Source organism: Pangasianodon hypophthalmus, chromosome 2 (assembly GCF_027358585.1).
Source record: "Pangasianodon hypophthalmus isolate fPanHyp1 chromosome 2, fPanHyp1.pri, whole genome shotgun sequence".
Taxonomy (NCBI): Eukaryota; Metazoa; Chordata; class Actinopteri; order Siluriformes; family Pangasiidae; genus Pangasianodon; species Pangasianodon hypophthalmus.
In genome coordinates this window covers 13,951,123-14,239,480 of record NC_069711.1, presented here as the reverse complement: position 1 = coordinate 14,239,480, position 288,358 = coordinate 13,951,123, and the positions used below count along the sequence as shown (strand labels likewise).

At 38.7% G+C, this 288,358-nt stretch overlaps 8 protein-coding genes and 3 long non-coding RNA genes across 19 annotated transcripts in view; 6 read left to right on the top strand and 5 right to left on the bottom strand.

The window, feature by feature from the left end:
- Positions 1–36,911, top strand: part of plxna1b (plexin A1b) — a 179,407-nt gene extending 142,496 nt beyond the window's left edge. For all 3 annotated transcript variants that reach the window (XM_026909744.3, XM_053230496.1, XM_034311693.2), the window contains 22 exons: positions 68–164; positions 279–469; positions 4,313–4,464; positions 6,401–6,521; positions 7,999–8,135; positions 10,593–10,760; positions 13,755–13,848; positions 14,644–14,883; positions 18,031–18,174; positions 20,236–20,470; positions 22,210–22,352; positions 23,666–23,922; positions 25,952–26,018; positions 28,757–28,903; positions 29,678–29,837; positions 29,959–30,062; positions 31,072–31,168; positions 31,611–31,801; positions 32,790–32,959; positions 33,143–33,355; positions 34,329–34,479; positions 35,202–36,911. In XM_026909744.3, coding sequence (XP_026765545.1) covers positions 68–164; positions 279–469; positions 4,313–4,464; positions 6,401–6,521; positions 7,999–8,135; positions 10,593–10,760; positions 13,755–13,848; positions 14,644–14,883; positions 18,031–18,174; positions 20,236–20,470; positions 22,210–22,352; positions 23,666–23,922; positions 25,952–26,018; positions 28,757–28,903; positions 29,678–29,837; positions 29,959–30,062; positions 31,072–31,168; positions 31,611–31,801; positions 32,790–32,959; positions 33,143–33,355; positions 34,329–34,479; positions 35,202–35,297 — 3,375 coding nt within the window. In that variant the 3' untranslated portion in view covers positions 35,298–36,911. The remainder of the gene's footprint in view (positions 1–67; positions 165–278; positions 470–4,312; positions 4,465–6,400; positions 6,522–7,998; positions 8,136–10,592; positions 10,761–13,754; positions 13,849–14,643; positions 14,884–18,030; positions 18,175–20,235; positions 20,471–22,209; positions 22,353–23,665; positions 23,923–25,951; positions 26,019–28,756; positions 28,904–29,677; positions 29,838–29,958; positions 30,063–31,071; positions 31,169–31,610; positions 31,802–32,789; positions 32,960–33,142; positions 33,356–34,328; positions 34,480–35,201) is intronic.
- A 23,698-nt stretch (positions 36,912–60,609) lies between these two features.
- LOC117596067 (uncharacterized) lies at positions 60,610–73,111 on the top strand. Its single transcript, XR_004577242.2, has 3 exons — positions 60,610–60,687; positions 71,938–72,066; positions 72,324–73,111. It is a non-coding gene; the product is annotated as an uncharacterized LOC117596067 (long non-coding RNA).
- A 64,748-nt stretch (positions 73,112–137,859) lies between these two features.
- txnrd3 (thioredoxin reductase 3) lies at positions 137,860–151,545 on the top strand. Its single transcript, XM_026918449.3, has 16 exons — positions 137,860–138,272; positions 139,569–139,629; positions 142,909–143,018; positions 144,374–144,481; positions 144,644–144,716; positions 144,830–144,949; positions 145,438–145,580; positions 145,847–145,962; positions 146,862–147,087; positions 147,279–147,371; positions 147,461–147,537; positions 148,269–148,425; positions 148,764–148,871; positions 148,964–149,059; positions 149,705–149,839; positions 149,957–151,545. The coding sequence occupies exons 1-16, from the start codon at positions 138,162–138,164 to the stop codon at positions 150,017–150,019; spliced, it is 1,797 nt and encodes a 598-aa protein (XP_026774250.1). The 5' UTR covers positions 137,860–138,161; the 3' UTR covers positions 150,020–151,545.
- A 10,476-nt stretch (positions 151,546–162,021) lies between these two features.
- Positions 162,022–180,134, top strand: LOC113531636 (carbohydrate sulfotransferase 11). Of its 2 annotated transcripts, none has more exons than XM_034309688.2 (3): positions 162,022–162,492; positions 174,805–174,881; positions 178,518–180,134. In XM_034309688.2, exons 1-3 carry the CDS (start codon positions 162,372–162,374, stop codon positions 179,358–179,360), a joined length of 1,041 nt encoding a protein of 346 aa, XP_034165579.2. In that variant the 5' UTR covers positions 162,022–162,371; the 3' UTR covers positions 179,361–180,134. The 2 variants fall into 2 exon arrangements, with proteins under 2 accessions (XP_034165579.2, XP_026778285.3); XM_026922484.3 differs by having other exon boundaries at positions 162,024–162,496.
- Positions 180,135–180,791: 657 nt separating this feature from the next.
- On the bottom strand, positions 180,792–195,854 carry LOC113531458 (solute carrier family 41 member 1). Of its 4 annotated transcripts, none has more exons than XM_053230550.1 (10): positions 194,495–195,854; positions 190,610–190,717; positions 189,881–189,952; positions 189,627–189,771; positions 189,253–189,399; positions 187,805–187,949; positions 185,785–185,864; positions 183,427–183,561; positions 183,144–183,292; positions 180,792–182,039 (listed from the first exon to the last, which is right to left on the bottom strand). In XM_053230550.1, the coding sequence occupies exons 1-10, from the start codon at positions 194,597–194,599 to the stop codon at positions 181,890–181,892; spliced, it is 1,236 nt and encodes a 411-aa protein (XP_053086525.1). In that variant the 5' UTR covers positions 194,600–195,854; the 3' UTR covers positions 180,792–181,889. The 4 variants fall into 4 exon arrangements, with proteins under 4 accessions (XP_053086525.1, XP_053086531.1, XP_053086518.1 ...); XM_053230556.1 differs by having other exon boundaries at positions 183,144–183,289; XM_053230543.1 differs by lacking the exon at positions 194,495–195,854 and adding an exon at positions 190,838–192,527 and having other exon boundaries at positions 183,144–183,289.
- Positions 195,855–195,997: 143 nt separating this feature from the next.
- On the bottom strand, positions 195,998–210,026 carry aldh1l1 (aldehyde dehydrogenase 1 family, member L1). 3 transcript variants are annotated; one of them, XM_026920665.3, is made up of 23 exons: positions 209,876–210,026; positions 206,369–206,514; positions 205,191–205,425; positions 204,872–205,037; positions 204,345–204,446; positions 204,098–204,187; positions 203,754–203,891; positions 202,991–203,116; positions 202,542–202,633; positions 202,299–202,446; positions 202,071–202,190; positions 201,524–201,651; positions 201,180–201,330; positions 199,979–200,049; positions 199,742–199,847; positions 199,519–199,606; positions 198,416–198,509; positions 198,196–198,295; positions 197,944–198,042; positions 197,095–197,260; positions 196,871–196,976; positions 196,601–196,800; positions 195,998–196,452 (listed from the first exon to the last, which is right to left on the bottom strand). In XM_026920665.3, the coding sequence occupies exons 2-23, from the start codon at positions 206,493–206,495 to the stop codon at positions 196,397–196,399; spliced, it is 2,709 nt and encodes a 902-aa protein (XP_026776466.3). In that variant the 5' UTR covers positions 206,496–206,514; positions 209,876–210,026; the 3' UTR covers positions 195,998–196,396. The 3 variants fall into 3 exon arrangements, with proteins under 3 accessions (XP_026776466.3, XP_026776482.3, XP_053086498.1); XM_026920681.3 differs by having other exon boundaries at positions 206,369–206,496; positions 209,876–210,021; XM_053230523.1 differs by lacking the exon at positions 209,876–210,026 and adding an exon at positions 207,370–207,388 and having other exon boundaries at positions 206,369–206,496.
- Positions 210,027–210,306: 280 nt separating this feature from the next.
- LOC117599875 (uncharacterized) lies at positions 210,307–222,596 on the top strand. Its single transcript, XR_008301136.1, has 4 exons — positions 210,307–210,754; positions 212,107–212,228; positions 221,479–221,544; positions 221,895–222,596. It is a non-coding gene; the product is annotated as an uncharacterized LOC117599875 (long non-coding RNA).
- Positions 222,597–229,088: 6,492 nt separating this feature from the next.
- cfap100 (cilia and flagella associated protein 100) lies at positions 229,089–279,329 on the top strand. Its single transcript, XM_053230529.1, has 16 exons — positions 229,089–229,484; positions 266,071–266,319; positions 268,480–268,508; positions 268,973–269,076; positions 271,774–271,969; positions 272,118–272,185; positions 272,295–272,458; positions 272,874–272,954; positions 273,167–273,366; positions 274,037–274,145; positions 274,231–274,267; positions 275,172–275,326; positions 275,439–275,571; positions 278,317–278,519; positions 278,619–278,712; positions 278,848–279,329. Exons 3-16 carry the CDS (start codon positions 268,481–268,483, stop codon positions 278,959–278,961), a joined length of 1,686 nt encoding a protein of 561 aa, XP_053086504.1. The 5' UTR covers positions 229,089–229,484; positions 266,071–266,319; position 268,480; the 3' UTR covers positions 278,962–279,329.
- Positions 229,478–238,097, bottom strand: LOC128317609 (uncharacterized). Its single transcript, XR_008301134.1, has 3 exons — positions 238,048–238,097; positions 235,183–235,415; positions 229,478–234,454 (listed from the first exon to the last, which is right to left on the bottom strand). It is a non-coding gene; the product is annotated as an uncharacterized LOC128317609 (long non-coding RNA).
- LOC113533298 (Krueppel-like factor 15) lies at positions 249,669–261,699 on the bottom strand. Its single transcript, XM_026925360.3, has 3 exons — positions 261,538–261,699; positions 258,533–260,037; positions 249,669–253,537 (listed from the first exon to the last, which is right to left on the bottom strand). Exons 2-3 carry the CDS (start codon positions 259,855–259,857, stop codon positions 253,369–253,371), a joined length of 1,494 nt encoding a protein of 497 aa, XP_026781161.2. The 5' UTR covers positions 259,858–260,037; positions 261,538–261,699; the 3' UTR covers positions 249,669–253,368.
- Positions 279,330–279,443: 114 nt separating the features above from the next.
- On the bottom strand, positions 279,444–288,108 carry si:dkey-156n14.3 (zinc finger protein ZXDC). The gene is made up of 9 exons (XM_026918485.3): positions 285,996–288,108; positions 285,302–285,454; positions 285,121–285,199; positions 284,859–284,989; positions 283,477–283,647; positions 282,037–282,866; positions 280,714–280,974; positions 280,526–280,627; positions 279,444–280,336 (listed from the first exon to the last, which is right to left on the bottom strand). Exons 1-9 carry the CDS (start codon positions 287,845–287,847, stop codon positions 280,250–280,252), a joined length of 3,666 nt encoding a protein of 1,221 aa, XP_026774286.3. The 5' UTR covers positions 287,848–288,108; the 3' UTR covers positions 279,444–280,249.
- Positions 288,109–288,358: the final 250 nt, after the last annotated feature.

The window sequence follows — 288,358 nt, the reverse complement described above, 5'->3', positions numbered from 1 at the left end:
TCTACAGCAGTGTATATTACATTACATTTATTATAATACGATAACACAATGTGCTTTTATTTTGCAGTACAATTACGAGGGAAATGACATCAGCGATCTGCCAGTGGAACTCTCGGTGGTTTGGAACGGAAACTTTGTCATCGACAACCCCTACAATATAAAAGGTACGTTTGCAAGCCCCCCTGCAGTGTAGCAGCTGACCAGAAGAAAGCTTGGCACGCAGTGTTGGGTGTGTGCTTGGTGTAACTCCTGCTGCTTTTTGCCTTGTGTATGCACAGCTCACCTGTATAAGTGCTACGCTCTGAGGGAGAGCTGTGGCATGTGCTTGAAGGCAGATCCACGCTTCGAATGTGGCTGGTGCGTGCAAGACAAGAAGTGCTCACTTAGGCAGGAGTGCGCGTCACCTGAACACACATGGATGCACGCGTCAACCGGCAATAGCCGTTGCACACATCCCCGCATCACCAAGGTGAGCACTGGAGACTCGTATTCACACTCGGCCTGTCAAATTTATTTCACACTGCATTCAAATTTTAATTACTTAAAAGACTTAGTATTCATATACTAAGTCTTAAGTAATATATACTACACTATACCATATAAACAAATATACTAAGCAAATATATTTGCATTATTAAAACTATTGCCAACTTTTTTTCATAGTTATCTTCTTACTATTAGCTATAGCTTCTGTGCTGAATTTACCACCAACTGCGGAAACCCCACTCTGTTCTCTGTTTGTGTTTCTACTTTATTCATTTTCTTTTGGCTGATCGCAGATGGGCGGAGCTATATTTGGTAGAGGTGATGTCAGACCTGCCAAAATACCAATCAGAATTAACCATCTGCTTAAATCAGGTCTGCTTCTACCCCACCCACAGAAACTAAAACTGACTTCGTTCCTGCTCGCTTAGCCTTTTTGTGCCTTATTGTAAAGAAAACTGAGTCTAGTTAGAATTTTTAGCATTTTATATCCACTATTTTAGTAGTTTATGTGTGGTAATAGACCTGCCTCATATTTTTTAAACAGTGAATGTAATGAGAATTAGCAGAGCAGCTGCGTTATGATATAAAAAGCTGAGATATTGCAGTGTAGAACCTACATAGTGCACTATATGCTTAATAAAACACTATTTGTGATTCAGCCATAGAAAAAGTGCCACTCAGCTGTTACTGTCACTCTTAGGACCCACAACATAGATGCAGAAAGTTCGGGAAATATCTGGAATTTTTTTCCTCTGACTAAAAGTGGAACATTTACAGTAGAGATGGACAAATCAGTAGCCCGGACGCCCGAGACGAGCAGATTAGTGTCTGAGCTATTCATTTTTTATTCATAGACGCCTGGTGGACAAAAGGTTCAACAACCAGAAACAGAAAAAAACATCTACTTCCTATTGAGTTTCGCAGAACGAACGTTTTAGATTGATATGTAGACTATGTTAAAACTACGTGCTAGCTGCACGACACACAGATGAGCAGTGATCTGGCTGATAGAAGAATGATTTTTACTAGGCAGTTTAATTAGCGTGCACAGATGACAGGTGACTGTTCCTGAATCACAAGGTTCAACGTGCTGAAAGAAAATAAAGATGGCCAAAGTCTATCTAGAATATCTTTTATGTGCAAAGCAAGGACATAACACGACAGCTCATAGCTGAACGCTTGGCCAGTGACTCGCTGAGTTTTTGTCGACGATGCAAACACCCTGTGCTTCGTGCATTCTAAACTATAAACGTGATTAACTAGATAACTGGCACATTATAACCTGATAACCTAGTCAGTTTCCAGGCAACATAAACATAGTACTAGGCAGAATAATCCTGGTGGGACTTGTTTTGTAAGATGGACCCAGAAAAATCTTTACAGTTTTGATCGCAAGTAAATTTAAAGAATCTTTTGTCTTTTTAAATAATGAGTTGTCATGTTGCACAGAAATGTTTTTCTGAATTTTGTTGAATATTTGATTAATATCTGCATTTACCATCAAATAGCCATTGAAGCTGGTATGGCAATAAACATAAATACAACCAAACAAACTTTCCTGGTGGGCTAGCTAATGAAATCTAGTGAACTTTGTCCTCTCTCTCTCTCTCTCTCTCTCTCTCTCACACACACACACAGTTCTTTTCTCATTATTAAATAAGTGTAAATGTTCAGTGAGTGTGAACCTAAGGATGGGTGGCATATGTAAATATAAAAGGAAAGAAATGTGAAAAGTGGAAATTTCACTTCAGCACGTTTAATAGAATAATTTAAGTATCAACGTGAGATATGGGATGTAAAGACAGATCTAAAGGTGTCGTGTGTGTGTGTGTGTGTGTGTGTGTGTGTGTGTGTGTGTGTGTACTGCTATAAGCCTCAGGTGTTATAGGAACAGAGTGTGAGTTCTTGGAGTTTGGGCCTCAAGCCATCTGTTGCTGTTGGTAACAGTGCAGAGTTTTTGTGTGTGTGTGTGTTTGTGTGTGTGCTTAGCTGGAGACGTAGGTCATTGTAACTGTCTAATTTAGTGCTGATTCTACCCACTGAGACACCACAGCCTGTCATGGAAGTGTGAGGCACGCCGTGGCCACGGGTGTACGTCTCTGTCTGTGTGTGTGTACAGGAGGTTCTGGCACAGTGGTGGCGTGGACTTCCTCATTCATTCCTATCACTCAGCTTTCTCAGCATCATTTTTTCTCTCTGTCGTACAGCTCGTCTTTGTGCATAAAGATTTGCTTTCTTATCCATTTTGCCACTAATTAAATATTAACTGGTGGAGGATTTATGCACTGAAAAAACCTCACTTCCTGCCAAATGAAGGTCCTGCTTTGTTGAGTGTAGTGCAGGGTGCTGGGCTGAGCTGCGACTCGCTGGATTAACTGTTAATTTCATTAGGAACAGAAAAAGAGGGATGGACTGTAGAATAACTTTACTAATAGCTCTTGGAGGAACTTTCCTTTAGGAAAGCCTCATCTATTCTTTTTTCCCCTCATCCTCACCTCTGTTCCCCTGCTTGTCCCACTTTTTCTTTTTCCTCTGCCCTGCACTCTGTTCTCATTCACCTCTCTCTGCTCTCTGTTCACAAAACCTCCCTCCTGAGACAAATTCACTTCCTGTTATCTCTCCTCTTATTTATTCTCTCCTCTCTTCTTTCCTCCTCTCCTCTTCCCGCCTCTATTCTCCTCTCCTCTCCTCTATTCTCCTCTCCTCTCCTCTATTCTCATCTATTCTCCTGTCCTCTATTCTCCTCTCCTCTCCTCTATTCTCATCTATTCTCCTGTCCTCTATTCTCGTCTCTCCTCTCCTCTATTCTCCTCTCCTCTATTCTCATCTATTCTCCTGTCCTCTATTCTCGTCTCTCCTCTCCTCTATTCTGCTCTCTCCTCTCCTCTATTCTCCTCTATTCTCATCTATTCTCCTCTATTCTCATCTCTCCTCTCCTCTGTTCTCACCTATTCTATTCTTCTCTCATCCTCTCTTCTGTCCTCTCCTCTCCTCTCCTTTATTCTCTTCTCCTATCCACTATCCTCCTCATATCACCTTCTCCTCTACCTTTTTCTTCTCTTCTCTATTCTCTTCTCCTCTCCTTACCTCATCTCACCTCTCCATTCTCCCTTTTTTTGTATTCTCTTTCTGTTCTCTGTCTCTCCTCTACTTTTTCTCCTCTCCTCTCCTCTGTTCTCTTCTCCTCTCCTCTCCTCTCCTCACCTTACCTCTTTTCCATCTTCCCCTCCTCACCTTCACCTCTACTTTTTCTTCTCTTCTCTGTTCTCCTCCTCTCCTCTCCTCTCCTTACTTTGTTCCCTTCACCTACTCTACTTTATTCTCTTTCCCCCTCTTTTCCTCTTCTCTCCTTTATATATGTCTTCTCTTCCTCTATTCTGCTATTCCCTTGTTTCATCTATTCTCCTCTTTCCTCTCCTTCTCTTCCTCCTTCTCTCCTCATCTCTTTGAGTATGGTAGGTGATTAGTTTTCTGCTCCTCCAGGCTTTATTTAAGGTGTGACTAAGAACAGACTCTTTTATCATGTTCTAACACTCTTGCTTCTCTTTCTCCTCATCATTCCCCCAATTCAGCTCACACGTTGTAGCCTCTTACCTCACATCTCACGCTTTCACACGCATTCGTTGTCACCTCTTTTCTGCCTCACTAACATCCTCGCAGGTGCGCTCCAGAGGTGAGGAGCAGAGAAAAGAAAAGAAGCTGTTCATTGAGCTTTAACTTAAGAGGGCTTCTGAAGTTATACTGTGAATGCAGTGCTCTCTGTGCTGCATGAGTGCACACTTGGTGTAATGACTGATGGCTAAAAGCACTTCATTCTCTGGCACAGTTGTTTCCGGAGACGGGGCCGCGCCAGGGAGGCACCCAGCTCACCATCACCGGAGAGAACCTGGGCCTGCAGTTTCGCGACATCCAGAATGGCATCCGCATTGGGAAGGTGGCCTGCCAGCCAATCGAGGAGGAGTACATCAGTGCTGAACAGTGAGTTCCCTCCAATTCATCATCTTTCCCTCTCGTTTCTCATTTATTGCAGTACTGTAATGTAAGGTGCCAGTTACTGCATACTAATTTACTGACTCTGGCCCATTAAGTAATGGCTCGTATTGAGCCCTTTGTAATGTTTAGCATTAGTCCATTGTAATGGCAGTGTAATAACGTGATCTAATGTGTGAAAGATAACTGCACTTCGATAACTCTCTTACTGAGGGGCAGAATGACTGTGACGGCCATTTAACCTTGCCCAGAGGAGCTGATTACGTCTCGCTATTAAGATGAGCAGGTTTAATTGAACCCGATTTGTCGTTTCAGGATCAGGCAAGGTGAACAACCCTACCCTCAGACTCCCCGTGTGTGTGTGTATGCGCGTGTGTATGTGTCTGTCAGAGAGAGAGAGAGAGAGAGAGAGAGAGAGAAAGAAAAAATGTGTGTTAATGTCAGGGGTCATTGCAAGTTCATTTAGACAGGAATCCGATACACTGAGACAATTATGCACCACATGCACTTTATTTTGCCATGCAGCATGATTTATTAAAGTAACTAAGTGTGAATCAGAAGCACTTGTAGGCGTTCACAAAAAAAAAAAAAAAAAGTGGCTCTGTCATCTCTGACCAGATTTGTCATAATCTGGCCGTTTCTGTAATCGCCATGGGGATGCTGTTGCCGTGGTAGCGGTTGTATTGGAACATAGAGATGTGCGTCTCCGTGGGCGCAGTGCCATGGCCACCTGCACAGGGGAAGGAGGCAGGGGAGCTGATAACCCACTATAGGAGGAGGAGATGCCCTGAGGCATGATGGGAAGGGTGGACATATTTCATTAATCACAGGGATGCTAATACATGCACACACACACACACACACACACACACACACACACACACACACACACACACACACACACGCTACACCCAGCTAATTAACCCACCAGTGAGAACACATGCAAAAGGTCCAGCTCTGTGTGTGTGTGAGAGCGAGTGCCCTCAGGTACTGTACTAACTCAGCTCTGCTCTCCTCACTATCCTGTCTTGCTCCTCGATCACTGCTGAAATGGGTTTTCATTAGAGCAGTGGGGGGCCTTAGGCTACTTCCAGAGCTCTCCCAGCTCTCCCTCATTCATCTCTCATCCATCCATCTCTCTCTCTCTCTCTCTCTCTCTCTCTCTCCTCTGTCTCTTCAGCACTGTGTTAAACTCGCCAGTGAAATTACTGACATGCTTGCTGATGAAGGGTTTTTACATTGCATCAAAGATAAGATGAGAGAATTGCGCCCTGACAAAATTATTACCAATTATTGAACAACATATGGCACAATAAAAAATGTCCAGTAGCCTACATGACGTGGCCCATGTGACCTGGAAACTAAAGTATTTCTTTTCATGTTTGTTGTGTTGATACTAACGTTTGTCTGTTTATTTATTTATATTTCTGAGAAAATTGAAAAATTGAAAAAAAAATTCTGAGAAAATGAGAAAAATTATACTGCATTTATTCATCTTTTTTTTTTTTTTTTTAGCACAAAAAGCAAACTAGACTATTTCAGAGCATTTTGAAAATCTTTGGAGTCTAGCATGCCATCACAAGACAAAGAAGTTCTCAGATTTCACACAGTGTAAATGAATAGAAGTTATTTTGTTTGTTTCTTTGCTCCTGTACAGAGCCAAAGTTTTTATTTATTTATTTATTGATTTTAATTCGGTGTTTGTGACGGCAGAATGCACTGGCTACATAAAAACCGTCTTCATGTTTAAAATTGCTTAGTTACAGATGATTGCCATTTCAGTTATATGAATGGACCAAAATAGACTAATTTAATAATATTTTTTATTAAAATGTGAACACGCTGGAGGAATATTTTGAAGGTGATGTGAGATTGCTGTTTGATTAAGTGTGAACATGTGGATGTCTTCTCATTCTGCCTGTAGGATTGTGTGTCGTGTAGCAGATGCTACAGGCTATCGGGTGCAGGAGGCTCAGGTGGAGGTGTGTGTGAGAGACTGCCAGCCCGAGTACAGAGCCGTCTCCCCTAAAGCCTTCACATTTGTGGTGAGTACTCCATTAGCTCAAGCTCGAGCTGTGCACTGGTAGTAGTACTAAAAACAGTATATTTAATTTATAATGTGTCTTTTACTATACATGGAATACAGATCAATGATTTAATAGAGGTGAGGTGGGTGATATGGAAAATAACCCATCATGCACTTGCGCAATAAACAATGTGAGCAAGGAAATAGCTCAGGTCATGCTGTTATAAGAAAATAATCAACTCCAGGGTGGTGTGATGTGGTGTTCATTATTTTCCAGGAGCAGCACATACCAGTGTTTTATTTCTCTTATACCACAGCAATTTGCCAATGATTCCCATTTTTATTTATTAAATAAAACACAGCATACTTTCTATAGCGACTTAATATTGTAGAATGCCTTGGAAATATTAGTTCCTCTCATCACTTACATTATAGCAGCTATATACAGTAGTTATAATGTCACCTGCTTTATTTTTGTTTATAAGTCAAAAACTGAGAACCTGGAAAAGTCCTCTGTCCTGAAGACTTTCCCCTGGTAGACATTTTAAAGCGACATTATTACCTCTGACTTACTTACAAAGCGCTGACACACAGGAATGTTTTTCTTTAATAAATAGCATTTTTTCTTTTTCATTTGGTTTATTATTAGGCTTATGAGCTACTGAACTACAGAAATGATGAGATCTTAGAATGAGCGCATTAATATAAGCCTGTGATTTGAATTGCAGCCGGTCCTATAGTCAGAGTCGTGCTGTAATAGAAAACTAATCAACACTTTCTCAACAGATAGATTTGAGAATTCAGCAGTGAATGAATACATTTCCACATCCAACAGCTACCGTCATATTAATGTCTCATTCTAAAAAAAAAAGAAAGAAAAGAAAAAAGCGTTTTTTACATTAAAAAATTATACACATTTTATAAATGGAAACTATTTAAATAGGAACCAGGGTTTAAAAAAAAAATAAAGCAATTAGTAAAATAAAAAGTCTGTTACTATGCATAATAAGGAGCTTTATTGTTGTAGAGCCACTGACGATAACTGCAATACTCTCAGAAATATGTATCATGACATAATTTATAATGACTTCAATATCATATCATCTAGTCCACACTCATGGTTTTATCGAATATTAAAAGAAGACAGTAGAGTAAAACAGAACCTGTTAATATAGACATAGAACATAGAATTTACATAGAATCTTTTTGAGAGTTTACATGAATAAAAAGTAAATGAGTAAGTCAAATATAAAATAAGTCATAAAATGAATTTGAAAGTGGTATGATGTACATTTACACTGCTGCTTTGTGTCTTTCTCTTCCTTCTCAGCAGAAGCTAATCATAAGCTGTTGTTCTGAGGGGGTTAAAAGTTATAAACATCATAACTGTATCATTGAATGTACTTGATGATTGTGATTTCTCTCCCTCTCTTTGTGATTGTGTGTGTGTGTGTGTGTGTGTGTGTGTGTGTGTGTGTGTGTGTATGCATCCTCAGTCTCCGTACTTCACGCGGGTGATGCCGTCCCGTGGTCCGTTCTCTGGCGGGACAAAGATCACAATCCACGGCAGCCACCTGAACGCCGGCAGCGCCGTGTCAGTCAAGATCGGCCTCAATACCTGCCGCTTTGAGAGGTAACCCTCATCTCCCCTCACACCTCACTTTATTTTTTTTTTTCTTTGGTTTCCCCTGGATCAGTATACATGGTTAAAGTACATCCTGCTGCTTTATGTGGAAATATCCCAAAGTGAATTGAAAGTGTGCTCAGAAAAAGAGCATCCATTCGAAATGAAGTGTGTGATGTGTTAATCTCGTAATATCTGTCTGCTCTGATGTCTGGGTGAAGGATGCAGATTAGTTCAAAGGTTTCACACTGAGATTTTGCTGTTGTTGGTGTTGGTGTGATGGAAGTGTGATGGAGGGAATGCTACTTCCTCCACTGTGCTCTCACCACCAACACTTCAGAATTTCCAGCATCTGGCATTCAATCTTAGCTAGGTGGTTTATCCTATGCTTAAAGCGATTCCTCATAGCGGAAATCCACTTCCATACACCCTATCTGCATGCCCACACACTGTCTGACATGTTGTAAGGAGCGACAGGCATGCAGGAGGATTTGAAGGCACACAGAGGGTAGCTTGATTTGGGCCTGCCAAGTGGTGTGTGTGTATGTGTGCATGAGAGAGAGAGAGAGACACACAGAGAAAGAGAAAAGAAGGGTTTTGTGTACTTTCATATCTGGGGCGGCCCACCATGTGGGCTCCTACAGCCAGACTCCAACAGCGTGCAGGAGGGAACCAGAGCCTTTCGCCTACACACACTTCATACCTCACTGAGGCGGATGGGCTGCTTCTTTTTTTTTCTGAATAAGATGAGTGCTTTTAAGTGTGTGTGTGTAAAGGGCTTTTTGTTTAAGCAGTCATTCATTGGCTTATCTAGCCCCTGCAACATCTTCATGTCATTTCCTTTCCTATCTCTGGTTTTCACTCTCGTCTGCTTCTTTACACCTCTTGCCATCCTTTTCTGTCTTTTCTTCTTCTCGCTCCCTCTCTCCCTCTCCCTCTCTCTCTCTCTCTCTCTCTTTCTCTCTCTCCCCCTCCCTCTCTCGCTCTCTCTCCCTGCACTTCTGACAACAACCTTGTCAAAATATGTACAGAACTCTGTGGGTATCTCGGCTGCGTGTTGTGAAAAATGGTTGCCAGGGCAACACGGAGAGAGGATCAGTATAAGAATTCCATGCACACACGCTCACACATGCTGAGACACACTCTTCATCCGAAACAGGAAGATGAGAGAAGTGTCTCGCTTTTGTTTTATTCGTTCCTCATTATGCATCCTATAAATTTTGCCCTGAATGTTCTGTAGTAATGCTTGGAGAAACATGCGTGCTCACACACACACACACACACACACACACACACACACACACACACACACACACACATAAACACATCCTAAATCAACACTTCTAATATTTGTACTGAATGGAAGATGCTGTACACTGTGTCATTGTTTTAAAGTCAGGAAAATAATAAATTGTTGTATGCTTTGCGATTCTCTTTTGCATCGATGTACAAAACCAAATAATCCTGACATATATTAATCAAATAATGCTTATATATAGGTTTATACATAAATTGATTTGTAATTGAAAAATGTTAATAGTAAACATAACAGGATATTCATTTTAAAAATATAATTACTTTAATAATTTATTATTATGTAAGGCATTATAATTTTATACTGGCACACACCAAACAAACATTAGCTATATCGGAACACTGCATTAGTATCAAATAACTGCCTTAAAATATCACAAGGAGGCAATTTCATAATTTCATAAGGCATAAAAACCCACCGTATTCCCTTGTATACACACAGGCGGAATCTCAAATAGCTTACTGTATGTGCTCACAGCATAGGGTTTAGTGTAATATTATATTACATAAGGTATAATATAAAATTGTTTTATTGTAGAGTCACTACATGCCTAGAAGAATTTGAGTGATAAGTGACACACAAAAAGCAAAAAATGGGGCAAATTGGGTTTTTTTTTTCTCTCAACTACTTAAAATGCTGCTTAATTTTTAAAACATTGAAAATAAAGTATTCCATAAATGACCTGGATTTATTGAGAGCAATTTTTTTCTACATCAAATGACAGGTCTTTCAGCCAAGATTTATAGGAAATGTGTTTCTGTTGCCTTACATTAAGAGACTATACTAAGTAGAATTTCCCGTTTTAAACTCTTGTTTTTTCCCTACAAATATGTAAATACTGTGGAAATTCTAAAAGCACCTGAACTGTGGCATTTGTTCTGAAAGCTTTAATGGAAGTATATTAAGGCTAGGGTTTTTTTCATGGTGAGTACTGTGTATTAAATGCAGCAAGTGGTTGTACTAAACCAGTAAAAAAAAAAAAAACAAGATGCATTAAGAATTGATTTAGAATTGCATCTTGGCACTCTACATCAACATCCAATTGAAGCATGAGTTCCCTAAAGATTCTCACCTTTCCTTTCAAGTGTCTGTTTGCGTGTAATGATCTGTGTGTGTTTGTGTGTGTGTGTGTGTGTGTGTGCGTGCTCCAGGCGCAGCGCGAGGGAGATTGTGTGTGTAACTCCAGCGGGTTCAGCGATCGGCGGCACCCCGGTGATGGTGGACATTAACTTTGCAGAGCTGAGGAACCCCGAGGTGAAGTTCAACTACACGGACGACCCAACAATATTGAAGATCGAACCCAACTGGAGCATTACCAGGTACACAGGCGAGGACAAATAGATGGAGGGATAGACAGCTACACTGATGAACAGATAGCAGAGTGGGCAGAGAAGTATGGCCATATGTTTGAATTGGTAGTGTTACTAAAAGACTGGAGAAGTGTAGGAGGCATGTAGGAGCTTAATCTGCTTGAGACATGTGTGTGTGTGGCAAGATGACCGTGTGGGTGTGTGACTGAGGGAACGCATAGACTTCATTTCATTTCAGACTATGTAAAACATCCACAGTTGTCTTTTTTCTCAAGTGTATTCTCGTATGTGATGCATGTTGCGTGCTTGAGAAAGAGAGGGAAGATAGGCAGCCATGTCTCCAGGGATCACACCAACATCAGAGTTGACAGGGAAAAAAATGGCCACCAGCGGGACCGTGTTTCAAAACAGTGGCATACTAGCATCCTGAAAATGAGAGCAAGCCTTGTGCCATCCTCACACAGCGCTCAGTCAGTAGTGGAGTGGTGTGAGGTGTGAAACAGCGAGAGAATGAGCATGCGAATGCATTCGCCTGGGGGGAATGACCTCTTTAGGCCTCATATTTGCTGTTGCTATGATCCCATCAGAGCTTTGCTTGACTGACAGTCTAGCAATGAGTTTACTCCCCTCGTCTGAGGGAGTAGCTCACTTTTCCTGCTGACTTAAACATCTGTAATATCGCACCATTCTACTGACGAGGCAAGTATCGGACCATGAGTCACAGCTGACTCGTGGGCCAATAGTTAAGCCTAACCACCATCCCTTGGTGTGTACTTTACACACTTGTTCTATAGGCTAACACCTTTCTAATTACATTACTTATCAGTGATAGGCCGCAGTGGGGTTTTACACATGAAACTATGAAATTGCTCACCAGAGAGTATGAGGGACAGAATGAGGTTTTCAGATGGACTATATTTACCCTTCTAATTACCTATCTGAATGTGTGAGTGTAATGATCAGTAATTGCTAAATCACAGCTTAATCACAATTAATAGGTAACCAGAGGCTAATTACCTAATTAAGTCATCATATTGGACACTATGGTGACCCAGATAGGTTAATGGCTAATTCATACGTACAGAAGACAGCATGTTACAAGAGCATTATCTGTATTTTGTAATGGAATATGGATGGATTGGGTTTTGCCTAGTTTGATTTAGTTACTGATTGAGCGATCTCCAGTAGATAGTCACTTGTGTGGTTTGGAGTGTGTTTGTCAGCCATTGTATAATGCGTACAGTCACTCCGTGTTTATCCACAAGTCGACGGCAATTTAGTTCAAGAAGCTCTATGGGAATGTTTATATTTACAGTTATAGTTTGTGAATTATTGGGGTTTTACATAAATTACTCCTAATAAGTGACCTAATCTTCATCTAAGTCCTATTAACTTTTTTAAAATCCCTGAAACTTTATAAACATTCATTTTTGTGGTCGTATTCTTTCTGAGGAATTAATTTGAGTGCACAGAATTGTCAGAGTACCAAAAGTGTTACTGCATTGCTTTTCTACATTTCTTTGGTGGGTTGGGGGGAATGAGAACCTCACTGGAAAATCTGATTTAGTATTAAAAAACTAACAGGAAAGTGTTCTTGCACCTAAAACTATAAGACTCCACCGTGCACATGCAGGCAAGGCAACAGCACAGGAAGGGGTGGACATGTGCAGGGATGCCAGAATTGCCAATTTGCATATTGCAGTATCTGGATTTCTTGATTAGCATAGACGTAAGGAATCCTTTTTTCTGTTTTCTGTTAATTAATGCAGTTTCTTTATGGAAACATCAAGCTATATATTTTCCAATATTGCCAAAAAATCTATCAGGGTATGTCTACTGATGATTTATTGATCAAGGTCATTGACGTATGTGAGCCCTTATCTTTAGTGACTAAATAAGTAAGGAGTAAAACACTTAGGGAAGTGCTGTTATAACACTTATCGGGATGTGTTAAAATAATCAGTGACAGGGTGGTGTGATGCCATTACCACTTTGAAGTTGACTTTTTTTCTGTAAGAACATGGCCCGAAGCCCAGCTTTTTTTTTTTCTTTCTTTCTCTTGAATTTAATGAGACAGATACACAACTTGTTATGTTACCGAGAAACCCGAAAGCACAAACTCCTCTGTTCTCCATCTGTGGCCAGGAGCCCAAGAGAGCAAAATTGGCCGTGCTGTCGGGGAGGGTGATATGGCATTCTGTCTCCCCTGTCAATCACAGCGACACTAGCCAATCATGGACGTATGTGAGCTCATGCATGTGGAAGTGGGCGGATAGCATTTTCCACCGAGTCTGTTACACCGCCCCCTGATGTTGCATGAGCAGCAGTTTGAAAAAAAAGATGCGGTCAGCTGACTTCACATGTCTCAGAGGAAGCACGTGATGGCCTTCGCCCTCCCTGGTTGGTTGCTGTCATATGATAGGGGGAGAGTTGCATTATGGGTGGGAATTGGCAGTGCCTAAATCTTCTCTGTCCTGAAGACTCTCCTGTGGTGGAAAACTTACTGACAGTTACAAAGCTCTGCCACCCAGGACTCCATAAATATTAAATTATACAACAATTATACCTTTTTCTTTGTTAAATAACAACACATTTTTTAGGTTATGTGGAACATCTTCTGTACAAGTCCTTGGGAATTATCTGTTACTAGAGAAACAAGCATGTATAAAAACCTGGCCAGTCAGATTTGAGAATTCGACAGCTCTGTGGTATACTTAAAAGATTCGGAGAGAATAAAAGATTAATAGATTCGCTCTCAATTTTCAGTCTCTTATAATATACTCTAGCACTCCAGTCTGGTAAAGACACTTGACTTGATAGGTTGCTTTCAGAATGGCTAAAGTGTGTATTATGGAGGATTGTGTTGCTGTGTTGTGTTGGCAGAGTGGTTAGTGCAAGGGCAGCTGGAGGCACTGGAAATAATTCGAGGCTAGATAGTTGAATAGAACTTCTAGAAGGAGGTATAAATTATTTGTTTTTATAGCCTTGTGTTCTTTTCTTTAGTGGTGGGACTCCGCTGACCGTCACTGGAACTAACCTTGCCACTGTGAGAGAGCCCAAGATGAGAGCAAAGTCTGGAGCAATCAAGTCTGTTAATGTAAGTGTATACACACACATACACACACACACACAACACTATAGTGGTGCAGTGTATGTAATTATCTCCTCTTTGCAGCTTGGACACCAAAATCCCCCCAGTGTCTTTCCCTTAGTTTTTTCCCTTTAGCACAATAAAAATACATTTCCCCATAGAAACAGGTCCATGGGGGGTGTTTAATTGCCCTCCCAGTAACCCTGCCTTAGGCTTTTTTTGCACATGTGTGTGTTTCTGCAAGTGTTTGAGTGCAGATGTGTGGCACTGCATCTCCTTTAAGCAGTTTAACCTTTTAAATGTCAGCCACTGACAGAAAATCAGGTCTAAAAGAGAAGTTGCCGAGGTCTCCGACTGAGCCCCTGCAGGGCTGGAGGAACCTTTCTCCAACAAGACCTACGCATTTTTATCCCCTCTCTTCTCCTCATCCTACTCAGTCCATTCTCTCCGTCTCTGTCCTTCTACCTATTTACCCTCAGTTAATCCGTATATATCCACTGAGTTTATGTCTAACTTCACCCTTTATAGAGTCTTGTGGAGTTTTTATTTTTAGAAAAATGCTTGGGATCTTTAGTGGATTCGTACCTTCATATATTCTGTTATATCAGAAAGGATTGTTCCCTAATGTTAAACATGTCACCATTTTAATACTGGTTATATTGATTGTAATTAACATCTGACCATTTTAATGACCTTTTATTGAATGTTTAGTGTTTTATCCATTTTTTACGAGTATCTATAATTAATAAAATCCCTAAGAGGGTTGACATCTTTTTCTCCTTCTCGTCCTCTCGCTTTCAGAACTGTACAGTGGTCAATAACACAGTGATGGTGTGCCTGGCTCCCTCAGTGGTAGGTTCAGACACTGAGAGAAGTGTATCGGAGGCGGGCACCAGTCCAGATGAGATAGGCTTTATTATGGATAATGTCTACTCACTGCTGGTGGTCAATGAGAGCTTCACCTACTACCCTGACCCTGTGTTTGAACCCCTCCCTCCGACCATGCTGGAGCTCAAGCCAGGCTCACCTCTCATTCTCAAGGTAGGGGTCTGACTCTTATTTAACAATACATATATTTTACTACGCAGTCTCTCTATCGAGCAGATTGTTTAAACAATGAATGTCACTGAAGCAGAAAGTACGTGAGTCCTTATACTTATTCCCTGAAATGTAATAGAATTATGACGTGTCTCTCTCACACACTGTCTCACTGGAATGCTTAAATATGTGGGCATGGGTGGCAATTAAAGTTCTGAGCTATTGATCTAATGGTTCAAATACAGAGGTGCCAAGATCTACAGTTTAGCCACATGTAGACATTTATTTTGAAGACAGGGGAGCAACTTCAGAAAAATATGCTTTTCTCACTGCAAAAACTCCTCATCTAGTCAAGACTTACAATCTTATTTCTAGCTATAAAATCTTATTGATCTTATTTTAAGAATAAAATCCTATGCATGAGCAGATTGTGTAAGATTATTATGCTTGTTTTAAGATTATTTATCTTTTTTTTTTCTTACTTAGTTAGCAAAGCTTAAAGTTAGTTATTTCACCTGCAAATTAAGCTTATTTACCATCACAGGCATCATTTGAGGCCAGCCTTGTATCTTTTAACACTTTGTTTTAGCTGTAATAACTGGTTTTAAGGTTGCGCAGTAAAAAATGCTTGGAATAAGTGTTTTAATGCTTATTTTAAGACATTTTGTTCTTTTCTAAAGCCTAGATATGTTTTTTTATTTCAAGAAATCTTACCAAGTGTAATTATCTTACTGCACTGGCAGATAATTTGACTTGTTTCTAGTCTGTATCTTCTTAAATCATGCATTAGTTTCTTATATTTAGATGGTTATTTTTTGCAGTGCTGTCTTGAATGTTAGATAAAACAACAGTAAGACCAAACACGCAAAAAAAAATTTGCCTGGCAGAAAAGGCAATTCACTGAAGGGGAAAGGACATGGGACGTGAAAAAAAAAAAACACACATTTGCTTTTGGTTGCAGTTTTCTTCACTTTATCAGTGCGGATTTTATATACTCCAGGTAAGAGGTATTCACTGTGGGGTGCAAAAGAATTAAAAATAAAACATTTTTAAAAGACTTTTATGAGACCTGCAAACCTCTGCACACTTTACATAGGAGTGCTACATTTTAACATTTGAGTACAATGGAACATACTCCAAAATTTTTCATAATAAAAATGGCAGATGAGCTAATCGACGTTTGTCACTCCGATATTAAGTGACACACTCTAGAAGCCCCTCCCTGTTCCCCATTTTACACTAGTAATGTTTTGGCCCGTGCTCATGGTGCTTGAAAGATGAATTGACTTTCTGATGAAGTAAATGGAGAATGTTTTGAGTTCACCGAATGGTCAAAAACAGCACTTACTGACCAAAACTGGGAAGTGGGCCTCATGGGTAAAAGGTTTGGATGCTTCAAAACTAGGGGAATATTGATCTGTGAATTCACAAGCCTTGGTCTTGTGAGCCAGGAGAAAACAAGAAGACAGGACTGTGGTCTCTTTGGTCAGTTAAAAGAAATCAGGGAGGAGCTGCTTATTACCAAGTACTGCTCACTCTGAACTCTTGCATCACTGTTTTCTTACTGTTGCTTGGCGCACATCTGAAAAAATAAAATAAAATAGCCATCTTGTCCACTGACAAACACTAGGGTTTTTTGGTAAAATTCGGGTTTGTCTCTATACCTGCTAGGATTTTCTTGTTAGCAATGTTGACACCTCTGCAAATATCCTGGCTGCCAAAGAACCATTGCTGGGACTCTGACACATTTGACATTGGACCCCCTTAACCCTCAGTTGCCCAGCTGTGTGCTTAGACTGTTTCTCTATTATATGTCATATGAATAAACAAAGAAGTATTTCCTAATTTAACTTGTAATAATGATTAAAAAAAAACCTTATGAGGAGCCAGACTTGTTCACCGTCTTGTCTCTTTCAGAGTGATGTCCTTAAAATATGACTCCAATATCGACACTCAAATCATTCTCATTAATAATAGATGATCCAGTGAATCAGTGTTCCCAAACAAAGCTTTAGACGTATGAAGAACTAAGAAGTTCATGGCTTTCTGATTTTTAAAAAAATGAAAATTTTTTTGGCAACCTGTCTCTCTGTCACCGATAGCATCTGAAAGACTGTTTACTCTCCCCAGCATTCATTCCTCTCCTCTTTGAGCTGGCAATGCTTTAACCCATCTCCTCTGGTGATACTGACTTTATTCCACCCCCTCCTCCTTTTCCTCTCTGCCTGAACTTCAAAGCCCTAGTTTGAAAACCCGTTGTGGTATTTTTAATGGAAAATATTTCTTTTTCCCCTGAGCCAATTCGAATGTAAATACCGTAGCAAGCAGCACCGTGACTCCCATAACCAACTTTCTATAGTTAAATCAAACTCCGTAATGAAACCTTTTTGATTACAACTCTCCTGCCAAGCAGCAGAGCCCCCATCTCACCCTACACAGAAATTAGGAGCAGCAAATCAACCCAATTCCATTAAATAATTGCAGATAAATTAGATGTGCATCAGATTTTCCGTGCAATTAATTTTTTTTCTCTACTTTGTGCAAGGCCTCCTGGGTATATCACGAGGTGTGTGTATGTGTGTGTGTGAGTAAATCAACATGTGAGCGTGCACGTGCTTGAGTGTGTCACTATTTCTGGGTTTTATTTACACGTTTAATTGGATCCCCTCCGGTGGTTAATATCTCTGCGCACACTGCCATGCCAACCTTTCTCGGTCTATTCCGCCCCAGGCCTGCCTTGCCATGAGCCCCCTGGGGAGAGGGGATATTGGATATTGGCAAACTGACTATATCCATGAAAACGTTGGAATCCAGCATTATCCAGGCTCTATAGAAGAACCTTCACATGATTAGCTCTCTTTTTATCCTAAGCATATTGATGTGGAAAACAAAACAATTACAGCTTTTAATAAACTCCATCTACTGTACAGAGTGACTGAAGCTGAAGTCAGGTTTCTGTATGCATCTCTGAAGGTTCAGTCTGAATATGATATGGCCTGATGGGGATAGATAAGTTTAGTTAAATGTGGTACTGATTCAGCTGTCATCTGACCTGAAGCTGAGACACGCCCATAATTTACAGCTGACTGCTTAATTTGACTGCTTTGTACATGTAGTACATACTTAAACCTTTGCATTTGTGTGTTTTAGGGGAAGAACTTGATCCCGGCAGCTCCTGGAAACGCCAGGATGAACTACACCGTTCTGATAGGAGACGAGCCGTGTGTGTTGACCGTGTCGGAGGCTCAGCTCCTGTGTGAATGGCCTGACCTCACTGGCCAGCACAAAGTCACCGTGAGTTTACACACAGCCATAACAGGCTTCACCTTACACCTCTCTCGCACTACCGTTAGGCCATTTAATGTGCATAATAATACATAAGTACATAAATGTGCATGAATTTCACTCTCTTCCTAAAGCTATACTGGAAAAGTTTTATTTGCTAGTATGGTAAATGCATTATGAAGTATCCTTTTTTGCACATATCAGAATTTTCCCTCAACACACCACTTGGAAAAGGATTTATTTAAATGTGCCCTCTGCTCAAATGTCAGCATTTCTTTTATTATGTTTGCAGCTTTATTAGCGCACCATGGTGTTGCCTAAGGTCCTGATCGGAGTAATGTAGTATACTGGGGTGTTGGGTTCCCCTGTAATACTGAGAAAGGAATAAAACACAAAGGGCTGTGCTGTTATAAGAAAATAATCAGTGATGTAATAGTGTGAAGTAGCCTAGCCTTAGTGTTACCACCCCTAAAAACAATACCTATAATGGTATGTCTCTTTTTCACAGCAGTTTGCCAACAATTGCGAGTTTTTACTTGTTAAAAATGACGCATCATACTTTCTATTTGCTTACATTTAATGCTGTGGAACGTCCAAGAGACAAGTTAGTTCCTGTTATCGCTTATGTTACAGCCGCTATAAACAAGTCCCTGTGTTAAAGAATTAATAATGTATTAGAACGAGGACATTAATATAAACCTTGCTGCTGGCACTACTGTGCGAGCCCTTCTGTTAAAGAAAGTTAATCAACACCTTCTGACCAGTCAGTCGCAAGAAAATCAACAGCGCTGTGGTATTAAAAACTAATAAGAGCCCAGAGCAGTATATTGGAAGTATTCAGCGAGCAGCTCAGACGGCTTTTCCTCAGATTTTATGAATAAACATAATACCTTGCCTAGACTGTATTGTTAAATGCCACATCTTCACTCGCTTTCCATCCAAAACGTCATTAAACAAGCGTATAGGGTGTACTTTTATACCTGATATATGCTTTTATACTTTTTTTTTTCTTGCCTGAACAGAATGTTTTTTTTCCCCTCCTCTACTGAGAGTATTTATCCTCTATTGCATCTTCTCAGTTCTTTATTGTTGTTGTTTACCCTGCATTTATTCATCTTAACCTCTGGTCAACTTATTTCATATTCAGATGTGATTTTAAATGGTTTTGTCTATAGAGATTTGAGAAAAGTTGATTGTATTTACAGCCAGTAATGATTAGTGTGCTAGGAGACAAGCTGATCTGTGGTTTTTTTTTGTTTTGTTTTTTTTAAATTCCATCCGTAAAGCTGGAGCAACTTTCTTTTTTCCCTCACGGATTTTATACATTAATTTTCTTAATCTACCAAGGGTATTAAAATAGCATGCTGCTATTTTTCCCAAGCTGTCTGCTCTCCTTCTGAGTAAAAAGCCCTGAGGAGGAAAAAAGATAGATGGGGGAAAGGAAAGAGAGGGGGTAGACAGAACAAAAAAGAACGAGAGCCCCTCTGAGACCTGCAGGCCCAGATGTTTGTCCTCGACCTATATACTCTGACCTATATACGAGCTGGGTGAGGGAGCTGAACATCTAGAGTGCTTTTTGTTTTCCGCTTTCGTCTCACTTGGCTCATTTGCTGCATCCATTTTCTCTCATTCATGCGGCTTAAATCCCCCATCCCTCCGTTTCTCTCTTTAACCACTCAAATGTACTTGAATATCAAGCATTCACGCTGCACTGTGCTCTCTTGCCTTCACTGTACGGACTACATTTCCCACTATGCACCTCTTCCTGGTTAAATTGCGAGCGCATTGTAGAGATGTGCTAGTCCCGAGCCTAACGTAGTTTGTAATACCCTTCTGTGGTCGGTGCCGTTTAATTAATGTGCTCTGTGTGGAGGTGTGAGGTCTTAGTGGGTTTAATGGGAAAAGCTTTAGTCTGCGTGTTCCTGGTAATTACAGCTGTTAACAGCCACTTACTACAGAACACTCAACAGAGACATTAAGTGAAAACGCTGAAAACAGGGGGAGGTGCCACACTTCACACATTTTGGTAAAAAAAAAAAAAGTGTGTGTTTGTATTTGTGTGTGGTGCAGGTGCGTGTTGGAGGGTTCGAGTACTCCCCTGGTACGCTGCAGATCTATTCGGACAGCCTGCTCACCCTGCCCGCCATCATCGGCATCGGGGCCGGAGGAGGCCTGCTGCTGCTCATCATCATCATAGTCCTCATCGCGTACAAGCGCAAGTCCCGCGACGCCGACCGCACTCTCAAACGCCTGCAGCTGCAGATGGACAACCTGGAGTCCAGAGTGGCAATCGAGTGCAAGGAGGGTACGACCACTTCCTCTCTTTACTTCCTGTCTTTTCATATAATGTGCTGTCAGGTGCTGTCTGCCTTTCTGCGTTTGTTTTTGCTATTTTTTTTTTCTTTTTACCTTTTTTCCTTCTATATCTCTGCTGTTTCTTCCTTTCTTATTTTTTGTCTGTATCTTGTTTTTTTTCTTCCTTTTTTTATGTTTCATTTTTTATTCTTTCTTTGAGCATTTTTTCTATCTGTTCTTTATTTCTGGGTTCTTTCTTTTACTACATCTATTTTTCTTTCTGATTTTTTTTTTCTATATCTAGTTTTTTTATTCCTTGTTTTATTTAATTTTCCTTTCCAGTCTTTTTTTCTCTATAACATTCCTTATTTCTTTCTATATCTCTTTACTTTCTTTTCATTTCATTTTCCTTTTGTTTTTTCTTTCAAATATTTTTTCTTCTATAACTCATTTTGTTTCTCTTTATTGATTCTTTCATCCTCTTTCCCTTTCTGTTATGCTCCTTTGTACGTTTGCTTGTTACTGACTGACTGATCATAAAAAGCTCCTCCTAATGGCAATGCTTGGCAAAAGTCCCCTCTCTCTCTCTCTCTCTCTCTCTCTCTCTCTCTCTCTCTCCCTCTCCCTCTCTCTCTCTCTCTCACTCTCTCTCTCTCTCTCTCTCTGCATTGTGAAGGGCGTGAAGACTAGGCAGCCGTTATCTCAGTGTGGGTCTGCCCTGAGGCGATGCCCTCGTCCGTGTCCCAGCCCTGAGATTATGCAGACATGTAGACCCAGAGAGAGGGATGAGAGAAGCAGTAGAGAGAGAGCAAGTGCTTATGAGATAACAGGAGGAATGATCTCTAGGATGAACAGAGATTGAGTGCGAGGGAAGGAAAGCGAGAGCTCCATTGTCCCATTATTGCCATGGTCTCTGAAGTACTGTTTATGCACACTCTTAAATTCTCCTCCCTCTATGTGTAGCCTTAGTTTGAGTAGATTTTTCCCTGTGCCTGTGCGTCGTTTCTTTTGGTTATCCATTGATTGTTAGTCATGGCAGTAAATAATGCAGGTACTGATTGTTTAGACAGGTAAGAGGTGTACGTCTGAGAGGAACAAGACAATTGTCAAAGATCGCTTGTCTTCAGGCAAAACAAATACTAATACATTCCAATGAACCTCCCTCTCTTGCGCACTGTCTCCCTTGCTCTCGGTCACTCACCTCTCTTGCTTCTTCCTCTCTGCTTTCCTCATTAAGTTGCCAGCGGAGTCTCGGGCCTGTCAATAACCCACAATTCACCTCTCCTGTCCAGACAGGATGTCAAAGGTTGACATCCACGCCTGCTAAACTCTTCCCCCTCAGCTGCCCTGCAGTGCCTGAAAGAGACAGGCACACGGCTGCCCACACTCCTGCCTGTCAGAAATTATAAACACCCCCCTGCCAGAGCCTGTCCTCCCCACAAACAGGCATCTGCTGCAGCATCCTAAAGGAAGCGTTAAATCCCTCTGACAAGAGGCTGCACTTTTAGTGGCCTGCTGCTATTAATTGGTAAAGAGAATCTAGTCAGGACATATTCCGTCTTCTTCAGACTGTGTGAAGGGCTTGGCTAACCGTGGCTGACATTGTAGGTACAAACTGGTCAGTTCCTGTTTGCTTTATTGCACATTTAATCTCTTCATCTTACAATGAAGAGCGGGGTCTCTGAGTAGAGTAGGCAATGTGCTTTTATATAACTTTTGATATAAACCTGGCCATGTGTCTGTCCACAGCGTTTGCTGAGCTGCAGACTGATATCCACGAGTTGACTCAAGAGCTAGATGGAGCAGGAATTCCGTTCCTGGACTACCGGACCTACGCTATGAGAGTGCTCTTCCCTGGCATAGAGGATCATCCTGTGCTAAAGGAGATGGAGGTAAAGTGCACTGTACGCGCACACGTTTATGCATTTAATCAAAGTTGTGATTAATTTTCCAGTCAATGAATTATTAAATGGAGTATGCATAAAAGTTCATTCCGGTTATCCTCAGTGACTCATTTATTCTGATTTAGGTGTGTACCTGAAGCTTTTTCTCCTGACGCAGCTATTAATAGGGTTATGATCGGATTATTAGGCCGCATGTAAACATGGCTACTGATGTTCCACTCCACGCTGCTGTTTCTCTCACACACACACAGATAGCACATCTCATGATGCATAATTGGTGGAGTAAGTGTGTTGCATTGGCTTTCTATTCATATCTCTGGTGGAATCAGCTCTTGTGCTATATGGATCAATTTCTTATTATGCTGCTACTAAGTTGCAATCCTGGCCTCTCCAGAGACCGACACGCACATTTCTAAATAAATGCTCTCTGAAAGATAGCAGCGCTTTATTCCACTGTTTAGGAGCTGTTAGAATGGGGCAGCTGCTCTGAGTGCCGTCTCATTTCCCCTGCGTATTATGTAGCTCTAAGATGTTGTCTGCGAAGCAGAATGGGGAGTGTAGATGGCTAAACTCTTAAAGCTTTTTTTTTTTTGCACCCAAATTGAATATAATCTGCGTAAAATTCAATGTAAGCGCAAAAACTAGATAACATGGAGGCTCTTTTTCTTCAAATACGAGCTCCCTACACTGATTGGGCTACACCCATTGCATGAGGCTAGTCAATTCCAAAAAAAAAAAAAATTCAGCATGGATATCAGTGAAATATTAATCATATTCCGCTTTCTTCTTTTGGTCATTAATTGAGGACACGGTACAAGATTGTTGTTGCTATGATTGTTGGTCTACTTGAAAACTGGCCAATTAGCAACACGGGCTGTAATATATCAGTCAGGCTCGATTCGATTTAATAATGACCCCGTTCAAGCAGGGTCTCTTTGTTATGCTGACAAGTTAAAAGTGTTTCCTGGCCTGTTTAGTCTATGAAGCTTGCTGCAAAAGCCAAATGTTCTGGCTTATTAGCCAGACTGAGTCAATCTGTATCAATAAAACAAGCTTAGTGTGAATTGGAGATCAAAAACAACTCTAAAGTATAATGACTAGTCTGGTCTCTGTTGAGAACAAATCAAAGACGTGTCGCGCACTGCCACCATAGGCTAGTCGGCTATGAGAAACCTGAAAATGGCTGTGCAGATGGTGCCTTGAACAGTCCAGAAACAAATTGATTCGCAAAGTGTCCTCAGTAGAGCTTTTAACATTGAAATGATGCATCACCTCCTGTCGCTCCTGTCCTCCTCCATTAGGTGCCGGCTAACGTGGAGAAGGCCCTGACGCTGTTCGGGCAGCTCCTGAACAAGAAGCACTTCCTGTTGACGTTTATCCGCACACTGGAGGCCCAGCGCTCGTTCTCCATGCGCGACAGAGGCAACGTGGCCTCTCTCATCATGAGTGCGCTGCAGGGGGAGATGGAGTATGCTACAGGAGTCCTCAAGCAGCTGCTCTCTGACCTCATCGACAAAAACCTGGAGAGCAAGAACCACCCCAAACTGCTTCTCCGCAGGTACCTGGAGCCTTTGTACGCATGTTTTTTAGTTAGCTGCTTGGTGTATGCTTTAATGTGTTGATGATTGAGGACATGGCAGGTCTTTTGTCGCCCTCTGTTTTTCCTCTGTTACTGTTTACGCCAGAATCCTTTCCTCTCACTGTCTCTATGTCTTCAGTTCTGTCTGAGAATATTACACACCTGAGCACACAGGCCCCCGAGAGACTGAGAGAGAGAGAGAGAGAGAGAGAGAGAGAGAAACACTTGGAGGCACAGGCTTGGAGAATGAAGAGGAAGAGAGAGGAACAAGAGTTATTTTAGGCATAGCAGGAGATGAACAGATATGGAGGAACAGAGGAGGAAATGCAGCGTATAAGAGTGATCATAGGGGAGGGATACACATACTTTCTAAGCAGAAAAATGGTCATTACTGTTCAGATATGTGGACAAGGAACAGAATTGGATTTCGTGGGTGTGGAGATAGCTGATTTTTGGACGTATATTTAAACAAAAATGATGAATGTTTTGTGCATTCACACCTACACACACACTCACACACACACACACACCCCTACCTTCCTTGGACTTTTCCACATTTTGATTCACACAGTATGTCTAACATTTGAATGTAAAAAAAAATTTATTGGCACAAATGTTAAACAGAAAAGCAGACATTTGTTGGTTGCAAAAGTAATCACCCCCCATGTCAGTATCCACCTTTGGCTGCAGATACAGCTCTATCAGCTTTGCACTTCTGAATCATGATATTTTTGTCCATTTTTCTTGAGTAAAATTTCTCAAGCTCTATCAGATTGAATTGAGATCATTGCTGAACAATAATTATCATGTCTTTCCACAGACCCCCAGTCGGTTTGAGGACTGGACACACTCAGGTTTTTGGTTTTGAGCCACTCCAGTGTAGCTTTGCCAGTATACTTAGGGTGGTTGTGCCATTGGGAGGTAAACCTCCACCTCACTTTCAAGTCTGTTGCAGACTGGAACAGGTTTTCTTCTAAGATTATCCTGTATTTGGTTCTTCCATCTTGATCGTTTCGTGACACATAATCTCAGTTAAGTCCATTTCCAGGCTGTAACACTACAAGGGGGTGAATACATATGCAGAGTACTGTATGCTGTATATGGCCTGAAACATGTAAAATTCAAACGTCTAGCTGAGCGCCGTATGTACATAGTTTCCCGAAGCTGCTCCAAAACATGAGCTGACTGATCTAAGTGTACTCTCCACTGGGGCTTGTGTAAGAGCATGTTTTTTTCAGGTACTCTTGTCTGTGCTCACTCCAGCCATACCTTCCTCCAGCAGATTTACAAGAAGAAGCAGTGCCTGAAGTTCAAACGCACACAAGCCAGGCACAGTCCTCGATCCCCTCCCCCCCTTCCTTTATGTTATGTTCTCTCAGTCTTCTTTCCGCTGGCTCACTGTTTCTCTCCCTCATTTAAACTTAGCACTGCCTCATTTCTCTGTGCGTTTCATCTGTCTGTGGGTGAGCGAGTGAATAATTAAAAAGAAAGGAAGGAGAAAACAGTTTACCCCACTCTCTCCTTCCACTTCTCCTCTCCCCCTTCGTTAACAGATTAGTGCTAATAAAGTCCGCTAATTACTTCGTCTGTTAATTAGCTTCATTCCGAGGGACTTGTGCGCGAGGGTTGTTATTATGCGCCAGGTTTCTGCTCAACTAGAAAAGTTACTGAATTACTCTAATTGGTGCATTTTCTTAATGAGGATTGGTGGTTTGCTTTAGAGAGTAGGAAGAAAATGAGCAATTGGCTTAGTAATATTGCTCATTCATTCTGGTGCGTGTCGGTTAGCGGGCCGCGTTATGCTCGGGAGTGTATTGCGTTTGTTAGCGCAGGTGGTGGTGTTGGTCTTTAGCTCACTGCTGTCAGAGTGGAATTAAACGGCCTGCAATTCTCAGGAGATCATACACAGAGTGTTTAGTAGTCCCGAGGCAAGCCATTACATAGTTTCTTGAAGCTTGAAATAATGTTTATCTGACATTAATTTCTTTTCCCCCTCCTCCCCCCCCAGGACGGAGTCTGTAGCTGAGAAAATGCTGACGAACTGGTTCACCTTTCTCCTGTACAAGTTCCTGAAGGTGAGTGAGTGTGTTCTGGTGTGTGGATGTGTTATTAGGATGTGTTGTTATGTGTTTGTGTGTGTTATTTTGATTCTGTACATGCGTGTATATTTGTGTGCGAGTACACAGAGTGTAGTGTGTATTTTGTGGGTGTGTGTGAATATAACAGCTTGAGGTTTCTAGTGTTTGTGTATCCTTTACTGACCTTGGGTGTCTTGCAAAGGCTTATGGGAGATTGAGTTCAGTGACAGCACAGAATCTGCCATATGTCCCTGGCAGCAAGACTTTCTCAGTCTCTCAACCATGAGCCACGCACATGCCCATGCAGCCAGGACTCTATATATAGCCTTTTTTTCTGCGTCTGACTTCCAAATATCTTCAGTTTGTAGAAGTGAGTTATTAGACAGATGGATATAGGAATCAAAAGAAGTGACTACTCAAGACATGCTGAAGCGTGCACGGATATTTAATGATCCTTGAGATGTGTGTGACTGAGCCTGCTTTACTTTTTTTTGTTTTTCTTTCTTTTTGTTTTTCTTTTTTTGGTAAGGGCTTGGAGCGTCCTTTTTTTTTTTTTTTTTTTTGCACTTCGATATGCTGGTTCACATTACGACATGAGTTTGACTAAGAATTTCATTCATGTAGCTGCTAAAGAGATATTACATTCATGGTTTACGTTAAAGCAACACACACACTTTGCTGATATGAAAGTGAGAAGCCCAAATCCAGACTGTAGCTGTCAGAGTGTTTGTGCCTGTCTCCTGTCTGTTCCTGCTCATCAACAGCTGTCTGTTTAATTAGCCTCGATGCTAACGAGCCCAATGAGGCGGAGACATATGGAGGGAAGTGGGGGGAGACGAGCAAGAAACTCAGAGGGTATGGATGCCACCGTGGGGCTGCATGCCCTTCTGTGGTATTTTCTGTTGACTTAGTAGTTGTGTATAAGCAAGTGTAACTTGAGGTCTAGAAACCCCTACAAAGCAATACACGATGTGTGAGAAGTTATTAGCTTTAATTAATTGAGTTGTTGCTAATTAATTGTGGATAATTGGGCTGCCAATATGCGCCCTGTCAAATGTGGTTTTCTCCTCTTATGATAAGAGATGCTCAGTAAGTAGCAAAGGAAACCTTTGTGTAGAGGACAAACAATGGACTGAATAGAAAGGACGTGAAAGGACGAAGATAAAGACAGTTAACAAGGGAGAAGAGGAAAGAAAGGTAGAACTTGTGAAAGATGAGAGGAGGCAGTGCGTAGGAAGGAATGATTGAGAAAAGTGAGGGAGCGAGGCGGTTTCAGCTCTCGTCTCATTGCCGGTTTGACACATTTCATGCTCTGAAGTGCTTCTCCAGCACTTTCCTCCACAGTCATTAGCCTTCTATTAACCCCTCCATCAATCGGCACCCGCCTCCTTCACACAGACTCCGCAGCACATTCAGACTCGCTCTGGGCTCCGTCTGTGCAGAATAGGGAATGCTCAGGGGAGCAGCGGCAGCTTACACTGCTTTCGCCCTGTTTTTGTTTTCCCTGACTACAGGAATTACTCATGCATCCTGAAGGACTCTTTTGATAGATTGTGTCCTGTGAGTTTATGCTGAACTTGGACGCCGAGCCCCTCAGTAGCCACTCACCCTGCAGTTTGGCACAGAGGAAACAAGCATCCTCGGTGTATAGATGAGCAGCAGAAAGCATTAATCCATAACAGAGGGCCTGGTCTACAGAACAATACCCATCAGTGATCCTCTCCTTCTCTCCAGTGGGCTATGAAACAAGAGCAGAAACACTGAAGCAGCAGAAATCGTTTCCACACTGTACGCTTGGAATGAGTGTGTATATGGAGAATTAATTGGTGTTTAATATACCTTGCGTTCAGATGGTGGGGAAACGGTTTAGAGAAAACTGAGAGGCAGTGATGGCCCTTGGCTCAATTCCAGAGCCATTTAGACCTATACCTAAACTACCTCTGCACTCCAAAATGGGGTTTTTAAATATTTAACTCCTCATTACAATTATATGCAGTACAGTATGTGGTGGCCTGGGAAAACCCTGTGCGTGTTCTACTATGTATAGTTCTGAAAATTAAGAGTGTGTCTAAGCTGAAATATGTTTCTCTTTTGCATGTGTCTCAGCCAGAAGTAAAGTTCTAACATTTTAAAATCTTATTCAATAGGGAAAAGGGACAAAATCACATTTGAAGTTCCTCTTTCGGCTGCTCCCGTTAGGGTTCGCCACAGTGGATCGTTGGTCCACGTATCTGATTTGGCACAGTTTTTATGCCGTATGCCCTTCCTGACGCAACCCTCCCCAGTTTTATCCGAGCTTGACAAAATCACATTTAAAGATGCATTGCAATTCCATTGAAATACACATTTATGACCTAATCTACTTATGGAAAAAAAAAAAACAACTCATTTCAATTGAAATCTTGTAATTTTGTAAAATTAGGTGGTAGTGTTTGATTATCAGCATTCTCTACATCAGTCTCTGGCTCAACACCATCCTCGTGGCATTTAAACACAAGCCTGTTCACACTGATCACTGTCTGTGGCTCCATTTGTGCTGAAATAATCAATATTCCATATACTGTCTGTACTGTCTCTAAGTCAGTTCTGGAGAAAACCAGACATGGACATAAATTAGAAGTATATTCTTCAATACTCTCATTACTAATGCAGATTTTTTTTCTTTATTCATTATGTGCACTCACAGTGTGCGTGTGTGTGTGTGTGTGTGTATGTGTGGATTTGTTTGTTTACAGGAGTGTGCAGGAGAACCTCTCTTCATGCTCTACTGTGCAATGAAGCAGCAGATGGAGAAAGGGCCGATAGACGCCATCACAGGAGAGGCGCGCTACTCTCTCAGTGAAGACAAACTGATCAGACAGCAGATCGACTATAAGACCCTGGTCAGTAGCTTTACAGCGAGAGTGTGGAACAGCAGTAGCTCTTCACACACAGCTAGAGATGCATGTTAAAGCTGCTCTCGCGTCAATAGCACACCACTCTGCCCTTTGATTTCAGATTATGCCTGTGCTATGGTGCCATTGCTACTGCACTGAAAAGCTTAGTATTCATCAGATACGAAATCCTAAAAAACAGCAGTTTCTTTTAGCTTTTACATTCTGATGTGCTGTTTTTCATAATGTTAACATTGTTTAGTTTAAGTAATGTTGGAAAAGTGCTGCTTAGCTATTATGAAAATGGACTATTATGCTATTATGTCTTAGCTATTATGAAATTTATTTATTTATTTATTTATTTTAAATAGTACTCAGTGTAACTGGTATGGTCTTATATAGTCAGTGTAACTGGTATGGTCTTATATAGTCTTATGTAGTCAGTGTAACTGGTATGGTCTTATATAGTCTTATGTAGTCAGTGTAACTGGTATGGTCTTATATAGTCTTATGTAGTCAGTGTAACTGGTATGGTCTTATATAGTCTTATGTAGTCAGTGTAACTGGTATGGTCTTGTATAGTCAGTGTAACTGGTATGGTCTAATATAGTCAGTGTAACTGGTATGGTCTTGTATAGTCAGTGTAACTGGTATGGTCTTGTATAGTCAGTGTAACTGGTATGGTCTTGTATAGTCAGTGTAACTGGTATGGTGTATGAAAATAGCAGTGTGTGTATCATGATTATTAGAGCATCGAGTTTAATTGGTCTGCTCTGTGCACAGACACTGCACTGCGTCAACCCAGAGAACGAGAACGCATCCGAGGTCACGGTCAAATGCCTGAACTGTGACACCATCACTCAGGTGAAGGAGAAGCTGCTGGACGCGGTGTATAAGGGCAGCCCGTACTCTCAGAGACCCAAGGCAGGAGACATGGATCTGGGTAAGAGATAGCTCCTCTCATTCCACAGCCATTTAAAGGCAGTGAGTCCTCAGTTCACTGTAAATTAATGGTTGCCAGCAGCTAATCTGAATGGCTCTCACTTTTACCCATTTGTGTGTAGAATGGCGTCAGGGCCGAATGGCTAGAATCATTCTCCAGGACGAAGATGTCACCACCAAGATCGATAATGACTGGAAGCGCCTCAATACACTCGCTCACTACCAGGTAACCACATCCACAATCACACATCCATTCAATAGCAAAGCAATCACAGCCAATGGACCAACACCTCCTGCCCCACTAGGTTACTATGGCAACATCCCAACAACCTCGCAGGTTCACAAGCTGCCAGGTAACCATAGCAACACCCCAACAGGGAATGATAGCAAGCCTTTACACTGCAGCAAGACTATTCAACCAGCAGCACAAATCCGCCCTAGTTCAGATTTTCAGTGGCCTGCATGAGGCAGATAATCAATCAGTAATATGCAGCAAACGAGGTTTATAAATTAAAATGTGATTATAATAATGCACTTCTATTTATACATCCTAATAATTTGTTAATAATCTGACTCAGTCAGAATTAAAAAAAAACCTTTATGTATAAACATCAGTTGGAATAGAGTGAAGTGATTGAGGACAATCCGAGTTTAATTTCTATCCAAATAAACAAGGTGGCTCACTCTTTTAAAATGCTGTTTAAATCGCATCAGCTTCTGACAATGATTACATTCACATCAGGAATATTTGCTTGCATTCTACAAGTGTGCATTTGAGTCACAACAAAAACTGAGCATGAAAAGCTGTCATGTGAGGCAGCAAAACAGGAATTTATCCTTTTCAATTGACTAAAATCTTTGCAAATGCAAAAGATGTAATGTAAATGTAAATGTAGCCTTAGCTGCAAGACTCTTTATAGCCATGTAAAAAAAAAATGCGCATCTCATTAATCCATATATCATTCAGTCATTTCACTGACTATATAAGTATGTCTTGTTCAGTTGGTGTAAGTGCAAGTTCAGTTCTCCAGCGCGATAAATAGCAAAATCAGTAGTGAAAATTATTGTAATGGACTGACAAATGCTCCTTTGCTTTACTAGTGTGTTTATTGTGTATCAGCTACTAGGAGGGCTGATTTATTTATTTAATGAGAATCTCTCTCTCTCCCCTCCTCTCTCTCCCTCTCTCTTCCCCCATCTCCTCCCCGCCTCCCTATCTCTCTCTGTGTGTGTAGGTTACGGATGGCTCAGTGATGGCTCTGGTCCCTAAGCAGAACTCTGCTTATAACATCTCCAATTCCTCTACGTTTACCAAGTCCCTCAGCCGATACGGTTAGAGCGCTCTCTTTCTCTCTTTCTGTCTCAGATTTCAGTAACCTGTAGCTATGTGATTTAATATTTGATTGGCTGCTGGAGCAGCACAGACTGTCAAGCTTTTGATGACAGACATTAATTCCCGAATCTGAGAGAGAGGGTACAAGTGAGAGAATGTGAAAGAATGGCATGTTACATGAGTGACAGTAAGGAGTGTTGCCTCTTTAACTGCGACAGATTCTCTCCATCACTGAAAAGCTTTGCGTCACATTTGAACAACTCGATGTCTTTCTTTTTAAGCCATCGCAATAGCAGTAATGGCAGCTATTCCGTCATGTCTTCTTTATCCCTCATCATTGTTTTGTAGTTTTAAATGTTTGACTGATTTATGCTCTTTCTTCCTCTCATTACCTCCTGTCTTCATAAGTAATTCCTTTCTCTGTTTCTTTATTCCTCACAGAGAGTATGTTGAGGACAGCCAGTAGTCCTGACAGTCTGCGCTCGCGGACCCCCATGATCACTCCGGATCTGGAGAGTGGAACTAAACTCTGGCATCTGGTCAAGAACCATGACCACTCAGACCAGAGGGAGGGAGACCGCGGCAGCAAGATGGTCTCTGAGATCTACCTGACCCGCCTGCTCGCAACCAAGGTAGATAAGACACGAGCTCACACATAGGCCCATGTTCCTGTCTTAACCCTAGATTTTCTATGTCTTTTATGTAGCTTCTCTCTATAGCCAGTTCATGTTGACCTTTGCGTGTGAAAGGCTAGTCCCTGATTAACATTTAGCAACAGGTCCAGTTTGACACGCACCACTGTATCTTAATTAGACCGGTGACCTTTGCTTATCGAGCTGTTTTGGGAAAAAGAAATCTGGCTTTTCTCCTCATCTGCACTCCTATCTCCTGTCAGTATAGAGATCTCTTATTGAGATGTTTCTGCTTTAACTGCTTAGAAGCCACACTTCCCATAATCCTCTTGGGTCCCAAGAGAGCTGCTATTTAATCATTAACTGCATATGAAGCTTCAGGCAAGTTAGGTCATGTTTTTCAGACCACTGACGGTTCAACAGAGGTCTTAGTATACATCAGTTTCCTGATCCTCATCTGCACTGCATAGTTTAATGGTTTCCTGTTCTAACACACTATTTTAAACTTAAAGAGTGTGTTAATGAGTTGGGTGTTGGCAGGAGAGTAAGCACAACAACGGTGCAAAGTTTTGTTATATAAAGGTTTTTTTTTTTTTTTTTTTAAACTTTATTCCCCTTGACCCCAGGGATAGCCAGGGAGGCTTGAGATTTTTTTTTTTTTTCTCACAGTGGTGAAAAGCCACCATTATCAAAGCCACCATTGTTATGCCTATAAATAATGTCAACTAGAATCTAATGACATGGTTTTAAAAAGGGAGTTCCACGGGTGGAAATTTCAGAAATAGAAAAACTCTCAGGCCTCAATAAATAAGCAAAACATTATTGTACACATAAATAATGTGCATGTTTTTATTAGTTTAATAAGTTTATTAAGTTTGAGATGAAATAACATTGCCCTTGTTTATTGTAAAGAACATTATTTGGCCACAGATTTTACCTGTAGTTTTATTTGCAATTGGAAACCTAACTTTGTGTGTGTGTGTGACAGGGTACATTACAGAAGTTTGTAGATGACCTGTTTGAGACCATCTTCAGCACGGCCCATAGAGGCAGTGCACTTCCTCTCGCTATCAAATACATGTTTGACTTCCTGGATGAGCAGGCCGACAAACACCAGATAACAGACCCAGATGTCAGGCACACGTGGAAAAGTAACTGGTTAGTATCTGTTTGTGTACTCAGGTTATATACCATGGTCTGACGGTGATGGCTTTTTTAAATATGTATGGAAGTCTGTGTTGACCTAAAAGTGTACAATAACAAGGACTTGACAATGTTCTGTGTTAAGTGCTTTGTCTCTGTCTCTTCACTTGATTCTGTATTCACACTCTGTCTCTGCAGTTTGCCACTGAGGTTCTGGGTGAATGTGATAAAGAATCCTCAGTTTGTCTTTGACATCCATAAGAACAGCATCACAGACGCATGTCTGTCTGTAGTAGCTCAGACCTTCATGGACTCGTGTTCTACGTCAGAACACAAGCTGGGCAAAGACTCACCCTCGAACAAGTTGCTCTACGCTAAGGACATCCCCAACTACAAGAACTGGGTCGAGAGGTAGGTCATCATTTATCCGTTGGATGAGTGTGCCTCAGCAGTGCGTGCTCGGGATGTGTCACAGATGGGAGAACTAAGGATTCTGAGTATTTGATGGCATTCTCATAATTGTTGGCCTGTAAGACAGAGAGGATTAACAGTAGTGTTACACTCTGATTCATTATAGCATGAAAGCAAAGAGCTCAGACTCATTCCACTGTGGCTTTGCACAAAGGACCACAGTGCACCTGATACCTTTGGTACACTTTTCTGGCAACAATCTTCAGGATCTTGAAGCTTGCAATCTGATTGGCTCGCCACACTTCTATATATAGATTATATATATACGCACTTCCATGCAGGAAAACAAACTTTTGAACACTAAGGTTTTTGGAGCACTGGATTGAAAAATTTCACAGAATCCTCTCTTTCAAATTTTTGTTTAAAGCAGTAAGAAGAGAGTAAATAATCTTGCATGATTGTTAACAGGCTACAGGAAAAGCTCTGTTGTCAGTCAAATTGCCTCTTCCTGTGAAAGTAGGTGGTTCTTGGCCACATGTATTGACGAAACATGCCAGATCATCTAGAAATCTGGCCTGTGAGACATATGAAGGTTAGGAAACTCATGTTTACATAGACTTGTTAGGCGACTAAATGTAGAACATTGGATCTTAAACACTGAATTTGTTTTTCTTGGCCTTCAAATACATAAATATGAACAAATCAATTTGTACTTAGCAGGGAGGTTTGTTCTGACAGGCCTAATGAAAATACATTACGACTCGTTTTTTTCAGGATGGGTGAAAATTATGTTATGTTCAAAAAATAGCAAGCGGTCATACTGTAAAAAAAAAAAAATGCATTAAGATGCCTAAAGAATTGATTTTTAATCACACTTTTTAACCCTTATGCTACTTGGCTCTTATTGATTTTCTGTGTTAACAAGAACATGCCTCTCTCTCTGTCTCTCTGTCTCTCTCTCCCTCTCTCTCAGATATTATTCTGATATCTCTCGGATGCCAGCGATCAGTGATCAGGATATGAGTGCATATTTAGCAGAGCAGTCTCGCCTTCACTTGAACCAGTTCAACAGCATGAGTGCCCTGCATGAGATCTACTCCTATATCACCAAGTACAAAGACGAAGTAAGTGCTCATACATACACACGCATGCACACAGATATAGCTGGTCATACTGAGATGCCACACCATAACTTGAGCAGTGCATTTATTGTTATTAATGAAAATTATTATTATTACTGCATGCTGACTAACACACGTAGGAGCTGTGAAGCTGCTACAATGATATTGTTTATCTTCTAACTACTCTTTAAATTACTAAAATGAACTGTAAGCTATCAGACATGGCACATTTTAGCTAACACAATGGATAATTTCCGAGAACAGAGTAAGGAGAATGTCCTGTTATCCTGCAATAATTATTGTTTTTGGATCTGTTGGCCAGTGGCGTTTTAGTATCTCCCCTCACTGAACCTTTAGCCAAATAACAGTCAGTCCTACAGCTCCGTTATTGCACCCCGTGTGTGCGTGTCCCTGTGTGTGCATGTACGCTGTGATTTTGTTTTTCTGGATAATGTATCACAGCTGGCTCCATTAGCACTACGCCTCATCATGTGTCATTATGTTTTAAAAGCACAAGCACATGCACCTCCGTTGTATTTCAGCTTTAATAGACATGTGAGCACAGATCAAAAACAGAGGCAGACAGGACGGACTGATCGATTGGTGGATAGACAGATAGTCCTCAGTGCACTGTATTTTCACTTTAAGTGCTTCTTTCTTTCTTTTGTTCTTTCTCTGTATCAGACTCACTATTCACCTTTCTATCACTCTCTCCGTCCCCGTAGATCCTGTGTGCGTTGGAGCGGGACGAGCAGGCGCGCAGGCAGAGGTTGAGGAGTAAGCTCGAGCAGGTGATTGACACCATGGCTCTGAGCAGCTGATCAGGGCTCCGAGCATTCACGACACACAAACTGAAGTCACACACTCCCCCCGAAACACACACTGCAAAGGACTGGCGCAGTACACTGGAGCTACTACAGAGCTGGGCACACACTATTCGTCTGTGTGTGTATGTGTGTGTGTCTGTGTGAGTGTGTGTGTGTGGGTGTCAACACAAGGACGCATCACAGAAACCATTTTGATTGTTGTCATTGGTGTATAATCTTTTTTATCATTATTTAGTTGTGATTTGTGTGTGCTGGACCTCTTCACACATAGATACACACACACACTTTTGCCCATCATTTTTGAAGACTCAAGAAGGATGAATTCTGGGATGCCTACACTCCAGCCATGCTATTGGTCAGGTGTTGTCATGACACACCCGAGGGTTCACACAGAAGAAAAAAGGACATTTCGATTTGTGTGATTTGTTGTTAATTCTTATTTTTATGTTGTACAAATGTAACGGACTGCCCTCTCTCTGCTCTCTTTTGCCACTCGTGTTACTGCTGAATTTGCACAGTTTACAGAAAACAGTACAAAGGACAAATCTTCAGATATTATATATGTATATAAATACTGTTACATTTTCAGCCAAGTGAAATCTACCATTGAGATTTTTTGCTGTTATCACTGAAACACAAATAGAGTCGACAAAGATGAATTAGATATTTAAGCAAAAGAAAAAAATTACATAGGAAGGAAAAAAAAAAAATAAGAAAATGAATAAAATGTTGTCCTGTGCCATGTTTTATTTGAATGTCGTTTAGTGAAAAGACATTTTGTTACATGGGAATGTGCTATGATTTTGTTTTAATATGATCTTGCCTGATGACTGAAAAAAAATGTTTGGAGTAGATAAATAGTGCAGGTAAGCTAGAATTATCCAGAGTTTAGAAGTTGAAGAGCTCGCTCTCGGGCTCTGTGAACCAGAAGCGCTCGTCTCCCTTCGTTCACCACAATGTGTGTGACGCTGCCACTCTTTCTGGAGTTTTCTTCCTCTCCGTGCACAATGCATGTGGAGGAAAAGCAGTAGATTTACGCGAGCTCCTTTTTCTCTTGGTCTCGTCTGAGCGAGAGAGTGAGAGACATGAAGCTCTTAATTCATCGCTGCTTCAAACTCAGATCAGTGAGAGAGGGTGAGCGAGTGAGGGAAGGATGAAGGAGAGGATAGAGACTGAGAGAAAGAGGAGCTTTAGCCTCAGCTCATTAATGAGACAGGGCTAAGTAATCCTGTTACCCTCTGGCCTGACGCCTCCAGTGTGTGTGTTTGATTTAGCCTGCTTCTTTATAGATGATCTTTCTAATCTCGTATGAGAGACGTGTTCTCCGATGAGAGGCTTTCTTAGAGTGTTGCTTTTTTTTTTTTCCAATTCTTGCTTTAATTTGCTTGCCTAAAACCAAACTGTGATCTGTGGTGGATTTGATTTGGTGTTTCAATTTTGTATTGCTACATTTTGTTATCCCGCCTATGAATGTGGTTTACCATTGTACCTGAACAGCTGTGTTTTTGCTCATCGTTTCTCTCCATCACATGTAAATGGGTGGTGCTGTGTGAGGTACGACTATCCTAATTTATGTGAATTCAAAAAAAAAAACAAAAAAAAAACACACATCCCAACGCCCTGATCGTGTGCCTGTGCCCCCTGAGAGAGATCATGTGAAGTGTTGTCAGGCTTTTTGCTGGAATATTTTGGATGGGACAATGAATTTCTGTTATTGTTTAGATTTCCCCTTTGCTTATGTATCAGTGTTGTCCTCTAAGTTATTACTTTCCTCTTCCATTCCCAAAAGTCAAACTGTTACCATCAGGTTTCTCGAACATTCAGTAGATACTTTTTTGCGAAAGTATTTTTTTGGACCAAACCATCAGTAAAACACAGGTTGAAACAGGGTTGTTTTCTGCCTAGAGCACGTCAAGCCCTGACTAGAGTGTGAGAGCGAGCTGTCAGCGCTGGTTAGCCGGCCAGTGTCCGCTAGTTCTGACGCCTTCATTCATTTTTAACCAGGGTGAACGTGTGGAGAGAGATAGAGAGACGCAGACAGAGGGAGAAAAACCGCTTACCTCACAGATGTGGCCACGCAGTGGGCTGTGTGTGTGCGCATGTGTGTGGTGTTTTTTTTTTTTTTTTTTTAAATAGGCCAGTATCTTCACCCTGCCATAAGATCTGTCCTAATGGAAATAGATTAGCTTTGTGCAAGGAGGCCTGAAGCCGTTCCGCTAACCGCTAGCTGATGAGCTATCAGACTTATGTAATCAAATGAATTTTACATTAGTCTACATAGCACTACACGGCTCAGCCTGTGCTCCTCACTCAGCCAGAGCGAATTGAGATTCTGTACAGCTATGGCGAGACTCGAAACCTGCTTGATGATTTGGCTCCGTTAGAGCCGTGTTGAGCTTCGTGTTGGGCTGATGATGGTGTGAAGATGCATTCAAACATCTCAGGATCTCCCTTTAGTCTCCTGTGTTGGTGTTGCCTTTTGGCTGTTCAGGATTGGGGACGTGTGAAAGAACGGCAAGTTAGTTAAGTTTACAAACTTTTCTGACTCGTGTGAGTAAGATGCATGTAACACAGACTTTTGGGAGCGTTTTATGTTTACTTCCACATTGGAGTTTTACGATTACTTCCACTCTGCACCCTGTGTAGAGATCAATGGAGCAATCCTTTATTTTCTCTCCCCGCTCATGCTGATCTGTATGAAAAGGGTGATGGTAATAGCGGTGAGTTTTCAGCTGGGGAAAGAAAGCGAGCGTGCACTCACTCCTTCAGACTGCTTTCATATAAAAGCTCCTCTCGAGTGGGTGCTGCTGATCCTGACCACCCCCTCTTTCCCTCCTTCCCGTGCCCATTCTGTCTTCCTCCTCCCATGGTTTGTTTTCAGCACACTTCTTTCTTGACTTCCTCCTACCACAAGTCTTTCCGTCCATCACAGTACTTCTCTGCTCCAGTGCTGCCTTCATCTTTGATGCCATTCCTGCCTTTACTTGTCACAATTCCCAGCTATCTCACATCTCGACTCTTCCTTGGTTCTTTTTATCCTTCTCCAGAGCAGTAGCTGTCCTTTTCAGCCGGCCCCAAAATGCCCTAGGCTTGAATGAAGTACTAGTAAATGAATCACAGGAAGTCACAACAGTTGAGTTTTAATGCTATGATAAACTAGGTGAATTTTTTCACAATTTTAGACTTGAAGTAATTGTCACACATTGGCCGGTAAGCATTCATTGTGTAAATATTCTGTTGTTTCCTATTTTGCAGATTTACTACTTGTAAATAAACATACATCAAGATGAAATTAAACAGTTTTTGCTAAAAATTGTTTTCTGGTGTTTTTCTTGCACTCAAGCATTAATTATAAAACTAAATAATAATAAAAAAAGGTTAAGTCTGGAACTCTAAAGGGATTTTCAGGCTCTGCCTATGGGGGACTGTTAAGAGATCTATGTGGAACCCTACAGCATTTTTTAAGAGAGTATATATAAGAGATATGTTTCATATCTCACTCATATAAGGGAGTGTTTCCAAGAACCTTTTTTTTTTTTTTTTTTTTTTAAAAAAATATGAATTTCATTATCTTGCATTTTATCCCGATAATTGTCTAAGCTTTTTGTGCATCTATATGCATATGTCAAATAGATTGTATTTGGCAAATACAAAACCATTTAAAATACAAAACCATTTAAACAAACTAAAAAAAAGCAAAGCCTTAGATGAAGATAAATGTTTTATAGTCGTGTAAAAATCACATTAACACAACACTACTATTCTTCAGGCTGCTTTCTGAAAGTGTGAAGATTTGCTAGCACAACTTGTCTGATGATGATTAACCTTCTTTGTTGGTGTTCTCCCTAACAGTAGTTATTAATACAGTGTCACACAGTGCAAAGTAACTTCGTTTATTTTTTTTTCCTGACTAGGTTACGGGTTTGTACAAATATTCAGCATTGACTGATAATTGTGATATTTTGAAATTCATAGATTACAGTCTTTTTTGTGTATTCTCGGCTGACGTGTTGAGGGTACCCTTTATTTTTTTGCCCAATTTAATCTTGTTTTCTTACGAAAACAAATGATCTAGAAAGAACCCCAGGCTTGATGTCCACATGCAATGGACAGAGAGCAATGGTGAGAAACAACCCATGAGGCTGTGTTTGCCTCTATCCTCCACCCACTCTCCTTATTACAGCTGTCTGATCTGGCTTTCCTCCACATCCAAGCAGGTCAGGTCCCAGAGGAGAACGGTCTGTCCTTCTGATTATAGCCAACATGCCTTAGATTGCAAGACAGGAGCAGGGAGATTCAGAGAACGATGGGAAACTTAGAATTGCTTTTGACAAACTGATTAAAAACATGGCAAAATGTAAGGAATAAAACATGACTGGGTGTGCTGTTATGGGAAAATAATCAATGGCAGGGTGTGTGATGCCAGTGGAGTTGGTTATTTTCCTCTAACAGCATATCCTGTAGTGTTTTATTCCTCTTGTACCACAGCAATTGCCAACGATTGCATTACAACCTCATACTTTTTATCTATTTAATGTTACATGAAAGAAGTTAGTTCCAGCAAGTTGTTACTTATGTTTTGGCAGCTATAAACAGTCAGAAAGTCAGAAAGCCTTTCCCATGTCAGGAAATTTACTGACTTGCAAAATAAACATTTAGGAAAGGTCTCAATATATGTTTTAATTTGTTTAAAAACACATTTTCATCATTTTTTAAAAAATAATTATTATTATACTGGATTATGTGGAGTATCCGCCATACAAGTCCCTGTAAATTAGCTGTTACTATAGAAACAATAATATAATAGACCGAGCGCATTAATATAAGCCTGTGATGTGCATTACAGCTGACACTGCTGAGTCATGCTGTTGTAGAAAATTCATCAACACCTTATAATCAATCGGAATCAAGCGTTAAACAGTGCTGTGGTATACTGACATTTATTGTGTTCAGTTATTGAACTCATACTTGCAATATATAACCCAGTATATCATTATTTCAACATTGAGTTCATGCCATTACTTGTATACTGCAATCCAAACACTACTGTTTAATGGTCTATAAAGTCAGTTAGGTGAGAAACCTTTATTGGGCTATACATAAAATAGGCGAGCTGCTGTTATGCAACTTGTACTAGCACAATGTAATATGAAATATTAATTTGCAGTTTGCTGAATGGTACTTACTGTTAGACTTGTGTGTCAGTGTGAATACAAGAGAAGATGATAAACTATTGTAATACACACTGGAATAAAAAGCTGACTCACAGACTCAAGGGCATAAAAGTAGCCAAATACAAGAGTTTTGTGTTTTTTGGGGCGGGGTGGAATATAAAGACTGAAGACTGTGTTTGTTCAAATTCTAAGAAAGTCAAGAGAATAAAATAAAATCAAGCAGATCAAGCAAATACGTTGCATCTAAAGCCCATGGTGTGACGACTTCGCAAGTATTCAATTGCACTGGTGTGTAACTGTTTCCGAAAGCCTTTGTTCCTCTCATAATGCTGTTGTATAGAGATGTGAGAAAAACACGGACAAATCCTAAATTAATGAACAGTTTCTTTTGGACTCGTTTCAAATGACAGCTTGATTTACAGCTTTGTGAGAAGGAGATAAGCCTTGGACATGGCTGGCAACATCACTGACAAAAGAGCAGCACTATGTGTCTAATTAATTAACGCAGTGTGGGGGAGGGCCAGCATCAAATACCACTGAGGAGCAAGAAGGTTAGATGGCTGCTCAGTGAACCCCAGTGCCATGTTGTGGTTCAGTATGATAAGCATGGTCTCTAAGGAAAAGTGTTAATTACACACACAACCACATGCACTCACACATACACACACACACACACACACACACACACATACATTCTCTCTATCTGTCCATTTACTGATAGCACTTCTCATGCAAAAGTCCATTAAGCGCCAAGCTCATATCTTACGCTATCTCCAGGCCACGCGCCTTATTAAAGACGAGAGCAGAAAGAGCGCATGCTTTTCATTAACCTCTGTGATTCATAATTCAAGTTCTGTTCTTCACTGCCTTCTTTAATGTCCTCTCTACAAGCCATAAGAGATAGAAGTTGTCTAATTGGGAAAAAAGTAATTGTGCTAAAACTGCTCAATGACTGGAGGGACGGGGATCATGAGAGGGTCTGGGAAAGAAATGCGTATGAGGTATAAATAGTAAAGACCCCATGGGACTCCCTGATCTAGCACCTTAATGTGATTACAGATTAGCTGTGTTCATATATTTATGAGGCTGACAGCCTGCTTTACTCTAACCTTCCACCATTCAGTCTATATCTCAAAACCAGGTGAATGTTTATGGCAGCTACTTGTTAGATTATTAAAATGAATACTTCACTTGAAGAAGAGCAGCCTGCTCTCTTAATCCTAGCAACAATAATAATTAATACGTCATAAATATAACCCTGACCTATTCCTGCTCTTAAACTGCCGTAATAGCCAATAACATTGTCTCTATTTCAGAATGAAAGTTTTTCCTAGGGAAACTTTCAAATGAACTTCTAACAGGGGCAGCCAAGCGCTCCAGTGCGCACACATTTATCACACTCAGCAGAGGCATGTAAGCCTAATTTTCTCTACTCTCTAAGAAATATCCAAAATCCCAAACAAGCTGGGAGCGGAAAGGTAGAACGAAGTTTAGAACAACATTCCTGTTATCAATTAATCATTCAGTTTTAGTTTGAGGCTCATTAGCATTCTTGAGTTTTTCCAGCAATAATTCAGCAGAGATGCAAGAAAATATTAGAAGCATGGGGAGCGTGGACGCTGTGCCATTTGCATGTGGGTCATTCCCTTTTTGATCAAGTAGCCTTCCCTATCTTTTATTAAATTATTGTAACCACCACTGTAATATGCTTAATAAACATACTGCTTAATTAACATGCCTAATCATTTTATCACCTCATTTTTCACATGGTCCAGGACAAATGTTCACTCTGATATGCCATGATTTATAATTATTTCTAATTTAGAGGAATTCTATTTACATTTCTAAGAGAGCCTGATCATGAATGCATTTTCTATTAATTCTAAAAATGATTTTGCAAAATGCATTTTGTTAGGACACTTAAAAAAGAATTTCTTTTTTACAGTGAAAAAAAATATTAACAAAATTGTGTCCGCAATTTTGAAAATGTTCCTGTTTTGCACATCACTGCATATGCATGCTGCTAATAACATGATTAAATTATTGACAGAAAAAAGCATGTTACAGTGGAAATAACAAGCAAGACCAACAACATGTATTTTAACGTTATAAACTGGATCCCATTCATATCAACTTAGATTAGACAAAAACTTGTATGCTATATATATAGATTAAATGGATTCAGTTTAGCATCCAGTCAAGTTAATCAGTGTATAAAAAACTATCAAGAATCTGGTCGATCTGTGGTGACCTCATGCTCCACAAAGTAGTTAGTGTGCGTTTGAAGATGGATAAGCCACTGGACTACAGTGTAGAACTAGGATGAGCGTTCCTGACTCTACCTCAGTATTTTTATATATTTCAGTATACTGCAGTAAGCAAAGACTTCTATAAAATGAGGCTTCTCCTTTGCCTCCCAGATGGCATGAACTCCACTTCATTTAATGAACCATGTTGAGATAAGTTTAGCTAATTTGCTATATTAACTGGCGATATTTAACTGACATATTTGGCCTGTTTTCTTTGCTAATGCCAGGTTAGACTAGCGCTGATTCCAGTAGCTAACATAAAATGGCTAGGCAGCAAGTCAAATTCTAGCTAATGGTAAATATAGGTTATTTTCATGATATTTTACTTCTGGTTAATTCATTAGCAAACTGCATAATGTTAGTCCTGCATATGACCAGCAACCTTACATAGATCGAATGGTGTTTTCAGCCAAAACAGTATAATAACTTTAAAATGAAACTCATCTTCCATCAGTTTTAGATGAGTATTCTTAATTACATTTGCTTTTACTTTTTAATACTTGACTACATTTAAATATAGCAACATTTTTGGCAGGCTACTTCCACTTTTGAGATTAATATTATGACACATTATCTATACTTTCACTGAAGTATAATTTCTCAATAATTTTCCCACCCCTCATCAGTCATATAGAGTATTTAAGATGTAGTTTTATCCTTAATGGACATGCCAGTAGAGATGAGAGGTCATACACTGAAAAGATTCCCTTATATCTGCAACATGGAAACGGCTTATACTACAGCTACTTAACAGCTTTTACATAACAGAGGCTTTGTGATAGCAATATAAATCACAATATGGAAATGATTTGTAAAAATATTCATATCATTGTTTTATTTTGATAACTGCTTTGAAATATTGGACACAACTTGAGATAAACTTCTTTCATATACAAACTAACCCAAGCTGCTTTAGAACTGTGAGCAGATCTATGTTAGATAGCAGAACGTAACTTGTCAGCTAGCCAATCAAAAACAAACGTTATCTGTGGCCATGGTATAAAAGCAGTACTTCCCTTGATTCACATCTCTCACATATTTGTTAGTGTTTTGATACAAAGCACAAAGAGGTAAAGATTGTCTACCCTGTTACAATGCACAGCACAGCCGGGGAGACTGTATCTGAGCGGACAGGTTAAGCTAAGATGCCCATTTCTGTCTATTAAAAGAATAAAATGGTAGTACAAGATGAATTCTTGGGAAAACTTCCAACTACATATAAATGTTAACTGAATGTTAAATATGTTATCAATATAATACACTGCATATTTCCAAAATTATTAATAATACATTTCAAAAAGAGTCAAATGGAATAATTTAAGCTTGCCAAAAAAAAAAAAGGAAAATAAGGTGTAATTGAACACTTTTGCTTCTTGTAGTTGAGGTACCACCAGGAAAATGTTGGCACCTTCAGAAATTAATGGGATTATGAGAATAAATACTAACTCCCCATAAATTCTAACTAAATAATAAATACACTAACTTGTCCTCACTCAAAAAAAAAAAAAAAAAAAAAAAAAAAAAGCTGCACTTACACTGGCTCTTACACCTCTACTCTGTGCACTCAATTAAAAATCTTGTATGGTAGCCCTAGTGAAAAAAAAGTATACTTTATTGTATTTGTAATATATTTCCTGTTTCAATGGTACATTGCAAATACACTAACAAAAAATTGTACTATCTTTAAATATCTAAAAAGTGTATTACCACCATGCTTTTACCTATTTTTACCATACAACTTTTAACACACTTTAAAATAATTGTAATTTAGTATATTTTCTAAAAATATATTTTACAAAAATATACTTCAATTGAAAGTTTTGTTTATTTTTTTAAAAGTGTATTTATTTGCACTTTATGTAAATATATTTTAGTATTATTTGTAACTGTGAAAATGACCATTGGAACAATGCATTGAAAGTTTACTTTCAAAGTACATTATTAAATAACCTGAAGTTGTAGTATACTTTAAGTTACATTTTGGAGTAATTTTTAAGTGGACTTCTTCATGCTTGCAATTCACTTCATTACTGCTTTCAGAAAGTAATAAAACATATGATAAATGCGATGAAAGCCCATTTAAAACATTTTTAAATAAAGTGTATGCACTGCACAAAAGGCTACTCTTGTAATTGTGATTTAAGTATTTTAATAAATCTATACAATGTCACAGAGAGCTCCAATGTATAAACATCAATCCATGACTAATTTTATACCAACAGCACACCATACGAACACAAGAAAATGTGCTCTACAGGAAAGTAACCTTTTATCGAATGTGTTTTCGAAATATTTCAGATGAATTTTGGTCGAAATGAGCAATTAAGTTAGCATTAGTCGATGCTATTTTGCTTAGCTCGCTATCAGTGCTGTGGCTGAAGCTTACAGAGTGCTAACAGTTAGCCTACTAGCTAATCCGATAGACTTAATATTGTTCGGGGAACTTGGTTGGCTTGGTATTGCTAACTTCATAGAGCTAGCTATTTATAAAGGCAGCGTTGCAGTTTACAAACTTGGTAGTTGATGTTTAACTGTCTGTGGTCTTGTCTGAAGGGATTTGTGCATTTTTTAAAGTTGCTATTCACACTTCTTGTTTTTGACAGCGAGGCCGCGAATTAGCCATCATCTCTGTCTCCAGTTAGCTTAGCCTGTTAGCTAGCTAGCTAGTCGTGTGAGAGAGAGAGAGAGAGAGACGTTGCTAAAGTTTGGTGCTGTTCCTCGAGATGCCCGCGATGTTGGAAAAGGGTACGACGGAGATTTCAGGGAAAAGAAGAGGCAGAAACTCGATGAACAGCCCGACAAAATGTTTTACTTTTTGGTTTTACGCTTTGGATAAAAGTGTCTGCTAAATAAATGTAAATATATATATGAAATAATAAAATAATTAAAAATAAATAATAAAATTTGCTGTGTAAAATCTGTGTAAGTGATGCACAGAAAATTGTACATATTAAACAATTGATCATTACAACCAATTATAATAAAATATAACAAATAATGGTCTCTAAGAACATTATGTAATTTTTATTTCTATTTGAGCATGTCTAAAGTGAGCGTGTTCACAGACATGACATTTTTGTTTGGATGAAATAAAAAAGGGATATTTTGTAATATTAAAATATATATTTTGTACTTTTATAGTATATAGAGTACAGCTAGGCAGATACCTTATACCTTATATATGAAATATGCAGTAAGATAGCCTAGATCAAAATAAAGAGGCACCATATTCACAAAATAATTAATATACAAATTAAAAGTGTACATATTGTGTATATCCATCCATCCATTTTCTATACAGCTTATCTTACACACGGTCGACGGGAGCCTATCGCAGGATACTTAGGGCATAAGGCGGGGGACACCCTGGATGGGGTGCCAACCCATCACAGGGCACAATCACACACACATTCACACACTACAGACAATTTGGAAATGCCAATCAGCCTACAACACGTGTCTTTGGACTGGGGGAGAAACTGGAGTATACGGAGGAAACGCCCGAAGCACTGGGAGAATGTGCAGAAAAGGAAATTAAGAAGTTTAGTTTGTGTCTATTGTTTGTGTATGTGTGTGTGTGTGTGAGACAGACAGAGAGAGAGAGAGAGAGAGAGAGAGAGAGAGTTGTGCTGCTTTATTTTCCCTTTAGAAAACGAAAAGTCAAGGTTGTGAGCACACTCTGGATGTCTTCTCTGGTCTCAAACTGAACTGACCATGAATTTTTCATCAACTCTGTTGCGTGTGCTCCTTCTCTTTCTTTCCATCTCTCCTCCTCTCTCATTCTTTCTATCAGCACACACTCGGCTGTGATTTTGATTCAGAGAGAGCGAGAGAGAGCGAGGATGAAGGTGAGGACAGAGCAGACTCACTGCTGCATGAAGTGTGGTTCAGTGCTGGTGTCCATGGTAACCGCTTTCTCCTATCACAGCAGAGCATCGTTATAAGAATGCACACTACTTTACAATCCAGCAAAAAGAAATTGGTTGTCTGATGTGCTATTTATTTATTTACTGAAGAGTGACTGAGGAAACAGTTCCAAGGGCTGCTTACAGAATCAGGATTTGCTGCCAAAAGATGTGTGTGTGTGTGTGTGTGTGAGAGTGAGTGACAGTTTGTCAGTAATCTCAGTGTTGATTTTTATTTTAGTCTGACGTGATTGAGATTAACGAGCTTTAATGTGGTTTGAAGTCATGAAGTGAAGCAGGTTATTCATCATTTTTTGGTCATCATGGCCCTTGTCCACTGAGTTAGTGCACCATAGTGTGTAGATGAAGCATGTATTATCTATTGATCCCATCATTTTTAAATCGGTAGGTTTGTTTTAAATTGCCCACATGATGTAATGGTGCACATAAGTGATGGTGTGATGTCATTTTCACTCTTTTGTCTAGATGTCATGCTCCACTGCTTAATAGAGAGAATGGACATTCAGTGCTTCATCTCTCATTATGAAGTAATTTCTGTTCACCCGTCATCCGCCTCTCTCTCTTTCTCTCCCCCATCTCCACCTCTTCACTCCGCCCCTCCACTCTGCAGGAGCCCATTTGTCAAGGTCTGGTGCAGACATAGAACTTAATGCTGTGCGTGTGTGCATGTGTGTGCGTGTGTGTGTGTGTAAATGAACGATCGGGGCACAGGTGTTCAGGAGGAAGGGAGCAAATGGGGACTGTACCTCTCTTTTTCTCTCCTACTATCTCTCCATCACACTGATCTTGCAGTCAAAGCTCAAAGGTCTCTCTCTCTCTCTCTCTCTCTCACTCCCCACCTTTTCAATAACACAATGCCAGTGCTGGTGTTGGAGCTGGTGCTTGTTTAGATTTGTTTCTTTTTTTTTGCAAAGCGGCCCACATATCCACCAGTTAAGAGCCAAGCCATTATGAAATCAGTTTTGGGAGTTTACTAATGAATGGTGTAAAAACAATAACAACTGTGAAGGATTTTACAAGTTGTACTTCTACTACTGAAAAGCTACTTTATCATCCAAAGTCGAATCCATCTATACATAGCACAAAGATAATGTTATAGACAATGAAGCACAAATGCTGCTTTTATCTGTATATTCTAAGATAGCAGAGGATTCCATGTGAAATACGGGTCTGTTATGGCAAAGGCAAGTGCACTGCAGGCTGAACGTGGTCCAACTGTAAGAATCTTTAGGGCATTTACACTAAAAATGGCCCGAAAGCAAATAATGTTTTTTTTGTTTTTAATGTAGCTGCTGTTTAGTTCTCCAACGATTGCCAGCAAAATGATTGTTCCCTGGACCCCTGATTCACAGTTGCAATATTTAAATTTTTTACTCAAAAATCTCCCACAGTATTTACTCATTTTTGCAGTCATGAAAATAAGTTATTTACTGATGTGAAATTAGATTAGGCATCAGCACCTTGTCAATAGGAAAGATCTCTGTCTCTCTGTCATTCTGAGTTCATAAGGTGATGGACACACTGGCTCGTCTCTCTTGCTCCATTTCTCTGGAGCAGTTTCTGATGTGTTTCGGGTCAGACGTTGGCCCGTGTTAAACATGACAGTACACTATGTGACCATCACTGTGGAAGCTCTAAGCCAGGTTGAGTGACGTGGTGTTGATTTTGAATAAGATCCTTCACGCAGAATATCACTTTATTAAAGTTGATTGTTAAATACTGTTGCTTTTTTCATTCTTTGATAAGACTCTTAAAATTTTGATCAGGAAATTTCTCTGACCAGAGACACAATAAAACTTTGATGAATTGAACAACTGAATCTGTTGCACATCAACATTACCAACTCTTCAATGTGAAACATAAAACACAAACAGAATCAGATCCTAAAGTGCACAGATGATGTAATTTGCTGATTTCAACACTTGCTGTCTTCTAAAGCAATGCCACAAATGCAGATGTGTTTCTTTTTGGATTTAGCTTGTCTTCCTTCTTTCTCTCCGACTGTGAGAAGATTCGTTTAGTGTTAGTAATGCACAAAGATATTTGGAGCATGGACACACAAGAACACACACACACACACACACACACACACACACAAACACATCACTTTACATAAACCTCAAGCACATCCCTAAAATCTCTCTCTCTCTCTCTCTCTCACACACACACACACACACACACACACACAAGGATCTAATGGTGTTTAATCAATTTTGCACAGAGAGAAACTTTGAGATTGTGTTTTGCTTCTCTGTCAAATTGGTTGCAAATTGTGTAAATAATGTATCTGAGGCATTCAGAGATCACATTCTTCTCTCTCTCTCTCTCTCTCTCTCGCTCTCTCACACATTCACACTTGCACACATTAGACATTAAAAGGTGTCAGATTGAAGCTCAGTATGAACCTCAGTTGGGGGTCTCTGCCATTAAACTAGCCTCCTGTCTTGATATCTGCCATCTTATTTTTTCACAATTTATAAAGAAACTATTAATGATCCCAGGCCTACATGGGATTTAGTCAAAAGGAATCATGAAATGAAACTTCCATATATCTTTCAGATCTTGCTGTCTGTCTGAATTTCCTCCAGCTAAAAAGTGATGTGGGAGACTTTTGAGACCAAGGATTCACATTAAGGTAAAAATGTGCTACGATCAATAATAGAACTTGGAGAGAGTGGATGTAGAGAAGTCAGAATCTGTTCACCGACCTAGTTTCAGAAACAGTTTGCAGAAACCTACACAAACTATATATGAATCATTCATAGAATGCCATGACACATGGATTAAAGATTTCTAAAGTATTTTGTATCATATCTCGTATCTCATCAGTATCAATCAATGCCTGAACTAATTGAAAACAGTTACATTATAGTCTATAATAAAATATATAATGTGGAATTTAAAAAGGACAAGCTGTCCTTATTCTGAAGCTTACTGGCTTTATTATTCATTATTATATACATTCTGTGAAACAAAGTGCTAAATGGCAGTATTCTTTATAGCACAGCACGTGGACAGTAGTTCCATCGTTTCTATAGTAACAGCTCATTAAGTGGGACTTGTATGACGGATGCTCCACATAAATGGATTAAAAACACAGTTATTTAACAAAGAGTAACATTAATATTGATACTGTGAAGCTTTCTGTAAGATGATTTTTATCACACCTTTTTTTGAAGGAGTCTCCAGTGTCAGGGCATTTTTACATAGAAATATTTTAATCACTGACAAATTGCTTTGGTATAAAAAAACTTCAGACCATGCGGTTATAGAAAACTATTCAAACCTGGAGTGGTAACATTGGTAATGTTGTTAATTACTTTCCAATAACAACACAAACCACTGTGATTTATTCCTTACCTAATCCATGTTGGCATGGATTACCCCTTATCTACAAATTGGCAGAATACATAAATTCCATCTCCAGCAATTCAAGAGATTTGTCATGTGAGAGAGTGAGAGAGGGTGATCAAATTACAGAACCTTAACTGAACCCTTCTGACCCAACCTGATATTCATTCCACATAATCTGTCAGACACCTCCACACTGATTTTTACTAACACACAATATCCAGTAGGAGCTTCAGCTGAGATGACCGTGGTGTATATAATGATCTATAGCTCCATCATATGCTCTATTATCCTTCCTCCCACATCTCTGACCCCTCCGCTACGGTGAGAATGGGCCGCTCTCACATGCCCACGTCCATTTGTTGAAAGGACGCTGAAGGTTTTTTTTTTCCCCATGGAGAGGATCATTCATCAGAATTACAGGTAAAAAGGTTTTCAGCATTCTGTAAATATCATCACGGCTGTATGGAATACTTTTATGATTGTGTGTGTAGCCCATAAATGACCCACTTAGTCTTAATTTTGCAATAGACAGTTTGAGATTATTTGAATTTGTTAATTCAAATAATTGTAGATTTAGCATTGGCAAAAGAGGAGATTGTGCACCCTTCATTCCTGACAGTAATAGTAACAGATGACTTATTCTCCACACAATGGCTGATCCTCTTTTATTTCTGTCAAAGGGAAAGTTCAGTGTTTAACTATAACCTTAGGTGCGTTTTTATTCCTTCATTCTTTTTGATATCATTCTAAAAGATTCTGTTTTAAAGTCTGTCATCAGTGTTCATTGTTGGAACATGTACAATGACTCGCTGAACAGTTAACCAGCTGTATTGTCTGTGGTGTCTGCTTTTTAAATTTCAGGCTTTTTTTTAGCCACCTCAGTGAGGTCCAACACAAGCATTACACTTGAATAATTAAGGGTTTTACCAGCATGTCTATAACTTTATTTCGCCTCCTCTATCTAGATTACTGTGTTAAAATCTACACTGTATGATGCTGTTATGGACAATACTAATTGTAAACAAACTGCTCAATAGAAAAATAATAAAGTTACACTGTCTGTTCAGAGCTGAAATGAATATGCAGCATTTTGGTCAGGGGTCATCAACTGTCAGACCGTGTTCTGGATGCGCACACATCCAAATATTTCAGCAGACCAAACCAAGTACTTAATAAAAATGCTGTACGAGAGCCGATAAACATATGAAAACAAACTGGTCATAGTTCAGCGACTTGTTTTGTAAACGTGAAGCGGCTTGGCTTCTGTAACAGATCCTTTATTGCAGTTTACCCAATCACATGCATTCATGTAAATTTAGCTGAAGGCAGCTCATCGGACCAAAGACTAGCTACAGGGCTAGAGACATGAGGTTAGAAAGGAGAGCGTTTCACAGACTTTTTCACAGATTTTAAATTTTATTTACCCTCAAATATCTGATTAATGACTGATGATATGCCAGTCAAAAGTAGTAATGTGAAGTAACACTATGCAACAAAACATGGCCACTTCGAATTGTCTTATTTATAGCCATAAAATAATCATTAATGGTTAAGTATTAAAAAGTAACTGCAGCTGCCATTCAGTCAAGTTTAACTGCTAAGCTAGACCTTTGCAAGCAAGGAGTTTTATATAACTGGACCTTCATAAATTTTAGTTGAAAACCCCTGATCTGAGTTTTGAATGAGAAGACTTGGCATTTAGTGCAATGTCATATTAAATGTATGAACCTGAGTATTCCAGTGAGGACATGCTGCGCACAGAGGCAGAGAGGGCAGGAATAGCTGCAGGCTTTGGCTGACCATTTAGGAGCAAACAGCTCATCATCTGAGCAGTATTCACACACACACACACCTCTCAGTGGAAAGTGACGCTGAATTTTTGTGCACTGTGACTGCAGAAGTCGAATTGTGACTTGTGTGATTTATTGTTCTAAGTAAAAAAAGTCAAATATGATACAGGTTGTAAACTAGGCAAAATAGGCCATAAGTGGTTGAATTCTAAAAAAGAAAGATTCCTCTCCTAACAAAAGACTGTAACCCCGTTTTACTGTTTTCTTTTATCATGAACTTCCTGTGGATGTTGTATTGACTTTGAATTCATTTATGTGTTCTGCTTTTATCATTCATACCATATTTACAGTCTTGGCATGCAGCTCACATTTCTACATCATTTACACGTTTTCCTCTGGAGAAAATACAAGATGGAGCGGTTCAGCAAATGGCATGTTGTTGCTGGAAGACCGGAAAAATTGACCAAACATTTCTTAGCAGATAAAAAGCAATAATTTGCATCATCAGAGGTTTTACACAAAAAATGTATAACTGAATATCAAGCCTTTGGTTATTAAGTAAAAAGTTTGTAGTATCAGAATTCAGCCTACATCGAGTTGCACTGATATCACCATTCGAGATTATTGTTTTTAATTTTATTTGTTTGTTTGTTTATTTATTTATTTAAAAAATAGGTGCTTAATGCTATGTGTGTAAATGACATTTGAACAAACCACTGTGCTGCTTTTCCCACTGTGTTGATTCAGACATCAGCTCTAATCCTAATCTTGGATCCTTGCAGCTTTACAGATAGAAGAAACTGTATCAGAAGATGACATGTACTGTGGAAAATGTTACATTCCAGATTACTATCTTTTCTGCTTTACTCACTTTTGATGTTCTGGAAATGAATTTCTACACCCTAGAAATAAACAAGACAGAGAAACTCAGATCTGCTGAAGGTAACGGCCTGCTGTCTGTATTCTGTGGTATTCGGCATGGACTTATTGATCCTACGTGGTGACTGCAATCATAAATAATAACTACCCGTTAAAAGAAGGCCTACACTTTACATTATATATATTAGTCAGTTGGAATTTAGAGTGACATCCTGAGCTCGCTTTATTTTCTGTCTGGAGTTTCTGTGCATGTTCTCCCTGTGTTTGTGTAGGTTTCCTCAAGGTTCTCTTATTTCCGTAAGTAGAACCAATAACTATGTAGAACCAAGTAAAACCAATCCACAGCTTCATTAACAGTGCCTAGGTGGGACTGAATATAATATAATAATGTGTGTGTGCATGGTGCCCTGCGATGGACTGGTGTCCCATCCAGGGTGAATTCTCTCGCATTTTGCCTAGTATTACTGGGCTAGGCTCTGGACCCACTGTGATCCTGACCAGGATGAAGCAGTTCCTGAAAATGAATGAATGTCCACTGACCCTTAAGCACATGTTAATCAGTGAACCGAGGAATGTCACCTAACATGTTTGAGATGTCAAGCCTGAAAAAACACTGTTATCAGAGCTATGATTAGCTTCTGTCTTATGATTAGTTAGTGTGTGGTATGTAAATGCATACATACTAGCCGCATTTTTCATGGTAATGCAGGTGTCTTTCCCACATGTAGTTATGTAGCAGTTCAGTACTCAGTAACTAGATAAACTAACAGATTGCAGTATAGCTGCATTTATTGTTTGCCCCTGTATAGTTTGCTTTATGATTGCTATAGTCTATTTATTTGAGTGGGAAAACACAAATGAATATCAACCATATGAATCATAATATTCATGGGTTTAGTTAATATTTTGATTGTATATTTGACTGCTTTATCCTGTTCAGGGTCTCGGTGGATCCAGAGCCTTTCCTGGGAACATAGCGCAAGGCAGGAATACACCCCGAATGGGATGCCAGTCGAAAAGAACACAGATATTCACCAAAAACTGTACACAATTCAAGAAAAAAAAGCATTTTGTCAGTTTCTCTAGTGGTTCTCAGTGGCAAAGGTACATATCTAGGTAAATATCTAGAGTGTGAACTGAGGACCCTGAAACTGTGAGGCAGCAACACTAGCCACTGTGCCACCATACCACCCTGTTAGTCTTATAATTTTGTTTAAGATTTTTGGCAAATTACTACCATTAATGAAATTAATAAGCAATTTGCTTTTTTTTAGGTACCTTTTTAAAAATGACTTAAAATAAACTACACAATTCAAGAAAAAAAACATTCTGTGGTTCTCATTAGCAAAAATTTAAGATATCCATTTAGAATGTGACATAATTCATAATAAAGTCATTCAGTGAAGGTGATCTACTGTATATCTGCACTCCTGTATTCTTAAGATTAAAAAGTCAGAACTTAAAGTTTCCTTGCCATCTGGATTTAATTGCTTTGGTGAGCATAATATGTTATATTAACAACATTTACCCTCCGATTCTTGGTTTTATAAATGTAGTAGTGGAAAAATAGGGAATAAAACATTCTTTTAGTGTGGCATTAGTGTAAAGTATTTGCATTATGGATACCTCTGTCTCTCTATAGCATTAGCCTCCTTTATTAGCATTCAGGCAGCACTTAGGCAGTGAAACTTCAAGTGAGTGAAGTAATTAGCCGCTTCAAGGTGATCATTAGCTGGAGCTGTTAGCACAGCTGTGGCGCACCGCACTAACAATCATAAAATGAACAGTGACAACATGAGCCGAGCCAAGAGGAAGACGGGACAAAATATCTTAAAAGGGGAGATGGGAAGAGACATCGTATTTCAGAGATTGTGAGAGAAATGAGAGAGAGCTTTGATGCTGCCTAATTGACTTGTTTTTCTACCCAGGTGCGATATCTCTCATTTCTCAAACACACTCCAGCTTTCTTATTTACTTCCTCAAGTGCAGGATTACTATTCTAGCTGTGTCTAAAACTATCTAAAAATTCATAAACTCCAAACTCTCTGTAATATTTTTTTTTCCTCCTATATTTTGACAGCAGCTCTTGTTTCTCTTCCTGTCCTCATTCTAGAAAGTTCTTCTTATTTTTTTTTCAATCAGGCCTGCACATTGACATGCACTTGTCAGAGGTGTTTTAAAGAGTTCTGTTCCTGACTCTCAGAGGAAAGAGGGGGAGGAGAGAAAAAGGAGAAAAGATGAGAATATAAAGATGAAGAAGCATGATGGATGGATTGGTGCAACCTGTTAGGCAGAAAAGCAGCAAGCAGACCATTTCTCCCCATGATCATAACCCATACAAAAAACATTCACGGTAGTCATTTTTGTATTCAATTTCTGTAGCTATATACATTGACGCATTGATATTCAGATGTCTTTACATATATATTTTAGTAAAATTGAATGAAATGTTTTCATAGGCCACTCTGAACTAAAAATTTCCAGCAGATTTACAGAAGATTTAGTAACACTGGTTTGCTTTGTACTCCCATGAATATGATGATAAAGGGCAATCACCTGTAAATGACCAATCATATTCATGGCATGGACAATTTACATTTAGTGATTGCTAAAAAACTCACAAAGAGTTGAAAATGATCACTAAAGTTTGAAAGAGCACCTCTTAAGTGTGCTGTTCCAGTAATGCAACTCAGCCACTGCAGCTCCAGCAGCTAACTCTTGTTATACAGCACCATTTCATTTGTCCTAATTGATTGGCTAGTTTTGTTTTAATTCATGGATTTGTTTTGGCTTTCTTTCTTTCAAGTCATTAAAACATTACAGTACAGGTAGAAATGACAATTTTGGGTATGTCAGTCATTTTCTATGAATTGTAGCAATAAAACGATCAAAATAGGAAATCGAGAAGTGTTAATTTCACTGTTTTGTATCACATAAAGCTTGTTTCTGATATACATGTCAATTTTCTTTCTAATCCTTATAAACCATGTGTACTAGAGTGGAAATATCGTAAACCGCATTGAATTTTAAAACTTTTCACTCAAAATCTGTTTTTTTTTTATATTCAGAAGAAAAATCTCAGTTTCTAGATTACCTGTATTCATGGAGTTTTACATTCCCAATCCTAATTAGAAGGAAATTACAGGGGAATTTCCCAAAATGTTGATGATTGTTGGAGTTATGTTAGAATTTATACTAAAAAAAAAAATAAAAAATTTTTGTATTTTAATTATAACATCATTCAAATGCTACATTTAAGGTTTTATTAACTGTGCATGTATATGCATATTAGACAAAGCCCTTATATGCATCAATAAGTGTTCTTTTTTAAAAAGTTCCAATACAAAAATACTTGTAAGAATTTCAGCTATTAGCTGGTGAAGATTGTGATATCTATTGTTTCACATAATTACCCTATTCGCCTGTAGTGTCTTGCCTTAATATGGAATGACCATGTTTCAGAAAATTTCAGTAAATGTGTGTGTCTAGTTGAAATTAATAAGCTATTTCAACTTTACATAACATTTTTCAAATATAAAATGATAGCAATTCATTGCCAATTATGCAATTTGAAGCCTATCAATAGAGGTTCACTTATTACACAAACTTAGGAGCTATAGTAAATGAACTCAAATGAACTGGATTTTCACAAATACCACATTTCATGTGTAAATGCTTCTGCAAGCGATTTATGAATCAATTCATTCATATCCAGTTTGATCAACGAGGACTAATGCTATCCTAATACAATTACAAATGTAGGTCTGGTCATAAAAATATAATATGTTTCAGAAACAGGCTTTATTGTCTTTGCTTTGCACTATAGCACGTTAGAGTCAAAATGACATAGTAATGGTTTTGGAAGTTAAACTTGACACCGCCTTTAAAAGCATTTTCACCCCATGAGGTCCATTTAAAACCTGTACGTATTAGATTTATTTCAGGAGAGCAAAAATACTTAAACAAAGAAATTTAATTTTCATGTAAGAAGTCTTTGTTGTGCATCTTTTATTTGTAATGCTATTGTGAAGTCTGCAATGTTTAAACATTATCAGGAGCTGGATGTTGTCTCTGTAGACATTCTATAACCACCTACCTACCTACCTACCTTCCTTCCTTCCTTCAGTAATGGCTTCATTGTGGATCCGGAGCCTACCCCAGGAACACTTGATGTGAGGTAGGAATACTCCCTGGATTGGATGCCAGTCCACTGAAGAGCACCATGCACACATACACAGTCACATACTCATTCACACTTAGCCAATCCACCTACTGCCATGTTTAGTGAGGTGTAAAAATCCTTGATTTTTGACCCAATCAGGTTTTGGCATGTGGAATGTGATTGCCTCATTGGTTAAGGCTTTGAACTAATAATCAGAAGGTTGGGAGTCTACATTTCATGACTGCCAAGCTCCTTGTGATGGCTCCTGATAAAAGTGTTGAATGAATTTAAAGGTAAATGACTCACTCTGTGTTGGTGCTGTGTCTATGTTTCAGTTCACAAAACTCACTACACCTTCATCGTGCAACAGAAAAAAAGAAACAGTATGATTAACTGCCTAATGAGCGAACAGATCCATTAGCCAGTTAATCATACTGGGTTTTTCTTTCTGTTGCATGATGAAGGTGTAGTGAGTTTTGTGATGAGATACATTAGGAGAGTTTTTCCTTTGTAGGCGTGGGATTCAGAATCAGCTACAAATGCTTTTACATGAAAGCTGACAGGGTGCACTTTAACCCAGCTAGTAACTGTGACATTTTAATAAATATGCAATTTAATCACAGCCATCGCCAAACCCGCTATGTCTCAATGCTTTTTTTTTTTTTTTTTTTTTTTTTTTTGAAGAGTGAGTTGTGTTTGATTCTAAGAACAGAGAAGCAGTAATGAAAGAAGAAGCTTTGAGGTCAGTCTCTCTTGATCACTCCCTCTCTTTCAGTGTAAGAGTAAAACTATCTTCCAGGGTGCCCTATCATCTCGTACGCTAGAGATCTACAGAGAGCTCCAGAACGAACTGACATAGCTGAGAGGGAACATGCAGATCAGATGCAAAAAATGTGTGGAGAAGGAACATTTCAGGAAAAAAGGAGTGCAAATCATCATTTTGGAGGGAAGTGACTGGACAATTCAGGACAGACAGGACTTGCATTATTACCCCCAAGTGTGCTTATGCATGTTGTGCTCGAGAGCAAATAAGTGAGAAGTGTCTCTGAAGATGGAGTGTGTGAATGAAAACACGAGATTGGGATCTGTGTGTGCCCCAGCAGCAGATGAGCTTTTGTGTGAAGTGTACGCTAGGGAGCACATGCACATACACACACACGCACGCACACACACACACAAACATGAACGTTCAGTGTTCTCTACGACCATCGCGTCTGTTGCTTCCTTCTTTTAAATTCAGGAATAAAATTGTCCACAGTCTGTGAAAGAAGAGAACGGAGTGGCAGGCAACAGTTGCAGCAGACAAACAGTGATCACAGGGGGGATAGGAGGAGAATGAGAGATGGTGAGCTACTGAAAGAAGGAGTGGGGACAAGACAGAAACAAAAGGCAGAAAACAAGAAGAGATAACAGGGGTTAGAGAGACAGAAGGCACAGGAGTATAGAGAGTTGATAGAGATTCTGTTCCATGTCTCTCCATCTCTCCACAGATCCTTCTATTCTAGCAGTGGGATTGAATGGCAGTCTCGCTAGAAGACCCAGAGGAGTATGATTTTACTGCCATAGCGATGTCCTAATTTACATATCATTATCAAAATGCAACAAAAATAATAATTAGAATGAAAGTTCATTTATAAAACAGTGCTTAAGGTCATAAAACTGCAGTTCTACCTCAGGCGGGGACGTGATTGTGGCGTAACAGTACATAATGTATGTTTTATTCTCCATACTCCAACCTCCAGACAACACACACTCCATGATTACATGTATTCTTTTTACTCAGTTGTTCCTTACCACTCCTCCCTCCTTGTTTCTCATTCCTCTATCTCTTTCTCTGCTTCTGAGAATGGAAATGTATAAAATAAAGCAAAATGGTGAAATTTCTTGTATTAAGAAAAGAACGCACTGCAAAAAATGATATATTAGCAAGGGAAAATAGCATGAATATAGATGAATTTGTCTAATATCTAATAAAACAAATTTAAGATTAGTAAGCCTATTTCTAGACAGTTACTAATTTCAAGCTTGAAATTACCTTGTTTTATTGGCAGATGCTTATTTCACACATTTATTTCTAGAAAGAAGCAAGATTATCTGCCATTAGAACAATGTCATTTAAAGCTTGAAGAAATGTGCTTAATAATCTTAACTAATCTTGTTTTATAATAATCTTGCAATGTGAAATTATTGATAAGATATGTGAAATATTTTCATCTGATAAGATGGTTTTTTTTTAAGGCAGTGCATGATTCAATTCAGATCCAGATCAGTTTTAATGTTATAGGGCTCTTACATCACATTACATCATGAAGCAACTTCATCCCTTCATCCATCCCTCAGTAACATCCACCAGCCACCCGTGCCATCTCCCCCTATGGTTGTGGAACTAAGTTCAGTCTCTTGCTGGGCTGTGTTGGTTGGGTTCACACAGACTTAGCCCTTGCTCACAAAATCGTCAATACCAGCCAATTTACAAGCACATGAAAAATCGACCTGGGATAACAGGCAATTTCTCTGCTCCACTGCAACATTCAGAGAGAGAGAGAGAGAGAGAGAGCAAGAAAACATCCCTGGTGTGGAGGGTGAGATAGAAAGTGGATAAAACGAGGGGTGGGGGGAGAAGTAGCTTTCCTTATATGCCTGCAGAATTGCTGGCCGTCTGCTGTGTAACATGTTTTCCTTTTGTATGCTACACAGCTTTCACACAGATTCAGCATTGGCAGTCTTGGCTCAAAGAGAAAAGAGGCCCACCAAGAACCCGCAAATCTAACGGCATCAATTCAAGTGATGCTCCCTGTCTTTGTGCCTGCTGTCGTATCTAGGGCGTATCCCAAACTCCACTGTTTTTATCTGAATCCATTATAATAAGCAACAGTTGATGAGTAAACATAAGAAGGCTGATTTCATGATTGTGGTGCCATTTAGTCTGTGTAATCCTTACAAATAAAATATAAAAGATATACAATTATAAAAGACCATTTTATCATTTCATCATTTGAATGAAGAAACAATTTTCTCCCTAATTTAGTCTTGGCCAATTCCCAACCACCAGCCAGCTCTCCCCTATCACATGACAGCTACCTACCAGGGACGTATTTTCAAACTGCTGCTTATGCAATGTCAGGGGGCGGCATAACACACTCGGAGGAAAGCGCTATCCGCCCTCTTGAGCTCACAGACACCCATGATTGGTTGGTGTTGCTGTGACTGATAGGGGAGAGAGCGTATGCTACCCCTCCTTCCTGAGAGCATGGACAATTTTTGCTCTCTTAGACTCCCGGCCATGGATGGCTGTGGCATCGTCGGGATTTGAACTCGTGATCTCCACACAATAGTGTGAAAGCTTTTCTGTTACACCAAGAAAACATTACTCTAACCATTCAAGAAATGTGCTAATCATCTCAGGCAATAATATCTCAGTTAACAAGGTTTCTTTGCTGACAGTGGCTGCATTTTGCTCTTAAATAGGTAACAGGGTTCAAAGTAACAGGGATGAAATCTAGTATTTGGATCGGATCATTTCTTTTTAGCATAGAATTAGCAAATACACCAAATGTGGTTAACTGAGGACATTAAGGAGAGCCAACGATTTGTTTAAATTATTGATTTTTTTAATTGATTAAAAGTATTTATCTATATATCTATATCAAAATATCATTGAAAATAAAGAAAAAAGAATGAGAGAACTTACTTTTCTTCTTCCCATGATCTTCAGGATGTTTGGATGATGCAACTTCCTGTTGAACCTGTGTAATGGAGAACAGTGTGAGGGAGAGGACTGCAGGCTCCGGTATGGATTTTACACTATACTCACACCATTTAACAGCCAGTGTTGGTTCAAGAGAAGTAAAAGCAGAGGCACACTTAAGAAAGAGAAGGATTCAATGTGTAGATCTTTGTTTGTCTATATGTGTGTGTGTGTGTGTGTGTGTGTGTGTGTGTGTGTGTGTGTGTGTGTGTGTGTGTGTGGTTTTCCATCAGTGATTCACATTATGTTATAACTGAAAGAATGCAGAGCACCGCACTTCTTATTGCACTGATATATAACAAAACCACCTAGTCACATGCACTGATGATGACATCAGTGGTGTGTGCAAACAAAGGTATTGTAGCTCAACTCAACACGCAGTAAGTCAAGACTTAAATTTACATAAAACCAAGAATCTAATGTTAAATATAAAACTATAAATTCTATCAGGGGATTTTGTGCAGCATGTGACTTCTTGTATATTTCAAATATTCAAGGTTCAAGGTTCTTTATTTGTCACATACATTACATACATGTGATGTTTTAATGTAGTGAAATGTTTTTCCTTAGTGCCTCGTCTCACGGTGCAACAGTGATACATAGTAAAACAGAATATAATAAAAGCAGAATATAATGAATAAAAAAGAAAAATAAAATAGAATAGAATCTAGTAGACAAATAGAGATGTTATATGCAAAAATATGTTTAGCAGCTTCTGGAGGAATGCTTAGCAGCTTTTAGAGGAGTGTAGTGTGCAAAATTGTGCGAGAGTTTTTGTTTGTCCATGGTGCAACAGTTTGTGTGTGTGTCTGTGTGTGAGGTAGAGAAATATGCAGACTTCTCAAGTGTTCTCATTCAGTAGCCATATTGCATAGGGTTGAATGTGTTCAGATAACAGAGTTAAGAGAATGTTGTGGGACAGGCAAAATGTTCTGTAGATAGGGTTTTATTAATGTCGAAAATGTTGTTCGCCTTTATTTACATACAGACACATATGTAAATGTAACTTCAGTGGGACATAAATGGCACCCCGAATCACCGAGAGCACCCAGGCCATATTTCATATACTGTATTTGTAGACCAAGTCAGTGTTTACTGCTATTGTTAAAACTGATGTATGGACACATTGCATTATGGGAACACGCACAGTGTCTGAGCTACTAAAACTATATCTTATAAACACTCTAGGATACCAACTAAAAGTCTTCTGATAATGGATTCTATGTGTTCTAGCATTTGGCATTTCCAAAATAGCTGACATTCAAGTAAGCGCACTAACTAGATATCAGTTTCGTAGAGTAAAGCAGCTATCGGAGAGGAACCCAGTCAGCCTGGAGCATTCTGGTTGACAAATATTTCATCAGCATTGGGACAAGAGGATCACTCGCACTCTCTGATGATTTATTTATTTGTACTTATAAAATAAATTATATATGTCTATATATGATTTTGATGATTAATTTATTTATAATTATGTAAATTATGCATGCACTGTGGGGTAGAAGACCTCATTTTCTGGGGCAACAGCTTTTGGAACAGCTTTGCAATGATCACAGACACAGGGGGCTGATCGGAGCCCGGGTGTGTGTGTGTGTGTGTGTGTGTGTGTGTGTGTGTGTTTTGTTGTAATAATGATTTATTCATGGCTCACACTGGACCTTGGACCCTTGAGACCTCTAGAGAGAGAATGAGAGAGAACAACAATGGTCGTAAGGGAAATGAGATTCAGAAAGGATGAAGAGGATGGAGGAAAATCTGATATGGAGACGTTTAAAATGAAAATGCAGCATTTGCTTAAAAAAGCTAAAATTCCCACTTCTGGTTTAGTTATTAACACTAGGGTTATAGTTATTTGGGTATAAGCATATGAATAAATTGGCAGATTCATAATAATTTTGTGAGGGGAAAAAACATGAAGTGTGTGTGCGGCGTGTGTCTGTGTGCACCTGTGCGTACTCCTCAAATATCCACAGTAAACATGCGACGAGTTCAATAAGTCCTTAACCTTTCCTGTGTAAACCCTGATATCTCTCGATAGTTCTCAGCAAAAGCGCTGGTGTTAAATGAACCCCTACAGAGTGTGTTATGGTCCTGTACAGCCCACTGTGAACTCCAAATGAGCTCAGCCCAAGTTCTTAACCCTGGGTTAAATGCATTGGCTAGCAGAAGCACTCCACCAGTGTGCGCACACACACACACACACACACACACACACACAATGCCACTACCCATAAAAACTGGCAAGTATACATACAGACGGGGGACAAATTAAAAGAAAAAAACAACATAAAGAATCTCAGTAAAGTGTAGTGAAGATAAGACTCGGGAATAAGAACGTAACCAAACAGCTCATCACAGCCTCACAAAATGGCTGAACTAGACTCCATTTCCCAGCAGCCACAGCCATGGCCTCATTACTTCTGATTATGCACACCTGTTTCCCATCACGCTCACAGCATAAATAACGCAGATATTCTAATAGTCATTGCTAAATCTCTGTTACCCGTTGAATGTTGTTTGTTTCACGCCTCGTTCTCCTAGTTCTTGTTTTGTTTATTTTGTGGATCTGGCTTTGATTTTGTTTTATTAACCTGTGATCAAATAAATAGGCTGCACAGGCATCTATCTCTGCTGCTGTCTGACGATACACTATTTCGCCTGAACCCATAACGTGTTCTAAACGGTTACAAATACAGATAAATAGGAGGCACACTATTCGTTTTTAGTTTTTGTTTTTAAGAAAGGGCATCTATTTAAGACTAGATCCCATGGGGAACAACAAAGGAGTTGTGCAAGCGGGAGGTTTTTACTTTCATGAGATTTTGGCACAAGCATTAACATGAACATGTGGCAGTCCTTACTAACTACCTCGTCTGGGTCAGTGGTGGTTTAAATTAGGCTACCTGCTTGTTTATATCTTGGGAAATGGAACCAACGAAATTTGTTAGAAAATATTGTGGGCAGGTACAAACAAAAATAATAATTGCATGAGTGGGATCAAAACAAAACAAAAAAACCTCAATGCATCTCTAGTTGAGGCCAATTATGAATTTGAGTGATGCAGAGCCAGGACTGGATTTCTGTTGGCATTTCTACCTCTTGGATTTTTCTAGTGTTTTCGGGGGTGTAAGGTTCATTAAAAAAAAAAAAAACTTTGGATTTAGACTACGCCAACTTCGGATTTTAATCCAAATACAGATACAAATACGAATATTTGGAGCATTAAAGAGATACAGAGAGTGACATTGCATTACCCTACTCTAAGTGTACTGGAGGGATGAACACTATTTTTCCAAAAGATATTTCTTCAGCTGGTGCTTTGATGAGGGAGGAAAGCACTCTCTAACAAGTCGGTCTGAAATTTCCCATAGGTATTCAGCTGGGTTGAGGTCTAGTGATTATGAAGGCCATAGCATACGATTTCATCATTTTGATCCTCATCAACCATTCAGTGAGCCCTCATGCCAAGCTGCTAAGGCCAAATATTTAATGGTACAAACCAAAAGCCCTCCTTTTACTGGCCTGCAATATGTCCCTGCTTTGATCAAGGTCTTTGAGCTTACTTCTTAATTTATGGATTTTTTGTTTACAAGTTCTCTTCCCAAAGATGTTTATCACAAAACAAGTCTGTAGCCTTAATCCTGTGGGCTCATCAAAGCCTGATAAGAGACTTTAGCCAGGAGCGCTTGTCTGCACCCTCCCTCCCTACTCCTTCTTGAGCGAGGGAAGAGAAGACAGAGAGAGAGGGAGAGGGAGAGAGAGAGCGCCTGGGCGGATGGACAGGTAGATATCATCTGCGCAGTGCTGAGCTTCTGTCTGTCCCTTTGTAGTGTCTAATTCCACTCTCAGCTCTCCAGACACGGCTAATAACACAGTCCATTGTGCTGCTCGTGTCTGGGGAGCTGCAGAGATGTTTGTCGTGAAGTGATAGACAACGAAAAGATGTTTGTTGTTGTTATTTTAGGAGAAAAGCGACAAGAGTAATAAACATTGAAGTGGCTGGAATAAAATCGGTTCAGAGAGAGAGAGAGATGGAAAAGTCTGGGAGAAGAGAGAAGTGTGTGTGTGTGTGTGTGTGTGTGTGTGTGTGTGTGTGTGTGTGTGTATGTTTGTGTATGCATTTGGCTACAGAGAGTTTAAAATATGTTCATTATGTCAGTTTGCCTCTAATTTTAAACACAGACACAGAACAGATCATCACTGGAAATCGAGTTGTGTATACAGTATAAGACAGCTCAGTGCACTCCTAAAACGTTATTTATCTATTTTATTTTCTGTGTGTGTGTGTGTTTGTGTGAGTCTTGCTGAGGTTGGAGATTGTGTGTGAAATCTGTCAATATGTGTGAAATGACAGGCTGGATTGGCCTGACCACTGCAGATAGATTTAGTAGATTGTATGTTCATAGGGTGTGTGTGTGTGTGTTTGTGTGTGTGTGTATGTGTGTGTGTGAGCGGTGAACAGGATCTAATCCAGCCTTGAGGATGTTCTACTGGAGTTGTAATATTTCTCCCACTTAGACCAGCAAGACATAGAGATGTTCTCTCTGAATATAAATATATATGATTGTTGAAAAAAAAAAAACACTCAACCTTTTCTCCATCCTTCCTCTGCAGCAGTTTTAAAAGCTATTTTTCAGCCTCTCTGTGTATATATATCCTTACAATGACATATATGCTGTATATAAATATAAATATATGTTATATCTAAAATGAAAGGTTTAAAGGTTATATTATGCAGATTTTTAATAAGGAGATGCTGGTCAGCTAAGCTGTCTATCACACCTATGATAAAAAATAGAGAGAAATAAAAATAAATTTTTCATACACACAGCTCTCTCAGGCATCCCAGGGTGCATTGCATTAGTTATCAAGAGCAGGGAGCAAGCAAAGGAGAGGAAGAGCAAACAGACTGAGAGAAAGAGAAGGGGATTGCAGGGGAGTGCTAACATTTTGAGTCTGTAAAGCCGTTATGCTCAATGCAGAATGTGTGTACATTTATTCAACATCAATTCCTTATTCATAACGACAGCCATAGCTTGTAACTAAACGCGTGAGAGAATGTAAAAAAAGCAAAAAATAGTAAATTCATAAACCTGATGAAAGAACAAATTATATGTCTGGTGAGCTTGGCCTGCAGATTACATACATTATATACAAAGTTCCCTATTTTAATGTACCCAGACACATGAAGAAAAAAGGTACTAAACTGTACTGGTGCTTGGGTGGTACCAGTGCCTTGCATAAATATTCACCCCTTTTCTATATTTTGTAGTGTTACAACCTGTAAGTGACCTGTTAATTCATGATTTTATATCATGAATCTGCCCAAAATATCCCATAATATTAAAAGTGAGGAAACATCAATATAGTTTGTAAAATTTTTTACAAATACAACTCCTGATACTATGGGACCCCTAAATTAATTCTGGTGCAAACAGTTGCCATCAGAAGTCACATAAGTAGTTGCATGGACATGAACATCTTTTGCAACATTAAATTTATTATCAAAAATAGAATGAATATGGCACAACTCTGCCTAGAGGAAACCATCCACCAAAATACAGTGACTGGGCTGAATATTACTAAATCAAACCACTGTATGTATCTGAAGCTGCAAGTAGTGCACCTTTAAATATTTACTATAAAAACTAATTAATTGTACAATGGTGCTCCTTAAGGTTCCCATATGGCCAAAAGTATGTAGATACCAGACCATCATAAGTGTGTCTTCTCCAAAGTTGGAAACACACAATTGTATAATTTGTATACTGTAGCTTTAAGATTTAAGAGACCCAACAATGCCCCTGTGACAATGCCCTTGTGCACAAAGCGAGGTACATGAAGACATGGTTTATCTAGTTTGGTGGAAGAACTCGAGTGTTCTGCACAGAACTCTGGTCTCAACTGCGCTTAACACCTTTGGGATGAATTGGAATGATGGCTGCACACCATAGGCCTTCCCTTTGCCTTCTCTTGAGGCTGAATCTGTTGGGACTGAATGAGCACAGATCCCCACAGCCACATTCCAAAATCGAGTGAAAACCTTCCCAGAAGAGTGGAGGCTTTAATGGGAGCAAAGGGGGAACAATTCAATATTAATGTCCATGGTTTTGGAGTGGGATGTTAAATGGTCAGGTGTCTGCATACTTTTGGCCATATAGTGTAATTTAAGTGTTTTTAGGATACATTCTGAAGGTACAAAGGATGTTCCCTTGAAGGTACAACCCCAGTGAACCCACAGTTTTTACACAAATTAGGTAGTTGGCAAGACTTTGCAATGGGGTTTCATGTGTTTAAATATGGTGTGAGCAGGAAGTGGAAACTGAAAATGATTGCAGAACTTCAGAGAGAATTGTAGTATTCAGATTGTAGTATTTCAGAGAGAGAGACTGAGGGATATGGCCAGGGCTTGCTGTTGTGTAGATAATTTGTTTCCATACACTTCAGATGTCTTCCTTCAGCAGTTACTTCATTAATAAAGACAAATGAACCAGTTCCACTGATGTTCGTACTTGTCCAGGCCACCACGTTCCTCAGATGAGTTGAGATGCGTTGAACCAGGTGTGCGTCTTCTTCTCCTCCTCATGAATCTTTCTGTCACTTGTGTCCATATCTTGTGTCCATATGATATACAGTATTTAGAAGTAAAATTTATTCAGATTGTTTTAACCTTATGTTGGCTAGTTGTACAAGACCTTATGTAGAGACAACATCTTGTAGAGACACATCTGACCAAGAAACAACCTTTATGTCCCTTAAAGGAAGGTCTGTGCATAAAAACAGCTGAAACTCTTAAGATATATACAGTAGCTCACTCAATATGAATACACACACCCTGTGATTAAATCTGACATCCTTCCCTTTACCTTCGAAGTCATTTTTTTCAGTCCAGTGTGCTGGAGTTAAAAAAAAACAACCAAAAAAAATGAAAATGGTGACTTACAGACATTGAATGACAGCAATGATTTAGGATTTAGGAATTCACATGCATTCAGCCAGGCTCAATGACTCATTTGTAAGTGGGCTGCATGAAAAGAGAAAACTGAGTGGCAGGTAAAAGAAGGAGAAATCATTTGCTTTGCAAAGGGAATGACAGACGGAGCGATTGATTTCTTTTCTTTTGCTGTTGTAAGATCCTTTTTTTTACTTTCTTTGGTGCGATATTTTAATTTTTTATTTTTGATGTTCCATATTGTGAAAAGAAAATGAAAAAAGTAAATATTTTTTCAAAACAATTTAATATGGCGAGGAGCTGATGCGAAAGGCAGACAGGTTAGATAATGTGGACTTGAGCAACTTTCTAAATAATGGCATAATTTTTTCCTAATGCCAAAGTGTAAGAAACGGGTTGTGTTTGTTAAAGATGTTCTCAGGCTTTAACTGCATCAATTAAAATAAAGGATTGTTAAAACTTTCTCTGTCACTCTGCAAACATTGTACCATCTGCAGTGTGTGGTCTTCAACAAAGTGTCTGTTATGCGAGGATGACAAGAAGCAAGTGTGTGAGGGTTTTTCTGGGGTGTTTGTATGAGATTGATGACAGTAATCGGGCAGGTAGCCATGCAAAACTAATGTGTTTGTAAGTAGCTATAAATATGTGCAAAGGGATAAAACAGCATTCGTCGCACTCTTGCTCGCACTGCTTCTCCTCACCAGACGCTGCTTTGTCTTTGACCAAAAATTTATTTTTTTAATCTTATTTTTACTTGTGATTTGAAAAAGCGCTTATAAATGTAAAGCACGTCAGTATTGATAAAAACACAACCAATATACATTACAGAAGGAAGGGATTTCAGTGCAGGGAAGCTCACAGTCCTCTTCAAGTCCCATTCAGCAGTGACTTAAAGACAGCAGATCTGCAGGCTTTACTGTTCCTGACTTTCCAGTGAACACTGAACCGGCATTACATGATCCACAGGCTCCTGTTTTTTAGTCCAGCATTGAAGCTTGGTGTATGATTCAAGGTTTACATGCTCCAGGCATGAGTTCTGCAATGAAACCTGGATTCAGTACAATTCCGCAGTGGAATTGAGGCATTCCTATCTGCTCAACACCATGTTCATTTTGAGAGATGGAAGGAGCCAGTAAATCCTGTCTCGTCACTTTTCAGTCCCTTGGAGAAAATGACTGGATTGCATTTGGCACAAACAGAAGGGATGATTTCATTGCTGTGGCTCTGCTCGTCCATGTGATATTGTACATTCCCATATCCATAAAGTTTTCTTTAAATTTATGCTGAAACCCATTTTTGTTGCAGCAAAGATTAAACTTATATTTAAACTTCGAATTTTAATTATTAACAGCTTCTTTTTTTCTTTTCTTTTTTTTAATATGATGTTTAGTTACTCATGCAGTGCAAATCCAGTTATTTCAATCTATTTTGTGTTTATACACTGCCTTGAAAAAAAAAAACACTTGACACATTACATTTATAGGATTTTATGAGTACAACATTGTAGGTGGTGGGGTGTGTGTGTGTGTGTGTGTGTATGTGTGTGATAACTTTGACAGTTAAAGGTCATGCGGAAAGAAGAGCACATCTGAGAATATGAAGCCTTTGATCACTTCACAAGGAATGAAATCTATATCTTTCTGTCCTTCACCCTAATTTATCACTTTCAGTCTTTGCCTGTGCTCAGAGAAAGAGAGAGAGAGAGAGAGAGAGAGAGAGAATGCAGCAATTCCTAACTCGATGAGGATTTAATAGATTTTTCAGGTCTTCTTTACATCATTGTAAAGAATAAGATATTACAGTTTATTTTTAGATTGCTAACATGCATTGGTCAAAACGGAAGTCACATTGCTCGTTTTTCAATTGTTAACACATTGCTTTCAAAACCGTTAAAAACACATCCAAAACAGAATGATGGCAAATTTCTGCAGTAACCATATTAAAATCTTAGTGGAATAATTACAATAAAATGAAATAATCATCATTCCACAGCTAATTGCAGTTTCGGCTGAAATCCTACCCAGGTGTCCTGTTTTTAGTTTCACTGCCATTTTTTAGTAAAAGAGGATGGCGTCAGAATGATTTTGTTTGGAAACATGGATCATGTTTCCAAGGTGAGGAAAGGAGAGGAAGACCAAGAGTGGTGGTCTCTGGAGAGATAAAGGCCACAATTATTGTCCATGATGTAAACCATGGTCTTTCTTTGAGAGAAGCAGGTTTAAGGGTGCCACCAAATGTGCAGCGTTCAACAGTTGCATCAGTAGTACACATTTTCAGGCAAAACAACAGGTGAGATGTGCATTCTTCAGTGATAATTGAACTACATCTTACAGTACAGTACAGTATGTTTACATTTTTACATGTACTGACATTTTGAAATATATTGATTGTTTTGTGTTTTAGGATCCAAAGGTTGACTCCCACAGGTGGGAGAGACAGACTCTTTTCAGATGCACAGTAAATTGCCATCGTTGACTTGGTAATTGGCAACAATGCAATAAATCTGGGAAATTTGGGACAGAGTGCTGGCAGACAATATCACTTTTGGGAATGTGAATATGGTCAGAACAATGACAATTGCCAGAGTCCTAGAGAAACATAAAATAAGGATGAAGCAGTTGTACCCTGTACCCTTTTGAGAGAAACAGTGGACATATGAAAGTATGTCCTGTTAAGATGTCTGTTCAATAACCATAGAAGGGTACACACAAAAAGTTATGCATAATGTAAAGTGCTGTAAAACTGTCTATATTTTAGAGAGTAATGGAGATGGAAGCCAGGCGAACTACACATACATTCATTTTTGTGGATGGAGCTGGATTTAACCTGGCAAAAACACGCCGCAGGGGAAGAAATGTGATTGGACAGAGAGCAACTGTGGGTGTCCCAGGCCAGAGAGGAGCTAACATCACAATGTCTGCAGTATTGTCCAGTGAGGGTTTGCTGTAACACAAACCACTCATTGGCCCCTACAATACAGAGAGGCTTATTTCTTTTCTGGATGACCTGCATAATCGACTTGTGCCAGTGGAGGAGGGAAGGTGAGGGGCAAGAAATTCCCCTACCTTCATTGTTGTGTGGGATAATGTGGAATTCCACCACTCTGCTGCAGTCACAGACTGGTATGCTGCACATCCCAGGATGTCGGTACTATTCCTGCCTTCATACTCCCCCTTCCTAAACCCCATAGAGGAGTTTTTCTCTGCATGGAAGTGGAAGGTTCATGACCACCATCCACATGACCAGATGTCTTTACTGGATGCCATGAATGCGGGGTGTGGAGACACTTCCCCTGAAGACTGCCAGGTTTGGATTAGACATTCCAGAAGATACTTTCCAAGATACTTTCCATCGCCAGGGAAGACATAAGATGTGATGTTGATGAGAACTTGTGGCCAAATGCAGGAGAGAGGGAGGACTAGAACCCTCACAGTACTGTACATACAGTACGAGTGATTATATTATGTATGTTCTTGGTGGTTTTTTTGTAATTATTATTGCAGTCCTGGAACTTCAGGATTTTTTTTGTTTCAACTTTTTATTTTTCACAAGTATATTACTATATACAAAGATATAGAAAAAAAGGATATTGAAGCAAATTGGAGCATTTCTGATTCATTCTTGTTACATATACCTTAGTACAGTCAATAACGTGAACGTGTTATTTTATTCTATAATGAAATACTTATTTATGTGAAATGATTCAAACTTCGAAGATAAAAGTTCATCATTTATGTAATGCTCCCTGCTGTTAGTAGGTCAGAGTGACAATGTATGCTTTCTGAGTGAGAATTGTTGCCAGTGTTATGGTCTAATGAGCTGATTCTGAGACATGTATGAAGTGATTTGGTGGTTTGACTGAGTTTTGGAGGTGAGATTAACTGTTTGGCCAAGATTCATGTTGGTAATGCAGACTGTATGAAGAGTTTTGAAAAAGTGGCTTTAGTATTGACTGATGCTTGCTAGCAAATTGAAAAAAAAAACCCTGCAACTATTAAAAGATTAAAGCATAATTTTTATTGTTAATAACTATTAAAACATTATAATGTCATTATGCATCAGATTAATATACAAAGTATTTCTGTATCTCTCTAAATGATAGACCAAAAACCTGAAAAAAATGTCATGTATTCCATGATTACTTTCTTGAGCTGTTACATTTGTGTGTGTGTGTGTGTGTGTGTGTGTGTGTGTGTGTGGACATGTTTTCACAGTATATCTGTGGAACAAATCTCCCCACAAAGATAGGAATATCTGACAGTCTTGACTGCTTGGGAAACTGCTTTTCTTTTACAAAAACTGTAGCTATTATCTGCGATTTTATCTGGCGTGCCTTCCAGGGTGTATTCTCACCTCATGCCCAGTTTTCCTGGAATTGGCTCTGGATCCTCCACAACCTTGACCAGGAGCAGTTACTGAATGTCAGTGACTGACTAGCTGCAGCTTTTATTGAAGAAAGAAAAAAAAAGGTAAAAGCTTTTCTTTTGGATACTGATATTAGCATTATGTTTAAGCATTAATTAACTGCATTAATAATTATGTCAGTGAAAGGTTTTCACCAGAATAGTAAGACAAACGTGTGTGTGTGTGTGTGTGTGTGTGTGTCAGCTTTATCGATGCATGTCACCATGGAGATTTATTTCCTTTTCAATGTCTGAGCCTAACAATCTGAAGAGAGTGGGTGAGAAAGTCCAGTTATTCATGAACCTGTCGCCTAATCTGACAGGTGAAGCTAATATGACACCGTGCTGAGAGAGGAAAGGAACGACAGATGACGGAGAGGCAGGAAGGAGAGAGAGAGATGCATGGGCGTGAAAAAGAAGCTGGGTCTAGGCCAGGGGAAACCACATCACCTCAGTAGTGCTGTAATGTCTTATATAGTGACTGTCTTGTGATTATTATTGTACATTTATGGAGTGTTCATTGATAAACAGCATTGTGGCAGAAAGCACAGTTCTATTAGAAACCTGATGCTCACATTTCTACATACATGGAATATTTTGTTTTTCATCTGTTTGTCTTTCGCTTTAATAAAAATCTGTTCATAAGAATTTAGATATAAATATAAAAACCCTGTTACAAGTTAAAAGAACATCTGAGTTTACAGAATTAAGAGTCAGCAAAGGTGCAGAAACAAAGGTGTCATTTTTGTTTGCCTATTCACAGAACAAATCATAATAGAAATACACCTGCATGAAAAACCTCAGGTCTAAAAATTGGTGGACGTTTCATCACTTGCCCTATGCTGATGATACCACTGGATAACGGTAAAGATGATATGAAATGTGTGTTCAGTAAAGGCAGAGAACATAAGTTTCCAGGCAGAAGGCACTTTAACATAAAAAGGAAGATCCTGGTAACTGTTAATATGAATAATTTCTCTCCTGATGGATGTGAGATAGAAATAGTAGACAATTTCTGCCTTCTTAGATCAATAATCAACAAGGAAATGACAATCTTTCAAGAAACTGGATGACAAATTGCTCTTGGCGAGCAGCAGTGAAGGACTTTGAAATGCAGATATGTATTTTTGTGTACAAATGTTCAATTTGTTCAAGCCATGATACAATATATGCAATAAAATACAGATATGAAATTAAGAACGAAAGAAGCCTTTGAATTATGGAATCAGTAGAGAAGTGTTTACAGCCAGGGAAGCTCTGTCTGTGTACATTGCATTCTTTCATTTTTCTTGTTTTGAAATGAAAATTGGAAAACAAGGAAACAACAACAGTGGAAATTTTATTTTTGGCATACACCAAAGTTAGACTCATAGACTCACACAATAAACTCATTTTTTCCTAAAATATTTTTTAAAAATAAAATATTGACTACTTTTTTTAATTGTGTCTACTTGTTTCACAAGTCTAGAAATCAAAAATTCATGAATCCAAATATGACAAAATGCCCAGAGGCAACAACTGCAAGTACAGTTGAGGCCAAAAGTTTACATACACCCATGCTAAATATATTCAATCTCAGTTTTTCACAGCTCCACACATTTCATGTTACTATACATTTCTTCTATTAGGGCATCTAGTATGTTATATTAGAGGTAATTTCAGAGACAGATTTATTTCAGCTTTAATTAACCATATCAGAATTCTAGTGGGTCAGAAGTTTACATACACCAACTTGTCTATCTCTTTAAACAGTGAATTTCTGGAAGAGTCCAAAAATTGATGTAATGTGTTTTATAAGCTTCTGACTGGTCAGTGGCATACTTAGGAGTTACTTGGAAGTATACCTATGACTGTAAAGGGGCCTACCTTTAGAGACAATGCCTTTTGGCCCTTGCCTTTTTAATCTGAATACCATCCCAACAGTGAAGCATGGGGGTGGCAGCATCATGTTGTTGGGGTGACATTCATCATGTTGTTGGGGATGACATCATTAGGAAGGAGGATTATTTTGAAATATTGAAGCAACACTTCAAGACAGAAAGTTAAAAATTGGTCGCAACTGGTTCTTCCAGCAGGACAATGATTTTAAACATACCTCCAAAGTTATTACCAAATTGGCTTAAAGTCAACAAAGTGAGGGTGATGGCGTGGCCATCACAAAGCCCTGACCTGAATCCCATAGAAAATTTGTTGACTGAACTAAAAAAGCATGTTCAAGGAGAAACATGATTGAGTTTTGTGAGTTTTTGTGATCTCTTATGGAAATAAAATAGATATCCTAATTGACTTAACACAGGAAATGTATGGTAATATGAAATGTTTGGAGTTGTGAAAAACTGAGTTTGAATGTCAGTAGCCTAGGTGTATGTAAACCTTTAGCCTCAATTGTACAAGTAAGCGATTCTACATGCTATTCTTTGGTTAAGATGTGCACTCTGGATCTTATTGTGGTTTCATAAAAGATATAATAAAATATATTCTTAAATTCCAGCATCTGCTGATTTTTTCAACTGCCCTGTCATCCTCCATAGTAGCAGTACTTCAGGCACTAACAGCAATCTTTAATTTACCCTCATACACATCCAGGTCATTCAAGATTCAAGACTGTTCATTAATTTTAGCCCCAAAATTAATCAGAAGTGATGAAAAACAAGCAAAATAGAAAACTTTTTAAATATTTATTGTTTTAAAGCCAAAAAAATTACCATTTACATGTATATAAGTTTTTATTCATTTAGAAATGAATAAAAGAATGTATGGACTGACAAAGCTCAAATGGCTACCTTTAACTATCTATCTTTTAACTATCTTTTGACTATCTTTTATACTTTGGACACATCATGTGAAGTGATAGATCACTGTCGAATCACAATCGGCAAATTTGAAGACGAGAAGGAGATTAGAAATTCTATGCACAGAGTGGCCATGTGTCGACACTTAACAGCAAATGTGAAGCACATTCTACCTGATTGAAAGCTGTTAAAGCTAAATACACCCATCATGCTTTGTTTGTCATCTCTCTTTGCACATGGCACATGAATGCCCTGGTTTGGAAATAATTCCTGTGAAGAACAAATGGTGTGGATTGGCAGGCAGCAGCAAGAAACACCACTCTCTCATTAATGCAGTGTGGTGGTAGCCATTTTGCCAGGGACAGTTGGTGCAAAAGTAGAGAAAACGTGCTGACCAGATCCCAATGAGAAGTGAGAGATTGTGAGTGAAAGAGAGAAAGAGAGATGGAGATGAATAAGATGATTTTCTATAGATTGTCAGATCATGTTTCTGGTGGGGAGGTGGTGTGATTCTTACAGGCACAATGACTCACACTGGCCTTCTGTTCTCTGGCATTGTTACTCTGCTCATTTGTTCCCGTTTTTCTCGCTTTTGGTTGCCTTTTATTGTCCCTATTGTTCTTTAATTTGCTCATTTCTCCTCCTTTGTTGTTTCTTTTCAATTTATTTCTTTTCCCCTATTTCTTCTTTCATTTATTTTGCACAAATTGCAGGGATATGTACACACTTCATGATTCGTTCTTGCAGAGAATACCAGATCATTTCACAGTGAGGTAGATAGTAGATTACCTGTTGTTGTAGTGACGCAGGAACAGACAGTAGATAAGATAAAGTTGGTTTTAACATGCAGGATCCTAAACATTCAGAATTCATTTCTAAGCCACTAGCATTTGATTGGTCACCCAGCCGCAGTATGGAATAATGACGTCATACGCCTAATCATCTTTGCAATGAGAACCGCCTGGACTGAAACACCCTTTTGACATTTTTGTTGGATATTTAAGGGCACTAAGCTGAAGTTGAGAAGGCCTGAAATACACTATGAAACCAAGCCATTTACTCATCAACTAGCTTGTGTGTAAGATCCAACTTCTCATGTTAACAAGCATTACTTTGGAATATGGTGTTAAGGTTGCGCCTCTCTCAGAGCATGTGAGAGTTTGTGCATGTCGTTTTTTCATTCTTGTCTATGCAGTAATGAGCAAACATGCCCATAAATAACGGACGAGTTACCACTATGCTTTCTCTGTCAGTGACACATTGTGCTAGTGTGTGTGTGTGTGTGTGTGTGTGTGTGTGTGTGTGTGTGTGTGTGTCATAAGAAAGTCTTCTCTCTCTGCATGGCTCAGCACTGTTGTTTACCCATTTCTATCTGTCCATCCTCTGCTCATTAGAAGTTTCTCTCTCCTGCTCTCTCTCTCTCTCTCTCTCTCTCTCTCTGTTTCCTTCTTTCCCCTTCCCACTAATGACATGTTTTCTGCTAACTAGTATTCTCTTAATGATGCTGTGATAACCGGAACTGCCCAATATTACACCAGGATTTTATCCTCATTTTATAATAACAACCACATTGGACCATGCAAACAGCCTCATTAGAGCTCTGCATCAGTCTCTCACTCTATCTCTCTTTCTGCTCTGTGTGTGTGTGTGTGTGTGTCATAAAGTGCTCCACAGCACTGTTTGTTGTTTGCACTAATGAATGAATGCTGAAGCTTCCTGGAGCAAACCGAGAGTGAGCAGAAATTGTAGAAAGACTGCAGACTCATAAGGTATGTGTGAGCAAAATATGTAAATAAAATGCTAGAACTATGTTGCACAACTGGTTTAATATGTTAATACTCAACATTGCTACATGATTTCAAGTGGAATGACTCTTGTTCTACGAAATTATATGCATTTTATTTTCTGTTAGAAAATACAGTGCTGTATTTAATGTGCCAAATTTTAATGGCAACGTTGGCTGGGCGCATCCCAGCTCACAGGAAATGTTATCTAATACTAAAGTATTTGACAGGTTTCAAGTTAAGCTAGAATGTTGAAAAATAACATTTGTGAAATGTTCTAAAAAACATCCGTTATAATAACGGTTAGCTTCGCAGTGTTATTAGAACATAGCTCACAGAGGTAACATTATAGAAATATTAGTGTTGATATATATAAAAGAAACACACAGAAAACCTGACAGACTGAATATTCCTAGAACCAAAACATTTAGAAAACCTAACCTAAAATTGTTCAGTGGGAGCTATTAAGACGGATTTATTTTTGCTCTAATTATGGTAGATCAGGGTTGGTTTATGGTTGAAGTGGTGGTGCTGTGTGTGCATGTGTATTGTCACTCTTTGGATGTCATGTTGCCAGTCCGTTTGTGCCTCCCAGAAAGTGTCAACCAACACTCTAATTAAACATGGATGTGGGGCAGGGAGTGTACAGATGGGGCACATGCCACGCAGCTCTTTTTCCATAATGCCAACCCTGAATGAGCCATGCCAAGCTTTGCCAAACCATTCGAGGCCATGCCATCCCCTACAACTCGTGCCACCCCCTAACAAAGCATGCCAACCAACACCAAGCTTTTCCAACTGATGCCAGTCTATGCCAACCTTTCTATAGCAGGCCAGGGTAGAAAGAGAGGAGCCCAGCATGTATTCTCTTTAAGCTGCAGCTAATTAGTCCAAAATGAGGGTGAATCTTGCCTTCACAGGCTCAGAAAGCATTAAAGAGAAACTGATGCTGTTTTTTTCTCACTTCTTCATCTCACACACACTCTCCCCTTCTCCCACTCAGTTCCTCTTTATTTCTAACCCAATGCCTCTCTGTCTACTCAGAGGGCAATGCGAATAGATCAATGGGGGAAATATTTCATTTTATATTTGTTATTCTGAGAAAAAATGATTAGACATTAATGCATTCAGTGTGAGGAAGGCTCATATTTTAATATTTTAAGAGCCTTTATCCCAGATACCATATAAAGATTCTGTGAGTTTTTATTTCTAGGGCTTGCTGTTTTTGGTGTTTGTTATGCATCTAGCCAAATAAATTAATATTTGTTAACTTTATAATCTCATTATCACCGTTTCATACTAACTTGTTTTTGTAAATGCTGGATATCTTTGACCTGGATATGTTCATCTAAGTATCCGAACGCAACAGAATCCTTCACCATCCTTCAATCTGGCCACTGCAGCATTAAATACTAATAATACTTTAATAATGCACTTTTAATATTTTGAAGACATATAGATTATATAGAGAGTAAAGTTATCTAAACTATATCTACAGTCCCCTCCAAAAGTATTGGAACTTCAAGGCCAATGCTTTTGTTTTTTGCTATACAGTGAAGACATTTGGGTTTGAGATCAGTTGAGACAATAGATCACAATTTCAGCTTTCATTTCCTGATATTTACATCTAGATGTGTTAAACAATTTAGAACATGGCACCTTTGGTGGCAGACCACACAATTTTTAGGTGAGCAAAATATAGAAACAGAAATTAAAGTAAATAACACTTAATATTTGGTTGCATATCCCTTGCTCGCAATAACCGAATCAAGCCGGCACCCACTGAAACTGTTATATTGTCCTTTATGATTAGTGAGTCCATTCCAGAAGCAGCCATGCAAGCCTAAGTCATGACACTACCTCCACCATGCTTGACTGATGAGCTTTTATGTTTTGGATCATGAGCAGATCCTTTCTTTCTCCACACTTTGGCCTTTCCATCACTTAATTAATCTTGGTTTCAAAACTTTTGTGGCTCATCTCAATATTTCTTTGCGAATTCTAATCTGGCCTTCTGATTCTTACTGCTGGTTTGCATCTTGTGGTATGGCCTCTATACACCGATCAGCCATAACGTTAAAACCACTAACAGATGAAGTAAATGACATTGATTATCTTGTTACAATGGCACCTGTCAAGGGGTGGGATATATTAGTCAGCAAGTGAACAGTCAGTTCTCGAAGTTGATGTGTTGGAAACAGGAAAAATGGGAAAGCGTAAGGATCTGAGCGACTTTGACAAGGGCCATATTGTGATGGCTAGACGACTGGGTCAGTGCGTCTGCAAAACGGCAGGTCTTGTGGGGTGTTCGCTGTATGCAGTGGTTAGTACCCACCAGATGGGGCCCAGGAAGGACAACCTGTGAACTGCTGACAGGATCATGGTGTACTATAGCATGAATTGCTGAAAAAAATTAATGCTGGCTACGATAGAAAGGTGTCAGAACACACAGTGCATTTCAGTATGGGGCTGTGTAGCCGCAGACTGGTCAGAGTGCCCATGCTGACCTCTGTCCACTGCCGAAAGCACCTACAATGGGCATGTGAACATCTGAACTGGACCATGCAGCAATGGAAGAACATGGCCTGGTCTGATGAATCACATTTTATTTTTTTTTTACATCATGTGGACGGCCAAGTGCATGTGCGTCCATTACCTGGGGAAGAGATGGCACCAGGATGCACTATGGGAAGAAGGCAAGCTAGAGGAGGAGGAGGCAGTGTGATGCTCTGGGCGTTGTTCTGCTGGGAAACCTTGGGTCCTGATATTACTTTGACACATACCACCTACCTAAACATTGCTGCAGACCAAGTATACCCTTTCATGGCAACGGTATTCCCTAATGGCAGTGGCCTCTTTCAGCAGGATAATGTGCCCTGCCACACTGCAAAAATTTTTCAGGAATTGTTTGAGGAACATTACAAAGAGTTCAAGGTGTTGACTTGGCCTCCAAATTCCCCAGATCTTAATTCGATCGAGCATCTGTGGGATGTGCTGGACAAACAAGTCCGATCCATGGAGGCCCCACCTCACAACTTACAGAACTTAAAAGATCTGCTGCTAATGTCTTGGTGACAGACACCACAGCACACCTTCAGAGGTCTTATGGAGTCCATGCCTCAACGGGTCAGAGCTGTATTGGCGGCACAAAGTAACCTACACAATATTAGGCAGGTGGTTTTAATGTTATGGCTGATCGATATATTACTGCTCTCAAAGTCTTTTTCAAATGGTGGATTGTGATACCTTCACCTCTGCCCTGTGGAAGTTGTTGGTGACAACAGTCACTCAGTTTTTCTTCACAGCTCCTACAATGTTTCAGTCATCAATTGCTGTTGCTTTCCTTGGCTGACCGGTTTGATGTCTGGTTGTTGGTATGCCAGTGGTTTCTTTCTTTTTCAGGACATTCCAAATTGTTGTATTGGTTATGTCCAATGCTTGTGCAATGGCTCTGATCGATTTTCCCTCTTTTCTTAGCTTCAAAATGGCTTGCTTTTCTCCCATAGACAGCTCTCTGCTTGTCATGTTGTTTTCTCCTTTATAACAACAAATGCATTCTTCACAGGCAAAACCCAATCCTCAAACCAAGAGTAGACATTCAGAGCTATTAAATGTTTAAACAATCAACCTAACAGAGCTGTTAGACAACACATCTGGACAACAAGAAACACCTGTCAGTCACATGATGCAATATTTTTGATCACTTGAAAAATGGGTTTGTTTAAACAAAAGGTGCCATGTTCTAAGTTGTTTAACATATCTAGATGTAAATATCAGGAAATGAAAACTGAAATTCTAATCTATAATCTCATATTCATCTTTTGATCTAAAACCCAAATGTCTTCAGTGTATAGCAAAAACAAAAGAATTGGCCTTGCCATTCCAATACTTTCAGAGGGGACTATATATTAAGAAAATTTTAAATAAGACATGGTTACAGGGTTTTGATTATGGTACATGGATTAGATGCTCCTGTAAACAAAGCACTACTACAGTGTAAGCAAGAAACTCTGTAAGTCAACTTCTTTGCATTCAATAATTTGTAAAATACTGTGTAGTTTAAAAATACTGTTCATTAAATTAATAATGCTAGATCATTATAATGACTGTATAAAGACTACTATGAAAGCTGACCTAATGTTCACTGAAAATTGACATGAGAAAATGTTTTCAGGGAGCCTTTTCAAGTCCTTCATGCTGACAGTATGGCTGTGTGATGCTTCTTAAAAGGGTTTTGTTACTACATAGCAATGCAAGGACCTAACTGAAGAACAATTTCACAAATGTTTGATTCACCAGTTCTAGCACCATTTTTAAGGGGGTAAACACCTGGCTCATGACTGATCTGTAGGTTCATAAAATATTTTATTGGCAACCTTTCACTGACATAGAGATTTGTTTTGATGATTAACTTTCTTAGAAAGCAGCCACTACTATCATGGCCAATTGCAAGAAACAAAAACTTAAGTGTAATGTTTCTTTAATTTTGGCTTGCTAACTATAATGTTACCAGACCTACACAAAAAGTAAGATGATGATGATGATGAATTTTAACAACAACAACAATAATAATAATAATAATAGTAATAATAATAATAATAATAATAATAATTTACTTTTTTTAGGTAATAATTATAATTTATTTTTTAGGTAATATTTATAATTCGTTTTTTAAATTTAATCCTCATTGTATAGTGCATAGTGCAAAGGACCGGCATCCTTTCCAGACTGTGCATGTTCTTCTTTACAGGAGGACCTAGCTATTTCTCTGCACAACTTATCTTCAGTCTCTTGAAGTTCTCCCACATGCCCCATTGCTGTGTTCACTCCTCTGGCTTCCTGTAGCTGCCTCTATCAGACACTGATGCTTGTCTACAAAGCCAAAAACATACCAGCCTCCACCTACCTGAAGGCACTTATCGCACCCTGTTCTGCACCACATCCTTAGAGCCTCTAGCATGATTTGACTTGACCCACCTTCCCTCAAGGTATAAGGAGGAAGACAAGCATGAAGACTTCTCTGTACTGGCACTCAGGTGGTGGAATGAACTTCCCCTAGCTGTCCAAACAGCTGAGTCACTGAATGGCTTCAAATGAAGATTGAAGACCTAAAGCACTTAAAATGAGCACTAATAAATAAAAAAAAGCCCTCAAATTGTACTGTTTTGGTTTCTATACCAACCAGTTGGTATTAGATGGGAAGCCTAAAAGCTATTATCTATCAATAGCTTCACAATAAAACTATTAAGGCTGAGCAATGCATTATATCAAGAGGTCGATGGCATAATAAGGATGATGTGAGGCAACCTATTACATAAACACACTTAAAGGCAGATAGGCAGCTGCTTTCAGGATTTCTAATTTTTAAAAGTGTTTCAAGTCTGTAATGCCTTGCTGAGCTCGGCTGAATACCAAACAAGGCAAACAGAACAGTTGTGAAAAAAACAAACAAACAAAAAAAAACTAAACTTACTGTTCTGTCATCTGTCCTTTTGTGTAATTTGTACTTTGATTTGACTGTGCTTAATCTGTCTTTTATTTTCTTTTAGTGTCTTTTACTTTTAGTTTCTCCTCCAAAGGCATGTTGGGGAAAAGTGATAATAGAGTAAATAATCCACCTTGTTCGCTTTCATTACACCCACAACTGTATTTCACATGCAGCTTCTCAATCACTGTTGATGACATTCTATGGATGCATGAATCTATAGGCTGGGCTAGAAAGTGTTTCTGTATACTTTGTATTTTTTTGTATACTTGGTGGTGCTGTTTGCTTGTTTCCACAAATATTCAAAATAACCTGCCTTATGAATTTTGTTTACAGCAAATAATCTAGTGTGAATGGCAGAAATGAAATTTGTGGTTACCTTTGCAACTCATTTGCTGCATTAGCTCTGCCTTATTTTGAAGAAGAAATGAAAATGTTTGACTGAAATTAAAAAAACAGTTTTATCAGAATGAAATTAATTAAAATGCAATTACATTTAAATGTAAAAAGCTGAGGGTGTAAAGTGTAGGCATAAACTCTTTTGTTATAAATGTCTAAGCATTTTAAAAAATTTCATGCTTGACCTTTAAATGAGTATTTCTCTTTGCCTGTCCAGCTCTATGCCTGACTCGTTTCATCATTTGTAAATCTTGTTTATTCCAAGACATTGCTATGTACAGAAGCTTATATTTTTCACTGGTGCAATGAGATCTAGAATTGATCTTCATTAAGGTTTTTTTTTTTTTTGTGTTGCTGGTTTTGTTGTTTAGTCAGCCATTATGTCCATTACAGCAAGCTTCAGCATACTTAATGTCTGTCTTAGTGGCTTCTTTGGGTTATGGTGTGGGTTAATCATGATGGACAAGCTCTCCCAATTTCAAATCTGTAACAATTTGCACAAGGTCACAAGTGCAAGTATGAAGTTGAATAGAATTCCTCAGTTTTTGTACGAAACCGCATTCAAAATGTGAATGTTATGACAGTGAGATGGTTGTAAAAGCCTGAAGTGATACAAGGAAAATACATATAATACATATAATGTCTATTGAAATGAACTGGTCTAAACATATTGACGGGACTAATTTGCCCATCAGTTATAAATGTTAATTGTGGTCTTTTTGTTCAGTCTGTAATAGGAAATAGTGGGATGTCTCTATAAAGGTTGTTAATCAGATTTGTGAATAATTAACCTTTAGGTTCAGAAGTGTTCAAATTCTATTTCCTTAGAAATAGACGAGTGGAGATTCCTTCCATCCAGCCCTGCCAAAGCAATACCACACAATGCATTTGGCCGCAACATTTTCAAGCTGTTTCCCCATTGGACCACCAATCTGTTCCCACAGCAGCCGGATAAGCAAAGGGTCCCACAGGCTTGTGAGTAATGCACCTGTGTTTAATACCTGGCAAACGAGAGCCTGGGATGGTAAGAGGTGAGGTAATTGAGTTAATTTTAGGTAATTAGACCCCCTTGCGTGTGTGTCTGTGAGAGTTTGCGGTTTCGTGCGCACGTGCATGTACATAATGTATATAATCATTTTTCTCCCCTTGTGCCTCCATGTGTAGGTGCCAGAAGGATGCAAAGCCGCAACAGGCTGACATAATACACATGAATATGGGTGTGTGTGATTGTAGTGTGTGCAGGGCCAGCTGTTCAAACAGGCCTGTGAATAATGAGCTCCCTGCATGTCTCCCAGCCAGACACGCAACACAGCCAAGATGAGCAAACTGTGGAAAAACATCTATTACCGATTCCCTGAACCTTCTGAACCAGCAACAACACTAATATAATTTTTCATCACAAATTGTGAAGATACATTTTACATTTACTGCATATAATGTTTATCTGAGCACTGTGTCATGGTGCACAATTTACCTAATATTGTAATTATGCCTTTTGATTTACATTTGAAGCAATTTATTTGTTTTCATATGACTCTAAGTAGGTGACTCAGTAATAGACACTGGTGTAAAAGTGCACATAGGACTATTCTGGGTGAATTGTCCAACATCATAATCTACATTTAGTTTCATTCATTAATTTATTTATTCATCCAATCATTCATTCATTCATCTTCAGTAATTGATGGAGCACAGGGAATAAGGCAGGAATATACACTGCTTGGGACACCAGTTCATTGCAGGGCACCACACACACACACACACACACACACACACACACACACACACACACATTCACACATTCACCCCCTCATTCACACTCAAACCTACAAGGATAAGGGAAGAAATGCAAAATTCCACAGAGACAGTAACCCAAAGCTCATGAGCAAACTGGAGACCCTGAAACTGTGAGGCGCTGCTATATTTAGTGTGCTACATTATGTTATTAAGTTTTTTATATTTGTCAAATAGAGAACTAGGAGTTCCCCTATGTTATCCCTTCTGACTTTTCTTATTCTATATATTAATTGCTGATAAAATACTTATACTACATAAAATATGTAGGTTTTTTATTTCAACCAGAACTTTATTTCTTATGAATAAAAGTGTAACCAAAGCTGCTCCTGCAAAACTCACCACTAACTATTACCTGAACCATTCAGTATATTTCATTTTAGTTGGTGTGTTCCAGTTCTGATTTAAAATTGTGAGACTATGTTGAATTTTCAGTTTATTCCTTGCATATTTGTGTGTGTGTGCGCGTGTGTGCGTATGTGCGCGCGTGTGTGTGTGACACGTCATCACTTCATCTTGTATTATTATTTGTGGACCATGACTAGAAATGAGTCCTTGTAAGTAATATTGTCGCAGCTGCACTGATGCCATCAGAAACCAGAGCTGCTGATGCAGAGAGCACTTATTGTCACTCTCAGTCCTGACTAATAAAAGTCTTCTTTTCTCTCTCCCATTTTTCTCTTGGATACTCTGGGGAGGAAAATAATCATCACTAGAGATATATTTTTAATCTTCCCCATTGCCTTCCTGGGCTGCTGAGCGTAAATTGGAATGCTTCTCCAATTAGGTCCATGAAAGCACTTTGCAGGGACGTGAGAAGTGGTGGCACTATGGCAACCACAAAGTCATACATTAGTGAGATAATAGCCTACTGCGCCTCTTTTTAGGTGAAGCCAGAGTGGTTGGAGACACAAGAGGAGATGATGGTAGATAGCTTAACTGAATCAACTGTCTGTTTGGGCCTCGTTTGCTTTCTCTCAGATGGAGTGGGTTCTAACAATCATGCATGCTTCAGTGATTGTTAGGTTGCTGATTGCATCTCAAGATGCTGCGACAAGTGATTCATGTATGTTCTGTAAAATGTAATTATTTCGACTGTTTATTTCTTTAGATTTACTTATTTAGGTTAGTTTGAATTATTGTTTAGGTGTAATTATGTACAACAGAACTTACATTTTTAACCTATTATTAATTTGTCCTTAAATTCATTTAAATTAATTTAACATTAAAATCAACATAAAGTGTTTTATTAAGATGTTGGCCACCATGAGCTGCCAGAACAGCTTCAATGTGTCTTAACACAGATTCTACAAGTCTCTAGAACTGCGATCTTGTGACTGTGAAGGCCCTAGCATATTTATCATTTTCATACTCAGCAAAGCATCCAGTGATCTCTCACACTCTGTGGATGGGGGCATTGCCATCGTGGAAGAGACCGCTCCCATGAGGATAGAAATGTTTCACCATATAAAGGTGATCATTGCATTTATTTGCAGTTACCTTTACCTCTAAGAGGACAAGTGGACCCAGCTTTCTCAAATAAATGCCCCCATAGCATAACAGAACCACCAATTTTTCCTTTAATTTGTCACTGTAGGTATGCCATAATTGTATTTGGTATTGTATTGGATTGGGTTTAGAATTATAGATTAATTATAGATGCATCTAATAAATCAGTCTTAATAAATCAATCCATATACTATATTTGATTTTATTTAATAATATGAATTGTTATTTAAAGTAACCAATATTTAAATAAAGCAATGTGCACATTTGTGCATGTGTGCTGGAGTGATAATTGGTGTGTGATTGTGGAAAACAGAAATAATGGTCCAGGTTGCACTAGGCTTGCAGATTATTTGCTCTGTTCTTTGTTTAGTGAGTTGATCGCTCCCTAGGAACAAATGGTGCCATGCTGTAAATGAAACCATGCATAGTGTACACTTTGCTATGAATAATACTCAGGTCTAACATATAAATACGAGCTTTCCTTAGTGTTGATAAATGTGAGATGTTACTGAAAGACAAGATCACATGCAAAACTATCACTGATATCCATGGCTTAACTAGCGACGTGCCTGCTTAACACCTGAGGAACAGGAAGTTTCCTTTCACTGGAGAATCCACTGGTTTTCACTGGGAACTGTTGTGTGAAATTCAACAATATGTCCACAAACACATTTGGCGTTCTTGGTTCATTCAAGAGCAAGTTTTGTCTACTGTGTTTCCAAAGTGAGATTTTATTAGCTCAGTGTTCTAAGCTGTATAATAACACATTTTATTTATTTCAATAATCTGTTGTATCAGTCATAATTTTTTTTCTGACTATCTGTAGTTTTTGTCTCATCACTCACTGTTAACACAGAGAGACTCCTCTGAAAAGATAGATGAAGTGATCGGTCTTTTAAATATAATAGATTCCAGTTCAAATGGCATGATTATGTTGGTACTGTAAGATACTGTATATGACTTTTAAGTTTTGGCTCTGAAAACTTTGAGCATTACCAGTGATGTCAAAACATATTGGACATGTGTGGGCTGGGTACACCCACTGTAGTAAAGTAAAAATTGGTCTGGATTATGGCCCAAGGGAAATAAAGCTCGCTAAGCCTCGGTGCTGACATTTAGGCTGATATTTGTTACCTGTATCAGTATCTGTTAACATTTCTCATGAGTAAAGCTAAAACACTGAAAACAGGTAAAGAAAGTTTCTGCATCATCTCTGGTTTATAATGGTAAAATAGTGAGCCTGTCACTTCATTTGCAATGAGGCATTTGCAATTATTTAGCCACAGAACACTAGATGTAAGAACCAGTGCATAAAGAAGTACACTATACAGCCAAAAGTATGTGGACACCTGACCATCACACCCGTATGTGGTTCTTCCCCAAACTGTTGCCACAAAGGTCTGAAACACAAAATTGTACAGGATGTCTTCGCATGCTGTAGCATTACAATTTCACTTCATTGGAACTAAGGAGCCCAAACCTGTTACAGCATGACAGTGCACCTGTGCACAAAGCAAGCTCCATGAAGACATGGTTTGCCATGGATGGTGTGGAAGATCTAGACTGCTTTGCACAGAGCCTTGACCTCAATCTCTCAATCTCAATCCCACTGAACACCCTTGGGAATTGGGAATTGGAAAGCTGACTGCACCCCGGGCTTCAGTGCCTGACCTCACTAATGCTCTTGTGGCTGAATGAACACAAATTAAAACTCCAAAATCTAGTGGAAAGCCTTCCCAGAAGAGTGGAGGTTATTATAACAGCAAAGGGGGACTAAATCTGGAATGGGATGTTCAAAAAATACATGGGTGTGATGGTCAGGTGTCCACAAACTTTTGGCCAAATATGTCCTGGCCTTCTTATTGTATAATTTAAAATATTGTTGTGTTGTTGCAAACAGTAGCATCAGCTCTCATAAGCATGATAGGAAAAGGACTTTCTTTGAAGTCTCTGAAGTATATAAAAGCAAGACATGAAGTGGTCTTAAGGAAAAAGACCTTAAAATTACATTATGTGTTCAAGCAAGGAACAAAATAAATTCACAGTCATCCTTAAATGTTGCTGAAAGCCTCATTTCCCCTGTATTATTATCACTGTAACAATAAGGGAATGTAGTACTTGTGAGCCATGCATGCGTAATAAGCATGATTGAATTCAAGGTGACATATGGCTTTTAGTCAAGCCTATATTTATTACTCCGAGCTTACTGGCCTCCCTCTAGTCCTTTGTTCTTCACATGGTGTATTTCATACCGAGCCATGCTCTCTGTATGCATCGTCATCAGAGATATGAGAGGAAAGAGAGACAGGAAGAGGGAGAGAAATGCTTGTGAGCATAGCAGGGGATATGGAGGAGTGCTGCCGAGTTTGAAGTTCAAAGATCCTGAAAATCAATAGCGTCAGAGGGGAGGGGGGTGGGGGGTTTGGGAAGAGAGAAATGGACAGAGAAAGTGAAGGGCTATAATAAAAAGAATGGATGTAGAAATAAGGCACACACTGAATTAGTGTTCAAAGCATAGAGTGTCTGGCCACTGGGGATCTACTCAGAAGGAATTATATCCGCTTTTTTCTCCAGCTATTCTCATAGCCAAAAGCATTCACAAGCACACACTAAAATCCAATTACACTGAATAACAGCATGCATTATAACAGCATAACAGTTAGTCTGTCTAACAGTATAACTGATGAAAATGAAAGTCAAGAAGATTCCACTTTTTGGCCCTGGAAAACTACATAGTTTCTGTAGCCTTGTGATTCAATTCATTGTCCCGCTGTAAGATGAAGCTCCATTTACTGAGTTTTAAAGCATTTAGTTGGACCATTTATTATGCTTTTATAAACTACAAAATTCATCCTCTTGCTGCCCTCATACACAAGAACCAGCAATACGTGCCACTAAGTGCATCTGATCTGTCACTAACACACTCACCTTCCTTGATTCAATATACCAAACAGGTCAGCAGATGCTTCAGTAGTAAAGAGTTTACTGGCATTGATATTTTATTACACATGTTATGAGAGAGTAGTAACAGATTCCACACACAGGTAGCCAACTGAAACAATTACTTCTGATCCCCTAAACTAGAAGGACTATGGATAAAATAGCTCAAAGCTTCTCGAAAAGGAATATATACCCTCAAATTAAAGCTGGAAATTAGCACTTCCATATTTTTGAAATCATTTGCTATAGTATAGAGCAAAAAAAAAAAACAACATTATGGCTGTCTATAAAAGTTTAACAATACTGTAAGAGTATCAATAATACAGCACTGTAAAATTCTTCAGCAAAGACTTATAGCCAACTCCGGGATTCTTGACACTATTTATGTAAAAAAAAATGCAAAAATGGTTATACACAATAATTTCTTTTTAACTTTAACCTCCTAGCAGAGCCAACCAAATAATATCCTGGTACCTGCAAGAATTCATAAAGCCATAAAACAATCTTCACACATGCAGCCTATAAAAGGCCCCTGTTATGTCTTCTTTCCCATTCTCATCTTCTTAAAGAGCTGAACAATTGACGATTATAGTGCTCTAATCGTTTGATTTTTATTGTTATAATATGCACCATCAGAGAGAGAGAGAGTGTGCATTGAGGCATACCACAGGTGATAGCAGTTCTAATATTTAACTTATTATTATTTTCATCACAGTTGACATAACAATTCTGTCTGATCGGGTCTCTGATTGGGTACTCCGCTGTCTGGATGACGGGCTGCTGTATGGACAATCCCAACAGAAATTGATGAGCCAAACAGAGTTCCTGAGCTCACATGCAAAAGCTCTCAGACTGAAAGTCAATCATGGGAAAAGTCATTTAATATGTGCACAGACTGTGCAGTTCATAGAGCTCAACTAGCGGGGTATTCAAGCCTTTATGATGAGCTGTCTTGATCATAACGGCAGTCAGAAAATTACATGTTTTCTCCTTCAATATTTATGTATGTTCCTAAGTGTTCTCCATGCAAAAAGGGAAACAGTATGATATTTTACATCAACTACTGGGGGCACAATATCTCAAGCAATGTTGAAGTGGGCAAACAAGCTCTGAAAGTGGGCACACCTCTTTTGTCTGAGAGCAGTGTACCTACTGGGTCAATGTATTCAGACAGTGCACGCAGCAAGCCTATACCTGGGTATTGGAAATCCACAAGAAGGTGGTTCAGTTAATTTCGAACACCTATGGCAAAGCGGAGGTCGAACTGTTTGCAAGCAGACAAGCAGAAAAATAGAGGCTTTGAACCAGGATGCATTGGTGAACGATTGACCAAATAAACAGCCGTATACCTTCCCACCACCACTGTTACAGATGACACTGCAGCACATTCAGACTATGCAAAGAGTATTACTGATAGCTCCATTCTTGATGAAAAGACCATGGTTTTCCTTGATAATGACATTACTATTGGGCCCTCTTACCCACTGCTAATCAAACCACACCTAATGTCCCAGACTGTGCAACATTATGAAATTATGGCCCTAGGAATGACCCCAGCATATGGGAGGTTTGTAAGGGGTCAGACACGTGCTTGTTAGTGTCCATGCTCCATCTGCACACTGGTTGTGTACAGGCAACCGGAAGGTTTTTCTCATGATGGTGTGAAAACAGTAGGCATAAACACCTTACCTTGCACTGTAAACATTTTATTTATTTTTTACAGTGTCAACTAGAAGGGTCTCTTTCTGTGCTTATGTCATCACTTGGAGTGCATAAACTAGCCAAGACTTTTCTTAAAGGTGTGGAACATCTCCAACCCTCATGGCTCTGGAACTGGTACTACACAGCTTTTGTAACTTGCCAATAAGAAGCAGTGATTCTAAGTCCCAATAAAATATTGAATTTTGCACTATTTATAAGTGTTGTGTGTTATTGTTTGGTGAGGTGTACCATCAGGAGGTGTTATAAGTCATCGTGACAATGTTGATATATGGCTCCACTATATCCATTAGCCCTGACAGTCCAGAACAAAAGAAAGTAGAACAGAAGTTTACATAAATAACTGAGTAGAAGCTCATGCATGAGCGATTGAGTACAGGACCTGCAGATCTACAAACCAAAATGTGAAAACACAGTGTTCAAACCAGTGTATGCTGCTAACTTTACATTTACAGTGCCCTCATTGTTCTTCACAGCCCTACTGTTTTACTGACAGTTAAAATAAGCATATATGTTTAAGCACATAAGCATACACAGTATTTAAGCTTTAAATGAGCATATATTAAGATGCAGTATTGTGTATATTTCAGTACTTTGTACACTTGACTTTTCCTACTAATAAAACAGTAAAATAATAAATTATATTTGCCAGATATGGATTAAATAGCTTGGTGGTATTGTTATTTATTTCTTTACCGTCAAAACTGTTAATGAGATCAAACCTGCTGTGATACTGACAGAACCGAAACGTGTTAGAGACACTAATGCCATGGGAAAAACTTTTTGCCTCGGCTTATAAGCATTCACACCAGCATAGCAAGTTCACTTCTGCCATATCTTCAAATGTGAGAAACTGAATTCAACAGAACTTTTACATAGCAATCCCAACAGAGTATTATAGTAGATATCAAAGAAATACTAAAATGTAATTTCACTTAATGCTGTCCCAGTTGCGCGAAGAAATGCACTGTATTGAGTACTGACTCCACGTATTGATGAGACAAGGGACACATTTTTTCATGTTCTTTAATACTACTAGTGCAAATTGTATCAGTCAAAATGCATTTTGGTTATTAGGTAGATTACACAGCCCAGTCATTAGAGCCTGTATGAAATTGAGTTCCTGTATTCCACAGGAAGATGGAAAATGAGAATATAGTGTATGGAATACCATTCTCCTAAGTTCAGAAATTTAGCTTCAATTGCTTCCCTGGTGTTTACAGTTTCACAGATGTGCTGCTGTGGCAGTTTATAACCCAGCAATAGCATCCCACCATTATGGCTCAAACACTGGAAAGTTTGTATGAAAACATGTCTATTAGCTAAGTTGGCTATCTGACTGGATGACTGACAAAACCTGCCAACATGGTGGATCACCAACAAGAGACTGTATCGTGACTGTATTATGACGTCATCACATTGCCAAGTCTAATAAAGCTCAAAGAAATACACATGATTGTGTTAATTTACATCTGTTTTTGGGAGGCAGACAAAGTCATGTGCAAAAATGTTCGTCCACTAATTGCCAAAAGGTTGGTACATTGAACTTAATATCAGTGGCAGCTCATTCACAGGGTCAGACATTGCAGACATCAAATATACAGTATACCAGCTATTCAACAATTGTTAATCTTCATAAATTACTACTTAGTGAATAATGATTAATAAGATATAAGCCAATGTTCCATTGATGTGGTTACCTTTTTTTGGCATTGTGCTATTGAGGTGTAGCATTCCTGGAACCCATTTAGCGCTGTACACTTATTATTCCACCTAGAGGTCACAAATGAGAACTACAGTGAATAGTTTAAAGGCCTACTGGGGAAGTAATCACTCTGCCCCATGCTTGCTCTGTGGGCTTTTTTTTTTATGAGTGGGGGGAGCAGCAGACAGGAAAGTTAATAATCTTACCTCTTCCGTGTTTGTCTTGCATGCTGTGATGGTGATGGGAACCATGCTGCTGTATTGAACAGAATTGAATTTCTTAAAAAAAAAAAAAAAAAAAAAAGAACACAAGTTATTTTTAGTCTTTTTAGTCTTTTCCTTGATTAGAAAAGATGTGATTAGCATTTCAATAATGTGATCTGATTGAAACAAACAGTGATTGAAAAATATTTGTCCATCTGAAAAATTTGTGTACAAATGATGCAAATTAAACAGTAAGGCGGCAGTATTATGTCAGAGATGTTCAATTCTACCAACTAAGGGAAGTGTATTGTTTGACTTTTTGTTAGGCAATTTGTTTGTGCTGGGGGTGCTAGATTTTAGACCAGGCATCTTTCTGTTCACTCATTGAAAATTGGTGTATGTAGATAGATTGTTCGAGTTCATTCATGTCTTGGTGACACTCAACTACCTGTTATCGGGTTGCTATGAAAATTCACTAGATACTACTAGTGTGCTACTATGGCATAAGTCAATAGTGATATCTTCTTGACTTAATTTTGTTTAGTTTGTTTGTCATTATTTAATGCTGTCTTGCCATACCAAAATCTATAGTTATGAGCCATTTCTGGCAAATATCAGCCATTCTTCCCATTTGTCTAGCCTTCCCACTTTTTGTGCTATCCTCCCTCAAATGCACATGTATGAGGAATAAAAGCATACTTTCTATGTTGCTGGATGAATGGCACATAAACTGCATATTTAGACCTGTATGCCAGTTTCATACATAATACACACATTGTTTGGCCAGAATGCAGCCTAATTACACATTAAAATGGGAGCAAACAGCTTAGTTTTGAGTCACGATGGATGCTCAGTAGTGTCTGTTTATTTGTGCTCTTTCTTGTCAGCTCAGGAAGTGTAGCTACTGTTGCGTTGTCTTCAGTGTTTTGGGACCGGAATTGCGAGCCCTGTTGGAATCTAAAGCAGCAATCAGTTTCAATGCGTGCCTCATCAACACTGATCGGTGTGTGACTCCCTCTGTGCCTCCTGAAGCCAATAACGAGCTTTCACTTTGTTGATACTCAGAGCCAGGTTGTTTTGGCGCCACTCTTCCGCCACACCATTGTTGTTAATTAGCCCAATAGCTATGCCATCATCAGCAAATTAGTCACTGATGTGCTTTGCAGTACACCAGTATGGTTATAGTCAGTAGACCCTTGAGCTGGGTTGGAAGCATTGCAAGGTCCCAGTAAACAAAACAGATTTCTCTATGTAATTGTTCAAAAATGTATTGACTGAGTTGAACTTTCACCCTTTGCTGGTGTAGAGTTGGAAATGCCCAATTCCATGAGACAAGTTCTTCAGGTTCAAGCTACTGAAGTTCAAGCTACTATCAATAAATGATTTCTGTTGAGGTATTAGAAATATAATGCCAGTCACATATTTTTGGTGTATAGAGAGCACTGCTGTTGATGTGAACTTTCGTTGGTCCTGCTGTGCATGCCTCAGGGCATTAGTCAGGGTTAGTTAGGGTTGGTTTGTTGGAAGCACAGTGGGAAAGCAGGTGGAGGTAACCTAGATTTCTCAGTACACACTTGCCTTTTAGGATACAATATGCAACAGAATTCCTTAAAAATGAGACGACATATATGAATGAATACAATCCAGGATGGCTTCAGCTGATAAAAAAAAATCTAACTCCCAGTGGACTTGGTGTAAGAGCTCACCAGAAGGGGTAGGTTTTGTTCTGTGTTCACTACATGAAGCTGTGCATTAGTGATATGATCAGTAGTGCCCCATCAGACCCAGTGCATTATCAGCTTTCAATCACTTTTACACTTTCTGTGCAATTCTTCAATTTTTTCCAAATCAGATGACTATTGGTTATAGTTGATAACAATAGCCACCTAATAATATTTTTGATCAGAATTACTTTAGTTTGGGGGTTTGTTACATTACAGAAAAATCAGAAATTTTTGCTGGTCACACTATTAGAATCTACTATGACATTGGAATGCAGTGCTGCTGCGAGTCAAATTTGGGTTCTTTAAGCACTATTTCATTATAATACCTGTATGATTGTCCAGGAAGATTTTCTTTTAATAATGATGGAGACCATTCTTTTGGAGAATGATGGAGAAACATCTTTTAACAAATATGCAATATATACATATAAGTTCATTAAAATTAATTTATAGCTGCAGTAGTCTTTTTTTTTTTTTTACTTCTTACTAGTACAACCTGTACATAACATGGAAAATATGTAGAAAATGATAAAAAAAAAAATTAAAAAAAAATCTGTTTGTAAATCTGCCTTAATGCCCTTCACTCTGCCCCATCTCAGTTTGTCCAGAGGGAAAAATTATGACAGAAATGCTGTGCTTTGAAAAAGGCAAGTAACACAGTAAAACCAGAATAAACACTAGCAGCACTTTTCCATGATGGAGTAATTTATTACTGGTGAAGGGGATGAAACTGGATGCAGAATTAGTGATGTTGCTCCTGGCACAATCTGCATAAAGCTTTGAATTGTCTGAATGGCTCACGTTACATAATGAATAAAGTAGATATGTTTTTATCTCATTGAGAGCAAGATGAGGCAATGCTATGCATAAGCCACCTTCATAGAAATGTATATAATGCTAGCTAACACCCAGGCAGCTGTGCTAATGATGCTAAGCAACAGGTCAGATGAAAACTCACTGTGAGCTCATTACAAAGAAAAACAGCACAGAAAAGGCACTCTTGACCATAATCATAAATCAGAATGAGATGAATTTTGCATGTTTGTAGTGTTATAACTTTGCTTTCAAGCAGTGGAATGGCTGAGTGGGCTAAAAGTAAATGCTAAAATGCTAACATCAGCCAGGCCTCTCACAAGGGACACTGGAGACTCCGATGCTTGCTGCTGTAACAAGCTGAGTGCTTGTGTAACACAATTAGACAATAAGTCACTCAAGATAAGTGAAATGTAATGGTCATAAATTGCCAAATTCAATAAATCAATGCTTACCAAGGAGAGATGCTAATCTAAGAGCTATGTTTGTGAAAGCTGTGCGCAGCCATCCTGTATATAACATATAGCCTCGCTAATCACTGCTATTCACTTGTGAAATTGATGTTTTAGCTATGAAAGAGGACCACAGATCTATGTGGAGAACTCTATGGAGCTTTGTGAACATGGGTGGGAATAGGGGTGGGCTCAAGGAGGTAAAAAAGATCATTCAAATGTTGAACTGACCTACTTAACTGGTAGAGACATAATCTTGGCAAATTTTGACTAATCTTTCCTAATGCCTTTAATCTTGCCTTTAAATGATTCTTTTTTTGGAGACCGCAGCAGAGAGATGCTGCCCTGTGCACAGCGCATGGTCTGTGTGGGCTATGTAGAGCAGTTTGCATGGTTTTATTTTGGGGCTCAGTAAGGCATTGTTTAGGTCAGGCTACTGGAACAAACCACTGACAATAGAAAAAAAATAGCATCGAGTGCCTCCTATTCATAAATGAACACTGTCTTTTTCCTGAGAGCTTCATACTTGCAATCTTACGTGAGTACGAAGTATGAAAGTAAAAATCATTTTAAATGTATGCTGTGGGACTCTAGTCTTGATGCATACCTCTGGTCTCAACCAGATGCCCTGTAAAGCCTTCTGGCAAACTTTCTGAAGAAAAAAATATGCGTATTCGTTTGGAACACACTGTCTGTTCGATTACATCTCTAGTATGCATGTATGTCTTTCTGTCTGTCTGTGTATGTGGAGGGGGCATGCGTTGAAATGTACATGAGCATGCCTTCACTTTTGGAAATGTGTACAATGTGAACTGCTGTGTTTTGAGAGAGATTTGTTGGTTTCTTGTAACAAAAACCCAGCAGATATGAGGAGCAACCAAGCCTACACAATTTAGGTAGTGAAATGTCCATTAACATGGAAAACATTAAGCAATATTTAGTGATGTAGGTGTTACATTTGTACTAATAAAATGTATTTAGGTTGGTTAAGTAGGTGAAAACAAGTGATTGTCCACCCCAGAACCTGTCTTGTAGAGTTCAGCTAGACTGTCGTGACATCTCTTTCAAGCACACACTTTCAACTGCTTGAAAGCCAAGTTATAACACTATAAACACACAAAATCCAGCTCATACTGATTTATGAGAATAGTCACAAGTGCCTTCACTGTCCTGTTTTTCTTTGTAATGACGTCTTATAAGCTTTACGCACCAGTATCAATGTTAGCATCGTTAACATTTTAAGCTACATTTTAGACCATTCAAATCATAACACTATTAATATGCACAATTCTGCTCATATTGATTTATAAGAATGGTCAATAATGCCTTTGCTGTCCTTTATGTTCTTTGTAATTAAAAAAAGGCTGGACACAAAATTAACAACTGGACTGCTATGTAAATGCAATGTGTATAACCTTTTGAACTGGTTGAATGGCCTGCTTTACATAATTAATCAAATAGAAATGTTAAGCTAATTCTGCATCAGCTTCATCCCCTTCAACAGTAATAAATTTCTCCATGTTGTAAAAGCGCTGCCAATGGTTACTCTGGTTTTATTGCTTTCCTTGTCATTAAGTTTTTTTTGAAGCACAGCATGTTTTTTTTTGTTTTGTTTTGTTTTGTTTTTTTGCTTAGAGGAGAATTATCTGACTGTACTAGGGGTTTTCCGATCTCAGCCATATATTTACTTTTGGAACAGACTGAAATGGTGGGGGCGTGAACGGTGTTGGGGAGTGTCTAAAAATAACTGTCAAGAGGCTCATCCAAACATAAACAAGCACTTTGAACTGTAACACATTTTTCCAAATGAGATTTCTCAGCCATATAATACACTTGTGCTTAGGCCATGGCTTAAACAACAGGGTGTCCCAAAAGTCTCCATACATAGGGGAAATTAACACTTTATAGTAAAATATCTTCCAAAATTTTTCATACTTAGTTAATATTATATACTTTTTTCCAGATAGCCTTTAAGAATGCCTTTGACAAAAGAAGAATGTACTGAAAACATTCTCATGGCTGGATCGGGAAGGTTGCAGTGGACTTTAACAGGAAACATGGCAGTCACATCACACACATCAGTGTTGCCAAATTTGTTTGTTATTACCACATTCAAAAAGACTGGATGTGTTGCGGACCAACCGAGAAGTGGACGTCCATGAACATCCACTGATGTGGTGCTGGCATACATAGCCCCCTATGTATGGAGGCTTTTGGGGCACCCTATATTATTATTACTATTATTATTATTATTATTATTATTATTATTATTGTGTTCTATATTTTTTTCTAGGGTATTTGTAAAAGTAAGCATTGGAGTGTCAGCAACCCGGCCACCCATACTGGGTGTAAGAGTAGGTTCCATGTCAATACATTCAAAAATGAAAACAATTGCCGTAAAGCAATATTATTCACCACAGAGAAACAGGAAACTAATCAGTGCAAGCATGTTTTAATTTCAAGAAAAGGTAGTTTACACACAATATTTCTTTCCATAGAAATATGACACTATTGCAGACCTTTTGATGCACAGACATCTATATCTACGGCTACATCTCCACATTATTTAACCTGAACGAACAATAAATTACACCCAGTTTATTGTATCCACCCACAAACTTCTCTGTAACTAGTCATTTAAAAATGCACAGATTTAGTGGCATTTTTATCACTCACAGACTTACAGAACCTAAGGCAGTGTATTGGGGAGGGTGTGATAGATCTGGTGAGCTACACACACTCTGACACACTGATTTTTGTAAATGAAACTGTTTAATTAGTGAAGGCTAATTTGTATCAAATCATTTACATGGTGTAGTCAGCCTTGCCATGAATATTTTAATTGATTATTTTTGCCTAAGGTACTTCTATGTGTGTGTGTGTGTGTGTGTGTGTGTGTGTGTGAGAGAGAGAGAGAGAGAGAGAGCGAGAGAGAGAGTGTTCCATGCAAAATTTCTAATCACTCCCGAGCTCAACATCTACAAATTAATCTCATACTTATAAACAGCTTTGAATATTAAAATACATTTTAAGATTGCCTCTCTCTCGTTTTAGTCTCAGGAGCACTTAATTTAACCAAATATTAGCTTTGGTTGGGTTTTAGTCCATTTACAAAAAACCCAACAAAAAAAACACTTTTGCTTGTACAGCAATGACTGAAGCTGCCTGACCACATTATATATCTTGCATTTTTCATGGGTTTTAGATAAAAAAAAGATTCCACGAAAAGCAATCAGAGTACTATTCACCTTGATCAATGTGTCTAGATCCAGTAGTAATCATGATGTGTTAATATATTACCTAGATTCATTTCTCTTTCATTTTCCCAGGGCTATTGAGTGCACTTAACTGGCTTTCTTATACCCGGCTCTTTGCATGTTCATCTGCCGTCTCTCACAGTGTGTGTATCATGGTTCTCTGCATTACCGACACAAAAGCCGCAGAAATATGGCTGCTCTTTTATTTCAGCTATGCTGAAGTTCCAGCTTAAACAACCTGCCATTTTCTTTATAGAAAGAGCTCCATTAGAATTATCCACCTCTCACCTTCTCTTTCAAAAAATCAGTGAATGTCCAGCTGATGTAACCACTTACAGAACGATTTTTTTCATACCTCCCTTTCTAATCAAAGACAGAGAGAGAGAGAGAGAGAGAGAGAGAGAGAGAGAGAGAACAGCATTGGGACAGAGAATAAAAACTTAGAGTGTGTATACGGTTATTAAAATTCATCTCTTATTGCCGTCACAGGCCTTTTCAATGCCATATTTCCAGCTACTATTCACCCTGACGCACAACAAAGGACACAGAATTAAAGCCTAACCGTTGCCATGGAACCCAAGAGCTGTGCTGAAATTTCCAGTTGCTTCTTTTTCTTGCACCTCCACCCCCCAGCGCACTGTTGCTTTTAGGGACAAGCTGATAATTAAAAGCAGGAGGCAGAGAGAGAGAGAGAGAGAGAGAAAGAGAGATGTGAAATGGTTTAAAATGTGTCAGCACCAGAGACAGAGACTAGCTACCAAAAAGCCTACCAGAGCATTAATGTTGTTCATATTGTACCATTCCAGTAGCATTGAATTCAAGCTGAGAATGAACAGAATACATGTGCCCATCCTTATTTTATAGGTAAAGCTGATTCACAGCTAGGTTTCAATTTCACTACCTTTCAATATCTCTGACAATCATCTGTTAGAAAAGCTGGAAATTCTTTGTCTAATACTCGCAGGTTGAGTTTTGTTCTGAGCCTAATTGGGCTTATTTATTGTCTCACTGCTTATTCATTGTCTCCCAACTAATGTGGTTTTCTACTGTAACACAATTGAGGAGATAATATGGAAACCAGAGCAGGAAAGAACAAAGTATTCCTCCCTCCTCCCTCTTGTTTTCCTAAATGCCAGCACTGTTTCCCAGCTGGAATGATTTTACACGAGAGATTCTGCTACTAAGACCAGGTCAGCTGCAACATTCACATACTTGTTTTTGTACATATTCACTGCACGCTGTCTGTTCCTACAGGGTTTGGCACTCTCTGTTTCTCTCTCTCTCTCTCTCACTCTGTGTGTGTGTATGTGTTTGTCTGTGTCTGTGTTAAGGTTAGGTTTAGGATTACGTGTAGGCATACAGTACCATTAATTAGTGCAGTAATATCTCTGTCAATGGAAAGTCCTAACAAGGACAATAGGATAAGCGTTTGTGTGTGTGTGTGTGTGTGTGTGTGTGTGTGTGTGTGTCTGGTCCCCAGGAGAGTTAGAGAGTTGGGGTGTTACATGGTTGGAGACACAATAACCTTTCTCTGATGGAAAATGACATTGTATCTTTTACCCTCTTTCTGTACCTCTGTGTGTGATTAATTAACCAAAAAAGCTTTTTTTTGTATATATACAAAACCTAAATGACAAGTACATGAATAAAAATTCTGGATGTCTGAATAAATAAGTAAATAAGTTCATTCACAGTACATACAGGAATAAAAGATGAGCCAATATGATGAAAGTTAAAGAAATGTCAAATAACTCCAGGGCAACACTGTAAACAGCTCTCTCTCTCTCTCTCTCTCTCTCTCTCTCTCTCCCTCGCTCTCTCACACACACACAAACACAAACACGCACACTGAGTTTAAGTGAGCTATTGCGACAATAATTTTTGTATACTGTGTTTTACAACATAAGAGTAGACCTTGTCACTCAAATTACATTATGTGCAGCACTTTAAGAGCAGTTTCATTTTTCCTTGTGTTTGCAGTATATACACAGGATGTCATGTTGCTCCTTTCTATCTAAGATGCACTGCATTTACTGCAGGTTAGAAAGGAAATAAAAGGAAAAACCCCAGAGAGGTTTAGTTTCTATGTGTGTGTGAGAGGGAAGGAGACCGTATGGCTGTGTGTGTCTATCCTCCGCCATTACAAGCAGAGCAGAAAGCCTCTTTGTACACTGAGCACACACAGCCTGAGAGAGAGAATTTCACACCTGTGTAAGTGTGAGCTCGGTGATGTAAGCAAAGAAAAAAGTGCTTCTGATTGAGAGATCAAAGGCTGAACAGCTGATAGACTGATCACTCCATAGACCTGTCTATATTGCTACAACAATAATAATAATAATAATAATGATAATGATAAAGCAACATACTGATGAGGTTTGTTTGATTGTGTGCATTATAGACAAATGCATGCATAGAGCATAGGGCCAGAGATGTATCTGCCCTTTGGTAGTGTAAAACTGTGTGGGTGGCACCTACCAAGAACATCTACAGACACAGAATCCTGAGACCTGTGATGTGTGTGTGTGTGTGTGTGTGTGTACTGAATGCTGCATGCTTTTGATATTTCTCTCCATAACCCACTGTATACTCTGCACAGTTTTATTTAATGCAGTATTGTCCAAAAGGCACATATGAATACAACATTCTTAGAACAAAAAGAATAACAAAATGAAAGGGTTTAAATAAAATTTTATTAAAAACCTTTCATTTATTTGTTTTGTTATTAATATATTTAAATAAAGAATTTTACTACAAAGAGAAATCAACAGTAAAAAGCTAAATTGCGGCAATATTTGGTGTAACCACCTTTTTGCAATTAAAACTGCATCAGTTTAAAAAAACAAAACTACATGGCAGATACTCTGTTGTGCAGTTTTATAACAAAGTTGGCCGACAGGTTGTACTGAGCATCTTGGAAAATTTGCCACATCTGCAGATTTTGGCACTCACTTGCTTTTGTTTCTGCAGTTCCCAGACTGCCTTATTTTTTGAATCTAAAAAGTGGTCTATTACTTGAGGTACTTAATATATTATTTATTCATTTCATTCATCGTCAGCAGCCACTTTATCCTGGCCAGGGCTGTGGTGAATCCCGAGCCAATCCCAGTAACGCTGGTGGAAGAATTCACTCCAGATGAAACTCCAGTCCATTACTGGGCACAATGCACACACATTCACACACTTATTCACACCTAGGGGAAATTTAGCTTAGCCAATCCACCTACCTGCATGCTTTTAGACAGTAGGAGGAAACAACCCTGGATAACTACGGATAATTAGGAAACTAATGTCTGGAAGCAGAAGATATAAAGACATTAACTAAACGTCCAAGACCATATTTATTTTTAAAAAACTTTTAGGATGCCTAAAACTTTTGCATAGATTCTTTTAATACATTGTCCCTGCTGTGTGCTAACATCAGGTGATTAATTCACATCATAATTCTTATTATTATTATTAATCGAATGTAATGACAAGACAGTGATTGATGAAAAGTGTAAGATATTCCAGTGTGCCAGCAAAATGCTATATTATTTCATCACTCAGTTAACCGTCAGATGCTAGACCCTGTACTTCTCCATGGAGCTTTCTTTATTTGTGATTCATTTTCTGCTGTTGTGGATGGTGACACCTGGATACTCTAAAGGTTTGCACAGTTTACACTCAACACTCATCCTTACTTCAGTAGATGCCAGGACTCCTATTTACAATACACTCATACTGAACATCCTCTCGACACACTTAGTACTCTTTGACTTTATAGTAAACAATTGTAGGAGAGTAATGATTTACAATCTCACTATCTGGTCTCACCCAGAAGAGGATGAGTTCCCTTTTGAGTCTGGTTTCTTTTAAGGTTTCTTCCTCATATAGTTTCATGGAGTTTTTTCTTGACACACCGTCGGTAGGGATCTAAGTCTATATCTGGGTTTCTGAGAAGCTCCTTTGTGACAATGTTAAAGTGCTATATGTACATTTAATTCAATTCAATACATATAGTCACAAAGCTATACATATTGAATTGAAACAAATTGAATTGAATTGAATTGAATTGAATTGAATTGAATTGAATTGAACTGAACTGAATTGAATTGAACTGAGTTGAATTGAGCTGAGCGGAACTGAACTGAACTGAACTGAACTGAATTGAACTGAGTTGAATTGAATGGTCAAATGTTTCTGGATCTTGGATGGAAAGTTAAATGTTAATACAGACAAAGGATTTTTAAATATCTGAATGCAAATACAATAGAGACTCTCTCTCTCTCTATCTCTCTCTTTTCCCCAGGATTATGTAGATATTGATATCTTGTGGACTCACCTCAGACCCCTGACATCAAAGAATGTGGTACGTCCCCCAGGAAAGCTATCAGATTAATAGCAGTGTGATGATATGGAGGTCTAATTCAATAAGTATTCCCAAGCTATCTACACTGTGCCAATATGAAATGTGAAAATCATTGAAATGGAGAAGAGAAAGACAGGGAGAGAGAGAGAGAGAGAAGCCACACTAGAATCTCTATCATCTTGCTCATGTGTCATGCGAGGTGAAAGTGTCATTTGATTGACAGCTCCTATCACAGTGTTAGACTATTATCAGCCTCACCTGATCATCACAGGAGCCTCATGATATCACTCCTGCTTTTTATCTATGCAAGTAAACCTACATCTGACATTTATACTTTATCTACAGACACACACATGCAGCCATACACACACTGCATGCATGTCTGTCTTTTCTCGCTCTCCTCCCACAGCTACCTGCACGTACTTTATTCCAGATAGAAGCTGAAAATAAAGAAAGTACAAACAGATGGATAAATCTTCGATCTTATCACCTTTCAAACTTTGGGTTGAAAATTGTTTAAATGTTGCATACTTTTTCTGGTCCAGCTCCGTGTTGTAATTCTTGAAGCAATAATGTATATCTATGAGTTCTCCGTTTTGCGTTTAGGATCTAAACACAAAGACAGACAGACAGACAGACAGACAGAGACAGACACACACACACACACAGAGTAGCATAAGTTATACTCTTGTAAATCTCGCCGTTATCGGCTCAGGCGAGCATGGAGCAGAGTAGGGCTGGATGAGTCTGCCTCTTATTTAAGGCTGAGCTCTAGAGACCAGTGGAGGGTGAAATTATCCCAGGCACACCACAGCATGTGTGGGCTACTGGAGCGTGACCGCCTGGGACCCCCAGCCAGACCTCCAGGACCCAGGGGGTTTTCATCATAGCCAAGGGTTAAGTAAATGATCAGAGGATGGCTACAGCTTGTGTGGGTGTTTTTATGTATCTGTATGTTCACTGAGTGCTCAGGAGGTTGGTTGGGCCCCACACGGCTTGTGATGAGCACAGAAATGATAGTTTCTCATAGCTAGATCTCCTTTTACGTCTTCCATTGCTAAGTTTACAACTGTTTACATCTGTTTTTACTTTAATCATATTCTAGTCATACACTCTCTTATGCAAACTTTACAAGATCTTGGCTGTTTTATATAAACCCCTATCTGTTCATTCCACAAAGACTTCTTTTTTTAGTTTGACAACAGTCATGTTGTTATGCTAAGTAGATGTCACACTTTGCTTTGTGTCACAGTAACTAATGGTTAATCTTCCTCTCTCACTCAGTCTCTCTTTCTCTCTCAACACACACATGTTCTCCTGCAGTCTTCTATCTGAGCCGCAGTACTCTACCACTCCCAATGGGCCTTATTACCAGTGACATTCAGCCCTATCTACCTCACTACTGTCTCATCTTAGCAAGAAAGAAAGAGAAAGATTCACATAAGTAGGCTGAGAGTCTTAGGCCAGCCTCATTTTTCTTCTGTGCTTGCTGGTCCACACCAGGAGCTGTACATGCTCCTCATGGAAAGCCGTGTTAATAGACAGTGTGCAAAGAGATGTCCAAATTCTGCATGAAGGAACCCTTTCTGAGACACTGTCTCTTCTCTCTGGTGTAGTCAGTGATTTTCTATTACTCTGATTTCTCCAAAAGCTTTATATCTCCAGAAATCAAACTGTACAAAATGCAATCCTATACAATCATCCACTATTTTTGGGTGCTTTGGTTGAGTCCAGAGCAACCTACAAAAGCAACTCAGTTAGGGTTGATCTTAGGTTACAGTATGTTTCACTGAGATTTCCTTTTCATTTCCTCATGTTTGGAGTGCTAGTGAAGAAAATGCTGTACATATACAAATAATAACAAATTGTATATGCACAATAATAATAATAATAATAATAATAATAATAATAATAATAATAATAAATTCACCTAATAATCTCCTTTGTTTTTTCTTTTGATTTAATTAAACCCCGGTACACGAAAGGTTTAATCTTCCCCTTCAAAAAGGTGATAAGATCTATACATGACCACAAAACCTTAAATTTCTGTTGTTTTCCAAAAACATTAACAAATAAAATCATAAAAAAGTATATATTAGGTATTGTATTTGGGATCATTTTACCTCAGAGAGAATGCGCTGTTTAAAAAAGGTAATATAACAAACCCAGGCAGACAACAGTTTTGTTTAAGCACATGTACAACAGACAAGTGGACCATGTACATACAATATACCCTATAAACATAAACACAATAACTGCAAGTAATCTTAATATAGCTCTACATATGGGATTTCCAAGACCTCTAAGAGATTTTAGTTATAATTGTCATTAGAACACCAAGGAAGCATGTCATTAAGTCAAAATTATGTTCTTGTAGTAAATTTAGGAAAGGTCATTAAGTTTCAAGGCAGTGAACAATTTCTCCAGGGCTCTAGGACTACTGCCAGCTTTTTTGTAACACTGACCTGGAAACTCATAGCACCTTACAGTTATTAGAACCATTGTTTGAACATTTATATACAGCACAAACTAATTATAGTTTACACTCATCAGAAATCAATGCTAAATACCCTTCTCTAATGTATATCTTATAACATTTTCCTTTAAAAAGTAATCAAATATACTTAACATATACTTACAATTAATGAAATATATCTAATGGTTTTAGGTATTTTGTTGAGAGTACATGTGCTACATCATGATGGAGACCCTATCTTCCGGCCAAATATGTCTGCACTTGCTATAGTTGCTGCTCAAATCTCTATCTTGTACAGGATGAACAATGGGAGGGCATAAATAACTGTAAAATACATTTGTGTCAGTTTTAATTTTGGCTTATGTAGCTTTTATATAATTCCTGTACCATATTTGTTGTAATATCCCAGCCCAACAACAATCAGTTGGATTTAAATCAAGCTGTACAGGCTTCTGAGTGGCACAACAGAAGATTGTTCACTCGACAATGCTACAGCCTTCCATGGCCAGGGAGTTCAAGAGAGTATAATTGGTCTTGCTCTCTGGGTGGAAAAGATGGCATTACAGTGACATTAGCCAATCCTGAATTACAGCGACACTAGTCAATCCTGGGTGTCTGTATGCAGGAGAGGGTAGTAAGCACTGTCCTCTTGGTGTGTTCAGCTGCCATGCGACACTCCTTTTGAAAGATGTCTTAACTGGCTGATGGAGATGAAGGAAGATGGAGGAAGCACATGCTAGCCCTCACCGTCTACAGAAACTGTATACTTATTTTAATGTGGGACTTCTATATAAAATCATACTTTAAAAGCGGACATGTGAGCTTAATATGTAGGTACAGTCGGAGTAAAAAAGAAAAACTGTAAAAATAGCTGTTCATACATATATAAAGCCTTCATCATATTGAACCTTAGTGTCAAGAAAGCCTTGTCTACTTACACAAGCCCAAACCAGTTGATGCAAATGTTTATACTAAATATATATTACTGCAAGGGAGAAGGCATGATCACTGCAGCATGGACCTCAACCATGGTCCTTTGAAAGAAAGAAAACTGGCTGCCACGTCAACCCTTTGTGGATAAGATTGAGGGCCCATGTACTACTGTGTCCCATTTGTAATGCTGCATATGTCTGTAGTAGTTACATTATAGTTACCAGTGTAGTTACCACTGTACCTACAGGGGATTAGTTATAGGTAGTAATATATGGAATTTATAAATATTTAAATATATTTGTCTCAAAGACTCATTGGAACTTGTTTTACAGGCTTATCGTTGTATTTTGTAATAAGTGTTAAAATCTTGAACCTTACTGTCAAGAAAAATGTGTGTACTAAAACCACACAAATCACAATTTCACAGGTATTACAGTAATCAAAATAATAAGTCAAACATATTACTACTACTACTACTACTACTAATAATAATAATAAATATAGCCACAAGCAGCGATCTGCGGGGTCCAAGCACTCTTCGCAAATATTGCTTTTCAGCAACCAGTTCTAGCCAAGTTTTATCGTACACTAAAAAGACCATAGATGAACGTACTTATCGAGTTTTGGGACGATCACTCAATGCTAGTTCTGTCAAATGCCTGCTGAAAGCTAACTGGCTGAAAATGGCCATATTTTTGAAGTAATCAAGTGATGATTAAAAATCCTATTACAGCTGCAGCACACCAAATTTCAATTCAACCATATTTTGGGTTCCTGAGAAACTATTGAGTATTAAGTATTAAGTACTATTAAGTATCTATTGTACTTAACTCCACCCCTTACTGATGACTACACCCCAACCTTTGCAGACATCCCAAAAGCCTTGTACTGAACATGTCTTTCAAGTTTAGTTCAAATCAATATGACCAGTCATGAATTACAGCAATCATAAATGGCAGCTTTATTGTTTACAAATTTTTAAACAATAAAAATATTAAAAATATTTGTGAGTCACACTTGCCTGAGTATTTGCCACTAAACTTGTGAAGGTTGGCAAAAAAATTCTAGGACTAGTTTGCAAAAGTAGGTTTATCATATTATGCAAAAAAGAAAAAATTTGTGTGGGTGGAGCTAAATATTCCAGAAGGGAATTTTGTATGATTTGTGCAAAGAATCAAGCTAAAAAAGAAATGTCATTGTGCTTTATTTTTGGTTTTGTGTGCACAAACATAAATAGTGCTACCATCTGGCTAATTTGAATGAGACTGCATCAGATAGTAGTGGGCCCCTATCCAAACATACCATTCGAGTTTTGTGACGATAACTCAATGTTAACCCTGTCAAATGCCTGCTTAAATCTGATTGGCCGATGGTGGCCGAAAGTATTAAGCAGTTAGGTCATCATCAAAAATCCAGTTTACCACATAGATGCACTTAGCCCCGCCCTCTATGTATGACCACATCCCACACTTTGCATATGACGCAGAATCTTGTCCCCTATACACCTTTCAAGTTTGCAAGCAATCATGAGTTACTGCTGTTTGAGTAAAGGCTCCACCCCATTAGAATTGATTGACAAGTGGTGGTCATATTCTTTAGAAATATCAACATGTTTTTGATAATTATTTAGTTACACACTCCACTGAGTAGTTTAACACCACATTTGTGAAAAGGAATAGTAGGGCTAGTTTGCCAAAGTAGGTTTTGCATATTATGCAAATTAACAAAAAATATCCATCATGGCGGAAATTAGTGGGCAGGGTCTAGATCAATTCGGCTTAAGCCAAGGAGTAAAGGAAAAAAGAATTTAGAGTGTCAGACATACGGTTCTCAAGATGTGGGCCAAAACATAAATGCTTGTGCTATAGCGCCACCATTAGGCTGATTGCTCCTATCTTGCTTGCTTGGGTACCGGCCTGGTCTGCACAATTCATTTCAGTGGAGAAGAAGAAGAAGAAGAAGAAGAAGAAGAAGAAACCTAAAAAAAAAAAAAAAAAAAAAAAAAAAACACAATAGGTTTGGTGCTTGGACCCCTAATAATACAGATAAAAATATGATAAATATGAATAAAAATTTGGGTTGAATGTTCCTGTGGTTTTTAACCCAGCCAGTTTTAGAGTGGAAGTACTTCCAATACTATAGAATCTCCATCTTGCAATGGTAATGAGCATGCTGAAGGAACGACAACAGCAAATGAGTGCACAAAACTCCTTCTGCTTTAGTAAGTTTGGTTATTTTTCTGCTTTGCTGGCAGGGCAGAGGGACCCATATAATACAATTTGACCTTTTACCTTCTGTAACGGTAGCTTTTGTTTATTTTTGGCCATAAACATTACATAATAATCTTTACTGTCTACAAGTAAACCAATCATAAACATTTTTATGTTTGCAGTCTATAATAAAAAAATATAATACCACTCATCTTTCTCACCAAGCCACCTTGTGTAATGCCCAAGACAGAAACTTAAACCAATGTTCTCCTCCTGCACAGAGATCCTGCTGCTCTCTCACCTAGCAAACAGCCAGAATGAAGGAAAGTAGGAAAGTGTTCTGTATGATAATAGGCTTGAATGGGACCCTTTGCAGCTCGAAGTCTCATTAATTGGACATCAAACAGACTGTGTGTGGGAGAGATTAGTGTGTGGGGAGGGAGCTGTTGGCTAGAAGCAACACTGAAACCATCAACTCTATATCACACTGCTTTGTTCTACATCTGCACTGTTGTCTCAGGAGGGCTTTTTTTTTCTAAAAACAGCTCTCAGTATTGAATGACCAGAGAAATTCATTGCATTTGATGCTGACAGCATGCTTTTCTAAGAGGCTTGAAAAGTTGTGTAGCTTTAAAACAGAGTTCTAAATGTTGTTTTCTAAGATAGTTACATTATCTATATAAAATCTACCATTGCATCAAGTTATCTTCTATAAAACACACATTGCCTCCTCCTGTTTAAAAAAGAGCTGCCACAATGTTTCCTCAGCTTCCCCAACATGATGACACTACCAGAAATGACAAAGAGTGAAGAGGTAGACACGGCATGAAAGGATCCTGCTGACCCAGACTGACAATACACTCAGATATTTGTATTTCATTTTACACAATCCAGACAACTCTACACTTGGGGTGTAGTGCCAAGCCACAATCTGTATTTGTATATGTATAGTGCTGCCAATATTTGTACCTGTGTCTGTGTTCGGATTAAAACCTACAAGGGGCATGGCCTATATCTGAAGGGTTTTTGTTTTATGCCCCCCAGAAACGCCAGAAAAGACCCAGAAATGTCAACACTATCAGCATGGTCTGCAAATTCTGATGTTTCCTCAAGCTCAGCTACATCACTTGAGTTCACAATTAGTTTCAAATAGAGTTGTGCGTGGGACTGTTTTTTTATCCTGCTTGCACAGGCATTGTTTTGTTTATACCTGCCAATGATATTTTCTAATGAATTTAGTTGCCTCTATTTACCAAAATATAAACAAACCAGTAGCCTAATTAATATCACCACCACCCTGAGCAGACAGTTACTAAGGACTGCCACACATTCATGTTAATAGTGTGCCTCCAATTCTTATCTGTTTTTGTATCTGTTTAAAACATATTATCTGTTCATTCTGAATAATGTATTTGGTTTTGGTTACATCTACATCATGTGCATGGACAAACTACAGATACAGCCCACTGGCTGTAATTTTAATTTTAATTTGGCTTGCCAGTCTTTTATTTGATACCAGCATAATATCCTGCAGTAAGTCAGTATCTCCACTAGGTGTGGAAGCAGTGTTGCAGGATAGGTTTCCATATTAAGCAATGTTCATGCTTTGTAAACCTTTTTGGCAGAGTGGAGCAAAATCAGTGCCAGTTGCATTTGTATCAGCTGAATATAAGCTCACCTGATAATCGTAAGTCAGTGTGCAAAAAGTCCTAAATCACATGCTGAGAGTAGTTACCTTAAAACTAGTGCACTACTGTATTTCTAATTCAAGTTAGATATATTTTAACTGTAGAGAACTGAACAAATTTTTTTTAAATTTAACCATCTCTTGTTGTATTTTATGATGGTATGCACTTGTTATGTTCTGTTGCTTGGGCTTTCTTCTTGGTACACTGGCTAATATAAAAAAAATAGCATGTGATCGTAGACCATAACTATCCACATGATAAATTCCTCCTAACAAAATAGATTTATAGGTGCAAATGCTTTTTTTTACTTGTCCATGACAGCACAGTTCACTTTGAACAGAATTACAGAGTAGTTTCATTTATATGTTTTAAGTTACCAGTAAATTAATGCTATCTTGAAACTGTTGGTGCAACAGTTAATTTTTAGTAGTTAGTAAACTCGAATGTAGTGCCATTTATGATTATTTATGTCAAATAAGGCTAAGCTCAGCTGTAACCAGCTGTAGGTAATTATGGGAGGTTCGTGGTGTGACAAGTTTCTGGAGGGAACGTCATGGTTTTTAGCCAGCTAGTTTGTTGATTGTGAGTGATACAGAGACATGTGGACTGAATAGCACAAAAAAAAATCTTTTTGTGATTAAAAAATAAGCATCTCCTCCATTATGAGTCTTTCAAGAAGATATTATCACAATTACATGCTTATTTTCTATTGGCCCATACTTCCAAGATTGGCAGATTTTTGGTGTTAAAATTCACCTAAATGAAATTAGATGCAATAGGTAGAAACAAATTCCTTTTTCGTTTAACATGACCTCTTCCATTCAGTTGAGTGGACTTTTTCACCAGATAGATTGTATTTGTGTCTGGCGTGACCACTGCTTTAATATGGCCCTTTGTAACCGACACACGCTGCATGAATGACATGCACCCAGAGCATATTTTTATATTATCAATATAAAAATATCGATAAAGGGGGATCAATAAAGGTACATCTTTTCTTATCTTAATATATATTTTTATTTCTGTCGCTTCCTGTGTGTGGCACAGGCAGGTTTTTAGCCAGAATCACTGCAATACAATATTCATACTTTACTTTGGAGTGTGTGCTCATCTTAATAGCACATGGGCTATATTTCAGCCTGTAGGCTTACTGTAGCAGGGAAGCAGTTAAAAATTAAACTTTATGAAAGATCAGACTGGAACAGTGTTTCAGACTTACAATATCACTGGATAATAAAAAAGGGTACACCCATAATAGTAAAAATAGATTTTTATATCCATAAATATTAAGATATGTTTACAAAACAATAAAATGGTATTGATTTGAAAATGGATTGTCGTAAATATTTAGGATTTCAGTGTTTCAGATTGAAAATATGCATGCACCTAAACATGGACAAAACTCACCCTCAAAGCAGTACATCTTCCATAATTGTACTTAGCCCTGATTACGTCTGTTTTAAGTTTTACTGAATTTTTTTCACTGCAGTTGCATCCCATCCAGAGTGTATTCCCAGTGTTCCCAGGAGAGACTCTACCTGACCAGGAGAAAACAGTTACAGAAGATGAATGAATGAATGAATGAATGAATGAAATTTGTTCAATGGAAAGAAAATCAGTGCAGGTTTTCTGGTTTTCTTAGGTCAGTGGCAGAGAGAGTGAATTCATTAGCAATTAATTAATTCATTCATTAGTGAATTCATTAATTGTGCTTTCAAGCAACTGACAAGAAATACATAACTTATATATCTATAGTGTAGGTTATGAGGATGAAACAATGTAACATTTATCAAAAACAACTCCTCTACACTGTTGATACAATCATTTATCGTCTTACAAGGTAATTGATTTAAAAAGTACCACTTTTTAAATTAGCAGCTGGGAAATGTATAAACTAATCTCTTAGCTACTTGTCATTATTAGTATAATATTCTGTAGCAAATGTGTCAAATGAAAAATTACATAGTGCTACATTAGTGATTATTTGTGGTTTCATACTGACCTAACTACCACCGAACATACTTAATTGGGTTTTCCAAAGGCATAATTGAACAATCCTGAAGCATTTAACACTTTTTAATGATCACATCATGATTTGGAAGTGCGTTGCTGATATAATCAGCACCATGGACAGTACCGAAGTTTGAGGATATGTTGCTCATCCTGTCAATGTAGACCTCTAATGGCAGGAATACAGCACTTTTATTCTTAAACAAGATTTTTGAAAAATGTTAACAGGCTAAAATCGTACCAAGACAATGCATATAAAGCTAAGCAGTAGTGACAGGCATCGTCATTTCCACTGCCTGTGCTCTCTGCAGCCAACTCCAGCATAATAGCTACTGTAACAGCAGCAAGGTTAAACCAATTAAACCCAGCCTACGCTAACAAGGCTTTAAAGCCTTGTAAATCACCACTCTCAGAGAGAGACAGAGAGAGAGAGAGAGACAGAAAGACAGGGAGACAGAGAGATGCATGGCTGGATAGAGCAGATTAGTGGCTGAGTGCAGGGAGTGGTAGAGTAACTCGGATGAGTGATAGATTCAGTATACTTCACTCAGGGCTCTTAGGGAAATGAAGACATTTAATTAATGTTGAGCTAACATTAAGTTTACGCCTAACAAGCCATTAGCTTTGGGTTTTGGGGTCTAAATATCAATCAACCGCTACGTGAATTTCTCTGTGAATTTCTGTGGTTATGTATAGGACGTGGAAATCTTGTTAGTCATATTTTTCATGTCTATGCAGCTTGGTGCTTGATTTATTAAGAGGAACGCTTTGTGCACAGTGGGATAAGACTTTAGCTTTTGTCTTGCCCGTTTAAAGGAACGTGTTTAAATCAGCAGGGAACGCAAAGAGGACAGGATTAGAATAATTAAAGTATGTCTTATACACACTCTATGCACATATTTACATACACTTGTTCAAGCATAAGCATATGCAGTATTCTTTTGAGAGAGAGAAAGCGATGGTGTGTGCATGCATGTTTGAAATAAAATGGCACTTCATTCCATTTATAACATCATCTCCATGGCATTCTAATGAAATAAGAAGCATGAGTTAATTCAGTGAAAATGCAGCTGTCTCATCACATTCACCACACCGAGCTTCCTCCAGCTTTGTATTTAAAACCAACAATTAGCTGCTGCAACTTCTTTATATATACATATACAATGGGGTCCAAAAGTCTGAGACCACATTGAAAATCTAGGATTTTATTTTTTATTTAAAATTGGAAACAAATAGAAGATTTTAGAATTTTGAAATATTTAAAACAAAGAAAGTAAAATTTCACAATCTTGCATATTTAATATTCACAATTCTGCAGTATTTCTAGGTCCCTATTTATATAAGCAAATTTGTGGTATTGACCATGTTGACTGTTTTGTACAAAAGGTCAGATTTTCCTCATGCCTAATCTTTTCTACTGAAGCACGTGTTCAGACGACACTGATGGATTTGATCTAAAATGGATCATAAGGTTTTGCACAAACTTGTGGAGTCCATGCCAGCTCGAGTGGAGTGTCATTAAAGCAAAAAGGGGACGTACCAAATACTAAGACACTCTGAAATTCTTGTAAATAATTCAGAGATTCTACTTTTCACTCAAATTGTTATGTAATTTGTAATCATGATTGTCGCATTAAATTAGAAAAGAATATAAAATGGACTTTTGGATTCCATTGTATGTATATCTGTGTACTTACTTTCCACTTTCCACATTTTCCACATAATCTACCTTTATGCCCTATCAGATATGTGTCTTTTTCTCAAGTACATACAATCCAACAGTGATGCTAATGATGCTGTGCTCCCCCCTTCAATTTTCTATTTGAACTCTGCTCTCCAACTCTCTCCTCGTCTTTGTTATAGTATATCTGTTTGTTTAGACAGAATGATAAATTACCTTAGCATATGGTTTCTATTCTGAGAAATAGGCAGTTGTGCTGGGTGAACATGCACACAGAGAAACTGATTTAAATGATTGACAGAGACACCTGGTGTGGAAAATTCCATATTAATAAAAAAACAGGTGTTGCAAAGAATTAAAAGTAATGAGAAAATATTTTAAGCACCAAATGATAATTAGGCTTCATTTGCATATAATCTTAATCAGAGTACTTTATCTTTGTTGTCAAAATTGAAAAGTTTATTATTGGTTTTAGTGGGATGAAAAAAACAGCATTCTTTGAAGAAAATGCAGTGCAATCTTTGAGTAATTAGATAGTGACACGGTCCTTTTTTGGATTTTCACACCTGAGTTTAAAGACTCACTATAAGGATACAATGCAAAATATCAGCTTTAAGGGTATTTATGATTTATAATAGGGAGATTTTATAGATACAGCAACATGTTTATATGGAATTCTCACCCATTTGTGAGGTCCAAATGAACAAAAATAAATAAATAAATAAATAAATAAATAAATTTTAAAAATGACCATTTTAGTATTTGGTTACAAATTCTTTTAGAGCCAATGACTGACTAAACTTAAAACATAACTATGAGCAGTTGTTTTTTTTCTCTGATAATGATCTACCAGGTCTGTAATGCAGCCATTTTCAATTCAGGGACTTTTTGCCTTCTCTCTTGTCAGCCAAAGTACATACATGTTCAGTGGGGTTTGTTAACTTGACCAGTCAGTACCATTCCGTTGCTTTAGGAGTATGTTTTAGATCATTTTCCTGCTAAAAGATTCAATGAGTTTTTCTTCTAACTGAGCAGCTAAGATGCTGCAGACCTCATCAAGCTGCTGCCATCGACATTCACATTATTGGTGTAGGTGAGTGAGTCAATCCACTCATATGGGATGCTTTGAATCATGAGCAGCTCCATTTTTGCTCCCCACGTTCCTCTTTCCACCACTCCAATACAGATTCATCTTAATTTCATCTGTCCATAGAACAGACCAAGCAAGAGGAGGCTTTTTGTCTTACTGACTTCACATTTTGAAGCAGGTATACGAGGAAGCCATTTGGATGCATGGATATATTAGGGCATGGATGACATTTAGATAATGGCAGAGTATACGGACCGTTAGCAGTATTTATCTCACCATTAGCTGTGTCATTAGCTTATAATTTGCTTGCTATAGATCAATCATATAGGGATTTTGGTATAGCTATAGCTCAATGAAATAGAGAATTTGGTACACTTTTAAGAGACTGTGTGTTTTGACACTGTTTGTCCTTGTTAGCTGTAACTAACATTACAGCTAGCTACCTGCCACTTAAAACTAATCTGCAGGGATTAGGGCTGAGTCAAAGGAAGGAAATGATGCATCTTCTTCTAAATACTATAATAATAATATTGTCATCCAAATGATTTGGTTAAATATCAGTGATCTTGATGAGGGAATTCCCATTTGCTTTGCTTTTCTCATTATGTGTCAGAGAGTGCATCAGGAGTATGATGATGTGTGACAGGCTAATTGCACTATTCCCCTCCAACCTGTGCTCTACTTTATGTGTTCTTCTTATATGATTGCATATGATTGCATGCATATCTATCTATCTATCTATCTATCTATCTATCTATCCATCTCTCTCTCTCTCTCTCTCTCTCTCCCTCTCTCTCTCTCTCTCTCTATCTATATATATATATATATATATATATATATATATATATGTACATACACACACAATACGCAATGATAGATAGATAGATAGATAGATAGATAGATAAATAGATAGATATACTTTATTGATCCCATGAGGGAAATTCTTGTGTTACACCAGCATGGTCAGTAGCAAGATACAACACGTACACACACAAAATATATATAAATATTATATATATATATATATATATATATATATAATATAAATATTGCAATGATATGCAATGATATGCAATCGTATATGATTGCATATGATTGCATGCATATATATATATATATATATATATATATATATATATATATATATATATGAAGTGCTCAAATATTTTGTTGTAAAATTTTCTAACTTACATTAAAGATGCAATTCTATAAGTATAATAAAATGAGCATGTCAGATTTTCCATGTATGTTGTATGTTTGTTTTAGAAATGATTGCATTTATATAAACATCTGCAAAAATACTTTAAATAAAGAAACAAACATTGTTGAGTTACATATGCACAGTGAGAATTATTAACAAAATGTATGCATCTTGGTATTCAGACCTCATTTGTAGTTACAGATTTATGCACCATTCAGAAGTTGCACAAGAGATACACGTGTGGGATGGAGTTTGCCTATAACAGACATGAGTCTCAGGTATGCACAATTCTGGCCTTGTACTTAAGCCCATTTTTTGCACGATATTGAGTCAAGTGAGGAGCAGTATCAAGTCCAGCACCACTCGCTGGCAGTTTGATCAGTTTGTCACAGCATGTGACACTGAAATGTATGGTTTGGCCTGTAAATTTGCTTAAAAATAATAATGCGATGCCATTTGAGGCAAATATTAAATACATAAATAGGACACAATTAATTAATAGCATCGTCACAAAAAGGGTTGTTTTTGCACAGAGGATCTTAATCAGAGACATTGTTTATCTCAATGACCAATTTTCTTAAGAATAAAATAATGAACTACCCTCCATAAGCATAAGCGTAAGAGTAGCAGATGAGTGCTCATTAAGCTTATCCTTCAAACCACTGGCATGCTTTCATTACAGAAGGATGGATTGAATAAAAAAAACCCCATTAGCATTGTTTTATTAATTTGACCATTTGAATGAAAAGTGATATTACATCTGACAGCAAAAATTGCTACTTCCTTGTTCAGTTTGCATTCCCTGATTTTTTTAAGGTGTTAAAGGCAAGTGTCGTGATTATAGGTGGTGGTCTAGACACTATTGAAAAACCCCATCTTGGAAGCATCTGCTCCGGAAAAATCTGGCAACAACACGCAGGTGTTTAGCATAATCTGAATCGACTTTAGTAGCTGCGTGACTCATCTCTGAATACACACAACTTTCCCTCTGTAAATACTGACATAACTTCATGTAATTTAAGTCACCAAGTTAAGTTGCCATTTCTGAATACAGCCTATAGAGTGCACTAAAAATGTTCTTATAGAATTACGTTGCTACTGTAGGACTAGGAACATTTTAAGATTAAGAGTTAGATTAAGAAGGTTTTGCTTATTATTGGTATTAATAGCTTTGCTTTTTTGCTCTTCCTCATTTGATCTTGTACTGTAAAAGCACCAGCGTATTTTTGCTTCTTAACTGTGCGTCATGCCAAACAGTTGACGTGGACATATCTAATCTGGCAATGACATATCTTCATTCTTCATGTAGAGGCAGTAGCAACAAGCCACAGATGGCAATTACACACCTAGAAGAAGCTTTGTTAGATCTCTCATGTATGAGTTAATCATATGCTAATGATACACTACTAAGCAAGAAATGACTGAGTAGCACTTGTCCAGTTACTTTTGGATCTATCATAAGGGACTACTGTGTATAAAAACCAGGGCTGGAAAGTAATGAACTACATGTACTCGTGTTACAGTACTCGAGTACATGAGTCACTGCAATGGTACCTTTTGAGTATAATTAAATCATTTACTTTTATTTGAGTTTTTTTAAAATAAAATATTCAACTTTGTTACATTTTAACACTGTTACAGTGTTAAAAATAATGCATTTAACCTCAGAAGACTGTAAGTCAACTAAAAGACAGTATTTGCAAATTTTAAAGACCAAGTCAAAACAAAGCAGTTTCCTGCTGAAAATCTACACTTCATGTGTCAAATACTTCGAATGTCTGAGACAGTGGAGACAAATGAGCATTCCTGGCCGAATTTATCAGGTATCTTCTGTTTTAAATGCTTTAAAACAGTGTTATTCTGAAAACTATGTAAGCCAAAACCTATGGACATATTGACATTTCACATTTAACATCCTGGGCAAACCATTAGCTAGCAACAGTATGTGAGCTAGACTAGCTAGCCAGGTCTTTTGAGGTTTTATAGTATGAAAGCTCTGTATTAAACTTAAGATTTCACCTCAATGTTTGGTAGTGACTGCCTGTTGTGTTAAATATATCTAATGCTTTGCTTGATAGATAACTATGTAAATAGAAGCATGTATGACATGCTTGTCATCCCAAGGGCATTTGGCTAGGTTATCTCTTTAGCTTGTTTAGCTAGATAACTAAAGTAACTAGCACTTGGTTAACATAATTATTCAAAAATGCATTCCTCGGGTATAGAACATTTTTGGATATCGGATAGACAGTAAAAAAAGTAATTGGTAAAGTAATTACTCAAATAGTTTTTCACCAGATAACTTCTTTACTCTTATTTGAGTAGTTATCTTGATGACTACTTTTACTCAAGTGAATTATTTTTACACTAGCAGTATTTTTACTCAGGTTTACTCAGAGTGTGTTGTACACTTCTCACCACTGATAAAAACAGCTGTCGTTCCTACATGGTTTATCAAATATGGACATATATTTGCATTAAAGCTTTGTAGTTTGTAATCACCATAGTATGTTAAATCCAATGCACTGGACTACAGAGCCTAAACAACAAAATGGTGTCAAATCTGTATGTGGACTGTATGTATTGAAGTGTTGACCAAGATGTTCTAAAAAGTGTAATACCCATTTGGTATTTTTGTCTTCTCTTTGCAAGTTAATATCCCCAATAGAGAGATTCTAAGTAATAATAAAGCTAGTAATTTGCCCACTTGTTCTATTTCACCTGTTTCATTGAGACCAACTAAAATGAGATAGCTCCATTAAACATTCTATTAAACCAGTTGCTATCTGATAATTATGTTTCCCATGAAGTAACTCACTAGCTATTTTCTTTTGTAATATTATTGTAACTGTAGCTATGATGGTAGCTGATTGAAGTGGGAGTAGCTGATAGTTTAAGGCCTGTAATTAAATTGCCCTTTCATATCTACAAAGGAATATACACACAAAGCACCTTCAGAGCAAAAATTACGCCCTTGTTATCAACTTTCAGTCTTACACGAACTTGTAACTGTCAGTTTGTCTATTTTAAACTACGAAATGTCAGGTGTTAATTAGAAATTGAGTAATGTGCCAGCAAATAAACACAGAACAACTGTGTGCCTTGAAAAAAAGCATGCATTTTAATGCATTAACCTTACCTATACTCCTCAGCTCACTTCTCAGCCCTTCACAGGTTTTGTGCAAATCCTTTTGAATGAGAACACATTTTCATTTCAAGTGAGGTCGTGATTAAAATCCCACATGGAGAGGTGTGATGGCCCCTATCAGGAAGAGTTAGTCATCAACGCAGCAGTAAAGGTGCAGGGTGAGATTAACTGGATACACACAAGCCAGTGAAAGACGACAAATGTTATTCAAGGTGTTGAGGAGCCCTACGGTGATGGGACAGTAATTTCTGCCTTAGTAGCCTATGCCGGTGGTCATGAAGAATTTAATTTAATAAGCTGATGGTCTGAGTGATTGACAGCTCAGTGTAAGCACAATCAACCATGTGGTAAACCTCATGCAGTAAATTCATATTTAACGTGCTTGAATAAAAATGTGCTGCAGATCTAGATTTTGATGCATGTCATTGAACTCAAGTTATTAGGATCTTTTCTCTTTCTTATTTATGTATGCGAACAGCTGTTTGTCAGTTTTCAAGTTTTATTTTGCTGCTGCAAGCTTTCAAGCACTGTTAATTGAAAGTGTTTAATTAGTTGGAGCAGTGTATAAAGCATATTTCATCTCAAGTCTGCTTTTGTAGCACAACATAAAAACTCCTCTCTTTTAATATTGAAGACTTTCTTGCTTTGAGACAAGGCAGCTGCAGCATTGTTTCAGTCCTTTTCTTTATGGCCTCCCTTCTCTTTTAAATACAATTTCATCAACCGCTTTATGAAAAATGGTGTCAGAGCATTTTGTGCTTTGCTTTAACAATTTGGCTTCAAGGAGGAAAAATGAAAATGAATTGAAATGAAGAAAAAATATTCAGCCATAAAACAATAAGAGACCAGACTAATTTGACTATTAAAGAAATTGCACTCAAAACTGTGCACAAATATTGAATTAAAGCGTTCCCTGCCATCTTCTCAATGAAGATGGGTTGTTTGATATATCCATTTCAACAAATACTGATTGAAAGTTTCTATTTCGTAATGTTTTTGTTTCCAAGAAATAACCCTAGACTGCTGAGTAAAACAGCATTCAACCCCAGCCTAAAGCTTTCAGTTACAGCATAAAGCCTAATCAGATTTTGATTACCTTAAGAGGCAATAAAACATGACAGGACGGAAAATTAATCAATGACAGGGTGGTGTGAGGCAGCCTGACGCAAAGCAGAGTTACTATTACCAAAGTATTTTCCAATTACAAAAACGACACATCACAAATTGTTTTATTCCTCTTATAATGTTTTGCCAACTATTACAGGTTTTAACTGATTAATGAATGAAACAGCATACTTTTTATCCATTTATAGTTACAGTTATCATCTTCTGTAAAACAAGTTTGTTCTTATAGCTATAAACAGCCATTCCGTGTCTTTTTTCCTCTTTCATGAAGTTAATATGACAAAAAAGAAGCTTGTCATGTTGCAGGGAAAAAGGAAAGCACTAAGTCCTCTGTCCCGAAGACTCTCCCATGGCACAAAATGTACTGACTGTAACAAAGCACTGACACCCAAGACTCCTTCCATAAATGTTGAAAGTCTCCTTACAGAAAGCTTCACCATCTCAACAATTATGCATTTTTTTCTTTGGTAAATAACAGCATGCGTTTTTAATCTGTTTATAAATACTCTTCGTGTGATTATACGGGCATCTACCATAGGTTCCTGTGAATTAGCTGTTACTAGTGAAATATTAGAAGAGGTGCATTAATATAAACCTGTGATTTGAATTACAACTGGCTAACAACCATTATTATCAGAGCTGCTATTACAGAAAATTAATCAACACCTTCTGACCGGTCAGAACTGAGATTTGAACAGCACTGTGGTATAAACATGTATATCACATTGCAACCTAATCCAAAGCTAGCATGTACCTGCTCCTCCAGCTACGCTAATGTCATGCTACAGGAAAATAACTCTATATAAATAGGCCAACTCTAAAATAAGCCATCTATAAGCCATCAGTGTGGTCCATAGCCCATATCTGACAGTGATGACTGCTGTATTAGGAAGTATTACACGCTGATCCTAGACAGCACTCAGTGGACTGGAACATACTTCATAAATACACATGCACTCTTAGTTGAGGCAGCTCAATAGATTTCTGTCCTAGTGGCCTTGTGTCTTCTGTCTGTCCATTTCTGTGTCTGTGTAATTGCTTCAGTTTTACTATTGTCCTGCTCACAAGAACACAAGATTTAGAAAACATTCTCCCCTTCGATGCACTCCCGTTTCTTCAGTGGTATGTCTCTGAGACTCACTCTACATCACCTCACCTATACTCATGTGAAAATACACATCTCCTCCATGGATGAAGTCTCTTTCCAAACCCATATCCTGTTCATCAAATCCAGGTCTGACTGCTAAGTGTGTTAAATATCAGTATTACACTTCCAGCTCCCCACTCATGCCTAAACAGGAGGCGTTGCTGCAATAGACATTAGGCAAGACAGCAACATCTATTATCTGCTCTTCACTGTTCATGGCTGACAGCTTTCATGTAATCTTAAGCAGTGCTGCAATGTTGGTGGTGAAGGCTTCTTTTGGCTTATCAATGTAATTTTAATTTAATAAATTAATCCAAATCAAGCCTATACCTTTTTTGGTTGAAAAAAGACATACAAGAATTACTGTATATATGTCATGGATATGGGTTATATGTATGTCATGATGTTTCATGACGCCAAATTTAGGCTGATGTTTAATTCAATTCAATTCCATTTTTATTTACATAGTGATTTTAACAACTGACATTGTCACAAAGCAGCTCTACAGAAATACGGATATAGATTTAGATCCCTATTGGTCAAAAATCAGAGGTGACAGAAGCAAGGAAAAACTCCCTGAGACAACATGAGGAAGAAACTTTGAATCTACCACATCTTCAGTGTATATATTGACAATAATTTTGACACATTTTACTCTAGCGAAATGATCAGAAATTCTATTTAGGGAAAGCTCACTTACATTTAATGGTAGTTGATGAGGCTCTTTATGTGAAACACATATTTTTGTAGAATAGTTCAGTCGACTGTATAAATGCACCCTAAATCAGTAGATTTTGACCTTTCAGAGATGGAAGCAAGCACTTATGTGTTATGTGGGTCTGATTGCGCATACATACCCATACATAGTCAGAAATACTTTCCACTGTATTGCTGAAAAGTTAGATAAAATAGCACAAGAACAGCATTTTCTAAGACCTTTACTGTTAGAGTGTAATGTTGTAGTTTTGAAATAATGTTATATAGTTGCATATTTTAGATGTTTATTGGCAGAATTGAACAACGGCCCTTACACTTCCATTATAAATGGGTTATGAGTAAACATTTTTCTGTTCTTTTGTCAGTGCAGGTAAAGATGTTGAACTTCTCATCTCAAGACACACACAGTAGATTATCATTAGGTTGGAAAAATACTGGACTATTCATTTTACAGCTTTCTCCTCCAGAGTCATATTTTGCCCCCACATAACATATGACATGGGCTTATTTATTCTTCGCTCCTGTTTCATAAGTTTAAACATTCAAATATGAGTTTGTAAAATGCTTTTCAAGTCAGAACTATAATATTATACTTGAATATAAAGGATCTGTATAACCATTATCAGTGCTAGTAACATATTCAGGTGACAAGTAGTCACTTCAAATGAAAAATTTCTATCTGCATTTTCATTTCCGCCTGTAGAGTCTTCAAACACACACACACACACACACACACACAAATATCAAGACCTACACTTGTTCTTCCAGTTAATGATGACCATATTAATTCAGCATAATAAAATATTTATGACAGTGTGAAATATGATCTGATTCATGTAATATTTACTTAAGGTCTGTCTGAGCAGAGAGAGAGAGAGAGAGAGAGAGAGAGAGTACTTACATAGTGTTGCAAGAGTGTGATGAAACACTCTGATAAAACAGCCTCTTATCCCCCCCCCCCCTTCCCCCCCCCTTCACTCTCTCCGTCCTTCCATTTATATACAGTTGTTTGTCAGTTTTTAACTTTTCTTCTACTGCAACTATAACTTTCCAGCACTGTAGGTTTGAAAGGGTTTAATTAATTGCACCACTATCTGTAAAGCACCCTGCTTATCAAGTCTTCTTTAGCATAACATGAAGGCTTTGACTTTAGCTACTCGCTACTATTAAATAGAGTTTCATCATCTATTTTAGAACAGTCGTAGCATAGCTTCTTTTCCAAAATGAAAGAATGAAATTGAAATGAGGTGAAAAATAAATTCAGCATAACAATAAAGACCATTTTCTCTTAATTTTTGTTAAATTCGATCTGATTCATATAATATTCCTACTTGCATTCTAGACAGGAGAGCAAGCCTTATTAAGCTCCTTCATTGTCCAGTACACATTGATGTTTAATTTCAAAACTTATCTATGAGTTTAACAAGGTAGCCTTTTATTTCTTGATGTTGTTGGTGAGTAAGAAGCGTCGTGTTATGGGGCAGTTGTGGGGGAATCTCTCCAGGTTTTACTTTACTGTCTGGCTGGGCAATGGGCTACAGAGCAACAGTGTACTCTAGTGTTAGCAGAAGGAACTTAGCTTTAATGACACACTATTAACTAGACATAACACTAGAATGTCTCTGGAGTCTCCAATGTCAGCTCTGTAACTTTTACCAAGAAGCATTAACTTGCTTAATTAGGTTACTGTAACATTGCAGGCTGGCTCACTAGGTCAAATAATATAATGTGAACAACACTATATATGCACTATATGACTATTGCATTGGCCTGTTTCACTTTCCTTTTATTGTAGATACATATGTAGGATGTCATCATGTTGGTTACAGTGATGGGTTTAAACCAGCTATTATATCTACAGAAAACTCCACTTCAGCTTATTTGATTTTTTTTTAATAATAAAGAGGATAAAAGATTTAATCTTTGATTTGTTCTGAAGCACATTTAACATGGGCAAGTCTAATGTGCAATTGATTAGCTATAGTAATTGATTGACATTTGATGGGCTATGCATAAGGGTCAAGGATGGATGATTTGAGCAGATTTGAGCAGCCCATAAATAATACATTGAGGAGCTGTCAGCTCCGAGTCACTAGGCTCTCACTCTCTGTATGTGTGTGTGTATGTATATGTGTGTGTGTATCAGGGAGGGTTTGGCTGTCATTCGCATGGCAGGCAACCTGCCACTATAAATGTTCTTACTCTGTGAGATCCTGTCATATCTAATGCATCAGGTCTACAGGAAAGCCGTTCTTTTATTCTCTCTTCTCTTTCCCCCTCTCTTTCTCTCTTTCTCTCTCATTAACACCCCCACTGACCTACATATAAACATTCCCTCATATTTCCTCTTTGTGCTGTGAGCTCGTGGAGCGCCAATAGCACCTTTCCACTTTAGCAGTAATTGACTGGCCTCTCCGACAGTTCCTCTGATCCGAGAGTGATTCAGGCCAATTCAAAGTGCTCATGATTTTTAGCACATACTCCCTGTGCATACACAATTCACTGATGGCTCTGAATACACTGCAAACATTATGTCGACTATTACAGTGGATGAACTGTGCTGTAGCAGGGCAGAGAGCATGTACTGTGAGCCTGACATGGTTAGTGTCACTAATACTTTGCATTTTGGATTTTTTTTTTTTTTTCCGATATTCCATATAAATGGCTTAAGAACTACAGTAAAACACAAGAAATGAACTCACTCACTGACTAAAATATGATCCAATTGCTTCAGGTTGTCATTTTAGGGCAGAATGAAAAGATTCTGAGCTCTAATGGAGGATTAAATAGTTTCTGTGTTTTGACCCTTTTAGCTCTCTGAGACTGTGTGTAATTATTTTCCATGATGTAATGCTATCCAGTGAGATGAAGGGACCCATGAGGGAAGGGTGAAGGTTATCCCCACCCAGCTGCTTCTCCGTCTTCAAAAACATGCTGAGTGAAATGATCCAGTACGAAACACACAACCCCATTAAATATCACTGTGTTCAACCAAACAACCCTAATTATCAAGGGCAACTGTTGTGTTTGTGAGTGTGGGTGCATGTGTATTTGTTGTTGTTAAGGTCTGGGTGACCAACTGAAAAACGTGGATGCAGTAGGCTGCACCTAAGTGATCACAGTCGACTGAGCATTGCGTGTGTGTATGTGTGTGTGTGTGTGTGTGTGTGATATCCCATTAAGGACAGTGGGGCAAACAGACTTAATGCTTGACTTATCTAACACAGAGTGCCCTGCCTGGCTTGCTAATTAGCATACAGTGTGCAGGAATTCATGTGTGTAGGAGGGCCGTCCATTTCGACTCTCTTCAGCTGTGAATATGGTATGAAACATGGGCTGTCAGCTTCATTTATTGCAGGAATGTCCATTTCCCAGCTTTCTAAAACATTTTTCAGGCTGCCCTGACAGACGCTTTGGACTGACATTCAAATGCTTTTGTATTCGCTCTAAGGTCCAATAGCATTTCCTGACTTCTGATGATTTCTCTTTAAATACGCAGTCTTTTTACCGCAATTGATTTAATGCTTTTCTAGAGACCCTTCACATGAGATAAGTGCCACAAAATATGGTCTCCACTTAGCTCTTTTCTGTCTTCGTGATAAAATATGCTGAACATAGCTATTTTTGTTCTTATCTTAACATCCACAGAACATTTTTTCTGAAAATTTCAATTTCTTGAGAAAATGAAACACACTAATTTTATTCAAAATTTAATTTCACTAGTAATGTTGCTTCACTTCTTTGTGTGTGTGTGCATGTGTGTGTGTGTGTGTGTGTGTGTGTGTGTTTCAGTCTTTGTATTTATGAAAGAGAATGAAAGGCAGAGAGACAGAGGGAACAGCATGGAGCTACAGCTGTGTGTGTTTAGTAGTCTGCAGCGCTTGCTGTCTCTCTCACATACAGAAGCAGCATGAGTGTGGTGGCTCATCGGGAAGATTATACCTTCCTCTCTCCTCATTACTCCACTTTATTCTGCTTGAATAGACCAAACACAACAACCAAACAGACAAAATGGGCTCAAAAAAGGCACAGACACAAAATCGCACTGCACTTTAGAAGCTCTAGAAATCTATCATGAAAGCCTGTAATACCAATCTGCAGTTAAGTGCTTTAAACAATAGGGCAAGAAGTGTGTATCGACGTTGTTCATTGTTATAGTTATAGCATAGGTCATCATATAAGTGCAGAAAAGAAAGTTGTGAGATTAATAGAGTTGGATGAATGGATGGATGGATGGATGGTGGATGGATAGATGGGTTGATTGATGTATGGATGGATGGATGGATGGATGCATGGGTTGATGGGTGGATGGATCGGTGGATGTAAGGATGGATAGGTGGATGGATGGATGGATGGATGGATAGATAGATAGACTTGGATAGCCTTAGAAATTGTCCAGTCTCGCACCCATATCTGCTATCACCAGTGTGCTAAGTGTCTGATGCGGCTTGATGATTTTCTATTATAATCTGTCTGAGTGATGAAATCACCTGAAACTGCTGAGTAATTATTCTTAGGTTTGCTTCAGGCTGAGTATGGAGTTGAGTAGTTCAGGAGTATAAATGGAGGAATGGGAGGCAATCTTCAGCTAGTTTATTGCTTTTCTAACTTCCATAATATTTTCCAAATGGCCATCTAACTTAATTAAACTGTCACTTTTTTCTCTATATAAGGAATGTAGTGTAATAGGCCTCATCCTCATATGCACCTGTGGCTGTCTTCTATCACTCTTTCCTTCTCCATTCTGCCTACCCATAGGCCTGGTCATCCTGTTAGAGTCAGACTGTTTATAATGATACGGCCTGTGCCATGCTGCCTGTGTGTAACTGTGTATAGGATAGAATGGTGTCAGATGTCCTGACAGTCACACGGTCCTCACAGAAATTCAGTGTTTTAACAGGTTTTTTTTTGAAAAGCTAAAAGAAAGTATTTCCTTTTAGCCAAAATATTTCCTTTTGGGTACTGAGATCAAGGTTACGGTTATGTTTATATGTAGATATAGCATTAGTAGTAATAATTAAAATAACCATTGTGTGTGTGTGTGTGTATATGTGTTTCTAAGGATGGCAGTGAAATAGTACCCAGTCTATTGCTATTCATTTCTATAATACTAACAGTATACATAATATAGCCTTTATATAATTGTGCTATCTCTAATACAGATATTATACTCAGGATATTATATTCAGGAAGGATTACCTTCCTGGCCATTACACAGCCTTTCTCTAACACTTTTTCATTCTCCTTTTGCAGTCCTAGGTCTTTAGCCCTCAGAGGAATAGCTCTCTACAGAAAAAAAGAACAATGGAGGACATAGCGCTTATGGATGAGACGTTTAAATCCTTTACCCTGTATCCACAAGAGTGAAAGCCTTAAAATTTACTGCGCTCAATTACCGACCATGAAGAGCAAATTTGTACATAGTTCTAAAGAAAGCAGAAGTGGAGACATAGCTTCATGTTTAATATCTGTCACCAGCACGGAGAAGGAGGAGCATTCTGTCATCGTGGCCTCCATTTCCCTCGGCATTATTGGGGTAATTGATTTTGCCGCAGTAACAAGATATCGACCCAGCGGAGGATCCTTCGTAGGCCAGGAGCTCAATGCAGAGATGAGGAGGGAGGGATGGAGGGAAGTCGATGGTTTACCAGTGGCCCAGGCATTCCTTCCTGAGATCATTAGAGAGGCTGTGAGAGAAAAATGTCTTTGCTTTGGTTTTCTTTTATGTCGAACCTATTGGCAAAAGCAAATTTGAATCATATGAAGTGATGTTACCTGCTATTAGAGATAACCTGCAATGAAACACCACAATTCATCTGGATTTCACTCATGAGCTCAGTATGTGGCAGGTATGTTAAAGAGATGAATCAAGCATTGATCTGTCAATATAAATGGAATCGAATGGAAAGGACTGAATGCAGCAACTGTGGAAAGGAGTTATAATTACTGTACATCATGCTATATGTCTTGTCCTTGTTACATGTTGTATCCTTTTAGCCTGGATTCTTATTCTGCTTTGTCTCCACAGTAGAAAAGGATGTTAACTGTTCTTTGATGATCAAAAACAATATCATACTGTACTTGATAAGTATGAGTAAGCATACTAAAAAGGTCATATGTCCCTATAAGGAAAGAAAAGTGAGAAGATACTGGAGCAGTGAGGACCTTCATTAAGTAACATATTATTATTAGGTTTAGACTGCATCAGTATTTAGTCATACTTTCAGGTTAGCGATAGGTTTAGAGTAGGATGCATGGCTGTAACTAGGTATGACGACACTGAGGTCAGGACCTCATTTTTCTTCCCACCTCACTACACTACTATCTACTATATATATATATATATATATGTTTGCGCTAATGTGAGACATATGATATACAAATGAGTGTTTAAAAGGGAAATTCATGGTTTGTAAAAAGCAAATTACTGAGAAGGTTGCTAGACAGATCAGTTAGATAGTTGCAGTAATGTTAGCTGACTGCAGTAACAGTAACTGATGTACTCACCGTTAGCTGCAGGGTACATTGAATTTTTCATGTATATTTTTTCAAGCTATCAGAAAGAGAAAAGGAGGATGTGCACATGCACAGAGAAAGAGAGCGATAACTGTAAACCTAAGTATTTAACTCAGTAAAAGCTTGAGTCAGAGCTGTTTATGGAGGACAGGAAGTATAACATAAGAGAGATTAGAAATTAGCAATTGGTGTAGTAAATAGTGTGCTATATTAAATATGAAGTAGGAGAAATTTCTGCAAGGTGGATCTCACTGAAATCTTGATCCTGGTTATAGCCCTGGTAGGATGTAATGTAATGAAAGCTTTTTCTTATGTGTATGTAATGCAGAATTTAAGGAACGATCGAGCAGAAAAAACTGACTAGGCTGGAATATATATATATACATCCTCCACTCCTATGATACCAATAACTGCATTGTGTGCTATCTTTTTACAATCTGTCACCCCCATGGCACACTTCCAGTCCTAAATAACCTTCCTTGCTTCAGTTCGACTGTCACAACACCTACTGAGAATGTCTAGAGTCATTTATAATTTATAGGACTTCAGTATCCTAACAGCAGTGTGTAAAAGAAAAGCTTTTATTAGCATGAATTGCACATATAAAATGCACATATTGTGCTCTTGTAGCTTTTTCATTATTTACATAAAGCCTTGCTAAGTAATTGGTTAATTAGTAGGTAAAGCATAAAATAAGTCAACACATCTTACTAAGTCTGACAGAAGGCGCAGGGTAATAACGTACCTCATTATGTAGCTTTATACTTTATATCATTATACAAACATTTCTTTCATTCATTTAACTTCAGTAACTGCTTTATCTTGGTCAAGGTCGTGGTGGATCAGGAGCCTATCCTGGGAATACACCCGTAATGCGACATTAGTCCATAGCAGGGCACCATGCACACACATTCACACACTTGTTCAGTGAAAACATGTGTAACTCCTCAGAGACACTAACCCCAGTTCAGCATCAAACCAGAAACTGTGGAGCTGTTAGCCACTGTATCACCACACTGCCCTACAATCTTATATATTTTTAAACCACTTCACAGTTTGCAGCCACTTGTCAGTGTCAAAGCTAGTCTATGATTGTAGTTTATTATGGGAATAAACATGGATCCTCAGTCATCAAGACTACACTGTAAACTCGACAAGCTGTTGTGTTCTAGCATTTGCTATGTATAGATGAAATGAAGTAAGAACACTATGTGTACATACTCTGTAGATAATTGTTTCTGTTCTCCATGATTCCTTTGTTGTATTGGATTTTCATTTTTGCTTTTTTCTACCTTTTTTTTTTTTACCAGCTTGTTTTCGCACATGTAGCTTGTTATTACACCAGCTGTTGGATTAGTCTTGAATAAAACTATTCACATAGCTTGTTGTAGAAACATTCTCTTTCAGATTTTTCATCAACCCATTGTTACTGTAGAAAATTGCTTCATTTGTAAAACTACTGAGCCTTTTTTAGTGTATTCCATTATTTATTTCTCAGACAGTACTTGAATTATATAGCTGATCAAGGCTCTGGCTCTTTTTTCTTAATTACAGGCTTCATAGAGTGGCCATTCAGCCAAAAAGGACTCAACACCAAACCAGCCACAACGGGCCTAATTGCATTAAACATTTTACCCCTTTCAAAAAGAAATCAATGCACTTGTCTGCACTACATTCAGTTCCAAATATCTGATACCATCCTGTGACTTGCCTATGATTTAAAAGGTCACTACATTCTGCAGTGGGGAAAAATTGATGATTTATGCTTTTAAGCTGGCCATGCTGGAAGTCAAGTAAAAGAAAATTAAAATGACAAGAAACGTATATCCAAGCCTATAAGATATGGGATATGGGTAAAAACTCGCAAATACATCTAACTGATTGGAGTGTCCACCTTAATTTATGTCATAACACAGTTGCATTAAATGTGAAGTCATGTAAAGGGTTAAACAATCCTAGTTTTAAAATCCTCACAATTGACAGGGCTGCTTTTGCCTGTAAGAGACGTCCCAAGAGTGTTATCCAATCACCATAGCTCATGCTGCCATTCATTATTTCTGCTGTTTCTGCTCGTCTAACAAATCTATGTTTTACATAAATACGCAATTATTGTTGTCATGAATAGGTTGTTTTTAGAGCATCCTATGTGTAGGGGGAAAAATAAGATAGACACATTCAAAAGACCACCAATGAAAGTTTTACTTCTTATCGATCTGGCTCCCAAGACATGATCTAATATTTGCTAAGATTTTTCTCGAAATACCTTAGAAAAAGTTATGTTGCATCTTAACTGTTAACCTTGGTACTACTTTTTATTAGGAAGTCTTGTACAGTCTATAAAATTTTTATTTTCACTAACTTTCAATTTATATATCTTTATTAGGTGTTTATACAATTTATTAGGTGTTTATATTTTATAGCTGAGTGTATCATTTAATTGCGCTACCTGATTGTAAAGCACTTTGATATACTACATGTATACAAATAAAGTTATTATTATTATTATTATTATTTCACTGTAACCCTGATCAGGAAAAAGCAGTTACTGAAGATGAATGAATGAATTATTACACAACTGGTTGGCTGGATATATATTCTGCCGTATTTATTCACACTCTGTAATATTAAATACATTAAAAAATATTAAAAATTAGCATAAAGTTAGAGATGTTAGAGCTTGGAAAATAAGTTTCCAAGCTTGTCCACTGCTTTAAAAAGTCTTTAGCTCCTCCACTTGTTATTTGTTGTTGAATAGCTGTCAGAGATATTTTACATTACCTATCATATCAGTAGCTGTCTTTCAGTTATCATGATAGTCAGTCAGAAATGTTATACATCTTAGGAGACAGTTGGAGACACATTACCTATGACAGATGTTTAGCGTCCCAACAGTTATGCAGCCTGCTTTAGCCTGGCTTAGACCTCTATAAATACAGGTGGTTGTCTGAAAGTCAGACATTTCTGACAACTTCCTGTTCCACAGACCATGATGCTGCCTGAGTTCTTTATGCTCACAGAGCTTCCTGGGAGTGAGTTAAACCAGTCAGTCTGGCAAACACACACTCTAGACACTGAGATAATAACATTAAAGTTGACATTTCTCCCTGCAGTCAAGTCAGTAACAACATAACCTAACCAGAGCACCTCATATTAGCAAACAATTCGTAAATATAGCTGAAAAATATTTAGCTAATTAGCTACCATTAGCTACAGTGATGTGGATAAGGATAGACATGCAGTTTCTTGGTTCCCAGAAATGTCCTAGCAGGCCTTATAGGTTCCCTTCTGTGTAAATATGATTAACTGCAAACAAACAGTGGATTTAGCAGTAAACAGGAACTTCCGTTCAATAGCTCTGGGTTCTAATGAGATAGAAAATCCATTTGGATGGCGCATTTTCGTGCCAGTGTGCTGCTAATATCCAGTGATCCTACAGCTATGGCTTTCAAAGTATACTGATGTGTAACCAGGGGGTCACTGACTGTACTGGTATTTTCAAATATGATATTATAGTGCTGGAGATTACCATCAAGTAGTCCCAATGCCGATATGGTTATTATTTACTTATTATAGTTGTACGCCTATTTTACCTGTCACTTGAATAGTCACTCAATAACTAAAAGCAAGCTTAAATATTATTGAATTTAATCCAACTTTAATTTTAAATCAAAAGTAGGAAGTGATGTTATTAATAAGTGTTTTGAAGTGATGTTAATAATAAGTGTTTCAAATCTATATCTGGTGAATAGAAAGTTTGGGAATAAAAAGCTATAATGGGTCAAATATGATGGTACATACTGTATTTGCCCTGTTGTTCTCAAAATTAAACCTGTGCCATGATAATAAGGGGGTCCTTGGAAATTATTTTACTCTGGAATGGGGCCCTGGCTGCAAAAATATTGAGAACCCCGTCCTTAAGTATTGCTTATGCTTTTATGCAAACAAAGCCATGTGTATCAGCCAATACTGATCCAATATATATATATATATATATATATATATATATATATATATACTCTTAGTAACCAATCCAACTCAACAAGCAAGTTACGCAAAAAGTCACAGATTCGATAGAGGCGTGCTTTAAGACAATTTGTGTCCTGTGTTCATATGCATTATCTATGACATTTGTCAGTCAACATCTAAAAATATGTTAATGCATTTCAGGCCAGTATTGGTCATGGTATCAATACTCAATTCGGTAAAAGAAATTGGACCAAACTCCAGTGACTAGCTCAAGCTCTGCTGTAAACTGCACTAAAAATAGTACAACTGCAGTGGAATACTGTTGGTGAAAAAATATGATAAACACTATAAAGTGCTCTGTGTTTTACCAAGCATACTATAAGCATATCCATACAGCCACATTTTAGGGATATCATATCCCTTACTGCACTATGAATAAGGAAAATCCCAAAATAGAGTCTTAATGGCTTCATTTTAGTCATAAGCAAATGATGCTTTGCAACATTGGCAATTAGATAGTTGTGGTAGTAATATTAGTTTTAGTAATGAAACTCATTTCACATAGCTCATGGTTTGATGTATAGTGGGACTCCTGGCTACAGTCAGACCACTGACAATGGGAGAGAATGCAAAGGGCTAAAAATACCATCAAGCAGTGTTAGATGGTCACATTTAGTGTGTTTACATACACACTAATAATTTGATCATAATCAAATATTGGCAGTTATTAGATTATTCAAGTGGTCATGTGAACAACATACTCTGATGTCAGGTTAAGGCTGTAATTGGATTTCTTCATGAATTGGGTTATTCTTGTATGCTATTAATCAGATATCTTTCAGTTTTCTGCATCTGTGCATGTGTGGAAACGTTGATGAAGGTGGTTAATTGGAAAATGGCTTTTATTTGAGTTATTATTTTTATTTGGCATACTTTACTGAAAGAAATCTGACTGAGTCACTCATCTTGACTGTGTTTTCCTGTTATCAGATTATTGCTGTACTTGTAACTAAACTGATTGGATTTCTTGCAGCTCTGTTCATGGTTTGCTGGAGGAATTAGGCTACTTTGGACTTCTTGTCGCTGGTTGATTTTATCTCTGGGTGGGAGGTTAGACAATTTGCATGCATTAGGACTAAATCAGTGTTTGACATGCCAGATGTTACTTTGTGAATATTACAATATATTTGTCAGTGAAATTAGACAAAAAAAGGTCATTGGAGTAGGCTATTTTTACTTTCATGTGGGTAGTCAGATAAAAAGATAACATGGGACAAAAATTTACTAATTTGTTTATATTTTGGAAAATAGAACCAACAATTTAACCAACATTTGTTAGAAAATATTGTATTATAACATAATACAGCAACTGCAGGAGCAGGTGGGATTAGTCAAGAGTGGCTGTGGGAGTGTGTGGGATTGATTAAACTTTCTGTTTGAGCATGTGGGATTGGTCAAAATTTCTGCAGGGGCCTGTGGGTCTGGTCAAGAAAGTCTGTAGGAGCAGGCAGGATTGGTTAAGAGAGTCTGAGGGAGTGTGTGGGATTGGTCAAGAGTGTCTGTGGGAGTGATTGGGATTGGAAAAAAAAATCTGAAAGAGTGGGCAGGATCAGTCATAATTCCTCCTGGAGCAGGCGGGAAGGGAATGGGTTGGTCTTTATTTTGAGTGTGGAAATGGACTAATTTTAATTACCATGGGATTGTTTTTGGGATAGTTTGGAATGTAATTTGGGTTCATTTTGGCCCACAAACCTGGCAACCCTGGATGTATCCTGGTACATCTGTTCACCTATTACAGTGTACAGGGGAATAAACTGTGCTGTCTGATGCAAGCTTATAGTGTGATCATTACTGTCAGAATGCACATAAGCATCCACAGTTCCACCCAGCAGAGCTCCAAGTCAGCAGAGGGGAGTTTACAAACAAACACCCCTCACTGACTGCTTCTTCATGCCGTTTAATTAGAACACTTCCCTCCCACTCACTGATGCTTTATTTCATATTGTAGCTAAGGGGGTACTGTTCAAAAATAGCTACAGTGATTAATATTCCACTCTATTTTTAACCAAGATGGGCTTGTTTTAGGTGAGGAAGAATGAATGATTTAACGAATTTAACGAAGCAAAGATGCCTACTATATATATATATATATATAGTAATACTGGGTCGGGCTTTCCAAAACAGCATCAATTCTTCACAGCATGGTTTCCACAAGATGTTGGAAACATTTCTTTGAGATTCTGGTCCATGTTGACATGACTGCATCGCACAGTTCCTGCAGATTTTTCAGGTGCACTTTGATGCCGCAAATCTCCCGTTCTACTACATCCCAAAGGTGTTCTGTTGGATTCAGATCCAGTGACTGGGAAGGCCACTGAAGAACAGTGAACTCATTGTCATGTTCATGAAACCAGTTTGAGACGACTTTTGCTTTGTGACATGGTGCATTATCATGCTGGAAGTAGCCATTAGAAGACGGGTAAACTGTGGCCATGAAGGGATGCACATGGTCAGCAACAATACTCAAATAGGCTGTGGCATTCAAGTGATGAGTGGTATTAACGGGCCCAGAGTGTGCCAAGAAAACATTCCCCACACCATTACACCACCTCCACCAGCCAGGACTGTTAACAAAATGCAGGTTGGGTCCATGGATTCATGCTGTTGGTGCCAAATTCTGGCCCTATCATCTATGTGCCTCAGCAGAATTGGAGATTCATCAGACCAGGCTACGTTTTTCCAGTCTTCAACTGTACAGTTTTGGTGAGTCTGTGCCCACTGTAGCCTCAGCTTTCTGTTCTTGGCTGACAGAAGAGGAACCTGACGTGGTCTTCTGCTGTTGTAGCCCATCTGCCTCAAGGTTTAACGTGTTGTTCCTTCCGAGATGCTTTTCTGCTCACCACAATTGTACAGAGCTGTTATCTGAGTTACTGTAGCCTTGCTGTCAGCTTGATCCAGTCTGGCCATTCTCTGTTGATCTCTCTCATCGACAAGGTGTTTCCGTCAACGGAACTGCCACTCACTGGATGTTTTTCTTTATTGCACCATCCTGAATAAACTCTAGAGATGATTGTGTGTGAAAATCCCAGGAGTTCAGCAGTTATAGAAATACACAAACCAGCCCATCTGGCACCGACATCCATGCCACGGTCAAAATCACTGAGATCACTTTTTTCCCCATTCTGATGGTTGATGTGAACATTACGTGAAGCGGCTGACCCACATCTGCATGATTTTATGCCACATGATTGGATGATTAGACGATTGCATGAATGAGTAGTTGTTCCTAATAAAGTGCTGATACATACATATATATATATATATATATATATATATATATATATATATATATATATATATATACATACACACACTGCCTGGCCAAAAAAAAGGTCGCCGTATGGGTTTAAATAAGCAAATACTAAAGATCACTACTGCAGTGATTAATATGTTTCAGCTAGTAACAGTTCTTTTAACCTTAACTGATGCAGTGTGTAGCTTCTCATTTCTTAAACATCCATGGCAGATTACGTATCCCATGGTCGTGGAAAAGATGTTACTGAAGGGGAAAATTGTTGGCCTGCATCAAGCAAAGAAAACAACTAAGGAGATTGCTGAAATCACTGGAACTGGGTTCTGAAATGTCCAGTGTGTTATTAAAGCCTGGAAGGATAGTGGTGAACCGTCAACTTTACAGCAGAAATGTAGTCGGAAAACAATCTTGAATGATCGTGATCGGAGGTCTTTAAAACGCTTGGTGATGTCACATCGTCAAAAAATCGACAGGAGAACTCACGGCTATGTTTAATAGTCAAAGTAAGAGCATTTCCACACACACAATGTGATGAGAACTTACAGGATTGGGACTAAACAGCTGTGTGGCCACAAGAAAGCCATTTGTTAGTGAGGCTAATTGGAAAAAATGACTTCAATTTGCTAGGGAGCATAAAGACTGGACTGTGGAGCGATGGAAAAAGGTCATGTGGTCTGATAAAATCAGATTTACCCTATTCCAAAGCAATGGGCGTGTCAGGGTAAGAAGGGAAATGCATGAAGTGATTCACCTGTCATGCATAGTGCCTACTGTCCAAGCCTCTGGAGGCAGTGTTATGATCTGGGGTTGCATCAGCTGGTCAGTTCTAGGCTCAGCCTCATCGTGTGGCAATAAAATGAAGTCAGCTGAGCACCTGAATGTACTGAATGACCAGGTTATCCTGTCAATGGACTTTTTCTTCCCTGATGGCACAGGCATATTGCAGGATGAAAATGCTAAGATTCATCAGGCTTAACTTGTGAAAGAGTCGTTCAGGGAGCATGAGCATTTTCACACATGAATTGGCCACCACAGAGTACTGACCTCAACCCCATTGAAAGTCTTTGGGATGTGCTGGAGAAGACTTTACGGAGTGGTTAGACTCTCCTGTCCTCAATACAAGAGCTCAGCCAAAAATTAATGCAACTCTGGATGGAAATAAATGTTGTGAAGTTGCATAAGGTTGTTGAAACAATGTGTGCCGTGATCAAAGCTAAATGCAGTGCAACAAAATATTAGATTGTGCGACTTTTTTTTGGCCAGGCAGTGTATATACTGTATATAACTTTATAGAAATGAAGTACAATTACTCAAGTATTTTCCAGCCCTGATTTTGTTTCACATTATAAACTTTATGTTCCTAATAAAGTGCTCAGTGAATGTATATAAAGCTGCATTGAAAGGGATATAATAGCTCATTGCTCTTTGCTCATTTTGCGAAAGCATTTTTCTACCACAAGGTGGCAGCGTTGCGCCATAAAAAATATTTAGTTGTCTTCAGACATTGCCTGTTGGGCCTTTTTCGGTTCTTTTTTTTCCATTCGATTTAATTTTGCTTCGTTTCAATAATCAAAATGAAAATGTTCTATATGAAACCCGATCAATAATTTCCTACTATATGTTTAGAAATATATGTTATGAGTCATGTACGGTTACAAATGCGATCAGGCAGTCGCGATGACGTCATCTTCCCGCTTGATTCGGCAGTGGAGTTTTGGCACGACTCGTGCTTTCGCGGGTTCATAAATACCGGCGAGCTCGAGGCGAGCAGAGCCAGACAGATGACCCGTGAAGAGATATGCGGGAAATAAAGCGTATACGTCTGTCGTTTGTTCGTTTTGGTTTTCCTTAGTTGTCTTTTGTTGATTTGAACTTGTTTTAGCACAGTGTCAGGACGCAGTGTTGCTCCAGTCTGAGTGGGAAGAGTTCGGTAAGAACTTCGCTATTCATCTTCCCGGCTAGTAATTTAGCTCCCTCTGATCCGCAGTAACGCGCGCGGCATTTTCCGGTCTAATCATGCCGCCGGTAGAGACCGAGAACGATCCAATTAAAGCTCGGATACAGGAGCTCATCGACACCAATCCTGTTGTGATTTTCAGCAAAAGCTACTGTCCCTACTGTAAAAAGGTGAGTGCATGTTCGCTAGCTGTGTGATAGGTGCTCCTGCCGCTAGCTTGACCAGGCTAACTTACTGTAAATAGCTTACAAGAAATGGCGCCGCGTAAGTCTGAAAGTTAGAGTTCACCTCTAAGGCGTATTAGCTAGCTAGCTAGGTAATAAAATCGCTAGCTTACCCATTTTGTACCTGTTATTAATCTGTTATTAGCTTACTGAACGGTGAAAAGAGTAGTTCGGTTAGGTAAAAGGCTGTAGCAGCCCTGTAATGTGTCGCAGGTCAGACAGTGTTCATGGTGTAAAGTAAGACTGTTCCCGGAAATGCGATTTCTCAGCAGGTAGTGTATTAAACAGGAGCTGAACTTTAGTGCTGGAGCTGCAGCTGACACTGACATGTCTGCCACTTACTACTACTGCAGCAGTAAAGCCTAGATAGCTGTGTTAAAGGGCATGCCGCCTGTGTTTCAGCAGTATAAGCTGTGTGTATGCTGTGCTCCAGGTGTGGTTGTGGTTGTGGTGGTCGCAGTCTGCCTGTAAAGCCTCTCTGATCCACCCCAGTGCCTGTCTTCATTTCAGTTCGTGTCTAAACACGTTTGGATGATTTGATTTCATTTCATGTGGAAATGCTGCTGTGGTCGTGAGATGGCAGATCTGAAGGCTTGCTGGAAAACCCATCTAAACAGAAACTAGACTAGTTTAAGCTGGAAAGTTGTGCTTACCTGTCGTGTGCAAATATTAATATTTCATAACATGGTAGATGGCTAGCCATTGTTTGAGGTCATATTGTTTTTACAAGTTAAAGACCTGTAACACCTGTGGTAGTGGTAGTGGTAGCTCAGTGGTTAAGATGTTGGACTTCTGATCAGAAGGTTGTAAGTTCAAATCCCAAGCTGCCACTGTTGGGCTCTGGAGCAAGGCCCTTAACCCTCGATTGTTCAGTTGTATAAATGAGATAAATGTAAGTCATTCTGGATAAGAGCATCTGCCAAATACCATAAATAAATGTAACATAAATGTTTATTCTTCCTGACTTTGTGTTAATAAAAACCCTGTACTTCTAGATGGCCCCCTTCCAAATGCAGAGTATGTATTTATTGGATTATTTATTTATTTATTTAGCACAATTCCATAATATCACGGTATATCTTAAGACCTCACAATGCTTTCAGACTACAACAACTCGTACAGCTTGTTTAGCACTTGTCCATTCCTTTGACTGATTATGGCCATACCTGAGTTAGGTTAATGACATGTGTAAACCCTTGGCTGATGCTGATGGTGGTTAACTGTCTCCTTTTGGTTTTTCAGGTGAAGGAGCTCTTTAAAGAGTTGAATGTGACATGCGAAGCCATAGAACTGGATCTGATTGGTAAGCCTGACTTTACATTGTCACAGTTGCCTTGCTCATATATGTATTGCAACATTTATTAGACTACAAACACTCTTGCAAGCAAATTACTTGTGACAAACACCAGATAATAAAAGCAAATGGAAAAGATAAGACGGGCATATTACATTGTCTGAGAACACGACTTACGCAGAGCTGACGGGTTTTATTTCTTACAGACATGTATTTTAAGTAGGGCTATTACAGACATGTATTTTAAGTAGGGGTGGGCAAAGCAGTAGCCCAGGCACCCAAGACAAGTAGATTTCATGTTTGGACTATTAGTTTTTTTATTTTTATTATTATTTTTTTTTTATTTACATTAATTAATTAATTAATTAATTAAATGCTTAATTGCTGTGCATTCAACAACTAGAAAGTACATTTTACCACTAGGAAAAGAAAAAAATATTCACACCTTTATTGATTTTTGCAAAATAAAAGTTTTCATTTACAATTACAAATCCAGAGGCCTGCTGTGCCACACACATTGGCTAAGACATGATATCATTTTACTAGGCAGATTAATTAGATTGCATGTATGACTGATTATCTTTTCTGAACCAGGTAGATGCAGGTATGTGGTGGGAGAGACCACCTTTGCCTGACTTGTCATTTTCTTTATGACTGTTTGCACTGAGGTGGAACTTAATTAATCAATCATTGACAGAAATGACAAGGCATGTTGTATAGTATAGTCAGACAGAACTCAATTCTGTTCCACAGTCAGAGTTGGAGAGATCATGTTGTGGTTTTATCCTAATCATCGTGAATCTCATGCTGCTACATCTGTGAAATGCCTAGCAAGCATCATGCCTAGACAGTACTACATTTAAAATAAATACAGCTTTCATGTCGACATGTCGGTGTGTTGCCGAATGTTGAAGAGGTGTCTAGAGATAAAATATGGTATGTGTAGTAAGAACGGCATTACCAGCTATAATGCAGGAGGTAAGATTCTCCTATTTTTGTGGAATATGGGTAGAGGAGCAAATGTGTTTGACGAACTTACTAACGATAAAGTTTCAGTTTGTGAATGTCTGTTGGGTGTACAGTAGTATACCTTCTATGGTAAATATGAAAGATGTCATATTTCACCACTTCCAGGAGGAAAAACTGGTCAGACTTTACAAACAATTACTGATGGCTCTGTTAAGTAATAAAACAGGGATATTTCATACTTTTGTTTAACCATTTTATTTGCACAATATCTCCAGTTTGCACAATTTTTTTTGACTCAGTGGTTAGTTAAACAAAAAGTAGACACTTGGTGGTTGCATAAGAATTCACCATCCCTCAGTTAATACTTGAAGAACCACCTTTGGCTTCCATTGTAGCTGCAAGTCTTCTGGGATATGTTTCTCAGCTTTACACATCTGAATGCTGACAGTTGTGTCCAACTTGGCAAAATGTTCTTCTTGGCAAAATTATCCAGTCTCTGTCAGATTGGATGAACATGGATGAACAGTAGTTTTAAAGTCTTGCTAAAGATTCTCAGCCAGATTGATGTCTGGGCTTGGACAGGGCCATTCTAATACACTGAGGTTGTGAACCACTTCAGTGTAGCTTTGGTAGTATGATTAAGGGTTGTTCTCCTTGTTGGAACGTGAATCTCCACCCAGGTCTCAAGTGGGAGAGGTTTTCTTCTAGGCTTGCCTAGTATTCTGCCTGCAACTCTGACCTGTTTCCTAGACCCTGCTAAAGAAAAGCATTCCCACAGTGTGGTTCTAGCACCACCACCACTCATTTTTGAAAAAGTTCAGTTTTGGTCTAATCAGACCAGAGAACCTCAGACATGTGATTTCATATGGCACCTCTCTAATCTTCCACAAAGCCCAGCTTAGTAGAGTGTCTGGGCTATGGTTGTCCTCTGAACAGCATTTCCCATACAGTATGTGGATATCTGCATCTTCTTCAGAGTTACACTTGGCCTCTTGGTTTCCTCTGTGACTGTCACTTATTTTTGGTGCATGGCCTCCTCTAGGCATTACTGTGCAGTAAATAAGATTGCTAAGTATGGTGGTCTTATTTCAGTGTATGAGGCCATCACAGGAAGCAGGCTTGTGCTGTTTACTCTTCCTAACGTTGTTTGGCTTTGGTCTAATGTGATTTAGGCTGCTCTCTACTTCCATTTCGGTAATTAATGTAATTATTGTGTCAAGTTTGTTTGGCTGCTTTTTCTAATTGATTTCTCGCTTTTTCTCCTTCTGCTGACTTGAGAGCAGGATGGCAGTATTTTGTACATGTTATTTTGAAACACGTACACTGCGACACAGGAATGTGTTCCTCTTATGCAACAGCACATGCTCACGTTTGTACGAAAATGTAAGGCAGCAGGCATTAAATATGCTTTGTGTAGTTGGTGCTCAATAGTCCACAAACCTGACAGCAGTTTTTATATAAATGTACTGGAATGATTTTTAATTCCAGTGTGAGTGTAGCAATGATCAACACTGTATAATGGAGTGTCAGATCTGAGTATAGCTACTACAGCCAGCTTGCAAAACTTGCTGAGTCATTCAGCACCGCTCTGCCTGGCAGTGCTTCTTATCTGTTCCTGTCTCTCCTTGAGCCTTTAAACTCTCAAATCATTTATTACTCTTTCTCCCCTGCTTACTACTCTGTGTCTCTCTATATCTGTGTCCTGTTTTCCTTTCTTGCATCTCTTATTCATCCTTGCTTTTGTTTTATATCCCCACAAAAACGCAAGTGCTGCAGTGCAAATCACTCATGCAAGGTAGTTTCTTTGAAATAAGTTTGCCTCATGCACTATATATATGTAATGTGTGCGTGTGTGATTATTTTTTTATTTAACTGGAAATAATTTAGTAGCTTAATATCACACTGGTGATGTTCTTTGTGATTGTTCTTATTTCACACACTTGACATGCTGGTTTAACAACTAAATTAAGCATGCAATAATATGTTACACCCAAGGCTCTTCACGTGCATAAACATGTAGCTTACTGACCTGTCAGCTTATTGTTTAGCAGTGTTTTTTTTGTTTGTTTGTTTGTTTTTGTTTTTTTCTTTTCTTTTCTTTTTCTTTTTCTTTTCTGTCCTAATCTCATCCTTCCTGAAGGGTGCAAATAGGAGATGTCATATATATGACAGATTTTTATCAAACATCAAGGGAAGATAAAGGGAAGAAAGAACAGGAGATCACTGGAAGGCTTACCCAGACTTGGCATGCCACAGTAGCAGTGTTCCTCATGAAACATGAGCAGCTGTATCACACTGCATGTCTGCCATGTTTTTCAGAGAATGGATCCATCTACCAGGATGTGCTGATGGTGATGACTGGACAGAAAACCGTCCCCAATGTCTTTGTCAACAAGACACATATAGGAGGCTGCGACAAGACCATGCAGGTAATAGGTCCTACCAAATATGAACACTAACCCCGGAGTGCTGGAATGGTTGTTATTTTGTGCAGGTTCTGCAGGATGTAACACAAAAGAGAGAAAGAAAATGTTTGTTTTCTGTTGCTTTTTATTAAAAACAAGTCACAGTTTAATTGTATCTGTACTCAAATTTTTAGTGTTTTGGCTACATACAATTCTTCACTTACAGAAGTCTAAATAAGCAACTAACATGACAGAATTTTTAATGCTTAACAGGTGATTAGTTTATGCTATAATTAAGAGTTTGAAGTGGTTTTGTTTTGCAGTGGTGCTTCACGTTGCCACCTTTGAATAGGACAACTGACTCTGAACAGATGAGACATCTGTTTTGTTTTTTTTGTTTTTTTTTTAAAACATTTGTTTACTTTTTTAACAAGCCATTTCAACACTTCACTAATCAGACCAGGGAGAGTAAATGAAATGTAAAAAATAAATTAATTAATTAATTAATTTAAAAATCTGTGAAGGTCTGTGAAAAAAATCTCTCCTTTCTCAAAATGCAAAATGCATGTGCATGATTGGCCACAGCAAGCCCCAATATAGAATCTGTTACAGAAGCCATGATGGTTCATATTGTTTGATGGTTCAAGCAAAAATTGGAGTCCCTGAACTATGGATAATTTTTCATCCATTAATTTTCCCGGCTACAGTATTTTCTGTTGATCTAACAATCAACCTCTTTTTGAAGCTTTGACATTACTTTTGAAACTTTCCAAAGTTCGTAATGAACTCGCAAGTTGTGCAAAATAAATAATTTATTGCTTCCCAACAGAGAGCCAAACCTCAACCTTCTTGTTCATAAAGTGTGAATGTGCATCAGTTAGTTAAGTTGTTCAGCCCTGTTTGTCACTGTTCACTGAAAAGAAAACCAAGTTCAGTAACAATCTTTTTTTTGTATTCACTGGAAATCTGGGTTGAAGGTTGATTAACTTGATTTTAAAAGAATTCAAGATAAAAAGATTAGATTGTAAAATAGCCTCAGTGCATTTAGTTGGACTTGGGCAGCAGTACACAGGAGCAATCATTTCTATTCTGTGTAGCCAGCACATTAATATCTACAAATCTGACTAGACAGTTACCCCCCATTATTATTATTATTTTTTAAAGGCATTCCCTCTGCTGCTTTTATCTTGGTCTTGGGTCCAACAGCTTAATCAGCCAACAGTGCAGATATGTGCCCTTTCAAAATGAAGCTTTAAAGTAATAGGGAACAAAAGACCTTTGTAATTGAAATGAATGATACATGAGTACTCTTATTATGACTACCTCTTATCACTGTTTTTTGTGCCTATGATAATTATTTCTCGGTATCATGGTAACAGGCATATAAAGATGGCCACCTACAGCAGCTGCTGGGAGCGGAGAGCACGGCGTACGACTATGACCTTATTGTGATAGGAGGTGGCTCTGGAGGTCTGGCCTGCTCAAAGGTGACTGCTGACACTGCATTGTCTCATCATATGCGCCCTACTGATTTACACCGTTACATTTTATGTGCGAATTTCACCTTGTAATTTGGAGTCTGTCTTTTTTTTCTTTAATGTTCCCTAAATGACATGTATTATATGTACTCCTCATGTTGTGTTCTACAGGAAGCAGCTGCTTTAGGGAAGAGGGTCATGGTTCTAGATTATGTTGTACCCACACCTTTGGGCACATCTTGGGGTAAGTAGTGCTGGATATTGTACATTATGATGGAGAAAATTCTAAACATAGCTGAGTTCACTTCTTTTGCCTGCTTGTTTCTAAGCATAACAGTGCCTGACTAATGTGTCTAGGTCTGGGTGGTACATGTGTGAACGTGGGATGTATTCCTAAGAAGCTGATGCATCAGACCGCCCTGCTGCGCACTGCTTTGGAGGATGCCCGCAAATTTGGCTGGGAGTTCAGTGAGGCAGGTGAGAACTGCTGTTGGACCTGTGGTGCTGTGGTTTTCTCAGAGGGGGAGGGAGTAGGAATAGATTATTTTTCAGGGCATATCTGATCACCGTTGCATATCAGTGTTGTGACTTGCTGCTGAAGATGAGTTAGGAGTGTGAACAATGTAGATTACATTTATTAAAATTCTGTAAAATGAATTATTTTATAATATCTGTAGTATTCTGTTAAAGTCGATAAAGTACATTCCATTGTGTTGTGCTGTTTACTAAACAAATGTTCAGCTGTAGTTTCCAAATTCGTCAGGTGTGATGAAATGTCCTCTAAAGGGACATGGTAGGAACTGGCGGAAATGTGGTTTATGCTGTAATGGTGTCTGTATTCTGTTGACTCACAATTTGGGCGTAGATTTTGTCTCAAGCACTCTTGGTGAAGTATTTTACTGTCTTGAGTAAAATGTGATTAATTAATTTAGCAATCAATAAATCTGGCCCTTTCTTCCATGCAGTAAGTCATAACTGGGAAACGATGAAGACTGCCGTGAATAACTACATCGGCTCTTTGAACTGGGGCTACAGAGTGTCTTTACGTGACAAGAATGTCGAATATATGAATGCGTATGCAGAGTTTGTGGAGCCACACAAAATCAAGGTTAGTGTCTTGTTGATTAAATTTTTGGAAGTCTTTCTAACATAGCTGCTAAAAGTGAGTGTTAAATCACAGACTAAATCTGTCGTGCTTCTATACTAGATGAACTGACTAATGGGCTCCTATTGTAGGTTTTGCTTAAGAACTAAGGCAGAGTTTTTATTTTTACTAATAATGGGAGATTTTATATTTCGAAATGTTACTGTTGCTCTGACTGATCGTTCTGATTTCACTTACTAGAAAAATATTGTTCTGATCTTTCCCTTCAGGCCACAAACAAGCGAGGCAAAGAGACATTCTACACTGCAGCTAAGTTTGTGCTGGCAACGGGAGAGCGGCCACGCTACCTGGGCATCCCTGGAGACAAAGAATACTGCATCACCAGGTGAGTGTGTCATTAAAGAGCAGACATTCACAGGAAGGATCTCGCACGCAGAGATAAGCTGTTTTCTCATGAGAGCCTAGCTTAACACAGAACATTTCAACATAGAGCTTAGTTAAACTGCACTAGCCTTAGGTGGAATGGATATGGGAGCTTTAGTCCTTGCAGGTGGTCAGAGAATGGGCTTAGCTCACATACATTCATTTTATGTATGAACATATACGTATACGTACATATACATATATCAACCCTGCATTCTCACTAGTAATGATTAAGTTCTTTACTAACCCATACCACACTCTACAGCTGGTAAGTTCATATATGAAATGCTAGAAAGCAAATTATATGCAAGCTAATGTATAACTTGAATATCTTAATATTTTAATAGAACCCAGGACTGAAACCCAATTGGGGGGGTCCATCAGACAAACCTGTACCATAACTTAGTAAATTCCTTTGCCCAATTCTAATCTTTTGAATTTGTTGCTTTACCGTGTTAATGTTTTGGGTGAAATGAAAATCTAAATTCTAATGTTGCTTGCCACGTTTCTTGCTGCTGTTGCTGCTGGTGTGCAGTCAGCATTTCAATTCATCCCAAAGATGTACATTTTGGTTGAGGTCAGGGCTCTGTGCAGGCCACTCAAGCTTGTGGCCTGTATTAAGTGTGTAATGACTGCTCATTGACATGCTAGTCATTTTATAAAATGAGTATTTGATGTCATGTTGCCTAAGCTCCAGTTTAGCCGATACCATTCTTTTTCCAAGCAGGAAGCTTGCCGAGGATCAGTAATTAGTTAATGATTTATTAATAATGAATGAACAACTGCAGGTTTATATGTAGTGTGCATTCTGAGGGTGCCTGTTTGCTCACTCACTTGCTTGTGCCCTAACCTCTCTTGCAGTGATGATCTGTTCTACTTGTCCTACTGTCCTGGTAAGACGCTAGTGATCGGAGCATCGTACGTGGCTCTGGAGTGCGGAGGATTCCTGGCAGGGCTGGGGCTTGATGTCACCATAATGGTACGCTCCATTCTGCTGAGAGGCTTTGACCAGGACATGGCCAACCGTGCAGGGGAACACATGGAGACACATGGGGTCAAATTCCTCAGGAAGTTTGTCCCTGTTAAGGTATGTTTGTGTATGAAGGAAAAAACAGGGGGTGGGTGTAAAGTGTTATTGTGAATGTCATGGTTGTGTAATGAACCAAGGCACTTGTTTTGTCATGATGCACTTATGCGCTGATTATGAATGAGAGTGCAGATTTCTGCCCCTTTCTGTTTTAAATAAAGTAAGTTTTTGTGTGTGTGTGTGTGTGTCAGGTGGAGCAGCTTGAGGCTGGCTCTCCAGGCAGATTGAAAGTGACTGCTAAGTCTACAGAGACTGATGAGATCATCGAAGGAGAGTACAACACTGTGAGTGTGAATCCTGCAGCTTGCTTTAGTACTCATTTTGCTGTTTATGAAAATGTACAGTTATTTACAAGTCTTGTGTTCTGTCTTAGGTACTGATAGCTGTGGGTCGTGATGCTTGTACAGGAGCTATAGGTCTAGACAAGGTTGGGGTGAAGGTCAACCCAAAGTATGTCCCTCCTTCTGTTATCTGACTTTCCTTCTCATAAATACTCTGTCCTTATGGTCCCTCCTTTCATTCAAGGATTTGTGGTTTTTTTTTTTTTTTTTTTTTTGGTTCTTTGTGGGTCAGGTGGAGACATTTGGTAGTGGCAGCACAGTCAGTGTGATTCAGCAGTATTACTACTGGGGGTGTGTATGTGAGCAAGAGCAAAGCCTGCTGGGCAGCTGAACAAAAGTTCTGACTAAATGGGATTATTTAAACTGGGCAGGGTTAAAGAGGAAGCACCTTTTTTCTGAAACATTACTCATCCACACGCATTGTTGCACAAGTTATGGGATTCACTTTGATGTCCAAGTTATAATGCAGGAGGTATTTGACTCGTACAAGTATACAGTCTTTTTTGTCAACAAGGAGCCCACTGTGACTCCATAGCATGGGGATTAGAGTAGCACATGATGACATAAGACTGTCATATGACTTTTTATAAGCTATGACTACCTCATGCGCGAACACACGTACTCAAAGTCATGATGCAGTAATCATCCCATACCTGTTCCACTAGCGGTTTGAAGTTAGATTTTTTTCTCTCTCTCTCTCTCTCTCTCTCTCTAGTCTTGTTGTTTATTAGCAGTGTAGCAATGTCCTTGTGATTAGTGAGTAATTCCAGCTCAGTGACTGTTCTATGCTGTGTTTATTTTGGAAACTCATTGTGTGCTGGGGGACTGTGATCTCTTAAGGAATGGGAAGATCCCAGTAAATGATGGAGAGCAGACCAACATTCCACACATCTACGCTATCGGGGACATCCTGGAGGGCAAGTGGGAGCTGACTCCTGTGGCCATTCAGGCTGGAAAACTCCTGGCTCGCAGGCTATTTGCAGGTTCCACTGTGAAGGTGCATACACACAAGTGACCGTTATGAACATTAAGATACTTGTAATTAATGTTGTGCATGCCTTATTGTCAATCACAAATATATTACTCTGTATTCAAATCAAAGTATTTCGTCAGTTTAGGAACAGATTAGTTATATTTTAGTTTAATTTTTTTTCTAGCATCGCTGATTTTGTTCAATATGAAAACCCAAACTTGTGACTTTATTTAAATTTTGATTAATTATCCAACTCTATTTGTCTAATTTTATAAAATGTTTTTTTTTTTTTTTTTTTTTACGCAAATGATCTCGTAGGATGACTGCTGGACTCTTGCTAATGTATGTGTTTATATTTGCAGTGTGACTATGTGAATGTTCCTACCACGGTGTTCACACCTCTGGAGTATGGCAGTTGTGGTCTTTCTGAGGAAAAGGCTATAGAGCTTCATGAAGAGGAAAACCTGGAGGTGTGTTAAATTTCCTTCGTCCTCTATTTTTAAGGAAACCTTTCACTATATGTAGTATATAATTGGCTAAGAGTATGTTCTGTGGTGTGTAGATTTTTCATAGTCTGTTTTGGCCTCTGGAGTACACCATACCCAGCAGGGACAACAACAGGTGCTATGCCAAGATCATCTGCAACAAGTTGGACAATGTGAGTGGCCACATTTCCTTTTCACTTAGACATTTTTATTCTGAGTGGCTGTTTTGGTAAGGGATGTATGTTTTCGTGCACGCAGTAGTAGTTTTCAGTGGGAAGCCAGTGACGTCATTGTCATTGCCACCACAGTGAGCATGGCATGTGAGCGTGATCAAGAGCCTTCTTCTAAATATGTCATGGCGCTGTTCACATGAAAAACCACAACTATAACCAGCTTAGAAAATGAGTTACTGAGGTTTTGCTTATTTTCTCCTTATTACTGAGGTTATTGCTATTATTATTACTATTATTATTATTATTATAATACTTGTTGTTATTTTTTAATATTAAAAACTGCATCCCTCTTTGAAATTCAGGCCATTCCAAAAATGAACATAAAAGTCAGGTCTTATACAAGCCTGTATTTTGCCTCCTTACACCCATGGTGAAATCAGTTGTGATGATCAATACGTTGATTTTCAGTCAACGTGTTGATGTATGTTTGATGTAGGAAGTAAGATGCAAAGATTCAAGTGCAGTTCAAATAGGGTCATGTTGACAATATATCTTTTTGCACCATCTCTGAGGTTTTTCAGGTTGAGTTTGAGCCCATAAAGCACTAGCAGAAGTGCTGATTTTGTTATGTATGCATGTGTCTAGGATCGTGTTATTGGTTTTCACTACCTGGGCCCTAATGCTGGAGAGGTGACTCAGGGCTTTGGTGCTGCCATGAAGTGTGGAGTTACAAAGGAGCAGTTAGACAGCACCATTGGGATACACCCTACCTGTGCTGAGGTATGTGCGTGTGTCTGACAATAAAGCTCAACACTATAGCTTTGGCTTATTGTCTCCTAGTGATATGGCCTTTAAGATTAAACACTGTTTTAATTACTGTCTCATCTCTCTTCCCAGATCTTCACCACAATGGAAGTGACCAAGAGGTCAGGTGGTGACATCAAACAGGCTGGTTGCTGAGGTTAAACCCTGCTCGTTTAATAGGCTGTCCTAAAACCGTATGAACTGGTTCACACTAGTTTATACTGGCCTCATCCATCCTTTAAGCAATTTCTTGGCTTTTCTTCTCTGCATTCAAAATAAGCTTTTCCACTAGATTCCTAGCTTTTGAGCTCCACTCAAGGCTAAACCAAGTCTACCACACAGCAATAAAAGATGGAATTGGATGAAAGCGCAAGCTAGCTTAGAGTGCGCTCAAGAGTTTAATTGTAGTGAAGACACATTGGTTAGCTGTGGCCTTGGAGGGTCTACGTTTATAAATGTTCTTTAAATTTAACTGCTGGATACCACTTGAAGCTTCTACGGTTCCTCCATAGGAGTGAGTGTTTTTAGTGGTTGCATTTAAGGAAGTCCTCAGACCGTGGTCCTCCAGGACTGAGCTTAACCTGCTGCAGAGGAGAGAAGCTGGAGAAGTTAAAATCCTGTAGGACAGCCTGTTAAACAGCGGGGTTACTCTGCTGCTCCAAATCCTCCAAGCCTAAGACAGAATTGCACTGGGGGAGGACACATGCCTTTGTGATCACTTTCCCAAGTGCTTTGTGACGTTTTAGCCCTTAACCTGAATTCTGAGGTGGGCTAAGACTGATAATGGTCTGTGCTTAGACGTAAGAGGTAAACACACTTTCCTGTACAAACATACACAAAAATTCTAGTCCAGTAACCTCAGCTCCAGGCTCACAAGTAGGACTTGGAAATACTGCAGTGCTGCACAATCATGACTGTTAGAACTGGGTCTTTGAGCACATGTGATGAATACATGTAAAAGCCAGATAGAGTTACTAATGATTTCATCCACCGTAGCCTAGGACATTAATACCCATTAATGCTAAACATGTTTGTTAAACATGTCAACATTTTTGGGAACTCAGGCCAGATAATTATTTTGTTTACTTTTAAAGTTAGTGGTATGTGTGCTCTACATTGTTTCTCTTGTTTTTTTGTTTGTTTGTTTGTTTTTTGGTCATTATTTGATCCCTTATCCTTACCAACATTCCATCCATGGATCATTTAACAATTAGTTGGTTTGTTCTTTTCCATTTGTGTCAGTCCATTGTCTAGTTGGAAGCTTTTTACTAAACAGCCAGTCATGAGAGAATAAATTGTGGTCTTACTAAATCTCAAAACAAAACTGGCATATAGTTTGGCAAAATATCAGATGTCCATTAAACATAATTAAATGGAAAGATTTGTGAACATTAAATTGGTTTTGAACGAAATGCACTTAAATTACTGAATTTAATAAATTTTACTATTTAAAAGTTGTTCAGATCATAATCAAATGCCTTTTTTTTATCAGTTTGAACTCACTGTTTTTGAAATATATATAGACCCCCTGGTTGGTGTGGACTTTATTAAATATAAAACCCTGCTGATGTGTTGTTACTTAGCAACAGTGCCTGGTAAATGTACAAACCAGTGTTTCCATGGTATCACTGTTTTCAGTGTAATTGAAAGAACTTTAATAAAGCTATGTACACTGAACCTTATCTTTTGATTGTTTTAACAATAAGGTGAATGAACGTTAACAATGTAGAGAACTAACTCTGACATGATACCCAGCTATCTAGGTTTGGCAGAGATTCTGAGTGTCCCATTTTAAACTTTTTTTTTTTTTTTTTTTTTAAAGCCTTGTCCAAAAGTATTAATAGCAGAATTTACTGAAGTGTTACTGAGGTGTTGAGAGAAGGGGAAAAACAGAAGACAAATAAGCTTGGGAAATTTGGGTTTCAACATAAAGCAAAGAGGAAGCCGTGAACTCTTTAACATTATGAAATGTTTCTGCTTCTGACAGTTTCTTATAAGGGAGCGCATTTCTTCCTCTCTTGACTAAACCTGAACCTACTTGGGCCTGATTCACATTCTTTGTGATTGATTATAAATATTTGAATACAACTCCTGCAAAAATTCTGGAATTACCACACTTTTTTTACTTCGTGGCAAATAAAGTCAGATTTTATACAAAACAATTTTTTATTTAATAGCTGAACATTCTGGCTTCATGAAACATATCTCAAACAAATTCAATTATTTTAATTAATCACATATTTTTTCCAGATCAATTAGTGGAAAAAAAATTACAGAATCACTCAGTGTTGAGGAAAAAAATTACAGAATCAACAACAACAAAAAACACAATTAGTACTTTGTTGCTCCTCCTCGGGCTTTGAGGCAGAGACTTCACTAATGAAAAACAATATTCTCCATCAAGCTGGTTCCAACTTTCTCAAATAGCGGTTGACAGATCAGCTTTGCAGGATGGAGCTTTGTCATGGACATGAATTTTTTTTAATTTCCACCATAAACTTTCAATCGGATTGAGATCTGGACTGTTTGCTGGCCATGTCATTAAGTTGATATGCCTTTCCTGGAGAAAAGCTTTAACACTCTTTGCTCTGTGGCAAGATGCATGATCATCCTGAAAAATGACTTCATCATCACCAAACCTATGTCTATCGATGGAATGAAAAAAGTGACCAAAATTCCAATGTACACTTGTATCCCTGGTCCTTTACCTGACATGTAACCCCATATCATAAATAAGTGGGCAAGTTTGATTGTTTTCTTCAGGCAGTCATATTTATACGTTTCATTAGAACAGCACCAGACAAAGGTTCCAGCATCATCACTGACTATCACTTTCATCCAATCATCCACACTCCATGATTGCTTCTCTTTAGCCCACTGTAACCTTGTTTTCTTCTGTTTAAGGTGTTAGTGCTGGTTTGGCTTTTCTATTTGTAAATCCCATTTCATTCAGCCGATTTCTTACAAACATTGACTCCTGTTTCCGACCAATTGTTTTTCATTTGTTTTGTTGTGCCTTTTCTATTTTCAAGGCATATTTCTTTGAGTTTTCAAGGTGATTCCATTAATGCCATTAATTATGCCATTAATTAAAATAATTTAATTTGTTTGAGGTAAGTTTCACGAAGCAAGAATGTTCAGCTATTAAACAAAAATTTTGTGTCTCATCTGTCATTTGTTAATTTGCTACAAAGTAAAAAAAACTGAACATCCTCTAAGTGTGGTGATTCCATAATTTTTTGCTAGTGGTTGTATTTTATTTATGAGAACGTGGGTATCAATTATATAGCATATAACAGAGCAGGGATTGTCAACTAGTGGACAGTGGTTTAGATGCAGACCCAGCAAAGTATTTCAGTGGAAATACTTTGCAAAGAAAAATGATTGCGTGCTGATAAATATGGAAATAAATTGCCATTGTTCAGTGATTCAAGGTTGTTTGTTTGTTAGCTTGTTGTTTTTTTTTAAAAACAATTTCAGTTTCTGTAGAGGATCCATGGTTTTTTCACTCTCTGGTCGGCTTAGTGAAGTGACATCTTCACATGACATCCAAAAAAAAAAAAAAAAAAAAAGACGAAAACGATGATTTTAAGAAGAAATTTAGTATGTACAAATGTAGTAACATGAAGTGCTACTGTGAAACAAAACACTCACCTCAAACTGATGTCATATTTATAGCCATGAACTAATCATTAATAACTATCCATTAAATGTAACTGTTGTCGCTACCTGGACCTTTGTAAGCAAGGAATTTTATGTAGCTGGAACTTCACAAATTTTAGTTGGATACCCCTGACCTGAGGATTTGTAAAAAGAAGCATAGTCGTCATAAATACAGCCATTTGTGACCGTGAATGAATATTAATATACCTCCAATTATACTTACAGATCCAAAACACTTCAATTCCAGGACAGTAACAAAGCAGCCCACACCTGTCCCTGTGAAGTAGGTTCTGTGTTCATTGATAAACATCAGAGAAGACCTGGCAGTCTAATAATATATCGCCTCCTTTTAATCTGCTCTTATTCAATGGGTTAATTGTGACGGTACTTACAGGCTTGAAGATCAGACGTGGCGTGACTGGTGTGAAGCTTTTGTGTGTCTGTGTTTGTGTTCTCTGTTTTTTTCCATCTGTGTGGTCATTATATATTCGCACACTGACAGGAAAATGAAGGAACCTTGACTTTGTGAGGATGCTTTACTGGTCTCAATTTTATCCCTGCCAACCAGTGAAGGTGGGCGTATTATTGGAAGGGAGGCTAAAATCTAATATCTATCAAATAGCTTGACAGTGGAACTACTAAGGTTGAGCGATGCATTATATCACCAGGTCTCACTGATAGCACAATAATAATGATGTGGGCAAACTATTACACACACTTAAAGGCAGATAGGCAGCAGCAGTTATGATTCTATTATGGGGTTTTTTTTTTAGTGTTTTTTTATTTCATGATACTTCCATAATATTTTTATTCCATAAATAACCCTTTTGTTCAAACCAAAAAATAATAATAATAATAACCCTACAGTTGTATCACCTATCCTTTTGTGTAATTTTTTATTTTTTCAAATTCTGTCTAGTATCTACTTTTAGTTTCTCTTCTAAAAGCATTTTGGCATTTAGTATATAATCCACATCCCTCACATTTCATTCCACCTATGACTGTATTTCACATGCACCTTCTCAGTCACTGCTAATGACGTACTATGGATGTGTCAGTGAAGCAGACTGAAACATAGCCCAAATGCACAGGAAATCTAGGCACCTTTTCACTCTGTGTAACTGCCTGACATGACTGTCACTTATAGGCTGCAGAAGTCTTTTCATCTTTCAAAGGGCCATACCTTGCTAGCCTATTTATATCAGCAGCCCCTACTCCCAACACTGCACTCCCAAACAGAGGAAAACAGCGAAAGGTTTTCAACTATCTAAGACTGTGGGCTCTAGCTCTAGCACAGCAGTGTCTTTGTGTGCATGTGCACGATTATTGTATTCACAAAGGAAGTATAATGTGAAACAAAATCAGGGCTGGAAAATACTTGAGTAAATGTACTTGATTACTATGAAGCCATGTATAAGTATTATTAAAGTAAAATAGAAGTATTATTTTGCCATATTTATACTTCACTTGAATGTTATTGAAATTGAATACTTGTACTTTTCCATACATTTCCTGGCATTCATGTGGATGTTACTTTGACACGTACCACCTACCTAAACATTGTTGCGGACCAAGTACACCCCTTCATGGCAACGGTATTCCCTAATGGCAGTGGCCTCTTTCAGCAGGATAATGTGCCCTGCTACACTGCAAAAATAATTCAGGAATGGTTTGAGGAACGTGACAAAGAGTGCAAGGTGTTGACTTGGCCTCCAAATTCCCCAGATCTCAATCCGATCGAGCATCTGTGGGATGTGCTGGACAAACAAGTCCAATCCAAGGAGGTCCCATCTGACAACTTACAGGACTTAAAGGATCTGCTGCTAACCTCTTGGTGCCAGATACCACAGCACACCTTCAGAGGTCTTGTGGAGTCCATGCCTCGACGGGTCAGAGCTGTTTTGGTGGCACGAGGGAGACCTACACAATATTAGGCAGGTGGTTTTAATGTTATGGCTGATCAGAGTAAATTCCAAAGAATAGTCACTGCCAGTGAAGCAAGCCATCATTAAGCTGAAAAATCAAAACAAACCCATCAGACAGATAGCAGAAACATTAGTTGTGGCCAAATAAATTATTTGGGACAAAAGAAAGAATGCAGAATAGAGACTGTTGTGTGTGAAAATCCAAGGAGTTCAGCAGTTTGTGAAATACTCAAACCTGCCCTTATGGTACCAACATCCATGCCATGGTTAAAGTCACAGAGATCACACTTTTCTTCATTCTGATGTCTGATGTGAACATAACCTGAAGCTCTTGACCTGTATCTGCATGATTTTATACATTGTGGTGCTGCTTTATGATTGGCTGATTTAATAACTGCATGAATGTGCAGGTGTACAGGTGTTCCTAATAAAGTGGATGGTGAGTGTGTGTGTGTGTGTGTGTATATATATATATATATATATATATATGTATAGACTATGACTATTATTGTAGTTTTATATATATATATATATATATATATATATATATATATATATATAATAGTCATTCAAAGTATATGCTTATAGTGACTTATATTTGAACTTTCCAGCTCTGTCACAACAGACTTACAATAATCTTATTTTAGGTTATGACTGTGAAATATGTAAATAAAAAGTAGCTGATAGCTACCGTCTTTGTGGCTGGCTCTAGTCACATATTTCCTATTATGTATGCTTTATCTATCTATCTATCACCCTTCACTGAACTTGCCCTCAGTTCTAGTGTATGTGCGTGTTTAGATTAGTAGGTAGGTAGATATTGGTATTTTTAACTGGAAAGGAAAAATACTCTGGATTTTTTTGTCATTCCCATTTGTGGTCCTTGTCTTCCCACTCCCATGCCAAATCTGCCAGTCCCACTCACACACTCAGATTATTGTGCTTCAGATGCTGTGTCATCATGAGAAGTGCAGTTTGAGTTCCTAGTTTCATAGAAATCTAAAAGGATTTATAATAATCATATAATAATACTTTACTCAATATAGGGCTTGTTTTTTTCTGCTGAGGAGTGTGTCGACACTAATAGACCAGACAGATATTGTAAGATGACAAAGATAATAGCTATGTGTGCTTTAGGCATCATAGTAGACTATTCATTCACACACAAAGTCAGCTGAAAGAGTGAAGTTCCATTTAGGTTTGCAATTTGGGGAATTTGCATGATGACAATGCAGTTTGAATGTTAAACAGGATGTGTGATTAAAGACTGATTAACAGTAAGGGTGAGATTATTTCACAATAGTTCATCTCTATAGAACAGATTAGATGTCTTTTCACTGGATTTGTGTTGACTCACAGTTCTTTATGTTCATTCAGTCCTCATGCGGTTCAGCATGTCTGATCGTCTGTCTCCACCTGCTGATATAGACTGGCAGTGTCTCTTCAAATCACAAGTAACTATGAAATTACAAACATTCATTGTGTTTTGCTATCTGTCCTTTATCCATTTTATTAGCCTTTAGAAGGGTTTAGAGAATGAGTCAGTAAGACATTTACAAGTAAACTGTTCTTAAAAAAAATAAACAGAACTGTATTGTCATCCAGTAAGGAAGTTCAATAGGGAAGTCTGATTATCTTTAATACATGTCTGTGACTCACATCTCACCAGATACTGGAAATCTTCCCTGTTTGCACACTGGCTGGTGTGGGAAAAAAGGCTGTTACAATATTGTGCCAGTTAATTAAATGAAATCTGATAGGCCAATCTCTGTCTATTATGAATAATTCCTGTTTTGAGCAAGTACCACTGTTCTGGGGCATCTCGATGTTACCAAATCTACGATGATATACTATATAATGCTTTACACCTGACATATTGTATATTCTGTATTAGTAATTAATTAGTAATTACTCATATATATTTCTCATGGGAAAAGTATAAAGTGATTCAGGTAGGACAAAATCACATTCCTAGTCATACTGTACGTGCATACATTAAAAAAATGAATAAAATGGTAATATAAAAAAGACTAGTTTTTTACATTGGCCTGCCATTCTCTCATGTCCTCTGTATGTATATGTGTTCCACTATATGAATTCAATCTTTCTGTATAACTTTCAGCATGTAAAACCCACGCTCAAGATTTACATCAATTCATGCAGGACTGGCTTTAGCTATTTTGGATGCTCTAGATTTGGCAAGGTTTCATTCATTTATTCATCTTCAGTAAGTGGTTTATCCTGTTCAGGGTGCAGTGGATCCGGAGCCTATCCTGGGAGCACTGGGCACAAGGAGTTGTGGTTATTTAGAGTTGCCAGTCCATCTGTTTTTATGAGGTGGGAGGAAATTGGAGAACCCAGATGAAACCCACATTGACACAAGGCGAAAATGAGATTCTGCACACTTTTCTGGCCACAGACTTCAGGCTGAAATCTGACTGACTCTCCTTACATGATGACAGACACACATAACCTGTCACATTCTTTCCTTGCAAGCTCACTTTCGCAACATTGTGGTTATAACCAAGCAGCTATTCGGGCCTTATGTTACTTATTAAATGAGTCAGCTCTCAGTCAAGAGCAGTATGATCTGATGCTGTAAAATGAAGGATCCACACAATTCTGCAAAGTTCTCATATGTTTCACTCTTTTCCCCAACTGTCTATACTTTTTAAACTTTTGGAATTTCATAACTCCAATAACTACTTCACCTTATTCTCCTCTATCAGAATTGTTTCCACTGCTCAATGTACCAGTTCTTTAATTCTTTATTCTTTAATGATGCAACACATCTGGTTTTGGTGTGGCAATGAACTATTTCTATTTGTGTTGACAGAATAGATGCCACAAGCAGAAGTAAAACTAAAATAGTAAATCTAGTGCTTGCGCCATAACATATACTTTCCTCTTGAGGACTGACCTATATCAAAATTAACAGTTCAGATACTCGAAAAAATCTCTATGCATGATATACACTAACTGTTACAATGTCCAGGATAGCAAAATTTTAAGTAATAAGCACACAGATTTCCTCTGCTCTGCTATTTGTATTGCAGGGCTTCCCAGGGCTTTGTGGAAGTGTGACCTCCTGAACAGTTTGATCCATTTGGATGTCGAAAGTCCACACTTTAAACCATTTTAAAATCCCAATGAAAAGCAGGAGTGTGTGGCCGATTTTAAAATAGTTAGTGTCTTCAGCTATTTTTTTGGCGTTCTCGTGTTTCTCGGTTGTCATTAGGTGGCAGCAGAGCATTAAAAAAAATTGAAACTATTCTAAAGACCCCAATACTGTGATATGACTATATAGCTACAAGTCCTACTGTGAATGCATTAAGAGTTGAGTGGTCAGCATGTGGTTAACTGGAATAAGAAGGAAAAGTAACTAGACCAAATAAGCTTGAGATGTACTGCATCAAAAGTGTGTTTGAGAAAACAGGGGAGAGGGGGAAAGCTGTGTTTGAAGAGATCCAGAAAAAGGGAGGAGGCAGCTGGGTTTGGTGATCTAATCTCCTGGAGCCAGAAGTGGGCACATGTTAGGAAACGCACACCCACACCCACACACACACACGCATGCTGAATGAAAACCCAGAACCTAAACACAAAATACCACTCCATGATGAAATGGAGGTTCTTTTTTAATCTTCATATTTCCATTTTTGTTATAGTTACCACTTAATAAATTAGTTCAAACTATGATCGGCAGTTGTCATTAATAACTAACTATAAATGATTTATTTTTTTCAAATGTTGGAAGGCTTCTAAAACATTTGAGTAAGGGGCAAATCTTGAATAAAAGTATTGAATGACATGGAATAATTTTTCAATAGTAACAACTGTTCAAAATTGTGAATAATATGTCCTGTGGCCCACATGTGGGAATGAATAATGGCCCAAATCTGGCCCACATGTGAACATCAAGAGCCACACAAAAACACAGCCATACCTCTACCAGGAGTCAAATCAGAAAATACCAGCCAAATAAAAAAATTTCATATGGCTCACATCTGTACACCCAGAGCAATTCAACAATATAGCCATATCTTTACCAGAAGTGAGCCACGTTAAAAAAAAAAAAGGGCCATATGCATGCTGTTTATATAGGCCTAGCTGATTTCATGCCCTTCTGTGGCACACATATAGATGATACACCAAAGCCAGTGGAACCTCAAAACAACACCTGCCCTACTATTTTTTTTTTAATTAGTAACAGTTATGCATTTTCAGTAGCACCATAATTAGGTAAAATGTCGACATTTTTACATTTTAGCATTTCAATTTTAAATTGTAAGTACATCAACATTTCATCGTCAACTGAGGCAGTGTAAAATTCAGTGAGTTATTTAGGAAAAGGAAGAAAGACAGCATTGATTATTTCCTGTTCAGAAGTTTTGGTCAGTTTATGGAGTAGGTGTTTTCCATTACCAAATTACATCTCTTGAAAAAAGCTATAGACCTAAGAAACTTATGTTCTGACAATAAATGAAGTGATTAAAAATTAACACAAACATGTTTACATACAGTTAGGTTTTATATAAACATCTGTTTGCATGTATGAATGATGTACTGTATAATTACTGAGTATGTCTGACAAAAATATGAATACAACAACTTGCAGTTCAAATAGATGGCAGCATCACTTGATTAGAAGAGCTTTCAGATTAAATACAGGTTATGAACAACATTTAGCAATTTAAAACTCTGTAAAACACATTCACAAACAATAATAAACAATATTTACATAATTTTGAATTGTAAAACCAAATTACATGCACACGTGAAATTATGTATTCAATGTAATACCTTTGAAAATGATCTTAGTCTTAATATTTTCTAAAAATCCTGTTTTAAAATAGAACACAATATATTTGCAATAAATATTTATCCAACTGAAGATAACAGGTCACTCTCCTCAGTTTCCTCCTCCTCCACTACCACCCCATCATCATCATCATCTTCATCATCATCATCAAGAGGCAGCTGCCCATCTTATTAGCTGTCTTCTTCCCTGACGCCCATTCCATCATGTTCTTCAGGTGCCTCCTTCAACTAAAAATGACAGTCCTTCTCCCCCTTATGTTGGAAATTTAACCAGCTATCTGACAATTGTCAAGAAAATTATGCCAGTCTAAACAGATGTATTGCATACTAGCACTAACTTTCAATGAATATACATGAAAAATGCCTGAATAAAAGAACTTTTTGGCTGACTGAGCAAACTATTATATGGATGATTCCACAAAAGAGGTACCATTTAGTCATTACCATTTTTAAAAATTAAATTTTAAAAAAAGTTTTTTCAACATGGAATCTAAGAAAGCATGCACTTAACCATTCAAAAATGTTAACCCATCTCAGGCAACAATGTAATTTTTATAATCTTTTTTTTCCCCTAATTATGGCTGCATTTTGCTCTTAAGTGAGTAAGAGAGTATAAGTAGAAGGGTTTAGCTTTTAGCATAGAATTAGCAAACACACAAAATGTGATTAACTAGCATCTACGCTAATGGCATGATGACATTAAGGATGTTCTAATGATTTACTTAAAATTACCATTTTTTTAAAAATTAATAATTTACTATCAGTTTATAGAGATAATGTACTTTTCTTCTTTTCATGATCTTCAGAAAAGTTTCCTGTTGTGACTTGTGAAATATTCTAAATATTTGTTAGGGGTTTAATACTTATTCACTCAAAAGCGTTGAGTGTCTGTTATGGGACACAGCTAAAATGTCCCATTTTCATAAACTATAATGGATGGATCATGGGAAATGACTATTCAAGAATGACATGTTAAATAGTTTCACACACAAAAATAACAACTTTTCTGAAGTATTTTAATGATTATATTTCAAGGTAAAGTTTAGTAGTGGCCTTGGGGAGGCCAAAATGCTATTTTAAGTGTCTTAGGTAGTTTATTTTTATTTCATGATCTTTTTAAAATGAATGTTAATAAAGTTATTTATCTGAAATATACATATAGCTTGTTGTGAAGGACACAATATGTTTAAAATGTCGTTTACCGTTTTAAAATGCAATGTCTGTAAATGTAATGTCAGTGGAACACAAATGGCTCTCTAATAGCAGAATCCCACCGCACTCCACTCACTGAAATGGAGTGGTAGGTAAGGCTGGGCTGCTAGCCAGTAAAAGCTACTCTGACAGGATTTCGAGGTGGAATTTTAGCTATAAAATGTGTACACAGTTACTGTCTGAGTACATAAAATCTTTCAATTCATACATGCTTCACTGCCAAGACAACCCCTTTTTATATTTTTGGCCCAAATAAAATTTCTTAGGCCTACAAATATTGAAGTGAGTAGCCTGCTAATGGGAATGTGTCATCTCTCTCTCTTGTGTGAGAATTAGCCTGCTAATGGGAATGTATCATCTCTCTCCTGTGTGAGAATTACTAATGGGAATAAATCGTCTCTCTGTTGTGTGAGAATTACTAATGGGAATGTATCATCTCTCTTTATTTGTGCCCGCTTTACATATGACCACTCAGTCCTGCCCGCAATATTTTCTCACTGACTTTCATAAACTCTGATGTAAAGCTACAAGCAATGAACAGTCGACTACAGCACGCGACCAGCGGAAGCTCGCCGGCTGCCATGTCAGGCTTTAGCCAACTCCTACTTTTCCCTTTGCTGAGCGCGTACAGCTGATTAGTTGGCAGCTGCTTGGTGATTAGCGGCTCTCCCGCCTCCAGCGCTTCACATTCGGACCGTTCCTGCTCCAGACCGGTTCGGGACACACACACACACACACACACACACATGTGAACACACACCGTGATGAAGACCTGGCCGAGTGAAAAGCGTCTGTTGGCTTTCCAGGAGAGTCGTGTGGGTTTGCTGTGCGAGTCGTGGAGCTCAGCGGCGCACTGAGAGAAGCAGCAAGTCTTCACCCAGTCTTCCTCTATGAAGTACAGAGCGCCAGACACAGAGCAACATGAGAAAACCCAAAATCAACCGCATGGTGCTCGCTATGTGCCTGGGGTCCTTCGTTATGCTCATATTTTATTTTCAGAGTCACTTGAAAGTAGGTAAGTGCCTTTACGAGCTGATGTGTTCTGTGCAAAGTCTATTCTGTTCTGATTCCAGTTTGTTCTGATTCTCTACTGATTCCGTTTTGTTCTGAATCTATTCAGTTCAGTTTAGTTCAGTTCTATTCTGATTCCGTTTTGTTCTGATTCCGTTTTGTTCTGATTCTGTTCAGTTCACTTGTGTTCTGTTTCTATTCAGTTCAGTTCTGTTCTGATTCCGTTTTGTTCTGATTCCGTTCAGTTCACTTGTGTTCTGTTTCTATTCAGTTCTGTTCTGATTCCGTTTTGTTCTGATTATATTCTATTCCATTCTCTTCTGATTCTGAATTGTTCTGATTCTATTCAGTTCTGTTCTGTTTTGATTTTGAATTGTTCTGATGCTATTCAGTTCAGTTCTGATTCTCTTCTGATTCTGTTTTTTTTTTCTGATTCTATACAGTTCTGTTCTGATTCCGATTTGTTCTGATTCCGAATTGTTCTGATTCTATTCAGTTCTGTTCTGTTTTGATTCTCTTTTGTTTTTATTCTATTCCGTTCTGTTCTGATTCTGAGCTGTTCTGATTGTATTCAGTTCTGTTCTGATTCCGTTTTGTTCTGATTCTATTCCGTTCTGTTCTGATTCTGAATTGTTTTGATTCTATTCAGTTCTGTTCTGATTCTGAGTTGTTCTGACTGTATTCAGTTCATTCTGTTTTGATTCCGTTCTGTTCTGATTTTGTTCAGTCCTGTTCTGTCTTCTTTTCTTTTCTTCACTTAGTTTTATGTATTCAGGTATTCTAACAATATAACTTTACAAAGCAAATGAAATATTCATGATATCCTGAGTGCAGCTGGTGATGCCATGATTATACTAAGGCCAAATTATACAGATTCTCACTAAAGATGCCATTGTGTTTGCTTTAGGCTATGTTTGAGTGTGTGGACTCATGAGTACTCCAAATTTTGTATGTTTGTTATGATTATTCTTATGATTAAAATACAGAATAGGGTAAGAACATGGAAAGTTATTTGGTACTGTGCGGGTCATTTATTGGACTTTTCTACTTTTCTACTCACATTACTGGCATATTGCTGCATATTTGAGATTGTACACGGAGTTATATGTAGTATAGACTCATGTTCTCCCATAATCATTGGAATGAAATAGACTGAATTAAAACTAGACACTGCCAACACATCAATGGAACATTTCCCATGTGGAAACTCCTGACGGAGTTCTGTTTAATGAGCCTGGTGTTGCTTGTGTGTGTGTGTGTGTGTGTGTGTGTGTGTGTGTGTGTGTGTGTGTGTGTGTGTGTGAGAGAGAGAGAGAGAGAGAGAGAGAGCACATGTGATAAGCTCTGTGAAAGTGAGCTAACTGATACACCCATTAATATATGATATGTAATTCTTGTATTTCAGTTTAGAACTCTCTTAACTCTTCTATCAACCCTTCTCTCTTTCCCTCCTCTCAACCCTCACCCTTCTGCAGTCATCCTTCTCACAATGAGAGCTTTCAGACAGGGCTAAAAATGTTCAGATTTGCCAGCAGCCCGGTTGTGCATGAAGAGTCAAAAATATGACCCTGCTGCCTTAAAAACAGGCGGTTTTTAGATGATTTGATTATATATGAATCAAAATTGTTTGCAGCAGTTTCTGGATTTAACCCGTTTACATTATCAGGACTGAAGATTTGTAATATTGATTTGATTTTGCCACCACTGAGTCTGATCCTGCTCCACCTTGGCTTTCAGTGAATTGATGATTCTGGTGCCAGCCACTTCAACATGTGTTGCTTGCTTTTGTAAATCCAGAAAAGTCTGTGAGTTTTCCTGTTACCACTCCACCCCACTGCAGTGAGACCAATTCATTCATGTGCTAGTCATTAATACAACCAGGGATCAACATAATGGTACTGCGCTACCAAAACTGCATGCTGTTTGAAGCAGGGCATGGATCCTAGACCCTGCCTTCTTTTCCCTTAGCTTGTTTTGCCTTGTTTTGGTTCTTATCCCACGTGAACAATAGACACAAAGGCCATTCTTGAAGTCTTACACAATATAAGACTAGAGCACATCTCAAGATGTACTCTGTTGTGTCTGAAACAGCCATTGCTACAATTTTAGAGTGAAAAATAATTTCTGGGAGGATCTGTTTCTGTCCCAGTTGGGCCTCTTTGCTTCTTTATCTCTGATGTCCTATGGGTCCTCTGGGTTATTAATGCCATGTTTTGAGGCACTTGGCAAGCCCACACACCTCATGACACTATGTGACTGGCTGGGCCTGAAAGAAGGAGTGATCTATGAAGTTATGGGATACAGTAAACTGATTTTAGTACAGGTCTTCAATAGCAATTCTTCAGAACAGAGGATCAGCGGCAAACGATCTTGAAGGGAAATATATACACTTAGATTTATTACCAATTTGTCAAAAATTTGAGCTAAGAGCATTCACAGTCTATAAAACAATACTAGCTACCAGCTGCCAAAAGACAGACTGAGCTGATCAAACTGGTAGATGGAAATAGTTTATTCAATTTAGTAAAGTAATACAGGATCTACAAAATACATACAGGATCTTAGACCTAGTGTATGTAACCAAATCGGATAATCACACACGAACAACCAGCACCAACTGATCTGCCAGCTCTACCTTGGCCCAAACATCTCTGCCAATCCAGTCAACCAGCACCTGTCAGCTTGGCCTGTAGTTTAGAAGCTGATAAATAAACAGACCGAGACGAATTTTATACCTAATCTTCATGCTCATCAAACCATTCAGTGAGCCCTCATATCATATGGATGGGGGCATTGTCATCCTGGTAGAGACCACTTCCATCAGGATGGAAATGTTTCCACCATGACAGCAAACTAAATGCCTCAGACAGCATAACAGAGGCACCGTTTCTTCCTTTAACTCTGTATTTACTCGAATGTAAGTTTTTGGGTTTTTTCTTTATCCGTATGGAGTTAAAGGCAAATATATATTTGTGAGTTAGTTTAGGAAAAAAAATCTGCTTTGTCACAAATTCATGAGTGTACTGTTAAAATAAGTGTACACCATTCACCTCTTCTTACAGATGTAGAAAAACAAAAGATATCAGATTAGTGGCATATATGCACTGAATGCCCTGATTATTGGCCTTACATTCTGATGTTTTTAATTTATTAGCATCATGCTCTATAGCATCATGCTCTATATATGGGCGCATATGAAAACAATAACTGTTAACATGACTATTATATAACTGTATTATTTTGGGAACAACAAAAATCAAATAATGATTGTATTATTTAGTTTGTATGTAAAGGCCTTCAGTGATTGCCTATTCCACAGTTTGCTGTTTAGAATATTTACAATATAAGCATGGAGGCTCATGGTTAACAGACATGGGTTAAAATGAATTTGCAAAAAACATTCCCACAGCTGAGCAAAACTACAAAGGAAATGTGCATATTTCCCCTAGAATGTAATCAGAAAGACAGCAGATTTCCAAGAGCAACAGTGTTTTCTCACTAGCTGATTCTCCTCTGTTCCAGCACATCTATCTGCCAGGGAGGGCAAAGGCTAACATTTGCTACTTCTAAGATACACAAAGCCACTTCGTTTTAAACGTCTGCCTATGCAACGTCTGAACACGCTTAGAGGAGCGCTATGGCGTTGTTGGTATTCAAACTTTTTACCAAGCTTTTAACCATTGCACTATTAGGTGACCCACTGTTTCCCTAGTGGTACAGATGACTGACTAAAATCGGTGCCAGTTACTATGCCAGTTAATGACGAAATGTTTTTAGCATGTCAGTAATAGAATTCATAATACAACTACACAATTTTGAGGTAATACTCATCTAACCAGGTTACATTGTCAGAGATGTCGGAGATTGCATTCAGACTGTCACAAGCCGACTTTGCCTTGAACTATATGACGTGAAATGTGACTGTGAAGCTGTAATGGGAGAGAACTCTGGGAACATCTGCTTTGTGCTACACAGCCAGGCCTCCCTCTGAAGACTGTTAGGTGGGAGTTGAATAGTACGTAGGATACAGGGAGGTGGTGAGTGTGGAAACTCCATCACTAGTAGAGAAAGAGAGATTTTAGGAATTTATAAAGTGTTAACTACTCTGCAAAAAATGTACATATCAGCAAGTCGAAATAAAATGCCATATTAGCAAGTGCAGTTATCTTGAATATAGACAAATTTACCTAGTATTTCCTATTATAAGATTAAAATAAACCAAATATAAGTTTATATCAAATATGTTGATAGTCATTTTTACTAATTTCAAGCTTGAAATAGTCTTTTTCTGTTGGCAGATAATTTTGCTAATTTCTAGAAAGAAGCAAAAATTATCTGCCAGTAGAATAAAAAAATTCAAAACAAAAAATTATTAAAGAATTAGAAGTAATTAGAATTAGTAAACAAAAAAAATCTGGAAATAGATTTAATAGTCTTATATTTGGATTATTACAATCTGATAATAAGAAATACTAGGTAAATTTGACTATATTCAGGATATTTTGGCTTGCTAATATGGCATTTTTTTGCCATGTAGGAAGAAGGAGGGACTTGAGCTGTGGTTTCTTCAGTTATTTCCTATGTCCATTAAATTATAAATGGACAAACATGTCTAGCATTAAAATATTTTTATAATAACATGTATAGCGTGATACATCCTGTGAAATATAAAATGCTGGCTATACACATACCATGGATATAAAAAGTCTACACACTCCTGTTAAAATGGCATGTTTTTGTGATGTAAAAAAAATGAAACCAAGATAAATCATGTCAGAACTTTTTCCACCCTTTTTTTATACCCACAATGTATAAAAAATGAAGTGAAAAACAATCAGAAACATTTTAGGGAAAAATAGGGGAAATCAAAAAGTTACAATAACTGTTTTCTCCACATCTTCTTGGTTTCATCCGACTGCTGAAGCCATGGTCTGCTTACAAAGGATGCATGATATCTCATTTGTTGAAAGGTATCGATCAGGAGAGGGGTATAAAAGAATTCCCAAAACATTAGATGTACCATGGAACCCCGTAAAGGCCATCACCAGCAAATAGAGAAAACAGAGAACCACAGTGACCACCAAGGACAGGACGTCCCTCCAAAATGTATAAAAGAACAAGACAAAAACTTACCAGGGGGGCTGCCAATAGACCTACGGCAGCATTAAAGGAGCTGCAGGAATACCTGAAAAGTACTGATTACTCTCTTCATGTGACAGCAATCTCTCATAATCTTCACATGTCTGGGCTATGGCTTTTATCAAGGTGGAGGGAATCATGATTAGCTACAAATACCAGTTGATTATAGTGCAAAAGTGTCAGGTGTCTGCTAGTAAGCTGAAGATGAAAAGGAATTTCACCTTTCAGCATGACAGTGACCCAAAGCATACATCCAAATCAACAAAGAAATGGCTTAACCAAAAGAAGATTAATGTTTTTGAATGACCTAGCCAGAGCCCAGACCTGAATCCAACTAAAAATCTGTGGGGTGACCTGAAGCTGTGCACAGGAGATGCCCTCACAATTTGACGAATCTAGAATGTTTTCGCAAGAAAGAGTGAGAAAATATTGCCAAGTCAAGATGTGCCACGCTGATACTCTTACCCAAAAAGAGTGAGTGGTGTAATAAAATCAAAAGGTGTTTCAACAAAGTTTTCGTTTAGGGGTGTGCAAACTTATGCAACTAGGTTATTGTAAGTTTTTTTTTTTTTTTCCTAAAAATGTTTGAGTGTTTTTCCACTTTATTTGTATACTTTGCAATTTCACATTAAATGTGGGAAAAGATCTGCCATTTTTTATCTTGGTGTAATTCTTTTACTTCACAAAAACCTGCCATTTTAACAGGGGTGTGTAGCCTTTTTATATCCGCTGTTAGCTTTTAGGCACCTTTGAGTAATCTCAGTGCTTCTGAGCTGAACTCTGTTCCAGCATGACTGGCCTTTTCATCCTCCCCCTTTCTCTGAACTAGGGCACTGTGTGGTGGGGAATGTTATTATTAGTCTGTGCTGTCTAATGCTTTGTATCCCTTCTGATGTGCTAAAGATCTTTTGTTTAGATGCATGTTATATAGCTGACGTATTTGTATTCTTTCTCTCTTTTGGACTGTTGCTTAGTGTTTTAGCTAGATGTCGATAAAAAATTCTTTTTTTATTTCAGCATTATGTCTCATTTTTTGGATGCAGGAAATAAAATAAAAAAAGAAAATTCTTATATATGTTTTTTTAAAAGGCAGTAAAAATACATTTAACAGTCTTTGACTGAATTTTTAAAATCAGCCAGGGAAATAAAACATGTTTTATGGCCTACTTTGCTTTGTTCTTTGTTGGCGATGGCCATTAAACTAACATACAGAGAAAATTCAAAAATTCTTTGGTACCCCATGCTGGGTACAGAGCAGCTCTCAGCCTTCCACTAGCTGTACACGTCTGCAGAGGTCCTTCATTCCCTGAAGGTCTCCATACAGAACGCCCTTCATAGCCAGCACAGGGACCCACATTATCCTCCTCAAACTCCCTGAAGAGAGAGAGAGAGAGAGAGAGAGAAAGGGGGGAAGAGGCAGGATGTTGGTGGGGGGAAGCCACAGTGAAGCTGGCTCTAGAATTCTCTCTCTGTGAATAAGCTGGGGCTCAGTGAACATGGCAAAGGTTTCTAACAACAACTAAAACATGCAGCTATATCAACGGCCATGTACAGAAATAGAGGAATGTTATTTCAGCTAAAGTGAAATTCTCAAGGGAAATAATGCTGCAGCAGTTAGTTCTCTCTCACACACACACTGCTGCTATTCAGCGTCAAAAATTCTAGTTTGTCCTGTGTGTTTGTTCCTCTGCCGCAGCACTGGATACTGCTTGATCAGGGGATTTATATATAGTACTGACACCGATGTATAAAATCTACTTGTGGAAGGATTCAGAAAATGATGTTACACGCAACTTCCACTTTGTGTGAGGAAAAACAGCAGAGTGCACACAGTGAAGGTTCACAGTGACACAGACGACTTGGCACCAAAGAGTCAAATGATCTGATCCCAAGAAAGTGTCACGGGTCAAAAGCATGGTGCAGAAAGGTGTATAGGCCCGTGATGGATTTAGGTGAAGTGTAGCTGACAGACTGAAACGCTCTAATGTGGTGAGTAGATGTTGTGTGTTAACACACTGACCATGTTCTGCAGTAAGAGTTCACATATTTGCTCCTTTACCCCATTTTACATTATGGTTGGAATGCTATGGACTTGAGACGCTTTGTTGTTCGCATGTGGCTTAAAGCCATGCTATAATAACAGTCTCATATTTCTAAATTATATCCAAAACCCGAGCCAACCTGCTTATATAAAACCCATGATTCAACCTGCATCCACAATCAACCACATAAGGATTACTTCACTCATTAGGCATGATGGGTTTAAAGATAATGATCTTGGATTCATCACTTTTCTCTCTGTTGCTATTGTCGTTCATTAATTTCACATTGGCTGCTGTTCTGTCTGTGATTTCACATCCTGGTTTTTTCCACATTTTGCTTTTTATTTCTCTCTTTCATTTCAGTCACATCTGACCTGCTCCTGTTTTATATCGCCATGAGCCCAGAAATGTTATGCAATGCTGTTATACACACTATTTGCAGGTACGTCACGCCCCGTGGGTGACCGATCCAGTGCACTACTCTGAGTTCCGTGAAGGTTTTTTGACATTTTAACCTGTAGTGTAAACACAGCAGTAATAAGGTGTGTATATATATATATATATATATATATATATATATATATAACACTCTTACCCTTTCTCTGTCTCATTCTTTCTTAATCCATTAGATCAGCCCATGTGCAGTAACGCTCTGGTAAACTTTGACCACTAGTGCAACTTGGTGTCATTTTAACCATTGATGGATGAAATCTCTAACTGAGTCTTTAACTCAAAATTCAGAAGCTCTGATTATGTGCTTTTAGGTCCTTTATAAGTATGCTTTGTGCAATGTAGTGCTGTTAGATTGTTTGCCTTACAGGATAACATAACGCTTTCCAGATGTTCAGACTCTGTGCACTTTTGGGTGGAGGCTGCTTTTTCAGACTGTTTCAGACTGAGTTAAGGGCCGATCATTTGAACGTGACGTACACTTACCAGCCACTCTATTAGGAACATCTGTACACTTGCACATTCATGCAATTATCCAATCCGTCAATCATGTGGCAGCAGCGCAACGCATAGAATCATGCAGATACAGGTCAAGAGCTTCAGTTCATGTACACATCAAACATCAGAATGAAAAATAAATGTGATCTCAGGGACTTTGACCGTGGCATGGTTGTTGCCCAGACAGTCCGGTTCGAGTATTTCAGAAACTGCTGATCTCCTGGGATTTTCACACACAGCAGTCTCTAGAGTTTACACAGAATGGTGCAAAAACAAAAACATCCAGTGAGTGGCAATTCTGCGGGTGGAAATACCTTGTTGATGAGAAAGGTCAGAGGAGAATGACCAGACTGGTTCCACCTGATGGGAAAGCTATGGTAACTCAAATATCCACTCTTTATAACCGTGGTGAGCAGAAACCCATCTCAGAACCGGGTTCTACTCCTGTCAGCCAAGAACACGAATCTGAGGCTACAGTGGGCACAGGCTCACTATCGCAACTTGAAGATTGGAAAAATGCCTTGTCTGTTGAATCTCGATTTTTGCTGCAACATGCAGATTGTAGGGTTAGAATTTGGCATGAATCCAAGGACCCAACCTGCCTTGTGTCCATAGTTCATGCTGGTGGTGCTGGTGTAATGGTGTGGGGAATGTTTTCTTGGCACAGATTGGGCCTCTTAAACCATTGAGCATTGTTTGAATGTCACAGCCTACGTCAGTATTGATGCTGACCACATGCATCCCTTTGTGTCACAAGATAGGTGAGTGTATTTGCAGGTGCTCTGTCAGATAAGAAGGTATGGTGTGTTGATTTGGAGCTGTGAATGTAATTTTTAAGTGATACCTTGAGAGTCTTTTTCTCGCCGTGTGTTTCGGGCCATCATTGGTGTGGACAGGGTGAGTGGGTTCAGTGCTCACAGACAAGTGAAGTACTACCTTGCCAAGTCTCACTGGAGCGTGGACACACACACACACACATACACAGAGAGAGAGAGAGAGGGAGAGAGACCACTTTTCTCCTAAGCCACTTTCCTAACATTGACATTCTCTTGGCCACTTCACATTTTCTCACACTCACCCTGTTTCCAGAAACTCATTCATTATGTTGAATTATTCAGTACTTAAATGTACAGTATACTGATTTATAGAGCAATGAGTATACTAATACATTTTTGAAACAGGGTTTAGAAAAATGGAAAAAACATGAAATAATTTGGAATTATTGCTGTTGAAGCCTGAAATAATTTATGATCATAATTAATAACTTTTTTGATGATGATAAATTGGCTATTGGTTTCCAAAGGTTAATATATATTTAGTGTGTATTGCTTTGCTCTAATCTTCTGTGTGTTCCCACGGCACATAAAAATACATGGCATAGGACATATATTTCAACATGGTGAGGTTCACTTAGATTAAGATTAAAAATTTGAGAAGCCTTATTTAATGCTATTGAAAGAATAGATGCTCTGAAGTTTTATGCGATTGGTAAATGTGTTATAAAGAACTGAGGAACTTTATTCTATAGCAGCCTCTGTAGATGCCACCGTATCCTCTAGTTTCAGTCTCTTCAACCAATACATTTCAAACTTTCTACTAATACAAACCTTACATTTATTGAATTAGTGTTTAGAAACTTGTGGTTTTTATGGTTCGCTGACATTTGATTACTTTGTTTACATTTTAGAGACAACATTTAACATTACAAATATGTGGACATTGCTAGTGAAGTTACAATAGTGTTTAATAGAAAGAAAAATCAAGGATCTTAAACATAAGGAACAGCAGTCAGGTTTGCTGTTAGCTCCTAAACACAAAACAGTAAGAGCTTCTTTTCTCATTCACCATTTTCCAACAGTGTTCAATGTCATATTAATGAGAAATCCAATACAGTGGAGACCACAAACGTTGGCCTCAAAGTTCCAGAATGCAATGCAGTTATGCAACGCAGTTGTGCAGCTATGTAACGCAAAGTCACAGCAGAGGCTTGGCTCAGCTGGTTAGTGAGCCACGAGATGACAGGAATGATGGCGCAGACGGTGATATTAGCATGAAAGTTGAAGTTTTGGACTTTTATCTGTGTGAGCAGAACGTATAGATGAGAAGGTGAGAGAGCTGGACAGACTAAAAGACTAAAGCGCTGCTACGGGGTCGAGGCAGAGCCAAGCATGGAAAGGAATCCATTTCCCCTACAATCTATCAAAATTCAGTCTACTGTCTGCACCATAAAATACTCCCTGTAAGCACACAGTACCTGGCACAGACACAAATTCAGGCTGGTATGGAAGGAATGTAGGCAGTGTTTCAAAAAGCCGCTCGTTGAAAGTGAGTGGCCAGTCAAGCCAAACTCTCCCAGAATACATATTGTTTCAGGGTCAGGATTTTTCTCGAGATCACACTGGTTCTATATAATTAAAGTCTCTGAAGTATGAGAACCCTAATATTAGGTCAGCACCTGGATTTCTGTATGAATACAGACTCTGTTTTCCTCTCTTATCTATCCTCAGTTCCCTGTTCAATCTTAATAGACTCATTCTAAAACACTTGACCTACTGTATCTCACTGTAAACACAGCCTGCACCAGTAACCTTTTTAACGTTTACAGCAAGATTTTCTACAGCGGACTACAGATACATTATTAGGTTTGATCGTAGCTGTTTAGTTTGGCATTTTCAACATACTGAATGATGCCTGTAAATCATGTATGTGTAGGTTAGCCCTATACATTAACCCCTGAAAAGCCCTATTCACTGTGTTTTTAGCCAAAAGGATTGCCCTTAACTAGGGTGAATCACAAGAGCCTGTTAACAGCCACAATCAAAACTGTAAAAACACTGAGCATTTTTTTAATCCAGTGCAAGTGCATAGCACACACAGCTCAGATCAGCATCACTCCTCATGGACACTTGTATTAAATGTATTACAGAAAAGGGACCTTATCATATTCAACAATTTTAGCACAAGAACTTTTTTCAAGAAATATTTGTGTATATACTATAAACAAACTATATGTACTATAAATAAATGTAACTATGAATATTTGCACTGGTTTGCCAACCATTCTTGGGTTTTTAATTACAATTACATTTATATTTACAGCATTTAGCAGATGCCCTTATCCTGAGTGACTTACTGAAGTGCTTTGTAGTCTCCAACTAAAAACAAATGCTAGTTCAGTAGGTCAGGGTATAAAAAAAAAAAATGCCCCCTGCAATTCCTACTCAGAGCTTAGCATTGACGTCATGTAAACATGGCTGCTCACCCTGTCAGCACTAAATAAAATATCACTTCAGTATTCTACATGTGTTTATTGTAGTATTTAATTTAGAACAATCAACATGGACACGTTAATTCATTAATTCTTGATGAAATGCTAGAGGATTTTAGTTGAGAAAGGATGTAACCTGATCCTCAAGGTTAAAACCATCTGCTTTCCATAAACTCATTGTTAAAGTTGGCTTATGTTGCATAGGAAAGTTGTGACATTGTAAATGCAAGGTACAAATATTTATGGGCTGTTGCAGATGTTCACAATTGAACACAGAGAAAGCAAATCTATTGAACCCAAACTCGTTCTCTTCATTTACCCAAATGCAGTGATATGGCTGATATGGCTGACAGGGATATCTGGTGAAAGGGGTCTGGTGAAAAGGGTCTTTCTTGGCAGCTAAGATGATAAAAAAGAAATCTTGTTTGCAAGATCTTAACTTTGAATAAGACTTGTGGCGATTAAAGAGCATCATTAGTATCACTGTCTCCATTACTCTATTCTCTCCAGCATCAAGGTGTTATGAGGCATCTAACATTTCCAAACTAATGCTTTTGACCTGTGTGTGTGTGTATGAATGAGTGTGTAGGTGTGATTGTGAGGGACACACAGATAGTCAGAGAGTGACTGAGTATCTGTGGTCAGTCTGTGACATAATAACCTCTTACTCATGGAGCACGCATTCAGACAGTGTAAGTTATTGTCTGTAAGAGAGAAACAGATTTGCTTTTGATTAAGAGAAATTAACATCATTTGTAAGCCAATGTGGATGAACGCTTTTAAATGAGGGAGGGTTTATTTTTGTGTATCAGTCTTTCCATTCCTACCATTATGTTGTTCTGCTTTCTGGTCTACTTTAGCACCAGTACTATTTGTTTATAAAGTTTTTTTTTTTTTGTCTTTATTTGGCATCAGCACAGGACGGTGGGCAGGCCAGAGGACCCAGGAAGTCTGTGAGGAGTCCACTCCAAGCCCTTTATACTACTGACCCTGTGAGTATCAATCACAGAGCACAGCTATCTGACATGGCACTTGATCATCTGCCACACGAAGCCTTATTAAATCCAAGAGACATAAAACAAAGTCATTAAATCTTCTGCTATCTAAATTGGGTCCGTGAAAAATGTATTCACTTTACTAATGCAAAAGACACACAGAGAGACAGGGAATAGTAATGTCCATCTCAGGGATGAATCATTATTTTCAAACTGATTCTTTTCCATAAATCAGTCAAACCAAACTTAATTACTGTGTTATTCATTTGAGAATTCTAACAATTTAATCCCATAAAATTGTAAGCACAGAACACAATCTATTAGAGCAACTCTTTTGAATTTGCTTAAATGTTCTACCTGAATGAAGATTTTTAGCGTACTGGCTTGGTTTCCTTTTTTGTGCTACACACATATGAGTCTACTTGGCTGAGCATTGACTATCCACTTCAGTATGAGCCAAACCAAGCTGAAAATGCACACGGGACCAGTTGAACAGACAGTCTGTAAACCGAATATCAATGAGTGTTTTATCAATATATTTGACTAAAGAGACTAGAGAAACTACCAGTAAATGTGCCAATTCCAAGACCCACAAACATCATCACAAAGAAGCTCATTTTCTGTGATGTTTGACTTGAAATGCTCTGAAAAACACAAACTCAAGAGCCAATTCTATAAAGTATTGTAATGTTAAGTTACTATGAGAGTTTGTTAGTGTTTATAACAGTGCCAAGCTAATGACAGTTTAAAAATGTAGACTGTGTAAGCACAAACTTGAATTCATGAATATGGATCAAAGTGGGAAAGCTTTTTGCATGTGCTAAAGATACGCAGTAAAAAATTATAAGGCTGTACTTTGTTTCTGATGTTGTTTAGGTAGAATTTTGATCTGTAGGCCTTTTAAACAAATTAAACAAATCCCTTAAAAATGATCTGACACACTGTGAATGAGCTTACCCACAAATACATGGGCTAGAATTATATTCAACAAAGCTTAGAGGTTTTATATTGCTCCAGTTAAAATTGAATTAATCGAATCAGACGTTTGATTCATTCAAATGGACCATTCAAAACAATCGGCTCAGGAAATTGATTCGAATTTCCTGTGACTAAAAGGGAACCCAGACAAAATAAATGAAAAAAAAAATTTTTTTTGCTTCCAGGAAAAAAAAAAGGCTTTATAAAAGGCCAGTTAGGAAAAGTACAAGAGTATTTCACTGAGTTCTGAGTGTTTTGCAAGTTGTAGGGACAAAGAAAGTAATTTATAGCAAAGATGCATTTAGTGTGTCCCTTTTTTAGTGTGTTTCAAATATATTTTTTTTTCTGTTGTTTTATAAGTTTATAATGTTTTATATGTTTATACGTTTAGGATATGCTCACATTTCATTTTTAACATTTTGGATTTCTTTATACATAAATTGTAAAATAGAGGGGCTTTTTTTCATTAGGGGTGCAAACTTTTGCACTCAACGATTTAATCAGCTTTAACTGCAGCCTCTTTCAAGCTTGGCTTCTTATAATACATTGACCTGAACCTAAACAAGCCATTTTTCTCAGCACAAGTTCTTTTTACATCAGTAATATCCATTAGCTTCTACCATGTCATTGAATTTTCTGGGTTTTAATGTAATTCCTAAAGCTGGCTTGGCTCCTTCCTCTCCTCTCTCTTTATCTGGACTGCTTCATTTGGGTGGGAGCTGTGCTGCATTCTCAGGTTTCTCACTAATGGCTAATAAACGTCCTTTAACAGCGAGCTCATCTGTACGTTCAGGCCAGACGGCGCGTGAGGGAAATGCTTTTTCCACGTGGCCACATTTTTTTCCTCCACCTTCACGTAGGGAATGAACGGTTCATTCACATCACAGCACACCTTTTTGAGAGGCTAAAAAAAAAAACAGACGCATGGATGTGTGCAAGGGTCACTGAAACAGCATGTGTGTGCAAGGGTTTAGTAGGCTCCAAATAGCCAGAAAGAAAGAGAGCGAGGGTGAAGAAGAGAGAGAGCGTAAACTGTTTCGACTTAAACGCACCAACTCAGGGAAAACACATCCACTTCAAATGATTAAGCATATCTCAGATATAATGATAGACATGGTTGATTTTCACTTTGTTGCTGTTATTCTGTATAATTTATAGATTGGTCTCCTATAGAAAGACCTGTGGTGAAGTTATAACTGGGTAAAAGCTGAGCTTGCTGCTAACCTAGGAATTTCCCAGCAATTAAGACTGTCACCACATTTCAGCTTATGAAATGTTTTCAGTTTACAGCAACACAGACAGCTGCACAGTAAATAACAGCCTCAGGATAGTTTTCCTGTCTTTGCTTAGGACAGACAGGTAAATACGTGCTCCCAGTGTGCATCTGGTACTGAGGAAAAACACATCTGACTCAGTGGGTAAACGGAAAATTACTCAGCACATGACTTTAATTTGAAGACATTGGCGCCCAGCACTGTGACACAGTGTTGAAAGAGAGGGCTTTCTCTGCTGTCTGAGCTGAACAATCTGATACAAACACTGTGTCATAATATGGAAAATGAACTGAATGCGAAAGATTTGACAAACAATTTAGCACAGACAGAAGAGACGTCGGGGAGAAACTACGAAATACACAAATGCAGTTGAGGTTACAGGGGGCTGAATATTACAGCTGAAACCCAAAAAGCTGAAAAAAAGATTAGAGGTAGTTATAAATTCAATATTAATATGACATTCAGAAAGGTAAATACACACATTTAAACTGATATTAATTTGATGTTTTGTTTGCTATTATTACATTATTCGATTATTTCTGACCACTTAATGACATGGATTCATTTTTGCTTTATAGTTTTTGATGTTCAGAGGATTTGGTCAAAATACTTAGAATGCTACAATAAAGATTTAGCTCATCATGAGTTGCATATGATTAATTAAATCTGCATAAATTGCAAAGGAATAATAGTTTATATAGTTATAGAAGAATAATAAAAAATACACTATATGCCCAAAAGTTTGTGGACACCTGACCATCACCTCCATATGTGCTTGTTGAACATGCAATTCCAGATTTAGTCCCACTTTGCTGTTATAATAACCTCCACTCTTCTGGGAAGGCTTTCCACTAGATTTTGGAGCGTGGCTGTGGGGATTTTTGCTCATTCGGCCATAAAAGTGTTAGTGAGGTCAGGCACTGATGTCAGGTGAGGAGGCCTGCAGTGCAGTTGGCTTTCTAGTTCATCTCACAGGTGTTCAGTGGGGTTGAGGTCAGTGTGCAGACCACTCGAGTTCTTCTACTCCAATCTCGGCAAACCATGTCTTCATGGAGCTCGCTTTGTTCACAGGGACAGTGTCATGCTGGAACAGGTTCAGGCCTCTAGACTCTAGTGAAGGGAAGCTGTTGCTACAGAATACAAAGACATCCTGTACAATTGTGTGCTTCCAACTTTGTGGCAACAGTTTGGGGAAGAACCACATATGGGGGTGATGGTCAGGTGTTCACATATTTTTGGCCATATAGTGTATGATTTGATTTTAGAGCAACTGGGGTGACAAGATATATTTCAGGGGTATTGCTTTCAAAATTTCATGGATGGCTAAAAATCTTTAGAGACATGATTATGGAAACATTATCTGTCCCTCTCTCTCCTGCAGACAGAATTGTCTCCTCTTCAGCTGATGCATCAAAGTCGGCGTGACCTCCTGGAGGATGTGTGTCAGTCTTACACTCACAAACGTCGTGTCCTGATCCCAGAGGACCTCAAGCACCTGATCGTGGATGATCGCCATGGCCTGCTTTACTGCTACGTGCCCAAAGTCGCTTGCACAAATTGGAAGCGCGTCCTGATGGTCCTGACAGGTGATTCGCAAAGAGACCCCCTTCAGATTCCCGCCAATGAGGCACATGTCCCAGGCACCCTGCGCACTCTGTCCGAGTACTCTATCTCCGAAATCAACCAGCGTCTGCGCACCTACCTAAAGTTTGTGTTTGTGCGTGAACCCTTCGAGCGGCTTGTGTCAGCGTACCGCAATAAGTTCACGCGCAGCTACAACACAGCCTTTCACAAGCGCTACGGCACCAAGATAATCCAGCGGCACCGTGCTGAGGCAAGTCCCGAGGCGCTGGAGCGTGGAGATGACGTCTCATTCTCTGAGTTTGTGCGCTACCTGGTGGACCCTGGCACGCAGCGAGAAGAGCCTTTCAACGAGCACTGGGAGCGCGTGCACTCTCTCTGTCACCCCTGCCTCATACACTACAACATTCTAGGCAAGTACGAGACGCTGCAGCAGGACTCCAGCTACGTGCTCAAACTGGCCGGTGTAGACGGCGAGGTCACGTTTCCTAGCTCGGCCAAAAGTACACGCACCACGGCAGACATGGTTGCCAGCTACTTTAAGGATATCAGCTCAGCCTATCAGAAGAAGCTGTACAACCTGTACAAGATGGACTTTCTGCTTTTTAATTATTCCATGCCTGCCTACCTGAAGTTCACATAAGGCCTGGTGCCTTTTACTAATATTTAGAGACAAAAAAATAGAGTTTTATTTTTGTTCGCACAAGTTCATCTGTGAGTACTGAAACTGTTTCAGTGGTTATTGTATGGTAATTTTATCGCTGAATGCAGTGGAACTGCAGTTATCAATTTGCACAAAGAACATCTCAATTCAAATGATCTGGAAGTTCTTGTTCTCTCAGTCTGAGGTTTCATCTTTGCTTATCTGTTCAGCATTTTTTCTGGCTTTTAATTTAACTAAGGTTGACTTGAGAGAACACATTACAGCGCTGCCCTTTGAGTTGCAGATAAAAAGGGGTATATGTTGGGCATTTATCAAGCCCAACATAATCAGAGAAGACCATGCTCTTTTCCTTCTTATTACCTAGTGAATACTGACTTTGCCTTCCCAGGTGTCTGTCCTCTGTGGAGAAGAGTTAAGAACTTGATGGAAACATATCAGTTGAGATGGAAGTGATGCCTGCTTTCTTCAACATGTTACCGATATTAGCCATCATGGACAAAGTGTACTGCTTTCTGCTTGTGCCTTGAGGATGAGGACTGTAAGGAATCAGAAATTGTGAGGGAAAACGGTCACTGTTTGACAGAACGGTATTAGAAACATATCATATTCACTATGATACCACGCATGAAAGTTACAGTTATTTATTATGGCATTTAAAGTTGGAGAATCTCTTCACTGCACATAGTTTAGACTCAACATTCAACAGCTCTGTTATTACAGATAAACTCAAATAAAGCAGAAAATCTGACCTCATTTTGCCCACTTTTGGGACTGAACTGCTTGTATGTGTATTTCTATATGTGTTTTATGAAAATATTACATACTAAATACTTTTATATATATATTACCTCTAATAAAAGTATTAGACAAATAAAATGAATATTTCAGCTGTAGGAGCTGGATGTGGGATGCAGCAGGTAGTGTTGCTTCCTTACAGCTCCAGGGTCTGGGGTTTGATCCTGAACTCTGGTTAATGACTGGGTGAAGTTTAACTTGTTTTCCTCATGCGTGTACTCTGTTTTTCTCCTTCCTCCCAAAAACACACCAGTAGGCGAATTGGCTATTCTAAATCAGTGTGTGTCCTGTACAGGGTGTATTCTGCCTTGCACCCTGTGTTCTCAGAATAGGCTCCAGATCCATCAGTATGTTACAGACAGTAATATAATGGTTCTGTTGCTCTAAATTACAGAAGGATCGTGATCTTTGAGGAGTTTTAAGGGACTTGACTGTCAATACAGCTATGTACAAACTATTTGTAACCCAAGGCAGATACCAGGCTTGATAGGAAACGTTCAGCAGTGCAGCTGTTAGCTAGGATTCGTAGGATATTACAAAGCCAGCTGAGCTCATGATTAGTTTGAATACCATTTCAGTACACTTAAGACTGTTAATACAGCTTTTATTGGATGGCTACACTGTAAGGCTATGCCTTTTGAGACCGTGGAAGACATTGCAGCATATAGGACAAATACATTTAAGTATAAAATATGCAACAATATCATTTCTTTTGCATAGTCTATGACAGGCAACGTAATTTGTATAATTAATAAATACATCATAGTGCACAGAAGTAGCTCAGTTTTTGAAATCACAAGGTTAATACTAAAGGCGACGTTCATTACAAACATTTTCTATCTGTATAATGTAAAATGTTGCACTGTTTAATCAGAAATGATCAGGCTACATGCTCACAAGAATATAGTGCTATCTTCTTTATAAGAACTGGTACAACACAGAAAAAGCATCTATTTTGCTCACAACGTAGCCTGGTAGTATTAGTTAATATGTAAGACATGTTATTAACACCATATGATGCATTTATTGCCTTCATTGCTATGGTGAAAGAACTATGTCACTTTTGTGATTCGTTTGCAGTAAATGGCCTCCAAGAAACACAGCACATGACGATAATACAATGCAGTCCATAAATAACAGGACACTGACAATTCTTCCTCTCACTGGATTTAAAATGAAACAAGGACATTGAAGTTAAAGTACAGACAGTCCGCTTTAATTAGAGCAGCGGTTCTCAAGCTTTTTGCTACCAGGGACTTTTTTAATTGTAAAATCAATTTAACGGACCTCCTCAGTACAGATTTATTACATTAATATTATGTAAATATGTACAATAACATTTATTAGGAAAAATGTACAGATAGTTCGCTATTCCTATATAGTTTTCCAATAAATGCCATTAACTCTTAAGTACTTGTGTATGTAGGAGAAGCAACAAGAAATTTCCAGTAAGGTAATCAACAATGAAAATATAATGAAAAAAATTATATTATTGAAATGTGGAAATGGAATTCTACATAAAGAATCACAATGGTCTGTATGATAGAGGAAAATCTAATTGGTCTAATACAGCTGTCATGATGTATTGAACTGAAACGCATAAATGCTTCTTACTTTTATTTTATCCCAACAAATATTTCTTATCGCTGTTTCTTTAAACTTGCATATGTTCCCATGTTATAATCAGAATAGAACCAGAGAACTGATCTGATCTCAGGTTACTCTGAAAGTGAGGGCAAGGAGGCTGGTGCCCAGCAGATCCCCCAGTGCAGTCAGGTAAGGGATGGAGTAATTATCAGGGTCCAGACCTTGTCGCCAGATCAGCCACACCAACACATCTGCCACGTACAGCAGTATTAGTACCTGCAGCAAGAGGGAATGAGACAGAGGAGAGCTGTGTGCTACAAGCCTCTAGTTTGCACATGGCTCAGATTTGGAGCTGGGTGTGAGCCAGCCTTAGTAATAATAACAGCTTTATTACTCCTGGTATACTATACTATAATATGGATAGTTTGTACTGTACATACAAATCAAAATAAAACTACTTTCCTCAGAATCATTTGTAATATTCAATTCCCTTCAATGTTTGAAAATCTGACTGAAAGCCATGTTTGTACCCGGGTCTGATGTTCAGCCAAAGTGATAGACTGTCCTGAGATAGAGTGTGATTACAGCTTGAAGAGCTAAGCAATGCCCTGTTGTCAGTTTTTTTTAAATTTCCTTTCATTTTCTCCCCAATTTGGTCTTGCCAATTACCACCCACTAACTAACTCCCCTATTACACGACATATACCAGTTGGGGGAAGGTGGGGCAAACGTGCTTCCTCTGAGACACGTGAAGCCAACCTATGCATCTTTTCAAACTGCTGCTCATGCTGAGTCGCATGGCAGCGTAACAAACACGGAGGAAAACGTTATCTGCCCTGTTCGGCATACAGCGCTCGCAGACACCTGTGATTAGCTAGTGTTGCTCTGATTGAAAAGAGAGAGCGAGTATAACATCCCTCCCACCCACACAGCACGGCCAGTTTTGCTTTCGACTCCTGACCATGGATGGCTTTGGCATCGTCACAATTTGAACTTGCTGTCTCCTCTCTCCTGACAGTCGGAGTCTTTTATACAATTTTTGTATAACAGTGTTGCACAGTGGAAGGATCCACAAGGAAAATCTAATTATTATTATTTTGATAACAGCTTAAAGCATGTATATAATGCTTTTGCCATGCTGTTTTGAAATGCTAAATTAATATTATGAAGAGCTAATTAGCAACATTAGACTTAGAGTGTAAACTAAATAAGCAAACTAAACAGACACTAATCATAGAGAAGACCAATTTCAAATGTCAATTAACTGTTCTTGTAATGATGAAAAGCAAATAACTCAGTAAGCCATTGCAATGTTCTTCAAAGGGTACCCTTAACTGAGTGTGTGTAAAAACGTTTGTGTTTGCTCAAGCAGCCCCAGACCTGCAGTAGTGCAGCACACAGGTAGCAGCAGACGAAAGCAGCTGTCATGGCAGTGTGTCCACCCTGAAACAGCTGGACTGTGTAAAGGAAGAGCAGGTGACCTGGAACCACCAGCAGCAAAAGAACTCTAGCAGATCTGGAGTTCACTGCTAAACACAGACACAGAGACACACAATGGGTAGCTTTAAATTTCCAATTTCCTGACTTTGATTTGTGATCGATAGCTTGTAAATAAGACTAGAGGTTTTCAAACCCAATCCTGGGCATTTGACTAGCCTCTGACCTGAGGAGCAGAAAGTCATGCAGGGATGAGGGCAGCGTGTTTTCATGTGTTGGGATGTGACTCCAGGAACGCTGATGCAGTGCAGGTAGGTGGAGATTCGGCTAGCCTGAATACCCACCAGGTTCCCACCTACACCTGAGACAGAGGGTGCAATGATTATCTAATGCCAGACAAACTCTAAATCCTGTTCATATAAATCCTGAACATTATCCCATTTCAAAGTTTGAGGTTGGATAGAATTGTAAAGAAAAGTAGCTGTTCTGTTATCTGACCTGAAACTAGAGCACTCTGGTTCCAAGACATATTTTGTTTTTCCTGGTCCAGTACACCTGATCAAACTAATCTGCTAATTAACAAGCCCTGAGTTGGCTTGGATGTGTAAGAGCAGGAAAAATTACAACATATCCAAGTTTTAAGCAGATTAGAATCAATCATTACCTGCATTAGCCATGTGACGGTGTGTTTGTGTGTGAACTCCAAGCTAATCTGGGGATCCTAGTTTTTGTCTTGTTTTGTTTTGTTTTTCTTTTGTTTTTTTTACATCCCATTTACACCATTCCAAAAAAGAGTGGCTATAAATGTCATTCAAATAGCTTCAAGATGTAAAAGCATGTGGGATTACAGGCATTTAAAAAGTGCAGCAGTGTGTTCATTTCTGAAGATGAGCTTGAAGACCGCAGGCTAGGAAATGAAGCTTACGTAAAGTGGATCATTATAGTGTAGAAAGAACAACCAAGCTAACATTTTTGTACAGCTGCATCTCCTGGCATTTTATAATCTTCAGCACTGGCATATTGCACTTGCCTCCAAGACAACTGACAATAAGAATATTCACACTGAACTGATAAAATCAAGAAACTGAGCAACTGAGAAAGAGAGATGTAAAATAAAAGAAATGGAAAGTGAGAGCCAGAAAAAACAGAGAATAGAGCAAAAGCAATGAGCTAGATCAGTGAATAAGAGGAAATGGTGTGAAGAAGGATTACATGGTGAAAAATATGAGAAGGAAGTGGGCACAGTGCACTACAATAAATGATATCTTAGCAAGTAAAAATATTTTGAATATAGGCAATTCAACTAATATTTCTCCTTATTAGATTGTGTTTTTCTCAAATATAAGATTATTAAGCTTATTTCTAGGTATTTGTACTCAAATCTTCTTATTCTAGGAGCAGATAAATATGCTCATTTTAAGAATGAAGGAAAATTTATTTGACAATAGAATAAAAGATTCTAAGATTGAAATATGTCTAAAATATGTCTAGAAATAGGCTTAATGATCTTATATCTGTTATATACAATTCTCACAATGAGAAATATTAGATAATTTTTCCTTTTTTCAGGATATCTTTACTTGCTAAAGAAAACGCAGTGTGGAGAGACGATAAAGAAAGAGACAGACACTTATGCATGCAGATATCATTATATTATATTAAATATTATTATAATATTATTTATATCCCACAAGTAGAGTGTATAAAGTAAATTGTGACATGGTTGGTTAGGAAATTACATCAGTTAGTGGGAAGAAAGAGTGATAAAATATGACAAAAAAAATCGACTATGGTCTAAAATGTCACTAAATTGAGTGGTAGGGGCCCTTAAGAAATATGGTAGCATTCAGTTGAAAGACGAATGAGTAGGAGGAGGTTAGAAAATGAACTGAAGTGAATAGTGATGTCAGAACAATGAAAAATGGGGTGAGGTCCAGACTATCTTTCTATGAGAGTTGGATGACATGGCCTTATGTGGAATACGAAGTATTATGGCAACATATTTAAAGTTGTTAGAGTGAGAGTAATTGCAAACTAATAATTATGGATGTAAATAAGGAAAGAATGTATGATCATAGATTGCAGGGTGTAGTGTTTAAGAAGCAGGGGAGAAGTACTGCAGTTATTGGTTCTGTAGGCTTGTAAAGACTGAGAAATAAAAGAGAAAGAGAAAAGAATATAAATGATCGAGATAGAATCACTGAATCATCATCTGGTAATCACCGTGATTTCCGACCTGACACAATAACAGAAAGAAAAACGACATAAAAATCCCGACCATGTGAAAGTTTCCAGAATCTATACCGCCACACACTGTAAACTGTATTGTGCAAACAGATAATCTTTTACAGTTCATTTTGGCACCTGAGAGTTAAATTAAAAGAATGAAAAAGCATCACCTGGAGTGTAGCCTCATTGTTATTAATAGTTATTTTTATGTATTATTGTAAATTTTAGGTGTCAACATGCATCCTTAATCAATTTATCTCCTTTTACATTGACCAGGATCTGCCTGGACACTTTTCACTCGTTTTCCTACATAATGATGTTTATGGGAAAAGTAGCCAAGGGCTGGTGCACCTACCATTAATGATGGGTGTGAACACTGCCATGCCTTCAAACCGAGGGTCACTTACAGTCTTATCCAGAATCAGTCCTCCTGCACTGTGAACACACCAGAGAACCAGAAGTTTACCCAGACAGCCTGGTTTCTGATTCATCTCAGATTTGCACAGTTTAATAATGTGCTATTGGCTAACGGATAATCAATAGTATCTTTGGGCCTCCTTTATAGATTTTTTAGTAAAGTTGTGTATGAATATTTTCATAGGCCAATGTGGCTAAAAATTACCACCAAATTTACAAAAGTTTTGCTGACTTTATTTGTACTCATATGTATGTTCATGAAAGCCAATCATCCACAAAGGGAAAAGTGCGTGAATGCCACAGCTCATTTGCATTTACTGACGCCCACAAAACTCCATAAAAGGTCAAGCTGAGGTGAAACAGAAGTAACTTTGACTTATATCTACACCAAAAAAAAAAAACAGCACTTCAACAGAAAATCTGAAGACAAATTTCAGAAAATGTGAAATAGATTTGAATTATGTAAGTGAAAAGAAAATGGTTTGACGTGAAACTGTTATGTTTAATTGTTTTATGTGTCTTGGTGACTGTCAGCCAGAAGTCTCTCATGTTGACACATTCTTCAGTCTCTTGAACACTTCGACCTCCAATGCACCAATGCATTGGAGGTCGATGGATCTGTGCTGGCTTCTTTTCTTTAATTATTAATATTTTTTTAATTAATTGGATTATGACAGCTGGGTTTCACAACATTAATTAAATTGGTTTCATTAAATTGGGTGTAATCCATGATCCATGTATAAAATTGCAATTTATATATACAGTAAATATGTCACTCACTGAACACTATATTAGGAACACCTGTACACCTACTCATTCATGCAATTTTCTAATCGTGTGGCCAATCGCGTGGCAGCAATGCAATGCATAACATCATGCAGATACGGGCCAGAAGCTTTGAATAATGTTCACATCAACCATCAGAATGGGGAAAAATGTGATCACAGTGATTTTGACCATGGCATGATTGTTGGCGCCAGATGGGCTGGCCTGATTATTTCTGTAACTGCTGATCTCCTGGGATTTTCACACACAATCATCTCTAGAGTTTACTCAGAATAGTGCAATAAAGAAAAAACATCCAGTGAGCAGCAGTTCTGTGGACAGAAATGTCTTGTCGATGAGAGAGATCAACAGAGAATGGCCAGACTGGATCAAGCTGACAGGAAGGCTACAGTAACTCAAATAACAGCTCTGTACATTTGTGGTGAGCAGAAAAGCATCTCGGAAGGCACACAGATGATAGGGTCAGAATTTGGCACCAACAGCATGAATCCATGGACCTAACCTGCCTTGTGTCAACAGTCCAAGTTGGTGGAGGTGGTGTAATGGTGTGGGGAATGTTTCTTTGGCACACTCTGGGCCCATTAATACCAATCAATCATCACTTGAATGCCACAGACTATTTGAGTATTGTTGCTGATCATCTGCATCCCTTCATGGCCACAGTTTACCCATCTTCTAATGGCTACTTCCACCATCATAATGCACCATGTCACAAAGCAAAAGTCATCTCAGACTGTTTCACGAACATGACAATGAGTTCAGTGTTCCTCAGTGGCCTTCCCAGTCACCGGATCTGAATCCAATACAACACCTTTGGGATGTAGTAGAACAGGAGATTCGCATCATGAAAGTGCACCTGAAAAATCTGCAGGAGCTGAGTGATGCAATCATGTCAACATAGACCAGAATCTCAAAGGAATGTTTCCAACATCTTGTGGAATCCATGCCACGAAGTATTGAGGCTGTTTTGAGAGCAAAGGGAGGCTCTACTCAGTATTAGTATAGTGTTCCTTATAAAGTGCTCAGTGAGTGTATATACCCACATTTACATTAATGAGTCTCCTTATACATAAATACACCTATGAACGATTTACAAATAAATTCATTTGTATGTAGCTTGATAAATGAGCCCCTTTGCTGGGAAATAGAAATGATTATTTTTGAATGGTTACCTGCTGATTAGCATAGCAATGATAACAGGTTGCCAGCCTGACTTCAGCACCTCTCTGATTGGTGGACTGCGGCGAGCGATCATTACCCAGAGAGGGATGAGCAAGAGGAACACAGCGCATATCAGTAGAAGTAGATACCACATCTCTGCAACAAGGGAACAGGAAGAGGAAATTGCCAGTTACAAAGACAGTTAAACAGCTCAAACAGTATGCTTTATAATTCTAAATGCAATGTGTGGGGAGCTGTGTAACCATGTCCTACTTCCCAATAATGTAAACATAGTGGGGAAAGTTTCCAAAACCCTACAAAACTTCAGTGGTAACCAGTGTGTTGTAATAGAATGAGTCATACAGGCTAACCTGCAATATTATTGTAATCCTCTGCTGTCCTCTAGTGGTCAATTAACAGTAACATTGCATTAGTTATTAAAACACTCCTAGATTTGTCATCTTAATCCCTTAAAGTCATGCCATATTATTCAATTATTCACAACTACTAATAATTCAGTAATTATAGCAAACTAACAGAAAAATATGTAGTTAAGATATGTGAATGGTCCTGGGAGTTAATTCATTTTCCTTCTGAATGTCTTCAGTGAAGTGAAATGAGGCCAAGTATGGTGACCCATACTCAGAATTTGTGTTCTGCATTTAACCCATCCAAGTGCGCACACACACTGCGGCACCCAGGGAGTAGTTGGGGATTCGGTGTCTTGCTCAAGGGTCTCACCTTATTTGTGGTATTGAGGGAGTAAGAGAGCACTGGTCATTCACTCCCACCTACAATCCCTGCCAGACCTGAGACTCGAACCCACGACCTTTGGGTTGCAAGGCCAACACTCTAACCATTCCTGGTAACAAAGTTACCCACATTCCCATTCCTGACAGTAATCATTTTTAAAACATACACCAGTCAGTGATTTCTGTTTTTACAGGCAGCTGAATGGACATGGTTGGTTTTATTATGTAAATCAATATTTCACCAAACTGAGATGCACAGTTAAAGTGCAAAAACAAATCTTGAGTCAAAGTCAGGAGTCAAACCTGTATTAATATTTTTTAATATTTGTTAGCAAGACAACAAAACCACAAGTAGCCTAAATAACTTTGTCAGAAACTATGATGGTGAACCCTTGCAGTTATGGAACATGGCTGGGCTACCAGATGAAACCGTTCTTTTGTAAGCTAAATGAGGTTAAAGACCCTGGTTTTCTTTTCATTGCTACAGACCTTTGCTAGCAAAGCAATACAGTTTATACTGTCTGATTGTCTGGTAGGTAGGTCTATAACATTCTTAGATATCAGGATGTTGATCATTTTGCTCCATGGATGACTCAGTGATACTATGAAGCATTGTAGCTAAAACATGGAGGAATGCTTATTCACTTTGATCCAGCAGCCAAACCCACACGATGCTCCTGGAGGACAACAGGTGAGTAAGCAGATACCTCTAAACTGGAAGAAGAAGCTGCCGATTCCTGCCAGCAGTGAGAGGGTGATGAGGTCACCGAGGCTGGCAGCTATTGGGGTGGCTACATTATCAGGGTTAATGCCCATCTTTCGAGATCCAATGATCACCCCCACCATCAGCAACCCTATACACACAGAAAAATAACTGAATCTATTTTCTATATAAAGTACGACACATGAGCTTTTCACACGTTCTCACATAGAGTCACTGCTAAGCTGACTATGTAATAACACCGATCTCTGTACCTATCTCTTAATCCAGCTACACGAAGGAAAAGACTGAATCCACTTTCACAGTGGAAAGTGTTTGTGTGAGGCAGTGAAAGAAGATTAAAACACATTATGAGCTGACCCAAAGTGAGAGCAGAGATGAAGGCTGTGGTCACACTGCTAGCAGACAGTACAGCAGCCTGATGAAGGTCCACACGGCCCTTAATCAAGCCCCCCAAGCCTATTGCAGCCAGTGAGGCCAGAAAACCCACCACTGTGGCTTGTACCTGCCAGAGAGAGAGAGAGAAGGGAAGGGGGATATCAATCACACAGATGGGGTCAGAAAATGAGTATGCGTCTGTATATGTGTATGTGTGAGTGTCCAGTGAGAAAGACCTGGACTAAAGCTAGATTGGTGTACACCATCAATGTCCGCTGCCTGGGATTTTCTAGCTGACCGGTGTTGGCCTGGATGAAGAGGAGGTAAATATGAAACAGCAAATAGGAGTTCATTTATGAGTTAATTTATGGAACTTTTTCATATACCATCAAATATCAAATATCTGTAATGAAGTCCAGCTTAGGTTGTAAACTGACTTCAGAACATAACATTTCTCTAACAAATAATTCCACTGTTTTGGCATAAAAGGCATAAAATCTATCTATCTATCTATCTATCTATCTATCTAGCAAATATATATCTCTTAGCAAGTAAAAATATCTTGAATATGGGCAAATTTAAATTCTTATGATTTCATTTATTATGAGATTATTATAAATCAAATATAATATTATTCAGGCTTTTTGATACTGTTAGAGATATCACACTTTTAATTTCCTTATTCTATTGGCAGATCATTTTGATTCTTTTTAGAAAAAAAATGCTTAAAAATAGATCAGTTACCTGCCAATACAACAAGACCATTTCAAATTTGAAATTAATACAAATTTCTAGAAATCGGTTTCACATATTTGGTTTATTGCCATCTTATAATAGGAAATACTAGATACATTGGACTATATTCAAGATACTTTCACTTTCTAAGTTTACTTTGCAGTGTGTTTGTTTGTTTGTTTATTAAACCAGTGATATTTTTCATGTCCTGTGCATGTGTCTGTGCTCACTGCTGTGGATAGTCTGGATGCTAAAGTCATCTCCAGATTTCCCTTTAAGCCCACTAGTGCAGGAACCAAGATAAACACTTCAGAGATTTCTTTAAGCATTTCCCAGTGCTGAAACACACAGACGAGAAACAATGCAAAAAAGGAAGGAAATGGTTTAACCTACAGTTAAATTATGCACCTCTCTGCACACACACACACCCACCCACACCCACACACTCACACACATACTTGTACTGTATTCATGATCATTCCTGCAGCCACCAGACCGAGGCCTGCCAGAAGGTACGGCAGCAGTACATGAGCAGCGATACGTGAGGAACTCTCTGGAAGGTAGCCACTGGCTGAACGTGTCAGCTTACAGGTGAACTCTCGCAGCTTCTGTCCTACAAATATCAGCTCCAGCTCCAGGTGCACAAAAACCATCATAAATTCAGACACGCAGCTCGTCCCGAGGCTGACACAGAGTATATAGTGCATAGCACTGTGTCCTTCAATTCACTCCAAGCTTTATGAGATAAAATTCTAGAAGAATGAAACATGGAGGACTGTGGTGTCATAATGAGAGAAAGAAACATTGTCTTTCACTGGTGGCACATTTTCAAAGATAGACAAGAATCCCAAAACAAATATATTTTCAAAAGAAAGCAATCCACAAGCTGAAGATGAGATGAGATACACTTGTTGATTTCCTGCCCTTTACTCTTTTTTTTTTTTTTTTTTTTTTTTTACTGTCCTGGTGCTCAGCCATTTTCCATCACTTCTTGTTTCCATGTCATTGTATTTGAAGGGTAGATTTGGTCTTGCTCTGTAGGGGCCATCTCGATACATACAAATATACAGGTCTAAACTTAAAATGTATATCTCTCTCTCACACACACTTACACTTCACTCCTTAGCAGCCCTGCTACAGACGGACTCCTGTGGAAGCCACTGCGTTGTCTGAGTCTAAAGAGCATTCTGGTGCGCTGGGAGAGAGATACCCAGAAAGCAGCCAGCTTCTTCTCTGATGAGTGTGTTCTCCGTGGCTCGGTGGTCACATTCTGTAGCAGCAGGTCCCCCCTCATCATCTCTCAAACACAGACACCAGGTGCAGGCAGCTCACAATCCTGCAGATTTTAAATCAGGCTCCTCCTCAAGCACAGTGTATTCAAAGTATCCTCTGATCAGTGCTGTTCAGTGCTGTCTGATCTGTGGGATAGTCGTGAGCCCTAAAGTGACGCAGGTATGAGAATGCTGGGTGGTTTGGTCCTCCAGAGGCGAACGACTCTCAGCTTTCTCTCTCTCTCTCTCTCTCTCTCTCTCTCTGTCTGAAGAGTGAGTAGGGGAGAGACATGCTAATTCCAGCCTGATATGGCTCTTTCTTCTTTCTCGTTTTTTCTGCTCAATCTGTTAAGAGCCTCTGCCCCTCCTCTCTTTTAAATCAGTTTAATGTCTACTTGTCCTTCCCTCTCCTCTTCTTTCTACTGCAGACAGGTGTAAATCTACATGCCTAAACACATACATTATTATCTCAATTTTCATTTCATATCCTGTGCCCTTTAATGAGTACTTTCCCTGGGCACATTTAATAGACTTCATTTTGTTAAATAGTGAAAATGGTTGTCCTCTGGCTCTTAAAAATTCAGAGGACAGCCAAAGGACAGCCAGTGAGTCAGCAAAAATGACTGAGTCATGAGGTACATGGGCCAATAACTGGCAGGCTTCTCACCACCTCTGCAGACGTGACGATGCTGTGATGATCAAACTGAATGCAGCAGCAGCTGATGTGTCTTAAATTCTTTTTTATAGTAACAGTGTATTATGTAATAAGACACCTATTACAACGTGGATGAACCTGGGTAGTCCATTCTTTCCCCATCCTCACTCCAGCACACACAGTACTCTAAGTAGCGATTTGCTTTTCCTTATATCTCACATATCTCAGTCTTATACTCATGAATGCATTCAGAGTAGTGACACTTGTCCTGTGTATGTCAATAAATATTTGATTAATTTGCACCAAATCTGTATTGTTATCAAATACCGGTTAGTGCAAATATCTCCAAAAAATATTCACATTCTTTAGAAACCCCCAGAATATCTAAGTTTCTAAGATTTATCTATAATTCTGAGGCCTAGAGTCAACATAATTCATATAAAAGTGTAACCATGAAGTGTTATAATGTCAGCTTGAGAACGAGCTCTCGTGTGTTTCCGCTACAGGAAAGGGATGAGCAGACTTTACTTTCTGAGGAAGCTTAGGTCCTTTAATGTTTGCAGCAACATGTTAGAGATCTTCTTCCAGTCTGTGGTAGCCAGTGCAGTCTTCTTTGCAGCAGTTTGCTAGGGAGGTGGTATGAGAGCAGAAGGTCATTTGTACCAACAGCGATCACACTGTACAACAGCTCATCACTGTGCTGGGACTCTGTTTTGCACTGAGCCGGTCTTAGAATAAGCTCATTGGAAAATAGTTGAACTTTACCACCATCCACTATTCATATCCATAAGCAATGCCACTATCCTCCTATTCATTTTTCTTTCTTTTTCTCATCTTCACTATATACAATACTGTATATCCTTATTCAATTTATTGCTGTTTACAATGTTTACACTGTTGACAGTGTTTGCACTGCACTGCTACTTCAATTCCACTCAAGTCCGCTGCTTATATCTACAACATTTACACCCCATTGCACTACCAGATTGCACTCTAACACTCTATACTTATTTATATATATTTATTTTGTTTCATTTATAATGATAAATTAATTTTAGTATACCTCTAACTCTCTGTGCTGCTGTAATAGGTGAGTTTCCCTCTGGGATGAATAAAGTGATCAATCAATCTATCTATCTATCTATCTAGGCAATAATGTGGGGGGAAAAATGCCAAAAAAAAGGCTTAGAGTTAAAGATTTAGAGTTTAGTTATAACATGAAACATGCAGATCAACCATTCTAGAGATAGCTAGTTAGCAAGCTAGTTAAGTTAATCAGCTAATGTTAGCAAACTGCTAGCATAGAAGTTCATCTATTCAAGCTACCCTATAAATGTAACTTTAAATGCATAGAAGAAAATTAATTCATAAAACAGTTAACACAGTTATATTTAAAATATAGACTAAATTAGCTAGCTAATTCACACCAAGTATTGCCTAGATTCCTACAGTTTGGAAATGACTGTAGTAGCCTGTTTTACATGGCTGGAGAAAAATATATTTCATATATTTTTTTACTATAAGTAAATTCAAAAGCACATTGAACCATAGCCTATAAGCCCACCCTTCTGAAAAACCAGCTGCCAATGCACAGACCAAGTTGGTCAAATCTTTACCAGCTGGAAAGTTATTTTCCATCTTCATTATTATTCGATCAATAAATGCTTAAGATTTCCTAATTGGCTGACTGTTGTGTTCTTTTCATAAAAATAGCATTTGGTAGTGGTTACTAGCTAGAAATAACAGTGTAATATCTGACCAGCTCGGCCTGTGTTTTGGCAGCTGGTCAGAACAGCTATATCTTTCAGCAGACCATGATTGTGTCTTCAGTTATATGCCATAGTTCTCTAAGCATAGACAAATTGTAATGAATGGAAACTGTTATTAAGATACTTGAACATATCAGGAATGGACAATAGGCCCACATTTTGCAAGCTAAACAAAAAAAAAGTTGTAATAGAAGCTGTAAACTAATTTCATGGCAGTTGGCTCTTGGTCCACAGCAGACTGACAGAGTCAAGTGACCCAGTCTACTGTGTCAGGGTGATCATGACATTTAGTGCTGCTGAGCAACACTGACGTGTATGTGTGGTGTCCACATAGCTAAACTGAATGTTAAAACAATATATAAATTCAACAACAAAAATCAAACACATATGAATAAGCACATATACAACATCAGCACTAACCTGTATTTCATCCAGCACCATTCCAGCAGTGAGTGTTCCTAGTCCAGCAAGCCAAAAAGGAACCAGCACCTGCTGAAAAATGACTGAAGAAGACTCTGCAGTCATTAGGCCCTTCTTCACATCGAAATGTTTTTCATATCCACTACGCCAAAGTCCTCAAAGCCTTCAAACCAGCTGTGTCCTAAATTCAGGTTGTCGTAGTATGCAGGTAGATGGATGCCGTTCTTAGAAGATTCTTCTGAAGTTTAGAACCATGCACAGAGCTTGAGCATATAGCTTACAGAATTGCTCAGCCTGTCTTTAGCTTCCACTAATATCTTATTCAGTAATGTCCGAATCCTATAATCCATTGAAGAAGTTTGGGCAGTAAAACACCCTGAGTGCTTTGCCCGTGTGAACTGGACAGCAGCCTTGTGATGCACTGGGAAGAGCTTTGCAGATGTCCTGTCCTTGTCCACACTCATTGATCAATAATCTTTTTGGCATATATATTCACCAGAGTTTACAGATGTCAAGATAACAATTATTAACAAGATAACACCAAGAATTATAGGCACTCTTTAAGAGAATCAGCAAAAATAATTGTATAAAATAAGAATTACGGACAATTAATTTATTGTTCCCCACTTACCCAATTAGAGAAACGACCTATGCTTCCTCTACTTGCTCTAACAAAATGATTAAACTTACAATAAAGTTAATAAATAAATAATGGTATTTCTCTCAAAGACATTAGGTCAAAAGTATTGGCACCCCTAAAGAATATTTCATTGAAGACCAAAAAAATCTGGGACAGTTAAAATTAGACGCATGGGCATACTGCTCCATTGCACATTGAGGAAGAAGATGAGACAGGCAAAGAAGTACACAGTTTCACAATTTTATAGTTGATTGGCAGGATCCTCAAATTTCAGAATTAAGACACCACACTGTAATCTAAACAAGATTTTTGGCTTTTTGTTTTGTTGCATGAAAGAAGCCTCCCTGAGAGCTATACATTCTCTCCAGAAAGGGTTCACCAGATATTAATTAAAGGGGGTGCTCATTATTAAAAACCTAAAAATGTTTTGCAGAAAAACATTGCACCAAATAAGAAAACTTTAAAAGTTACGAGGACTCATTACTTAAAAGCGCAACCCAAGTTTTCTTTCTTGCATTCCTTATATCTAATATTGGATAAAGCCATCCTTTATGTGTAAGATCAAAACAACACTCACTGCATTTGTTGTTTATTTTTTATATTCATTTTTGCTTATTTTTATGAAGTGAAAATGCTGGAGATGATTGTATGAGTGAGGTATTATTAGTATTGCTTTCATTTTAGATGCCATTTTTTCTCTTGTAGTGCATTTACATTTATTCATTTGGCAGGCTCACGAGTGAGAATCCAAGATTCCAATCCAACGAAATAACTGTTTACGATACAGTGAAAATGGCCATTTGTACTATTAATACTATAATTACAAGAATACCAATCTTAAAATCACCACACAAACAATCAAGTGAGAAAATATTAGATTCAATTTATTTCTGTGTGGCCTATGACTGAAATACATCAGTGCATTTACAAATGGCAATTATATATTACATATTATCTACTGAAAATTAATATAAATTCTTGCAATATAAATATGTGAATATTCTTCTTTTCCAGTGATCTCACTATTCCCTTCATTATATGGTTTAAAAAATTAAATCATGTCTGATTCAGTATTAAAATGAGTGAAAAATAAGGGGAAAATGTAAAAGCCTTATTTAAAATAAAGGTGTAATCTTCTGTTAAATAGCTAAGTATTTCATCTTAAGTCTGTTTGTTTAGTTTAAAACAGTAAAATTCCCTTCTTTTTTGTCAGAAATATTTAAGTTCACTGTTAGAATTTACTGATTTTTCATCTAGACAGATCAGTATTCTATTGTCACAGCCTTCGTCTTCAAATATTCATTGAGAGCCTCTTGACCTGTTGGGAAGGAAAAAAATGCAGAAAATGACATTTTAAAAGTTGTTTGAAGGGCAGATACATACTTATTAATTTATCTTCACAAATGCGTACACACACACACACACACACACACACACACACACACACACACACACTTCAGTCTTACCCAGATCTTTGCCGAAACCAGACTGCTTGAAACCACCGAAGGGAGCTGCCACATCAGTCTTGTTGTAGGTGTTGACAAACACGGTTCCAGCTTGAAGCCTCTCGCTTACATACAGAGCCTTACTGATGTCCCTCGTGAACACTCCTGATGCCAAGCCATATTCTGTCGCATTGGCCCTCTGCAGCACCCCATCTACATCACTGGAGGGGGAATGATTTAGTAGAGATCAAGTGAGCAATGTAAAGATGGAAGCTTATGATTAGTACTTACCCATTCTGAAATCTGGAGATGATCATGACAGGGCCAAACGACTCCTCAATAGCGATGTACATGTGGTCCTGCACATCAGTGAACACAGTGGGCTCAAAGAAAAAACCTGAGGGAAGAGAAATGTCAGTGAGTGTGTGAGAGATTGGTGTGAGTGAGCAGGTGAGGGAGTGATTGGTGCGAGTCGCACACACACGCACACACTCACGTGTGCACACAATATTTACCTGGCCGGTTGACTTGTTTCCCCCCACACACAAGTGTGGCTCCCTCTTTGACTCCTCTCTCACAGTATTCCACCAGTTTGTCCAAGTGAGCTTTGTGGTTCTGGGGACCGTGATCAGTGGAACGGTCCAAAGGGTCACCAATCTTCATCTTCTTCACCTCTTCAACCTACAAACATACAGAACTCTGCTGCAGTCAGAACTGTCACAAGCTTCCACTGCTTTAAAACACACACCACTGACCCTAATTCAGCAGGGAGTCTCAGCTTACACCAAATTTGGAGCTGCTCCAGATTTATACTCTTTTAGCTAATGAAAGCAAAGCCCTAAAAGGAAATTTGATAGCCTTAGATGCAATTTAATAGGTGATTTCAAGCATGAATAAACTGTGTATCACACACTTCAAAAAGTATACACCAATAAAGTATGTCTGGCAGCCTGGGAAAACTCATTGCTCTGTTAAATAGCCAAAAAAAAAAGGCATAAAAATTAGGCTTTGGACAAAATAGGCATGTTTTTTCGGCATGTAACATATTCTGGCACATACTGTATGCCGAATCAGTTCAGTTTGTAATCAGATAATCTGGCTGACGTCCGTGATGCTCCTGAATGAAATGTTTAAATAGAGTTTTCTCCATTTTCACTTTTGGGGTTAAGCAGAGATTGTACTGAGAGTCAATACTTGATAAACCATGAAACTACCTTATTGGACACTCTGGACATAAATCTCTCTGTCCATCTCTCTATCTATCTATCTCTCTATCTATCCATCCATCTATGGTTAGATTAGCATTTAGATTTTCCCATAATAAATATTACATGTTAGGAAAAAAAAAATTACTTCTATCTTACCACTCTTTGCACAAAAGTATCATGCAGGGATTCTTCTACAAACAGTCTGCCCGCAGCGATGCAGTTCTCCCCCTTGTTGAAGAACACTGAACTCATCCCCTGTACAGGCCAAGAGACAGTGACTGTGTTAAGACTTCTGGTCTTAACAAAGTGCATTCTGAACAGGACTTCACCACATACTACAATTCATTATAACCACTTTCATAACACTGAAATATTTCATAGGTGAAGTGAACAGAGAGGCACTCTGACCATTCTGACTGCTTTGTCCAGGTCACAGTCACTGAAAATAATCAGAGGGGATTTACCACCCAGCTCCAGAGAAACTTTCTTCACATTACTGATCGCGCAGCTGCAAGACACACACACACACACACACACACACACACACACACTCGCTTAGAAACTACCAAATCATAAACTCAGCCTTGTGAGCCATGTTGTTTGTAGCTGAGGGTCAGCGTTCACTGACCTCTTCATGATTTGTTTGCCGATCTCAGTGGAACCAGTGAAGCCCAGTTTGCGCACGTCAGGGTGGTCTGACAAACGTTGACCAACCAGAGAGCCTGAAAGACGCATGTACATGTTGAGAGGGATAATCACATTCTTTATGACAAGTACTTTGCATTCAGAAGACATACAATGTACAATAAAATAGGAATGCCTAACCTACAAACATTCAATCCTAATCTTACAAAGTTTTGGTAAAGTCTTATATATAATCTTAACAAATTCCAAAAAGACTAGAAATCATGCAAATTTTTTTTTTGACTGAATGAAAAATTGTGAAACTAATGTCAACAACAAAGAGTTATGAATTGCCCAACTTAAGCACACCCATTACCAAACTGAACAAACTATACTTGTTAAAAACATAAACACTGCTCAGTGATAGCAAAAACAAATACGGCTTGCAGCTGTACGCAACACTGTGTGTGCTGACACAAAAAAAGAAACTATCAAATCATGTGGGTGAGGTTGTGGGTGGGGAGAGGCGTTGCACAGATGTGCACAGTACAGGCACTCAAACTCCTGCCATAACAAGTTAATATGTCATCCATTCAGGAGTTACTCTGTTGCCAGGAGTGCTTGTGTGTGTCCTCTATATATATATATATATATATATATATATATATATATATATATATATATATAGATATAGATAGATAGATATACATCTCAAACATGCCTATCTGATACACACTCCAACTGGCCTGAAATTAATCTGGATGCAAGAAGCAAGAGTCTGTGGATATAATTATGAATTGTGGATATAATCAGAATAACAGTGGTATTATGTAACGGATTATCATGATTTAAATCTGCTTATAAAGGCATTTAGCTCAATCAGGTGTCTTTGACTAAGACTGTAAATTCCCGAGGGCAGAAGTTTTATATGACCCAAAGATGAGGCATGTCTTTTTAAAATCTGAAGGCCATAAAACCAGTGAAAAACATTTAAATAGCTTCAGTTCATTTCAGTCTATTTCTAGGGTGCTGATCTGTTTGACCTTGGCTGTGTTTCCTTATATGGGCATGTCAAAATATCGTGACTAGGACCACTGTAAAGCGTACCTGATCCTGGCAGGATGTTGATAACTCCTTTAGGGAAACCTGCCCTTGCGGTCAATTCTGCAAACTTCACAGCGGTCAATGGGGTCACCTAGAGTTTAACACAGATATATCCAGTAAACAAGACACAGCTTTAACCAGTTTTGTCATACATCAGCTGTTATGAAAAAGTAAACAAACTGACTTAAAATAGGTTTGATTCAACAGGCCATCACAAGCTCCTCACCTGTGCAGGTTTCAGTACCACAGTGTTTCCAGCTGCCAGACAGGCTGCGGTCTTCCAGGCCAGCATCATCAGAGGATAATTCCATGGAATTACAATGCCACATACTCTGTAAACACACACACACACACATTATTTAGCTATCTAACTGCTAAAGCACTTACTGTATGGTTTCCCATAATGTTTTATGCAGTGCAATAAAATTAGCATATATGCAGAATAGAGAGTTAGAGGCTTTACCCAATTGGCTCTTTCTTAGTAAAGGTGAGGTTGCGATTGGGCCGAGCTTGATTGATTGGAATAGTGCAACCCTACAGAGGAATAAGCAAGACGGTTACACACAGTCATGTGTCAACATTGCTAACAAGAACATCATAGCAATAGAGAAAAACCAGAACTTTAACACAAAGACACCAACCTGTTGGCAGACAGCAACAGCATGAATGATAAAATACTGTATTTAACCAGCTGATTGTATAAGTAAAGAATAAAACACAATGGGCAGTGCTGTTATAGGAAAATAATCAACAAAGTGATGGTGGATTTATCACCATAACAATACATCCTGAAGTGTTTTTCCCCTCTTATACCACAGCAACTTGCCAAAGATTAAATTTTTTTTATTCCTTAAAGAATGACGTACTTTTTATTAGCTTATAGTTGCATTTAATGTTGTGGAACATCTGCAGAAAGTTCGTTTCTGATATCACATAATTGCTTGTTCAGTTTCTTTTACAATTAATGAAACAGAAAAAAAAAATGCATATCATGTTATCAAGAAACTACAAAACACATTATCCCCAAGGAACAGCTTCACCTCTGACTATTAGCGCTGACACTGGAGACTCCTTCCTTACATGTTAAATAAAGGACTCTTTATAGAAAGCATCATTATAAATTAGGCATTTTTCTTTGTTTTTCAATCTATTTATTACTAGTCTTACATTATATATCCACCATACACGTCCCTGTGAATTACTGAGTTGCTATAGAAACAATAATATACAAGAATAAGCACATTAATATAAACCTGTGAGTTTGATTACAGCCAGCACTAGTGGCAGGCTGCTGTTTCAAGAAAATAACACATTTTTAGACATTAAATGCTGATAAACACTGATAAATACTTTCTTGTTAAATGCAATTATGCAGTTATACACAGTCTGAAATGTCATACAGGGATGGCTCTGTGATTAAGCTTCTTAGCAAATTATCAGAAAGCAACACACTTAACTGTCTACTGCTCAGCTGTGTGCTGATTGTATCCTGTCTATTATGTAAGCTGCTGCCAGAAGAATATTTATTATCCCCCAAAAAAGATTACATTTATTGTAAACATAGCCGAAAATTTGTCTGCAATATATGGTAGTTTTGTTTAGCCACTCTTTAAAAACACCTGCATGAGATTGCATGAGAATGAAACACACACACAAACACACACCTGGATCTTGTCACACCAGCCAGCAAAGTATCTAAATGTCTGAATGGACATTCCAACGTGGGTTTTGAGGGCCAGTGTGTAAACAGCTCCTGAGTCTATGGCCTCGATTGTGGCCAACTCCTCCTGATGCTGTTCCATCAGATCTGCCAATCTGGAGTAAAATAACACACACACACACACACACACACACAATTTGTATCATAAATACCATTAAAAGCTGTTTCTCTCTGAATATTTGCACACATTAACTAACATATCGCTTACAGTTAACACTGATATTGGAATGCATTTGTCAATTTTTAGATATAGTGAGGAAGCCTCATCTTAATTGTGTATGCTCTCACTTGTAGATGAGTCTGCCCCTGTCTCTGGGGTTCATTTTGCCCCACTCGCCATTCTCGAAAGCCTCTTTAGCGGCTGCCACAGCCTTCTCCACATCTGAGATCTGAGCTAGAGATACGTCACAGATCGGCTACAGAGAATAAAGCGGGAGAGAGTCAGAGAATAAAAGAGAGAGAGAACAGTTATTAAATGTGTGCTTTGACAACGTGTGGGAAAACGAGTGGGTGGCGAGTACTGAAAAATTCAAATAAGGACCACATTTAAGAGAAATAAAGAATGTGATAAATGGGAGTTCAGGAGAGTGAGAAGTTTCATTTCCATCCAAATCATATCAATTTAAAACCCCTAAAAGGCGGCTGAAAGGCCACTTATTACACTTGGACATTCAGCATTATATTAGTTTTTTTTTTTTTTTTTTTTTACAGGAGTGAAAAGAAGTCCTATTCACAGGCAATAGAGCTGCAGCCTCTGTGCACAGACTACATAGCAGCTCCCTCATCTCTTCTGCTATGGACCATTAATAAACCACAGAACATTTTTACACTCTACCTGTGCAGTTGTAGGGTTAATTGTCTTATAGGTTTTTCCACCTTCAGCATCCACAAACTCTCCATTTATAAAGAGTTGGTGGGGCATTCGGATAGTCATGTTGTTGATATTCATCTCCACCTGCAACATAATGGTTTACATAGAAAATGTTCAGAGTGTGGCTTTCATTGAAATTTAGCATGAAATGGAAAGAATTGCTTAAACTGTACAGGAATGATAAACTCTCACATAGTCTACAGCAAGTTCTTCCTCAGCATCCTCTCCTCTCAGCTTCCTCACACACATCTGGATGAACTCCTGAAAGGTCGTGGCCATGTAAACATCCTCGTTCTGTAGCTGCAGCTGACTTGCCCTCAACTTCACCTCCTCCACCAGTCTGCAGAAGAAAAACACAGAAATATACAGATAGGAAAGAGTTTATACAGATGGAAAAAGGACAACTAGGTCCAACGAACCCTAAAATGTGTTTACCTGACAACATCCATAGAGGCAGCACCTGACTTAAAGAAGTCAGTGGAGTCATCAATCGTCTCAACATTAGTCAAAATGCTCTTCCAGACCACCTGGATGAATATACACACATGAACACACCTCCACACGAACACACAAGTAGCTATCACATCTGTACTTCACTACAAACTGTGTGTTGCAAGCCTATATTGGTTAATGATATATTTTTTCCATCTGGCAGCAAGGTATCATACTTCTATCAGATAACAGAGATTACTGATTAAAGATCATGTTAAAAATAAAAAGTGGAAAGTGATAGTGTATCATTAAAATGAAGCTGATGTTATTATATACAGCAGCAAAATCTATTTAATTAGCTCTTCAGAATGAAATGCCAGTCGTTTTGTTTTGCAGAGGTGAAATATGAGGCTTTTAGAGTCTGAGTAGTGAACAGTGCTTCAGTGTCTCACCCTCATCTGCTCAGCAAAGCTCTTCTCCTCCTCTGTGAGTTCCACTGCAGCGCTGGATCCAGCCTTGAAATACTGAGCAGCTGCAATCATCTTCCCATCTTCAAACTGCAGGTTCTTCACCAGCAGCTATAAACACACAAATACACACAACCACATACATAATGTGTGTTCAACTAGGCAAACCTCAAGTGCACTCAATGTGTACTGCGTAATGCATGTGCTTTAACTCCATCTTCTGTACTGCCTCTCACTCTTTTATTCAGTTCATCCTTTATTTCTCTCTACTTTGTACTTATGTCCTGGTTTCTAACTATATCATTCCCCTTTTCTCTCCCTCACTGGGTGATTTTGTGAGCTAAAAACAAAGAGCTTTTTCATCCTAAGCAGGAATAAGTCCAGCTCATGTAGTGACTCACTGCGGTCGGTCAATATGGTCAAGAGGAGCTGAGTGCAGCTTTATTACAGAGTGATGAGCTGAGATAATTACGTTCAGGGCTGCTTTAAGAAAAATGAGCATGCTGTCCTTTTCTGACTGAGGTTGCATTTAAAGGCTTGGATATTTTTGTAACTGAAACATACTCATTTTTGATTTTCCAAACATTTCCTTGTGTGCACATTGCCTCAAAAAGAAAGAAAGAAAGAAAGAAAATAGTCTTCATAGATGAATGCATTAAAAGGGTAGGGCTGAAGGGCTCTCCTTTTAATCTTCATGAGCAGACTAGACTACTTTAAATTCTACTAGCATTACTCTGTGTGTTCTCACCGCCTTGCCATCGTTGCCAAACAGAATCAAGCCGTTCTTGCTGACCAGACCTGGCTGACTTGCTCCGGGGATCTCCAAAGGTTGCCCTTTAGCTGTGAAACCATTATCCACCAATGTTGAACCATAGAACGTCACATTCTGTAAGGGGGGGTAAGAGAGTAGAGACAATCCTGCTTTTGGTAAGTGTATGGGTGGTGTGTTTATTTAACAGGATTTTCTAACATGTTGTATTTTTTTTTTATTTAACACATGGTGGATGAAGCCATGCTCAGAGATGTTTCTGGTATATTACTACTAAAGTGTGGCTCAATAAAAGCATAAAATGTGTGTGTGACGTGACAAACCTTTCCATCAACCTCTGCCCAGGCTCCGGGAACTTTATCATTTCCTCTGATCCAGTTATGAATGGCTTCTGCAGGCTGGTTCCAATCAATCTACATACAAACACAAACACACACACAGAGAGAGAGAGAGAGAGAGAGAGAGACAGAGAGAGAGAGAACACCTTTGTTCAACATAAGTAATCCACTGTGTTCAGTATCATTTAAAAAGAAACCAAAACTGACACCAAACATAACTATTATCTCCCACCTTTGCATTGTCCTTTTTCTGAATGCACTCATAAGTGGCTCCTTCCTCTGGCTGCTTAATTTTAGGAGCTTTACCTTCTGCAATTAACTTCACTGCCTCCACCTTAAACATACACATATAGAATCTCAAAGTCACAAAAAAGTGTCATCACCACACACGAAGAGAACTGCAAGAGCGAGAAAGTATGTCAATGCAATGTCTGCTGCTAGGACATTTAAGGGCACATAAGACATATCAAGAGCAAGTGGTAGGGCTGAGCACAATAGAGTATGTTATTGATATCAGGATATACAGTAAGTATTCAGTGATTTTATCATCTTTTTTATTTGGCTTGTTTTCCTTATAAATGAATTCTTCTGGCTTCACTCTTTTGTTGCCATAATGCTAGCGAAACCTTAGCAAAACTATATACTGTGATACATGTCGTATATTAGGAAGACATTTTGAGAGTCACTCTGACATTTTATCATTCACCCATACTGAGTTTATGATTTAAAATATGGTTAACTTCCGGCACTGATTCTCACCATCCCTTTGACTCCCTCTGGATACAGGAAGCGCTTATAGATGGTATTCACTGTGTCATCAGGCTCTACATCACACTCTTTCTGCAACAGGATTGGCCCAGTGTCCAGTCCATCATCGGCCCAAAACACTGTAAACCCACCCTTTTTGTCTCCATGGATAAGAGTCCTATAAACAATGCAGTATTTGGATATTGAAAAAAATGGCCTATACATGTGCAATAAGCAGAGAGCGTTACATTTACAGTGCTATTTGCCAATGAGCGTGTTAACTAATCTCACACACACACACACACACACACACACACACACACACACTGACCAGTTAATGGCAGAGGCCCCTCTATGGCGTGGCAGCAGTGAAGGGTGGTAGATGATGGAGCCGTGCTTTGGGTGGTCTATCACCTCCATCGGGATGAACTGAGAGCAGAAGGGCAGTACGTTGAGCTCAGCTCCCACAGCTTTATACTGTGCCACCACCTCATCAATGGCTTTGCCCTTTACCCGCCAGCGTGGAAACTTAAACACTGCCACGCCATCTTTCTCTGCTTCAGCACCTGAGGTATTTCACATTCAATCCATTTTAGTTCATATATGAGGTTGAAAAGTTTTTTCACTGCAGAAGTTAGTGCACTAACAGATATGGAGACAAATCAGCTTAAAGAACTTCTTAACTGCTCCCCACAAATAACTGTCAAAAAACATCAGCAACAAGACTACAACTGAAATAATACTCAAATCCTGTTGGTAGCATGGCGATGTTACACCTGTGAGGAAATGCAGTATCCTTTCGTTTCACTGTGATGTCACACTGATTAATCACTGCCATTTTGAGGACGATTCATTTTCATTTATACTGATAATCGACTGCCCTAACACACTTCACTAAGTGTAGTACAACAAGCTGCAGTGCAGCGAATCCTCCCTGTCACGCTGCCTCGTAGCTACTTTAGCTAGCTAGCTACGTTATGCGACAACTGAGAAGCTTATATCAGCAGCAAGTATTACTAACATTATCAAAAGTTAGTTAGAAGCCAGAAATAGAGTGACCCAAATAGAGTGACTGCCATATCTGTCATGTGAGTGAAATGCTAGGATACGCTCCAAAACGTGTAACCCCAGTACACATGGCGTTTTCTTATTTCACTGAGACTCGAGTGCTAGAAGGTCACATTGTGAATTATGTGCAAAGAGAGTCTTTGGGAATCTGTGGATCTTTAGCCTATCAGTAGAGCTGTACGTTAAGGAAAGTTTTTAGTCGTCCAAACTACTGAATTCTACTATATAATTCTGCAGTTCTCAGTTCTGCTTCTGCAGACCCCTTTGCCCTGCATTTTGAAATGTTACCTACTCCCAGCACACCTGCTCCAGCTCCTCAAGGGCTTAATAATTAACTGCCTGGTTACAACAACTGTGTGCAGGGCAGGGGGTCCAAATGCACAGTTCATAAACTCCTGCACACACCATGAGAAGATGAATAGAGAGGAATAAACGTCTCACCTAGTGGGTCAGCCTTGCCATCTTTGTCAGGTATGGTAAACACCCCAACAATAGTGTGACCCTCCTTCCTCAGCTCTTTATACACTTCTTGTCCAAAAAGGCTCTGGCCAATCACAGCGATCTTCATCCTGAACCCAAAGTGAACTCTAAATAAAGATGCAGAATCAAACTGAACAGAATATTTATGCACCAAAGATTACACTCAACAACCACTGACACTGAGCAAACACCAGTGAATAGATATAGAAATTCTTACGGCTGCTCTGAAACACACCCTTTTTGCACTTTAGTGTCACATTTGCCTAATACAACTGATACAGAGGTACCAATAGGAGTCCAGATTGGAAATAATTAGGTCATGCACCACTTCTTTATTTCTCCATTTCTAAAGAATAAGTGAAAGGGGAGATGGAGCAGTTCTTAAATACTGCTTGTTCAAGCTGTTGGCTCATTCACAGTGTTGTAGCAATAGAAAAATTTGCATATGAACTGCAGTGACAGTTATTGCAACACTGGAATGGGGGAAAAAAAAGAAATGAAGAGCCAGGTTTAAATCACAGTTTAAATACAGTCTCTTCACATGGAAAAAAATTCTCTCTTGAAAGAATGTGTCATGCTTTTGTAAAGCATTATGCATAAATTATTTTTTTAATCATTTATCCTTTAACTGAAAAACTGTTAATTATAAATAATGTGCATTTATTCCTAGCTTTTTCCCCCTACATCAAGTGACACAGGGGTCATTTATTCAAAAGGATTTCTCAATAGACTAACATTAGGGAAGTGAAAGTACAACATGAGATCTTAAGCATTCAAATATGGATTTAAGTTTACCTTTGAATATACACATATTCTGAAAAGTCTACATTTCCTCTGACAGGTCTAACAGAAATATTTTAATCCTTGTGGCTGTTATTGACGGATAAAAATGATTTAATATTATATTTTAAAATTAGGAAGTGGTCAAACTGTGAAAAATGTAGGTTAATTTTGACATTTACTTTTATGATTGTATCATGACACCCTCAATCTCATTTCACTTTTACTGGTTTGGTGTTTTCAACAACAAACATACACAGCTTTAGAGACATCAGGAGGCAAATGTAGATTCAGATCTCTCACTGACAGCACAGACAAAAATGGGAACCAATTTTCTTCTGGATGACATCGGATAGAGGGAATTAAAATCAAACTGAGGTGCCTAAAAATTCTCACCCAAATGTAAGGTTGTGACCTCCTAGATGGTTGCTTGCAGACAAAATACTTGCACCATGCCTGACTCTCCCTGACATCAATACCACCCATTTTCATAACACTTCCTGTCTCTGTTTCATTAACTAATAGACATGTCCTGTAATTTTCTTTCATCCTTACAAGCACACCAATATATAAATCAATGTGTTTCACTACACTGCATAAACCTCTCAGCATTTGATATTTGCCAGACATTCGGCCATAAAAGATCACCTTATTAAAAATAATTAAAATGTACACTCTAGAAAGAAAATCACAAAACCTCTATATTTTGTGAAGTAATTCCAAGACACTGATTTTAATCATTGACCTCGTTAGAAGTGTAAAGATGTGCAAAGATAATATACCTGCTTTACTGGTCCACAAGCACTTTTGCACTGTAAAGACATTTCTAAATAAGGGTCACAAATGTCAACGTCATGTTACACAAACTAATAAATCTATTTTGCATTACTAGCCTATATAACATATGACCGAGACTCTTTATTTCAGTCATCTGTTGAAGAATGCATAAGGAGAAATATAATACATGCATAACTGAACATGTAAGACCTTTAACAAATTTGTGAAAATGGACTGAATGGAGGATTTACTATATTTTGCATTATTGACCTATACCAGATGGGTAGGGCTTTAGAGCGTGCGTGCATGCGCGAGAGAGAGAGAGAGAGGAGGGAGGAGGGAGGAGAGAGAAAAAAAAAAAAAAAAAAGAGAGAGAGAGAGAGAGAGACTTCTTATTTCTGCCCATGGTAGAGATTCAGGTTCCACAAGAAATGTTTGTTGAAACAGAAGAAATTTTGTTGCTTTGTCGATTTACTGACTTGTCCATGTATTGCTTGTTCAAATACAATTACAAGGCTTCTTTTCTTTGCTGAAAATGCTGCATGTTTTATATTACAAGCAAAAGATTTATACACTCAGCGGTTGCTAAAAAGATTGTAAATTAAGGAGTAGGGGGGTTTAGCTCACATCTCACATAGATATCTAACCATTCTCATCCTCTATAGGCCATATCTTCCATATAACTCATGTTCACAAATTAGTTAAAGGTTTCACATGTACAATTACACACGAATTATATTTCTCATTGTGGTTCTTTCATCATAAGACAGAAATAAGTTGCCTCGGTCACATTTTTTCTAAAGATATATTGCGAAATATTGGTCATTTTATATAGCTTCAAACGTTTTCAAATACACATGAATTGTATTTCTCCTTGTATGTTCTTTACATTTACATTTACATTTACGGCCTTGGGCAGATGTCCTTATCCAGAGTGACTTAAAGTCTCTATCAGTAAATACATCCTGATACTGGTTCCCCTGGTCACAGACTAAGAATACCATCAGTCTAAATATAGTAAGGAAGAACAGAACACAGAAAAACAAATATTTTAAGTGCTAATTTAAGTACCTCAGGAAGAGGTAGGTCAACAGAGGACTGAAATAGGTTTATTTATGTGTATAGTGTGGCGTTGACGTACGTGACCTTTATTTTGAAATGTCTTCACGGCGCAGACCCGCTTGTGGACTTTATTACTATTCTTCACCGGTAAAGCAGACAGATCGCTTTTACCTACTATAAATCACTTTTACTAAGTTTTACACTTCTTCTAATGTTTATTAATAATGAAAGCCATTGCCTTGGAATAACTTCACAAAATGTAGAGGTTATTTTCTTTCTAGAGAGTGTGTTTTTAGTCATTTTGACGAGGCTGAATAAAGGCTGAATAAAGGCTGAGAGCGCTTCACTGCGGTGTAAACATCAGTGTGGACGGTGTAAACATCAGTGTGGAGCTGTCTGATTAAAGGGGCTTGTTTCCTGCGCCTGCTCTGTGCACTGTCTCACTGACTCTGAGGAAAGCTTTGTGATGAATAAGCTGGAAGTCTGCCATTGAATGAGTTAGTGAGTTATTTCAGGAGTGAAGTAAACCTGGCACTGCTCTGCATGCTACACTGGAGCTGATTCTGCATTTTGGACTATTTTTGTCACCAAAAAAATAATAATAATAATAATTTCATTGCATTTTATGATCACTGATCGTTACATCGACTTCGCTTGAAAACCTAAAAAACCTGTCACAGCCTGTCCTATATACTCCACACTTACTTTCCATAAAGAGTCCTGCAAACCCCTGAGCTGTTACCCACAATGCATTTAGCACAATTTACGCAAGGCTGCATATATGATCAATTAATCTAACAAGGTTTCATGCAAAACACCAGTTTAACTTTACATAAGAAAAGTGAATACCTTTACACGTCTTGAAGGCCCTCCTTGTGTGTGAGACAGCGCTCCAATGGGAGGGGTCGTAATTTATTTCTGCGGCCGGTCAGGCAGGCTGATCGACCAATCAGATTAGGGTCAATCTCTCAGCGGCCAATCAGAGGAGGAGCGAAGAGCCACGTCCTAAAAACGCGCGACTAACTACTACTGAGCGAGATTTGAATACAGTGCGCCTCCATGAGCAGTATGTGGGGTTAGACGTGCATCCGCCGCTAGGTGCTGGAGACATTCCTGCTGCGTTAGCACTTTTTAAAAAATTATAAGCACTTAAAAAAATAAAAAATTGCCTGAGCGCTTGTCTGTTACCTCCCCAACAGAGTTTTTGGACTGATGGTATTCCTAGTTTGTGACCTAGCGAGCCAGTATCAGAATGTATTTATTGATAGACTTCAAAGCACTTCTGTAAGTCGCTGTGGATAAGGGCGTCTGCCAAATGCCATAAATGTAAATGTAATGCGTCTCAATTCGCCCACTATCCGTCCTACATAGTGTCTGAGATTAGAATTAGTGTGTTGTAGTATGTTGAAATGAGTGTCCCAAAAGTACCCGGATGCTCGACGACTTTTTCCTGTACATTTTCGAAGTGACACTTTTTCCGCTGATATTGCCCACAATTCCTTGCGCGAGGGAGGACGAGGTTTGTGAGAGGTGTAAATGAAATATGGAAAAATAAATCAAGGGAATGGTAAATTAAAATTATATAGTATCAATTATATAAGGAATAGTGAATGAAGAAAAGCTGAAATGTAAATGAGGGGGTTGTTTACGGTGACAGTGTGCGTTACTAGGCAACAACGTTCTCTTCCGGTACCTGCACCTGCATACTCTTTTGCTACACACTCACAAGTATGCACTTTTTCTTCACAAAAAGAATACATACCTTTAGTGCATAGTACAAGTAGAATTGAGATGGGGCCTATTTTTGGTTTGTCTGTGATCCAAACAGGGTCAAGGTCACAGCAAGGTCAAATGTCTGAAAGAGTTTTTCTTCAACTGCTTCCCTCCTGTTTGTCCTACAGAGATGTTACGTACTAGTCCATGTTTAGGAACTCAAGGCCCATTTTCTGGCAATCTAAGATTTTTGCCATCAGTCTGTCAGTAGGAAATTCATGTTAGTGCAATATCTCAAAAACAATTGGTTAAATGTAGGATTTGAATGGACTTCTCCTTGCTACCACCAGATAAACTGATGACATTTTGGCTTTGTTTGAAACATGATCAAAGTCTATTTTAAAAGTATTTGAGGCATACAATTTCATAACCAGGAGGACTAGACTTCTTTTTGGAGCAGGGATCTCTGCCGACATCAATTTCTAATTGTTTTTCTTATTTCTCGTACATCTGCTGGGTCAAAACAGAGTGTGTATTGCCAGATTGGGCAGTTTACAGCTGTGTTAGTCTATTTTAATAGTAAAATGTACATCCCTACTGAATAATCCATCTTAGTTTGACCCAGCCTGTAGACCACTGCCAGCTGGAAATCACTACTAATGCTACATTGTAAATGTATTTTTTAATAATGAATGAATTGATGAATTGGTCATTGATGAATTGAGTCAAATAATAAGATGGAAGGAAGAAATACCTTACCAGCTGGAAAAGATGGTCTACTAGCTTGACCTGCTCAGCCTATGTTTTGTTTTTTTTTCAGCCTGTGTTTTGGTTTTCAGACCAAGCTTGATTTTTCAGCAGGATTGTTAGACCAGTTATTAGCTACTATCCCTCATGACAATGGTTGTTTTACACTTCTGTATAACTATGGTAGTTTATGTAAGTATGGTTAGCAGACTTCCTAAAGTGCCACTGAATTCAACATTTGTGTCTCAGAGCTTTTCAAACCTGTCCTTTAGTGTTACAGACACCAATTTGATTTTGATAAAATATTTTGGAGATATTCTTGTTTTTATTTTATAGTTCATCAAGCAAAATTGGTTCATGATTCAAATTTCAGCAAGACCTTATGTTCGTCCAGTTAGATGCTCTGTAGAACGGGAGACGGGTCTTGCTCTACAGTAGTAGGCATTAGCTGCAGTAGTAGCTCATTAGCAGTAAACATGGTTTGTTTGTGTGATATTGGCTGTGTGCCGTCCTGCACACTGTTCCCTTTTTTGGATTATCACTTGGTTGAAAAAAGAATGGTTGGAGTTTATTAATTTTGAAGATAGAAGAATTCATACGAGGTTGCGATTATGTGACAGGCATTTCTTGGAGGAGAGTGTTTTACCAACTTGGGGCTGTTCAGTGCTGGAACATGTTGCTTCTTCAGACTTAGCAAGAACGATTTTTCGTCTTTCTACACCATCGGGGCATCTCCATAAGAGTAAGTAAAAGGCTTTCATTAATCTCTTCCATTTTTTCCATATTTAGCTAGTCTGCTAAGCTACTGTCAGGTCTGTTTAGACTCCCCAGGTGTGTGGTGTATCTCAGTCAAGATACTGGCTTTTGTGTAAGTCAGTCAAGCAGTTCCTGTTTCAGAAGGAAATACTTCAACATATAGAATCAAATCACAGCTAGTAAGCCATTTCATGGGGAATTTAACTATGAAACTGCATATGTTTACTTTCTTACTTTTTGATATCAATTGTTATACTCTTGTATAACATGACAATACCATAGTTTTATGGTGGTAATTTTGTTAAATGGTATTTCAGATATGATAAAACTATGACAACAGTAACCATAATACATTGGTACTTATACCACAACACTGTTGAAGTGTTGATTAATTTTCTATTGCAGCAGCTCTGACAATAGTTCCAGCTGTAATTCAAATCACAGGTTTGTATTAACGTTCTCTTTCTAATATGTTAGTAATGTTATAGTAGCAGCTAGTTCACATAACACACAGGCAGATTTTAAATGTGGGGCATTGTTGTTATGGTGAGGTTTTATGTGAGTAGATATTTATATACATGTAGCATTTTTAGAAGGAGTCTCTAGAGTCTCTTTGTAACTTTAAGTTTTCTGACACTGGAGAATCTCCAGGCTGAGGGATTTTTGTTCTGCAGTAACATGACAAGCTGCATTTTCTTTCTTATTTATTTCAAGAGAGAAAAAAACAAAGGCTGGTGAAGGAATGATTGTTCATAGGTGCTTTAACATAAATGATAACAGGAACTAAGTTCTTGGACTTTTCACAATATTAAAATGTAACTATAAACTGATAAAAAAATATGACATGCCGTATTTAATAAACAAAAAAAATTTGCTATAAACAAATTGCTGTGCTGCAGTGGATATAAAAAGTCTACACACCCCTGTTAAAATGGCAGGCTTTTGTGAAGTAAAAGAATGAAGCTAAGATAAATTATGTCAGACCTTTTCCCACCTTTAATGTGAAATTGCAAAGTATACAAATAAATTGAAAAACAATAAGGAACTTTTTTAGGGGAAAAAATAAAAACTTACGCTTCAGGTTACCCCACAGATTTTTAGTTGGATTCAGGTCTGGGCTCTCGCTAGGTCATTCAGAAACACTGACTTGGTTAATCCATTCCTTTGTTGATTTGGATGTATGCTTTGGGTCATTGTCATGCTGAACAGTGAAATTCCTTTTCATCTTCAGCTTACTAGCAGACACCTGACAGTTTTGCACTACAATTGAGTGGTATTTGTAGTTAATCATGATTCCCTCCACCTTGATAAAAGCCCTAGTTCTGGCTGAAGAAAAGCAGTCCTAAAGCATGATGCTGCCACCACCATGTTTCACCATGGGTATGGTGTTCTTTTCGTGATTTTCTTTTTTTTTTGCACCAGAAATACCTTTTGAAATTGGTCTCATCATTTTGCCTCATAGTTTGGGGTGATTTATTTGAGCTTGGATGTTTTTTTGTGAGAAAGGGCTTCCGTCTAGCCACCCTACCCCATAGCCCAGACATGTGAAGATTATGAGAGATTGTTGTCACATGCAGAGAGTAATCAGTACTAGTCAGATATTCCTGCAGCTCCTTTAATGTAGCCATAGGTCTATTGGCAGCCTCCCTGGTAAGTTTTTCTTGTAATTTTATAAATTTTCGAGGGATCTCCTGTTCTTGGTGATGTCACTGTGGTTCTCTGTTTTCTCTATTTGCTGGTGATGGCCTTTACGGTGTTCCATGGTACATCTAATGTTTTGAGAATTCTTTTATACCCCTCTCCTGATCGATACCTTTCAACAAGTGAGATACCATACATCCTTTATGAGCAGCCGGATGATACCAAGAAGATGTGAAGAAAATCCTATGAAAACAGCTGATCTTTATTTGAGGTTAATCAGAATAATTTCATTGATGACAGCTGTATGATAATTACTTTTGAATATGAGACTGAATGTGATTGATTCATTCTTAACACTGCCACTTCCCCTATTATAAAAGGGTGTGGCACTTATGCAACCAGGTTATTGTAACTTTTACACATTGAGGGTAGAAAAGTTCTGATATTATTTATCTTGGTTTCATTTTATTCTACATCACAAAAACCTGCCATTTTAACAGGGATGTGTAGACTTTTTATATCCATTGTATAAGAGGAATAAAACTTTTCGAGGCATGCCATTATACGTTAAATAATTAACTTTGGGATGGTAATGCCATCACACCATGCCATTGTAGATTAGTTTCTTTTAACAGCACTCTCCATTGTGTTTTATTCCTAACATGGTTAATTTTCCATAAATATTTTGCATTTTACATATGATTTCTTATAAGTGTAATATGAGTAAATCTCAGACGAGTAATAGAGACCCCTAGAATGCAATGACTCCGGGGTCATTTGGTGAGTGACCTGCAGATCACAGAAGAAATGATTCAGAACAAATTCTGATATTGCCTAATATTTGAAGAAAATTACACTGAGTTGCTTAGTTGCCAGTGCACCAGGATGACCTGAATAAATTTATACAGTGACCGATGATACTGACGTTACTGCCACCATAAACCAGATTTAGGATCAGAGATAATGCAGTTAATGTTTTGGGAGAGAGAAAGTGCTAATTGCCCAAAGGTCATGAGCCTGCTCTGTTTCTTCACATATAATAAGGAAGAAAGAACACAAAAAAGCTCTTTTTTTGTTTTGTTTTGTTTTTGTTTTTTTGTCCCCATGATGAACCTAAACAAACTGTAAGTCAGTATCTTCCAAACTGGTCCTCAGGGACTTGTCTGTTCAAATTTTTACTATTTTCTAACTCCAAACACACCTAGGCATTCAAGAACCCTGAATACATGGTACAGGTGTGTTGGGCCCTGGGAGAGAGTCAAAATATATAGAGCTCCCAAGTACTGGTTTATGATGCACTGTCAAATATAAGAACAATATAATATATATCAGTATAAACTAAATATAAGAACACCCATGCACTATTTAAATAGCTCTCTTTTACACCTTGGACAAATTAAAGAAGATAAAAATTCATTGTAGAGCAACAAGATATTTAGTGTGTTGGGTTTCACACCCTGTCGAGAGAGTATGTGCTATAAAATGCTTGAGGTCATAGTCAGGTAAATAGCTAACAAATGTAGTCACAAGTACAGAAAATGACCTAATAGCGTATGTTAAAAAGTTTGCATTTTCCTTTCTGAATGTGATATAAATATTCTTTAATAAACTTTACTCACCCTTTCACTTAAAAACTTCCAACATCTTTCATATTCTCAAGCAGCCTTTGGATCCTTTCAGTTGTAATATCTGACCCCTTGTAACCCATCCAATGCCTATTTTATCTGATATCTGTTCTCACTCTTCCAGATAGCTTGGCAAATGGTTGGCCATTTCTTTTGAAATATCTGTAATAATTCTGCTATATTTCTTGCACTTGTTTTCTATGTCTTGTTGCAGGTTAAACCCATTTTTTTTTCTTCTCAACATTATGGAGTTAATTGGGGGTCCTTTTTGTAGACAGTTGTAAAATAAAGGTACCCATTGCAAATTTTCCCATTGCAAAACCATGGGGGATGCAGACTTTTGCACTTGGTTGTAAACTACTCTTTTTTCCCTTTTGCAGATAAGCAAATGCAAATCATAGAGAAAAGAAACTTCTATCCTCTCTTTCTCCCACTTTCAGTATGTTCAGTCATTGTTTAATTGACTGTCACATCTGCTCCTCATACCCTCAAAGCAAAGGAAAAAAAAACATATCTACAGATTGAAAGAAGTAAAAAGAAGCAACATAATTCATGTTCTTTATCCCCCTTTTTATTTTTTTTAAAGGCACTCCATGCTAAGATGACCCTTTCCTACTGCATATTGGCTAGTAGCTCATATTACAGAAATCATGTTCCTGTCTCATTTTCAGTATTTCTCTGGGAAACTGTATTTTGATTGATGTTAACATTTCAGATCAAACATTTCTGAAGGACTTTGCCCTGCATCTACACCCCTCATTGACTAGAGAAAGATTAACCATGTAGCATAGCATATTGCATAAGCTGACCTCAGTAATTGGGCTAATCGTTTAGAGACACACAGCATCTTTATTATCTCACTAAGTACATATCAGAATTCAGCAATTTTGGCATAGCTTCACCAAACTTTGAAATGTGTAACTGATTATTTAAATAAAATAATAATAATAATAAAAAGATCTGTGTCAAAATTTACACTGGTTTCCCCAATGTCTGTAAATATTAGAGCCAGTTTTCCATAGCTCTGATCTCGCCAAGGGTTACTGATTGACAGCTCAGCAGACAAACATATTCAAACTAATTTATGCCATGATCATTCTGTTCCATGGGCTTGGTTACCCAGACTAAGAAGCAATATATAAAATGGTATTAAGGTGAGAAAATGGTTAAGAAAGAAATGAAATAATAGTGGCATGTAATGTGCTGTAGATCTAAACATTATCAATACAGCCCTGAACAGGGCAGGAGAAAATATCCACAATGTTGTTCTATTCGATTATCACTGGTGAAGGAAATGTATGGGAGAAAGTATGCATTACTCTTTCTGACCACATGCTGGTGCTACTGGTATACAAACAGCCCTAACGCAGTCACACTCCTCCCACGCTACTCAAAGTGTGAGATTAGTGGACTGCAAGGAAGTCATTCAACTTGGACTCAGTATAATGATACTGAATTTAAATTTATATTAACCGACCCTTGTATACATAAGTTGCAAAAGATGCAGCAAGCTAAATGTGCAATGATATAAAGTACGAAGAGACTCAGTAAGGATTTGTAATACTGTGCGTTCATATACATGCTATAATGGTTATTTGTTAGTTGAAAAGAAGAAATTCAAATTCTAAATAAGTGCATAAACACTAAATGCTCATTCATAACTAACAGGATTTGTGCATCTGGTTTGAACTAACCATTGACTGAGAGCTCAAATCTGATACATCCGACAGAAACCACCTTACTGTGTTCCAACCTTCTACGATTGAGGTTCTGATTTGAAAATATCGGTCAAAGCGATGCCAGAAAAAAAAACCTCGAACTGCTGAGCAATTTCCACCTTATGTTAACCCTACTATGTTTTGAATGCTAGTCCCATGTGAGTATTTGTTGCTGTGTGAAATATATAGTAAAGTAAGTCATAAAAAATGTAAAAAGGTTTGAATGTTGTGCTTAATGATGTCAGTGATGTAGTATTTATCTTGTATAAGAAGGTTTCACTTTGTAGCCTGCTGCTAACACACGCACACAAACACACACACCTCCCTATTACACACAAGTGTGTGATAAAAATACTAAGTCACCCTCTCCACAAGTTCCATAAAACATCAAAAAACAAAGTCCTGTTTGAAAATCCAAAAATAGAGCACAGGGAATAAAACTAAGTGCACGTTTCCATCCTGACACTCGATTCCTCTCCTTGCCTTCCATGACTGGTTGGTGCCGGTAAGGCATCACCCGATACAGGGCCCACTGTTGGCAGGAGCAGCGGTGCAGTCTGACATCTTTACTGGTATAAAAATAATACCCACAGTCATTAGGAATGATCTGAGATCAGAGCCTGGAAGCAAAACCAAACAAACTGGCTTATGTAAGAGGGTTAACATCAATTACAGGGAAAAAGAAAAGAAGGGTGAGAGAGAATATCAGTGAAGTCTGAATTCAAACAAAGAAACAAAATTATCAGTGAATAACCAGAATTTAAATACATGTGGAATTAAACAGTGTAACTCCTGTTTGATGGTCATAATCATAAAGAGTTTGGAAGACCAAAGCAGGACAGTCATACACACTCTCTACACACCTCTGAGTGTGCTTCCCAGCATGTCTGTACATTTCTGAATGCCTCTCGTCTACAGACTGAAATAAAACCCATCGTTACTCCACCACATGTTCAGCCACAATGGGCAGTTCAGAACCAGTTTGTTCTGCCTCATTCTGCTCTCAGTGTGCTTGAATGTGTACATGTGCGTGTGTGCGAGTGTGTGCGCGCGCACGTGTGCATGTGTGTGGGCATGTTTTCATATCTTGGTGGGGACCAAACTTCCAAACCATAAGGATAGGAATATAGGAGTTCTGCCCTTGTGGTGACATTTGGCTGGTCCCCATGAGGAAAACTAACATTAGGGTTAGATTTAGGTGTAGATATAGCATTAATGAACTGCATAAATAATTTTTTCAATGGAAGTTCCTCAATGGGGATATTAAGACAAACATGTGTACCTTAAAATTTATGACCTCATCTTTGGCCCATCACAAACTAATACACACCCTAGCTCTGAGTATGCATATATGTATGTATTGATTAATTCTCTGCTATTTGGTGTGTGATGGTTTATGTGAAACTGAGGCTGAATAATTTCAAAAATGTACTGCATTGTCTTCTAAACGCTGTTTTAGACACTTATTTCTAATCTTTTACATATTTCCAGTGTAACAAACCGATTTGTTTTGTTAAACAGACATTGTTTTTGTACCTTCCTCATTCCATCTGGCTGACAGTAGTGTTTGAAACCCGTTATGACATTAAAACCCTCTGTTTCACAACAAACTGAACAGGCCTGTTCTCTGGCCAGCTTAAGATTTCATCGCCAAGATTAACATGAGCTGAACATAGTGTGGTTCAGTCTGGACATAGATGTTTGTTTGAGTAAATGCAAAATGCATAATCCTGGAAAGCTGCAAGGACATCTTTGTGACACCACCCTTTACACATAGTCTTACAAGTGTTACTCATACCCTGAGGGGGCCAAGCACACTAGGTCTATTTAGAGTATTCTGGTCAACGTCTGTCCACCTCTGCCCACAGACAGGCTAAAAAAAAGTGTTCTTTCCCTTAAATTCTTTCATGTTTGGTGTTTTGACTGACTATGTCCAAAAACTGCATATTACCGTACTAAATAGTAAAGTCAGAATAGAGGCATTTTTGTTTTGACATACAGTAAATTTGGACATTGTATGATGTGTGGTTTTGGGCTCAACAGCATTATCACTGTAGAGGTGCAAACATGTTAACATGCCATGTCTTTATAGTTGAAAACTAAACTAACATGCTACATGTGTATTATATTTATAGTATTAGCTGTTATTTGTCATGTTTCTCTGCAAACTTGCTACATTGTGAATTTGACAAGATAATTTAGGATTTTATTTGTCTCTACAAAAGGTGTAACTCCCAACGCTGCTTGAGAACTGTGTGTGAACATTAATCTAATCACACACAGATGTCAGTGCTATATTTAAAGATTCTCTATCCCCCTTCCCCTGTGATGAAGCTCTTCTGTCATGTCACATATCATCCGGGAGTGTTAAGTTTCAACCTTAAAACACACATGCAACTGAGACACAGCTGTTCCCTATTTTCACATGGATATTTGCATTTCATTTACATTCAGGTTGTAAATAACAACTAATTCCAGTAATTGTACTATCTCTAGGTTATGAAAACCTGTGTGTGAGCTTTGGGTGATGTTTTAGATTCTTCTGTTTTAGCAAATTAATCTGGATAAGAAAACATTGTAAGTTGCGTTATACAAACAATTTAACAAAAAAAAAAAATATCTTAGAAGCCCTTTGTGGCTGCAAAGGCTACAGTGGCTCCAAAATTGGTGTGTTCATACTTCATAACCAGCTGCACTGTGCAAGACTGGAGACTCCATGCTCAGAATCAAAAGCACATTTCTCTGCTTTCACTGCACTAAAGTCACCAGCCCACATGTTCACAAGCTATAAAAGTATATCACAGATAATCTAACAACAGCCAGTCTTTTTTTATTTAGTTCCACTTCTTCACAAGTGAAAGAAAATGATTAAAGTGTTTAAAAGCAGCTTCAGAATGAATTAGTTCATTCTGAAGCTGAATGAATTCATGAATTAGTTCATAGTTAATTATTATTCAATCTTGTCATCAGCTGTGGCTTTTGTATCAGGGCTCCATTCAACACCCATCGCTGATATGAGCGAGACATCAGCTGTGGTGTAATAGAACCTTTTACAGTGTTTGAATCCAAAGAACTTGGATTGTGCAAAAACACACTTCCATGTGTGCAGTACACTGAAAACTGTACAAATTATGAATAAACTCATTTGTAATTTTGTTTATTTGTTTTAAATCGTGATTTAGATCCCTGTATGCATCAGACTGAATCATAATCAGTGTGATAAAGCAGATAGAAAAAAATCAAATAAGAATGGGTAAGTGTTCAGGTTTATAGTGTGGATGGCAGACATCGGCACAAAAGTGCTTTTAAACACTACAACAATCTGAAAATTTTGTAGCACATTTTTTTTGGCAATTACACAGTATCTCTTCCTTAATTAGCACAAGGTCTCAGGTTGTGAGCAGAAAACATTGCTGAGATGTTTGATGATTATGGACACGAAATGTTTCCATACTTTTTTTTTTTTTTTGGTAATAATGTGAAACAGGATAGCTTCCTGGTTAGTCCCCGATTTCTCTTAGACACCCAGTTCCTTATATACACATTGCTGAGTCATTCAGGTTGCCAAATGCTGGTTGTGCCACAGGGAAAAGACTGTGTGTGGGTCAGAGTGCGAGGAACACAACCCAGGATGGTTACTCTTTAAAAGCCAGAATAGCTGATGTAAGCATTTTGCCTTTTTTAATAACCTGAGTCTGCATTTGAGGACATAGTTCAGCTGTGAAACTGACACACACACACACACACACACACACACACACACAGTAGTATAATCAAGTTCAAAATATAAACATAACCACATTATGTGAATTGAACATGACTGGAAAGTTACACACTACAGTTACACAACACATATTTGAAGTAAAACATGATTTTGTCTGAATAATAATGAATGCCAGTTTCTTAATTAGGTGTGTGTGTGTGTGTGTGTGCGCGCACATGTGTGTATATGTGTCTCTATCAAGTTATGTGCTTTGAAAAGGAATGAGAAATAAGAAATAATAAGGCACTGAATTACTGAGGCTTGCAGACATCTTTCCCATGTTCCAACACACACACACACACACACACTTTAATATAGAGACCAGACATGATGGAATGAGGGATGCAGTTGAAATCAGCTTTTTATAGCAGCTCTGGAGTGTAGTCAAAACAGCGAGCTCATCAAATACATACATGTACAAAACACACATACATACCACAGAACACTGAATAAGAATCTCTCTATCTCTCTCTCTCTCTCTCTCTCTAGATATCTCAATCACTCCCTCTAATCTTCTGAAAGAAGAGGAATATGCCTGGCTCATGTTCTGCTGGTGTAAGTTCACTGGCTGTGTTTCTTTGCCTAGCAACAAGCATAACACACACCTCACTCTTGGGTCCTAAATCCTTAACATATGAGCCTTATTTGCTCCAGAAACACACAAAGCATCTCTCTCTCTCTCTCTCTCTCTCTCTCTCAGCTGTACTGAGTGTAAGTGTGATATAAAAAATAACCTTTAGATTAATGTGTATTTATATTTGCATTACAGAAATAAGGAAAGAATGGAAAAGAAAAGGAAAGAATGGAAAAGGAAGCATTGAAAAACAACACATTGCTTTTATATTGTGTTTAATGAGAATTTTAATTTGATTTGCTGATGTGTTTCATTTGTCCATATGGTGTAGTTGAAGGGGAGGATTTTCTTTGCTGGTGTTTGTGAAGGAAGGGGAGAAGAAAATCTTGTTTGGTGAGATGTTGCATGAATAGGCAAAGTGGGTGAGACTTTCACACTTTTTCTGTATCTTTTTGGCTGTCTCTCTTTGTCCACAGATTTAGTTTATGCTATTTACTTCCTCATTCTAATATTTCCTCATGAAAAGTATTGGAACCCCTGTTTGGAAACCCCTTTCCTGTTCTATCAGACATTATGGGTTATATTTCTAGGTGCAAGCCAGTTTTATCCTGTACCAGCTCACTTGCAGTTTTCATCATCAAAAATGAAGACACCTGTGCAGCACATTAGAGGTTGTGATTTGAAATCTGCTGCCGCAGTGCTATTTCCCAGCCAGCATGGTCCAAAATTGTACTTAAATTGCGAGTTACTGCCTGTAGAGAACTCACTTAGCAAAAATGCCAGGCCTAACTGGTATGTTCCAGCCTGCAAGCAAAGGCTTAAAATCCTGTTCCTTTTCAAGCAACTTGATTTTTAAAACACCACATTTTGACACTTTATCTAATAAGCTACTTCATTCTACTGCTAACAAAATACAACTGAGGTAAATACCAATCAGGCAGAGTATTACACGTAGAATATCATATTAACAGAATCAATGAAATGTTTGACAAACTAATAAAAAAAAAAAACCTTACACAGAGACGAGGAATCAGCTGTCCTAGAGGCTCATACATGAATAACCCCAAAAAAGAGTACAAAAAGAGAGAATATTTGTTTTATATTTTATCCTTGTGGGAAAACACACACACACACACAGATATACAGATATTTCTAGCACACACGCTAGAAAATTTACTGATTCTACATAAGACATACAGATATAAAATATAAGGACCAGAATAGAAACAATCACTAACTGACACACATCACACCCCTGCTGTGACATAATCCTTCTCTCTCTCTCTCTCTCTCTCTCTCTCACTCTCTAGCTCACTTGCTCGGGAAGCATTTTATGATTCAAAAAGAGGAGCTTAACATTTGTGTTCAATTTAGTCCTGTTGGCCTGTCTGAGACCCACCGGCAAGATTTACATCCAACCCCAAAAGGAAGCAATCTGCTTCAGTGTGTGTGTGTGTGTGTGTGTGTGTGAAAAACAGGAAGAGCGTAAGGAAAGTGTGAGGGCAACAGTCTGCTTTGCATGCACCCCATATTTCAGTTGAAGGCAGCAATATGGTAGTTCAAGCTAAACAAAAGGACAAAAATCTTTTAAATCACTGAATACAGGCACACACACACACACACACACAAGTCATCTGAAAAGACACATAGTTTCTTACACTGTCATTTCTGTTTCACACTGGAGTCTCCCTACTTCATGATTTGGCCAGTCAACATCTGCAAAAGAAAGAAGAGTATTGAAAGAATTCGCAGAAATGGTTTGTGCAGAACTAACTCGTTTCTGTTGATTTAGTCTCACATTTGTACAGACAGGCACATACATGGTACTGGTTTTGAAACTGGGCAAAACCATATAAACATGGCTTTTTTCTGGATCTTGGCCCCAGCACAAGTGGTTTTAGTTTTGATGTATGATCTGTGACAAGACCACGGTGGTCAATGCTGCTTTGAGATTTTCATGGGGTAATAATTTCTCAGTAAAGCTAAAGGCTCTTTTGTCAATATGTGTAGAAAGTCCTAGTCTGTGTCTTTGTCTTGTCTTGACAGTCTACTACTTTAAAGGAAAAAAGCTCACTATACTACACTACACTTTTTTACGCTACAGCACACTTTAATGTGCATGCAGTTACACTAACAGTGAATACATTTAAAGTGTGTTATAAAGGAATAACTATTGTACAAAAGTATTAAATTCTAAAGTTATATAAAGTTATAGAACTTAGATGTTATTTTGTAATTTAATAAACTAGAAGTAGAAGTGAGTATACTGCTTTCATAAGTAACTTTAATTTTAATACTCTTAGAAACTCCCTGAATTTTGTTAATACTACAACAGGGCAGAAAGAAAACAGGTAGAAAAAATGGTAGGAAAATTGGAAATGATTTAACCGTTACATTATTTCATAATATTTTTTTAAAATTCCCTATTAGATTTCATTTTATAAAATGAAACATGAAATTTATTGAATGTTACATTGTTAAATGCCAAATGTTGAAGATATTAAATTCACATGATACAAACTATTACACATTCTATGCATAATCTATGCATAATGTAACAATTTAAATAATCTAGTTATTTTCAATTTTCCTGAAGAACTGTGCATTTTGCTAGTGACCTTAATGTTCTATTAAGTTCACCTGCTACCCTTCAGACAATTCTTTGACAAATAAACAGGCAAATGTCCCCACAAGGTCAGTACTGTCAGCTAATCCTGTCCTTTGGGACATTTGGTCCCCAACAAGAGGTAAAAACACACAAACATGCATGCATGCACACAGGGGTAGCCACAAAGCACTTCCTATCCCAACATATAATTGAGTTTGTTTGCCATTCTCCAAGGTTACTGTGTGTCTGTTTGTGTGTGTGTGTGTGTGTGTGTGTGTGCGTGCGCAGGCTTTTAGCTCTTTGCAAATACTAATATGACACACGTTGTGAGGAGATTTTGTGTGGCTGGTCCCCACATAGAATTTTTTTAGATGCAGATTTTTTAATGCTTTTATTTATATAATAAAGATCCAAAGTAAATGACTTAAACAAAAGTGCAAACAGGTTTATGCCTCCAGTTGGGTGCCTGATGACAGTGGCATCAAATCCTCATGTTGGACAAAGCAGTCAGTATTTTCTGCACTGGAAAAGACATTTCATGAAAGTTGGTCTTAATATTAAATTTTCAGACTGGCTCAGAGTAAACTAATTCAGACGTTCCTGAATGTGTAAAGACTTAGTAGATGAACTGAAAGTTGGTGCTGCTGCTGGCTCACTTGTCTGTGTCTGCATGCCAGCTCCATTAGGTCATAGTGATACCCGGTTTTACATGCACGAGAGCCTCCAGCATCTGCAGCCAGTGAGACCAGAATGCATATGAGTCAATTAGAAGAAGAATTTTAAAAGGGTTTGGAAAAAAAAAAGCTTTCTCAATTTAGTCAGGGGACAAAAGAACAGTATAATATAATGTTCCTGCGATGCTGTGTGTTGCCCTGACATCCTGTAATAATAATTCACAGTCTGAGCTGTGTCAGGTGAAAATTGATGGGAAATTTGTACGCATACATCATACACCAGCTCAGATACATTAAAAGTCATCATATCCTAACTTTAGACACAAAAGAAGTCTGAATACACAGTGACAGACTGAGCCTCCAGCCAATCAGGAGACATACGGGAATAGCATGACAGAGTAAACAAAGAGGAGTCAGTCTGATATTATCACATGAGACTGAAAATGATTCGGGACTGATGGAGGTTTAGCTTTTTTTCTTACTGAACAGCTAGGACATTTATTTATACTTGCGGACTTATTATCCAGTTGCGAAGTTGTTTAGTTAGAGAACTCACAATACTAACATGGTGTGTTTGTGTTTTTGTATTTCAAACTCATTGAATTCAGGCAAGAGTGACTTATATAAGCTGTCTGCTTGCCCTTGGTGTATATTTATTACTCTGTATTTTGACTAGCATGCTAACACTGGTTCATGCCTACAGTGTTTGACAGGCTGGAAAACAAAATACACAGATTAGATAATGAAGTCCATGAAAAATATGGATTGGGTAATAAAATACAACAGTGAGTCAAAACCTGAGTGAAAACCTTTTTGTTTTGTTTTTTTACCATTTATTTCATATAGGTGTCTACACATCAGTGTGTTGTAAGACAATAGCATCTGGTTTCACTCTTTTACCTTGTCCTGTGATAGCCACATTGATGTGCGCAGTAAAAGTTTTTTTTTTTTTCGCATAATGCTTCTGTAATATTGAGGATAGCAGCAGATAATTATATCCTCAGGGCTGTGAATAATTGGGCCACTTCTCAAATTGTGTACTATCATGCTAAATAGTGTGTCAGTATGCCAGTGGTGCCATTACTGTTTAGGCATACTACTACTTACGACATACTACTGAATCCTGTATGAAAGTGTGTTGACTTTGCAGAGTGTTGGCACTCACAGCTGTGAGATCAATCCATGCAGTGGAGACCCCACATCATCAAATATTCTTCCACAAGTTGCTCGCAATGGCATGTTTCGAGGAGAGAGAGAGAGGGTGAAATTCCAAATTCTTACATGCTGCAGCTTTATTATTTTCTGCCTTTTACCATTTTTGGACCATTTATAGTCCAGGATTTTTACACCACATTGGCGTGTTTTGAATTTAACACAAAACAAACTATCAAAATAGTTTAATACAATTTTAAAAGGTGATCTTCAAAGAACGAATGCATGTAAATCATTTTTAAAACAAATATTGTTCATTTTGTTTTTGACTCCATAATGTATCATGCAATTAACAGTTTTAAACACTGTTCATTAACCCAAAGGAAAGCTGTTAAATACTTTCAAGATGCCCTTAATTGGGCTTGTAAATGTGCTTTAACCACACACACACACGTGTTTGTGCCCACAGACAGCTCGCAGTTCCAGTTTTAGAGAGAGAACATGCTAATTCACTGACCACTTACGCTTCCATAAACATGTGAACTCACACATATCTTAGTGATGCCAGACACGGCAGCTTCCTTCCCAATCAAAATGCAGAATCCTGTGTTTCCATGGGAAGCCAAACACATAAACAGCCATGCATTGAGTGGCCTTTAAAGAATCTATTCATCAGCCAACAGAACTAGCACACAATCAGACAGCTGATGGAGGAATGGACCACTGCTTTCACAAGAAGCCATCTGTGTCATGTGTTTGTGAGTGTATATTTGCTTTCTGAGTAAAGAGTCAGGTTGTAATGCAGGATCACAGTTACGTTTTCATTGATTATGGTGCTTGTTTAAATCAGGGCTGGAACAGAACAGAACAGAATGGAGCAACTGCTGTGGATGGATCAGAAAGACAAGTCAAATGTGATTAAATTAGCCCTAAGCATCTAAAAAATCTGTACCCGAATATATGGGTACACCCTGTCCTTACTTCTCTCTCTCTCTCTCTCTCTCTCGTTTCAGTACATTCCCTCACAAGACTGCTCCTGACAGGCCAGCAAAAATGATAGCAGAATAAATGCTAGTGAGTTATAGCTAGTCACTGAGGTGAAAGAATTTTTCTCATATACAGTCAGCTCCATAAGTATTTGGACAGTGACCCAATTTTCATAAATTTGCCTCTGTACACCACCACAATGGATTTGACTCTGTAAAAAAAATGGCTGTAATTCCTAAACGGTTAATGCAATATTTTTGTTAAACCCCTTGAATTAAAGCTGGAAGTCTACACTTCAGTCACATCTGGATTGCTTCAAATCCTTTTTTGGTGGCATACAGAGGCAAAATTAAGAAAATTGGGTCACTGTCCAAATACTTATGGACCTGACTGGATATCCAACAAGACCTTGCACTCTACCATCCTGCCTGATGGAACAGTCCAGCATCAATCCTCAGTTTGGCTAATGGTCTGCTATTAGGCCTCCCTTCCTGGTGTGGTAAAAAACAGACTACAACTTGAACAAAAATCTGAAAGCTTCCTGTTTAATTCATTTTTAGAACTGACTGGTGGTTTTTGTAAGTCAGACCACATGGCTAGATATATCACATTATGCCCTATTTATCTGATTAAGCCCTGAGTAAGCAGCAGTTTATGCTTTAAGTCAAAACAGAGTAACACAAAATTGGATGGAAAAGTTAAACCAAAGTGAGGCCAAGGATTCCAGAGAAACAGAAACTGAGCTTCTGCTGTTCTCTTTAATTACACAAGGCATTTAGAAAATGTCACATATATATATATATATATATATGTGTGTGTGTGTGTGTGTGTGTGTGTGTTTCAACCCCCTAAAGTTATCAGATTTGTCTGGATTACAAATGACACTTACCCAGATTGTTGCAGCCAGTATTTTATTGCAAACATGTATGCTGTTCAATATTATTTAAAAACTTGAAAATGCTGCTTGCATAAGTATTTAACCCCTTCACACTAGTACTTGGTAGAACCATCTTTTGCTGCAATAACGGCTTTAAGTCTGTTGGGATAAGTTCCTACCAGCTTTGCAAACTGTTTGGGAGTGATTTTCATCCATTCTTCCTGGCAGATTTGCTCCATGTTCTTCACGTTGGTTGGCTGTTGTTTGGTGACTGCAATTTTCAAACAGATACTCAACAGGATTCAGATATGAGTTTTGATTTGGCCTTGTGTTTGAGATCACTGTACTGCTGATAGGTGAATTTTCTCCCAGTCTTTCAAGTTTTATAGCAGACTGCAGCAGGTTCTGTTCTGGTGGTTTGAGTGTCCAGCACAGAAGTGTTGCTTGGGTCTTTTAAACACCTCACCTGGGTTAAGAAACAGTCCTCCAACCAAAAATGCCAAACAAACACCAGTGCTGTGCTCAGAAACTGACACTGATAAATGGCATGAGGATCATTAAGACAAATTATGCATGCAAAAAATGAGCTATAGTCTCTAACTGTACACCTACACAGAGCACCAAAAAGGCAGATGCATCCATTAAATGCAGAAGGTAGATGGCCTCTGATTCTTTTTTTTTTTAAGTTACCCGATTAACATGACTATCTACCTTCTCAAGTTAAATTCCTGTTAGATGCAGTATGACATCAGGGTGAGGAACTAAGAAGTACTGGGAGTTCAGATGTTTGTCTCTTCTGACCAGCAACACTTGGAATGTGGAAAAAGGTGTGTGTGTGGGTGTGTGTGTGTGTGTGTGCACGCACAGTCTGTTATTGCCATAATTTACGTATCACGGGTGTGTGTATAATATATAAACCCATGGGAGCTTTCTAGATGACAGAAGTAAAAGTGTAGTTAGATATATGCAGTCTAAGTTGGCAGTTGTTTCACCAAAACAGTGATTCCACATACACTGATTTTAAAAAACCTTCCTCTGCTAATTCTGTTCTGTTTAAAAACCTCCTCCACCAAAAAAGGAAAAAAGAAACTTCATTCAGATTTGATGACCTTCTTCTATAGTTTTGTGTTTTCCTACAACTGCCTTTAGCAAAGTTTGACCCTTGACCTGTACAGTGGCCAGCTGTGTGCCACTGTTGGGAAGTTATGTAGGGGGGAGTTTACTGCATCCTATGTAAGCTTGTTATTCCTGTCATACAGACTTTCTGAGTGGGACCTGGTGTGTGTATGCTCCAGTGTGTGCACAGCACACAAAAACAGTCTGTGTTGGCGGAGGCTATTTAAATAAATGTAAGTTCCAATTTAAATAAAAGCAGACTTATACAAGACTGGTGATAAAGTGCAACTCAAATAAAGTAGTGGCACAGTACAAAGACAAACTGGCAACAATTTTATAAATGTTTTTCAAGGGGATTTTGGAGGTGAGTGAGGAAGTAGATTGGTATTTCTGCTCAGAGCAGTTTTGGACACTCATCTACACTTTTTTCAAACATTAGCTGAAGGAAAATGGAGCAGCAGAAGAGACCCAGGAGAAGCGGTCGTGCTGAACAGTTAAGCTCAACTAGTAAGATTTTAACATTTTCTCTGGCTTTTTCAAACGAGAAACCCATCAAGACAAACAGAAAAGAAGTAAAAGATAATTTATTAGGCCATAGTAACTCCCACAGCTCCAAAGTCTAAGGCAAGACTTTGTTTCTTATACTAGGTTATACTTACAGTATGTATCCTAACTTTTTAATTTACAGCCCTTCCTATAATATCACATTTATTTTAACCTAATAATTTCAGCTGTGATTCTTTGTGACAGGTTTAAACTTATAACTGACTAGCATCCACATTTCTGTTTATGAACCTAAAGGGAGGCTCATATAATTTACCTCAGCCTTCAGGTTTATAGCTCATACCACTCTCCATGTGTCACTCAGAATAGGATAGGCTCCCCAGTTGGAAGCCTGGCTCCTCTTAAGCTTTCTTCCTCATGTCATCTCAGGAAGTTTTTCTTTACTGCTGTCACTAGACTGGGATTTCTGTAAAGCTGGTCTGTGACAATGCCTATTGTGCTATATACCTTATAGTTTAGTAAATGAACTAAATTGAATTAAATTTTGCTGTCCCAAATACGTCCAGCTATTCCTGTCAGTGAATTTCAGGCTTCCTCTGAAAGGTACTTCTTGCTTGAAATATCATTGCGGCGTAGCTATGATGCCATAGTTTTAGACAGTTTTGTCTAGAAACTTTATTGTGGTTCTGTGACTGATGCATTGGCAATACAGACACAGAGATATTTGTTTATTTTTCAACTTACACACTCAGTGGCCAATTTGCAGGTGCACTCACCATATAGAGGCATATAATTATGAGCTGTAGTCCCTCTGTTGCTATGCATGATTTGTCACATTTCCCAGTACCCAGGCAGTTAATAGAAGGGGCACTATAGGACCACACCTGATGCTATTTGGGTGTTCTTCACACAGCAGTGACACTGACATGGTAGTGGCATTATAGTGTGTGACACAGCAGCAATGCTGGGAATTTTGGCATGCTAATGCTGGGTTGAGAATCGTCTGCTTACCAACAATACGTATCCGATGGACACAGCTCAGCAATGACACTGACATGGTAGTGGTATGGTAATGGACGTGGAGGTGGAACAAGTGAATCAGGTGCAGTAGCATTGTTGTGATTTTTAAATACTTTATTGTCACTGCTGAGAAACAGTCCGCCAACCAAAAATATCCAGTTCTGTGGTCAGAAACTGACACTGCTGAAAGGCTAAATAATGATCATAGCTATAGTATTCAACTTCACACCTACAAGGTGGACTTTATTATGTCTAATACACTGGCTAGTAAGTACACACTGTTCAAACCCCAGCATTGCTGCACTTGCACCAGCTCCATACACATTACAGTATCAATGTCAGTGTCACTGATTTTTGGCAGTGCTGAGACTGATCCACTAGCCAAATAATATTTGGTCAGTGGTGCTTCTATGGCGGTCATTTCCTATTAATGTACAGAGCAACGGAACAGTCAGGAAGGGTATACCTATATATTTTTACCTGATAGGATGACCAGCGCAGGTATAAAAGTAAAAGAAACCCATTTGTATTATTTTTACGATTATAAGTCCTTATAAATAATAATCAACTGTATGTGCTACAAATATAGTAGATTTGCCTTGTTGTGCATTTGGAGATTTTTGCTTTGCCATTCAGTCCTGTGTTTCATAAAAACTTTCTCTTCTACCCGAGACAGAGCTGAATGTGGAAGGACTGCTTAGGTCTATGAGTGAAGAAATAAACCCAATAGAAAAGTGCACAATATGGTGTTTGTTCAGCCTGGCTGTTCTCTGGCCACACACACACACACACACACACACACACACACACAAACACAGATAGCTTTCCCAGAAAAGAGCACAAAAGAAATGCACTACGAGCTCTGTTGCTATTGGCGAGCAAAAGAAGTATCCTATTCCTCCTCTCTTCTCCTCAAGTGAAATATCATATGCTGGCTCAATAAAGATATGCACAGTGGGCAGAAAATGAGAGAACACATATCTACTGAAAGCACTTGGGCAACAAAACATACACTCTGAGCAAACTGAGTGATATCACCCAAGTCAAAAAGTAGTTTATGCAAGAGATGAGTTGCACACCTGTATCTGAGGACGGCACTGATGAGAAAAGAGAGAGGACAATGTATTTCAGTTTCAGTTTTCATGTGCTTTATTTCTCTCTCTTTATAATCCCTTAAACATCTGACCATTGAATCTTCAGAGAAGGAAATCCTGCCTCAAGCCAAAACAGCACAATCTGCTTAGTTAAGCTGTAAAATGTATTAATCAATTGTACACAGACTGTACACAAGTCAGTGATTCTGCTCTGTCTTTTACAAAGGAGCAGAGAGATAGAATGAGAGGATGAGGGAAAAAGGGCTTACTAACATTCTGTAACTGGCCTCATCATCAGCTGACCATGGCGTCAGCACATGGAACCCGTGAGTCTGTTTCCATCAAGCCACAGTCTACAGGGGATCAATGGAGGGCCAGTTGTGTGCTATTTTCCATCTTATCTTTCTTACAAACACACACACATACACACACATGTTTGTCTTTGTCTTACTATTCTTGTGAGGACCTTGTGGCTCTTCTGTTTGTTTTAAATAAAGGCAGTTTTCCTCATGAGGACCAGCCAAATGTCACAGAGCCACAAGGTCAAAACTGTCAGATATTCTTATCCTTGTGGGGACATTTGGTCCCCACCAAGATATCAAAATATGCCCACACACATATAAACACAAACTGAGCAACCTAAACCTCAGTAGAAACTTGCTCTCAGGATCTCAGTCTTCATGCCCTTATACAACCATTTTAAAAGTCTTACAGAAGTGTTAGAGAGAGAAAAAGTCTTAGAGATAGAAAGAAGAAGAAGAACATCTTGTTGAATGTAAAGTCACGGAGATATTTTTCGATAACCTATGACCTTTTATCAGTATTTAGTAGCTAGATAATGATGCTGTTCTGCACTGAAAAGGAAAGATTCCACATAATGTTTATATGCATGCACTGTTATACTAGCTCCAGAAAAAAAACCCAGCTGGTTTCCATTCCACACACAATCATGTTCTCTCTCTCTCTTTTTCTTGCTTTCTCTCCAGAGCTCTTTTAAAGCACATTCCATATGTCATATTTGCAACACACACACACACACTAATCATATTTATGTGCTGCATTAATGAGATTCCTCATGGCAGTTCCTTAGGAAAGCCTCTGAACAACTTTCTGACAAAACCATTCTCTCAGTGGCCACTCAGGTTTCTTACATGGACCAACATACACATTCATGGTGGGTTGAGATTTGGTGTTGAAGAGAGCAGTTGCAGTGGGGAGCAAACATCCTGATGGAGACCACTCTCAAAAGGATAGAAATGCTTTAAAATTGGACTTTTAGATTCTGATCCTTCAATACTTTAAAGCTTTTGTTAAGCATGCTATTAAACATGGTTCCAATAGTAAATTTTATTGTAGGAGTCTAATACATTTCACAACATGATGGTGCAACAGATGTCTGCCTGGGTTGTGTGTCACTAGTGAATTTCAGAAGGAGTTTCTCCAGCTTACCATACTAGATAAGACTACGATGGCTGTGAACACCTTTAAATTCCTTTTGTAATGTTCATATAGCTACACTGACAGCTTGTGCCAAACTCCTTGTAAGTACTTGACCAGTAAAACACAGTTCTGAATCTGATAATGTAGAACATAATAAGATTATTATGTATAGTATTGTACAGACACAGTGCAATGGATAGCTAAAAGTGCACAATACAAAGGATTAAGCAGACTGGTACTCAGGAATGATCACTTTTTAAGTAACTGCTTGGGTATGATTTTAACCTAATTTAATGCGATTATCCTCATTATGAACTGCCAAAAGATCTCCTTATCAGCAATACCCCAATAGCAATAACTAACTTTCCATTTCTACTGAAGATGACTGAACCATATACCTACAGTGAGCTTAAAAGTGCATTTTAATATAGAAAATTTCACTTTTGTATAAGTGCAATTTTGTATAAGTTCTATGGTAGATATGCTGTCAGAAAAAGTGCTAATATATAACTTTAGGGGGAACAAGTGCTTCCTACTGAGGTGGCCTGTCTTCTGTATTTTCAGTTCTCTTCTCTAGGACCTAGAGAACGTGTCATCAAGTAGACTTTCTGGCAGATTCTGAGAAATTCTGGCAGAGTATGTATTGTTTGAGTCATACCCCACCATACACATCAACCTTCCCCCCAAAATAGTTAATGATGCTAATTCTGCTAATAAAATGATGCTAATAAAAGGATTCCCAGCATTCAATGGGAGACCATTACATTACAGTCACTGAATACAGTGTCCTAAGAGTTAGTGCACACCATATGATATTCAGCCACCGAAAAACTGTGGTGGAAAATTTGTAAGAGTAAAAAGAAATCCCTGTTAAAATCTACTCTTATAGATAATTTAATTACAGAGCCACCACTACTTGTCACATTTTACACAAAACTTGGGACTGAGATAGTCTTGATTAAAACGGAAATGCTGATAGAGATGTGCATCCACTTGTCATTACCAATTTCTCCTCACTTACATTCTCTTTCCTCACTATTTTCCCCACACTTGGCCTAACAGCACAAGTTTTTTCAGGCTAATAGCTAATAACAGTGGTTTTCCTCATGGGAACCAGCCAAATGTCCCCACATGGTCAAAACGCTCAGATATTCCTGTCCATGTGAGGATATTTGGCTGACCCCCCAGTGCAGCATGTAATGAAAAACTAACAAACAAACACACACACACACACAAACAAACACACACAGCACAAGAGTACTGCCTACATCTATTTATACATTTAGGTCTTGATGGTAGGATATTATTCATTACTTTATTACCTATTTTTAGAGATTGTACATATTGGGGAATGGGTTGGGGCCAGAGAAGACACAAGTGCCAGAACTGGCCACAGGCCACCATTTGATAATCCTGGACCTATAGAAAACAATGTTTAAACACATTTAATTCATTGGAACATCACTTGATATATACCATTTCAATAGTGTATCATATCAGTATGTAAAGTTTAAATGATGCTAAAAGTTTGTTTAGGTTTTGGCCTGCATAAAAGCAGTGAAAGTGCTTGCTAGACAATCAGACTTCACAAAACTCCAGCAACCCAACACCTGACATTGTACAACACTGTGCAGATTGAGAACCTCAGATCAGCTGTGTGCTATTTAAATGTCATGTCCTCAAAGTAGATTCATGTATCCATGTGTATGCTTAAGCTACGCGTTATTTAAGTGTTATTTATAACTTGGCAGGAGGTGTGTAGATGACAATGGCAACTCACCCTGCATGGTAACTCTTTTCTACAGTGTTAATAACACAACAGTGAAGTGGTTTTATGCACAGGTTTTTGTTGTTAATTTTTCTTTAGCAGATAGAATGAGAGTGAGATTTAGCAGCATTCCTTCACACTTTCTCTAGAGAAGGAGCCCCATTTTATTTCCCTTCCACAAGGAAGTAGTGTGGGATTATGCAACCACTATAATTACCGCACTCCTTTGAAGTGTGGGTGTGGAGGTGGTGGGGGCTTGCCCCAAACAAATAGCGCTGCTTTTTTCTCTGACACTCATGAAAGTTGTGATGGTGGTGTTTTAAGGTGGCTGCCTTTGGGCTCCTCCACAGATTTTTACAGAGCAGTCAATAGAAGTTACCTGATCATTAAACGCAGAATATGTGGTCGTCACTCGCTGACACACACACACGCACACACTTTCTCTACATGGAAGTGGAAACTTTGTTGTCCTTCATGCCACAATGTCCCCTATAATTCACTCACTGAACTTCCAGTCCACGTGAGGCCCCCGGAATTCCAGAACAGCTTCGGATCACATGACGTTTTTATGTGGGCACACAAAGGCACAATATTGTACCTCACTGGGAAGTGCTGGGTGAGGAGAGGAGAGGAGAGGAAAGGAAAGGAAACGAGAGAGCTAATATGAACATATTACTTCAAGGAATATTTCACAGTCTGGCTTGCTCAAAATACAGTGCATCTGTTTAAGGTTTTATGAGCTGAGAACAAGTTCTTTGACTTGAGTAGTCTTAAAGCACCAAGAATAAACTGCAGCATGAGAGACACATGATCTGCCTGGAAATGTTAGCATTAGTAAATGGCATGAGTGCATTGACCTGTGAGTGTTGTGTGAGCATGAGGCACACTGTCGCAATGTCACCTCTGAGCAGGAGCATTAACCTTGTTAGTAGATATACTGGACATTAGTCTCGATAAACTAATAAATTAAATGAAAGGTTGCATTTCTGGGTCTTTTGGCAAAAGTAGTACAAAGGTAAATAATAAATTCAAGCTCTATTTAAGATTTGAGCTAAAGTAAAGAATCCATAATATAAAATGTGCTGCAGAGTAATGGTGTCTCACAGTTCAAAGCAGGATGGCCCAGGGGAAAAACCTGAATTGGCAACAGTTTTTTACAACTACTACATAAAGACAGCAATAGAGATAAAGGAACTGAAAAAGTGCATTAACTGAGACAGAGTGATATGCAAAAGTATACCTATTTTAAACCTTGTCAAGCCAGGATTTCTTATGTCGAGATATAAAGTGAACCCACAGCTGGGAGGGGTGGCAGGAGAGTACTGCGTACACTCCTCTCTCAGTGAAGCTTCAAAGTATTCTTCCTGTTAAGGGTCATGTGCTACGTAACTAGGGACCAGTTTGTTGGCCAGATGACCCTGCAGGGATAAACAGCCCACACTAATGTCCAAATCAGGAACCTAACTCGAGAAGACCTTAATGACTTACTAAGGATTTTCTCTGTAACTATGTGCATTGTTCCGGTTAAACTTGTAAAAATACCATTTAAAGGATAAAGCTATACTCTTTTCACACATTCAGTTTTTCCGTAAATGTTCTGGCTGAACCTGAGTTGGACTTGAAATTACATAAAAGTTGGCCAGTCAGTTTGCCAGAACCAGACCTAATAAAATCCCCAGTAATGTTCTTGGTAGGCTTGAGTGTGAGCAAAAGCCAGAGCATTACTTCCTAATATGATGATGGTTTATAATGCATTAATTCTGTGACTTGCTTTTAATCAGCAGATTCAAACATAAGCTTAAAGCTAGTAAACCAGCAGAGGAAGATTGCACAAATTACAGTATGTTAGATGTCACGTTATGACTAGTTTGAGCCTGGCAAGGTTCTGAGAAAGGGCTGCAAAACTGAAAATCAGCTAAATGAAAGTTAACCTTGTAATCTTTTCACGTTTTGTGTGTGAAACGCCTATCACTTAGCCAAGTCTTGGTTGAATTCAGCATGATCACCGTTAAACAAAACTGGATTGTGTACTCTTTCAGCTCACTAGGCACTTAGCATAGTTTCATTATCTTCAGTAGCAGTCACCATATTTTCTTAACGTGTAAAGTCACTGACAGATCTAGTGCCTCACTTTCATCCTGCCATGTGAGAGGAGCAGCAGCTGCATGCTCAGTCACGCCACCACACATGTATGCCCATCACTCATCCCCCATGCCTTTTCATCCAACCCATCCCACTTTTGTCTCCCGCTTTGCTTGTCATGCCTCCTTTCATTTACTGTCATGATCTAATACCTTCTGTCATAGAACCAAGCTGGCAAAATCCACAGTCTTCACTTTTTCTGTCTATTGTTCTGTTTCTCACTGTCAGGAAAAGTTAATTGGTGTGATGTTTTTCTCCTTATGTGTTGAGCTTCTAAGGGGACTGTATTAAACTCATGGATTCAGCTGCACTGCAGATGGATACCATACCAGTGTCAAATAATATTAAAATCCTGGATCCATTTTGAAAACAAATCATAATTGTTGAAAAGTACAGTACATTTGAGCTGCTATATTTTCGGTGGTTTACCACAGTGTAATAGTGAGCAGATAAAAGTGGCACAGAAGTATGTTGGCTGCTCTTTCACATATTAGGACAAAACACTGGGACGCCAGCAAAAGGAAACGCTGTAACAACTCTAGAGAGTGACCTGATGTCAAACTCCAGCACAGAAAAACATACTTTCCTCTCACCTGGTCTGGAAGGAATTGGAGCGAAAGGTTCAAGTGAGGTGCTCAGCCAGCTCTACAAACACTTAGGAAATCCTTTTTTGTGTTTGTCTCAAATATATACACTTGCGATATATACAAGTATTTTCTTCAAAATAGACCTAGTTATAACATGCTCATTCAATAATATTTTGAAAAGCTGGATGTCCCCAATTATTTTTTCCAGCAGTGTACAGTAATCATATATACCAATTCCCAATGTTTTGTGCCCTGTAAAATGCAGTGGCTGGTCTGTGTTTTGAAAAGTCAGTTGTATGGAATGCTGTGTACTGAAAGAAGTAATTACAAAGAATGCCTCAAATTATACACAATTACGGTACACATGAAACAGCGCACAAACATACAGGAGTGGCATTACAAGGTAAGTCAAAAACACACTGCACTTACATACACGCCGAATTAACTGCTAGTGTGAGAAATCACAATATAATAATAATAATAATAATAATAATAATAATAATAATAATAAATACCCAAATCACAGCTGTTTTGTAGCAACATGCACACACAAAATGATCACAAACGCTAAAGAGAACAGGATAAGTCTTTATTACACAATATACACAGTCAAACTCAGATCCAGCCCCTGCTACCACTGTTTCTACTAGTTTCTACTTACAGTCCTAGTTAATCATTCATTTATTCATCTTGAAGCATATTATTCAGTACTGTAAACTGACTCATTGGCACAGGAAGTTGTGTTTGTGCCTCACAGCTCAGAGGCCATAGTTTCACATGAACCAAAACATGCCGGTAGGTGGACTGGCTACTCTAAATGTCCCCTAGCTATGAATAATATTATGAGTGTATCTGTGTGTGTTGCCCTGAGATTGACGTGTGTCCTGTATGGGTATATTCCTGCCTCACCCAGTGTTCCTGAGATAACCTCTGGATCCACCCTGACTCTGATTAGGATAAAGCACCTACAGAAGATCAATTTTATGAATTATTCGGGAACTACAGCGAAACTAATAGGGAAGGTATGTACTTATGAAAGAGGAATGTGAGTCTGGACCCCACACCCTGAGAGTTTAAAGTCTTACATCTGTAAGGCACTGAGTAACTATCATTAAGACAACCTGAAAAATGGATAATGGAAGAGGAAGCAGACCTCATGTATATCACAATGCATCTGATTTTTTTTTTTCAAGAACAGAAACAGCAGAGGACTGAGAAGAGACAGAGAAATGTACAAACTATAGGATCAAGTCACCATCACATTACAGTTTACTCTGCATATGTAAGGACATGCATCCCCATAGGAAGCCTCATCAGTATTCTGAGGACAGAATGCTTCAGCTACATCTCAAACTCATCTCTCGATTGAGTGAGAGTGTCAGAGAAAACAATTCAGTCAGTGACAAACACTCAAATGGATGAGGTAAAAGGATGTGTGTATGTGTGTTTAAAAAAAAAAAAGCCCTGGTTTGACACTAATCTGCCTGAACATATGAACCAACATACTGTATGTGTAGTCATGCATGATCTCTTTATTTAAAGTCCATTATTTCTCATTATTGCCTCCCGTTTTTTTGTAAAGGGCAATCTTTAATCAATGGCTAGAATACCACAAATAAGTCAACATAGACCACAATTTTACCTTTCATCCAGCATGTACTGTCAGCTCATTCTTTACCTTTCTCCTCACATTTCAGCACACCACCTCACTTACTCATATTGCTCTGATCCAGAAATGAACAAGCGCCACAGAATGCCACACTACACCACTAATCCCCCTATTCTTTCTCTGTGCTCTGTCTCCTTTAATCTTTGTATGTGTTTGGCTGTCAGTGGAGTTCTTGACACTCTATTCACCTGTGGGAGTGGTGAAATGGAGATCACATAAAGCCGTCTTCTACTCTCCCTTACTTTTTTGTCAGTGCTTCCTTATTATTATTATTATTATTCCTTCCACTCCTATTCTCTCAGTACTACACGCCTCGCGTTCAATTTATAATCTGTCAAAAACTCAAATGCACCGTGTGTGTGTGTGTGTTTGTGTGTATGTAGTAGTAGTAGTAGTAGTAGTAGTAGTATGATTAAACAAACAACCTTAGGCAGCAGGATCCCCAGCATCACTGTACAGTATAAAACTGACATTATGGCTCATTTATAGAAATAAGTCCCATTTGAATGGGCTGAATCTTCTAGCAGTTCCCTGTAGCAGCCCCAGGGCTCTCTCTCTCTCTCTCTCTCCTTGAAGATAAATTCCAGTGTCATTTTAACATAATGTATACTGTGTGTGCAGTTATTATGGATATGAACTACAACAAATTTCCCTAAAAAAAAAAAGTTTGCTTGAAAATCAACTTATTAGATAAAGGCAGTTGAAAATGCAAAACATTTTTGGAGGGATTTGTAAATTGCGCTTTAAATCCATGTTATGGGACTATGGGACTACTTTTTTAGAGAAAAGAATTTGTTGTTGTGCAATGTACACATGGAAACAGGAAGCTGCCACATGCATACCACACAACTGCAGGGCCATGACACACCAAACTGATGTAGAATGACTAATACAATCAAGGCTGACTGAAAGTTGCCTCTCATGTATTCTGTGAAAAGATGCACTGTAAAGACTACACCTGATGAGAAACATGGAGGTACATTCTTCACCAGATTGATAACTCACCATACCAGTAGAGGGCAGTAGTCTGTATCAGATCTTTGTCTGCATTTGCAATCTGTTTTTGTGAACATTAGCACTGAAAGTAACCTGGTGAAGAGTAGCGCATTTATAAAAAAAGGCATTGGGTTAGAATGAATACACTACAGAGGTGGGGTTATGAATGCTGCTGCAACAACTAATCAAATCAGCGCTTCTCATAAATGCTCTGCTCGCCCAAAAAAATATAGATAGCTATGGCAAATGAGCTTCTGGAATAATTTGGAAATAATGCACAGAGGAGCAAAATTGAATAGGTAATATTTTGTGGGTGTATTCTCTTGAGAGTGATTGCTTGCTTTGCACTGATTCATTATATGCTAAACAATCAGAGAACTATCTCCTGTTGGCCTTTGACATTGACTCATCTTGCTCAGCTGACCCTGATTCCTGCTGACAAGGGCCGACTGGTGGGAGATGACTGGCCACTAATATTTGATGGTTTCTGACAGCTGACAGTCATCATGATAAATGTAGTTATCAAGGACCAAAATTTCCTAAACTTTCCTAAATGTAGTTATCAAGGTCCAAAACTGCCCAAAAACTGCCAGTATTTCAAGCAAACAGGTTTTCTGTTCTTTTCTCAGTACAAGATAATGTTACAAAATTGTTGTTACAGCACATATCTGGTAGATGGAGGTTAGGCTGAATAAAAAAAATTAAAAAAAAACACTAAGGCATTCCTTCAAAGCAGAGCACAAACACACAATTAGAAAGTAACTAGAAATTCGAATATCTTCCAGGCTTGATGTCTTAGAGCTGTGATTATCAACCTGTCTGTCACGACCTACCAGTTGATCAACAAGGCATTTTTAGTAGCTCGCAACCATCCGTGTACTGTCAATATCACAACACCTTTTTAAAAATACAAAACAAAAAAAAACATGCAGTGGTAAATATCCGCTCTTGGACAGGGATTAGCCCAAGAAAAACATGGCCAATTACAGTATGACATTAGGTTACCTTTGCAGATAACTGTTTCCAGCTGCATAACATCAACCTGCTGTTAAGCTACGTAGTTGGCAATTGATAACTCCCTATGTGTACTATCAATGAACGACCTCTGTTCAGGAATCCAAGGCCAAGCAATGAAAGAAGGGGAAAATATATCATTTCCAGGCCAAATAGGGGGAAAAAATTTGCTTTTACAATGGTGAAAGAAAAGACTGCCTGCTTGATATGTCACCAGGCTTTAGCATAAAAGGTAATTAGGAGCACCATCACACCACTTACCATCCAAAATTCAAGGATTCATTCCCACCCAAAAACGAAATAAAAGACAAAAGAATTTGGGAGTTAAAATTGGTTTTAAAAGCCCGGCAATCACTTTTCACAAAACCCACTGACAGAGCTAAAGCTGCAACTGAGGCTTCACTCTGTGTTAGCTATCTCCTTGCCAAGCACAAGAAGCCCCTTTACAGACAGTGAGTTTTTAAAAGAAGTGATGACTATCACCGCTGACACATTATTCACGGACTTTGAAAACAAAGACTTTAAAAAAAGAAGAAGACATAAAAACGGCAATTAACAAGCGTGCCGCTTGATCCAGCAACAGTAATGAGAAGAGTGAAGTTGTTATCCGATCCGAGGACATTTCTGATCAGATTCTCAAGTATTCTCAAATACATTTAGTTACAAGATTTAAAAAAAAAACAGGAATTTAAATAGGAATATAAAAAATGTCAAAAATATTTTGAAAGCAAAGACAAATCTTTTACCATAGACCCTGTAACACCAGCTTAGTTCCAACCTCTGACCCCAATTTCCTGTTCACTTCTCCATTTCACATATATAAGCTCAGAGTTTCAGGACCACTTTGCGAAGTCTTGCCTTTGGATTATCCTCTGGTCCTGCCGTTTGAGGCCAGATTGTGTTTTAACCCTTGTTTCTACGGTTTTGGATTTTGGACTGTGTTTGTTTCTGTCAATAAAGCCCTCCTGCATAGGGATCCTAAACTTTCTCCCGGTCCAGCTTGTTACGCACCCCTATCTTGCCGTCAGTTTAATCCCCATCACAGCTGTAGAGTGGTTTACCTCTGTGAAATATTGACCAGATAAAATTGTCCCAGATGTGTGCCTGCTTCTATTTTGCAGAGGAGAGAGAGAGAGAGAGAGAGAGAGCCCTGAGGCTCCTACAGAAGGGAATGGAAGATGTCTCTAGTGGTAACCATTTTCCGTTTAACAGACCTTTGCACAGATCTTGCGCTTTAGCATAGAAAAACAGATCTTCACATGAAACCGATCCTCTCGTAGGTGGCAGCGTACAGAGAGTGTGTTGTTGCACCATACATCCCTGCCTATCCTACAAGCCACTTGTCCTAATCTAGGATAAGTTTACTGTGATCTCAGATCAAATAACCATAAAAGAATAAAAAGTCAAGATTAGCTACACTGCAGATTCATGTCCTTTTCATGTGGTGACGGTACACACATGCATTCTTACTTTTAAAGATACACACATCTGTGCCACAATACAACATGTTGTCCTTCTTTTGTGTGTCCTACTTTAGCCACAGAAAATGGGTGTTTTTAAGCCTTATGCCATAAACACAGATGAATTACAGACCAAAATTCCCCACATGGAGCTAACTATTACAGTGTTCAGTTGTGTCAGGAAGACCCAAATATAAACTATTTTAATGGAACAATGGGGAATTTGTCATGTACTTTGCCCAGGTTCCTATGGGGCCTTGTTTCAGTTCTAAAATAAGTGATAAGGATAAATTAGAGTTTGGTTCTCTCCTCCTTTCTACAGTTGTTAACACAATTGACTGTCATCCACCTCCAGTCAGTGGGTAAGTCAGATGTTCACAAAAATTATTGGAACCTTAAATTAACCTTTGTTACCTTAAGTGATCATAAGTCACTTTTACACAGTAAATGTCCTTATAAAAAAAACATAATGTGCAGTATTCTTGGTCAACAATGGAGAGAATACAGCTGGAGGTAGTTTGATTGTACTGTTAATGGCAGATAGGTTTCTGGGATGCTGACAAAATGGTTGGAAGTTTCTTTTATATTATAGCAGTATTTAATAGTACACACTCAAGTATGTCTCCAAAGCCATTTAAAAAGACACATGTAAATTCCACATGTAAAATTCAAACACCAACACCATACTGTAGTGTTTTTGTTTGTTTGTTTGTTTGTTTGTTTGTTTTGTTTACCTGTTGGCACTACCTGAAGCTTAACATACTTATCTTCATTCATTGTAGTTAGAAAATGGAAAATTCTAAGCAAAATTCTTTGTGAATCATTACGTACCTTACACATGGGTGGCACAGTGGCACAGCAGGTAGTGTTGCTGTCTCACAGCTTCAGGGTCCCTAGTTTGATTGGGTTACTGTCTGAATGGACTTTTTCCCCCACCTCCAAAAAAAAAAACCCAGCCATTCAGTGGATTGGCTATGCTAAATTGCCCCTAGATGTGAATGCATGTGTGTTTGGTGCCATGAGATAGACTGATGTCCCATCCAGGGTGCTTTCACACTTCGTGTCCAGTGTTCCTGCTGAAATAATAATAACTGCGATCCTGACCATGGTAAAGTGGTTACCAGTCAACTCATGTAACTTAGGTTACTTGTGTAATGTAGCTTGAATATACTTCATATGATGTTAGCTAGTTTCCAACATTAGCTGGTTCACATATCCGGATACCAGCCAGCTTGTTAGCTAATTATCTCTAGAATAGTTTATTGCCCTCTCATTTGTATGCACCTTTTGGGACTTTTTTTTCAAAATTTGTTATTGTCACTATTAGTAATAATAAAAAAAGACAATACTACTTCTCAAGACCCAGAAATAATACAAAAAATAGTAATGATAATGACTGCAGAAATAATATTCCAAAAATAATTCCAAAAATAATGGAATAAAGCATATTCTACCATGGAAATATGCCAGTCGAAGCATTTATTACATTCTTGATTACAGCTCCAGTAACACAACAGAGGTGCACAGGCCTTTGTGCTAAATAGAGAATGAACGAACAGGGTTATTGTGTATTAAAGAGGACACTACTCTGGAATTCCATATCCCCTTCTCTGCACACATACAATAACAGAAGTTAAAACACACTTATTCACATGCATGCAAACTCATGCATGTCCACAAGCCTGTACACACATACATACATACACACACTCTCTCTCTCTCACTCTCGCTCTCACTCTTGCTCTCTCTCTCTAATAGACACAGATAGAGTCTGCTGCCTGCCTGTTTGCCCACAAGCATTAACAGAGTTAGCAGGAAAATAGGTCATAGTGCTCTGGAAAAGGATGTTTGTTGGTGAGAAGGGTACCATATTCCCTTCTCAGACGTCCATGTGTGTTATTAGGGTTGGGGTAGAAGATCGCTCTCATGCTTTACAAAGATTCTGTCACATGAACACATATAGAAAAATGCAACTTAAGATCCTGTCCAGGTCTCTTGATCATTCTGAAAGAGTCTTGATTTTCTACTCTTTCCCCAGTATTTCTTTATTCTTCCATATTTTCCCTGTTTTACAATGAATTGTCACTTCAGAAAATTCAAAAATCAATAAATGGAACACCACTTTACATTTGATGTCATGACACTAGAATGGCACTAGAAAGTTTTTTTTTATGTTTTTGTTACTTTGAGCCATGCGATGCCCCCAAGAACAGGGCTTTTCCTTTTTTAGTAATAAATAGGTGCAGTAAAATGCACATAGAATGCAGGAATGTATATAAAATTACACCTAAATGCCCATTACCCACTACTTCTTGGGCTTGGACAATCTCCCTGTTTCTGAGGTCTCAAGATTGGCAAGTATATTTCTGCTGTAAATCACATGGCCAACCAAATAAAGCTAATTTGATTTCATTTTTCAAGTCTACATATGAATCCAAACTGTAATGTTTATTTCTAAATGAATGCATTAATGGCTTTAGAAGCAAGGAGAGTTACATTCACTGCTGTGAAGCTGATCCACAAGGTTGTTGGTGGTTAATTTTCCACAGAAATACTTTCCACCTCTAAGCAGCATAAGTGTTTTGAGCCAGACAGGATTTAAAGCAAATGCCCTAAAGCCTCATCAACAGTTAAGATGGAAAGAGTTACAGGAATGCAAGAATACATACAAACACACACCACATGTTCCCACATATGCAGGTAGCCTAGAGGAACATATTTACACTTTGTCATGGATCAGTGTATGGACATCCAGAATGTATAAAATTCATTTTCATTTATCCATAGAAATGGTGGCACTGAATTACTGTTTTGAATACATTGAATTTAGTGATTTTTTATTAATGTTTTGAGAACAATCCCTTAGGAGCCATACAATCCATATTTCTCTTGATCATCAATAATAATGTTTAATATAAAGGAAAATAACTTTATGTCTGTGAATCCTTACTAAGAGCAGAAAGTATAACTATATTTCCTCTATTTTAGAAGCAATACGCAGATTATAAAACATGGCACCTGAACTATAGAGGACTAAATGATTTTGCTTCACAGTACCTAAGGATACTTTTTTGTTTACTATAATCTTGCAGAGATTGGAAGGTACAGCTTCTTTATCAGTACCTAGAATAATGAAGACTATAGCAGGCAACTGAGGTTGTTCCTATAAAGCTTCCCAGGTAAGAAATAGCCTTCATGTTAGTGTTCAAGACTCAGACACAGTCTCAATATTTATGCTGAAAGACAACTTACTTAATGAGGCAATCTTCTAAGCTCCTCAGATAAAGATGCATGACTGAGGATTCATAGACATGGAACTGTCAACATGGGATGTTGGTGTTGTCGCCCACGTTCTCTCACACGATCACTCAATTTTTAGTCTGACAATTGAGTGACAGGATGCTTTCTGTCAGCTATTGACCTGCTACAGTTCCTGCCTGCACTGTGATCACTTTATACACCATTTTAAAGGTACACTCCCACTGATGGTGGTGAAAGGACCTTCTCCTTTAGTGTTTCCTCTCACCCTCCTGATACTCTCCTTCTGCTTCTGTTCCTCCTGCTTCTCCATCTTGGAGCCATTTACACATGATTTGCTTTAACATGTTCATATTAAGATTCCTATTCACAATGTGCTCTTTTTTTCCTGTTGCTTTAATCTGGTTTCTGTAGGGTTTCTGTATAACTGCTTTGTGGCAATATTAAACCTCCTACACAAAATGTAACTGAAGCTAAATTGAATTAAACAGTCTTGACTTCTGAAGATGTAGAAGTGTTTTCTGTTTCTGCTACAGACCTCTTGTCTTTCTTAAAACTGTTAAATTAAGCAACACTTTTAGTTCACATGGTGTACACATATAATCTTTAGATAAGAATATAGAAGCTAATAGTCACTGGCTAATAAGCAACCTGTTGCCTTCCTGACCAAAGTCTGTTTTACAGAAGATGTCCACTCTGACACCACACTAGCAATGCTCCCAGACAGGTATTTTGACCCAAACAAGACCTCTTTTTATATGAATTAAGGCATACAGGATATGTTTAGTATATGAGAACTTGGTCTTGATATTACCAAAAACCAAAGGGCACAAGATTAAAATGTTTCGTTTGTCATAAATGACAACTTTTGTTAATGAAGCATAATCCAGCATTGTTAGCAGTACAGACAATAATAGTTGTTATGACAATAAGAACTATAATAAGACAATAAGGTTATGGCTAAGGTTAAAGTTATGAATACATATTACATTATTTGGAATGAATAAAAATTCTGTTTTGCTGCCTGTTAAAGCCCTAATGAAAAGAAAATGAAGCTTGTGTGATTTTTTCTTCTCATGTGAAATATACAAACAGTACCCAAGGTGCCCATCAGTATTTTAGATTAAAAGAACTTGCCAGAAAAGATCATTTAAAGGGGGTGAGTTATGAGATCGTTTAGTTATGACCTAAGGGCCATGGCTTTAAAAGTGGAGTAATGAGCACATGAGCACCAAAATGGTTCAGAGCAAGTTCACTTTCAGCCTATCCTTCTGAAATGATAGTCAGAAGATTTAAAGTGCTTATTGCTAGTTTAATTGTTTCACTGCTTCCTAGTCACTTGATGCATGTTAGTGCCTTTACAAACAGACAGAACATAGAGTTCATGGCCAACACTGGTTGCTGCTTTCAACTGCAAACATTTACAGACACTTAGCTGTCAGTGATAAGGACTGGGTCAGTAGCATGTGGTTCATTGAGAAAAAAGCAGGACTTTTTTCATCAGCAAAGAGGCAAAGATTGCACCATGTATGCAAATCTCAGACTAAAAAATCTGCCTGAATTGCACAGTTTAATATTTCTCTTACAATCGTCTAGAATTTCAAAAGAAAAAAAATGATCCTTTAGGAGCACATAAAAATCATGCTCAGCAGTTAATAATGTCCTACAAGAAATACTTAATGCAAATCATTTGAAACAATTGGTTCATAAACCTGATAAATTTTAGAGCCAAAGGATAGGCATTTTTTAAACCAATATTTCCCATGAATCCATCATTTTTATTACTTGTCACACAGTGACTCCATAAAGTTCCAATGTCAAGCCTGTCACTAGTCTACAGATGACTGCACATTATCTTTACAGCTGAGATGTATAGGTTACTTTATTGACCCCCCCCCCCCCCCCCTTTTTTTTTTTTTATAACTCTGCCTGACTTTCTTTACAGGGTTTTTTGTTTTAAAAACCTCTTACAGGCAACATACTGAGCCCAGAATGCATATTCATTCACATATGGACTTCTTTTAAGTCTCTATTTAATGTTTTGGCATTTGCTAGCTCTTCAGTGCATAATAAAAAAACAGAGGCCAAAATAACACATGCTGTATTTTGAGACTTGGGGCTGCCTATCAGAAACACATGTAATTCTTTCTGTACTTTTTCTGTATATATGCTTTAATTTGCTCTTCTGCATTTAAATGATCGCAGGCTCCGGTGGGAATTTGTCTCCCGCAATGCTGTATGCACAGAGACAACCCCCCCACCACCACCACACACACACACACACACACACACACACACACACACACACACATACACACACACTCACTCAAATATACTGACCACAAAATTATTCTTAACATAATACTGTCTGAGTAACACGCAGACATACATAAATACATAAATAGACAATGATTTATTAAGTAACAACTCTCACTTGAGCAACACTTTCCTATTACTCAACAGAGTGCTGAATTCAGCTGCTTTTTGCTCAATACTGTCTAATACTGTTGCCTTCAGCATAGTCATGGAGGCACATCTTTTCCAACTTTTCTGTCTTCTTTAACTGGAGACCTTGACTGAGCAAATTCCTTTCAAAATAAGATTTCTTGGCAGTGACTGGGAAGGATATTATAACATGTTGTTGAAAACTCATTTTGGGAAGACCCCGTCTGACATAAGGCATCTGTCATGGAAACTCCATCTGTCCAGCCAAATGATTTTGCTGATAGTGCTTGGCCAAATGACTTCAGCAATATAAATGAATTTTTTGAGCCTAAGATCATAGTGGTTTAAACATTTCCCCTGTTATAAGTAGCAGAAATCTTCTTCTTAGGTAGCTTAGGCTTTGTCTAGCAGAACATCTTCACACTTCTCTCTCAGTAAGGCAATGATTTTGGATCTGTTGTACTAAGAGGCTTCTGCGACTAATTACAGTGGACTATAATCCAAGATTTGTTTTACAGCACACCATATAGCTAGATTTGCTTAACTTGCACTTTAATGGAAAACGAAACAGGATTACTTAATAAGGGATAAATTCAAAGGTCAGCTAAAGATTAGACATTCACTACTGTCCTTACATTCAGCAACTATACTGCTACTATAAGGCTATTTTATTATATGTCGTGACTTGATTAAACAAACTGCCTTATTTTTCATATTTGTTTAAAAAAGTATAAAGGTGTAATAATTATGATTACAACAAGAGATTAAAGAGCGGAGATTGTCAGCTGGACGCAGGTACAGTGAAAGTTATTTACGATGTCCAGTACTGCAGATATTATCTTAGGGTTAATGTTTCACTCTGGTATTATTTTACATTGGCCCTATACTCTTCTAAATCAAGTAGAGCATATTGAAGTATTTATTCTAAATGTAACCTAGTGAGTTAAGTGACAAGAGTTCATCAGTGCCAGAAAATCCATTTCATTGAATCTATTTACATTGAGTTATTCTTTTTTCACACTCAAACACATATGCACATGTGCAGCAATATGCAAATGCACCAGCACAATAATTCACAGAGATAAATTCAGAACGAAAATACACACATGCACACCTGTGCAGGTCTACCTGATAATCTGATTATCCTACAGGACTACTCATAGCTGAAAAGAAATCAATTTCCAACATCCGACTGTCATTTTTAACAGTCACTCTGCAACACATAAAGCCTGAATGACATACACAAACACACACATACATGCACATCCACGCATGCACAAACATCATGCATTTGAATCAGAGAAACTTGGGTAAAATTTAAAACATGCACAGTTGACTGTGATACTAATGCATCTCCTGTGAGTATGTAGATGCTGAAATAGTCTCTTTGGTAAATTATTTCAAATCTTTGAGGGAGGTGGCTGGCCACTCTGGACAGCCTTATGCAATTTCAGCCATCTTTTTCTAATAAACCTAAACAGATTTCTAATGATGGCCCCAGGATGGTTTTGATGAAAGTTGTACAAGTTGTGTGTTGATGTCATAACAGTCCATCTGGCACGTCAAAACCCAAAGAGCCAAGGTCAGCACGTTGGGATAAATATTGCATAGTTCAGCGCTGTCTTGGCACTGTACATGATAGTGTAGTGCAATGTTCTAGGTTAGGAAACCCCTGACATATTTCCATGGATAATGTATGGCTATGCAGTCTGAAAGAATTCCTCAAAAAACATCTGTATACTACTTTTGTAACCAGGTATATACACTGTATTGCCAAAGGGTTGTGGACACCTAACCATCACACCCATATGTGGTTCTTCCCCAAACCATTGCCACAAAGTTGGAAGTACACAATTATACAGGATGTCTTTGTATGCTGTAGAATTATGATTTCCCTTCACTGGAACTAAGAGACCCAAACATGTTCCAACATGACAATGCTCCTGTGCACAAAGCAAAGTTCATGAAGACATGTTTTGCCAAGATTGGTGTGGAAAAATTTGAACCCTGACCCCAACCCCACTGACCTCAACACCACATCTGCACATTGTAATTTACTGCTAGGTATAGCTGGTAATATTATTTTAGACATTTGGGGAATTGTTCTTTTGTTTTAATGATTTTTTTAAATTATTTTTTATTTCTGACTATTGGTGATTTTTAAGGAAAAGCTCAAAAAGTGACACTTTTTTCTGCTTTTGTCCTTTCTTTTGTATCCTAACACTTCTCTTTACTGTATTTATTTTACCTATTACTATTACTTAGCATACACAATTGCTTATACTATGACTCATATTTCTGTCCATTATTTCATTGCATTTTGACTAATTTGTTTTCATTTTATTGTGCTATTCTTAAATTACATTTAAATCACTTTTTAATTACTTTCATCAAGGTGCTATATACATTTTTTCCTTTTCAATACAGTGCCTCACACTGCACGCATTCTAAGTAATCATACTGTACATACAAATACCCAGGACTCTTCCTCCTGTGGAATGGAAGATTCGTTGTCCATACAGGTAAAACCTCATACCAAAATCATTCGCAAATGATCAAGGCTAACTACTTTTTCCTGTTTTTACTTTACTTTTTTATTTACCAAAGCAACTGCATGTCTTCCCATCCCCTATATACACAGCCCCCTACTCCCACTAACACAACATGAAACAGTTCTCTGTAATCATGCCATGTGTTCATGATAAGCTGTAAACCAACCTTTCCTACTTCACATATGACTTTGACTCTCTCCTTATGGCCAGTGACTAAGCATTTTTACACACATTGGTAGCACTGCATGTGATATGGGGAGGGAAGAGCAAATACAAAGCAACAACTGTTCTGAGAAACATTGTGTACACTCTGATGTATAATAATTTTCCTCTAACAGTTACAAAAGTCTCCAGGGTTTTATCACTGTGGGAAGAGTGAGATGAGGTTGTTCATGTTTATTGAAGCTGATGGCTATCATTTGAAACCTATCATCTCTGCATGTTTAGTAACAATGAATGTTTTGCTCATATGAATGTACAGGCTCTGTTTAATTCCTATAGAGCTTTGTAAGCTCACATTTTGTGTGTCTATCCAGTGCTTATGAAAGCTGTTAGACCAGCAGCTCATTATCCTTATTAACTAGACTACTTAACAATGAACACTGGTTGAAACTACAAATTAATCTTTTGGTTAAAAATATTGCATATTGGAATGACTTTTTATAAAAGCAGATGTCAGCTCTTAGCTTCATGATGCCTGATAACTGCACTGCTGTTTTACCTTTTCAAGACCTTCAGAGTCAACAGATAGCTGAGTAATTATCAAGACCTTGAAGATCATAATTCATTCTGGAGCTAGAAATATCATAAATGTTGCAGTGTAGTCTCCACGATCTTTGGTCATTTTTGAGGAAAGGTAAATCTAGCTACTTGGACATAGATTCTAGATTTTTTAAAATGCATTTTTTTATACTTTACAGTGTAGACACCACCACAAAATATTTATCTACATGTTTTATTTGTAAATGAATTCAGTGTACAAGGGGAAAAATATATATATTTATATACTTATATGTATGGAAACACTTATGTACACATTTAGGATTACACTAAAAATCTTAACCACAAACAACAATTCCCCTTTGTTTAATTTGCCTCTCAACCTCCCCACCCTTAAAATCATACAGGTTTTATTTACATACATTCATAGGATGTGGCTAAAAACACCTGTGTGTTAACAAGTATTCATAAAATTCATTCTATGAATGAAAGGAATGCCATTATATATGTACAGTGGGCCCCTTGATCAGAAAGAGAACACACATGAAACAGATAAGGAAGTAAGTCTCCCCACTTCCAGAAGTGCCCAGAAAATATTAATAAACACTAAATAAAACATGGCACCAACACTACTGTGGTTTTGCCTACTTCAGCCACAAGCACCTTGGTATGTCCACACTACTTACCCAACTTTCCTAACAAACATGAACAAACGCAAACATGCTGGTGTGTAATCGTTGTAAAGTTACAGTATGTAATCCTCAAACTGTAACATAACCATTTTATCTTGACCACTTTGGGTTCACTGAAAGTAACAGCTACAGTGTTTCATGTTCATGCTCCTGTTTGTGTGAAGGTGCGGGGGAGTGGGGTAGACAGATGTAACACCAGCATTAGTATCACAATGATCTGTAGGTAATCCAGTAACACACTGGAGTTTGGAGGCATATTCTGTGTCACAGGAAATAAAATAATAAAACAGAAAGAGAAGACACTTGGGTCCAAATGCTCCATGTGCTTACAAATATCAAGTGAATCTCATTTAGTGTCACTGCTGCTAAGTGCTAACTACGAGTATAAATGATTAACACTCTTAGTTATTACTCTAAGTTGTTTGATTGGGTCACATTCCTTCATGAACTTCATGAGTTGTTCTGAAATGCTGAGACTGGGTTTACAGCGTCCCCAGCACCCAAGTCAGACCTGAGATAAGAGCTTTGTGGTTGACTAAGGCCAAAAACACAGCAGAGCCATTAAGAGGCGACATTAATAAAAATACAAACACCTTATTACAAAACAGCTTGCCTTAAAAGCAAAAATGAGATTTTCAACACTGATTGAAGGTGTACATATTAAACATGTACAATCGACATTGTCCTCGTTTTTTGCATTTCTATTGTCGTTCTGCACTCACATAAGAATGATGTGGTTTATGAAAGTGTCCCCATAGCTTATTCAAATCGACTGATCCCCATTAGCACAGTCTGTATTAATGCCAGTCTGCTCTTCTTTGTAATCCATACAGAATGTAGCACCAAAGATAACAATACATTTTGCCTTTGCTCTGCCACTGAGATTTAATTTAAAACACTATAAATATGAGGGCAAAGTAGAAATGCTCAGACATGATACTTCTTACGGTTCCAACAGTTTCCTCTCACCTATTCACACACACCAAATTCGTTGTGATTTTGTGGTTCAGTGAGTGCAATGGGGGTGGGATCAGGCAGCAGTGCGGACTGTCCGGCTGTTCCTGGGAAAGCGGTGGACTTTGATGTGCTTTGATAGGTGATCACTGCGGGCAAACTTCTTCTCACACACGGGACACTGGTACGGCTTCACCCCAGAATGGGACCGCCGGTGACGGGACAGCTCATCCGAGCGGGAAAACCTGGGACACACACAGAGAGTTCAGTCATGCAGGCAAGACAATGGATTTGCACTGATATGATTTATATAACCTTAACTGGTCTCAGATCAACCCCAAAAAACATCTGCCTCCCATCTGCCAATCCTCAGCACAATAAATAATGTAAGAGTCATGCTAGTGCTATGATTGCAGCACGTAACAAGTATTCTAATAGGCCTAGTAATTAAGCATCAGCATACATATTCAGCAAGTGAGCATGATCTCTGTTCATCAGCTGTGTTTGCCTGGAACCACGTGTTTAGAGCCCAGATCCAAACAGGCTGATAAGGTGCTGCAGCCTCAAGGTGTGCGATAAGACAATATGCTTTACAGTTTATGGCAGGGCCGGGTTGCTTTGCTCTTATGTAATCACAATACAGAACTAAGGCAAAGTGCCATAGGGAACACAAATACAAAATAGGTGCAAGTCTGTTATTTCTAGTAGGACGAGTAATGATCCTAGGTAAAACAAGCCAAGAGAAGATTCCTATGCAAGACCACTACTACCACTGATACTACCAAAAACCAAAAGACATGTTGCAACTATCCAGATTATTACAATTAATCATTTTATACATATTTTGTGCATTGCTTTCCTCCAGCCTCCAATTTTTTAACCTTCTAGACTAGGTTTAAGTAAACCTTGTCATGTGACTTGCAATAACTTGGCTGGGACATGAGCTTAATTTTTTTTTTCCAATATTAACTACATTACTCAAACTAGGCTACTATGGTCTATTGCTATTTATGTACACTATATGGCCAAAAATATGTGGACACCTGACCATCACACCCATATGTGGGTCTTCCCCAAACTGTTGCTGCAAAGTTGGGAGCACACAATTGTGAATTCCCTTCATTGGAACTAAGAGGCTCGAACCTGTTCCAGCATGACAATGCCCCTGTGCACAAAGCAAGCTCCATGAAGACATGGTTTGCCGAGGTTGGAGCGGAAGAACTCGAGTGGCCTGACCTCAACCCCACTGAACACCTTTGGGATGAATTGGAACGCTGCACACCAGGCCTCCTTGCCCAAAATCAGTGTCTGACCTCACTAATGCTCTTGTGGCTGAACGAGAGCCACGTTCCAAAATCCAGTGGAAAGCCTTCCCAGAAGAGTGAAGGTATTATAACAGTCAAGGGGAACTAAATCTGGAATGGGATGTTCAAAAAGCACATATGGGTGTGATGGTCAGGTGTCCACAAACTATTGTCCATATTGTATACTGTAAGTTGGCAGAGTCCTGAAAAAGTGTAGTTAAAGCATCAGTGATGACACCACTTTCCCTTGGACCCTGTTCAGAACTTGACTTTAAGCAGCTCAGAGCACTTTAGACATGGATGCAAGAGTGAAATAGGTCAACTTTCAAATTCAGGCTTGGGGCCAAGCCTCAGCTGTGGCCAGTATGAAGGCAGCTCTCAGAGGAAAGTTACTGTTATATGTAAAACACGGTGTACACTATACAAAGAGAAAGAGAGTTCTTCAGTTTGTCTCTCTGGAGAAACTCTTAGGGGTCACTATACAGTAGAAGAGAAAGACAACACAACAACAGGACAATCTCCTTTCCATAAATCCCTTTAGAAAGCTAAAATCATGAATCGTAGAAATAAACCTTGATAAACTATTTTTAAAGAGTGCAGATTGTTAATCTCATACAGTTTTGTTTTTCTCTGCATAGTATTCAGAATGATATTCTGGTAAAGGAAGTCTTACACCTAGTCTTAGTCTTAAAGCAGCTACCAGCATTTACTGGCAGTAAACTGTTAAGGCTCTTGTGAGAGCTCTGATTTTATAGTGTGGCCTTCTAAAAAAATTCTTTCTTCGAAAGCAAAGAGGAATGTCCTTTTTTAGAACTCCTGTGGACGCCAAGAGGCCCTCTCGCTTGCTGTTATAGAAATGTGTGTGTGTGTGTGTGTGTGTGAGTGAGTGAAAGAGAGCTTCATTACAGAGTAGAGGCAATTCCTAGAAAGAACACACTCATGTGTGTTCATGTGCTTCTTTTTTCTGGTTTGTGACATCCCCCTCAGAGCTTGGTAACTCCACTGAAAGGTGGCTCAGTGTAAACCATATGCTAATTACCAAAACATACACTCATGACGCACACACATGCACACACACACACACATACACACACACACACACAAAACCTTTCTCAGAACTTTGGTACATAACTTCCAGCAATACAAATGTAACATAAAATTGCATGTCTCCAAGTAAAACCTTAATCTAAGGTCCTCCAATCACCATCTAGCACTTTCAACGGTTCTTCACATTGTCCCCCTAAAGGAAACCCTTAAAGGTTCTCTACTCTTATTCCGCACGGTACCCTTTTAAAAACTTAATCCAGTGTTTGTGGTATGTGTGTGTGGCCTTGTGAGAAGCAGTGCACTGCAGGAGAGTGTAGCACAGTAGCACAGGCATACTTTCTATGCCTGTTAGAGACATAGGTAGGGGAGAGTGTGTGTGAGCAAAGGATCAGGAGGCGTTCCACTCTCACAGTCATGGTAACTATTCAGCACAGCATTTGAACTGAAACAGTCCCCTCTCTCACAGGCTCTCTCTCATAGTCTCACTATATTACACACACACACACACTTTCTTACTATCCTTGGGAGGACTTTCACCTGACATAATTACTAATGCAGCTAATGCTATGTCTACACCTAGCTCTAATCCTAAAATTAATCTCAGTAACCAAAAGGAAACATTTTGATCTTTCTTTGCTGCAGTTTTTCTAATTAAGCAGTTTTCCTTATGGGAACCAGCCAAATGTCCCTGTCAGATATTCCTATTTTTGTGGGGACAATTGGACCCTACCAAAATAATAAAAACATGCAGGCACACACACACACACACCAAACATTTTAGTTAGACTGGTTCTCACTAATCTAAGTCCTGTCTTTTAGACAGAACCTCTTTTGTTGCTAATAATTCATGGTCTCGAAAACAACTTGTTTCCTGCTGTTCAAACACAGAAACACAAACACACACAGAGTGAGAGAGAGAGAGAGAGAGAGAGAGAGAGAGAGATGATTCATTCCGATAACAACTAACAGCTGTGAAGTTTGTTAGTTAACCAGATCTAATTATGCAACTTCATAAAATATTGACAATGAGGGATGTGAAACCTATTAACAGACAAAAACCCTTGGCATGTGTGTGGGTGTATGTTGAAATTGTGTTTGAGTTCTCATGGTTGGATCTTGTCGGACCAGGCTTGCTGCCAGGATGCTACTGTAGCGTAAGGAGGGAGAGAGAGAGAGAGAGAGAGAGAGAGACAGAGGGGTAATGCTGATGAGTTCCTATCGTACCAGCAATCAGATTCCAGCGTTCTAAAAGGCTCACTTTCCTCTTGGTGTAGTGAAAGAAGAAAAGCCTTGAGAACATTTCTGCCACCCTCTGCAAATTTGTCCAAGCTTGCCCCTGTCTCTAAGTCATAATAAATAAAGACCCATATTTAACAGCAGTGCACACCTTCTACAGTGCTACATTTCTATCAAACAAATGGTTTAAATAATCAAGGTCACTGATGGGGAAAAAGTGTCTGAAAACCAAACATTTATATTTAGCCAGTAGAGGGACCTTCATACTGCCAATATCCTAAACCAAACGCTTTGGCAGTTCCACTATCCAAAAAGGTTGGATCATGCATTTTAAAAAATATGCATTTATTTAAAAAATATTATGACCTGTTTCAAATCGCACTGAGATCAGCAATCAGAAGTGGTTAGCAATCAGAGATTAGACAGATGTGTGTGTAATCTACTACAGAAACCCATAGAATTTCCTAATACAGGTTGGAATTCATCCCTGAGGCATCAAGCTTCTGGCTACCATGCTCTGTAGTTGGGATGGGGTTTTTATTTCTGGTATGGCATGTTTTGCTTTCTTCAACAATTGTGTAATTAAGCAGTATTTAGCAAATATAAGATTGGCAGCAGCAATTTTCTGAAGAGAGTTATATCATTCTTATTCTGTTTATTATGGTACTTATAAGAAAGGCATTAAGAAATGTCTGCATCAGAGAATTTCTTAGAGTTTTGCAAAATTACCTGTCTGACTATGTTAAACTCCAGTTTTATGATCTATAATGTTTTGCCCAAGGTTCTCTGAAATCTGTTTAGATGATTGCAATTGCAATTGTAATTTTGTTGAGAACAGCAGGTAAATTACAATCCAATTATTATCCCTACAGGGATATGTCAGTGTGATTCTTAAGAACATATGTTCAGTGAAGATATTATTATAAAATCTTGTGTGTCAGTTGTCTGCTAAATTAGGCTGTGTTTTGCTGTTATATGGCTCACAAACCATTCTCACTGTTGTAGTCCTGTTGCTTGGAATTGGGTGTAACCCTCTTTAGCTTGACTACATTACTGTTTCAACAACACACCCTGACCCTGAACACATGGACAACAACAAAGACAATAGATCTGTTACACACAAGGCATAGCTGTTCATTCTTTGCAAGACTCAAAAACACATGTGACTTAGAACCACATGCTGTGTGTCCTGTTTCATTTCACACTCTATGGGGAAGTACCTGTCAGTGTCATATCATGTTTCTCTTTTGCACTTCACACTATATATCTATCTACCTATCTATCAGTGTACCTATCTATCCATCAATCCAGCCACCCCCTCCCTCCTTTTAGATCTAGATTTAATATAAATTTCTGTCTATTTGGTTCTCTTGCATTTTCACCTACAGGGAAAGCGGAGGTCAAAAATAAAAAATGGTTTAATTCAAGGCACATATTATTTGAGTTAATTCACTGCCTGAGTTTGTCAGCAAAAGATAAAAACAACAATAACCATTTATTATTACAATAAAGAAAATAATGAAACCTTCTCCTATAGTTTTCCCAGACATCTGCCTCTATTTCAGAATTGGAATAAATCTCAAGCAACAACCCATTCCTGTACCCCACTTCTTGCCCTAGGGGTTCAGACTGTGAACATAAACACACACTCACTTCCATACACAGCCAGGCCAGTTACAGGCAAATGGCTTCTCTCCAGTATGTCTCCTCAGGTGAGCTTTAAGATGGCTACTCTTGGTGTACATCTTGGCACAGCCTGGAAAGTTGCACTTGTGCATTTTGATGAGATCTGCCACTGGATTCTTCTGGAACTTCTGTGCTCCTCCGACTAGGAGACCAGCTTGGAACCCACCCACACCAAGACCATCCCCTCCACTACCCACAGGTTTTGCTGCGATGGGCACAGGTGCTATCCGCACAAATTTAGATGTGCCACTGAGCCTGGTAGATGGTGAAGATGAATTGGGGGTAGAAGGTAGAAACTGAGGGACTAATGCAAAGGTCTGTCCCTGGATGTTAACCAGCAGTTGGGCAATTTTGATGTCTGTGCCTGGGGCGGGGGGCTGAGTTGTTAAGGGAGGAGTTGCAGCCCCACTGGGGCCCTGATTCTCCTGTTTGATCTGAATTGGTTGGATTTGAAGAATAACAGGCATCCCACTATTATCATTGCTGGCATTTGGGGTAGTGTTGTTCTCAGTGGAGACAGGTCTACTTTGGGTCTCCTTCTTTATTGCATCCTCTGCCTGCATGCTTGGATCTTGATTACTTGGAATACTATCTGTGCTTGTGGTCTCATGATCAACTCTGAAGTTTGATGGAAGCTTAGCCATTGACACCGTTTGATTAGAATGATGCTGAGATCCAATGGTGCTTGTCTCTGGCACCCTAGATGAGATCTCTTCCATGACCACCACTCCTGTCCCCAATCCGAGGTCCAGCTCCAACTCCAATCCAAGGTGTGAGTTCCCCTCATGCTTGAGGGACACCAAACCACTCATGTTTTCTTCTAAGAACTCTTCAATTTCCTCCAGGGTGGGTTGGAAAGGTTCAGCAGGTGCCTCCTCCATGTTTGAGGGGGACCAGATTGGTAAGTCAAAGTTCTCTTCCTTCATGCTGTCTCTTTGTGAGTTCCAGGGGATGCCTGCTAGAGGAGTTGAGGTTACAGTGCTATCCTCGGCATGGTTGCCACCTCCACCACCAAGGGAAGTATGGGATAGCAGGAAGTTGAGGATGCCATCCTGGCTCTCGGTACTTGATGTACTTCCGTAGCTTGAGCTTAGGACTTGGGAATCTGGGGAGGAGCAGGAACGCAGACTCGATGCATCACTGAGGTCGTCTTCTGAGAATGGTGACGGCATCACCTTATAGCTCCCCGAGTCTGATACCATATCTGACAGGTGGTACCCCACAGGTGAGGCAGAGTCTATGCCACTGTAAGAAAGGAAGTTCTCTTCAGCTGACAAGAAATGATCCACCATTCCCTAGATTTTCCCTTTTATTAAAATTTATAAACAACTCCTGTTTCGGTGAACAGTCAATTCCTCTTCCTCAGGCTACACCGAATTGATGAAGTCCATGTAAAATGAGAATGTTGTTTTTGCTCACAGCAAGAAAGACATACTGTGATTCACACATACACCAAAAGCTCCGGGCTGCACCTACACCAAGATAGGAGAGAGGATCAGATGTTAATATTACTGTGTTTCATTTTTTACTACAAACAATTTTGTGTTAATGTTTAAATCATGTTAAAATAATCAATAAAACCATTCAGGTTTCAGTCATATAGTCTCATATCTTTGCTATTCATGTGCAAGCGTACTACTGTGTTACATGTGGATACAATTAATACTTTGATAGTCACTTATTTATTATTGCTACCGCTAGATGGCGGACAAACGCAAAGCCAATTCATCAGTGTGTTGGAGAATTTGTCTCTGACACTATGAATACTCCGATACATAAAGTTTACACCGAAGACCTGATATCATGGTGACACGATAGCTATTAGATGTCCCACACTAGCCGATGGTTTACAAGCTCGACAAAATAGAGGCTAATTTATTCGCTAAATAACAACACTGTTACTTTGTTGCATAGCAACAAGCCACTTGTGGTAGAAGAAATGGCGGATATTAAACTGATATCTGAAATGTTCGAAAAATGTTTTTGCTTTAATTTTTTTTGTAAATTGTTGTATAAAAAACAATAGAACGTTTGAGATGGTGTGTTACTGTGTTATGTCCTGATCTCCGAGCAGATTAGTGATAGAGATTAGTTAGACCCCTGCGGATACCATGTTCTATTGCTTAAAATGTCATTTAGTAATTTCTCAATGAATGGTTTCCGAATTTCTAATATTGTAATGTTGGATAGATGAGGAGAGGCTGTAACTGTGGAGCTGATTAGAAGTGAATTGCTGTACGCACGCGCCCCTTCGCGTCTGTTTTTCCTCTGCCTAGCTGTGTGACCGACAGTAACCTCTGCGCGCCACTCACAAACTGTCAACACGTTGAGCGGTGAGCACGAGCACTTTTAATAGCGCTTCAGTCACGCGCATGGGCTGCATTCACCTTATATGCAACAAATTAACTTCAATCAGCAGCCATGCAAGAGATAGCAGATTACCAGCGCTAATCAGCAGCGCATATGATCTCTTCGTCGTTTTATCCAATAAGAGTCTGCAGTTTGATCTGGCTCTAATCGAAGTGCGTGTACTTCCACCTTATTGTTCACTCCCCAGTCTGCACAGGACCGCATGGTTCGGAAACCATCGTCCACATTCGTGCATATTAATGTTTTGAATTTGAATTCAGTGTTGAATTTAATAGAGTTTTCATTTTAAAGCATGCACACGAGTAACGATTTATATAAGACTGCAGGTGTAAATATCAATTATTGACTGCGGCGTGGAAATGTACATGATTAAGATGCACTTAATGGTACTGCGCTGAATATGAATCGAAATGTGAATAGTTACTTCCATGAAACAATACCCCCGCCCCCAGCTCTTCAACGTAAACATGTTTTCGTCCAAGGCAGCGCACGCGTGCCGCAGCATACGAAAGCAGTGCACACACACACACACACATACACACACACATACACACAGATATAATTCAAAGAAGCAAAAGTGAGTCTTGGGTAGAGCCTCTTACCCGTTTATTTCCAGCAGTCGTTTATAAATCCAAGGTTTTTTGTTTTTGTTGTTGTTTTTTTTTTTGCACTACTCCTGTGTACAAGAATGGCTGAATTGAGGCACTTGCCCTTGAAGCCCTCCGCGCGGTGTTGCTACACACTACTGGCCAGATACGCGGCACTGTAGTTGTACTATGTCTGGGACACGTGACCGTAGAGCGCGCTACAGGGGCGAGAATGAGAGGCAGGGCGCGAGGGCTCGTCCCGTACGCGCGATCTGGTTGGTTGGCGCCGATGCAGGGCGGGGCTCAGGGGCTGGCGTCACCGTGCGAGAGCTTCTCGTGTTTTGGATGACGGCGCGTGGACGCTGGAGAAGCGGAAAATGCCATTTCCATCTTTTCCTTCCCGTCTTTATCTAAAAGGTGCTGAAGGAAAAGCTACTGACACCAGTTTAGAAAGATGGCTGTGCAAAAGCAACAGTGCAACAAACTTGGAACATACAGTTACACTACGCTAGATACTTGCACCCTTCATGAAAATGAACAAATAAGCAACCTTCATGAAAATGACTAGTGAGTCTTTCTCTGCACAACACGAGTTTCAGAATGATGAAAAGTACAAACGTACCTCCACAATTCATATAAGAATTCTAAAATAAAGAATGTAACAACACTGAATCTTTTTCTGTAATGTCTAAAAGAGTGGATCACTTGCAGAGAAGCTTGGACCTCTCCTCCAAGCAGAACATTTTAAACTCCTTTATATTCTTTAGCTTTATCCATGTGGACTCACCTCTTCAGGTTAGACCACAGGTTTACAGTAGTTTTAATTCAAGACTGAAATAGGTATTGCAAACCACTGAGTTTGTGTTCCTGCAAACATTTCTATGTTGATATGGATGCATGTTTGGGGTCATTATCTTGCAAAATCATGCAAAATCATCTATTAAATGCCAAATCATCTAATAAATGCCAACTCCATAATATCATCTTGACGAATTTAGAATCAAATAAACTGTACAATTCTGAATTTTCTTCTTTGCCTCCCTCATCCTCCTTCTCGCTGTTGCTAAAGGGTCCAAATCATGGCAAATATTCAGCTGTTCCAGAATAAAAAATAGTTTATTGAAGTCCCTGATTATGACATACATCTAATGTTTATTATCTGTTGTGGAGGTCAACAACCATCTGTCTTACTTGTATTGAAAGTTCTTTATTTTCTACTCTGAGAATGGACAACAAAAGAATTTTACATGTGTGTAAACCCATATTTATATCTCAGAGAAACAGGTAATGGTCAATGGGAAAAAAGAGATGCTGAAGACAGAGAGTAATTTAAAGTAAGTTTTTTTGATGATTTGTTTGAATTTAACTTAAATATTTGTTTGGGATGTAATAATTTTGATAAACTGTTGTCATCTGATGTCTCTCCAATTTCATTTCACAAAAGCTCTACATGCTTGCTCTGAGACAATATGAGGTCTTTGACCTCCACCTGTCTCTCTGCTGTCACCACAGGGTCACCAGCTTGTCTCATAGATTGCAGCACTGCACTTGTCATCTGATCACACTATATGCCGCTTCAAAGACCTTGTGTGCAGAGAACCTGTAAAGATGCTATTTAATAGCTCTTTATATATACTTTATTTATTAGTGAAATAAAATGATTGACATATGCTAGGCAGGAACTTTGGACAACTTTCCTTTGAGATAAAAATTTAGAGAATCAAACACTGACTTAGATATATTTGATAAGTAACACTATAATAGTTGCCACAGACAGTACTATTGTCAGAATGGCACAGAGAGGCCAACATAGACTTACATAGTCTTACAGAGGGTCACACTGTGCAGTAGCAACCTGCTACCCAGGGACAAGATGAAAGGTCAGAGCATGTGGGAGTTACACCCAGGTCAACCTGCTCAATTAGACTATAACAATGCACATGCACAAATTGCTTGTTTTGCCATTCTCAGTGAAGTAAAGGCATCCCATCTCAAAGTTATTCTGGGGAAAGCTGGTAATTAAGCATATCCACATAATTATCCAGGAGGGTGTTTTAATTTAGACCTTTGCTTCCTCCACACCACACAAAAATACACACTGCTGTGCAAAGTAGATTAGGGAGGGAAGAACAGTATTGTTGTGCTATGTGCTGTCTGGATGCAACACTTGCTTGTTTAGAATCTGAGGGAACTCCCGTATTGCTAATACTGACGAACAAAAAAATTTAATTTTGTTAACTGATCACACACTAATAATGGACACAAACAGCTCAGAACGACATACGCACAAAAACAAGCTGTATTGTGGGCACTAGCTATAGTTTTCCTGTGGCCTGCTGTAACCTAATACACAGATCACGCTGCTGTACTCTGGGTTGTGTTGGGCTGTAGGACTCTGTGATTGAGGGATTACAGTGGTCAGATGCTAAAGGCCCCTTACTCGAACATTGCAATCACAGACTGTCTATTTCAGGGATTAAACTGTTGCCTTTTGCCCTAGTTGCACACAGACACACACACAGAAACACACTGTATAATGCTTTTAATCATAGTGAAGCAATGATAGCTACTGGCACAGAGAGTAGAAATGCTTAACTGTTTCAACATGGAAAGAGTGGCAAAGGCACTTTAAAATCAATTTAGGCAATGCGTTAAGCTGTTTTACAAGGCTACACAAATACAAAGAGCATTTCAAAGATTTCAGTTTCAAAATTCTCAAACTAAACAAAAAAGCCATGATTTGGCTGTGCCAGGGGGTTTAACTGCTCAAGGCCTCTTAGCCACTGGTCCTGCTCATTAGGAAAAGATCCCTTCTCTTTCTTGTGAGAAAGCAAGCAGCATATTGATTGTTTATTTAAGTGTAATGATGTATGATCATGTTGAAGCATGTTTCTGTTCTTGTCAAGTGGCTGGAGTTGAATATAGTGAAGGAAAACACCTGACACACTGATGGAAGCATTTGGTTAATCTGCAGCACATCATGCTGTGGGAAACATAACATAATCACATGTGGGAAACATCAGCACATACATTGATCAGCTATGAAACAAATGCAAACTAACTTTTGTGATCATATGAAGTAAACAAAGTCATTTAATTTCGGCCCACACAATCTCAGAGATAAACACATCAATTAACACAAGCCTCTTGTGGGTTGCCTTGCTGTACGTTTGAGTACTAGCCAAAATGCATAAAAATGCTGCCTATAATCACCATTATTTCTGCACACATCCATCACACACATTCCCTGTTTAGATTATTATAGATATTCACAGGAGACTATAACCGTAAACCACCTACAAGGCTAAAGTTTGCATGAAATTACTGCAACAGGAATACACTGGAACTTGGCAATGTATGAAACATTTGCACGAAACATAGCATCTGAGAATATTTTGTGGGGATTTGGGAACAGGGACATCCAGTGGCAATGACAAACAGGCAAGGCATGTTAGATACAGTACAGTAGAGCTTTGGGATATCTCCAAGTTTTGTTTTACTCATAAAACATTTCAAATATAAACACTATGTTTTGTCAGGTTTTAATAGGTTTCATTGTAATTACTGATACACCAATAACCAATAACATACTACAAAAAGTTAAAAATAAATAAATAAATAAAAAATCAGTCCTCAGTTATCAATGGTCTTTAGTCATCAGCCAACCTTGGCCTTGCACTGTGTGCCTTTAAATGGCTGCTTTCTAAATCAGTATATGGTTAGTGGAGCAATCCTCACTCAGTCCTCATTGCAAGGTAGGGGAGGACTCATAAACCATCTAGTATTTGTGCATGTTTGCATATGTGCTTGAGGTCATACCCAAAATGCATATAAGCGTATGTGTATTTTGAGTAAACATTGAGGTGAGCATCTATTTTAAAAAGGCATCAAAGCAGCGTGGCAAGGCTATCTAATCAAAAGGCAAATATACCAGTGAGACAGGCAGCTTTGGTGTGTATGGTGGTGCATATTAATTATTAATATGTGACAGGTATTCCTGCATAAATATAAGCCTGCATAACTTCTATTATTATAGGTAGTATAATGTATGACTATAATGCTACAGTGTACTAGGTTCACTGCACCAATAGACATTTTTCAGTCAGTATTCAGATAAAGTAGAGCACTATTGCTGTTATTTGTGATTTATGTGTGGGTATCATGCACTGTGATCACATACAATACTGGCTGAAACTCCAGAACAAGGAAACTACCATGGATATTGGGGAGTGGGAATGGGTTAGGGGGTGTTCGATCCAACACTCTTTGGCTTTACATTTACAATTTCATTTTTCATTGCATATAAAGTAAGTATACAGTGCTGTGTTAAAGGCAACAGAGAGTTTGTGTGTACACACCTCCCTACACCAATCACTGCCTACACATATTTAAGTGATTATAGGCCTGTCTGCATTTTTTTTTACAAGTGGGGTGGAATGCAATTCAAACATACAGATATTAAAGAAGATATGACAATAATACACGACATTTGAGTATGTTAATGAATGCATGGATAAATGGACAACATCTGTCACTGCTTTATTACAGCACTAAGAGGAAAGTGAAATTGAATCTCTGCAGTGGGAGTACTGAATGGCTGTGTGTGTTGGGACACAGCACCACCTGCTGGTCACAGACAAAACCTACCAAACTCGGTTGCTATGGTGACGGAACGCAAACGCGGAAACAGCCTCAGCCATTGCGAAAGAATGAGAGAGTGAAGGGTTTAAAGAATACACTCATACGTAATACCGAGAAGTCTTTTATGGTGACGTCATAACAGCGATACTGCCTAAGGTAAGTGTGTTTTCTGTAGAATTGTCCATATTTTATTATTAGTTTATTATTAATTGATCCTAAAGGCTGAGAGTGAAATGTAGGCTTATTCCCATTCCCTTCTACTGTAATTCAATAAGCCTTATTAACCCCTGTGTTCTGTTCACTATTGTCATGTTATGTGTGTTTACATTTTATAACTGGAAGCTAACGTTTCATTTATAATCCCGAATGTGTCATTTCCGCATCTCACTGATGATTCATTCAAACATTAGACATAGAGCGACTGATGGAAATAGAACCCCCAAATCTCCTTCCCATGCTTGGTGAGCCCCCTGATGAGGTGTGTGTGTGTGTGTGTGTGTGTGGCTAGACAGTCGTTGCCTCACCAGCCATCTCCTTACAGAAAGTTTAGCAACCATTACACCAGGGGAGGATTTAGTGATTTAGGGGCCCTAGGCAAAATAAAGGAATGGGGCCCTTCAGTGTTTTAACATTGATATTTAAATTCTCAGCATATGTTATTTAGCATTAATAATTAAATGTATATATAATTTGCATTTTTAGGGGGCCCTTGACTTCTGGGGGCCCGAGGCAGTTGCCTACCTTTGCCTAGTCCACCCTTGCATTACACTCATGTTTTTACTCCATTTTTAATTGGAGTGCACACCATACATGCGTCTGTGTACGTTTTTACTATTGAAAGCATAATATATTAGAACTAACACATTACTATAAACCTGTGATTTGCCTTGCAACTGCAACTATTGTCTGAGTTGTTGTCATAGAAAATTAATCAACACCTTCTGACCAATCAGAAGCAAGCATTCAAGAGCGCTGCAGTATAAGTACACATAATCTACACTCCCACTTTTGCAGGAAATTCTTTTGCAGTATAGCACACTACTGCTTTGTCATTCCTTTTTGTTAGATTGACTGTTGTGAGGTGAGGCCTCCATGGATCAGACTTGTTTGTCCAGCACATTCCACAGATGCTTGATAGGATTGAGATCTGGGGAATTTGGAAGCCAAGTCAACACCTTGAATTCTTGTTCCTCAAGCCATTCCTGAACAATTTTCGCAGTGTGGCAGGCTGTATTATCCTGCTGAAAGAGGCCACTGCCATTAGGGAAAACTGTTGCCATGAAGGGGTATACTTGGTCTGCAGCAATGTTTAGGTAGGTGGTACGTGTCAAAGTAACATCCACATGAATGCCAGGACTCAAGGTTTCTCAGCAGAACATTGCCCAGAGCATCACACTCCCTCTGCCGGCTTGCCTTCATCCCATAGTGCATCGTGGTGCCATCTCTTCCCCAGGTAAGTGACACACATGCACCCAGTCGTCCACATGATGTAAAAGAAAATGTGATTCATCAGACCAGGCCACCTTCTTCCATTGCTCCATGGTCCAGTTCTGATGCTCACGTGCCCATTGTAAGCACTTTTGGCAGTGGACAGAGACTCTGACCGGTCTGCGGCTACCCAGCCCCATACGCAGCAAGCTGCAATGCATTGTGTGTTCTGACACCTTTCTATCATAGCCAGCATTAAATTTTCAGCAATTTGTGCTGCAGTAGCAGAAGGCTAGCAGACGGGCTAGCCTTCGCTCCCCAGTGAGCCTTAGATGCCCATGACCCTGTCACCAGTTCACTGCTTGTCCTTCCTTTCGGTAGGTACTAACCACTGCATACAGCGAACACCCCACAAGACCTGCTGTTTTAGAGATGCTCTGACCCAGTCACCTAGCCATCACAATTTGGCCCTTGTCAAAGTCACTCAGATCCTTTTGCTTGCTCATTTTTCCTGCTTCCAACACACCAACTTCAAGAACTGACTGTTCACTTGCTGCCTAATGTATCCCACCCCTTGTCAGGTGCCATTGTAACGAGATAATCAATGTCATTTACTTCATGCGTCAGTGGTTTTAATGTTATGATCATTGTATCTATTTTGTACACAAAAAATAGCTTCAACTAATCAGTAAATATAACCATCTACTAGTGATGCATTGTCTCTTTATTAGCGCTTTAAGACAGAACAAATTCAAGTACGTTCTAAAAAAATTAGAATGGGGATCCATGAGGGCTTGAAAAGATGATGATTTGAATAAAGTAAGTCAAGGGCTTGGCCAAAGACCAAAGATATGTTTATCGTAATCTAGCTACAACTCTGTCTTGCAGAATGCTATCAGCAGTACCTTCAGCTAAAGGTAAGTAATTCTGACTTTAATGCCTGTATTATTGTACAGCAAGAAACACAAGTTGTATTGATTTGGAAGGCTATTAATTTATCCCAAATAGCAGTTTCTGTATTTCTGTGGTCAGCATTGTGCAGGTAGCTATTTTGCAGCTTGCTGTACTTTGTGAATGGCATATTGGCCCTAAAGTTCTAAACATATTACTCATATACTGTACTTTGTTCATCAACTATACAGGTAAGTTGTGTCACTGCATTTTAAGGCTATAACTGAAACATGGCCTGTACCTACCCTGGGACAAGTGATACTACCTTAATTTATTTGATTAACTTAATAATGCAGGGTTTTTTTGTGTTTAGTATGACATGCATGACATTGTTTTGTTTTGTTTTGTTTTGTTTTGTTTTGTTTTGTTTTGTTTTGTTTTGTTTTGTTTTGTTTTGTTTTGTTTTGTTTTGTTTTGTTTTGTTTTGTAGAGGAAGGCCATGATGGGAAGCGGACAGAACAGAACCCCTTTAAGATGCCTGAAGATAGCATCATCTTCCACTTTAGAAAGACAGAGAAAGCTCGGAGAAAACTAGTATGTGACCCAGCAGAAAACACAGGAAAATAACTAGTGTGGATTTATTATCTGAAGTGTTGAATTTAGTCTTAGTGCTGCTTTGTTTGGTGTTACTTCAATACTTAAATATCCACAACATATACTGTAAGTACTAATAATTGCTCTCAAATCCACATTAAATTTATAGCTAAGTCTGTATATTATAGTAGGTGATTATGGTTTAATTCAGGTTTAATATATTATAGGTAGTGTCTGTCGGACGTATTAAGAGTGTTGCTTCAACATACTTTCATATCTAACATTTTATAGCCAAATACGTTCTGTATTTTATGTCATAGTTATAAGAATATGACTGTTATATACCTTGTCATGACATTTTAACTAGTGAGGCTGTCCTGTAGACAACACTCTGTGGCAATGCGCTAATAGTCTACGGCTCAGTGATCCTTATATAAACTACTTATTAAAGAGTGCATGAAAGGAAGCCACAAAATATAATTAGCAGATCACTAATAAATGTCACAGTATATTACTTTTTTTTTTTTTTACAACAAGGAGGGAATAAATGAAATAAAAAAAAATTAACAATCTAAAACAAGTCTATAAAACTGGCACAGTATTGGCAGTCTTTGTATGTTACACTGGTTTCAGTACTTTCCACAAGACAAGACAGCAACACATTACTGCCTCACTCTTTCATTTGCAGTTATCCTGGCAAAGTGATGCAACTACTTGAACCAGAATGAGCAGTTCATGGTCTCAATTATAACGTTGCCTAGAGCTGCAGCACTGACTTTATATTAGCAGTTCTCTTTTAAACCAAACACATTCTTCAACACAATACCTCTTGCATGAGAATCATTGTCAGAAGAGGTGCAAAACTGTTGTTATGTAGCACATTAATTAGAAAAAAAAAAATTTGCAAACATTTTTCCCCATTATATTTGTATTTCAACTGCTAGTGACTGAAGAAGACTCACCTTAAACTAACACCTCATATGAGAGAATACTTCAGACAGGACATTCAACACATATCCCTGCACTGAATGAAAGCCATGTAACTCACATTAAAATAGAAATCTGAGGGTACTTGTTAAATTCTGCCAGTAAATACTACTCGGTATAACAGCAATTAATCTCTTAACAGTACAGACATGAGAGAATGTTTACCGAAGCTGTTCTTGTGTAGTTTTATCTAACTTTCCAATGCTTCAGTAAAGCAGTAATTCTGGTTACTTATGCCTTCTTTGAGGTTTGTGGTATTTATGCCCCTTAGGCCAAATCCAACTACAAATTGTTTTAAATGGAAAGGTATTTCAATCTCTGAAAGGGTGAATTATACAGATTTAGAGTTTCTTTCAGAAATACATTTGAATCAAAGAAAGCATTCTGTGAAAATATGTCTTGCATAAACCTTTTTTCAGTGCACTCTAAGTTCTGCAGAATCCTACCACAGACTGCTTCGATATCAAAAAGAGTCCCAAAGTAGAAAACCCCTTTTATATGAATCCTCAAATGTACAAAGAACCCATTGATTAACCATTGCTGAAACGTTCTTTAAAATTTTTGTCCATAGTAGTCACACAGTAGATTGAGAAAAATGCTGGTGTATTTCATAAAGATAAACTAAATGGCCAAAAGTATGTGGACGCCCAAACATAACCCCCATATGTGGGCCTTTCCCAAACTTTTGCCACAAAGCTGGAGGCACATGATTGTCTAGAATGTCTTTGCATGCTGTAGCATTACGATTTTCCCTTCACTGGAACTAATGGGCCAGAACATGTTCTAGCATGACAATGTCCTTGTACACAAAATGAGGTCTATAAAGACATGGTTTGCCAAGTCTGGTTCGGAAGAACTTGAGTGGCCTTCACAGAGCCCTGACCTCATTGAACACCTTTGGGATGAATTGGGACTGCACACCAGGCCTCCTTGCCCGCCATCAGGGCATGACCTCAGTAATGCTCCTGAGGCATTTTCTAAAGCTCTTGTGCAGCAGTTATCCAAAATCTCATGGAAAGCCTTCCCAGAAGAGTGGAGGCTGTTATAGCAGCAGAGGGGGGGACCAACTCCATATTAATGACATGCCTTTGGAATAGGAAACATATGGGTGTCATTGTCAGGTGTCCACGTACTTTTGCTCATATAGTGTATAATTATATATCTCTATGTATAATCATATGTCAAAGAGTGTATATATAATATGTTTTTTTCCTATTCTTAGCACCTAAGAACATTCATTAGGATCCAGAGTGTTAACAAGTGTTTCTGCACAGTAAATGCATCATTTGGTGTTTTTGTTTATTTCAAGCCTGAAATGGCAACACAATTAAAAATGTAACTTGTAAAAGGTGTGGTAAGTGTGTATTCAGTGAGTAGACTATTCATTTTCTGAAAATGATTTCCATCTACTCACTCGTACGACTCACTCATAAAGCCACATGTTACATTTTTCAATTAGCATAAGCTGTGATGACACTGTTCCTATTTATTTGAACAGAACAGTCTTAGTCACATAATACAAAATATAAACATTAAATATTACCACAGCACTGGTTTCTAACAGGCTCCAACACAGAATGTTGTTAAGAGCAAAGCATTTGAAGGCCTTTACTCTTAGCAAAGCCCCTTTTTTACTTACACAGCCCCTGTGAGTTGGGTGAAAAGAGAAATCTATATTAGTATATGCAGTAAGTTGGTCCTTGTGTGTAGGAAAATCAGAGAGATCTGAGTCTGACTGTCCACGAGAAGAAGACATACTCAGGCAGAATAAAATCCAGACAGTTAGAACTGAGGAAAAAGTTGAGAGATGGCCTGGAGGAAGAGGAAGAGGGCACCACAAACCGCTCACAGACTGAAGTCCAGCTTCCCCAAAATGCCCCTGCATCCAAAGTGATCATGATCAAAGGTCAGCCAAAATTTTGAGAAAAAGAATAAACAAACATACAAACACTGTATATTTTTTAATTTGAGAAGCACCTGCCTGAAGAAGACAATAAAACTACTTTATTTACTCCCATGTCCTTTAAGATATTCTGTATTATATTCCATCATAGATCGTAACATTGAAAAAGAGAGCATACGGGAGTTCATTAACAAGAAACGAGAGATGTTCTACCTAGAGGTACAATTTGTGTTCACTCACAACCTCTTACAAATGCTCAGCTCATTCTGTTCAGCGCGTTTCCTTAAATTTCTGTCCTTTTCACTCTTTCTCTCTCTCCCTCTTCAAGTATGCTCTGGCAGTAAAGAGAGAAGAGATTGCACGGTTAGAGGAGCAGGCAAGTCGTGAAGAGAAAAAGTTGGCTAAAGCTGAAAAGCTCCTGGAGGATGATGCTGCATTGTTTGACACATTTCTAAAAGAAAACGACAAGAACTCAGTGGAGGCCATCAGAATGTAATGTCATCACACAAACACACAGATACACAGAACACAAACACACAGATTACACAGACAATAACTGTCTGCCAAAGTGCTACACAATAAAATCCAGCAATTTCAGACAGAAAGGACATTAAAAAAAACTGATAACTGACAAATGAATAAAAGCTAAATGACTAAAGCAATACAGAACAGTGAAAGACAAAACCTACAGATGGCAAGATATTTAAAAAAAAATGTTTTTTAAACCTGTTGTGGCGAATCCCTTAATAACTGACATACAATATTCTAAAAAGTACATAATTAACTTGTACAGTGAACCAGATCTAGTAAATGTTTGGTGACTGCGTTTGCATCTTACATAGAAGATCACCAACAAGTTAATGTTATGTTCATGTATGCATATGATGATGTATGTGATCTCATATAGTGCTGAGCAGGAGAGCAGAGCAAAGCTGGACAAAGTAGCTGAGATCAAGAGGGTCACAGCTAAGATGGTGGCCATTAAAAGGTACGTATACTAGTAACATTGTGGCTTAAAATTTTAAAATGATAAATTAATACACTAATTGCGATTTTATTGTAGAATATTGCCAAGTAAAGCTAGTAGAAGCAAGTGAGCATAATTCAACAAAATGTTAACCAGACTTCATTCTTTATTAAACCACATTCTGGTTGATCCTTCAGTTCATATTCACACCTGTTCTTCCATCTTTCACTCAGCAACATTTCTAAGTTTGAGGACACACTGCAGGAGTACAAACTCTACAGGGACTTTCTGTTTAAGCTTTCTCCTCCAGAGTGGCAGGAGAAACAGAGAGTGAAGAAGAAAAGTCGTACTAAACCCAACTCTGTCAAGGGAGAGCATGAGGGAAAGAACGAAGAGACAGACAGAGGAAAAAAGACCTGTCAGTCTGATAGTTGTAAGTATTCACCATTGAATATTCTGCTTTTTCTGGACAAATATCATATTGTGATTGCAGTTGGCCGTGTTAAAAACTAATGTACCAAAATGAAGATTCTTGGCCAAAAAAAAAAAAAAATTCAGGGAACTCTATACTAAAAATTGAAACCAGAAAATGTATTATTATTATTATTATTGTTGTTGTTGTTGTTGTTGTTGTTAGTCAACTTTTTATGCTTTTGAAATAAAATAAACAACCCTATTTAAAACATATGGGTAAAAAATTAATGTGATGTAATGAAAGGATGGTCAGCATTTCGACTGTTTTTTATATTATATGAACAAGCCCTGGTTTGGGCTAGAATGCTAATTTGCATACTTTGTGTTGTATATTGCATATTTCAGCCCTGTTATGTGTATTGCATGTTGAAATATCACTATTACAAAGGCCAAATTACTTTCATTATTACACAGACTTAAATTGTTCCTTGTCATATAGTTTGAGGCTCATTTGTGTAACTGATTTCCCTCCAAGATATTTAGTCTCAGGATAATCACATTAAGAATACTGTATTCTTAACAATCTTAAGTTCATCCTAGTAGCTGGAGAGCTTTTTCTCTTGAGGAAAAAATGTCCAGGATATGTGACAGTTTTATATGGCCCACTCTTTTTTCCATCTGATACACAGATACAGGTAGAGAGAAGAGGAGCCCTGTTCCACGAGAGCTGCCTCCTCTTCGCGAGGCCCGGGTTCCTTCTGGACGCAGCGTGAAGTCAACTCCTCAGAGCAGCAAAATGTTTGTTCAGTACACAAATACACACATGCACATGAGTTCCATGTGGAGTACAGAGTTTTACTAATAACTTTTGTTGTGTTTGTAGTAGCTCTGCATCTGAAAGTGACAGCTCAGAATATGAGGTCAGTGTGAATTACATCCAAACTAACTGCTTATTCATTTATAATACATGCTTAAAGGGAACTGTGTCTGTAACACTATAATATTTGAATTAATTAGAAACAATTTGTACATTTGTATTTAATATTAAAAATAAATTACTGTTAGTCACATCAATATACTGGGCTTACTTAATAATAAAATTTATAACTACTATTTTTAAAAGCTATAAAACACGTTGAAGGAAAATAATCAATGACAGGGTGCATTTTACACTGTGGCTCAACATGAAGCAAAGTTACTGTTACCACCCCAAAGCTGATTATTTTCCAAGAACAGTACAACCTGCTGTTTTATTTGCTACTTATTTTTAATTGAATATTGATGTGTTTTATTCCTCTTATACCAAAGCAATTTGCCAGTGATTACAATTTTTTTTTGATTAATTAAAGAACAGTACATCATATTTTCTATAATAACATAAAATAAGTTAGTTCCTGTCACTTATAAACAGCCCTCACCAAGCTCTCTGTTCTCTCTCTTGAAGTTAATAGAACCACAAAGCCCTCCGTTCTGAAGACTTTCCCGTGTTACAGCTTTACTTCTGACAATTACAAAGCACTCACAGTGATACAGTATATAAATCTCCCCTCAGAGAAAGCTTCACCAAATCAACTATTGCATGCATTTTTCTTGATGTGTTTATGTGGTTTGTTTGACATACATGTCCTGAAAAAAGCATTCAAAAGTGCTGTGGTATAATACTTGTTATCATAATGTATATCTAAATGTTCCAAGCATCTCCAACCTATCTGGAGGTCTATGGTGTTAAATCAGAGCCAGAACTGATCAATGTGAGAAGAAGTAACATGTCTAACTCATTTCTTGTCCTGAACTGGTTGATGTTTGTCACTGTGCCCCCTGTAGGAGGAGCCAGAGCTGTACTTCACAGATCCTCAACAGCTGCTGGACCTGCTCAGTGAACTGGAAGAACAGAACCTCTCTCTAATACAAAACTCTCAAGAAACTGAGGAGAGCCTGGAGGAGTTCAGACAGACCATGGAACAGACTCGCAAGAACATGTGAGCATGCTATATGGTTCATAGAGGCTGTATTAGAGTAAATCAGTATTAGAAACCTCATTAGGAGCCTGTTGAACCTTAAATTTCTGTGTAAATGATTATATGCATATAGTGAGCAAGAAGCCAAGCACCTGAAGCAGCAGATTGATGCCATGACAGAGACTCTTAAGAGAGAAAAAGAGAAAACTGCAGAACTGGAGCTCAGTACCAGGTTCTTTGACTTTGGAAAGAGCAAAGCAGAGGAGGTAAGGATTGTGTTTGATTATCTATGATTTTATTAAGCTTAGAAAAAAGAAACGTAACTTTGGGTAGTTAAAAAATAATAACTGAGGTTAAGGTATACCTCATTAATTCAGAGTAAAATCTTTAGGCTGTCACTGGCTATATCTGTATAACTGTATATCCACACTTTCTTTGTCATTTGTTCTTTTTCATTTTACATTGGACTAATACATTTACAGTGATTGCATTTAGTATATTGTAGCTGTTTTCTCAGTAGCAGAAAGTGCAGAAAGTAAAGACGTTGTAAAAATCCAGTCCAGCTCAAATGTAAAACTTGTACACACTTAACACACCTATCTTTCACATAACATTTGAAACAGTGGTGGGCAAACTACGGCCCGTTGGGCTGTTTAATCCGACCCGTCGAGTATTCACAAAATTGTCCTAAAAACCTCATTCATTTCGCCTTTTTCCTGCAAATACACCGCGTTTCAGTTGATTCCACAAGATGGCGCACTCCAAACACTCCCGACCTTTGCTAAAGCCGAGTCTATGGTCTTTACACGCAGATATTCATTCTTCACGTTTGCAGTTGCATTGAGCCCTAATTTAACAATGAATGGACCAAAGGAAAGAAAAGTCGACAGTGAGTGCCGTGTTTTTAATAAGAAGTGGACAGCTAAATCGTTGCAGTTTTCAAAGAATACAATATCAGCCGCCATTTTTAGACCAAGCATGCTAACCACGCTAACAACCAGTCAGTGCAAGAAAGGGCGGCTCAGAGGTTAGCAGCCATTTTACCGGCTCAGCAAAATAGTTTTTTTCCGACAAACTACTAATCAGGAGTCAAGCACCAAGGCAAGTTATTTGCTGGCATTCAAATTAGCAAAAGCCAGCAAGCCTTTCTCTGAAGGGGAGTTTTTGAAAAAAATCATGGTAGAGACAGTCTCTTGTGTCCAGAGAGCAAAAACAAATTTGAAAAAAATTAATTTATCACACAGAACAGTGACTCGCCGTGTAGAGCTAATTGACGAAGACTTGGCCAGAGAGTTATACAAAAAAAGCTGAGCCATTTAAGTGCTATTCGTTAGCACTGGACGAAAATAACGACATAAAAGACACCGCACAGCTCTTAATTTTTATCAGAGGGATTAATGACAATTTAGGGATCACGGAGGAGTTTTTGGCCATGGAGTCCATAAAGAGGACAACACGGAGGAGTATGACAGGGTGTCTGGTGTTATCGAGAGCCTGAAGCTACCATGGTGTAAACTTGCGAATGTCACCACAGATGGATCGCCAAACTTGACAGGAAAAAACGTCGGGCTGCTGAAAAGAATCGAGGATAAGGTGAAAGAGGAAAACCCTGAGTTTGATGTAATTTTCTACACTGCATAGTTAGGTACAGGAAGCCCTGTGCAAGTGTGTACTGCAGCTTGATCATGTAGTGAAGCTAGTCGTAAAACTCGTTAACTTCATACGAGCGAGGGGACTTAACCATCAGTTCATTAAATTCCTTGAAGAAACTGATGCTGATCACCAGGACTTACTTTACCACTCTAATGTCCGCAGGTTAAGTTTGGGGAAAGTATGTCAGCGAGTGTGGGAGCTCAAAGGGGAGATAAGCTCATTTTTGGAGTTAATGGGGAAAGCCGACGATTTTCCTGAGATCAGTTTGTGCAGGAAATTTATACACATGTGAAAGCCTTCAAAGCCAAATTGACTTTATTCTCAAGACAAATTTCAAACAACTCATTTGCTCATTTCCCCACACTAGCGACGCTGAAAGAGGCCCCTAAACATGCCAAGAAATACAGCAATTCACTGGACGACCTGCACGGAGAATTCTCTGATTTTGAAAAAACTGAGAAGTCACTTCAGCTGCTGTCATGTCCCCCGTCGCTGGACTGGTGTTCAGCTGCTGTCATCTCCCCCGTCGCTGGACTGGTGTTCAGCTGCTGTCAAGTCCCCCATCGCTGGACTGGTGTTCAGCTGCTGTCATCTCCCCCGTCGCTGGACTGGTGTTCAGCTGCTGTCATGTCCCCCGTCGCTGGACTGGTGTTCAGCTGCTGTCATGTCCCCCGTCGCTGGACTGGTGTTCAGCTGCTGTCATGTCCCCCGTCGCTGGACTGGTGTTCAGCTGCTGTCATGTCCCCTGTCACTGGACTGGTGTTCAGCTGCTGTCATGTCCCCCGTCACTGGACTCTGAAACAGCTTGCAATTGGAACTGATAGATCTTCAGTGTGACTCCGTCTTAAAGCAGAAGTTCAACTTCGTTAAACTGGATAGGTTTTATGCTTCACTAAATGAAACCAAGTTTCCAAACCTCCAGCACATGGCACAGAAGATGCTGGTGTTGTTTGGCTCTACCTACGTGTGTGAGCAGACGTTCAGCGTGATGAACATCAACAAAGCATGCCACACATCCCAGTTAACTGACGAACACCTGAGATCTGTTCTGACAATTGCCACAACTAAACTGACAGCAAACTTGGATGCGCTGGCAAAAAAATGGGTGACCAACAACACTCTTCCCACTGAAATTGAATAAAAGTTTTCCTTACTTTTTAGGTAATGGGTTTCACATGTAATTTATATTAGTTCATCCCCCCCATCTTCTACTGGCTGGCCCGTCTGTCAAATTTTAAAACCCAGTGTGGCACTTGAGTCAAAAAGTTTGCCCACCCTTATTTGAAACCTCTTTGGTTTCCTGCATCTTTTCATCTCCCTCTTGTCACTTTTTATTTCGTGTCTCTTTTCCTTCTCAGGAGAGCACTCTGAATGCTCTGGGCCAGAAGGTAGAGGAGGTCTACCAGAGCTGCATTGGAGACAGTGAAGCCAACCTGGGCACGTTGCAGATGCTGACGGCCATAGAGAGGAGGCTGGGTGATCTGCTGGAGAGCATAGAGCTGATCCCTGCTGAGCGTCTCGCAATGGCAGAGAGAGCCAAGGAAAAGGAGAGGAGACTCAGGTCGGACTAATAAATATTCTAATTCTCCACTTTCACAGCAGCTTTACTAAGTTAATCACCTACAGAGCATCACATGCCACTATTATTGTGTTCTTGTAGACTGCGGGATGAGAAGCTCACTCTGCAGAAGCAGCACCAGGAAGAGAGAATAAAGAAAGCCTTTGAGAGAGCTCAAGCTGAGATCAAGCGAACGGTAAGACAGAGGCCAAATTATTTAGAATAGAGTTAAAAAGAGATATGAGTAACTTTAACCAGTAGTTGAGTTAAAAATATGAATACACAATAAACACCTTTCTAAAATCTAACCCTTCCTGTATGCTTTTTCTAGTCTGGTAGGAAGCTGATGCCTCGCTCCCAGCCTCCTGTTCGTAAACTCAGGAACAAAGAGCACAATGATACCACAGATGAGGAGAAGGAGGAATATCTTTACTTTTTCACTTGAAGCATCTGCTGTTTACTAATGACTCCATGAGCATGCCACCCTCCCAGTCAGGGACAGATTATTATATCCTGGCCCCTGGGCCGGAACACCCTCCCCATGCTGCCACACATGAACCAATTTACAGATCTTTGAGTTCCCTGCAACCTAAACCAAAAAAAGTGCAAAAAGTACATTACTACATTACACAGCCATTGAGTGTTGTAGTCTCTGAAAAGATGCAGAAGTGCATTGCCCTTTACATAATAATGAACTAGTAAGTGCTAAAATAATAGTAATACAAAATAATCAGCAACAATAAAGAAATGAGACTTCTTTAATGATTATTAAAAGATCTTTTCAGAAATATATTGTGTAGACATAATTGCTTATGTATTGACATTCTTATAATAATAAAAAAATGAATTCATGAGTAACACACAAGATGCTTCAGCTGCTGTTTACTAATGTCTCATGACTATACACTCTCACACTCACAAAATAACTTACATATGGCCAGTTTTTATTAAAAGTAGAGCAACTTTTAATCTTGTATGTCATACTCTCATACACAAAACAAAGAAGTACATCGTCATGTTTTATACAAAACCATACAAAAATAAGCAAACAAAAACAGTAGGGGAAAAAACCTTTCATGATTGTAAAAGCTGTTCTCATCAGGACTTGAAGACAAACTCAAGACAATGTTCATGACAAACAGTTATTTTGATGGGTATGTTTCTGCATAAATAATAATAAATCTTACATCTATTATACCCTATTGTGCTGTTTCACAATCCAAGTACATAAAGCTGCTTTAACATAGACTTACACCAGACAATATACCAGATTTATCAAGCAGCTGTCACATTAGCTGATGTTCCCTAGGTCAAAGTGTATGCCTTCCAGAAAAAGAAATAATATATATTAAAATCTATGTGACAACTCATTGCTGTTCATTGACACTTTAATGACTACACAGAGTTGGCTCATAAGTACTCTGTTAGCAATAACAGCTCATGTTCACTACAAAGGAAAATTAGCTAATACATGAAGCACATGAAAGAACTTTACTTCTGGTCAAATACATTTTATCCTGGAAGTATGGAATTAGGCTGTTTAAATATGCTTTTAAATACAAATTGCTGCACTACTAAGTTCAGAAACGTCTCATAGAAAACACCTATTAGACATACACAAATACCCTGACAGCAGACATATTGAAAACAGATGCCTTCTGTGAAGGTAAGAAAGGGAAAAGGAACTGTCAGTAGGTCTACTAGGCGCTCTTGTTGACTCTCAGGTGAGTGTTTTATTCCAGGTCCTGTAGGTTAATGGTACTGCCAGTGAACTGAGAGTTATCAGATCCATTATCATCCTCAGCCATGGCAGAAGGCTCCTGATGGAGAAAACAGACACATTTCAGTCATTTCACTATTCATCAATAGAAACTATTACTAGTAATAGTAACTAGTACTATTATTTAATATTTAACTAATTAAAGTCCTGGGACCCCAGTCCCAATGCACACCTCTAATCCTAAACATTTATTTGGATCAAGAAATCATTCTGAGTTATGAGACTGAACCTGCAAGATGTTGACAGGCAAGTCGACTGTTAGCTGGGAATGAGAACTGGAGGTCTGCGAACTGAGCTGGAAAGCCAAATCTCCATCTGTGGCCGGGTCATCCTGAAATACACATAAACAAACTATAACAGCACACTGTGACTCAAAAGCAAAGTCAAACTAATGAAAATGCTTCCAACTCGACTCACCTGCAGCAGCTGAATCTGTACATACTGTACTCCAGTGACTGGGTCTCGGATAGTGAGACCGGCCGTGGTGGTGGAAGCAGTCCCTTCTCCAAACCGAGCACTGCCTGAAGCCAATGTCCCTGCAGCACTGGAACTCTTCACCCCTTTAGTCTTCCGCTGAGTTGCCCCTGCAGTAGATGGACTTGCAGCAGGGCCTTTCTGCTTCTTCCGCTTTGCCAGTTGGATGGCCCTGTAGTCTGTACGGGCGGAACCACTGCTCTCCTTCAGAAAGGGAAAAAAAAAAATTAAAAATGAAACACAATATAACAGCTTCTATTTTTCACAAGGTCCATACTGGTATAGACAAAATGCATAAATTAAGAATTACATCCAGTACACTGAATCAACAGTCAAACCACTTGCTACTAGCAGAAACTGTTGTGGTCATACACACTATATGGCCAAAATTTTGTGGACACCTGACCATAACACTCATATGCATGTACTTTTTGAACATCCCATTCCAGATTTAGTTCTTTTTGCTGTTATAACAACCTCCACTCTTCTGGGAAGGCTTCCATTTTGGAGCCTGGCTGTGGGGATTTGTCCATTTAACCACAAGAGCATTAGTGAGGTCAAGCACTGATGTCTGGCGAGGAGGTCTGGGGTGCAGTCGGTGTTTCAGTTCATCCCAAAGGTGTCCAGTGGGGTTGAGGTCAGGACTCGTAGGGCAGGCCAGTAGAGTTCTTCCACTCAAACCTTGACAAAACATTTCTTCATGGATCTTGCTCTGTGCACAAGGGCACTGTCCTGCTGGTTTGGTTCTCTTAGGCCTTTGGCCATATAGTATATCAGATATGCCCAACAATTGTCTGAATAGGTCCCAAACTGACTTTTTGCATTTGAAAAATCTGACTTATCCTAAAGCTCCTTATATTCACAAACAATACTATCCTCCATCTTGTTTGATTTTACTTGCCCCCTTGAGTGCAACCTGATTGATTGGGCAACAAAAAAGGCTCATGTCGATTAGCACTATGCTGAAATTTGACAATTTAGTGTTCAACTGCGGGGGAAAAAAAATGGCAGTATAATCAGTATAATGGCAGATAGTATATAATCATGCACTGGTGGTTAGGATGCTGGTTTATACTTCTGTGTTGAAACACATTTGCACTGCAATTGAAAAAAGGGATTTATGCTCAGTTGTGGTGCACAGGCACATACTAACATGTTACTCTAGTGGACACATTCAACACCCTCATACAACACCCTCAAGTGTTTGCAGATGCAGAAGTATAAACCAGGCCAAACAAATTTGCATCCTCTGTCCTCTATACTCACAATAAAAGCACAAGAAGCAACTGAGGGCAGCTCCGTCTCTTTCTGCCCGCTGTAGGAAGAGCTGTGGCTAGGGAAAACAAACTGACTCAGAGCCTTGCTGTTCTCCGGCTGGCTCAGGCCCTCCACTCCACTTAGTAATGTCCCCACAGCTGCTTCACTGCCCCCCATATCAGCCTTTACCTGGGAAGACAGCAGCTCTGGTACTGCGGAAGACGCCAGAGACGGAACAAGAGAGGACGTGAGAGATGGAGCAAGAGATGACAGTGGTGACGAGAGAGTAGAGGAGAGGGAGGGAGTAAGGGATGGGGTCAGAGAGGAAGAAGGTGACTCTGCTGTTAAAGCACTGGAGGAGCTCAGGGCTTGGAGCTGCTCTGCGGCTGAGGTGCTCTGTATTGCCAAGGCCGTTAACGCTCCAAGTGCCTCAGGATTTACCGTCTGTACATCGTCCAGCTGCAGTGCTGCTTGCTGTAAGACCCCACCCCCTCCCCCTGCATCCAGGACATGTACCCCCATATCCCCACCTGCAGTCAAAATCAGAGGGTCCACAGGTTTGGCTCCTCCCAAAGCTGAGCCCACTGAGGCTGGATCTATGGTAAGAATCCCACTGCTCGCTAGAGCCATGTCCATGGTGAAGGGAGCAGGGCCTGACTGAGGGGTAGGACCTGCAGGTACAGTGGATGCTCCTGAGGGAACGTTGGAAAAAAGGGAGGAGAGATCCAGGCTGCTGAGCTCCGTTCCCACAGAGCCAGGAGTGGTGGCGCTCTGAGCAGCACTGGTGAGCTCGCAGCTAGGCGTCAGAGTGACCGTGTTTTCCAATTGACTCAACACATCTGGAAGGGGAAAAAAAAGAAAGAGAGTGATGTCAACCTTTATGTTACACATATACCAATGACTAGTTATACAATATTATTATTATGTGGACACTTCGGATTTCTAAATGTTCTATGAGAAAGTCCTACGAGACCATGTCATAAAAGATTAAGCCAAATTCATTAACCGTTAGACTGTCTCTCATCACCTGCATCAGTACGACAAACTCCTGACAGATCTAGGAATTACTGATGTGCTTCTATGTTGTTACGCGCAGCTCTCAGTAGAGTTTAGTCGTCATAAGCAGTGGGTGTTGCCACATATCATGAAACTGATATTTGCTCATTACAACATTTCAGTAGTGACAGTGAGGCATTGTGTGTCAAAAAATGACACATGCATGGCCCATCAGAAGAGTTTTTTTTCTTCCACGATCATGATATAAAAAGCAGTAAAAGGTAAGCAAGTATGAAATTTTAATATCAGTACACGTCAATCATATATACTACTGATGCAACTTGGCTGCTGTTGTATGAGCTTCTTGGCGACTTCAAATGTCAAGCTTGAAGGTCTGCACATTAACACTTACATTCTGAAGTCTTCAGTTTGTGTGGGTGCGTGTACACATACCTGGGCTGAGGTTGTGGTGTTTAAGCATATGACTCTTGAGGCTACTGCGGGATGAAAAGTGCTTGGTGCATCCTGCCACAGGGCACCTGCTCCTCAGAGACACCCCATCCTGACGGTGTTTCTTAGAGTGGATGTATAGGCTACTCCGTGCTGAGAACTTAGCATTACATCCTGCACACAGGACGACAAATACACACAAGCTAATGAATGACCATAATTTTATAACAAATTTACTTCATGTCTCAAAATTAAAGAGTCTGTATCAAAAATGGTAAAGCATGTGTTAGCAGACCAAAATGAGTGCACTGAGTTAATTTCCTGTGAAAAGTAAGTATATGTAAATTGTAAAGCTGAAATCAATTTCATGAACATTTATGACATTGATACTCAGTAGGCAGACTCTGGTCTGGGTCTGGACCTAAATGCATTTTATTTGCAATCACTTTGCAATCCACATGAAATTTTGTATGTTCTACTTTCATTTCCTCCAATTAGAAGCCTGTCCCTGTTGTTTCTAAGGCAACAAACATAACTGAGACAGACTGTTAGTTTAAAGGTTTATTAAAATAAAAAAATTAAAAAAAAAATTGTTTAGCTAACCAGTAACAGTACGGCTAATATCGCGTTCAAAAGTAGAATAGTCTGTTTAAAACTGGTCAGTACCAAGAATGGAAAAATCGAAAGAACGGAAAGCTGCTTATTTTAAGAAGAGAGGAGTAAAAATACGCCTTCATTCTCCCTGCAAGAAGCACAAAGCCAATGTGCTTAATTTGTAATGAAACCGTGGCCATTGCGAAGAGAGATAAAGTCAGGTGCCACCATGGGGCCAAGCATGCAAATTTCAAAAACTACCCACAGAACACAGAGGTAAGACCCACAAAAATAAACCAGGTAAAACCATCATATCAAACAGAATAAGCAGATTACTACAAACAGATTAAAACAATAACACAGCAAAAGCAAGCAAAAACAGCTTCACAGAGTAGCATGGGTCTTGGGCAAACAAGACAACTTTGTCTGATGCTGGAATAATGTGTATGAGTGCACTGATACGTGATGGAAAACAAAAAGATGAAATGGCAGAAAAGTCAAAGTCAAATTTGTTTGTACATCGGCCTTATCTTGTACTTCATAGGATGCATGGTTTTTGTTTCAAGTATTTGTCCTCTGTGGACCTTCAGTTCTGTGAAAATTGGGTAAGTGGGCCTCTAACATTTATATCTGAGCACCCCTGATTTGTGAGACAGGAAAGAGAGAAAGCTACTTAAAAGCAATCACGCCATACCACACTGTCTGGTGAAAAGGTGCAAACAGAAAAAATGTGATCATGTATGGCAAAACCTGTATGCAACACGACTGGCAAATATGTGCAAGAAACCAACCTTCTACTGGGCACTCAAAGGGCTTAGTGCCCAGGTGGGTGATACTGTGGCCTTTCAGGTGCTCTGCGCGGGTAAAGGACTTCCCACACCCTTCTTCTGGACAGGTGAACCGCCGATCATCATCATGCTTCCTGGAAGGGAGAAATGGAACAGAAACAGAAAGAAAGCATAAAAGATGGTGAAAGAATGCAAGAAACAAATAACCTAAAGCATATCGATCAGCACTGTGCTTTCATTCCTGAACCCTTAGTCAGATTCTTACCTTTTGTGGCGCAGCAGCTTTGACATGCTAGTGAAAGTCCAGCCACAAGATTCTGAGTCACAGACAAATGGCCTTTCACCTTGAAAACAGTAAAAGAAAAACAGAGAAAGAAAAACAAATCAGTGTGCTATTCAAAAGGATTGACCTGTTTGTTGACTTACATACCCACACAAGTGTGTACCTGTGTGACTACGAAGATGGATTTTAAGGCGACAGGCCTTGTCATAGCGCTTGTCACAGCCTGGGTATGTACAGGTGAACTGGCTTGTCTCTCTGAAGTGGGTCCTGTTGTGTGAGAACAGGGCACTGAAGGTGATGAAGGCCTTCTCACATCCTGGAGAGCAGAACACACACACTTATCTTTCATTTGAAGTGCCACAGATGGCAGAGAATTAAGATCCAATTCAAATCTGATTATAATTACGTGATAACATTTTAAAAATGTGTACGAACAGAGACAATCATTACAGTCCCTGCACAGTAATGTAATTTTTTTTTCCATTCGTAAAATCAATCATTTCATTCAATCTTTTTAACAGTCCCTTCACCAAAACAAACAGTAGATCACACTGCAAATATGCATATGACCTACCATGGTTAAATGAACTACTTGTACACATAACACCATATCAAACGCTGTTTAGTTAAGCCATAGATAGTTAATAAGTCATACTCAATTTAGTAAATCTTTACCTTTTTTTTTTGTTTTGTTTACACTAATGTTTGTTGCTGTAATACTAATGCTGCTGAATGACAAGTTTATGGTCTTACTATTTTTTCCGCTGCACAGTGGTTCTGAAGATTCACTATTTTGTCCAGCTGCGTACTTAAAGTGGACAGGATGTAAAAGGTGACACGGAGCACTTCTTTCTCACCTGGGAACTCGCACTTGTGTGGCCGTTCGGGCTCGAAGTGCGTCCTCTGATGGTTGGCGAGGCGCGTGGCGCTGCGGAACCTTTCTCCGCACAGTTCGCACGCAAACGCGTCCTCCTGCTCGTGCGCTCGCGCATGCGCCTTCAGGTTATAGATGGTGGTGAAGCGGCGGCCGCAGTTTTCATACTCGCACTCGTAGGGTCGCACCTTGTCATGCGATTGCAGGTGCCGCTTCAGCTTGTAAGAGGTGGTGAAGGACCAGCCACAGCCCTCCACTGTGCACTTGAAGGGCCGCTGGTCTTCAGCGTGAAACACCAAGTGCATCTTGAGCTTCTGGCGGCTGTCGAACGCGCATGCGCAGCCAGGCTGAGGGCAGCGGTACGACACCGCGACACCTTTCTTAACTAAGCCGGTTGGAGAGACGAGGCTTGCGGGTTGCAGATCATCTTCAGTCGGACCTCTTGGGGTCTGAGCTGTGGAATCAGAGTCGCACAGAGTTCCTTCTTCCCGTTTAACGGACGGACAGTTGTCCAGAGGGCCTAGCTCTGACAGGGAGCAGTCATCGGTCAGCGTCAGCTCCTCCGAGTCGCTCACGGCGCCGCCCTCGTCCTCGGCCATCTTCCCCAGAGATTTCGTGCCGCCCTCGTAGTTCAGGAGGACGATGTCTTCGTGCTCCTTCACGCCCAAATGCTCTTTTAGACTCACCACTGCGTCCTCCTTGTACGTGTAGCCCTCCGGCGGGGCCGCCAGAGTTAAAACCCCGTTCTCGATAGTCACGATGATGCTCTGGTTGTTGATCATGATGGTGCCGGAGAAAGTCTCGGGCGGCCCGTCGCTGGCGGCGTCTCCGTTACTGCTGCCTGCCAGATTCACGTAGTCCGCCGGCATTTCAGTGGCATCGCTTTTACTTTCACACTCCGTTAGCTGACCTGATGCCTGCTCCACTGACACTAAATCACTACAGGTCATCACAGCAGACAGCTTCTCATCCGCTCTCTTAACGCCGTCCTCTCGCAGCGCCATGCAGCGCTTCTCAGCCTCCTGCTTCCCGCCTGTGGCAGGACCAGCTTCATTTACTAGCTTACAACTGGTTGTCAAACTGTCAACACTGCATGTGGCACAAGATTTGGCTTTGATTGTCAAACTGCGGTCTTGTGATTCTGAGAAATCCGGGGTGTGTTGGACCTCTGATGGGCCGTAAGTCGGTTTGGAGCAATCTGCTCTCTTTTCTCCGTCCTCTTCACACACGAGTACTTCCTGTACTTTGTTGAAAACAACGTAAAACTCCTTGGGGTTTTTGGCTTCGGAAGACCCGGTCGTGCCGTCGCTTGCAGATGGACATGTGTCTCTCATCACTGGCTCTCGGTGCTGTTGTCGGTGCTGCTCACACTGCGCAGTGTATCCATCTTCCTCCCCGTCGAAGAGCGGCAGCGCCATTTGCATCACGCCGTCCTCAGTCTCAGGCTCAGCCTCCTCTCCGTACTTCAGCTCGGCCCTCACGAAGTCAGGCGGCAGATCTAAATCAGCGTACTCTTTCACCTTCATCACGTTCAGGTTACAGAGCTCAATATGAGCCGCCTGAACGTCCTCTGACAGCGTGCTGCTGCTCTCGCTCCGTTTGTGCTGTACAGAGAGCCGAGCACCGCTGCCATTTTGTGCCAGCAGTCGAAGCGGAGCAGACGAGGGCCTGTTGTTGTTGTTGTCGCTGTGCGATCCGAAGCTGTTATCGTTTTCGTGTGAAGTTTGTCTAGAAACAGTCCCCGTTGTCGTTCCCGACGACGACATACCAGTCTCAAGCGGGACGCCATGTTGGTAGTGAGTGTTTTGGGCATTAGAAAGCCCCTGGATTTCCATCTTGGTATCCCTGTAGCAGCGGCGCGCTGTAGGCCCGCCCTACGCGATCCCGCCGAGCCACTACGCAATTTATGGCGAGCCAGACAGTCAAACCGAGTCCGGAACTGGACCGTGTCGAGTGCGGAGCGGACTAAAACATTTATGCTGCAATTACTTAGAATTTTGCGTGGTACTACTTGGTACTGTTTGACCAGCGGTTCATTTAGTACATACCGTAGACACAGAGTGTCCCAAGTCACCTTAAATATATATTTAGTCGGGGAAAAAAACCTTTCCCGACTGATTATGAGGGACGCCATATTGGTAGCGAGTGCTAGATGGCGGTACAGGACAACTATCTGTTTTGCGCGCGCTGTATCGGGTCTCTCTGCCGATCATGAGTCCATGTATGGAAATGTGGGCGTGTCATTGACCCTATATACGGAAATCACAGCGCGTGCTTGCGATTGTGGGCGTGTGTTTGAGGCGATGTGTAGAAAGTAGGAGTTCATTTGTGTATTTTCACAGATTG

Excerpts from the sequence above, each read along its gene's own strand:
- txnrd3 (XM_026918449.3), top strand. The coding sequence starts at position 138,162 with ATGCCGCCGGTAGAGACCGAGAACGATCCAATTAAAGCTCGGATACAG. Across the intron at positions 143,019-144,373 it reads GCTGCGACAAGACCATGCAG|GCATATAAAGATGGCCACCT; the intron begins GTAATAGGTCCT and ends TCATGGTAACAG. Across the intron at positions 148,872-148,963 it reads ATGAAGAGGAAAACCTGGAG|ATTTTTCATAGTCTGTTTTG; the intron begins GTGTGTTAAATT and ends TGTGGTGTGTAG.
- LOC113531636 (XM_034309688.2), top strand. The coding sequence starts at position 162,372 with ATGAAGTACAGAGCGCCAGACACAGAGCAACATGAGAAAACCCAAAAT. Across the intron at positions 162,493-174,804 it reads ATTTTCAGAGTCACTTGAAA|CACAGGACGGTGGGCAGGCC; the intron begins GTAGGTAAGTGC and ends ATTTGGCATCAG. Across the intron at positions 174,882-178,517 it reads CCCTTTATACTACTGACCCT|ACAGAATTGTCTCCTCTTCA; the intron begins GTGAGTATCAAT and ends TCTCTCCTGCAG.
- LOC113531458 (XM_026922220.3), bottom strand. The coding sequence starts at position 191,086 with ATGCACTATATACTCTGTGTCAGCCTCGGGACGAGCTGCGTGTCTGAA. Across the intron at positions 189,953-190,609 it reads CATCCAGACTATCCACAGCA|GCCAACACCGGTCAGCTAGA; the intron begins GTGAGCACAGAC and ends CTCTTCATCCAG. Across the intron at positions 183,562-185,784 it reads GTTCACACCCATCATTAATG|GTGTAGGTGGGAACCTGGTG; the intron begins GTAGGTGCACCA and ends CCTCTGTCTCAG.
- aldh1l1 (XM_026920665.3), bottom strand. The coding sequence starts at position 206,495 with ATGAAGATCGCTGTGATTGGCCAGAGCCTTTTTGGACAAGAAGTGTAT. Across the intron at positions 199,848-199,978 it reads ACTAAGAAAGAGCCAATTGG|AGTATGTGGCATTGTAATTC; the intron begins GTAAAGCCTCTA and ends GTGTGTTTACAG. Across the intron at positions 198,296-198,415 it reads GGCAAACAAATCATGAAGAG|CTGCGCGATCAGTAATGTGA; the intron begins GTCAGTGAACGC and ends TGTGTCTTGCAG.
- LOC113533298 (XM_026925360.3), bottom strand. The coding sequence starts at position 259,857 with ATGGTGGATCATTTCTTGTCAGCTGAAGAGAACTTCCTTTCTTACAGT. Across the intron at positions 253,538-258,532 it reads TGGCCTGGCTGTGTATGGAA|GTTTTCCCGCTCGGATGAGC; the intron begins GTGAGTGTGTGT and ends TGTGTGTCCCAG.
- cfap100 (XM_053230529.1), top strand. The coding sequence starts at position 268,481 with ATGCTATCAGCAGTACCTTCAGCTAAAG. Across the intron at positions 268,509-268,972 it reads AGCAGTACCTTCAGCTAAAG|AGGAAGGCCATGATGGGAAG; the intron begins GTAAGTAATTCT and ends TTTGTTTTGTAG. Across the intron at positions 274,268-275,171 it reads GTGACAGCTCAGAATATGAG|GAGGAGCCAGAGCTGTACTT; the intron begins GTCAGTGTGAAT and ends TGCCCCCTGTAG.
- si:dkey-156n14.3 (XM_026918485.3), bottom strand. The coding sequence starts at position 287,847 with ATGGAAATCCAGGGGCTTTCTAATGCCCAAAACACTCACTACCAACAT. Across the intron at positions 284,990-285,120 it reads AAGCTGCTGCGCCACAAAAG|GAAGCATGATGATGATCGGC; the intron begins GTAAGAATCTGA and ends TCTCCCTTCCAG. Across the intron at positions 280,628-280,713 it reads TACAGATTCAGCTGCTGCAG|GATGACCCGGCCACAGATGG; the intron begins GTGAGTCGAGTT and ends TGTGTATTTCAG.